This window comes from Trichoderma gamsii (assembly GCF_001481775.2).
Source record: "Trichoderma gamsii strain T6085 chromosome Unknown Scaffold_8.2, whole genome shotgun sequence".
Classification (NCBI taxonomy): domain Eukaryota; kingdom Fungi; phylum Ascomycota; class Sordariomycetes; order Hypocreales; family Hypocreaceae; genus Trichoderma; species Trichoderma gamsii.
In genome coordinates, this window is record NW_020171345.1 from 1 (window position 1) to 225,553 (window position 225,553).

At 50.6% G+C, this 225,553-nt stretch overlaps 65 protein-coding genes across 65 annotated transcripts; 32 read left to right on the forward strand and 33 right to left on the reverse strand.

Moving 5' to 3' along the window:
* Positions 1-1,599: 1,599 nt before the first annotated feature.
* TGAM01_v202984 (iron permease FTR1 family protein) lies at positions 1,600-2,860 on the forward strand (the record flags this gene model as incomplete). The annotated part of the gene is made up of 4 exons (XM_018802340.1): positions 1,600-1,755; positions 1,814-2,256; positions 2,319-2,517; positions 2,573-2,860. The coding sequence occupies 4 exons, from the start codon at positions 1,600-1,602 to the stop codon at positions 2,858-2,860; spliced, it is 1,086 nt and encodes a 361-aa protein (XP_018664258.1).
* Positions 2,861-3,186: 326 nt separating this feature from the next.
* TGAM01_v202985 (hypothetical protein) lies at positions 3,187-4,660 on the reverse strand (the record flags this gene model as incomplete). The annotated part of the gene is made up of 2 exons (XM_018802341.1): positions 3,187-3,779; positions 3,847-4,660. The coding sequence occupies 2 exons, from the start codon at positions 4,658-4,660 to the stop codon at positions 3,187-3,189; spliced, it is 1,407 nt and encodes a 468-aa protein (XP_018664259.1).
* A 1,172-nt stretch (positions 4,661-5,832) lies between these two features.
* TGAM01_v202987 (hypothetical protein) lies at positions 5,833-7,782 on the forward strand (the record flags this gene model as incomplete). The annotated part of the gene is made up of 1 exon (XM_018802342.1): positions 5,833-7,782. One exon carries the CDS (start codon positions 5,833-5,835, stop codon positions 7,780-7,782), a length of 1,950 nt encoding a protein of 649 aa, XP_018664260.1.
* Positions 7,783-8,390: 608 nt separating this feature from the next.
* TGAM01_v202986 (hypothetical protein) lies at positions 8,391-10,942 on the reverse strand (the record flags this gene model as incomplete). Its single annotated transcript, XM_018802343.1, has 5 exons — positions 8,391-9,147; positions 9,227-10,446; positions 10,499-10,659; positions 10,737-10,764; positions 10,835-10,942. 5 exons carry the CDS (start codon positions 10,940-10,942, stop codon positions 8,391-8,393), a joined length of 2,274 nt encoding a protein of 757 aa, XP_018664261.1.
* A 1,467-nt stretch (positions 10,943-12,409) lies between these two features.
* TGAM01_v202988 (hypothetical protein) lies at positions 12,410-12,592 on the forward strand (the record flags this gene model as incomplete). Its single annotated transcript, XM_024549105.1, has 1 exon — positions 12,410-12,592. The coding sequence occupies one exon, from the start codon at positions 12,410-12,412 to the stop codon at positions 12,590-12,592; it is 183 nt and encodes a 60-aa protein (XP_024406083.1).
* Positions 12,593-14,076: 1,484 nt separating this feature from the next.
* Positions 14,077-15,988, forward strand: TGAM01_v202989 (RNA-binding protein rsd1; the record flags this gene model as incomplete). The annotated part of the gene is made up of 4 exons (XM_018802345.1): positions 14,077-14,756; positions 14,819-15,127; positions 15,203-15,673; positions 15,730-15,988. The coding sequence occupies 4 exons, from the start codon at positions 14,077-14,079 to the stop codon at positions 15,986-15,988; spliced, it is 1,719 nt and encodes a 572-aa protein (XP_018664263.1).
* A 1,806-nt stretch (positions 15,989-17,794) lies between these two features.
* TGAM01_v202990 (hypothetical protein) lies at positions 17,795-20,902 on the forward strand (the record flags this gene model as incomplete). Its single annotated transcript, XM_024549106.1, has 5 exons — positions 17,795-17,872; positions 17,929-18,393; positions 18,460-19,546; positions 19,610-19,971; positions 20,855-20,902. The coding sequence occupies 5 exons, from the start codon at positions 17,795-17,797 to the stop codon at positions 20,900-20,902; spliced, it is 2,040 nt and encodes a 679-aa protein (XP_024406084.1).
* Positions 20,903-20,993: 91 nt separating this feature from the next.
* Positions 20,994-21,968, reverse strand: TGAM01_v202991 (hypothetical protein; the record flags this gene model as incomplete). Its single annotated transcript, XM_018802347.1, has 2 exons — positions 20,994-21,778; positions 21,848-21,968. The coding sequence occupies 2 exons, from the start codon at positions 21,966-21,968 to the stop codon at positions 20,994-20,996; spliced, it is 906 nt and encodes a 301-aa protein (XP_018664265.1).
* Positions 21,969-23,585: 1,617 nt separating this feature from the next.
* On the reverse strand, positions 23,586-25,782 carry TGAM01_v202992 (hypothetical protein; the record flags this gene model as incomplete). The annotated part of the gene is made up of 8 exons (XM_018802348.1): positions 23,586-23,604; positions 23,676-23,906; positions 23,970-24,049; positions 24,103-24,226; positions 24,291-24,303; positions 24,374-24,737; positions 24,805-25,280; positions 25,689-25,782. 8 exons carry the CDS (start codon positions 25,780-25,782, stop codon positions 23,586-23,588), a joined length of 1,401 nt encoding a protein of 466 aa, XP_018664266.1.
* A 2,969-nt stretch (positions 25,783-28,751) lies between these two features.
* TGAM01_v202993 (hypothetical protein) lies at positions 28,752-29,102 on the forward strand (the record flags this gene model as incomplete). Its single annotated transcript, XM_018802349.1, has 1 exon — positions 28,752-29,102. One exon carries the CDS (start codon positions 28,752-28,754, stop codon positions 29,100-29,102), a length of 351 nt encoding a protein of 116 aa, XP_018664267.1.
* Positions 29,103-29,470: 368 nt separating this feature from the next.
* TGAM01_v202994 (hypothetical protein) lies at positions 29,471-30,913 on the reverse strand (the record flags this gene model as incomplete). Its single annotated transcript, XM_018802350.1, has 2 exons — positions 29,471-29,985; positions 30,622-30,913. The coding sequence occupies 2 exons, from the start codon at positions 30,911-30,913 to the stop codon at positions 29,471-29,473; spliced, it is 807 nt and encodes a 268-aa protein (XP_018664268.1).
* Positions 30,914-31,472: 559 nt separating this feature from the next.
* Positions 31,473-32,127, forward strand: TGAM01_v202995 (hypothetical protein; the record flags this gene model as incomplete). The annotated part of the gene is made up of 3 exons (XM_018802351.1): positions 31,473-31,558; positions 31,693-31,815; positions 31,947-32,127. 3 exons carry the CDS (start codon positions 31,473-31,475, stop codon positions 32,125-32,127), a joined length of 390 nt encoding a protein of 129 aa, XP_018664269.1.
* Positions 32,128-33,619: 1,492 nt separating this feature from the next.
* Positions 33,620-34,920, reverse strand: TGAM01_v202996 (hypothetical protein; the record flags this gene model as incomplete). The annotated part of the gene is made up of 2 exons (XM_024549107.1): positions 33,620-34,531; positions 34,612-34,920. 2 exons carry the CDS (start codon positions 34,918-34,920, stop codon positions 33,620-33,622), a joined length of 1,221 nt encoding a protein of 406 aa, XP_024406085.1.
* Positions 34,921-36,169: 1,249 nt separating this feature from the next.
* On the forward strand, positions 36,170-37,286 carry TGAM01_v202997 (hypothetical protein; the record flags this gene model as incomplete). Its single annotated transcript, XM_018802353.1, has 4 exons — positions 36,170-36,206; positions 36,296-36,350; positions 36,410-36,880; positions 36,950-37,286. The coding sequence occupies 4 exons, from the start codon at positions 36,170-36,172 to the stop codon at positions 37,284-37,286; spliced, it is 900 nt and encodes a 299-aa protein (XP_018664271.1).
* Positions 37,287-38,571: 1,285 nt separating this feature from the next.
* On the forward strand, positions 38,572-40,080 carry TGAM01_v202998 (hypothetical protein; the record flags this gene model as incomplete). The annotated part of the gene is made up of 1 exon (XM_018802354.1): positions 38,572-40,080. The coding sequence occupies one exon, from the start codon at positions 38,572-38,574 to the stop codon at positions 40,078-40,080; it is 1,509 nt and encodes a 502-aa protein (XP_018664272.1).
* Positions 40,081-40,171: 91 nt separating this feature from the next.
* On the reverse strand, positions 40,172-41,469 carry TGAM01_v202999 (hypothetical protein; the record flags this gene model as incomplete). The annotated part of the gene is made up of 3 exons (XM_018802355.1): positions 40,172-41,103; positions 41,159-41,336; positions 41,407-41,469. The coding sequence occupies 3 exons, from the start codon at positions 41,467-41,469 to the stop codon at positions 40,172-40,174; spliced, it is 1,173 nt and encodes a 390-aa protein (XP_018664273.1).
* Positions 41,470-42,300: 831 nt separating this feature from the next.
* TGAM01_v203000 (ribonucleoside-diphosphate reductase large chain) lies at positions 42,301-45,194 on the forward strand (the record flags this gene model as incomplete). Its single annotated transcript, XM_018802356.1, has 4 exons — positions 42,301-42,319; positions 42,390-42,547; positions 42,605-45,092; positions 45,151-45,194. 4 exons carry the CDS (start codon positions 42,301-42,303, stop codon positions 45,192-45,194), a joined length of 2,709 nt encoding a protein of 902 aa, XP_018664274.1.
* Positions 45,195-45,770: 576 nt separating this feature from the next.
* TGAM01_v203001 (hypothetical protein) lies at positions 45,771-46,775 on the reverse strand (the record flags this gene model as incomplete). The annotated part of the gene is made up of 3 exons (XM_018802357.1): positions 45,771-45,958; positions 46,083-46,426; positions 46,513-46,775. The coding sequence occupies 3 exons, from the start codon at positions 46,773-46,775 to the stop codon at positions 45,771-45,773; spliced, it is 795 nt and encodes a 264-aa protein (XP_018664275.1).
* Positions 46,776-47,090: 315 nt separating this feature from the next.
* Positions 47,091-49,016, forward strand: TGAM01_v203002 (hypothetical protein; the record flags this gene model as incomplete). The annotated part of the gene is made up of 1 exon (XM_018802358.1): positions 47,091-49,016. The coding sequence occupies one exon, from the start codon at positions 47,091-47,093 to the stop codon at positions 49,014-49,016; it is 1,926 nt and encodes a 641-aa protein (XP_018664276.1).
* Positions 49,017-51,576: 2,560 nt separating this feature from the next.
* TGAM01_v203003 (hypothetical protein) lies at positions 51,577-52,762 on the forward strand (the record flags this gene model as incomplete). Its single annotated transcript, XM_018802359.1, has 5 exons — positions 51,577-51,657; positions 51,717-51,894; positions 51,954-52,084; positions 52,171-52,635; positions 52,694-52,762. The coding sequence occupies 5 exons, from the start codon at positions 51,577-51,579 to the stop codon at positions 52,760-52,762; spliced, it is 924 nt and encodes a 307-aa protein (XP_018664277.1).
* A 788-nt stretch (positions 52,763-53,550) lies between these two features.
* Positions 53,551-54,826, reverse strand: TGAM01_v203004 (pirin (iron-binding nuclear protein); the record flags this gene model as incomplete). Its single annotated transcript, XM_018802360.1, has 3 exons — positions 53,551-53,717; positions 53,794-54,365; positions 54,423-54,826. The coding sequence occupies 3 exons, from the start codon at positions 54,824-54,826 to the stop codon at positions 53,551-53,553; spliced, it is 1,143 nt and encodes a 380-aa protein (XP_018664278.1).
* Positions 54,827-55,870: 1,044 nt separating this feature from the next.
* Positions 55,871-56,518, reverse strand: TGAM01_v203005 (hypothetical protein; the record flags this gene model as incomplete). Its single annotated transcript, XM_018802361.1, has 2 exons — positions 55,871-56,362; positions 56,459-56,518. The coding sequence occupies 2 exons, from the start codon at positions 56,516-56,518 to the stop codon at positions 55,871-55,873; spliced, it is 552 nt and encodes a 183-aa protein (XP_018664279.1).
* A 7,896-nt stretch (positions 56,519-64,414) lies between these two features.
* TGAM01_v203006 (hypothetical protein) lies at positions 64,415-67,215 on the forward strand (the record flags this gene model as incomplete). Its single annotated transcript, XM_018802362.1, has 2 exons — positions 64,415-64,810; positions 64,912-67,215. The coding sequence occupies 2 exons, from the start codon at positions 64,415-64,417 to the stop codon at positions 67,213-67,215; spliced, it is 2,700 nt and encodes an 899-aa protein (XP_018664280.1).
* A 910-nt stretch (positions 67,216-68,125) lies between these two features.
* TGAM01_v203007 (hypothetical protein) lies at positions 68,126-69,442 on the forward strand (the record flags this gene model as incomplete). Its single annotated transcript, XM_018802363.1, has 1 exon — positions 68,126-69,442. One exon carries the CDS (start codon positions 68,126-68,128, stop codon positions 69,440-69,442), a length of 1,317 nt encoding a protein of 438 aa, XP_018664281.1.
* Positions 69,443-70,166: 724 nt separating this feature from the next.
* Positions 70,167-72,422, forward strand: TGAM01_v203009 (hypothetical protein; the record flags this gene model as incomplete). The annotated part of the gene is made up of 1 exon (XM_018802364.1): positions 70,167-72,422. One exon carries the CDS (start codon positions 70,167-70,169, stop codon positions 72,420-72,422), a length of 2,256 nt encoding a protein of 751 aa, XP_018664282.1.
* An 821-nt stretch (positions 72,423-73,243) lies between these two features.
* TGAM01_v203008 (hypothetical protein) lies at positions 73,244-77,371 on the reverse strand (the record flags this gene model as incomplete). Its single annotated transcript, XM_024549108.1, has 5 exons — positions 73,244-73,273; positions 73,339-73,972; positions 74,055-76,972; positions 77,110-77,261; positions 77,350-77,371. The coding sequence occupies 5 exons, from the start codon at positions 77,369-77,371 to the stop codon at positions 73,244-73,246; spliced, it is 3,756 nt and encodes a 1,251-aa protein (XP_024406086.1).
* A 1,344-nt stretch (positions 77,372-78,715) lies between these two features.
* TGAM01_v203010 (glutathione reductase) lies at positions 78,716-80,322 on the reverse strand (the record flags this gene model as incomplete). Its single annotated transcript, XM_018802366.2, has 2 exons — positions 78,716-79,976; positions 80,066-80,322. 2 exons carry the CDS (start codon positions 80,320-80,322, stop codon positions 78,716-78,718), a joined length of 1,518 nt encoding a protein of 505 aa, XP_018664284.2.
* Positions 80,323-82,601: 2,279 nt separating this feature from the next.
* Positions 82,602-84,200, reverse strand: TGAM01_v203011 (major facilitator superfamily transporter; the record flags this gene model as incomplete). The annotated part of the gene is made up of 3 exons (XM_018802367.1): positions 82,602-83,159; positions 83,223-83,839; positions 83,915-84,200. The coding sequence occupies 3 exons, from the start codon at positions 84,198-84,200 to the stop codon at positions 82,602-82,604; spliced, it is 1,461 nt and encodes a 486-aa protein (XP_018664285.1).
* A 6,958-nt stretch (positions 84,201-91,158) lies between these two features.
* Positions 91,159-91,787, forward strand: TGAM01_v203012 (DNA-directed RNA polymerase I and III subunit RPAC2; the record flags this gene model as incomplete). The annotated part of the gene is made up of 4 exons (XM_024549109.1): positions 91,159-91,329; positions 91,387-91,478; positions 91,531-91,607; positions 91,663-91,787. 4 exons carry the CDS (start codon positions 91,159-91,161, stop codon positions 91,785-91,787), a joined length of 465 nt encoding a protein of 154 aa, XP_024406087.1.
* Positions 91,788-91,970: 183 nt separating this feature from the next.
* Positions 91,971-92,650, reverse strand: TGAM01_v203013 (NADH-ubiquinone oxidoreductase 14.8 kDa subunit; the record flags this gene model as incomplete). The annotated part of the gene is made up of 4 exons (XM_018802369.1): positions 91,971-91,982; positions 92,043-92,150; positions 92,232-92,548; positions 92,608-92,650. The coding sequence occupies 4 exons, from the start codon at positions 92,648-92,650 to the stop codon at positions 91,971-91,973; spliced, it is 480 nt and encodes a 159-aa protein (XP_018664287.1).
* Positions 92,651-92,972: 322 nt separating this feature from the next.
* TGAM01_v203014 (cell cycle control protein cwf14) lies at positions 92,973-93,484 on the forward strand (the record flags this gene model as incomplete). Its single annotated transcript, XM_018802370.1, has 2 exons — positions 92,973-93,275; positions 93,341-93,484. 2 exons carry the CDS (start codon positions 92,973-92,975, stop codon positions 93,482-93,484), a joined length of 447 nt encoding a protein of 148 aa, XP_018664288.1.
* A 270-nt stretch (positions 93,485-93,754) lies between these two features.
* TGAM01_v203015 (hypothetical protein) lies at positions 93,755-94,581 on the reverse strand (the record flags this gene model as incomplete). Its single annotated transcript, XM_018802371.1, has 2 exons — positions 93,755-94,171; positions 94,228-94,581. The coding sequence occupies 2 exons, from the start codon at positions 94,579-94,581 to the stop codon at positions 93,755-93,757; spliced, it is 771 nt and encodes a 256-aa protein (XP_018664289.1).
* A 1,436-nt stretch (positions 94,582-96,017) lies between these two features.
* On the forward strand, positions 96,018-98,979 carry TGAM01_v203016 (hypothetical protein; the record flags this gene model as incomplete). Its single annotated transcript, XM_018802372.1, has 4 exons — positions 96,018-96,058; positions 96,186-96,299; positions 96,362-97,233; positions 97,289-98,979. 4 exons carry the CDS (start codon positions 96,018-96,020, stop codon positions 98,977-98,979), a joined length of 2,718 nt encoding a protein of 905 aa, XP_018664290.1.
* Positions 98,980-99,717: 738 nt separating this feature from the next.
* TGAM01_v203017 (hypothetical protein) lies at positions 99,718-100,930 on the reverse strand (the record flags this gene model as incomplete). Its single annotated transcript, XM_018802373.2, has 3 exons — positions 99,718-100,217; positions 100,286-100,744; positions 100,879-100,930. The coding sequence occupies 3 exons, from the start codon at positions 100,928-100,930 to the stop codon at positions 99,718-99,720; spliced, it is 1,011 nt and encodes a 336-aa protein (XP_018664291.2).
* Positions 100,931-102,081: 1,151 nt separating this feature from the next.
* On the reverse strand, positions 102,082-103,172 carry TGAM01_v203018 (60S ribosomal protein L2; the record flags this gene model as incomplete). The annotated part of the gene is made up of 5 exons (XM_018802374.1): positions 102,082-102,207; positions 102,264-102,361; positions 102,459-102,842; positions 102,938-103,045; positions 103,124-103,172. The coding sequence occupies 5 exons, from the start codon at positions 103,170-103,172 to the stop codon at positions 102,082-102,084; spliced, it is 765 nt and encodes a 254-aa protein (XP_018664292.1).
* Positions 103,173-104,900: 1,728 nt separating this feature from the next.
* Positions 104,901-107,034, forward strand: TGAM01_v203019 (hypothetical protein; the record flags this gene model as incomplete). The annotated part of the gene is made up of 5 exons (XM_018802375.1): positions 104,901-105,140; positions 105,281-105,450; positions 105,532-105,661; positions 105,746-106,117; positions 106,177-107,034. 5 exons carry the CDS (start codon positions 104,901-104,903, stop codon positions 107,032-107,034), a joined length of 1,770 nt encoding a protein of 589 aa, XP_018664293.1.
* A 370-nt stretch (positions 107,035-107,404) lies between these two features.
* Positions 107,405-107,944, reverse strand: TGAM01_v203020 (hypothetical protein; the record flags this gene model as incomplete). Its single annotated transcript, XM_018802376.2, has 2 exons — positions 107,405-107,572; positions 107,633-107,944. 2 exons carry the CDS (start codon positions 107,942-107,944, stop codon positions 107,405-107,407), a joined length of 480 nt encoding a protein of 159 aa, XP_018664294.2.
* Positions 107,945-108,540: 596 nt separating this feature from the next.
* TGAM01_v203021 (eukaryotic peptide chain release factor subunit 1) lies at positions 108,541-110,221 on the forward strand (the record flags this gene model as incomplete). The annotated part of the gene is made up of 5 exons (XM_018802377.1): positions 108,541-108,576; positions 108,749-108,833; positions 108,900-108,949; positions 109,018-110,152; positions 110,217-110,221. 5 exons carry the CDS (start codon positions 108,541-108,543, stop codon positions 110,219-110,221), a joined length of 1,311 nt encoding a protein of 436 aa, XP_018664295.1.
* A 6,391-nt stretch (positions 110,222-116,612) lies between these two features.
* On the forward strand, positions 116,613-118,616 carry TGAM01_v203022 (hypothetical protein; the record flags this gene model as incomplete). The annotated part of the gene is made up of 2 exons (XM_018802379.1): positions 116,613-117,135; positions 117,202-118,616. 2 exons carry the CDS (start codon positions 116,613-116,615, stop codon positions 118,614-118,616), a joined length of 1,938 nt encoding a protein of 645 aa, XP_018664297.1.
* A 688-nt stretch (positions 118,617-119,304) lies between these two features.
* Positions 119,305-120,270, forward strand: TGAM01_v203023 (hypothetical protein; the record flags this gene model as incomplete). Its single annotated transcript, XM_024549110.1, has 1 exon — positions 119,305-120,270. One exon carries the CDS (start codon positions 119,305-119,307, stop codon positions 120,268-120,270), a length of 966 nt encoding a protein of 321 aa, XP_024406088.1.
* A 577-nt stretch (positions 120,271-120,847) lies between these two features.
* Positions 120,848-125,875, reverse strand: TGAM01_v203024 (hypothetical protein; the record flags this gene model as incomplete). The annotated part of the gene is made up of 7 exons (XM_024549111.1): positions 120,848-121,591; positions 121,661-122,334; positions 122,398-123,229; positions 123,300-123,534; positions 123,598-124,813; positions 124,865-125,715; positions 125,778-125,875. 7 exons carry the CDS (start codon positions 125,873-125,875, stop codon positions 120,848-120,850), a joined length of 4,650 nt encoding a protein of 1,549 aa, XP_024406089.1.
* Positions 125,876-126,263: 388 nt separating this feature from the next.
* Positions 126,264-127,090, forward strand: TGAM01_v203026 (60S ribosomal protein L10a; the record flags this gene model as incomplete). The annotated part of the gene is made up of 3 exons (XM_018802382.1): positions 126,264-126,282; positions 126,391-126,762; positions 126,828-127,090. The coding sequence occupies 3 exons, from the start codon at positions 126,264-126,266 to the stop codon at positions 127,088-127,090; spliced, it is 654 nt and encodes a 217-aa protein (XP_018664300.1).
* Positions 127,091-127,373: 283 nt separating this feature from the next.
* Positions 127,374-129,200, reverse strand: TGAM01_v203025 (GPI mannosyltransferase; the record flags this gene model as incomplete). Its single annotated transcript, XM_024549112.1, has 4 exons — positions 127,374-128,304; positions 128,355-128,476; positions 128,546-129,015; positions 129,080-129,200. The coding sequence occupies 4 exons, from the start codon at positions 129,198-129,200 to the stop codon at positions 127,374-127,376; spliced, it is 1,644 nt and encodes a 547-aa protein (XP_024406090.1).
* Positions 129,201-130,812: 1,612 nt separating this feature from the next.
* On the forward strand, positions 130,813-131,525 carry TGAM01_v203027 (E3 ubiquitin ligase complex SCF subunit scon-3; the record flags this gene model as incomplete). The annotated part of the gene is made up of 4 exons (XM_018802384.1): positions 130,813-130,882; positions 130,951-131,048; positions 131,113-131,283; positions 131,349-131,525. The coding sequence occupies 4 exons, from the start codon at positions 130,813-130,815 to the stop codon at positions 131,523-131,525; spliced, it is 516 nt and encodes a 171-aa protein (XP_018664302.1).
* A 904-nt stretch (positions 131,526-132,429) lies between these two features.
* Positions 132,430-133,190, reverse strand: TGAM01_v203028 (60S ribosomal protein L39; the record flags this gene model as incomplete). Its single annotated transcript, XM_018802385.2, has 2 exons — positions 132,430-132,879; positions 133,101-133,190. The coding sequence occupies 2 exons, from the start codon at positions 133,188-133,190 to the stop codon at positions 132,430-132,432; spliced, it is 540 nt and encodes a 179-aa protein (XP_018664303.2).
* An 838-nt stretch (positions 133,191-134,028) lies between these two features.
* TGAM01_v203029 (ADP-ribosylation factor-like protein 1) lies at positions 134,029-134,874 on the forward strand (the record flags this gene model as incomplete). The annotated part of the gene is made up of 5 exons (XM_018802386.1): positions 134,029-134,103; positions 134,168-134,206; positions 134,273-134,356; positions 134,437-134,760; positions 134,851-134,874. 5 exons carry the CDS (start codon positions 134,029-134,031, stop codon positions 134,872-134,874), a joined length of 546 nt encoding a protein of 181 aa, XP_018664304.1.
* A 2,786-nt stretch (positions 134,875-137,660) lies between these two features.
* On the forward strand, positions 137,661-139,259 carry TGAM01_v203030 (catalase; the record flags this gene model as incomplete). The annotated part of the gene is made up of 2 exons (XM_018802387.1): positions 137,661-137,832; positions 137,941-139,259. The coding sequence occupies 2 exons, from the start codon at positions 137,661-137,663 to the stop codon at positions 139,257-139,259; spliced, it is 1,491 nt and encodes a 496-aa protein (XP_018664305.1).
* Positions 139,260-141,530: 2,271 nt separating this feature from the next.
* TGAM01_v203031 (hypothetical protein) lies at positions 141,531-142,553 on the reverse strand (the record flags this gene model as incomplete). Its single annotated transcript, XM_018802388.1, has 1 exon — positions 141,531-142,553. The coding sequence occupies one exon, from the start codon at positions 142,551-142,553 to the stop codon at positions 141,531-141,533; it is 1,023 nt and encodes a 340-aa protein (XP_018664306.1).
* A 4,245-nt stretch (positions 142,554-146,798) lies between these two features.
* Positions 146,799-147,037, reverse strand: TGAM01_v203032 (hypothetical protein; the record flags this gene model as incomplete). The annotated part of the gene is made up of 2 exons (XM_024549113.1): positions 146,799-146,805; positions 146,874-147,037. 2 exons carry the CDS (start codon positions 147,035-147,037, stop codon positions 146,799-146,801), a joined length of 171 nt encoding a protein of 56 aa, XP_024406091.1.
* A 3,438-nt stretch (positions 147,038-150,475) lies between these two features.
* TGAM01_v203033 (hypothetical protein) lies at positions 150,476-151,024 on the reverse strand (the record flags this gene model as incomplete). The annotated part of the gene is made up of 1 exon (XM_018802389.1): positions 150,476-151,024. One exon carries the CDS (start codon positions 151,022-151,024, stop codon positions 150,476-150,478), a length of 549 nt encoding a protein of 182 aa, XP_018664307.1.
* An 88-nt stretch (positions 151,025-151,112) lies between these two features.
* TGAM01_v203034 (hypothetical protein) lies at positions 151,113-152,964 on the reverse strand (the record flags this gene model as incomplete). The annotated part of the gene is made up of 3 exons (XM_018802390.1): positions 151,113-151,358; positions 151,434-152,523; positions 152,603-152,964. The coding sequence occupies 3 exons, from the start codon at positions 152,962-152,964 to the stop codon at positions 151,113-151,115; spliced, it is 1,698 nt and encodes a 565-aa protein (XP_018664308.1).
* A 2,815-nt stretch (positions 152,965-155,779) lies between these two features.
* On the reverse strand, positions 155,780-160,722 carry TGAM01_v203035 (calmodulin; the record flags this gene model as incomplete). The annotated part of the gene is made up of 3 exons (XM_024549114.1): positions 155,780-159,842; positions 159,904-160,626; positions 160,664-160,722. 3 exons carry the CDS (start codon positions 160,720-160,722, stop codon positions 155,780-155,782), a joined length of 4,845 nt encoding a protein of 1,614 aa, XP_024406092.1.
* A 690-nt stretch (positions 160,723-161,412) lies between these two features.
* Positions 161,413-162,315, forward strand: TGAM01_v203036 (hypothetical protein; the record flags this gene model as incomplete). Its single annotated transcript, XM_018802392.1, has 1 exon — positions 161,413-162,315. The coding sequence occupies one exon, from the start codon at positions 161,413-161,415 to the stop codon at positions 162,313-162,315; it is 903 nt and encodes a 300-aa protein (XP_018664310.1).
* A 1,613-nt stretch (positions 162,316-163,928) lies between these two features.
* TGAM01_v203037 (hypothetical protein) lies at positions 163,929-166,749 on the reverse strand (the record flags this gene model as incomplete). The annotated part of the gene is made up of 4 exons (XM_018802393.1): positions 163,929-164,876; positions 164,967-165,559; positions 165,685-166,509; positions 166,578-166,749. The coding sequence occupies 4 exons, from the start codon at positions 166,747-166,749 to the stop codon at positions 163,929-163,931; spliced, it is 2,538 nt and encodes an 845-aa protein (XP_018664311.1).
* Positions 166,750-174,811: 8,062 nt separating this feature from the next.
* On the reverse strand, positions 174,812-180,233 carry TGAM01_v203038 (hypothetical protein; the record flags this gene model as incomplete). Its single annotated transcript, XM_024549115.1, has 6 exons — positions 174,812-175,467; positions 175,537-176,281; positions 176,348-179,073; positions 179,194-179,912; positions 179,977-180,055; positions 180,116-180,233. The coding sequence occupies 6 exons, from the start codon at positions 180,231-180,233 to the stop codon at positions 174,812-174,814; spliced, it is 5,043 nt and encodes a 1,680-aa protein (XP_024406093.1).
* Positions 180,234-182,148: 1,915 nt separating this feature from the next.
* Positions 182,149-186,645, reverse strand: TGAM01_v203039 (insulysin; the record flags this gene model as incomplete). The annotated part of the gene is made up of 6 exons (XM_024549116.1): positions 182,149-182,615; positions 182,699-184,334; positions 184,388-185,242; positions 185,432-185,806; positions 185,866-186,228; positions 186,553-186,645. The coding sequence occupies 6 exons, from the start codon at positions 186,643-186,645 to the stop codon at positions 182,149-182,151; spliced, it is 3,789 nt and encodes a 1,262-aa protein (XP_024406094.1).
* A 2,688-nt stretch (positions 186,646-189,333) lies between these two features.
* TGAM01_v203040 (hypothetical protein) lies at positions 189,334-190,192 on the reverse strand (the record flags this gene model as incomplete). Its single annotated transcript, XM_018802397.1, has 2 exons — positions 189,334-189,681; positions 189,752-190,192. 2 exons carry the CDS (start codon positions 190,190-190,192, stop codon positions 189,334-189,336), a joined length of 789 nt encoding a protein of 262 aa, XP_018664315.1.
* Positions 190,193-190,503: 311 nt separating this feature from the next.
* Positions 190,504-191,114, forward strand: TGAM01_v203041 (lactobacillus shifted protein; the record flags this gene model as incomplete). Its single annotated transcript, XM_018802398.1, has 3 exons — positions 190,504-190,764; positions 190,822-190,989; positions 191,052-191,114. 3 exons carry the CDS (start codon positions 190,504-190,506, stop codon positions 191,112-191,114), a joined length of 492 nt encoding a protein of 163 aa, XP_018664316.1.
* A 464-nt stretch (positions 191,115-191,578) lies between these two features.
* On the forward strand, positions 191,579-192,434 carry TGAM01_v203042 (hypothetical protein; the record flags this gene model as incomplete). Its single annotated transcript, XM_018802399.2, has 5 exons — positions 191,579-191,894; positions 191,976-192,066; positions 192,124-192,148; positions 192,199-192,261; positions 192,336-192,434. 5 exons carry the CDS (start codon positions 191,579-191,581, stop codon positions 192,432-192,434), a joined length of 594 nt encoding a protein of 197 aa, XP_018664317.2.
* A 138-nt stretch (positions 192,435-192,572) lies between these two features.
* TGAM01_v203043 (hypothetical protein) lies at positions 192,573-193,438 on the reverse strand (the record flags this gene model as incomplete). Its single annotated transcript, XM_024549117.1, has 2 exons — positions 192,573-192,829; positions 192,901-193,438. 2 exons carry the CDS (start codon positions 193,436-193,438, stop codon positions 192,573-192,575), a joined length of 795 nt encoding a protein of 264 aa, XP_024406095.1.
* Positions 193,439-195,417: 1,979 nt separating this feature from the next.
* Positions 195,418-197,319, forward strand: TGAM01_v203044 (hypothetical protein; the record flags this gene model as incomplete). Its single annotated transcript, XM_018802401.1, has 1 exon — positions 195,418-197,319. The coding sequence occupies one exon, from the start codon at positions 195,418-195,420 to the stop codon at positions 197,317-197,319; it is 1,902 nt and encodes a 633-aa protein (XP_018664319.1).
* A 565-nt stretch (positions 197,320-197,884) lies between these two features.
* On the forward strand, positions 197,885-198,216 carry TGAM01_v203045 (hypothetical protein; the record flags this gene model as incomplete). The annotated part of the gene is made up of 2 exons (XM_018802402.1): positions 197,885-197,914; positions 197,974-198,216. The coding sequence occupies 2 exons, from the start codon at positions 197,885-197,887 to the stop codon at positions 198,214-198,216; spliced, it is 273 nt and encodes a 90-aa protein (XP_018664320.1).
* A 235-nt stretch (positions 198,217-198,451) lies between these two features.
* Positions 198,452-199,498, reverse strand: TGAM01_v203046 (hypothetical protein; the record flags this gene model as incomplete). Its single annotated transcript, XM_018802403.2, has 3 exons — positions 198,452-199,065; positions 199,147-199,209; positions 199,264-199,498. The coding sequence occupies 3 exons, from the start codon at positions 199,496-199,498 to the stop codon at positions 198,452-198,454; spliced, it is 912 nt and encodes a 303-aa protein (XP_018664321.2).
* A 415-nt stretch (positions 199,499-199,913) lies between these two features.
* TGAM01_v203047 (hypothetical protein) lies at positions 199,914-206,181 on the forward strand (the record flags this gene model as incomplete). Its single annotated transcript, XM_024549118.1, has 2 exons — positions 199,914-205,598; positions 205,702-206,181. The coding sequence occupies 2 exons, from the start codon at positions 199,914-199,916 to the stop codon at positions 206,179-206,181; spliced, it is 6,165 nt and encodes a 2,054-aa protein (XP_024406096.1).
* A 7,977-nt stretch (positions 206,182-214,158) lies between these two features.
* Positions 214,159-214,629, reverse strand: TGAM01_v203048 (hypothetical protein; the record flags this gene model as incomplete). The annotated part of the gene is made up of 1 exon (XM_018802405.1): positions 214,159-214,629. One exon carries the CDS (start codon positions 214,627-214,629, stop codon positions 214,159-214,161), a length of 471 nt encoding a protein of 156 aa, XP_018664323.1.
* Positions 214,630-225,553: the final 10,924 nt, after the last annotated feature.

A 225,553-nucleotide genomic window follows, 5' to 3' on the forward strand; every position in this document is an offset into this window, starting at 1 on the left:
GCTACTACTGCTACTACTGCTACTACTGCTACTACTGCTACTACTGCTACTACTGCTACTACTGCTACTACTGCTACTACTGCTACTACTGCTACTACTGCTACTACTGCTACTACTGCTACTACTGTTATTACTGTTATTACTTCTACTACTGTTATTACTTCTACTACTGTTATTACTTCTACTGCTACTGCTGCTATTACTCTATTTCTATATATATCATATTTCGCAGTTATGCATGTGTATCTGAATATATGGAATAGCTGCCTTGTTACGCTACAGCTGGGTTGTTGGAGAATGAGATTGGGGTGCCGAATAACGTCTCCCCAAAAAATTGGGTAGCACTGGCGCGGTGTTTGCTTGGGCCACAGTGGAAGAAGATAGTACTTTGGTTGGAAAACCCAGTGTATGCGAATGGATGTCCTCGGCAGCTCGTTGGCTTCTCCGAGATAGTAGCGCCAAAGTACCTATAAGCATAAATCTTGGCTTAATTCCTCCCCATGATTGGGCGACAAAGATCGCCGAGATCCAGTTGTGGCCCAGCGGTAGCGCAGCGGGGCGCAGCTGTGGTTGGGATAGACGGCCGTTAGCGTAATCAGATAAAATGATCAAGAGAGCTGCAGAGTTCAAATGTTCCGGTGATGGTCGCTACTGTAAGCCACAGCGCAAAGACGGACCAGGATTAAAATGGCGCACAAAGAATGGCTTGTCAGTAGTTTCGCTTTAGTTCGTATTTACGAGAGAAGAAGAAGGAAATGGGAAAAACAACAAGCCATGATGGGGCCACGCTATTCTTTTTGGTTCTTTTAACTAGAGAACTCGATCTAAGGTGAGCAGAGACCAACAAGACTTGTACAGTTACGAAGAGGATGAAGAGGGAAAAATTGTACATCAGATGATAAAATTGTCATGACACTAAGCCGTCCTTTCAAAGGGATCCATATTGGCTTCTGTCCCGCCGATGATATCCTGTATCCATAGCATGTCGAAGCATTTTATCCCACCAGTCTCGACAGCCCTTTTAACCGACCCGTATGCGGAAGCCATCTGCAGGTTCTTCACTCGTACCAGATCACTCGTACCAAATTCTCTTTGACCGTTTTATTCCCATCGTCCTAGCAGTGACATACCATGGCCTTGGACAGAATTAGATCCATGTAACCCAACGGTAAAATTTTCATCTCTTGCTCTCTTTTGTTGGTCGACCCATCGCCAATTCATCCGCGCCCTAATGTAAGTGAGAGTGGGGTCAAGAAAATAGGTGCCACAAAGTAAACTAAACGCCATGGACAAGCTTCCTGGACAAGCTTATCTGATCCGAGTCGGATTTTGACCCCGGCTGTTTGATCTAAGAATTGGACCGGGCTGGAAATGTCTCGGTAACTTGTCGCGGTAACAGCGAGCTTTTGTCTCTTCAAATTCTGTTTTATGCTGCCGATGCCGATGCCGCTGTTACCCTGTCCACGGCCGTTGTAAGAATCAATATTTTCAGCTCTCTCCCTTGCAGTTTCCTTTCTTCTTCTTCTTCGTCTTTCTCTTCGTACCCAGTAATTGCTGCTCTTGTTTCTGCCAGCAGACTCCCGCTGCTCGTTGCCCGCAATGGCCAAAGACGTCTTCTCAGTCCCCGTCTTCCTCGTCGTCTTCCGCGAGACGCTGGAGACGGTCATTATTGTTTCTGTCCTGCTCGCCTTTCTGAAGCAGACGCTCGATGGCCCAAATGCCGACCGCGCATCTTACAAGAAGCTGCGGAGACAGGTAAATACAGAAAAGATGCGTCACGAGAACTACTTGAACTTACACGTCAATCATGTAGATCTGGATTGGCATTGCCTCAGGCTTCTTGTTCTGCATGATCATCGGCGCCGCCCTCATCGGCGTCTTTTACACCGTCGGCTCCAACACCTGGGACAAGAGCGAGCAGTACTACGAGGGCGCCTTTTCGCTCGTGGCGTCCATCATCATCACCATCATGGGCGCCGCGCTGCTACGCATTGGCAAGATGCAGGAGAAGTGGCGCGTCAAGCTCGCCAAGGCCATTGAGTCGCCCATCAAGGTCGGGTCAGGCCGCAGTTGGGTCTCCCAGGTCTTGGAGAAGTACGCCATGTTCTTCCTGCCCTTTATCACCGTGCTGCGAGAGGGCATTGAGGCTGTCGTGTTTGTGGCTGGCGTGACATTCTCAGCTCCGGCGTATGCTGTGCCTCTCCCTGTGGTTGTGGGATTATTAACAGGATTTGCCGTGGGATATATCTTGTACAAGTGAGTTTGCCCTTTGGTATCTTTTCTTTATCCATGACACAGTGACTAATCGATCTGTTCAGGGGAGGCTCATCCACAAGATTGCAATATTTCCTAGTCGCATCTACTTGTTTGCTATATCTTGTCGGGTCAGGCCTGTTTTCGCGTGCCGTTTGGTCGCTTGAACAGGGAAAATGGAACAATATTGTCGGTAGCGATGCCTCTGAGCTTGGCTCTGGTCCTGGATCATATGATATTGACAAAGTTGTGTGGCACGTCAACGTAAGTACCCCATCGTCATCAACTTGGAAAAACACGGCTTGTCTAACAATAATAGTGCTGCAATCCTAATCTACCAAACAATGGAGGCTGGGGCATCTTCAACGCCATCCTCGGATGGAACAACACTGGTACATACGGTTCCGTCATCGCGTACAACCTCTACTGGGTGTTTGTCATGTCTTCGTTCATCCTCCTTAGATTCCGCGAGACCAAGGGACGGTGGCCCCTGCAGAAAGCGAAGCCCGCTGTCCCCGCTGACACAGAAGCCCGTAGCGGAAGCGAGAGTAACGACGGAGTTGTTGAGTCCAAAAACGTAACAGAAACAACTACGACTCTACACTAGAAAATGGGCAGAGCAATCATTGGACATGAGACATCTCATTTGATGGTACTGTTATGACATATATACTATGTATATATAGGTACATGATAATAAGCCAGCGAAGCTTTGTATTCTCGTAAAATTGCTTCGCATCGAGGGTGATGATGCACACTGATCCCACACTCTATATTTCCATTTCAGTGTCCTTCATAAAGGCCAGTAGATTTTAGGCTGCATTTCTTACTGCCAGCACGCGCATTTCCATATTCCATACTTACTAAGCGTTCGAGGTATAATGTACGTGCACGACACAAAAACGCAAGGCCCAGCTCCTCTTTCTCCGCATCCTAAGCTTCAGGAGTCCAGTCCCACGAGCTTGCCGTGAAGAGGCCTTTTGACAGCCTATCGGTGTACATGGCCGCTTCGTAACGAAGCCGCTGATCGCTTGCCACTGCTCTGGTGAAGACAAACTTGACTTCTTCTTCGTCCTCTCTAAGCCGGCGGTCTCTCAGCTGCGTCCACGACACCTCGGATCGACGCTTCTTCCAGTCAGCGTGCGCGATGGAAGTGCCGCTTGCGCTCAGCATGGTCCGGATGTAATCTATAATCGGATCCATGCGAATTTTAAGCCCACAATTCGTGTGGTGTTTGTCGATTTGATAGTTGGGGCACTGCTTGAGAGTGTTGAGGAGATCATCAATGTTAATCATGGCGCCGTCTGGCACAGCCTCAAGAGACGGCGAAGTGTAGTCGACGAGGAACAACAGATTCTTTGATACCAAGAACTTGAGCATTTGTCCAAGCTGAAATGAATCACAGGCTCCACTAGAGTCATAGCCAAGCTTGCACTGTCTCTCCTTGGAGCAGTACAGATCCAGAAAGTGGCGTTGAACAGACGCAATGGTATTCAAAACGCATTCTCTCCGGTACTTTAGTTCCTCTGTGCATTCATTAACAATTTGACTTGGCTGATGCATGCATATACATGTCAGGATCTGGTAGCTTACCTTCTATGCCTTCGGGCAAATGCCACCACGCAGCCGTCAACTCCTCGCGCTCTTCGGAGTAGTCGCTCCATAGGCGAGATCCTCGCACGACAAGCTCTCGCGCCGCCTGATGCAGCTTCATGCCATTGCTGAGAAGCCAGGAAACGAGAATCTTCTCCCGAAGCATCTGCTCTGCATCCGTGTTACGGCCACTGTCATCGGCAAAGGGTCGATTGTTCGTTACTGGCCAGCGGATCCCATTTAGAGAGCGAGCCACTACCGTAAGACAGTCGAAACGGTCTGCGAGAATGGCCATTGTGGCAACCTCGGACAAGGCTACCCTCGGCGCCTTGAGTGGCTTCTGGTGGATGATCTTGAGCATGTCCTCAAACACATGTTCGCGGCCCGCCGCCTTTGTGGCTTCGTCGTCATCCGTGATTCTGATCCACGGCAAGTCTGCGGCGTCTGCCTTGCCAGGCTCAATCTTCAATTTCTCAAGTTTCTTATGCGCCTCATCAATGGCTGAAGCCTCACTAAACTTCGGGTTGGACAGGAGGTTGGCGAAATACTGAGAATGCTTCTTCAGGGCGGCTTGGCTGACCCGAAACGCAACAGTCACCTTGCTCTTGAGCGCGGGCTGAGGTGCGCCGCTGGGCTTCTTAAGTGCCAGGGCTGACGCCTTCTGCGATTTCCTGAGCGTTTCCCTTGAGGTTTCGAACGTCACGTCCAGAACGATGTCGCCGGCGTCGGCAATGTTGACGACTGTTGGGCCGTCTACTTCCGAATTCTTGGCAGCCTCTGCGTCTGCGGGTGCGGCTGCCGCAGACTCGCCCATCCTTCCAGCAGAAGGAATACTATCGACATAGAATGTTTGAGTTTGGGAAAAGAAAAAGGTTGACCGGCCAGCCAGTCCACGATTTATCTGAGTGCACGAGAGGACCCAGGACCTGCCAGATGCCTCGCAGTGGCATTATCAGCACTCCCTATCAGTTGCCAGTCCCAGCCTGATGCCTAAGCCGCGGCTTGCTGGGATCTCTGGCTGTCTTTTTTTTTTTTTCCTCGATGCCTGGGTCAGCTCCAAAAGGCGATTAGTGCCATCAAATCCCAGTGCCGCAGCCGCTGTGAGCTAAGCAGCGCCGGGCATCAATTACTAAACGCAGATGCGCTGCACTGCCTGCGCAGTGGCCTGTGTCGGCGGCCAGGCACCAAAGTCCAGCGCTGCGTCCACCATCCACGCGCGCTGCACCCCTGCGTTGCCGCAATGCTTGAGAGCCTGCAGGGGGGCCCTTGCAAATCGGTCGGAAATGATATCACGTCAAGGTCGGATCTCTGCTTGCCTCGTCTGCATATCAGTGCGATAGAGCTTGGACATGGCTTAGCCAGTAGACGCACAGCTTGGGCATCAATCAAGGAGACTTTTCTTCATTTTTTTTCTTCAATTTTTTTTATAGAAGACGGTGGAAACATTTGACTATGTGCAGGTACTACTGTATGCTGGGCTTGGGTACTGGGTTGCAGGTGGGTGGTTAATTGAATTGAAAGCCCAAATTAGCCTCTGCATGTAGTCAATGCTACTAAACTTTCGGGCACAGACGTCGTTGCCGAGCTTGCTGCCGCTGGTGCACAACTCCTCTCGCCTTTGTCTATCCGCTTGTCTCCCGCGAGTAATTTCCCTCCAAGCTTCTGTCTACAATCTCCTCATTCCCAAACCTGTCGCTCTCCTCTCAACACCCAAACGCAAAACTTCCTTTTTGAACGTTCCTAAGAACTCTTAGATTGGCGCGCAAGACTCTCGCACTGAGCCGAACAAAGCCGTTCGGCTATCTCGACAAACCGACTAGGCCTTCTTTGCCTGAGACCTTCGTCCTTCCTTCTTCTGCGTCCCCAACGGCGAGCCCATGGCTGTGAGCGACGGCAAATTGACAGCGACTCGACTCCGAAAACGACTCCGAATGCTTGGGCTTGAGCGTCTCGAGCTTCGGGCAGCGCACACAGTCTCCAGTCTCAATGGCGAACTTGGCCATTAAAGCGCTAGGCTCGGCATCGAGAGCTGCCGCCCACATCTCCCCCGACGCTGTTTCGATCCCCGCGATACCGACCGCTTTGCGAGCCTCCTGCGTGGGCACTCAGTTGAATCTGCCAGAAGATGCTCTACCGCTTCAAAACGAGAGCACGGCAGTCCGCCGAAACCGATATACGGCTTTAGCGACGAGAACAAGATCGCGTCCCGCACAGACATCGCTATGCGGAGCCCGCGGGGTATCTTGCAACACTATCGTTGATTTGCCTCCAAGACATGCGCTGCCGGCTGCCAGGCGGGACTTCCATACATACTTCGTCACTCATCTGCCCTCTTCCTCCCTACATCCAGATTCTGCCCGGCCATATGGGCCCGGCCACAAGCTCCCCCGCGATGCCTCGACACCACATACCCCAAGTCCCGGGTCTTCCCCCGCTGTCTCGATACCAAACATGTCCAGTCAAAACATGACGGTCGTGAGGATACCATTGCGGCGGGCTAAGCATCACTTTGGTACAGCAACTGCCCGAGGAAATCGTCCTTATAACGAGGATGCAGACCAGGCGGGGATTATTGACATGCCGGCCTTTGCAAAGAGGGCGCCGACAAGCGTGAGGCAGAAGCCGGGAGAGCCAACCGCGGCAGATAGCGCTCTTGGAGACCCTCAGGTGTTCTACTTTGGAGTTTTTGACGGACATGGAGGAGCTCAGTGTTCCCATTTTCTACGGGATGAGTTGCATGGCTACATTGAAGAAGCGGCATCTGAGTTTGGCCTTCAGAGCAGCCTGCGGAAAAAGAACCCTTCGGAAGTATCCAGAAGGCCCGTTACCAAGGAACAAGCCCTTGACAATGTCAACATGAAAAAACCTGATGAGGTGAAGGACGATATCCAGCTTCCAGACAGTGATGATAACACACGGCAAGCCCCACGGCATGGAGATCCTTTGCCTAGTGCCGAGTCTGAGCCTGTTGAGGTATCGGACTACCAAAAGGCAATCAAGTTGAAGAAGGGTCTGGTGCAAGAATACAGAGACTCAATTGGTGGCTACTTTCGTCGTTTCCAGCCAGAGCATTTTAACCTCACAAATGATGGCGCGAATCAAACCATTTCGGTTGAAGCGGCCCTTGCCTACGCATTTCTACGCGCCGACTTGGATTTTGTCTCCGCACAGGCTCGGAAAGTCGACCCAGACGATCTCCGGGTTAGCGATAGCCCCCTGAATAACGATGAGATACTGGGTGAGCCTCACGCCACGCCGTCAGGCCACGACATTGGCGGTGCTACTCGGTTCAAGGGGGGGTCTACTGCGTCGATTGCGCTCATCTCCACGCCCACGCCCGCGCCCTTTTGGCACCCTGGCGCACACTCCTCGCTCATTGTAGCACATGTCGGCGATACTCGCGTACTGCTGTGCGATACGGCGACGGGCCTTGCTCAGCCCCTTACGTCGGATCACCATCCTACCACGCCGCGCGAGAGTAATCGCCTGCGTCGATACGCCCCAGCCGGCTCTATGGTGTCTGGAGACAGTTTCGGAGAAGAGCGCATTGCAGGGCTGGCCAATAGCCGAGCATTCGGCGACGTCAAGAGCAAGCGGATAGGCGTCTCTGCAGAGCCCGAGATCATCAGGGTAGAGCTCGGCCCTGCTCAATATTCGTTCATCGTGCTCATGAGCGATGGTGTCTCTGGCACCCTCAGCGACCAGGAGATTGTAGATGTCGTCAAGGAAGCCAAAACCCCAGAGGAAGGTGCTCGTCGAGTTGTCGAGTACGCGACCGAAGTTTCCGATGATGGCGACAATGCGACATGCCAGGTTGTGCGACTGGGCGGCTGGGAGCGTCGGTCTGAAGGGGGCTTGGGCAGTCTGGGGACAAAGGAGTTTAGGGACATTAGACGTGCGGAGGCTCAGGATCCGCGACGACGCTCGAAGCGGTAGGAAGTCTTTTTATAATGGACAAGAGGCAATTGGGCTGGTTAAGAGCAGCTAGAGGGATATTGTGAGTAGAGATCCCGTTTTGGCGATTAGCATGAAAGATAGCGAGTTTTTGGTTGGAATTTTGCAAAACACATGCAAATGCATACACCCTAGGATGGAGTTTGAAGGCAAAGCGTTGTAGAATGGCTGCCTGTGTGGCCCATATATATATTCTTGATAATTTCGGTTCGCTTGCAGTCTCGTTTGAAACCTGTTTCCGAGGTTTCATTTGAATAGGGTCGTGGAATGAGGATAGTTATTGTATCTACAGGTAGATAGAGATTATATAAACAAACTCTGAACATTTTGGAATGACTGGACGAGACGTGCGTATATATTTAATTTCTGATATGATATTAAAGACAGCACAATATTTTCGTAACTCACATATTTTCCTCCAACAGGTATACTACTTAACCAGCCCCTCAACTTTTTCAGGCATACAATGAACATCTCTTGACATGAACATAACTTGGACAAAAGCACGGATACACCTCCGCACACGAGCGTCTATACCAGAAAGCTTTTGAAATATTGCCAACTGCCATGCCAGTGAAGATATTTTACGCTTAATAGCGGTCATGCTGTGAATCCCAGTTTGATGATTGATGCTGGTGTCCATGGCTGTGGCCGTGGCCTTGGTGCGGAGCATACTGCGGCTGAGCTGGGGCATCATAACCTGGACCCCCATACCCATGAGGAGGCTGAGGCTGCCCACCGTACTGCTGTTGATACTGCGGTTGGTTGGAGTAGCCTTGGGAATAGTCTTGGGAATAGCCTTGGGAATAGCCAGAGGCGTGACCTTGGGAGTGGCCAGGATGGCCCTGTGATGATCCGGCGTGAGTCTGAGCGTGGTATGAGGCACTCTCTCCATAGCCGTAACCCCCCTGAGCCGGCGGTGAATATCGCGAAGGAGGAGCCGGAGAATTGGACATGTAGTTGGCGGATGGATTGCCATCATGGCCCTCCAGAGAGTTCAAGTCTCGAGTCTTGACCTGCTCCCACAGTGATCCAGAAACCTTGCCGTGGCCAAGCTGGGTGATGGTCTCCCAGGCATCGTGGCCATGGCCGCCGCCGCCGCCTCCCTTCTGCTTCTGCTGGTTGAGAATGTGATTTTTGCCCTGTCTGACGGATTCCGATGAAAGGAGACGGTCGATGTCGTGCCGGCGAGGATGCTCATTGACCCAGGACTGTACGGTGCGGAACATATCCTGTTGAATCTGCACGTCCCCACGGCGGAGTGCTGGGTGGTGGAATGCGCGCAGAACGTCGCTGGCGACTTCATCTACGGGGACATTGGGGTTCTCCCATGCATAGAGAACACGGCTGTGAGACTTGGTTAGGAAACAAACAAACTCCTAGACATCGATGATAGGTTAGAGAGGAAGTGTGAAGAATAACTTACGGGACAGTATACTGAAGAACTGTGCTTGCAACACGGCCGGCGCAAGAGTTGAGGACGTTGGTGAAATGGTCCTTTGACAGCATAGAGTGCGTTGGATCTGTGCTTCTAGGGTTCTCCCATGGCTCGTATTGAGAATTAGCACTGGCACTGAGCACGCCAGAGGAACCCTCCTTCAAGACCTTGGACACCTGGTTGATAATGGGTCGAATGAAAGGAGCCAGGAGACCGAGGATAAAGGCAGTCAGCGTCTCGCTGATGTGCTCGAGGAGTTTCTCGAGGCCGGGGATCTTTTCGATTCCTCGGCTAATGGCTTTGACGATCCTGTCACGGAATTGCAATATGGGGTAAATCCGCTTCGCAGTCTTGACTGGGTCGAAATTTGGGCTCAGGCCAGGGACGACGTTAGTGTTTCCTTCAGAACGAGAGCGCACTTCGTTTTCTTGTTCTTGGGCATCTGACATGGCCTTGAGCTCTCTAGCTTGAGCAGCGAAGCCGGCGCCATCACCAGGTATCTTGGCAATGAGGGAAACGAAATCCCGTGGAGCGCCAATGCCCAAGAGGCCTCTGGAAGCGCCGCCGCCGCCGCCGCTGCCGCCGGCACCACCCGCGTTCAAGAGAGCAATATCAACTTCGTCGACTTCGGATTGAGTGAAGTGATCATTTGCCTCGCCGATGACAGAATGCAGGAAATCGACACCTCCAAAGGTACCAGTCACCAGAGGGAAGACATGTTTCCCATGGATCGATATCTCTGACTGTATTCCGCAGTGTGGAAATACTTCTCGGTGGCCCAACTCACGGAGGGCTAACTCGCAGTAGTTGCTGTGAGCACTAAAATCCTCCATGCAGTGTAAAGCCTGGCCAAGGCACCTGAGTGCTTCGTTCAAATCTGCCTCGTTGCCACTCTTTGATCCATGGGTATAAAGGCGGCCAAAGTGGATACTTCGAGCAAAACTATATCGCAGATAGCCGGCACTGGTAGCCCATCGACCACTCTCGTTTGCAATGTAGTTCTTCATGCCAGTGTTCATGTCGATGTCGATTTCAACAGGATCAACCGGGCCACGTAAACGAGGGTCGAAGGTGCGAGCATCAGCGCCATCAGCGTAGCCCTTGGGGTTGTCGATATGCTCCTCGGGACGATAGCAGCCCAAGCGTTCTTCCGTCACCTCAAATTCCTCGGTGGCGTAGCCAAAGGCCATGAAGGAGAGAATCCAAACCTTGAATCGTTTGTTAAAGCTAGCAATCAATAGACGAGGGCTTCATTCCTACCAAGATACGTATTGTGGGAGCATTGACGCCCTTGAGAGAGCCAACGTCGATGGCCTGCGAGTAATCACGAAGCCAGTTGCCAAAGTAGGTTCTCTTAATGAGCATTGACGTCCATTTCTTTCCTCGCAGGAAGGCAACGGTTGTCAGCATATCCTCAATATCTGCGATCAGACCGTCAGTAACTATTCGTCTCATGTTCCATATACTGCCCCTCATCAAGGCACTCTGTATCACGCACCTCCATGACGCCAATTGTGGCCTTCGACCTGCAGTTTGTGAGCTTCTGGACCCCTTGCCAGTAGAAAAACTTTTTGCTCATGTAGCTCAAGAACCAACCTGCGCAATCGACGGAATATTCCCTGCGCCAAACGCCGCGACTTGGGTCGGCAGCAGCACGAGACAGATGCACAGCACCAGCAGCCACGGTGGTGAAAGTGACGCCATGATGCAGGAGCTATGGCGGGGCACAGAAACAGATGAAGAAACAGGCCAGCGTGAAAATCAGTGGCTGTGCTCCTCAAAAAATATAAAAACAAACCAGTGTCAAGTGCGTGAGCTGTTTCCCCTTGATCTCTTAGAATTCGTCGAATCGGCGTATCGCCATGTGTATGATGCAGGTGAGATTGGGTGCCTCCTCTTGGTTTGTTTGTTTGTTCTCGTCTTGAACTACCTAAATTGCTAGCGTGTGTTCTGTGCGGCTGATTGTCTAATACTTCCTAGGAAGATCGACCAGCCACATACCTAATTACTAGCCACGACTTTGTTTGCGCCACGTTGTGGACGTGATGCAACAGCACAGCCACAGATTTGGTGCGGCGTCAAGTTCCAAGCTGACCCGCCATCTTAGGTGAGGAATAGGCCCATATGCCATGATGTATATTAATCCATTGCCACGAATCCAGAACGCTACTCTGATCTCCGACAGTGGATATGCGACCATTCAAATAGGGGCTCAGCAGATAGCTCGGACTCCTCGGCATCACAAGGAAGAGGATCATTATGGAAATCATGGGCCCTGGTTTTTGATGTGATTTGGTGACATAAAAGTCTCCGGCAGCAGGATAGTGCTCAACAGGGAAACTCAACAGGGAAATCGAATAGGCTACTCAATTTCCATGCTTGGGCTATCGCCGACACTACTCCGCATACAGACACATTCAGCAGCTCCAGCCAGCCAGCTGCAGGCCGTCGTGTCAAATACCCGGAGGCTTACAGTGAGAAACTCCGCTTACGAAGTAGTAGATTTTAGATTTCGACTCAATTCAATCAGAGCAGAGCAGTAGGAACCTTCAAGATGCTGCGCCTCATCGTTTGACGCAACATCGACGCTCCTTTAGTGCAACGACGAGAGGGGAATGAAAAGGAAAAAAGTAATCTTGGCGCCAAAAATGAAGTAAAGGTAAATTCTTATTGGCGGTGGTGTGACTTTGGCTGCGCTCTGCTGAGATTTCGTTGGTAACGCCACCTGCTAGTGCTCGGCTTCCGGTGGCCAGCCGCTAGTAGCGCGTCAGGGGATTTCATCGGCCACCTAGAAACCCCCAGGACCCCGTCCGATCTTCAAAAAAATCTCATAGCCCCCCTGATAAATACTTCACGCCCTCTTTTCTTCTTTTCTTCTCGCAGCCAACTAGCAACGTTGCGACCCGTGCTTTTGCCCGCACAGCCATATACTTTCTTTTTCAGTTTTTTACTTTCACGCCTGGCTTGCTGCCAAGAGGGCCAATCTCTTGCCTGCTCTCCACTTTCGTTACCGAACTGGTCGCTTTTAGTTTATCGATCTGTCTTCATCGCCGCCACTCCATCCCTGTCCGCCCATTCGCATCTCGTGATAGTACGGCAAAATGGCTACCGAAACTCTCACTAAACTCACTCGCGCCGAGGTCGAGAGACATAATACTGAGCGGGACTGTTATGTCACTCTCGGCAACAAGATTTACGACGTTACAAGCTTCCTGTTCGACCATCCCGGCGGCCACAAGCTCATCCTCGACTATGCTGGCAAGGACATCAAGGAGATCTTGGAAGACGGCGTCTCGCACACCCATTCAGATGCTGCATATGACATCCTCGACGACTCTCTGGTCGGCTACCTGAGGCCAGAGCAGAATGGAGCCGCCAATGGCGAGTATGTGCACCCGAGAACTGGCATGTCCAATGAAGAAGATCTCAGCAAAGACACGGACTACAACCAAGACTATAAAAAACACAAGTTTCTGGATTTGAGCAAGCCTTTGTTTTCCCAGCTCTGGTACGGTAACTTTTCCAAGAAGTTCTACCTTGACCAAGTGCATCGTCCACGCCACTACAAGGGCGGCCAGTCTGCTCCCCTCTTTGGCAACTTCCTTGAGCCGCTCACAAAGACCCCTTGGTGGATGATTCCCCTCCTCTGGCTCCCTTGCGACTCGTATGGCTCCTATTTGGCCTTCCAAGGTTGGGATAATCCCATCATCCCTGCCGCATATTGGGTCCTTGGCTTTTTCATTTGGAGCCTTGTCGAATATGGACTGCACAGATTTCTGTTCCATCTTGATGAGTACGATATTATCCCTAAAATTCAAGTCATTTGATTTGTTGCTAACTATGATGCAGCTACCTTCCTGATAACAAATATGGCATCATTGCACACTTCTTGCTTCACGGCATCCACCACTACTTGCCCATGGATAGGTACAGACTTGTCATGCCCCCTACCATGTTCGTATTGCTTGCAACTCCGTTCTGGTATCTCGCCCATACCATTTTCGCCTACAACTGGTATGCCGCGACCGCGGTCTACTGTGGCGGCATCTTTGGTTATATCTGCTATGACCTGACTCACTACTTCCTCCACCACGAGAACTTGCCTCTCTGGTATAAAGATCTCAAGAAGTACCACCTGGAGCACCATTTCCTCGAGTACGAGCTCGGCTTTGGCGTCACTACCAGATTCTGGGACAACGTATTCGGCACAGAGTTGAAGCCCAACGTTATCAAGACTCAATAAACACGAAGGACCTGATACATCTGAGAAAAATAGATTGTCACGAATATGGACAATCAGAGTTGACGAGGTTGTTTAATGCATTGTGGGAGGCAAATTTTTCAATGGTTGTTGACATGAGTTATGGATTAATCAAGAGATCGTCTTCATGAAGCAAAGACACTAATGGCATACGCATCGGACTTTTATACCACCGATGGTACTTTTTTAAATAGTAAAAGATTTTAATCAAACAATGACAATCTCCGGTTGTCTTAATTATTACCGAGTATTTGGTTGCTTATGATGGTATGATCTTTAGACCGCCGGGCTGCTATTTCTAGATTACGTAAGCCATGCAATAAACATTGCAAACGCCATTCACGTGACTCGCCTTAGCTCAAGTCCCAAGGAGAAAGTAGGTTGATTCCAAAGCCTAACTCGCCAGAAACTTTCTGGGGATTGATATCCATGACAATTTTGCCGATCCCGAGATACGACGCAACGGACACTATTGTATTCCACGGCAATCGTACTTGTTGTTCACGTTCCATTGCCCCCTTCAAAGTACTAGCAAACTCTTCTCTTTTGCCATTGGCCGTCAGGACAGTTCACCATCATGTCTAGCTTAGATGTCGAGGCGCTGCTCGACGCAACGGCTAAGAACCCAGAGAAAAAGCAAAAGACCCCTGATGCGGACCGCTCCAAAGATGACGGTAAATCTGATAGGCGAGATAGAGACTCCGATCGCGATAAAGGCCGAGAACGTGATGGCAGCCGTGTGAGAGATAGAGATCGAGACTACGACCGTCGCCGTCGAGACTACAGCCTTACTCGAAGCCGCCGCGAGACTCCCGACACAGGCACTCCCCGCAGTGACACTGGCAGCCACAAAAGTAGGCGGAGAAGCAGGAGTCGTGATGATGACCGTCGTCACTCACGCCGCCACAGAGACGGCGACTACTATCGAGGTGGACGAGCTCGCTCGCGTTCACGTTCGCCCCCTCGACACTATCGTCCTCGTGACGATCGCGATCGACGAGACCGACGAGATCGAGGCGGCGACCGCTACTCCAATGACTACGGACGCCGCGGTGGTCGAGATGACGACCGCCCTGACGCCGCCAATGAGGGCGCCAATGCCCCGCTTACGGAGGATGAGAGGGATCGCCGTACCGTGTTTGTCCAGCAGCTTGCAGCTCGGCTGCGGACTCGTGAGCTGAAAGAATTTTTCGAAAAAGTCGGACCTGTTAATGAAGCTCAGATCGTGAAAGATCGAATTTCTGGGCGGTCTAAGGGGTAAGTCGCTCTGAACATTAAACCTCTCTGTATTCAATTACGTGTCACTAATTAGGCTGCAGAGTGGGCTATGTTGAGTTCAAGAGTGAAGATGCCGTGCAGCAAGCCCTTCAACTTACAGGACAGAAACTCCTAGGCATCCCTGTCATTGTGCAACATACCGAGGCAGAGAAGAATCGCCAAGCTCGCAACCCAGACTCATCAAGTGGACATCCCAACTCCATACCATTCCACCGCCTTTATGTGGGCAACATTCACTTCAATGTTACAGAGCAAGATCTACAAGCTGTATTTGAGCCATTTGGAGAGCTTGAGTTTGTTCAGCTCCAAAAAGACGACAACGGACGCAGCCGTGGTTATGGATTCGTCCAGTGAGTTTCTGCCCCTCCCATTTCCCACTTCTCACATCTTGCAAATAGAAGATATGACTAATGCCATCTCAACAGATTTCGGGATGCAGGCCAAGCTCGCGAGGCTTTGGAAAAGATGAACGGGTTTGACTTGGCTGGCCGTCCTATCCGTGTTGGCCTTGGCAACGATAAGTTTACCCCTGAGAGTACTGCCAACCTAATGCACAAATTTTCCGGTAACAACCAGGGCGGCTTCCAAGGCTCTGCGTTCTCCGGAGCAGGCGGACGTGGCCAACAGTCTACGTTCGACCGAGCCGGAGGTCGCGACAGCGAAAAGACTGGTGGTGCTAGCGCTTTGGATGATACAGATGTTGCTGGCGTCAACTTTAACAACTATAGCCGCGATGCATTGATGAGAAAACTTGCCAGGACCGACGACGCCCCGACCAACGGCAACGAAGAGCGCCAGCAGATTCTCAAGCCCAAGACGGAGACGAAGCCCCTCCCTGTCAACGTAAATATGGCCAGTCGCTGTGTTGTTTTGCACAACATGTTCGACCCCACAGAGTAAGTATTACCCTTTCTGAAGGATTATAGACAGTGACACTAACTGGGAACCACAGAGAGGAGGGCGACGACTGGGTCAAAGAGCTCGAAGATGAGGTTCGACAGGAAGCGGAACAACGATATGGGCATGTTGTCCATATCTCTGTCGACCCCAACTCTAAAGGAGACATTTACCTCAAATTTGACAAAGTCCAGGGCGGCGAAAACGCCATCAAGGGTCTCAACGGTAGATACTTTGGCGGCCGAATGATCGACGCATCACCTGTTGTAGACGCCGTCTACAGCAGTTTGTTCTCTCGCACCCGGGCAATCTGAAGCTAATGCTTTGCTATTCACATTGTGCAATCTAGGAACTTGGAGGTTGGTAACTAGTTTATGAAAATATAACCCAGTATTCGTTGTTAACCCATTGATAGCCCTTTCTATGCCTTTGTGCAGCTATCCAGTTACGACTTCTGCTATAAAAGACAGAATAGCAGCACGATGCAGGTTACACCTCTTGTCCAGCCGAATACTAAATCAGCCAAGTTCTTTTGGTGCAGCAGATTTTTTGAATCCAACGGGGCGCCTTGGTCGCCGGTTTTGACTTTTTTTTCTTGTTCCGTTTAATAATGCCTTTTAGCACCTCTTTATACGGCAATGTCCCAAACTGATGTTTATGCCTAGGACGGTCATCGATAGTCGTTTTGATCAAAATTCGTTTCGAAATCGTGTAGGATTAGTTTCTGATATTGATGCCATAGCAATGATAAACTCTTATAATACTCGACGGAAGATGAATAATTGATTGAAATAACATAGGCGAACTAGGGAATCATTATAGTAATACTTCGCTGTTATGGCCGAGGGTGGCTACTTGAGCTTTTCGAGTTTCAAAACAAGAGAATATACATCGTTGAGAATCATCGGGAATGCTCCTATATCCATTCTTTTTTGCCTTTGCTCTATCAATCTAGCTCCGGGTGCCCTCCATTTTCCAAGACGAATTCAGCCCTGGAAGAAAAGAACTGACTTGAATTGCGAGTATGGCAGTAGCTTAAGGCGTGAACCACGTGATAGCAGCTCTGCTTTATATCAACTGCTACCAAGTACTTCACTGCCACATCTATTAACTCTTCACTCCTTGTATTTTTGGGAGCAGGACCATCTGTTATTGATATACAACTTTGTGCGTGCATCTGCCCATCGTCCAGCCATTCACAGCATCGTTATTCTCAAAGTATCCTCATTCTCCAGATTCTCTCTTTTTCTTCCTAATGTACAACTGCTACCTCCATTTTCAGCACCTCCTTTGGTGGTGTTTCAGGAGAAGCACCGCAGAGAACAAAATCTTCTAGGAGTGGCGGAACCGGCAGCAAACAGCCAAATAATCTCACTTCAGTCTCAGCTCATATTCAGCTCTCAGCCTTTTGGCCACGTTTTTGCGGCGTCATTTCTTGGGGTTGTTTCTTTTCTGTTTCGTTTGCTTTCTTCCCACACTTTTATTTCTATTGTTTCTCGCGCTTCTCTCAACTGCAGCATCCGTTGCTTGGGAATCTCATCCGGCCAGCAGTTTCTCAACAGCGGATTCACGCTTTCATTTTCACAGATATCGACATTCACATGCAGCTTTATTCTCGAGAACCTTGTTTCTTTCTTATTTCTTTCACGTTTTGCATAGCCCCCTATTTATTTTCTGTTATTTTGCGTTTCCGGACAGGTTATCTCGGCTAGACGCGCTATATCTGAGAAAGACGAATCAGGTAAGTGTCCAACCAAATTCTATTATTCTGCCTTGTTCGAAATTACAGGATCATTCGAGCCAATATATATTATATTCCAATCCGAAGATGCTGAGAAAGGCCGAGAGATTACCAGCAAAGCTAATGAAATGATAGGGTTGCAACCTCCGCGTTTTCCAGTCCTGCTCAACACTCTTCCTATACCACTCAATTTCTTCCCTGCTCTTTATCTGCCGTCATTCTTTACGCCGGCTGTGGCGCCGTCTTTCTGCCTCGCTTTCGGAATATGATCTGGAGTGATATCAGAACTCTCACCACAGAAGGCAGCTTCAATAGGTGTAGCACGCCGATCAGCTCAGCGAATTCAGCCATCGAAGGAGCAGCAGCTGTGATCGGGAACATGTTGTCTGTCAACTTTTCCACGCCCCTTAACGGGCCTGCGCGGTCTGAGAGGATCAAGCAAATGTCCAATAACCATGTAAGACCTCATTCTTCAAGAATTTTAATCAGTGGCTGACCAACTGTTGCTACTAGCCTGCTTTCGAGAAATCCCGTATCACGCAGGAGATTTTGGTTAAGATACAGCACTCTCTGAGGCGCATGCCTGGCGTTGCCGCCAATGAATCGAATGAAATCATTCAACGGCTAATTGAAGTTGGCCAAGTCATCAGCCAGGAAACGAGCGCCCTCGTCGAAGCTGTCATGAATCTTCATCTTGACCAAGAAGACACAGATAAGGCGATTGCTAGGATGAGCATCGAGGCCAATCTTGCCAAGGCACATGCAGATGATCAAGCCCAGCGAATCAACAGTCTTGAAGAAGAACTTCGGCAAGAGAAGAAGAGGAGAGAAGACACTGAAGAGAATCTCAAGAATATCATGGGCGGCATCGCAGATATTACCACCGAGTTCAAGCAGTTGAGGGACAAGGCTGACAAACAGAAAAATGACTCACTGAGTAAGGGTTTGCCATTTTCCGATGGCGAATTCATCATCAGGGTAAGTAAACTTCATGTACCAAAGCAGGGTGTCATCTGATCTAACCGTATACCATCTACTTATTAGAGCCTCGACAACACCATTCAAGTCTTGGAAGATGAAATCAGTAAACAGCATGGTCTTTGGACCTCACAGCAGCAACCGAATTCCACCGGTATCCCTCGAACCATTGAACAGTCCCCTGAACATGTTCAAGTTACAAATGGCCATCATAAACCTCTAGTACCTCTTCAAGAGGAGGTGGTGGGCAACGGCAGCATCTTCAGCGATCCCGTAACATCGCCCAGACCAGCTACGGCTTTTCAGCCCGCTCAACGACCCCCTTTGGTTGGTCCGCCGCCAAAGTTTGGCCACTTCCAGGGAAGTATGCCTCCGCGGCCTACGACAGCCCTGCCTCATGATCGCCGAACTGCCAATGCGTGGAATCTGGTCGCACCTATGCAGGGTGGTAGACAAGGCTCCTTTAACCATAAACAGTTTCCAGGCCCTCATTTTGGCCGAGCCCCCTCCCGCCAAGGTTTTCAGAGCAACCATCAGTTCCGACCCAGCTTCCCGCAATCTGCTTTTGCTATGCCAGAGAACCCTCCTCAAAGGCCCAGCAGCGCGTTTAGCTACGGTCGGGACCACTTTCCCAACACTCCAACTAGTCAATCTCGAGGCAGATACGGTGGCCGTCTTCGTGATAACGCTCCACCGTCTCCATTGCTAGACTTTGGAGCCTCTTCAGCCGGTGGCGCTACTTCTGGCCCCCCTAATGCCCTTGTGAGTCGCAACCCTTACTCTAACCAGCCGATCACGATCACAGAGCAAGCCGTCCAGGCATGGCATGGGAATATGATGCACTTTTATGCTACTATACGCCACTTTGTCGAGTGTCACGCCAATAATCCTGATCCCACGGGCGAGACAAAGCTGAGCCAGACTCACCTATGGCCAATCTTGCTGGCCACGTACTACCCGCTATCCGAGCAGGCAGCAGAGTCTTATCTTGACCACCACATTCGCAGCGAAAATTCCAAGTCCTGCATTGTCACCAGAGTCATCATAGACTTTGTTGTGAACCGAATTTGGAACCCTAGTGCTTGGGCCGGCGCCGATGCAGACTCTACCTATGGCATCATGGAAGTGGAGAGAGATCTGGAGCGTACAACAGGTGACTATTCCGCATTATTGAGTATCCCCCTTTGATCATACGCAGAATATTAACATGTCACAGGGCAACCATCGGCTATTCGCCAGCCAATCCTCGACCGTATGGCTGCGATTATCGACGTCGTCATGAAAAGGGAGCAGGGCGGCCCCTTTATCAAGAACCGCATCGAAGAAGCCACGCACGCTCTCCTTACCAGCCTCCAGCCCCTGATGAATACATTCTACAACGCGGCAGACGCAATCCAAGACTTGGAGCAGGTCATCGACAGCGCGTACGAGATATCCTTCAAGATTCTCACCAGCCGTCTGACTTTCGACTTTCGATTTCCCGAAATCGGCAGCCGCTTCTCTTCGCAATCGATGCTGCCCATCTGGCCACCCACTGACCCGTTGGAGCTGCAAGCGAAGCATTGGCGTGTGGCGCTGGTGACGACTCCGGTGGTGACGTGCCGAAACGACACTGGTTCAAATATTTCTGCGCATTCTGTATCCCTGGCAGATGTGTTCTGCATGCAATGAGTTGTGCCGGTCTAGTAAGGAGAGGAGGCTGAGGACGAGCTTGGTTAATTTTTTTAACGTATAAGAGATGAAGATGGTATATTTCTCCATTTTTTCTTCTTTCCCACGACGGTTTTAGTTCAACCGATGCAGGAATGATACGTTGGAAAACGATATCATAATGAACTCTTGGTCAGGCAAAGGTATTACTTGAAGATGAAACACCAAAAGAAAAAAAAATTGCTACCTAGGATAGGGACAGATTCGATATCAAGAATGACTGGGTTTTTAGGCGTTTACTGGTTTATACGATTTTTATTTACTTTTTATGGTTCCCTGGTTTTAGATTTACCTTAATATCAAACTCAGCCGATGGCCAAATACTTGGAGAGGATATTTCGTTCTTCCGATCTGTGTTTGTTTTACCAAGTTTTGGGAAACACATCCGATCAAGAAGGGCTTTGCGGCAAGGATACAACTCAATCATGGGCATTTCGTGGGTCTTTATTCCCTTCTATTTCTTTTATACCTTTATCTACATGAATATTGGAAATGGCCACTATTTTCTTTTTTCCCTATTTAGCAAGTAAAATTATTCTGATATGAGTACTATTCCGCCTTGAGTTGCAAAGACCCCCCGCTATAAATCGTAGTCAACGTACCCTTTCAAATTAAGTCTCTTCCCAGCTTTAACCTAGCCGTTGTAAGAAGCAAAAGTCCTAACGCCAGAATACTTTTTTGGTCTTTTACTACCGAGACCCTTTGTCTTGATACATAATTAAAGCGTAAACAGCTCTGCTAATGTCTAAAGAGTCTTCCTTCTCACGCCCAGTTGCTCGCTCGCCAATTTGCCCAATAAGCCCTCGTGTAGACATCCTTCTTGATTAAATCCTCCTCGCAATTCTCTTATACCAGAAAAATACTCCCAAAAAGCTCCTTCACCTTAGATCTCAACGAGTTTCTTGAATGTCTCTCCTGTCCAGGCGGCGAACAACCGCTCCCAGAACAACCTTTAGAATACCCTCGGCGGTAAGGTTCTTTCTTCTATTGGAAGACTTGCCGTCCCAGGTTACCGTGTCCACCATGTCTCTGACCTTCTGCTTAACCAGCTCGTCATCCAAGTCTTTTAGCGCCTGCGCGGCGCTCTTCTCGTCTCCAATCTGGAAGAACTGTATACCGACTTGGTGCGACGGCGCGTTGAACATGTCAAGTTTCCTGGCGTAATGTAAGATGACTCTCTCAGGGTCGTCTGTTGGACTGCCGTCCGTGATGACGATGATGTTAATGGGCTTGATCTTCTCGACATCTTCGGGCAGAGGTTTGCTGGTGTTAAGTCTCGCAATGTACGGATCAAGAATGTCTTCTAGCCTCTGGCCAGTAGGCGTGCCGCCTCTGGGGGAGGCTCTCTGAAAGGCCATATGAACCTTCTCTGGAGTGTCAATGCCGTAGTAACCGCCCGCGGGCTTGCCCGCGTCCGTGGGGAATTCTCCTGATCTGTGGTTCAGAAAATATAAATCAATGCCGTCCTTGTCGCGAGCAGTGCAAATGTCCGTGATTTTGAGCAGGACGGCTGCCACCTCTTGCCACTTGGAGCCATGCATGGAGCCAGAGTCGTCAATGAGGAAGATTGTATCAAAGGACGCTAGAAAGGCGTATTTATCGTCGCTGCTGGTGATTTGAGACGGCGGCGCACTGCTGCTGCTCGCAACAGCAGAGTATGCAGGAGGTGCGTCATCTGCGAGGAAACAGCGAAGTCAGACTATATTCCTGCCCTTTGTTCGTACTGCATTTTTGGATCACATACCAGGGTCTGCAAACGGATTGTTTGGAGCGAGTGAATTCTTGGATTCGCTCTTCTCAGACTCCCCGTCTAAAGCTGTGCGAAACTTGTCTTTTAAGCTTCCAAGAAATGATGATCTTCTCATGATGTAAGAAAGAGAGAGGACAGAACTCGAAAGTCGAGTAGTATGTGCAGTCTAGTTGTTGTTGCGAGAGGTCGCGAAAGTGTAAGAGAGAGGTGACGATATAAAAAGAAGAAGAGGTTGGCAAGTTGTCCCTCCCGACGGTGTTCGGCTTCTGCGCAAGTTTGGTTCAAACAGTGACTTCCCGAGCCACACCCGCCAAGAAGGAATGCTCCTGATGCAGGTGGCAAGTGGCAAGAGTTAAGACAACAAGTGGCAGCCGGTGCCGACAGCCGTGACTTCAAGTTGTTCCTCAAGCCCGTCCTTCTTTGTTTGCCAAACAAGGTAACCACCCGCTGCACCACTTGAGAATGAAAAAGGCTTTTGTTTGTCAAATATGTAACTTTTCGGTAGATAATAGAGCTTGTTGCTCTGTTGAATAGTGATCTTTGGATCCTTCAAATTGTTATTCCATGAATAGCCCAATTGTATGCATGGAAGTGTACCTATATATAGGCAAGTTCGCATATACCAAACTCAGATGGAATTTTCTCTCATTGTTATAGATTGGCCATCGTTCAACCTTGCAACCGTCCGTGCAGCAGACTTAGACTAGCTAAATGTAAGTTAAACTTTGTAATTTGTATAACAGGACAGAAAAGTGCTCACCCTGAACATTGGAATTTAGTGACAGTCTGCCAATTGAACTATCATAAGTTAGTCAGTCAGTCACTCAGTCAGGCATTCTTGGGTTGGGCTCAACTGCACCCATCAGCGGTTACTCGCCCCCACATAATCCGGCAGGGCTCCGAAAATCAAGGGTCAGTGAGTTGTGGCGCAGGGGAAAGGCGGGGCTTCAATCACTGCCTGCACAGCATGGCTCTGGTGGCGCCTCAGCCTCAAAGGCCGCTTCAAAGGCCACCTGCAAGGCAGACAAGAAACGGAGCCAGATCGATCTGATTTCGCTTTACAGGGGCGAACCAACACTTCATCGACGAGATATCAATGGCCACTGCAGTTACAACCCCTGAGAGTCTAGCACATTTACGTCCTAGGCACGAACCTCGCATAGAAGCGAAACACACTAGACTGTCCCAGAGAACCGGTTCTATGGCAATGGTTCATGAAAGATGCCTGTTTTAGGATCAGCCCCCCATATTGGCCTCCAGCCGAGAGTGGGAATATGTCAGGTACGCGAGGCAGCGGCAAGGTAAGGCGTGCGGCAAAGCGATTGAACAGGCAAGACCGGTAGGACTGGTGGCTAGAAGGTGGCCAGAAGATGACCAAAGCGGCTCACGCATGACAGGCTGATGTCTCAAAACAGTCAGGTTGTTCATTCATTCATCTGAGGCGCTATTACGTCTCAACACAACAATGCTATTCCGCTCCAGGTGACAGCCATCGTTCATTTAAAGTTCATCCATCTTCAACAGACCCTTGCACATAGCCCCGCGCCTTACTCGGTATACTTACACTACTCCCCCTAGTAATAGGAGGCTTCACCTTCGCCTCTTCCTGCTAAATTCACTCAAAACTGCTGCTGCCTTGGCTAGGCAGGCCGCTGATATCCGCAATTTCCGCCTCCCTCGGCGAGAAACATCAAAGCTTTTGGGTCAGGTCGGCCAACTCCTGTTCAATCTTTTAGGCGGATCGCTTGTGCCTAAAGGGGAAGTTCAAGTGTTAGCGTTTGCACATGGCCAAGGTGAATGCAACTGCGATAGTAAAACATACTTGTTGACAACGCGCTCGATACCATCCAAACCCATCTTAAGGACGTCCATCTTGGGACCGTATGACAGACGCACGAAGTGGTGGCACGGGCTGTCGAACAGATCACGTCTTCGCGAGGGGTTGAGATCGAAGAAGATACCCGGGACAACAATAACCTTCTCCTCCAAGCAGGCCTGGAAGAAGTTGAGGCCGTCAGCAATAGCCTCAGGAAGGCCCTCGAGGTTCAGCCACCTTGATAGTTCAGCAAGTTAGCATATCCGCACTCAAGCATTGTTAAGAGAGATTTCATCTTACAGGTAAAAGGTGGAGTCGGGAACGTATTTGATGGAGAAGCCCATCTCACGTAGACGTCGGACGGTGAAGTCACGCTTGTCCTATTGGCCTGTTAGACTCCCGTTTCTCAATCAACATTCTCGGTGAAACAAACCCGGAAGTGGCGCTGGAGATGAATCATCTCACTCTGAACCAAGGTAGGGTCAAGCATGGGGACAGCAGCCTCTTGGAGAGCATGCACGGCACCACCATCCAAGTAGCTACCACATGAGCCAATACTAGACACACTATCAGCAAAACCACAAAATCGTCAAGTGAGCTTTGGTTATTTCCGTAACGTACGCGCTAATGTACTCTAGAGGGAAAGGAGAGTTAGTACTTGTAGCTCCATTATCAGAATTCGGTACTCTGTGGCTTTAGCTTACCCTTGGGTCCAATGATCCATGCAATTCGCCATCCAGGCAGTCGGAAGCGCTTGGTGAGACCGTCAATGATCAACACATCGTCTTCATCGACATCCTCAACGTTCTCAGCGGCCGAGATGGTGGAACCATCGCAGTTGCTGGTGTAGTTGTATCCAGAGTAGAACTCGTCGCTGATAAAGGTGGCGCGGCCTCGGCAAAGGTCCTGGATCTCAGCCAGCTCGGGGTTGGCAACGACTCGGCCAGTGGGGTTGCGAGGGTTTGAGGTAAGGATAACGGAGGTACCACGGGCAATTTCTTCAGCAATCTTGTCGGGGTGGATGTGGTAACCGTCTTCTTCGGAGAGGGGAACGGGGATAGCTGCAAACTGTATTTCAGACAAGTCAGATAATACGTTCATGTTTTCTGAGTGCTCAGACTATAGCGAGACTCACGTTCTTGAACAAACTCAGCATCTCGTTGTAAGCAGTGTAGTCGGGCAAGAAGAAAGACAGGTATGAGCTGCCCAGAACAGCGGCAATTCGGATGAGACCAGCACGGCCACCGGGCACGATGGCGACATTCTCCCAGGTGTATTTGCTGTCTTTGTCCTGACGGTGCGTCTCATTGTAGAGCTTGGCAACGGCTTCTCTCAGGGGCTTGATACCAGCTGTAGGGCCGTACTCTCTAGCCGCAACGCTGATGTTGATCGTCTCGGGTCGCTTGAAGCAACCGGCAATTTCGTCCTCGACTTCAGGGGCGCCTTGGCCAAGATTGGCCCACGCATCAGGCTCATCCATGAAGCCATACTCGTTGGCTCGCTCAGTACACCAGATGACACCAGTGGACGATCGGCTGGCATCGAGGCCGGCGTGGGGCATGTGGCCTTCGTGCGCATTGCGGAACTGTCTGTGGACCTTGGACTGGAACTCTATGAGCCAAAATCATGTCAGCTTCGTGCAATAAATGTTCAAGCATGTTTCAGTTGCGAAAAAATCGACGTCGCAGTTGCGGCCGCAGAAACCCTGCCAATGCAGTACAAGCTGGCGGTGGCTATCAAGCTGCGGGGGAGGGGTAATCCTGCTTGAGAGTTGGGGTCGCTGCGATGGCGGGGCTCATCCAAGCACAATCAAGCCAAGTCGAAGCGCCACCGCTGCTTCTGACGGCCGCCACTTGAACACAAAAGAGGAAAAAAGGGAAGCAGGATGGTATAGTCTCTTGTGGCTTGTTTGACAGCAGCAACACAGCTTTTGCTGCAGCGGCGGTGGCAACACCCACTTTCTTCGATCCCATCCCAGTGTGCAGAGAGAGTGTATAGCATAGAGAAGGCCTCACTAACCATTCGTTGACGGCTCGGCGTTGCTGAAGCGTCGCAGCAGCGGCTTCGGGGCGCCGGTATGGCGATTGATGGAGAATTTGCGTCCGGAGAACATGTTTGTGGCTAGGAGAGCTCGATGGGCTGTCCAATCAATCAGTATTGCCGAACAGCAGCAGAGGACAGGAGGAGACTTGGAGTCGGGGGCAACAAACCAGAGGTGAAAAGAAGGGGGAAAAGAGGTGCTTTGTAGCCTGGAGAAAGGTACAGCACGTAGCACAGCTTCGGAAGAACGGCACGGTATAACGTCACGCAGCTGTCCAAGCGAGGGCCACAGGCGATCAGTGAAGTTCAAAGGCCAGGAGCGAGCAAGAAGAGCTGATATCCTCTTTGATCATAAGTAGCAGAGGACAAAAAAAAAGCTGAACAAGAAAATTACGTCCCAGAAACGCTCTGGGGCATACCGCGAAACTCTGCCTATATAACGGAGCAATAAAGAGGCCTAGAGGGGGCCACCTCGAGCACTAACAAACGGATCCGCACGCAGAGCACAGCGCTAGATACTCCAGATGACCCCCCCAAACAAAGCGCTTTGGCAGGGGATTGGCAGCGAGAGCAGCGACCCGGCAGGCTCCGGCTGCCAATCCGCGACGCCGTCTGGGCACCAAGAGAGGAGAAGGCCTGTGCATCTTCACTAAATCGGCATGGACCAACCGATCCAGTTGAGAACGGCATGGCCGACGAGAAGTGAGCGCCGCAACAAGGAGAAGGGAGGAAAGGACAAAAGAGGGGAGGGGAAAAGAATATCAGGGATTCTGGAGGTTTTCAAACTGCACTTGTCAATAAAATAAGTTTGATTGTTGTCTTTAATTTTAATGATATTTTTGCACAGCTATCGTTGAGTTGGTGCCGCCGCATCCAACAGGCACGGGCAGTCTTGCACCTCCAGCTGAGGCTATTCCCACCGCCGCATTTACTCCTCACCTCCCCTTCTCCTCCACCGCAGCTGCATGTCAGTCCCATCAGCGTCACTTCGAGCCAAAAATCCTGCTGAAACCTCCCCCAGCTGTGGAGCATATAAAAGCTGGTCCTGTAACAATGTGCAGGCAAGCACACATACAAATCGAGAAAGAGGAAAAGAAGCGGTGTCCTTGTCCGTCTGTTTTGCCCACCTTTGCCCAGCCTGATACGATGCGTAGCAGACTAGCAAAAGGCCTCATGCTCCGCGGCCCGGGGCATGTCTCAAATAGACGTTCAACAGGCAGAGATCGAGTAATGCCTTTCGTATCACCTACTCGGTCCTGCCGGGCTTGACATGCAGCGGGCGGGTGCAATGTCGTACTTGACATGTCCATGCAAGTGGTGATACCAAGCACAACAGCTTGCTGTAGACGAATGTCGATCGAGGGACATCCAGCCCCAAATATAGCACCCTAGTGTCAGCATGTTACCTCATCCGCCAAACAGATCTGCAGTTCCAATTCTCCGCCGCTCATCAAACCACCTATACACTCGTTCTTTCAAGCTAAAGCTCATAACATTCATACGAACAACAGCTTCTCCCTTTTCTTTCATCCCCATAAAGGAAACAACAGCATCTTGACTCGCGCTTCACCTCTGCATCGTCTCTGTCCCGAAAACGGCCGTCCCCTGGCTCCATTTTGTCTCCTCCTTCCGTTGCGATGCCGTATATGGGGACGTTCGCCTGAATCAGGGCGCTCCAGCGCGCTCCACGCTGGAGATCCATCAGCCCCAAGTGCCGAATCGGAACAGGTGGCGCCCAGCATCAGCAGTAGAGTCGGTAACATTCGCTGACAGCTCGGTGCATTGAGATGCGACATTATTTCAGACTTTGGGATTTTTCTTATCGAAAAGGGAATTTGTCGGAAAGAAAAGGGGGCGGGCTGCAGCCTCAAGTGCATGCTTGCAGGGCCTTTTTGGGCTCGTACAGAATTTCTTCTTTCTTCGTGCTACTCTACGGCACCCACTGCCGAGCTAACTGTTACATGTACTAAAGCACTCCATGAACCCGTATATTTTTAGGTAGCGGCCAGCCACAGCTTGGCATCCATCGTTTTTACTATCTCTAGCTGCCACGCTTTCTTCTTCTAGCTTCCGTGTTGATTGTGACAGCCCGATGAGAGTAACGAATGCACATGGAAACCCCTGTTGAAGTCGATCAACTCTCCTTCAACCAGTCTATATGGCTGCCTCTGGAAGCAGAAACGACTGATTGAAAGTCAAGCGCCATGCTGGTTTTCAGTCAGTGACCTTCTTCGTAGATTCCTAGCTATTCTGCTCTTCGATTAATGTTTAAAATCTCTTTTTTCAACAATCATACAATTTAACGCTCTAGCACTTCTGAGAGGCAGTTGTTTTTTTGTGAGTCTTTATTACGTGATTATGCTACGAGTACTCAATCTCTCTACGGAGTACTGCTTTACGCATGAATTCATGCTCCTATAGCTGCGTCGAAAGTTTATCAAGGACGGTTCTACGCTCAAACTTTCAGGTATGCAAACCTGATAATCAGCCAAAAGAAACTATATACTATATAGAAACATCCACTGTCGTCTCAATTAAAGATAAATCCGACCAGCTCCCATCGTGGAACTGAGGTGCTAAATTAGGTCGGCACGTAAAAATCGGCCAATTACACAACAGAGGGGCCAAGCCTCTAGAAGCGAAAAAAAACTCCAAAGCATTCTAGAACCACCAAGCATCGTCATCGCCCGCCAACTCCATAAGAACATCAGCGTCTCTACAGCAGCTTGACCTATAAACTTGGTCGCCTATTCTCTTCACCAGTAGCCATTTATATTATTACTAGCCATTGTCCCCTCTTTCGAGCTGCACCTTTGCATCCACTTCGGCTATATCTCAATTCAACGACGAAGGAAGTGTAACGGATTCTCAAACCTCACACAGGCACAGCACATAGCATCCAACATCCTTTATATATTACGCGATTTCAAATCTCTAAAGCCAATGCTTCGTCGCAGCACTTTACCCCTCCGCTCATCACTCCTTACCATCAAGCCCCGCCATCTCATCTCGCCATTCTCATCTTCATCTCCATTTCGCAAAATGAGCTCCGACTCCCAAGACAACTCATCATCATCAAAGCCATCGCCTCGCGAGGCCCTACCAGCGCCGGGCTCCCATGACGGCGAAAGCGTAACAACCCTCGACGTCAGCGGCTCAGGCACAACCGTCAAGCTGGACGCCCTCGGCCCGCTCGTCGTCAACGTGGACGGCACCATGTCCCGCATCTCCAATTGGGATAAGATGGCAGAGATTGAAAGGCAAAACACGCTTCGCATTATCGGCAAACGAAACCAACAACGTCTGGCTGCCCTGAGAGAGGCTCGTGGCATCAGCGAAGGGGCCAATGACATAGGCGCTAGTGGCAATCACGACACCGATGGCAAACAATAGACAATTAATCAAAAATACGAGCGAAGTTTGAGAAGTAAAAAAAGTTGAACATTTCATATAACATAAATGAAGCGTCGTTTCCCACATAGAGCCCATTTCTTTTACTTTTGGCTCTCCATCTCCAACCACTTTGGATATATGCCACATACAATAAAGCCAAATAGATATCCGCCGGCCCAGCTTCGTTTATTTCAGCCCCAGATTGAATCGGTAAATCCATGATTCAAATCTTCCCAGGACAAGACAAAGCCTCCTCGTTCCGGTTAACAGTAAGAACGCCAGAAACCAAAGCAACGCCTCCCGCCGCCCCTTTCGAATAACATGACATTATGAGAGATCAGAACAAAATATTATCAACATGAGCTCGCTCACTGCTCTCCTTTGATCTTCTCGCCGCTACTTGATTCAGCGGATGCGGCCTTGCTCTTGTCACTGGCGTGCTTGGTGAATTCTTTCCACAGAGCAACAATGTCCTCGTTGCCCTCGTTCTTCTCGACCAAGAGGTTCTTCAGCCACTTGTTCTCGGTTTCAAGCTGAGACACCTTGCTCTCAAGGTTGGAAACCTTGTCAGACATCTCCTTGGCGGACTTCTCCAGAGCCTGCTCGCGCTGCTTCTTCTTGATACGGAAGCGGGCACTGGCAGCAGTGTTCCTCCTCCGCTTGTCCTCTTCGGCAGCCATTCTAGCAGCCTCTTCCTGGTTCAGAGACTCTGACTTGCGCTTCTCGCCAACCTGTGGGGGTGCCTGATGGAACCGCGCATGATGAGGAGGAACCTGTACGTGGCCATGGTTTGGCTGCAGGGGCGCGAAGCCCTGTTCAGAGAAGTTGTTCATGTGGGGCGCCGCATATGTGGTAGTGTTGTTGAACTCTGGGAAGGTAAAGTCTGATACCACCATTGGTAATTAGCACCAAGAACGCCAAGTATGTTGTTTAAACCACATAAATGGATCACAAGATGAGGAAGTAGAGGACGGAACAAGACAAAACAGCAATACGGCAGATATCAGGGAAAGGGGGATATATCTCCCGAGCCATCCATGGCCAGTAACGAGGCCTCGCTGATGCATGGTTGCATCTGGGGATGAGAATGTCAAATCACGAGTTATGGCGCCATAGCCCCGGGATTTGTCAGCGCATGTGAAATGCGGGATGCCCCACCCAGCAGGCGCACTCCAGCAGCACTTTTGATGCACTGCACCAGTCTAAGAGACAGCTCGTCCCAATGACAGAAGCGGAAATGGAAGTGATATGGGGGAAAGAGAGCAGCAAAAGGACCAGAGGATGCAAGGGCCCGCGTGGTGATTGCGGAGATGATTGACAAGAGTGTGCCCGGTCACGCTTAGAGCGTGCGCGGGTTCTGCTGGAAAGGGAAAAAAAACCAGGGTCTCGTTTTTTCTTCCCAGGAATGAGAAGTTGATAGGCAACGAGCAAGACGAAAAGTGTGAGGAATTGAAAGGGAAAAAAACATGTGCATGTGGATCCAAATGCAGAGGGAAAATAGCAAGAATAGTAAACTCACCGGACATGAAATCCAAGTTGGGCATTTCACCGATCACTGAGGGTGCAGCGCTTACATCCTCAGATGTGGTGCCACTGTGGGGAGCCTTGCCTTCAGGCTTGGCGGGCTGAGCTTGGAAGTCGGTGTTCTGGCCTGAGTCGATGTCGAAGAACTGGGTGTTTGTGAAGATATTCAGGTCCTCCTCGAAGTTTAAGCTGCTCTCTTCCAGAATATCCGCCTGAGGGCTGATGGTGTTGAGGTCGCGAAGGTATTGCGACACATTGGGGCCGTGCCGACCGCTGTAATTCGACATGATGATTTTTTTCGTCAAGAGATATCAGACGGGAGCTCGTCAATTGATGGCGTGAATCGCAACCAGCACCTCGTTCGTGGTTGGCGATAGTTGAGACTCCGGAACGTCTTGATGCAATTAACTGGCAAAGTTTGAATGCCACGTTGATAGAGTCTCAAGTGAATGATTTGGACGATATCGCAGTCAGTGGCGTCGCTATGATGCGTCGTTATCGATGCCAGTCGTCGTCCGTCAAATTTGGTCGTCGAAAGTCAAAAGTCGATGATGGCGACAGTGATGGTTGTGAAAGGAGGAAAGCCTAGAGCGAGTCTGTAGCGAGATCGCTATGAATGTTCGGATCGGGATTATGACTCTCCAGCCCTCCAGTGGAGTTTTTTCTCCTTCGTCCAGGCCACAAGCGATAAAGTGCAACGTGCCAGTAACCGACTGTTGGCCGAAGGGCTCCGGCTACAGTGGGCCAGGCAGAGACTTTTAGCGCCCTCACAGACCGTGCTGAGAAATCAATCAGCTGAATCCCCACTCTGCAGAGGCCTAGAGGCCCCAGAGCGAGCAGAGTGACATGCCTCTGGGGCCGGGGCACCGCACACCACCAGGTACCGCCACGCGCGCTGCAGCAGAGACGAGAGTCCTGTTTAGTGCCAAGGTGTGGGCGCCGTAGCGTCTTTGAGCCTGGAGTCCCCGCATCGCCCTGGTGCTGTGGCCAGTCAGAGCAGGCGCTTTGCCCATATCGCCGCAGCGATTTGCTCATTCGGTTGTTAAGAATTACTGAAACTGCACAGAGCTGCCCAGCAGTTTGCCTACGCGCTGCGTCCCCCATCCTTATCTCCAAGACTGCTGCAGTTGGAGTGTACCGGCCCGGAAGAGGCAATTATTGCCAGCAGCCGGGCCCTACTTTTGCCCAGGTATGGAATCAATGGCTGCATGTGTCTTATTAGTAACTGCTGGGTCTACTATGTCATCAAAATGATCGAATCTAATGATCCTCCATAGCAGCGCAAAGCGCAGGCAATCAATCTGCACTGCACAATCGTAGTGGCATCTGCAGTTACGTAGGTGCTGCAGCTCTGTGCCCCCCCAAGATGCTCCGTGATCCGGTTTTCACCTTGGCCTTTGCCGCTGATCAGAACCGATCATTGCCTCCTTCGCCTACGCTACAGCACACGCTGGGGCCGACGGCGAAGCCCACTGGCTCAGAAAGTGCGGCTGCAGTTTAGCCCTCAATAGATCCAATCCTTCAATGCTTCCGCAAGGCACGCCCATGCTCTGGCCGCGAACCCTTAAATACGCCACTCGGAATGCAACGCGTGGGGGGCACTGGCCAGCCAAAGTTCAGTTCTCCAGCCCCGCTGCACTGTTGCTCTGCTATTGACTCGAATTGCCCGCACTGCTACGGATGTCCACATCAGGCTCCGCCGCTCCTCGACAGCCGGTCTGTTTCGCGCCAACTAGCCGAGACAGACGAGCGAGTTATTTTCGTTTCTGCAATCTCGACGGAGCATTCTTAATCTCATCTTTAGCATTGTGCGATTCTGCTCTCCACCTTTGACGCACTGCATCACTGCTGATCCCTCCGTCGGCAGGCACTTGTTGATTGTGTGTTTTAACGCCTGTGCAGCATGTACCTATAGACTCCTGAGATTTACCTCAATACGGCATCATGGATGCAAAGATAACTGGAGCCCATACCAAGAAACGCGCCACCCAATATCCATCTGCAGTTGAGAATTGATTACCGTCGCTTCGTGCGGCCTGTATATGCAGGATTTCAGGATCTGCTGCCGATAATCCCTGTCTCGGCTAATGTGGGAGCTCGAGATGAACCGCACCCTGCAGCCATGCCGCATGCATCGCCAATGTTACCGGGCGCCGTCGATTGGTGCATTTGCGCATGGCCACGGGGATTATTGGATTAATCCCGCCATGTGATCTGTGGTTGCCCGTCCGGTGTGCATACATAAAGGTGTCGCATCGTGGAGGCGCAATCACGCAAGATGCGCTGCAGCCGTTGGATGGTTTAGCCGAGCAAAAGCCTTGCTGTTGGTCACTCTGAATACACGTAGAGAATAAGAAAAAGTCCTACTCGGTGCGGAGTGCATACATGATGCATCAAGGCAGCGAAATCAGCGCACGCTCACTCTTTGCAAAAACCGCTCATGATGGGCTCAATCAAGTCCTGCAACTCGCTTGATACTAAAACAGGCCACGTTGGTGGCTTGAACTTTCACTGTCATCGGCTGTGCAAGCTTGCGGCGTCTCCTGACTCTGGATTCTGCATGTGATTGGGGCTTCCATCAACCAACCAACATGAGCTGATGGTATCCATTTCTTCAGCTCACGAGAGACCAAGGAGTTGTGTAAGATTAACGTTAACGTTGTATGCTTAATACGAACCTCGGTCGCATTAATTGAGGCATCTACAAGCATACATGTACTTGTACTCTGGGTGATTACACTAGAGAGAACGAGAGAAGAGAAAGATTGTGGGGAGCTAGAGTTGCTGAACAAGACTTTTTTTATTTTCATTTTGAATTTGACTATACTTCTAATACATCTTGATAGGAAATTAAAATAGTAGAGAAAGGAAAGAGCAAGCAAACTAGACTATCGTATTTACACGCAGAGCTTTTTAAACATGAATGAAGCCCCTTCGAAATCAAACACGGGCTACCAGAGCCTAAACCATTCACCTCTTCTTTCACATGCAACTTACGCCAGAACGGTTAAGCCCTGGACCTTGCTGGTAGCGAATGATCCCTTCAAATGGTAGTGTTGAGCCACCTTTTTGCTAACCACATCAAATACAGTCACTGCTGGCGCAACGGTAGCATTACCGGGGCTCAAGGCGTAGATGAAGCTGCCAGCAGCCTTCAAGTCGTTGATACCAGGGTCGCCAGTGTTGAGGTTCGTGATGGACTGGATGCTGCCGTCGGTCGAGGATAGTTCCACAAATCGGTCGAATCCAGCATCTCCAAGGAACACGGTGTTCGTCTCAGGAGAGAGAGTGGCCCAGCAGGTGGCCTTCTGGCCAGCAACATCAATAACGTTCTTGACGCTTGCAGTTCCAGTTTCGGTATCGACAGACAGCATGACAGCTCCGAATGCTGCATCGCTGGAGAGGATTTGAGAGCCTGGGAGCGGCGCCGCGCCAAAAAGAACGGCAGTTTGGTCAAGGACATTCAGCTTGCCCTCCTGGCTGACAGCGACAGCTCCACGGCCGTCACAGGGCTGATCCACGGCAAACACTCCCAGAGTTCCGGTGGTGTTTGTGCCTGGGTTGCCCTTGACGGTAGTATACAGCGTCTCTTCATCTTCAGAGAAGAATACTTGGCCAATGGTGTTGGGAGGGCCCACAGGAGGCGTGGTCTGGTTCAAGCCAACTGGGCGAAGCTGGTCCATCTTGCCCAGCCCCTTGGAAGAGAAGGATGCGCAGGAGACACCAGACTTGGCACCAGTTGCTCCAACGCAAACCAGCTTGTTCTTGGCCGATGCACCAACCGTCACGGGAAAGTCACCGGGCACGGCAGCGGGCCTGCCCACCATCGTGAGTCTAGTTGGGTTCAACGGATCGATCGCAAACATGGAGACGGTATTGGATCCGGCATTGACGGCAAACAAATACTATTTCAGTAGCACGATACGTTAGCAAGAGGCTCTTTGGCGGTGAGATCAGCCACATATAATCAAGTGTGTATACATACATTGTCAGCCACAGTCACGGCCGACTGAGAGGACAACACATCAGCGGTGGCAGGCGTCTTCACGTTGCCATTCTGGTTCAAGATGCTTGAGCCTGAGCCACCCGTCGAGGTAAGCGTGCCAGCAGATAGCTGTCCGTTGCGACCGATTGGCAGAGCAATGATGCTATTCTGCTGCTGGTTGCTTGTGATATAAATAGCCCTTCCGGGCTTGACATTGGGCGGAGGGCAAGATGTTGGTGCTGCCGCTGATTCGGTTGCCAGCGATGTCAGCCCTAGGACAAGCAAAGACTTCCAGGAAGAAGAATGCATTGTGGCGTCTGATTGGCAGAGGTGAACGAATTGAGTAACTGATGGGATGAAAATAGATACAAGCTAGACTGCAAGCTGATAGCCAAGAGAATCGACTGGCGAGTTCTCGGATTGATTGTATGGGTTCAAGTATGAATGAAGAGTTGGAAACTTGGTTGATTGACGAGAAAAACTTGCAACTTCTGTCCACTTCGTTGCCTCTTTATATATTTCTCTCTCCTCGCGATATCTCCCTATGGACCCTATCTAGGTAACCATTCCCTCGCCGTTGCCGAGTTTCCGCTCAACAATTTCGATTCAAGGCAACTAGATAACAGTTTCATTTGCCAAAATCCACGCTTCGTGCCGATGAACCGTAATATCAAACTGCGCCAGAGACAAGAAGCCTCCTTCAGCACATACCCCCTCATGAGGAATCTTTTCCAACTCGACAGTTGGAGATCATCAGAATTGCCTGTTTGGGCATAGCGTGCACGACCGCGATGCAGAACAAGCTTACTTCGGGGACCCATGCAGATGTTTACGGGGTAGAGCTTTTGAAGACGGGGCGCGGCGGGCGTGTTACAGCGAGCTAGGAGGCTCTCTGTCTTGCTTGTTTCGGAAGAAACTCAGGAACAGAAACTCATTTTGGCGCAGGGGCGGTAATATGGTCAGACGATTAAGATTGGATGGATTTAGACAACAATCTTGCGCGGCGCCCCAGGAACCTGGAAAACACTCTCGGGTACCTGGCTACTCGATTTGAGAGATTGCTCCATGTACAATATCGTAGCCCTACAGCTTTGGATGCATTTAGCCAGGAACCAGCGCTAGCGCTAGCATTACGGAGCAATTCCATGATATATGCCCGTTGATGGAGCTGGTGACGTCTCTCGGAAAGACATAGCCGTATCTCCATGTACCTCCAGGTGTAGTACGAGGACTGTTGTACAGCTGCAGCAATTGAATCCTGCTGCTAGACATCTCGGCCTTAAAACACGCCCGCGTTCAAAAGCGTGACATTTGCCGAATATAAGGGCAGCAGTAATCCATACTATGTCGACGATGTCTAGCCTATTTTGGAAATGGAGACGCCCGTCAAGCCCCTGATGAGCCAGTGCGTATCGTGTCTGCAGCGTCTCACCAGATACCTAGGATTCCGCATCTGCCAGCTTCATTCATCCAATTAGGCACAACAGACTAACTCGGGCTGTCGCGATTACTCCATAGTGCTAGCAGCAATAGCACATCGACGTTCGTGTATGCCACAATGGGCGACAGGATATTCCGCATCTTCAACCCGAGAGGTTGGTCAGACCTGGAGGCTGGGGCTCTGATCTCCAGCCCCGATGAGCATGACTAATGTACGGAAGCATTTGCTGACGAAGAACAACAGAGCCAAAGGGCGATCCCGTCGAGAAGAGACGCGCCCAGCTGAGGCGCGCCCAGCAGTGAGTATCAGCCCTGGTACGGAGTTCTCCCCCAAAACGCCGTTGACCCTTATCTATAGATCGTATCGGGACCGGAAAGACAAGTACACCAAGGCTCTTGAGGCTGAACTAGCACGCTCTCGGAGGAATGAAGCCGGCCTGGCGTCTGAGGTTCAGCAGCTTCGTGCAAGAGTCCATTTACTGACTACTCTTCTGTCACAAAACGGCATATCCCTCCCACCTGAGTTTGCTGAGGAGATATCCCACAGTTATACCCCATATACGAATGATAGCAGCCCGGCAAATGAACAAGCGCAAACGGCTATCAGACCCCTAGAGGAGTTACAACTAGACTCTGCGAGCAAACCGGCGAACCAAAGCAGCCCTTCGAGCAGTGATGTTTTTGGTTTGCGGCATCATGGCTCAAGATTCTTCAGAAGACCGCTGCCTCCAGTGTCCACGGCCACCATAACTCTCTCAGCTGAGCCCAGTGACAAGACTCACCTTTCCGACCTTGATGTCACGACAGTTGGCATGGAGTTTGTATTGACGTATGCTTTTTCTTCCTTTTCGCACATATATATATATGTGAAGGAAATGCTAATTGCACGGTGATAAAGACTAGAAAGGCCTTGTCTGGGCCATGTACACGGAAATCCCAAAAAGCCTAGTGAACCTGGTGGTCATGCTTTGACTGCCACGGTTCAACTTCAATCCGCCCTGTCTCTGCCTCCCATTGATCCACAGAATCCCAAGCCTCCGCCGTACCAGCAAGCCCCCGCCGCTGTGCTTGATCGCTTGTTAAACCTTGCACCCACCGTAGCAGAGGATGGCGACGTGACACCGATCCAGGCGTGGCATTATATCCGGCACCAGCCTCACTTTGGCGGGTTTGAGATACAGAACCTTAACAGGCTGGCTGAAAAACTACTGGTGGCCATGAAATGCCATGGGTGAGTAAAAGAGGTTTACTTCCTCCTAACTGTGTTGGAGAATGACCGCTGAGTATTGCAATAGATTTGGCGCTGCGATTCAACCGAGCTTATTCGAATCAACTGTACGCGAAACTCTTAATCCAGTGTCTTTACTGTCATTGTGACACAAAGAACACGGAGCTGTCAAATCTTCGTCTGTTCCTGCTTTATAACTAAGCGGCGGTAATTAGTCAAAGAATGGGAAATTCTCTTTTGGAACCTGTAAGGAGAGGACGATTGAAGGAACATATATACGGACATTCCCCCGAATATGATGAAGAGCGCTGCGGTCAGTGGGGATAAAATAGTACGCATAGCCAGGTTTCCATGGATGGCCATGGTAGACCTTTTCCTTCTCTCTCTCTTTTCTCATGGACCGGTATTATATTATCCGTGATGATCCTTAATCTACAGGGTAATACCGTACCCCCCAGCAAGATTCGACGTTGAGTCCTCTGAAGTAATATACTTTCATGTTGTTTAATTCAAATATTGTTTTATAGTCAGAAAAGCGTAATTTATTACCTAGGACCTCGCAAACTCGACTTTGACTGTGGGCCTTTGGCCGGCCTGATAGAATTCTTGGTAAATGCTGTTACGTGGTATCGTCATTTTCTATGCATGTTTTAACACAGGATACATGTCTGCTTACCAAGATTCACAGCCAAAGTCGAGTTTGCGAGGTCGAACCCCAACTCGACTTTGGCTGCGGGCATCATAGAATTACAGGCACCACATACCTATTATTACTCGATCGTACGCGTTAAATGTGTATATTTACAGAAGATACCTGATTACTTACCAAGATCCGCAGCTAAAGTCGATTTTGCCGTCCGACCTCGCAAACTCGACTTTGGCTGTGGGCCCCGAAATTGGCTGCGAGCCTTGTACTGTGGGATCTTGAGTATTCAAGTACGCCTTTCATACTATAGAATAGTATTCGGAACTAAACAAGGTGCATTTCACCATATTTAAAGTCGGATTTCGCGAGGCGAAACGATATACGGCGCAAGCGATGGACGTTGAAGTTGCGAGTTGATCATCAATGCTGACTAAGCTTGACCCACAGTCTTTTACAACGCGTCTCACCGAGTTGGCCGCGTCTGGTTGACTTCTCAGCGGGGCATTTATTCAGCCTTGTTTTCATCTACATGTATCTTGTCACTCTCTAATCACCTCTTCAACCTTGTGATAGTAGTCATGTAGGGCGATATCGCAGGCCTTTTCTCGAACTGCCTGGTTATAGAGATTCTCACAACAAACTAAAAATGGCCCGGTTCTCGGTACCGACAAAGGCCAGGTTGCCTTCTTCGCTGCGTGTTGATTCTACAAACCCAGCCGTGGTAAAGAGCCTGGGCCGACTTTCCCGTGAGGCCCTCATTTCCCTGGCCATCAGCTGGCTTGACGGCGATTCTATTGCCAATGCGATACCTTACCTAGAGAGACGGGGCGACGACGATGAAATTGACTTGGATGATCTCTATCCTGCATGTGGGTCGGTCCAGGAGCTGTATGAGTACTATGCGGCAATGCAGCAGCAAAAGGGATCCAAGCGCGATGTAGCCAATCGCATACTAGAGGGGGATTGGAGGCATGGGCTATCATTATATCAGCTCGCAATGGTCGACTTCTACTATCTAGAAGAACACCCAATGTCACAAAAATGGACGGCCTACAAGATCCTGCCGCTGAAGCCTCCAACGCAAGGTGCCGACGACGAGGTCCTTCAGGTCGACGATAAAGCGTTGAATGTTCCTCGCTTCCACCCGTCAACGTTTCTACAAAGCCTCCAAGACCAAGTTTTGCCAGATATCAAGGCGCACTATCATTTTCATCGACCCAAGGATCTTCCAGTCTTGCTATTGCGCATCTTCGTTATAGAATCCCCGTACAACAGCAGCCTGGCTCTATCTGGTACTACTAATTTCACCTCGTCTCGGACGGTGTATCTCGCGTTCCCCGATGGTTCATCTCACATCTATATAACTAAATCTCAATCCAACGGCCCGACCGCTGCGGGCGAATCGAGAAGCCTCCAGAACTTGATTGTCCATGGAGTACCGAAAGCACTTTCTCGACCAAGGGAACGATATACTCTTACTCCAACAAGTCTGACAAGCAGAAATTTGGAAACGTTGTTGGATAAAAGAGGACCTGGGCGAGGAAATGCCGCTGGAGGCGGTTGGAGCGTCTACGCCTCCGAGAAAAACAAGAAATCTCCTCTTGACGCCATCCTCCCCAGCCCTCCACTTTCAAGAGACTCCTCCCTCTCTGATCAGAATCGAAAGAGGCTGAAGCCGCTAGATCAAAATCAACGCGCTGCTAAAAAAGCCAAACTAGTTGCCAAAGCGCGATTCGGTGACTCTGGCCTCGTCGCCGATGGGAAAGGCATCGAAAGGGTTGACATCTTACTCAAAGACCCTTTCCCTGCAGCCGCCGCCGCCGCCGCCGCAGAGGCCCAAGGACAAGACGAAGAGCAGACCAATGCTCCCGGAGAGCCTTCAATTTCAGCCCGGAGAAGAACAATTGATGCTGCGCTTCGCCAAGCTGCTGATGGCGACGAAGAGTTGAATGAGCCGGAGAACCCTTCACAGTGGCGGCCAACAGTCCAGGTTACATTCCAGGGGAACCACGTCTTTGCCGGTATTCGACAGCTTGTTGAAGCCGGCATTGTGGACGGTGAGCGTATGCCCGGCTGGATGACTGGTGAAGACGGCGTTACTGTGGGCGTTGTAAGGCATGGGCGGATACGGGGCAACAAGGGCTCGGGATTATGACGTGGTCTCTAACGTTCTTGTCTTTTTTTTGGATGTACTGTATACTGCTCTTTCTATGCGCTTGATACCCATTACGATGAATCATGATAGTCTAGTTTCTTTCACCAAGTCCAAAAACGCTTACTGTGTTATTCCAAGACGCCTCGCAAAGCTCCTCGATGGTTACCCCTTTAACGGCGGCAACGATTTTAGCAACTCGCTCAATGGTGCATGGTTCGTTGCGGCCTTTAACCATTGCCCCCTCTTGCCACTTCTCCTTCTTCACAATCTTGAAGCGGTCCGGCACCTCGGGCTCCTTCTTTTGGTTCTTCTGTTTCTTTGGCTGCTTTGGTTGCGGCTGAGCATCACCATTCGGAGCTGGTTGTTCTGGCTCAGGCTTTTTCTCTATCAGATATTGGTATCCAGCATGGCTGGCCCGCACTTCACACCAAGGACCATCTGTTTCGAGCATGATTCTGTCAAGAGTGACCTCTTTGACCATGGCCAGGTTTTCTTCCGTCTTGAGACTGCAGCCGTTGACACCAATATGCAGACCCAGTTCCATCAACTCCTTCATCTCTTCAATGGTGCCCGTGAAGCTGTGTACCACGCCGCCCTTTTCTAGCCTTTCGAGCTTCTCGCCAAAAGCCCCTTTCAGAAGGTCTACAAAGTCGCGATGAGCGGCTCGGGAGTGGAGAAAGAGCGGCAATTGAGGCTGCAGGGAGGCCACAACTTTCAGCTGGGCTTCAAAAGAGTGCAACTGAGCAGCTTTGCTGCAAAAGTTCAGCCGGTCATAATCAAGACCAAACTCTCCCACGGCAACCAGATGCCCTTCGCCAGACGATCTAGCATCGGCGAGGAAGGCTGTGAATCGCTCAATCACCTTTGCCGAAGTTTCTGCATCTGGCTCGCCCTGGTGTGCGGTCTCTTCTGGATCTTCAGGTTCACAGGGGGTGGTATGTTCCTCATGTCTCCCGTGGCCTCCTTTGCAAAATATGGCGCTGCTGCAGGGGTGAATGCCAGCGGTAGCGAAGCAAGTTCCAGCTAAATGGACTCGTTCAGCTTATGATCGTTACTACTAGTAAAAGGGCCTACCAACGGAATTCTTTTGCTAGCTCTAAAGAGTCTCGCGAGCTTGTGAAGTCAGAGCCCGTTACGATGAGCTTGGTACACCCCACCTCCTTGGCTCTTCCGATGACATCCTTGAGATCATCCGGATGTCGCTGAACGCCACGATGCTTGCCCCTGAATATGGGGTCGGCTAGGTTGATTCCTATCTTTACTAGCCAACATCAGCAACTGGAGGGCAACATAGTGGGGACTGGATTAGAAAGACGAAGTAATTACATCGATATATCGGGGCTTATAAGTCTCTGATCCCGGCGCTGGGCTGGGCTGCGGGGCACTCATGGTGGAAAATACCGAGACACGAGAGATGGCTGCAGTGTAATGGCGTGGTACAAGATGGCGGGCCCTCCCTAGAATCATAGACATATATACAGAATCTTCATATATGTGATATGAAGCAGCAATAGTAGTAAACTTGCGCACAACTTCCTCTCTTTCCGTTGTAAGAATCGCCTAGTTCAAAGCGTATGGCAAAATGACTTCTCAAATCTGCTTAGTAACGTGAAAACACCACATTAAAGTCTTCAGTATGGCACGTGATTCCGCGACATCGTTGAGAAACTCGATGACCAATCCACGCGCCATGGGTTCGCGTATCCACCAAAACAGACCTTGAGCTGTGACTCCGTTTCAAGTGTTTTTCAATGATGACTTAATCCTTCCCAAAAGCTTGGTACGTATCTGTTTTGAAACCCAATTCGGCTTAAGGAGATCCAATGAGGAAGTGGTTTGTTGGACCCTTTGCGCCGTTCTCGCGCTTGACTGGCCACAGAGCCACTGGAATGTGCCAGCGCGGGGCAACTTTTTTTTCAATTAAATTTTGAGCGTACCACAGCTATAGTTTACACGCTAAGAGCTGGCGTGGCGCGTGCTGGAGACGCGCCGTAGAATAAAACCGTCTGTCCCGCCGTCTGAGAAGTTCACGAGCAACTCTTTTCCTCCTCTGCAAACAAAACATCCCAAGGCCTCGATTCATTTCGAAGCCGCCAAAGCTCTGTTCGACTTCCTGCGTGTCTTGACTGATACCTGTGAGCGTCTGAGAGCCTTGAATCGTCATAGCCCTCGTCATTCTTTCTCTCCCGCACCACTTCTTCGCCATCCCACGCCGCCGCCATGTATGTGAGGAAGCGTGGTATGTATCCCCACCTGCACGCACTTTGATTGAGATTGCGTCTTTGTAAACCCTTCTAATCCATGGATAGACGGTCGTCAGGAGCGTGTCCAGTTTGACAAGATCACGGCTCGTGTTTCACGACTGTGTTACGGCTTGGACACTGACCATGTCGACCCTGTGGCCATTACCCAGAAGGTCATCTCTGGTGTCTATGGAGGCGTCACAACAGTACAGCTTGATGACCTTGTAAGTCAAGCTCTATAACCCGTAATAAAGAAGTCAAGCCGTTAACGTATAGAATAGGCTGCCGAGACTGCCGCGTACATGACCGTTACCCATCCCGACTATGCTATTCTGGCTGCCCGCATTGCCGTCTCCAACCTCCACAAACAAACCAAGAAGCAGTGGTCTGCTGTCGTCAGCGACCTGTACCACTATGTCAACCCCAAGAACAGCAAAGCCTCGCCTATGATCTCCAAAGATACATACGAGTGCGTCATGAGACACAAGGAAGAGCTTGACTCTGCCATTGTCTACGACCGAGACTTCAACTACCAATACTTCGGCTTCAAGACACTGGAGCGATCATATCTCCTGAAACTTGATGGCAAGATTGTTGAGCGACCACAGCACATGATTATGCGTGTGGCTGTTGGCGTTTGGGGAGACAACATTGAGCGTGTCCTTGAGACATACCACCTCATGTCCAGCAAGTTCTTTACCCATGCCTCCCCCACTCTCTTCAACGCTGGTACCCCGCAAGCTCAGCTGTCCTCATGCTTCCTGGTGGACATGAAGGACGACAGCATTGAGGGTATCTACGACACTTTGAAGACATGTGCCATGATTTCCAAGATGGCTGGTGGTATCGGCCTGAACGTCCACCGTATCCGTGCCACGGGCTCTTACATTGCCGGCACCAACGGTACCTCCAACGGTATCATCCCCATGCTTCGAGTCTTCAACAACACTGCCAGATACGTCGACCAGGGTGGCAACAAGCGCCCTGGAGCCTTTGCCATCTACCTCGAGCCTTGGCACGCTGATGTTTTTGAGTTCCTTGACCTCCGCAAGAACCACGGCAAGGAAGAGGTCCGTGCCCGTGACCTGTTCCTCGCTCTCTGGATCCCTGATCTGTTCATGAAGCGTGTTGAGAAGAACTTGGACTGGACTTTGATGTGCCCTAACGAATGCCCTGGCCTTGCTGACTGCTATGGCGAAGAATTCGAGGCGCTGTATGAGAAGTATGAGAAGGAAGGAAAGGGTCGCAAGACTATCCGAGCTCAGAAGCTGTGGTACTCTATCCTAGAGGCCCAGACTGAGACTGGCAACCCCTTCATGCTTTACAAGGATGCTTGCAACCGTAAGAGCAACCAGAAGAACCTGGGAACCATCCGCAGCTCCAACCTCTGCACCGAGATCATTGAGTACTCTGCCCCTGACGAGGTCGCTGTCTGCAACTTGGCCTCTTTGGCTCTCCCTGCATTTGTCGACTATAACGAAGGCTGCTATGACTTCAAGAAGCTTCACGACGTTACCAAGGTGGTTGTCCGTAACCTCAACCGCATCATCGATGTGAACTACTACCCCGTTCAGGAGGCTCGCAACAGCAACAGCCGCCACCGACCCATTGGTGTCGGTGTCCAGGGTCTTGCTGACGCTTTCCTCGCTCTGCGTCTTCCCTTCGAATCACCCGAAGCTCGCGAGTTGAACAAGCAAATCTTTGAGACTATCTACCACGCTGCCCTTGAGGCATCCATGGAGATTGCCAAGATCGAGGGTCCCTATGAGTCATTCAAGGGATCACCCGCCTCTGAAGGCATTCTCCAGTTTGACTTGTGGGACGTCAAGCCCACTGACCTCTGGGAGTGGGACTCCCTCAAGGAGCAAATCAAGGAGCACGGTATTCGCAACAGTTTGCTCGTCGCCCCCATGCCCACTGCCAGCACTTCCCAGATCCTAGGCAACAATGAATGCTTCGAGCCCTACACCTCCAACATCTACCAGCGACGTGTCCTTGCTGGCGAGTTCCAGGTTGTCAACCCCTGGCTTCTCAAGGATCTTGTCGATACTGGCCTCTGGTCCGATGCTATGAAGAACCGCATCATTGCTGAGAACGGTTCTATCCAGAACATTCCCAACATTCCCGCCGACATCAAGGCCCTGTACAAGACTGTTTGGGAGATCTCTCAGCGTCACATCGTCCAGATGTCAGCCGACCGTGGTGCTTTCATTGACCAGTCCCAGTCCTTGAACATTCACATGAAGGATCCCACAATGGGCAAGATCACCAGCATGCACTTCACTGGCTGGAAGCTTGGTCTCAAGACTGGCATGTACTACCTACGTACCCAGGCCGCGGCTGCACCTATCCAGTTCACAGTTGATCAAGAGGCACTCAAGGTTGCTGATGCCAACGTCAGCAAGGATCGTGTTCTGAAGAAGCGCGCTCCTCCTCCAGGTTCCTCCTTTTCAATGACTTCAGCCACTGCCGTTCCTAGACTTAGCAACGCTAAGAAGGACGACGTCTCTGGAAACTCATTGAGTTCTACTGGTATTCCTACTCCCACTACCACGCCTCCCCCTCTGGGCAGACCTTTGGCTTCGCCCCACAAAGCTCCTCCTATGAAGGCTGACATCGATGAAGGCGACAGCCCCAAGGTACTCCCTACGGAGCCTTCAGATGCTGTCAAGGAGGAGGAGCTGAGCAAGAAGCCCGACCAGACGGAAGACAAGAACGATAATAGCGAGGAGCGCGAGAGGGACATTTACTCGGATGCTGTTCTAGCCTGTAAGTTACCCATGACCTTATTCCTTGACGAAATACGTGTATTCTGATTCCTTTTTAGGCAGCATTGAAAACCCCGAGTCCTGCGTTATGTGCAGTGGTTAAAGAGATACCAGTCAGCCGTGATGGTGACGTGTACGAGTGCTGGAGAGAAGGGAGATGATCGCAGAGCTGATCAATTGATCGAGCATATACAACAAAACTGGCAACGGAAACGAAGATTAAATAAATGTTTTAGGGTTTGTGCATGGTGGGCGTCGGATTCAAGAGTCCGACGGAACTCACACTGGATGTTTAATGTGTTTTGGACTATTATGGATTTTTCTTACGCTTGCGACATGTTACATGTTATTTACGTTGGTAACTACGAATTTTGCGTGCTTTCTAGTGCAGTTGTTAATAGCATAGAGGCACAATATTAGAATGAAATAATGTATTCCTACGGGTTGAAGTATGTCTTATTGTATTGCTTAATGATCGTATGGCCTTAGTGCTGCCTACGTAATTCGAGTTGCATACTGCAAGGTGTTGTTGCTTGATTCAATTCATCTTCGATGTATCCTGTGTCGTCTTCATTGTGGGAAACGCCTTGTTGTGCTTAGATTAAGGTATCTTGCCTTGAAATGTCGGCTTATTAATCACAGTTACTCCAACTCTACAGTCCATGCTGAACAGATCAGGTCAGACTTTAATGTGTACTTCAAGCCCTTCCTCGGTTACTTTCCCAGAGAGAGGGCGACCGTTGTCGAACCAAAACTCTGGGTGTATTACTGTCAAGAGAACTGACATGAGAACCATGGGAATGGAGTCTAATGCGATGAAAAGACCCTCTTTTGAGGACAGGGGGCCGTTGAAACCTCCATTGAGCTCTGCAACACGCCAGCAGGACCGTATAAAAAGACAAACGGCAGCTACTGCTGTGCCTAACGTAGAAGAAGAGGAGACGTTAGACTTCGGCATAACAAGCCAGTGGAGGGATATAGCGCCGCCTACCAACAATGTATGCCAACTTCTTGTCCTCGGCAAGCTGTTTGTGTATCTTGAAGCATACTATGGCGAGGAGAAGGCAGAAAATTGCCGTGAACAAGACTTGTGTTGCGAGTCCTGCAATCATAAGATCGACGCCTATGGGGTTCGTGTCGAATATCGCGGCAAGAGAGCCTCCACAACCGATGAAACAAAGGCATATGAAGTCGCCGAGGATGAAGAGAGAGGCAAAGAGCCGAGGGCTGATGCGTGCGAGGCGGGCTGATTTGTAGTGTCTTTGCAAGGTGCTTATACCGAGATACAGGGAAGAAGACAGAAAGGTAGGGCCGAGGGTGAGGCCAATGATGTACCTAGAAAGAAGCCTTGTCAGAGCCCAAAAAAAAAAAAAAATTTATTGGCAAAATTGATGAACGATGATGGAGCTTTGGAAGCGTACATGATATATCCGTTCTTGTTGGCTCGATTATGGGAGAGTTGGACTTTGGCGACGTATCCTAGCATCTCTAAGAGGAGACCGCCCAACATGCCGGTAGCATAGCCGTAAAACCGCCAGAATTTAATGTTCAGGATGATTTGAATAGTAAAAAGAATGGTGAATAATGTGACGAAAAGAGCATTTGGCGCAAGGAGTGGTGTGAAAGATACGGCGCCGATGCCATTGGGGGGGATTTGGCTGGTGCTATTTGCGGTAGAATTCATGAGTAACATTTCATAAAACTTGTATTAGAACAAGAAGAATTAAAAAGAATACAAAAGTATGGATGAGGCATGGCAACATCAAAATACTGTTCAATTGAGTGATTCGTGCTCTTTATCTATCGCTACGGTATGTAAAATCTACCACAAAACTGCCGTCTAATCGCCGCTAAGTCTCCGCTTTGCTTCCGTCAACGTCCAAGCCACAAGTCAAGCAAACGGAATTGCTCCTTTAAAGAGCCACCACGCCCAGCTATGAATCTCCGTCTGCAAATAATATCTGTTCATTTGTACCGCGGAGACTGCTTGTTTTAAATCATGCGGCTGAAACGCGGCGCTGAGCGGGCGTCCTGCGACTTCTGTCATCGCCGCAAGATCAAATGCGATCGGGCTTTACGGGAAAAGCAAGGTCAGCCTTCCTGCTCTCCTTGTTCTTTGCGCCAAATTCAGTGTATTCTCGATGATTCGGACGATATTCGTCTCCGCAGACGGCGAAGACTAAGTAACCGCGATGGAGACGCTCAGAATCTCAATAATTCGAACCTACTACCCCCTATATATGGCGGAGAAACGCAAACGATATCCCAAGAGAGGCTTCAGCAGCCATTGTCATCCTACTTCCCGCCAGATACAGAAGATAGCATCCCCTCATCGGTGGACCAGACGCCGGACTTCTCTTTCATCAACACCCCTTTCGAACTCAGCCCGGAAAGCATTTTTTTCTTGGACCAAATCTTCATGGGCGGCGATCATGAAGGATCAACAGAGTACCATGAGCCACAAATAGCGATAGACCCCGACCTCCAGCTTCCGGTGGGAGGAGAACAGACTTCTCGTAACACTGAAGGCGGATCGTCTGCTGAAGCCTTAGCTGGCAGCGCTCATCAGAAACTCTGGGTTGAATGCAATCTTAACAAAACGACATTCGATGCCGCACTGCATGCTTACTTTGACTTGGCCGCCGTTCATCTCCCCGTGATCATGGAAGATGCTTTCTGGAAGGATTATCACGCCGGGAGATGCAGTTCTGCTCTGGTATATGCCGTTGCTTGTCGAGGAATCATTTTCACAGCTGCTTCGGATAGCTGGGACAAGCAACAATGCTTAGCCTTGAAGTTTAGACAAAGTTTCTTGGAAGCTCGACAGCAAGCAATTGGTAAATCAGTTATACGTCTCGACGATCTTGAGGCGCTGGCTATCATGACCAATTGGGTATACGATGAAGCAAGAAGCTCGCCCCTCGATACACAGTTGGGAAACCTTTTCTTAACACACGAATCACTTGTCCTTGCTGCACTACAGTCGCAGATGCAAGACTGCGATGCAGGAAATACAGACCCGCTAGGTCCGCTTGCGCGCTCAGAGGAGCGTCGTAGGCTTCTTTTCTGGCATGTGTACGGATTTGATGCGTTTCATAGCCTAGACCAGAACCTCATCTCCAGGATTCCAGATGGAGAAAATGAGGGCATATCACGAAAACTGCCGCACCATGATACCGGAAGCTATCTCGATGCCATTCTCAGCCTGGCCATTACTGCGAGAGAGATGCTGCAGGTTTTTGTGACTGTCAGCACAAAACGAAATGGAATTAAGCCTCAAGACGCAATTAATATGTATGAAAGGCTCGACCATTGGCACAATCTCGAATGCCCGGTCCATCTTCGTAGGAAGAGAAATAGTAAAGGCAAACTGATACCACCCGCTGGCAATGAGTCATCAAAGTCTAATTTCATCCAGCCATTACACTGCTCTCTCCTTTGGCTTTTGGAAATAAACTGTTACTTGCAGGTCGAAGCTTGCGTCTCTCGTTACGGTATGCGAGATGGAGGTCCCTTTGAGACAGAAATGGCTGCTCATCGAATTGAATTGGAGTCTTTGCGGGCGGTCAAGGACGGCATGGATATTTGTCAATGGATGAAACAATACTCAGCGGCAACTGGGTCAGGCAGCGCTGCCAAGAGTCATTCTCTAATTGACCTTGCACCGTTCGCCCGCGATATCTGTGCAGGCCAATGTTTTTGGATAAGTGAACGAGGCAAAATGGTGGTTCGTCATCCCACAGGTCGGCAGCGAGGAGTAAAAGCCGGAAATGATCAGAAGAAGAAAGATGCTGATGAGTATATGAAGGCTGCCAAGGAATTTCGAAGCGCCGTGGCGACAGCAACGTCGCACAGAGACACCGAACTTTTGTTGGAGCGGCTAGACAAGGAGATTGCTTCGTTTGAGGATCTTCTGGCTCAGTAGTCGCTTGCCAAGGATCTAGGCTGTATTTTAGTGTCTGTATAGTAAGAAGGAAATGATCGTATAGCCGAAGAATACTAGAGAAAATGAGGCCAGTGATTCTATTTTGCTGAGTGGCCAGGCAATGAGCAACGAGGAGGGCCTGAAAGTAGCATCGTGTAGCATGTTAATCAGGTAGCATTGTTGTTCAACATCAGTAGTGGCTCAAGGTTTTGAATACTTGACATCCAATAGAAGGCCAAATATTGCTCACGCATTGAAAGGTGACGTAGGCCTGATTTGTCCTGCTTGAGTCTATGACTGCAGTGACCAACATGATGAGGTCAGCCAGACGAAATAGGACCAGGATGAGTGAAGTAGAGTCTCGGAACAATGCCGTCGAGTACTTTGATAGATGGGTGGCATAGCATAGGAAGCAAGCATAGGCAATGCCTCATCCAATCCGTGCTCCTACTGCAACTAGCCACTTGGCAAAACGCGTGGTCCTGATTCAAAACTATTGTGTGAGCGAATCACGGAGATGCAAGCTAGAGTTACTCCAATGTCCGATCTTGACTGCCCGGACCGATGATGCTGGGGTGGGGTCCGCTTAGTTTCTAGTTTTTTGTTTCCAATGGAGGCCTGTTGGCAGGATTGGATTGGATGATCCGAGGTTGATATGAGACATGCTTGTATCCTGCGTAAAGATGGAGTATGGCACTGCAGAAGACGATACTGAGAGAGCTAAGCGATTATCCAAAAGACGAAAAAAGCATTGGATTCGCTGGGACAATCATGAACTTCATGTACATCTAGTCGGAAGAGAAAATTCAGCGTCAAGAAGCGTAGAATTACAACTATCGGATCCTTGCGAGATGGAGGGGAGGGAGGGCACCTTGATCGCTGGTGGCGCCGCTAGTTGCCACCTGCTAGGGTGCACGTTTTCTAGCTAAAATGAGCTAAAATGCACCGCCAGTGCCTAAGAGCAGTCAATCCAGCTGGGCCGACGCGATCAACCAGCCGCTTTTAGCAGTCCCAGCCACGCATCGTCGGCAGTCTTCAGCTCTGCCAGGGTCGGACAATAGCTGCTAAACGCCAGACTAGCGGGTGCTGCTAAAGTAGCATGCGGTGGATGATGCCGTCATTCCGACTTGCACATACTGTAGCTCCTGGTCTCTGAAAGCCGAGCACAGGTGCCCAAATCAAGACTTGAGCTTGCCTCTGAGATCGTACGATATGCAAGGGGACAAGGCGGTAGGAGAGGCAATGCGAGTACCAACAGCAACAAGCTTGCAAGTGCTCTGAGAAATACAGCCGCGCACGCTGGCGATTCGATTCTTCTTTGATGTGTCGTGACAGTCCCCACCAACAGCTACTCCATACCTCATCTTCTGAAAACATCCAAATTGGACTCAACAAGCGCTGTCTTACCCTTCACTGCTTGCGCATCTAGGCAGACTTGAGCAACGTTCAAGATGCTCGAGCGCGTACCGCCAGATAGCAGATGAGCGCACCCGTCTATGATACTGCTAACACACTCGCTTTATCGTATCCTGCATGGCCCAGTAACCGATCTGTATTCGAAAGAGGGCGTCGCACAGACCTCGTCACTCCGCTCACCCCTGGCAGCAAGAATCGCAGCTTCTGCTGTTAATGACGTTGATCAAGCCAATCTGCCAGCTGGCGAGTGCCGAGAGGTTCAGGTGACGGCAGGCACTACAAATCAGGTACATGGAAAAGGGCGGCAAGTCAAAGGCAGGGCGAGGTACCTCCTACCTGCAGGTGCTCTACTCTTTCCCGACTTCTTAAAGCTCCAGGCCCTCCTCACCGGCTCAGCTCTTGCCAGGTGTTTGGGCTCTCTTTCTGCCACTGCCTCTCGCACATTCATCTCCTCCATCTCTGCCCTCCTCAGCTCTCTCAGTACTTCCCTCATCCACGATCACGGCTTTCAGTCAATTCACCAAGAGTTCAGCTCTTCCAAGTCGCCTCGTCGCCTCGTCGCCCTATCGCCACTCTTTGTTCTTTGTTTGCCTCGTCTTTCGTTGCGCATCTGTATCGCCCAGGTTGGTCCACTTCGCCTATCTCGCCCTTTCTCTCCAAGCATTCTCTGCGTCTTCTTCCTCTTCCCGTCTCTCTCGCGAATCTCTCCCCAAGTTCCCGAGCATCTACAGCGCTGGGTGACTTTGTTGCTTGTTTGAGGGAACACCGTAATTTCTTCATAGCCCACCTCACCACCCGTTCATCTCCTCGATCAAGTCGTACAAAACCCCTTGTACGGCCTGTCACAAAGGCTTGAGGTGCTTCTCTGTCTGCCTCTGTCTGCCAATAGTCTACCCTTCTTCCTTCACGGCCTTTGTTCTCCCCTCTTTGATTAAAACCTGCCATCAGTCGTCGATAATCCGCCACTTTTCAACTCTTCGATCTTTTTTTTTTGGTGGTTACTGCCAATCTTGATTTTTGCACGTTCTGAACGGTCGCTCCTTTCATCGCGCTACACACACAATCACTTCAAGTTATCTTTACTGACAGCCACTTCTCCATCAACAGAACATCAGTTCGAAATTTTGACAACATCAACGCCAAGATGAAGTCCGTCGTTATCGCTCTTTGCACCTTCGCGGCAGCCGCTGCCGCTCAGGGCTCGCCCAATCTTGCTGCCTGCGGTGTGAGTAATCATATTCGCATCTCCTTTTGCCATTTGAAGCGTTACTGACCTTTCTCCAGCAAACCTGCGCCACTAACATGCTGGATGCCGACAAAGCTGATGAGCTGGGCTGCAAGCAGAATGACCTGAAGTGCCTCTGTGCCAACAAAAACTTCCTTTACGGCCTCCGAGACTGCTCTGCAGCTATTTGCTCGGCTGAGGATGCCAGACAGGTTGTTGAGTACGGCATCAGCATATGTGCTTCTAAGTCGCCTTCACCACCTGTCTTAAGGTATTTCTGCTCACATTCGTCACAGCGGCCGGTGTTGCGATTCAGACAAGTTCTGGAGGCGGAAATGGCGGTGCTAGCAACACTGGAAGTGCATCTGGCTCCCTTGTTAGCGGTGCATCGACAACTGTCACCGCTGTTTTGACTGATTCTGCTGCCGTAAGTTCTTCATCTCCTGCTATCACGTTTCCTTTACCCATCTTTGTCAGTAGTAAACCGCAGAGAGCAGCACTGACGGTGAACAGGCATCTGGCAAAGTATCCACAATCTTCAGCACTCTCACTTCTGATGGTGAGACCATTACTACTGGTATCGCCACCACCACTGTCAGCAACCTGAGCGGAGGAAGTGCCAGCAGTGGTACTGGTGCTTCTGGTCAAATTTCTACCATCGCCACCACAGTCACCGAATCTGACGGCAGTGTTGAGACAAAAACCAGCGAGGTGACTTTGTCTGGCTCTGCCACTGCCACGGGTACTGGCGCGCACCAGACCGAGAGTGTCGTCTTGAGCACCGTGACTTCCGATGGTTCTGCTGTCGTCAAGACTCTGACCACGCTTCACAAAACGACTGGCGAGACTGAAAGCGCTTCAGCCACTGAGACCGAAACTGTCACGAAGCCTGAGTCCAGCTCCTCTGAGAGCGAAGCCACTGCAACTGATACTGGCAGCTCAAGCGCTTCCACCACCTCCACCAGCACAGGCGCCGGTGTAAGTTTTGGCTCCCCATACATTGGTATCCCTTATTTTCTAACTTGATTTTGTGCAGGTTCCTCAGAAGACCGCTGGCCCCGTTGGCATCATTGCTGCCGCCGGCCTTGCCATGCTCATGCTCTAATTTCCTGATGGCCCTTTTTGATGTTTCGCGTTGCACATGTTTGATATATAATACCCTATCATTGTCTCATAATCCTCGACTTACTAAACATCTTTCACGCTCGGCGTGGGAATTTGGCGCTGAGTCAATCTCTCATGACAAGGAAAAATAGGAACAAGGTGAATGGACATGAAATGGGAAGATTAATGAGGGTTAATGACTCATATGGTTTATCATTGATTTTTCTTTTTTAATTGGGCCATGAGAAATATATCAAAGATTCGGTAATTAATTGCTGGCAATGAACCAGAGCAATTTGGTATGGAAAAGATGAATGAATGAGGTTCAGGGTCAGGGCGAATCGGAATGCAGTTTTTACTTCCCTGTGGGACGAGAGAGTCTTTAGACTATCGTTTTCCTTGCCATGATATGGCACCCCGATCTGGCATTGCCTAGATAAACGGGCTGGATCTCTTGCTCTCATATACAGGACATTAATAAATAATTTTGGTGCAACTTGCAATAACATTACGTGTCATACACTTGAAACATCGACATGTATCTGATGAGTACCTAGATTAAGCTAAGGCAAAGTAGTATTGTAGATGCACAGTGAGATGGAATATCAGTTATTGTATAGTTGTATAATTACTATCTAAAGCTTGAGTCATGGTATTCCCAGTTGCATCTTTATTCCCATAAAATTATATGCTGCCAGCTCGCAACCCAAACGCCAGAATATGCAGAGTACACCAATGCGTGACTAAAGAAAGATGTCGAGTGTCTAGAAGAAAGAAGCGGTGGTAGCCTTAGTAGACGCGGTCGCCAATTTGGCTCCTCCAGCTCTTGGCACGCTCAAATCCATTTTCATGGGTCTGGTAATCGGCAAATGTTTGCATGACCTCCTCCTGCGAGTTGAGAACGAAGGGACCATATTGTACGACAGGCTGGTCAAGGGGAGTGCCCGCAATGACAACTTGGGATCAAATGTTAGCACGAAATGGCCTTTGAACTGCAAGAGTCAAGAATTAAAAGGAAGGAGTGAAACTTACAGACTCGAGCGTCCTTTGTGGCGCTGGCCTCGGTTGAAAGTTGAATTACATCACCCTCCTGCTTGAAGAAGACGTTGTCATACTGCTCGGCCTTTTTGGCCTCTGCTCCCTCACCAACAGTGACGTCTCCGTCAAGAACGTAGGCAAAGGCGTTCCACCCCCGAGGAAGAGCCTGGGTGACTGTTGCGCCGGGCCGTAGCTGGAAGTCAAGCAACCACACGGGCGTATAAGCCAGCTCCTTGACGGAGTCGACGCCGTGACTCTGGCCCGAGATGACTTTAACAGTGACGCGCCCTTCGTCGACCTCGGCCTTGGGAATCTCGGCGGCGCGCAGATCGCGGTAGCGCGGCTCGCAGTACTTGAGCTTCTTGGGCAGGTCGACCCATAGCTGGAGGCCGACGGTTTGGCCGCCGTCGGTTTGCTTGCGGGGCATCTCGGCGTGGACGATGCCGCGGCCGGCGGTCATGAACTGGAGGTCGCCTGGGTAGAGGGTGCCGGAGTTGCCGGCGAAGTCTTCGTGGTCGACGACGCCTTCGAGGAGGTATGTGATTGTTTCTTGGCCGCGGTGGGGGCTTGGATGGCTGTCAGTTTTTTTGGTTTCATCATATGAGATTTGAAAGGTTGCTTACTGGTCGGGAAAGCCAGCGTTTGCAGAGGCAAAGTGATCAAGCATCAGGAACGGGCTGAAATTGCGCTGCTGTTGTGTGCCGATGGATCGTCGGACGCGAGCGCCAGCGCCTTCGGCCTGTTCAATGGCATGAACGATCTTGGCGACGGCTCGACGGGTGGACATTTCGGTGACTGTGAGGTGTTGCTCTGGTGTGGGGAAGTGGTTTTCTGGGATTGCTTCAGAAGCAGCTGCTGTCTCGTTCAATGCGGTAGTAGCAGGGGGTTTGCTGAAGAGGTCGCTGTAGTGGTTTGGCACTGAAGATTTCGCAAGATTCACAAAATCGGAGAAGCTTTCGCGGTATTGGTATAAGAGCGTAGACGACAATCCAATGAGAATTGCAATGATGATTTGGAAAACCTTCATGAGAAAGGGAGTAAAGGCTAAGGGGCTGTCTCTTTATAGAACGATCTCAAAAAGCTAAAAATAAGAATCAATGGGAGGGTTATCTAAAGAGCTTTAAAGAAATGTTGAGAAGTTTCTGATTCCAGCCAAAAAGTCGCATTATACAAGCTTATATCATCAACACTTAAGCTGCCGCAAGCACTGCCGCAGAGCTTCTTCCCGCGATCAATTAATGTTTGCAAGCTTGGGCCCACAATTAGTCACTTTTACATCAGCAGCGGCCAAAGACATTAACAATGTTGCCTTTGAGCCCCACTTTAACTTCAAAAATCCACATTCCACATTAAGCAATTGTTACTCAGCGTTTGATGTCCCTCTTGAATTTGCTAAAGATGTCTACGTACCACAGACGTGTTTCAGATAACATCACATGATCACCTCTGCAAGTAGGACGGTTGTGAGACGGCGTTGAGTGTGAGTGTTCAATTTCATCAAAAACAAACTCCCATTGGTATTCTACCCTTTTCGCGTCCTTCCATATAAGTGCCCATACATCAAAACAAAGAAGAGTTAATGTCCCGTAGGAAAAAAAAAAAAGAAGAAAAGAAAAGAATTTCCTCTCCACAGGCACATCAATCTCCAACCACCATCTCTTCCCAATCCTAGCTAAAAATTCCCAATTCTCAGAGATAGCATTGTAAATACTGAAAAGGGTGAGAGAGATGTTGAATGATTGATATGGCCTGTTGGAATAGGCAACCAAAAGAAAACGTAGTGTGAAGAATAAGCGTCAGAGCTTGGCCACCGGGTAAAAGAAAAGTGACGACAGTGAAACCCGCCGTAGATGATCCGTCTTGAAAAGGGACGCGGTATCAGCCCACTTTCCTGGTACTTTTCATCGAAAACTCGCGTTTCGAATGTATGAAGTTTACGCGACAGAGAGCGCAGACACGATGCCGACAAGTAGCTGGAGAAGAAGAGGAAAGACAAATGAAATGAGAGCTGGTCAAGTCATCAGAGAATGTGTGCGCTTTTTCGCTCTATGGTCCGCTCCCATCAAGTCGTCTACTGGTTGATCTTCTCCTTGGTAGAATCGGCAGCTTCGCCCTTCTTGACAGCAACAAAGCTGCTCAGCCAAGCCAGCGTCTCGTTGCTAACAACAAAGGCCGTGGAGACGGCAGCCTTGCCCTGAGCCACTACGCCCTGCTGCTCAAGCTTCTTAAGCTCGGAAGCGTAGACCTGGAAGACGTGCTCCTTGCCCTCGAGTCCCTTTTGGTAAGGGAGCAGAATCAATCCACGGGTATCGTTGTAGAGGTCATTGGTGGGCTTCTTGATGATGGGGAAGCGCTCTTCGATGCGGTCCAGGGTCTTGTCGCCAAAGGAGTCGGCCTTTTGGACATAGGGTGAGACGAGGCCAAGGGGTCTAGAAAAGTAGGGGATGATGGGGGCGGCAAAAGTCTGGTACGCTGAGTCGCCGAGCTTGAGCGATCTCTGAGCGTACTCGTTGGCCGCGACGGTGTGGACGCCATCGCTGACTAGGGGGAATGAGAGCAGGTGCTATAGAACGGATTATTAATACCTGGGCGAGATACGATGCCAATTCACTCTGCAATTGCGCGAGATCAAAGAAGTAAATGTCCATTGCGTGCATACCTGGAGGAAAGCGGATTGGACATGGCTGGCCACGTCGCCGTTGACTTGGGGGGCAGGCATTGCGATGTTAGGATAAGCTGTTTAAGCTGTTTACTTGGTGTTGTAGGTGGAGATTGCAGGTGAGAGACAGCACAAGGCGAGCGGCGCGATATTCAGGGTGCTTTTGAAGAGAAGAGAAAATACGTAGGCTGGAGACGACGAGCCAATGCTCCGATAAACACAAGAAGCAAGGGATGAGAGCAGGTATGAGAAAAAGAAGGGAAGAAAACAAAAAAAAAAAGAGCCAGGAGTGAGCAGCAGCTACAGCAGTAGATAAGGACGGGGCAGACGGGCAACTTTGTACTGTAGCGGCGAGCATTCCCCAAGCCAAGGGTGCCCACGGTCTGAGCCATGGCTGGCACGCCACCCCGGATGATGTATTGATAACGCAGCGCCGCGCAGGCCAGATACTTGCGATACCTGGCCCTGCCGCCGCAGCGCCCTCCCGCGAACGGTACTGGTACGTACACGACATGCACGAGCAGCAAAAAGGCATGTGAAAGCGGCGAAACAGCTCTAGCAGCGCTGGCGGGTCTTTTTCGCTGTGCTGTGCAGGACTGGAGACGCTTCTGTGAGGCTTGCAGCGTGGAGCGGCTGCGCGATTGGCTCACTAGCCACACCTCGCCTGGCATGGGGTCCCCAGTCTAACTTTTGGCCGACATGTGAAAGCGCTTTTTCGCTGCAGCCAGCTGCTGTTCTGAGCCAACCGCAGCAGCACGAAGGTTTTTTTGGTTTATTACATTTTCCCTCTTTTTTTTGCTTTTTGCTGCGGTCCCCTTCTTAGCGGCTCGTCCGGGTAAATCGTACCGACCATCTGTGTGCTGTTTAGTCTGCTCGGTTTTGGACAAAGGGGAGCGCTTCTCCTCAGAAGCGAATTTAGTCCAATGGACGCTCCGTCTCGCACACACACTCGGACTGCATTTGCATGCATCGCATTACATGCTATATTGCATTAGAGGCGCTGGGAGTTGCTCGTTGATGCGGAGCAAGCGCGGAGCAGGCGTCGTTTCCGCCTGTGCAGATAAAATCCCGTATCGTCCGGAATTGCGACATCTCGCACTTGTTGCGGTGTGCGCCAAGCGTCTGATCCGTCATCCGGTGTTGGCGCTATCTCTACTCGAGCTGTGCTGGGGAGACTGACTGATTCAAGCACATGCATCTGTATCCTACATACATACATGGGCCTCATCCGCCTTATCGCCTGGGATCGATAATCAGTCAGCTAGTGCATCCCATGCCCGAGAATGCTTGCGGCATCGGCACGTTGGCGGGTCGTGTTTGCTGGGAGAGAGCTCCTCTGGATATCGATGTTCATACTGTCCTTATCTATCAGCATTCAAGCATTCATCCAGATATGTACATGCACATTCAGATGCACACGAGCTCAATACCCATATATTGACTCCATCCTCTCGTGCGTCACATCTCACTTCAGATCAGGTGTGCCTTTTTTTAGGCAGCACGCACGATTCATGGCTAGCTCGTGGACAACAAAAGGATAAAACCTCTACCCATTGCAAAGACGGAGACGAAAAACAGCCGGCCATGGGGCGATTCTGAGCCGACTTCAGTCCACACACATGTTTGACAGCGTGAGCGCCAAGGCTACCCTGCCATGCTACCATTGTCCCCCTTATTAGGTTTATACCTAGGCAGGTATGCTTACTTTGCCTCGTATCTCTCGGCATCAGATGAAAGATAGATAGCAAAGAGGAGAGGAGAGGAGAGGAGAGAGGCAGGACCCCTGGAAGCTCACCATCACGTGTAGAAAGACGGCTTGATGTTGCATCCCTTGGCAACTTTTTGCCCACGCCAGAGGACTGGGAGGCACGTTGTCCCTCTCTTCTCTATGCCCGGGCGTTCGGCCACGCTGGTGATTGGCCAGCCTGTTGGTCCATTGGCCAAAAAGGATCGGCGCGAAGCTGCGCAGCGAAGACTGTCTTACAGTAGCACCGTAGTATTGCATATTTGGGACACTCGGGTAGCATATTCCGCGCTCCGTATTATTTCGAGAGTTTGTTCTCTTTGCTAGTATGAGAGGAGCGCGCCGATCGGGCTTTTGGATCAGGGTTTTGCAAAAGGCCGTCACGGCAGGCCAAGCCAAGGACAAATTAAGTTTGCAGGTCGGAAGTTTGATCGATCCACGTCTGGTGCTAGTACCCGCACCCTTGCTTGGTGTTTGTCCCTTTTTTTGTGGATAGCTTCAGTGCACCAGCCACAATCACATGCCAGAGGGATTTGGATTCTCTTGCCCCCTCGAAAATGTCTTGTTTGACCTCATCGTTTGTTTACTTGTCATGCTAGACACGGGTCTTGCTGGCTTGGCATTTTCTTTTATTTTCAGTCTTATTTAGGAGGCTCACGTGTATATAGCTTCCACAGTTCTATGACAAAATCTTTGTGTCGCTCGTAGCTTAGACGATCTTACGGCGGGGACTCTTGCTAGGGCGGCCTCACAAAGCATATTTTTTTTTTTTGATCCGTCTCATGGGGCTAATGGAAGCAAGTATCTTTCACATAGCTGATCTCTCAAAAGTAACATGACTCCTCAGTGATACCAACAACAACAAAAGTATGCTGGACGCTCATATCAGCATTCGTTATCAGCATAAGAGATTGCACTGATCTTCAGTGTAAAGCCCAATCCCTTTATCGCCTTGGAATTATACATGTGACATGAAAATTTTCTCTTGATTAGGCCATTAGACAGCTACTAATGACACTTCGAACTGCGTGATCACATGGTTCTAATCGGTGATTTGACGACCCCATTTACATAAAATTAGCCAAATACCACAAATGCTCTAATATAGAAGTGCTATCACTTAGACGATTGCAAAGATCCATGCATCCTATCAAATGAGCTCCGCAAGCACGTGCCCGTACCTGGGAATTAGTAAATACCTAGTAGGCACAGACATATATACAGACCTAATCAAGGGGCAAAGGTCATTGTGCTGATATGCTATGTCTAAGACAGTTTTTGTGAGCACAACGGCCCATCTCAGATTGAATTAAGCGATCAAACATTCTACAGTATCAATTTCAGAGTGGCAGTAGCATATTGTCTTTACTACTGATATATAGCAATTCTAGGTCTAATATATGGCAAGTTGCTATTGAGGACCATCTTACTAAGAGCGAAAAGATTGATATCAGCAACATCTCAGACTTTGAACATGGGCCTTGTTAATTTTACCTAAATAGTGACCTCAAAAAATAGTTAGATTATGAACATCCATATGCAGATAGAGCTATCTTATCTCTATGCACGATATGTATCTGCTAGTCATATGTGGGAATTTCGATCTTAGCCTCGGGAAAGCTTAAGATCTTGCCACTCATCATTGCGCCACTGCCTTCTTGGAATAGCGTCTTCATTTACTACAGGATCCTATCTTGCAAGAACTCATGTAGCCGAAAGCCAACGCTACTCACAATCAATGATGCCTTCGGTAGCATGTGATTCTGCAAGGACAACTTTTAACCGTGCTTTGAGGTATATACCTCTTATGTGTCTTGCTGGGCTTCTCTTCCCCCTTTTAGATGATCAATAGCCCACCAGCAGTAGAGTCATCAGAAGAGCCATTCAATACTTTGGTACATATTTCGAAGTGAGCGATATTATCGAGGATAACATTTCCCGGTGACACTTTAATCATGTAGGTCTGCTTAACAGACAGTAAACTTGCATATCTCAGCGCCCAAAAATCCTTCATGGAAATTTCAGACATTCCAGTGCCCTCGTTATCGTCACCGAGAAGCGCCGAGCCGCAAGAAGATATCTTCACAGCGATTTTAGTCTACCTGGAGGGGGCCACTACCTCAATCATCTCGAGGGAAATGGTGGGACTAGATTACATGTAGGTAGTAACGCCTCAGGGTAGACTAAGATTGCTGTGAGGTTAGCGACCCAAAGCGTCAGCAGTTGGGCAATTTAATCTACCCTGAGGCGTCACTTGCAGATGAAGAAGAGGAATAATACAACTCTACAAGCCATGTTGAAAAAGACATTGTGGCACTGTCTCGTGTCATTCGAGAACGCTTTGGTCTCTACATACTAACTACATGTTTAAAGCATACGATATAATGTATTAGTCTCAATGGAACAATCTTCTGCCAGATGTTTACAATATAATGCCAAAAATAGTGCGACTCCTACAACGAAATTTGTAATACACAGCTGTACATCAAGTTATTCTGCATCGTCCATGAGGATTCCATCATCGAGCTAATACATGCTGCTAGAGTCTAGGGTAAGAATGTACAGATATTCAGCTGCCAGTTGCTATTGAAGTTTGGAAGATCAAGTCAACATAACTAAGAATGATTGGAATCACATAGCGGCAGAACCACAACACGATTGTATGTGTTTTCTGTTTGCCATGACGGTCTGTCCAGCTTATCATCCTTTATGTGTGACTTACAGAGTCTATTGCCCTTTACTTAGGCCAAGCCTAATGAAACTACATTCAAGTAAGCAATGCGTATATATACTGTTTCTTGGAATAGTTGAAAACACCAGGATCAGATATTCTAGACAAATATACACATGAGCCTGCAAGGGGCGGCAGATGTGGCGGTTTCATGGCCTAGTCTAGCACTTGATTGACAGCACAAGCCATCAGCGCTGAATGAATGCATGCATGTCACTTCAGCTGTCAAGCATGTTGGCTCGTGCATTTCTCAATGCTATCGGCTTTTCGTTGCTTTTTCTTTTCTGAGCCATCGTATGCCTTGCAGGAAGATGGGCTAAAATAGAAGCTTCCCCTTGCATTGTTGGCCGTTATACAAGCTTAGTTTTTACGAAACACAACAGGAATGCGGAGCCTCCTCGTGCCGTCTGCAACTCCAATTTCTGTTTTTCTTTTCTTTTTGTTTTGTGTTGGACTGAGCTTGGCTTCAATTGCGGCTCGCCCTGCAGCCCACATCTCACCTGTCACTTTATGACAGTTGACAGCATGTACAGCTATATTGCGCATGGCGCTCAAGGGTCCAGCCAATCTAAGTAACCGTCGCGCTAGAAATGCCGCCGTCGTATGCAGAGACGGGTGTAGAATCGAAATGCTGCGCAGTGGCATTCATGGTGACTCCTTCATATGCTAGGGTACACCGCTTGCTGGACTCTGCTCTTGGAGGCTGTTGTTGATATCTTCCTGTACTACTATTACATGTACGCTTTCAAGAAAGCGCCGCCACGTTTTGACAACAGCAGGGGGGCACAATACGGGGTTTTAATCAACCGTTTCGCTTGTTTGCGATAAAGGAGGGACTTTCATCGTACGTAACTTGGTAGCATTCACTTGACGCGGGTGCGGGCCATGCATCCGAATCAACCGCCACCCGAGACTCTACATTAGTCCTGCAGCTACTCCAAGTGGTGGACTATCTATAGCTTACTATTGACCACTCGTGCCACCCAATAGCATCACTGCTGCAAGGAATATTGGATGATAGCGAATTGTGGCTGTCAAAGGTGCGACGTGAAACGAAGCGGCATATCCATGCAGGTAGTATTTGTTATCGGCTACCGGTAGTTGCTGGATGGAGGAAGGGTTTCGGGTTGCTGCAAAGTGTCAATATTGAGAAGGCTCAATGGATTAGAGGATATTTGAATAACATGTGGGAATGGAGAGAGGAATCAGTAATAGATCCACCAACAAGACTTATCGCAAGGACTCGAAATGAGAAGGGTCAATTCTTAAGATAGATGGCACGAACACAGTGCCGTCCATCTCAAGAGGCAATCAAGCATCCTTGCTCATTTTGACAACGCGCTCTTTCTCCGCAAGTTACAGCAGGCATTCTTTGTATCTGTATCAGCAATTCAACTTAGTGGGCAGATGATGTCTGCAATATGCATGGCGTCATGCAGGCACACGGGGGAAATGCATGGTCTTCGCATATTAGGCGCATATATGGAGCAATATGGAGAGCATGGCCTGCCTTGCATGTCAACAGCATGTAGGGGAGCATAGCGTGGGTCGCAAATGTCGCATTCTCTCGTGTATGGAGGTGCAGCAACTGATGTCAGTCACGGAGACGCTCGCCTATGTACCCCATAATGCTTGGACGGAGACGTCTCTTCCATAGGTAGGTAGGCCTCGTGGAGTCTCAAAGCACAGAGTCCAGCGAGGTCTCGAGCAGAGATGAGCAGGGCAAGGGCACCGAACCCTGCTTTAGAAGGTTGTCGAACTGGTGACGATATGGAACATTGAAACTGCCGGGATCCAGGAGATGAAGACTGAGTCTCGGCCGATTTGGTCGTGATGATCATGATGAGGATGCCTGCTAGTATGCAGTGGTAATCTGCTTTTAATGCTCTGTACGAGCAGAGAATATCTGGGTACATGTACTACAGTACTTGGCGAAGCTCCAGCGGGTGTCGGGCAGCCCGTAGTCGCACGGAGCGCTGTACAAGTGTCTGGTACTTCAAATTGTACAGGCGTGTGTACATGAGCTCAGTTGAAGGTCCCTCACCACTCCTGTTCTTGTCCCTTGCATCCTTCGCATCGCATCGCATCTCCCTTTGCCCCTTCTTCGCCTCCCCTCCGCCAGCCTTCCAGCTTGTGTGGCAGGAGCAAAAAACGATAATGTGTATGTTGGTTTCAGATATTTGCAATGTCTGCATCCGGGGTATTTTGCACTCGTGCTGATTCCTCGACTGCTAGCCATCTGCGATTCATTCACCCACAGGCAGCTCCAACTCCGCCGCTGCGCTGAGGCCAAGCCCCGATCCCCTTTCATACTCAAGCTGCAGGCTGGAGAAGAACGAATTTCGCTCGCTGGGGCCTAGAAGCTGGTCTCCAGGCGCCGTGATTGGCCCTTGGGCACCTCAATTTGCAAATTCGGCCAGGACCCCTGAACCCTGCACGCACCCCTGCCGCCCTCGTGCGGACAGCACTGGCTGGCTGGGACCTGACATTTGGATGCCAGAACACGGCGATGCAAGCAAGCAAGCTCCCTGCACTCGCTTGTCGTCCGGGAGAGCAAGGAAGAGTGTCGCCGTCTCAGGAGCAGGATGATGAATCAACCAACCAACTGCTCAGCTGCGCTGGAACATGCATCTGCTGGGCATTAATCGCCTGCAGCATCGAGTGCAGAGTGACGATGGCGCGCAGATATGGGGTCGTTTCCAATTGAGTCCCCAATGCTCGGTGCCACGCCAGCTCGGCCAACTAATATCGCAACGCCGCACGCTATTGCGGACTATTCTCAATTGTGCTCCGTCCGGCGGGTTAGCACGCACTTGTAGCACCACCATGCCCATCACTTGCTTCAATTATCCAATATCCATGCCGATTGGGACGTCTGTTTTGGCTAATACCGACTGGCGAAGAAGAAAAAACCACAGCGGGTGGGGAAGCACTCCAGGCCCCCCTGCTCCATGCAGCCGTGCCCCTGAAAGCGCTGCAGCCCGGCCGAAGCTGCAGCAGCCGCAGGTACCTGCACCGCTGAGCTGCCACCACTACCGCCAGTATGCCAGGCGCAGTAGTGAATGTCCTCCCCCCATGCATCTGTCTGGCCATCTCAGACCGGACTCCTCTCTAGTGGCCACCCAAGAACCCAAGACGGTCTCCTTTTCTATTTCCCGTGTCTCGCCTCGTCTCGCGTCGCCTGGTTCCGACTCTTCTCTCTCTTTTTTCTCTGTTCTTCTCTCGTTCTGTACGGGATTCTTTTTTTTCTTCGTACGGGCCACTTGAGGTCGTCCGACAACGCCTGCTTTTCCTTTCCTTCGCCAGACCATCGTCCTTCTCTTTATCAAATCTCCGTGAGATCCAGAAGCACTTCGGATGGCCCGCTGAGATCGTCCCCCCCCCGACTCAAATTCTTCTCTTCGCCTCGTTCGACTGAGAGTGAAGAAGCGTCTCGTGGGAATTCGACTCGATTCTGGTTCGACATCGACCAGCCGCAACCATGTCTCCTTCTCTCAACACCCAACTTTCGTTTACGCGCCCCCGAACTGGCGACCGTGATGGCCGGCCCAGCACTCGCGACCAGGGCGGCGCCGAATCTGCCATGATGGTGCCCAGCCGTACCTCATCGCTCCATTCCCGCATCACCCAGCCCATTCCGTCCACTCTGGCCCAGAAGCCCCAACAGCGAACCCCCAAGACGCTCACTCATGCCTACATGGTCTGCGGTGTCGGCCGTGAACCCTCTCAATGGGTCAAGGCTCCCACGCCCGCCCAGGGCAAAATCACCCACATGAAGGGCGCTGTTGGACAATTCTGGCTCCCCGAAATCCTAGGCAGCAGCCCCCGCCTTGAGCAGGACAACGAGATTGCGCGGGCTCTGCACTCTGCCATGAGGGTAAGCTTATCAGACTGGATCGCCGTTTACCAATGGCCAAACGGGGCATCTCAAATTCCCAAGACGAGGCCGATGGATTCTGCTAACACGGGCTCGAATAGGCTTGCTTCCCTCACGATGTGGAAATCTGTACTGGCCGGAACCAGCCCCACTGCACTCACCATTCTTTCGTCCTCCAGCAAGACTCTTCTCACACCCTGTACGGTATTTGCCTGCGCGTCTGGTCGCGGGCTGACGAGAAGAGAGCCGAAACCATCCGGGATCTGAGAAAGAGGACCGAAACCGACTACTATGACAACCCGGACGAGACCTACTGGATCCCTTACTGCCTGTCCTTCCTCTCGCGCTACCCTCTGTACAACCTTCTGGGCGATTACCTGCGTGGCATGTGGATTCACTGGAACAAGGCTACTAACCTGTTCCATGCCGAGGAAGTATCCCGCATTCTGAGCTTCCCGGCCCCCAGGCTCAACGATCTTGTCCGTATCGACATGAAAGATTATGCCCTCTGCTATCAATTCCCTTCGTCCCCCACCGGATTCCAGAACTTCGCCATGTGGCCCCTTTTCAACTGTTTGTCCATCCCTAACATTGTTGGCGTCATTGAAGCTGCCATCTCTCCCACTCGTCGCATCATTTTCGTCAGTCATTATCCGGCCATGCTCACAATCGCCTCTGAGACTGTACGATACTGTGTGCGAGTCTTTGAATGGAGCGGCCTTTACGTTCCAGTGGTGCACGCGCGCCATACCAAGGAGCTCGTTCAAGAACCTGGCCCTTACATCCTGGGTGTCACCGCTGAATGCCGGTCCCTCTTCACAGCCCCTACCGACGCCTTGGTCGTCGATTTGGATCGCAATTTTGTCCTCACCTCCAGCCCCCCTACTGCCCTCACTGCTGGCCAGCGCAACAAGTTTGTTAGCCGTTTGACTCAGGCTCTTAATGGCGATGTTACGCCTTCCGGTGTTCCTCAGCATCTCCGTTCCGCCTATGGCGGTGGCAAGTTGGTGCCTGCCGGTCAGATCATTGTCATGCGTGGCGAGGTTGAGTCCATCCAGGACCCCGAGTGGTGGAACCAGGATTCTGTCATGTCTGTCATGGACCACGTGTGCGAGAAGATGGGTCGCAACACTGGCCTTAAGGCTGTCTTTGGAGGCTCAGTTAAGAAACCTCTCATGACCAAGGTGTCAATGAGACATCTCAACGAACTCGTTCGTGAGAGAAACCAGTACTCTCGAGATGCTCTCGAGGCCTGGCAAGACTTCATCAATCTCAAGGGCCGTATGGACACTGAGCTTGGCAAGGTTACTAAGCGTAACAACTACCTTGTTGAAGAGCTTGAGAGCTGGAAGCAGCAGTTCCTCAAGTTTCAGGCCTTTGCCGAAACCCTTACCAAGGAAACTCAAGACCTCAAGGTCAAGATTGAAGGTCACAAGCGGGAGAATCGCCGTCTTGCATCCCTCATTGAGCAACAAAAGGAGGATAACGGCCGCCTCACCACTCGCCTCTCTGGCACAGAGAAGCAGCGTGATGATGCTCTCGAGGCCCTCGTTTTGCAGCAAGAGATTGCTGAAGAGCTCGAGCGTGAGCGCAAGAGGAACAAGAAGGAGCTCGCTCAGCTTCACCACACCAACGCCACCATTACTCGCCAGCGTGATGAGGCTCGCCGTGTCGTTCTGCACCTGCGCAGCTTGATTGGTGGTCAAAGCCACCACATGGAGCACCTCATTCAGTCTCTCACCAAGCCGGAGGAACTTATCCGCGAAGTCGAGGATGGCTATGAATCAGACGAGGTTCAGGGTGGTGCTGATGTGCACTCCCTGCGACCCTCTCGCAGCAGCAAGCGGCTGTCTACATCCAGTCTGGTTGATGTGGCTGATCGTCACCTCAAAGACAAGACTGATGCTATCGCTCATATCGTTCGCAACATTGCGGACCAATGCCAAGCTGCCGTCGACGGCCTGCAGCTTGCCCAGGATGCTGAATCTCGAGCCAGCACTCGTGCTAGCCGACGAATGAGCAGCATGTCGACTGCTCAAAGTGATGATGGTGAGGACGCCCGCTCCACCGCCACCTCGGACGCTGGCGAGGGGAGTTCTCGCTTACAACCGCGTGCCGGGAGGCCTAGCTCAATACCACCAACGCCGGATCTCATCCCCAACCGCAGTAGCACTGCACTATCGTTTGCGTCCACGGCCACAACGCCTGAGCGAGCCTCCCAACAGTACTCTATTCGAGACGAGATACCAACCAAGATTCTCGAGGACGATGAAGAGGACTTCGATGACAGCCGAAGTGATCAGATCCGAGTCTCCCATCACCACGGAGTCGTCCCGAAGCAGTCTCAGCCTCTTCTCCACCGATCATCTGGAGCAAGAATCAGCGCTTTCGGCAATCTCCGATGAAGACACCGCCAAACCAGAGGCTGCGCATGAAGCTCAGCATGAAGCTGAGCATGAAGCTGAGCAGGTCGGAGACGCCCAGCCGGCCTAGCCGCAGCCTTTTTGTACTATTGTCGATCCTCCGCGCAGGATCACCCCATTTTTCCTTTGTCTTGATTACTTCGATACGGCGATCCAAACTCTATATCCTTGTATCTTGAGCGTTCCCAGCCTCATTGGGCAGACATCTTTTTGTTTTGTGGCGGCTTTGGATAAAAACATGTTTCGGATCACGGCGTTCATTTCTTATCCTGTTCTTTTTCGAGTATCATCATTTTTTATCACTATATTCTAGATGAAGGGAACAGTTTGCGATGGAAGGCTGACTGATGACTTGCGTGGCGCCATCGAGGCTTAGGATCTCTTCTTTTTTCTCATGACTAACATAACTTATTTTTTTTCCCCCGCTTCCCTACATAAGGGCATTATGACACTTGATAGTTCAAGCCTTGCAATTGAGTCCTTTTACTCACTTGACCTACTTTGTGTTTTCTTTTCCCAGATTAATGTGAATTGGGTGACTCTGGTGAAGTTTCAATTTTTGTCTGAGCTAGGCTTGAGCTGGTCGTTGTAAATGTTTTGTAATTACATGCTTAAAAGTTTGTCTTTTGTAAATTTGTTTTGTTAGTAGTAGCAGGTAGATCCTAATAAGAACTGATACTCGTGTTAGTGCCGGTATATTTTGCTGGGGTTGCTGCAGAGTGGAGTATTCGGGCTTCTTTAGTGTGCGACTGGTGGTGTTCCGTCTTTCCCTTCCACTAAGATAAAGAAATTTCTGATAAGAGCTGCGCATTGTCACTCTTCGCAAAATTTAGAAGCGCGATTGCTGAGCCGTTCAACTTCTTTTACACATTTCATAAAATCAATTCTTACAATGGCGGATCCTCTGCTTACTTCCCTTTGCGCCATCTGCCATACATCAGTTCCTCAATACAAATGCCCTCGCTGCAACATCCGCACCTGTTCCCTAGCCTGCGTCAAGAAGCACAAATCTTGGTCGCAATGCAGCGGCGAACGCGACCAGACGGCCTATGTCCCCAAATCCAGGCTGGCGACCGCTGCGGGCGTTGACCACGACTACAACTTCCTCCACAGCATTGAGAGGGCATCCGAGCGCGCGGAGAGAGTTCTTGTAGAGGATAAGGGCATCATACAAAAGGACGAACTGCGACCGCTAACGGTGGAGGAAGTGAGGTGGCAAGTCGGCCGAGACGGCAGGAAGAGAAAAGTCCTGGTGACGAGGCTCATGAGAAGATCAAAGGAGAGAGCAGTGGATAAGCTCCTTGCGAACAAATTGAGAAACTTGGGGACAGAAGTCGTGTCTTTACCGCAGGGCATGACGAGGCAGAGGGAAAATCACACGACGGTGAATAGGAAATCTGGTCGAATCAATTGGCAGGCGGAGTGGTTCACTTTCGAGAAGACGAAGACCGATGGCGGCGACGATGCGAACGAGTTGAATAAGATACGGACGCTTTCGAAACTCTCAGACGATGTGCCGCTGTACAAGGGATATAGTGCGTTGCTGGAAACCCAGGCAAAGACGCAGGGCAAAGTGCAGAAGAGGGCCTTTAGGGGAGTTGCCCAGAACCCATGGGATTCTCATTGGCACATGGCGAGCGACTGTCTGCAGGATCCTCAGACAGGCGGTTGGATTTCCATTCGGACGGCGTCAATTGATGCGTGGCCGCGAGACGATGAGTCTCAGCGGCGGCGGTTCCAATTTTTCCTTGCAAGTTCGAAAAAGCGATCTGATAAAAGGGTCACATTGGCACCCGTTCGAGCTGAGGATTGTCTTCGAAACATTTTATCAAATACAAAAGTCATCGAATTTCCGGCCATATATGTCCTAGAAGAAGGGGAAGCTCTGCCGGCTGGATATGTGCTTGGGCCCAAGGACCCGGCTAGCCCGCCTGAAGAGGAGCAATGGCGAGGTGCAAAACGCAAGGGCGGGCCGCAACAATGGAAGAAGCCAGAACGACCTGTGAAGAGAAGACCAGGTGATAGGGAAGGCCTGGAAGAAGGTGAGCTCGGGAGTGATGGAGGCACGGATGAAGAAAATGATAGCAAGGCCAAAGAGGGCGCTGAAGCAGGCGATGTGATTGCCGAGCAAATCTTGGGCGAGGATGAGGATGACGACACGACGAGTAGTGATGAGTGCACGAGCAGCTCAGGCTCTGACAGTGATTAAAGAGGACGAAGAATCGGCGTGTTAGGGATATGTAGTGTCATGGATTTATCGGCTCACAGCGTGTTACTGCCCTTTGGCTTCCAACTCTAGATCCGGATGGCCGCTTCGCCCTCATCTTTGGACTCAAGCATTTAATTTCTGCATTATAGATTTATCATAACGGTAGCTTATCATACTAATAACAAGCGATATAGAGATATAGAGATAATGATTAATTGGCAACGCAACGCTCCAATTCTTTTTTTTTTGATATCTTTGTTGTAGTACCACATCTAGCCGCAGCCGTCCTGAAGATTCTCCCCGCAGCGGGTACGAATACAGTGAGTGGCTTAGGTAGGGACGGCGGGCGTGGGGTGCACCTAGCGCCCATTGCTTGGTGCCCTGTACACAGCTTAGGTGCCTGAAGAGAGCTAACGCAGCGGTGCGGTGGCATTGAACCCGAACCTGCGGACGACATCGTCACAACTTGGCGTCTTTCTTCGTTTTCCACCAAGCTACAACCATCTTCAACCGTGAGGGCTGGGTCTGCGGGGGGAACAATTGCGACTGGCCTGTTACGCTCTTCCGTGCCTCGAACGTGTCTTCTTCTTCCGTCTCATACCGGTCCGCGCATTATGATTTGACAAACCTCGAGGCCCCCCTTCTTCCTTTCTTCTTCCTCTTCTTATCATCTTCCCCCTAATCCGAAAGCTCGATCCGCCCACGCAAGGCTGTGCTGCCAAGCATGGATGACGCCCCGGTCCCCAAACTGTCGGATCTGCTACGGCACCCGGACGATTTGGACAAGATACCCGCGCTGAAGCTCGAGCTTTCGCGCAAGAAGAGCGCCGTCGATGGGCAGCTACGCAACGGGCTGCGGGAGCAGCTCGAGACGACACAATCCGGCATGACGGGCCTCAGCGACGGCCAGAAGGCGGTGCAGCAGATCAAGGAGGAGATGATGAAGATTGACAAGCTGTGCTCCGAGTCGCAGACCATGATTAAGGACTTTGCCAGCATCAACCTGGTGTCGCAGGCGCACCGCAACTTTGGCGCCGTCGAGGCCATGAGACGCAACCTCGAGACGTTTAACGAACGCTTGGTCGTGGTGGAGGGGATGCTGAGGGATGACGACGAAGATCGAGAGAATATGCCGAACCTGCTGCCGTGCCACTACGAGCTGACGCAGCTGCGAAATATACGAGACGATGCCATGGAGCAGATACAGAGGGCCGACGACACCAGCTTGGAGTCGACGCTGGAGGACTACTTTACAAGGCTGGACGATACCATCGACTGGTTTGACGAGCACGTTGGACTGTTGGCTATGAATCTCATCAACCTCGTCGTCAGCGACAACAACGGCCTGGTGGTTCGTTTTGCTGTCGTCATGGAAGCCGAAGAGAAGAGTGATCAGCGCGTCATGGCGCTGCAGGAAGCACTCAAGGACCACGAGGAAATGGCGGCCCGATTCCAGGGCATCACGGACGGTGCCAGGAAAGTCCGCGGCTACAAGGACAAGTTTATGCAGGCCATCAAGCTCAGCGCAGAGCAGCAGTTTCAACAGGCCCGAGAAGACTTTCTCGACGATGCCGATAGCTTAGAGGCCACGATGAAGTGGTTCTTCAATGACCTTAATGCCGTCAAGATTGGTATGACACCGCTCATGCCGAAGAAGTGGCGGATCGCAAAGACATATGCGGATATATATCACGTTCTGATGCACGATTTCCTGATTGGCATGGTGGACGATCCGGAAGCTAGCTCGGCACATACCCTCTCCATCATCAGCTTCCCTGAGAAGTACTACAAAAAGATGTCCAAAATAGGCTTCAAACAAGAAGATCTAGTACCACACGTCATTGACAATCGTGAAGCAGAGCTTGTTCGTGACTTCCGGCAGCTCATTATCAAATTCCTCGACGAATGGATCGACCGCATCTTTGCACAGGAGAAGCGCGACTTTGCCGAACGCAACATCGAAGGCTCTAATCTGGACCAGGATGAGTATGGCTATTTCCGGACCAAGAATCTCGTGGCCTTGTGGAGGATGTTGCGCGAGCAGGTCGAGGCGGCCATCAACTCGCAGCGTACAGACGTGGTCGAGGGCGTCATCGACGCCATGTTCCTCCGGTTACGAAGCCGCCAGCAGTCGTGGCAGCGCATGCTGGAAGATGAGGCTGTGCGGTACGAGACTGCCATGTCCGACCTGGAAGGCTTCCAGGCCCTGCAAGATTGGCTCGTCGCCACGGCCAACGACCAGATTGGCGTCATCGACGACAACGAAGAGGAAAACCGCCTCGGCTACCTGTCGAGCTTCCGCCTGCAGTTTGAGAGAAACGTCAGCCCGCAGTACCTCGAGCGCGCCGACCAAGAGCTCAACGCCCTCCGCGACGGCTACGTCGACTTTAGCACATGGTGCATCCACAAGTTTGCACATCTCGTCTTTGCCGTCGACTTCGTGAGCGTCATGCCAGACTTTTTCACGCCAAAGTGGTATTCCAACACGGCCATGAAGCAAATGGTCGTCACCTTTGAAGAATACGTCGGCGAGTACCGCCAGGCCTTGCACCACTCCCTCCTCGACATCTTCATCGAGATCTTCGCAGACGAGCTCCTCGTGCGCTACCTATCTGCCGTGCGCAACAAAGGCGCCAAATTCCGGCGCACCGATCCCTTCCGCGACAAGCTCTTCAATGACATCGCCACTGCGTTCGAGTACTTTTCCAACCTGGCCAGCCCAGAGGTCGCAATGTCCATCAAGGACACGTGGCGCGTCACCGAGCCGTTCTTGGGTCTTCTCTCTGTGGATAAAGACTCCGTGGCGGATGAATTTGCGGCTTTCAAGTCTGCGTACTGGGATCTGCAGATTAGCTGGGTCGAGGCCGTGCTGCGGTCCAGAGACGATTTTGAGAGGAGCATGCTGAATGCTGTCAAGGCGAGGGCGGCGCAGATGGATATTGTGAGAGGACCGGAGACGGTGATGGCCAAGATCAAATAATTAAACATATATATATATATATATATATATATATACGGCACAGGACTGATGAAGTGTGGGCAGAGAGGCATTGTAGTTAGTTTTAAGAGCGGGAAATGGAATCTGGCGGCATTGAATGGATGGGCGAGTTCATTTCACGTGGATGAGGAATGTGGTTTATTACGATTTCAAATGGTTTAAATGTGCTATATTAGCGTTTCTATGGTTGTCAATGGAGCTGTTATACAAGAGAGACGGAGAGTTGCGTTTATGAGAGAGCAGATTTTGCTAGCATATTTAGCTGAGTCGCAAGAGATTACATCTCACACCAAACCAAAAACATCAAAGTCAAAAATTGAGAAGAGAAAAACAATAGTGACTCAAATATCATAGCCTGCTGCTCTCCTTTGGAAAAAACAAAACAAAACAAAAAGGACTTCGCATCCCTTTTGTAAGCGCATATAACGACAATCTTCCTCCCACTATCCATCAGAATACATAAAAGTTGAAAAAAGGAAATAATAGTAGAACAAAGTAACGATCGGTTTATATAATGGGCTACTTCTTCTTCCCCTCCCTTCTGCCCTGTCCTTGGTCCGAAACGAAGTAGTATAATAGAAACGCGACTGCGACGGCCCTGTACAAATTCTGGCCCCTTATAAAGGAAAGATAAAAAAGGAAAAGGAAAAGTGCTGTATCAAGAAATTCAAAGTATCCACCCTCTTTCCCTGTACAATTAAAGAACGAACGGCATTTGCTATGCGGTAATATGATTTCCTACTCCGTTTTGAAAGGCCAAAATCTGTATTATCAGCGGTTTATCCCCACTCTTGACTCTTGTTCTAAGACTGGCTGGCAAGGAAGTTGGCGGCCTAAGTCAGGAGCAGTCAGTATCAAGTTTCTCATAATAGCGTCTCTCAGGCGAAAGTCAACTTACTCGCTCCAGGTTGTAGTCGTACTGCTCAAGGGCGGCAAGGGCGGCAGGACGAGAGTATCCCATGCTGGTAAGGTTCTTCAGAATAGGATCATCGTGCTCTCCCGCTTCTGTGAGGGCCCGACCAGGTGCAGGGGGGCGGGACTCTGCAGACTCTTCTTGCGCCGGACCTGTGTTGTTGCTCTGTACAGGCTGTGCGGCGGCGGCAGTAGGAGAGTCCAGGCCAGAAAAGATGGCGTCCCAATCATGAGATTCTGCTCCCTTCTGCTGTCCATTGCTAGACTGGCCGGGGGCGCTGGTGGCTGAGTTGGATGAGATGAAGTCGAAGCTGCTCTCGTTGCCAAATGCCGTGGACTCGCTCTTGGCTTGGCTAGCTGGGGGGCTGCTGTCAAACATGGGGTTGTAGTCATCCAGTCCAGAGCGAGAGATGTTGGCAAAGTCATCATCTGCAGAGCCTTCCTTGGCATCTTCGAGTCCCTCGAAATCATCGTCGAGGTCATCAAAGGCGCCCTTGGCGGCCGAGCCCTGGCTAGTTGCTGGAAGCGTGGTTGAGCCAAAAATGTCATCAGCATTAGAGATCTGAGAGGTAGTTAAATGGTTGTTGGTGATTGTGGCGGGAGAAGAGGCTAGTTCAGGGCTATAGAAATTTGAATGTCAGTAACAATTATCAAGATAACGGCTATGATTGCTGATAACCGGCTTCATTTCCCTGAATTTACCTTTTGGTTTCGGCTTCAGCATGGGAGGCTGTTAGTTCTTGGGGTTGAGATAAAGGAGCGGTGGCTTCGGCGGCTTCGGCAGCTGGTTTATTAGACTCGGGAATTGGCTCCGGAGCGATCTGCTTCTCCTTGGCCTTGTTTTCTGGGGATGCGGGAGCAAAGTCATCATCAAAGCCCCTCTCGCTATCTGATTCATCTATTTCCCGCTCAAGTTCAGAAATGGGCGGGAATTCAGAGTCGAATGCGTTCTGAGGCTTTGCAGCAGCGCCATTGTCTGTGCTGCCGGGTGCTTTGGCTGAGGTAAAGGCGGCAAATGCATTGTCAAAGTCTGCCTTGGCCTTAGCATGGTCAGTATTGTCAAAAGAGCCGGTTCGTTCTTGGGCTTCTCCCTCCGCTGGCAGCTGAGAGACATCACCGTGAGCGGCCGGAACGGGAGTCGCGTTGGCGCTATCATGCTTCTCCTCCTCTTCAGCAGCCGCAGGGGGCTTGGCCTCTGCAGCGCTCGGTGTCACACCGCCGAAGGGAAATGAGCCGCCCGCCGAGCCCTCGGCACGTGCGGAGGTAGGGGGAGACACTTGTCGTGACGAAGACAGTGACTCGTTGGGCTCGGGGAACGGCAAGAAGCTCGAGCTTATTTGTCGGGACTCTGGCGGCGCAGGAGGTTCAGCACTCAGCGTTGGGACTCGGCTGACATTGGGCGTCGGCCCTGAGTAATTAGAAAAAGATCCAACACTAACTGATGACTGCCCCGTGTTTTGCTGTTTGAATGCTGCAACTGGCGGGGGAGTGCCGCTGGAGCTGACGGGGCCGGCGGGGCCAAACAAATCGTCAAAGGACCTGTCGGAAAAGGCTCTGCTCGGGGGTGGCGGTCCAAAGACGCCCATGATATCTGTACTGGCGGAGCGTTTGAAGAAGGGGTTGTTAGCGCTGGATGCCGAAAGTGCCGGGCTGGCCATCTGAGCTGAGGTAGATACGGGGGAGCCCGTCTCTATCTGGCGAGAGATATCCTCGGCGCTCTTGGCCAGGGAATCGGCTTCACCCTTGAGCTTGTCGCGCTCTCCTTCTGTAGTAGATAACTGCTTCTTGTTAATCGCAACGAGGCCCTTTTGCTGTCTGGCGTCTAGCTTGAGCTTCTCAATCTGGGGCTTGAGTTCCGCGATTTCGGCATTGGCCACGCGGATTCGCTCTCTCAAGCTGGCATTCTCCTGCTGGTCAGCATGGAGAGCAGCCGAAACCTGCTGATGCTGGGTCTGAATATCTCGCAGCTGTCCTTCCAGAGTCATGCATTCTCCCTGCAACTTCTTAGTATCGGCTCGCGAGTGTCTCAGCTTTTCCTCGAGGGCATGTGTATCTTGAGCCTCTTTTTCATATAGTTGTCGCAGCTGTGCCAATCGCTGTTCAAAGTTTTGCTTCTGAGAGTTAGTCTGGCTCAGCTCATGCTGAGTCGTATTCCTCTTAGATTGAACTTCTTGGGTCTGCTTGGTCAGAGAGCCAATCTGGTTTGATAGGTTGGCAAGCTCAGTCGTCTCGTCGGAGATGTTTTTGTTTGCATCATCAGTGTCACCGAGGAGGTCCTCCGCGGCAGAAGCAGTGTGTGGTCGCGCCTGCTCGGCTCCAGGGTGTACGGACAAGCCACGGCCAAAGGAGGAAGATGGCACAAACGGCCTAAATGTCGTGCCCACGGGGGATGAAGGCTTAGCAGGCGAGGATGTAGCGTGGAGAACGCTGCTGCCACCAGCAAACGGATCAGCATTTGATCCTCCTGTAGACATTGTTGTCTGCGCCGGGGCGGGTACCGGTGCCGGTGCCGGTGCCGGGCTAGGAGTTGAGGAATCGAGGCCAAACAAATCGTCAAGAGCAGACTTGGGTGCTGGTGGAGCCGGGGCCGGGATTGGCGCAGTTTGAGTGGGAGCGGGAGTTCCATCAAAGGCTGATGAAACCGCGGTAGCAGGACGGCTCTGGGTTCGCAAGTGTGGTGGGATGAGGGCCGTAGGCAGAGTGGCGGGCAGAGGAATTGACCGATTGCTACGTTGCTGGCGGATCAAGTACATGGCAACAGCGAAGCCATCGCGGGACAGTCGTCCCTGAGAACCAAAGTCCGCTAGGTCCCAAATCTGAGCAAGGGTGTCCTCGGGGAGGTTTGACTGGCTGAGGAAAGGCACAGCCTCCTCGCCTGTGATGTATCCCTTGTTCGTCTTGTCGAAATCGAGGTAAATCTGGTCGAACCTTGCCTTGTCGGCCGGAGTGATTGCCCAGTCGCTGTTCGAAGGAGCGCCGGTTGCTTGAGCGGCGACAATCGGGGGACGGTTGAGCGGGCTGCCTGTCCTCTGCTGCTGGGCAGAACCACTCAGCTGTCTTGGGATGGCAGAGACGCCACCGGTGTTGCTTGGAGACTGTCGAGGAGCTGCTGCGCTACGCGTGGCCGCCTCATACAGGCCAGCAGGCAGAACATTCGGCAGTGCGCGAAGGACACCAGTCTTGACCGACGTAAGGAGATGCATGGCGATGACGAATTCGGGCAAGGCTAGTGCACCGCGCTGTTCGGTATCGGCCAATCCCCATATCCTACCAAGCATCTCGTTGGGAAGACCGGACTTGTCAAAGATGGATCTGGCTTGCTCGCCCGGCAGCATGTTTGCCTGCAAGTTTTGACGCTCAAACAAGGCCGCATACTGGGCAACCTTGTCAGGAGTCAGGGGAGGAACTCGAATGCCGCCAGAGACTTGTGGCTGGATGGGCGTCTGCGACGGGGAAGTGGCCGGCCAGATGCCTTCGAAGCGGGGGATCGGGCCTTGCTGGAGAGCCATCTCTGGCGTGGGCTCTCGTCCAGCCTGGGCATGGCCAATGAGGCGAAGGACAACGCCGAACCCAGCGGGAGTGAGGAAGCCGCGGTTCTCCTTGTCGGCGATCTGCCATATCTGTAGTTGAGATAGAAAAGCACGGCGGTTAGCCCGGGGACAGAAAATGGGGGAGAGCGTGGGGGTGAGTGACGAATCAAGAAGATTCCTCCCCAGAGAGATTTATAAAGGAGCGAAATTGAGAGGGAGCGACAAACCTCTCCTAGGATGCGCGAATCCAGTCGAGTCTTTTCGAAGAACTTGACGGCTATCTCGCCGGTAACTACGCCCACATTATCGGTGTCGGCCTGGCGGAAGAACTGGCCATAGATGCGCTTCTCTTCGGGTGAGAGATTGAGGTTCGGCGCGCCTAAAGAGGGAGAGCAACACAGTTTAGATTGGCGAACATTGCACGTAAATGAAGCAGCAGAGGTAATTTCGCGATCAAGAAGACATACTCGGATCAGCGGCCGCCGACATTGTCGCACGGAAGCACTAGGAAAAGATCGAAACAGCTTTTGGCGTCTTCGTAATAGTTGGTGGTGATGGTAAATCCCCTTTCGACGGCGCAAAGGAAATAGAACGCTCGGCTCAAGGAAGCTCCCAGGAATGATGCAAAGCTGCAGCGGCGCTCCAGCCAGATATAGGGCAAGCAGCAGGAAAAGATGAAAAGATGAAAACAGAGAGAGAGAGAGAAAGAGAGAGAGAGAGAGATAGATGGCTTTGCGGCCCAAAGTCTCGAACAGCTGGCGATGGGTTGAAGCCTGGGGAGGGTGGTGGCTGGAAAGTGCCTTAGTGGTGAAGCTGCCCGGAGCTCTGATTCGTTAGGCTGCGGATTTATGTAGCGTGGCCGGGCAGCACGTTTGCTTCGGCCTGCCACAAATTACCGGCCTGCGGTGTATCGTTGGGTACTTCGCAGCGCTGCGGCGGGGGGGATTGGGGGCTGTCGGTACTTGGCTGTACATGTCAATCCTTCACGCTTGGGCTTGGTAATTTGGGCATCGCTGGAGCGCTAATGAGCTGCCGCATTGAAGAAACGAATACAGGCCGGGGGTTGCGTATTGCGTACAAGTACCTAGGCAGGTAAGTATGTATGCTTGCACAGAGCACAAGGTACATAAATCAGAGAGCGAGCATATTATCTCTCTATTTTGCGCGATGCCGCTCTGCAGGATGGATCAATGATGCTGCTTCTGCCTATCTAGAGCTCGCATGCGTCCAGCAAAAACGAGAGAGGCCTGCTGCAGCCAGATATGACGCCAGGCAAATGGCAGCTCGTGGCAGCACACCCAAACCACGCGGCATGCATTGCGAGCTCTTCCCCGCAAGGACGCATACGCTGCTGTCACCACTGCGGCCCTAGTGCAGCGCTGGAGCACAGCTTGCAGCATCTACTAACTGGATGCCTCGGAACACACTGAGGCGCTGCAGTAGTAGGCAATGCATGGCAAGCATCAAATCATTTCTCCCGCTCAGACGTGCAGGGTCTCCAGCAGCCGCCAGTCCCGAACTGCTCTTCTATTTGTCTCTCGTGACTCGTCTCTCGCCAATGGATGGCCCCGTCATGCATCAAGGGCCGTTTTCATCACATCGCTGGCAAATTATACGGAGCCATTCCTCCCACAGGACCGCTCAAAAATATTCGCCCATCATGCTCATACTTATCAGGGTTCAATCACGCATCACTGGCTGGGAGAAGGCTTCATGCGCACAAATGAAGCAAATTAGATTCAGTATGTACAAAATAATATAGAGTGCTAATTCTTTTCCCTTCTTTCTCTTATTCACATTATGTAGGTATCTCTCTAAATTCACAGTCTATCCTTATCGCAGTGTAACCAGCTCTTCGGCGCTGGTCGGGTGAATGGCCACGCAGTTATCAAAGTCTGCCTTGGTTGCGCCCATCTTGACAGCAACGCCAAAGCCCTGCAGAATCTCGCCGCTTCCAACGCCCATGATGTGCAGGCCAACAACCTTCTCCTCAGGGCCGGCCGTAATCAGCTTGTAGTTGGTAGGGCCCTTGTCCTCTACGGCCATTGGAACGTAGTACAGGGCAGTGAAGCCTGACTTGTAGACCTTGATGTTATCCTTGCCGTATTTTTCGATGGCCTGTGGCTCTGTGATACCGATGGAACCAATTTCGGGGTGGGCAAACACGACTGATGGGATGTTGTCGTAGGTGAGCTTCAGCGTTGAGAACTCAGGGGGGCCGAAGACTCTGTGTGCGAGACGGCGTCCAGCAGCAATAGCAACTGGTGTCAGCTCTACCTGGCCGGTAACATCGCCAATGGCAAAGATGTTGTCGACGGAAGAGTTTTGGTACTCGTCAACAACGATGTGTCCCTTTGCGTTCAGCTTCACGCCGACCTCCTCCAAACCAATGCCCTTCGTCTCGGGCACTCTACCAATGGCCCAAATCAGGTTATCAATGTCGTGAACGGTGCTCTCGTTGCCCTGTTCGTCGCGGTAGGTGACAGAGAGCTTGCCGTTGGCGTCCTTTTCAATCTTAGTCGCCTGGGACTCTCTGTGGACGTGTACTCCCAGGCGGTCGTACTCGTTGGTGGCGGTCTCCTGAATCATGGGGTCGAAGGTTCGCAAAAAGGTCTTGCCTCGAATGAAAAGATGTGTTTCTGTGCCGAGGGCATTGAACATGCCAGCAAATTCAACGGCGATGTAGCCAGCGCCGACAATAGCCACCTTCTTGGGCTGCTTCTCAATCTCAAAGAAACCGTCGCTGTTGGTGCCCAGCTCGGCCCCGGGGATCTTGGGCGGGGGAGCAGGCTTGCCTCCGACGGCGATGAGGATCTTCTTGGCGTTGACCAGCACCTTGGAGCCGTCATCCAGAGTGACCTCGGCCTGGTTCTTGGACAGCAGACGGCCCCACCCGTGCAGGTAGTCGACCGTGTCGTTTGCCAGATTCTTAACGAAGATGCCGTTTAGCTTTTTAATGTGAGCATCACGCTTGGCCTTGAAGGTGCTCCAGTCAAATGGGGCGGTGTGCTCGACGGAGAAACCGTAGTGCTTGGCGTCGTGAATTGCCTCGGCGAGGGCCGCAGCATTGTAAGTGATCTTTTTGGGAACGCATCTACACGGCAGTGATGGCAGAGGTTAGTATAATAGCCTCGTAGTATAACAGTCACATATTAGGGGGGGAAGAGACATTGCCAAACTCACCCAACATTGACACAAGTTCCTCCCAGACGGCCCGCCTCAACAATCATAGACTTGACGCCGTACTTGGCGCTGGCCATACGGGCAGAGCCCAGGCCACCGCTACCGCCTCCGATAACGAGATAATCGGTCTCTTTTACTGTGGGAGCCATTGCGCGGGCTGTCGTTGATAGATGGCGGGATAGTGAAGTTAATCGGTTCGAAGCAATGTTCCTGGAGCCTACTGACTGTGCTCGCGCGAATAAAGCGAAAGGTTGCATGGACAACAGGACTGGCGTGCAGCTTCCGTAGCCTCGAGTTTATATATGCGCGCGTGTGTAAATACGGATAGCTGATAGCAGTGGAGGGGCAGTTTTTTCTTTGCTTGTTCCAAAAACTGTTGCTCCCAAAGCGGGGGAGGGGGCATGGAAGGTGACGTGCCCAGCAGCTTCTAGCAGGAGCATATTGCTAATTGCTAATTGCTAATACCAGGCATTAGTGGTTTAATTAAGCGCTTACTACTCCTGCGGCTCCAACGTTTCAAGCCGAAGCCGTCCGTCTTGATTACATTGGAGACCCGAACTTCCGCAGCGCCTTAGCTAGGGGGCGATTTGACATGCGCTGTCCTCGTGGCTGTAGGTATTAGGAATCTGAGGGCGAAACGCCGAGTAATAGTAATAGGGCTAATGCTACTATCTGCGGTAGCCTGCAGCCCCTTTGCCAGGTTGTGGCTGGAGTGGCTCGAGTTACTGATTCATTTAGCCTCCAAGAGTTGGATTTGGAATTGGTGGGTTGAGGCGATCCTCATGCGGCAGGTTTGAGCACTCGCCCTGTTAAGCTATAGATAGGTGTTTGTAAAATAGGCACGAGTTGTTGATGGGAAGGTTGCAAGTTACGTCATTTTCTGTGTTCAATCTAGCTTGGCTGTATGTATTGGATATTCTGCGAATAATATAGGCTATTTCTAGCATCTTGGTGTTGCTATCTAGTAGAATTAGAGTTGCGTGCCTACAAGTCGTTACCCTGCTAGTGACAATCATGGTGCAATCCAACGCCACGATAGCGTTCGATTTGCGATACGTGTACGGGAATATTTGGCTTCGATCCGATGATACGGAACTGAGAAATATCAAATATCACAACAAGCATCTTTCAAGTAACCAAGCTTCTACACATAATCTCGGCTTGAATTTGGACTCAGCCCACCGAGATCTCAAGCCGAGCCCCCCTAGACCGTCTCATTTGTCATCTACCGGATCGCCTCGGATGAACTGATTTTCATCTTCGATGGCTGAATCCAGCAAAAGCAACAATACCTACAAAATGCCTCTAGAAAGTGCCCCAAGCTCCGCTTTTTCTCTACTCTTTTTTTTCCCTCCCGCTTCCTGGAAAATGCAGCTCTCATGCAACAGCTACTACCCATTCCGTAATGCTCTCGCGCCCCCACCACAGCTTCGCCCGGCTTTCGTATACATAACCTGCAATAGTCGCCGATTGGGTTAGCATCTCAATTTCGTTTATATGGATCCCAAAGCATTTACAATGAGCTACAATAAATGCGCCATGTTGGGTTTTACGTGTTGCTTCTTAACAACTGCATAGGCAGGTGTTTGCCGGTACGTTGAAAAGAACCATGGTTGATAACTTTTAGACTTTGGATACCTAGCTTTGAGAAGAGCTGCCCTTCCCGCCCCAATTGTAGCGCCCTAGACATGATTCGACGACTTGCTTAGAGGGAGTATCTCAGCAAGTTTCTCAGAGTGGAAATATCGAGCGTCTGTCGGAGGATTGGCTACCTACTAGTAGTTTACAAAACTAACAGCTGGAGGTAACAAGTCTTCTATCAGAGCTAAAAGTAGCTATACCTGCAACACGGGCTGTATCTTCAATTAGGTGCCCAAACTTAAACCATCTATCTGCAGTCACTATAACAAATAAGTCGAACCAAAACAAAAAAAAACAAAGGACGACACAAGCCTGATTCGAACAGGCGCTCCCGAAAGAACATGATTTCGAGTCATGCGCGTTAGACCACTCCGCCATTGTGCCAGTGATGTCATTCCTTGTTTATTGACATATATGAAGCTTCTCGTCGAATACCGCTGGCTATCTCAGCCACACGATTCTCTATTTCCTTGAGTGTCGATATTGCCTTTCTCTCCAGTCCCTTGCGATTCCGACAATTGACAATAGTTCCTTATTGAATTTACTGGATTTGGTGTAAGAAGCTGGCATTAGAGGTATTGATGCTATTCGAGAAAGTTCTGTTATATATCTGTCATGGTAAGTGAATGCTCGCTTAACATATAGCTGCTTCCAACTCTTAGAGACCACTGTGTCGGGTGTAAGAAGATAGTAGGCCTAGACAACAATACAATTGACGGGTTGATACCTAGGACGGCTTAAGAGATCATAAATTTCCAGTGACTCTTTGAATGAAATGGTTATGTCCAAGTCTAGTAAGCTGGTATGTGTATACAATATGATGTGTCTACTATGTAATAGGTATCCAATTAACATCTTGTAATCAAGTCTAATATATCCCTGTAAAGCTTCCTGCTCACACTCTGGTCGTCCAAATCGAACTCCCTTCTATTCGACGACACTTAGCCCACTTGGCCGCAATAAAGAACGCCGTTCCTATCAGCATCGATACGCCAGCAAATATCTCAGCGCCAAAGTACGCCCCATGAGCCGCTGATATGATTTGGCCTGCAATTGGCGGTCCCGTCAACGCGGCAAAACTCATGACTGTAAACATCATCCCCAATCGGACACCCGCCTTTTGAAGATCGATGGTCAGACTGCTCAGTCCCGCAGGAACCAGGCTTTGGACTCCACCTGCAAAGGTTCCGTAGAAGACGATCCAGACGTAAAGTCCCGCGACATTCTTGACGGCCATCCAGCACAGCATGCCAATCCCAGACAGTAACGCGAAGGGAATGAGGACGGTGATGGGGCCCAGCCGATCAGCTATGAAGTTGGGGGCTATGCGCCCTGTGATACCAACGCTGTTTATCACCAGTAGCAGATTCAGGCCATCTGCATAGCTCAGTCCGATTTTCTCGCGGCCGAACGAGGCGACGTAGTAGTAGGCGAAATAAAGAGCCAGGAAACACTACGCAAGAGGACAATGTCAGTACAGGTCTACTAACAAGCAAAACGAAACATGAGGCCTTACAAAGAAAGCACCGCACACATAGAGCGAATACTCTGCGTCCTTGAACGCCGAAAACTCAAACAACGGGCCAGACTTTCGAGGTGGAACACGCGGCTTCAGCGCAAGGAGTGCCGCCCCCAACGTCACAAGCTGGACGAATCCAATCGTCCGGACGGTCCAGCCGAATCCAATCGACGGCAACAATTGGCGGGCGATGCTTGGGAAAACTAAACCGCCGACACCTGTGCCACTGGACATGATGCCTATCGCGAGTGCCCGCCGCTTGCTAAAGTAGGTCGATACGACGGCCAAGCTGGGGCAGAATAAGCAGCCATTGCCCAGTCCCATGCAGATGCCTTGGGCTAGGAAGATCTGCCAGTACTGCGTCGCCGCCGAGGTGGTGAAGATGCCAATCATCTGCAGGATAAAGCCCAGTATCACCAACTGGTTAAAGTAGCCCGCGTCTGACGTGCGGCCGGCGAGGACTCCTACAAAGAAGAGCAAGAAGATTTGGACTGAGCCAATCCAGGAGACGTCGGATGGCGAACGATCCAGCATGGTAGTGTAAAAGGTCTGAAATACGCCGAACGAGCTGATGTAGCCCCATGTATTGAGAACAATCATGTGGCCGGCGATGGCTACAAAGCTATATTAATCTCAACGAGCCATAATGAGGTTTACTTGAAGTGGAATCGAAATTAATCAAGACTCACCCTGCACCCAAGCTCGCTTCCCGCCATCAGGAGGCGGCCCCGGGTCGGAGGTTATGTCTACAGGTCTGAAGACACTGGAAACATTGGTGAGAATTTTAGAGAGCGGCTCTGGTCTTTCCTCCGCTTCGCGACAGCTGGAATTTTCGCTGTTGATCAATTCAAGGTCGGATACATCTGGTAGATTCTCTTTTGGTTCTAATTGCTGAATGTTGCGCTCGAGATCGGCATGTATATATGTAGGGCTGTTACTGGGAGGCAACCGAGGAGACGGAGAAGACTTCTCCATTGAGATCACGGGTCAGTTATCAATGACAATTTTGAAGAGAGACAGAGAGTCCGCTTTTGAGATCACGGATGTCAAAAGCAGCAAAGAAAATGTCGGGAATAAGGATAGACTCTTTGCAAGCTCTAGTGGCACATATAGCCTATATACATCGTCTAGCTCGTCTAGCGATTCCGCAAAGCCTCCGATGAATCATCCAGCATTGATGGATACAACCGCGGGTACCTCAAATTGGCTTAAGCTTCTCCATGTTATCAGTCATTGAAAATTTCCACAGCGTCGAGTTTGCTTGACTAGTGCCCGCGCCCTCTGGCATAGACCGGAGTGATGTGGCTCGCGATCCACACCAGCCCGGTATCGCCAACAGTAGGGCGTGGCTGTTACCGAAAATGACCTTTAAGGCGTGAGTTTTACCGCCACGCTGCAGTCTTGACTACCAAACTCAAGCATCAACATTTGAGAATATGTAGTCTTCGTAATCGATTCATTTGCAATGCCTCATCTCTGTCAATTGGTTTAATCAGCATACAATTACCAAGCTTGCCACCGGACTTTTCTATTTCATAAGATCTACTACATTCATATACTTACATGTCATCGGACCCTCGGCCATTACAAGTCAATTTCGGATGTCGCTAAAGTTTGGATAAGGTTTCTTTGCCCATCTCCGCTGTTCAATTAGATATTGTATGTCCACTAAACTCGTCTTGCAAATGATTACCGACGTCATCTTTTGGAAAGCCTGCTTTAAGCGAATCGGAATGGTTCTCTAACCTGATATCAAGCTCATGCAGCTTACAAGAGCGGTTGCACTTCAGGTATAATATTCCAATTTTAACTTAAAGAAAAAAAAACAATGGCATCAGCGTCATCAACACATCAAGTAGATTATGCCTGCCAAGTTGCCTGACAATGGCTATTGGAGCGCTCCACTTGTCACTTTCAACCTCTAAATCAGCTCTTGCTTGTAGAAGTACCATTACCACTTCTTTATGCCCGTACTCGACGGCCCAAAACAAGACAGTCCGTCCATCGCCACAGGCCCACGATATTGCGCCTCTCTTATCATCATCACTGCTTGCTTTATTCCCCTGTTGCTACTCGGGAACACATCATCCGCACGAGTGCAACCATTACCTGCTCCCAAGAGTGAGTCGATTTTCCCTTGTTGTCTGTAACGTTGGCATCGATCTCTGGAAGCTTGAGCGGTCTTGGTAGGATATCAGTCATTCGGTCCCTAGCAGCCCATGAAATGGCCGTGCGCCTTGCCTCATCAAGATGATTGATGTTCACGTTACGAAGCCTTGTTATATTCGATATGATCCTGCGATGTTCTTTTCCTACGGTCCAAATAAAGGAGTAGCCCCTGATTATCCGATCATCAGCGTTGCAGTCCTTGCTCAGTAATTTATCGACAATATCAATGTGTCCACCGATATAGGCAAGCGATAATGCGTTCCTCTCCCCTGGTCTTGGCATGTTCAAGTTAGTTAGTTCATCAGCCAATAGCTTGACGACACATGCCAAATTTCCGTGCTCGGGTGCAATTGTGAGTGCTCTATGTATATCTATCTACGTGGCTTGAGTCAGGTTCAATGCCGGTCTCAAGCAGAGAAGTAAGGATACAGTCGTGACCAAATCTGGACGTCCAGTAAAGGCCTCAATTTTAGATGGCCTGGGAAGCTAGAAGCCCTTGGAAGGTATGGGCGAAGAAATTCTGCGTGTCTTACAGAACATCTTCAGCAGTGATGCAAGACGGGTTAATAGTGAATGCCATGTTGAGTTCAGTCAGATCTAAAGATCTTGAACTTTCCAACGGTAAATTTAGCAGCTGCGACGTATCGCCTTGGTGGTTGAAGGGGACAGCGGCCAAATAGCGCCGAATCCACATTAATTCTTCTGATATGTTGGCGATAATCTTTTGGAAGTCTTTCCTCGAACTGAGCAAGGTCCTCTTGATAGATACGAGTACCACATTGATGAATACAAACGTTTGATCGGTATACTCGAGTACTACCTACTATAAGCGACTTCATCCACTCATTCTTAGATGAATGTTTGGAGATCATTAGCGTAGCCAGTTTAGCTATAGTCGATAGATATCTCTGACTTTATAGCCGTAGAATAGCTTTAATAAGAGAAAGTTATCTAGCACCCTAATTCTGTTATCTAGCACCCCAGCTTAAGCGTGGGCTACTGCCAGTATCATTTCTATTACTACTGCTACTACTACTACTACTACTATTATTATTATTTTCGAATATATAGTATTTAGCAGTTGTGTATATGTATATGTTTTTCATTACGTAGACTGGCTGCCTTATTGCGTTATAGCTAAGGTGTTGGATCATGAAATTGGAGTGCTGAATAATGTTTCCCTTCAAAAACACTATCGCTCTCATCCAGAGCATCTAACTTCGCCACAAGCTCGATGTTCCGTGGCTTTGCGAGTATACGTAAAATGATATCACGGGCCTCTTCGTGTCTCATGTTGATTTCTGAGGCATTTTCTTGACGTTGTTGGTAAAAGGCTTCTTGCATAACATCCCAATGGACTGCACCATCCCGCCTTGAAAACGGACACTCGTCTGCGACTGGTACGCCGCTCCACTGGCATATGGCGCTCCAGACAAGATTAAGTTTAGCTGTTAATTTCACAGGATATTGCATATTAGGATCAATCTGACTTTTAAGCCAATACTATTAACGAGATTTAGCAGAGAGCTGGAGTTAAAATCGCTTAGGGTGTTTTGCAGTGTCAGAATGCTGTACAATAGTTCAATCAGGTTCCTAACGCAGTACTAGGCATAGGCTTAAAGTGAACATGGTGGATGTTGAGGTTTGAGTTTGCCGGCGGCGCCTGACATAATGTTACAGAAAGTCATGGTGCCATGGCTGGAGAACTATCGAAGCAAGTCGCCGGAAGTTATGTTGGGCGATGGGACTTCTGTCTCCTCGTGGCATGGTGGTGCTTACAAAGTCGTACTAGGCGGTGCTCAAATGGATAGTAAACTCTCGCCGGTTAGGCCCAATAAGGAATCGGAACGGGACTGACGATGCAGTACTACAGTCACTTTTAGCATAATATTCAATGCAAGAGTGATTTATACTTACATTGCTGCTGGTATATTATTTATAGTGTTTTTAAGGAAGACCTTTATAGATGAGATTCATTGTGCGATGCTTAGTTCTACCCCGTAATTTAACTGGATGTACGTGTATTTGCGTGGTTGATCTGCTGACGGCAGAATTAAAATCCGTGAATGCAAGTCCAGCTCACAGTTTGAGGATTTATGGAGCACTTTTGACACAGGGAGCGGCATAAATGAAGTGAAGCTAGGGTGAATGTTTGAGGACTAAAGGCGAATAAGTAATGCTGTGGGGACCTCTCAGAACACATTAAATGGGAGACGTTGTTCAGCGCCCTAATCTCAGTATCTAACACTGTTTGATCGTTGTCAGCCGATACGATCAAGGTCAACAGTATCAAAGCTATCTTGTTTGATCGCGGCCACCCTGTTTGATCGTTGTCGGAAGATCAAAAGGTAGATGCACAAGATAGCCTTGGGGATTGTCGCCGCGAACAGGTTGATGTTACAAAAGATCAAGGCGAGTGTTCATTTCCTCCGGCGTCTCGTATGGATCAGCATTGTTAATGGTCTTCGATATTGAGGTCGTCAAATTTGAATTTCCTCTTTCTTATGCCGTTCCCTTCCACTTCTTCAATGGTAATTCGGTTGATGCACCTCAGAAGCCCAACATGGTCGGTATCCATCTCTGCGTCTCCAGCCGTCCAGCTGAAGCGTGGGCCGCTGCCAGCTACTGCTGCTATTGCTGCTATTGCTGCTATTGCTGCTATTTTTAAACGTATGGTATCTGGCGGTTGTGTATATGTATTTTGATATGTGGAATGACTACCTGATTGCGCTATAGCTGGAGTGTTAGATTATGAGATATTAGGGTACCGGCTGACAGCGATCAAACAAGGTGAGCAGCTTTGCTTGCCCTTATGAACGCTTCCAGCGAGCATCAGACTTGTTGTGTGCTTTTTTTATAGTACAGGCTTATCGATCTGAGGTAGATGGCTGTTGGAAGATAGGCTCTCCTCCGTTGTAAGGCCTAGGGCTCGGGGCTCCGTGGCAATTTTCTACTCCTTGTTTGAGCACAGCTGTATTCACATCGCCTGCTTCTGGCTTGGATGCCTCGCCCTCCATCTTATCCTCATATTCGTCAAAATGCTCATCCATTCCTGTCAAATCGATCCCCATATCCTCTAGCATAGCGTCACGCTCGCTTTCTGCCCATGTATCGCTTTAGAGTCCTCGGCCTCTTCCAAGACTCGCTGCTGAATATCCTCGGCTAGCTGATGAAAATCATTGTTATATGTTTGCCGGCCAGAGAATTTTGCTGATCAGAGAAGCTAAACACAGACGACTGGCGCAAAACCTAAGCTGACACTAATTTAATCAATATACAAGTGCAAAGGGCGCCGAAACAAGAACGCCAGGCAAGTTGCAGAGACGAAACAATGCTGTGCTGGCAGAGAACAAAGGAGGAGGGTGCTAGTGCCGCAGATAAACAAAGCAGGGCGTGAAAAAGAGGAGGAGAGGGGGGAGAAAAAAGAAGAGCAGCAAAAGGAGCAAGAGGAAGAAGTAAATAAACAAACTATGTATTTCAATGGGGAGAGCTTATCCAGCACCACAATTTTTCTATTCTTGCGATTCCTTGGATGAAGAGACCTCTTTAGCCGCAGGTTGTGTTCCATATGGTATTGGGTGAGTATCCGTAAACTGTAGTTTGCGGCAAGCTCTGCTGCCTCCGTCTGGGCAGTCTTTGGCAAATATGTCTGCGCGGGAGGAACTGTAAATGTACTCTTATTATGTATATTTACGACACTTAAAATTATCCATGTTAGGAGGCTCTGGGCACTCTGCGATCTTATATCCCGATTGGCGGCTCACTATTAGTGTTTAATCAGCGTGTTAGAGGATAAAAGAAAGACTTACCCGCATTTATTGCAAGTAAGTTTGTCAACGCGTGGCTCGGGGCCTATGAAACTGGTTAGAAATTAAATGATGATAAAGTAGCACTATAAATTACAGTCTCTGACTCAGTGACCTTCATTGCTGCAGTTGTAGCACGAGATTTTTGACAATTCCAAAGTATACTCAACTCGTTCTGGGGTGTAGGCCTTAGACGTATAGCCGAGCTCGCCACATTTATAACACAAGATCTTTGGCTTTTCTAAAGCATACTCAACTCATTCTTAGGTGCAGGCCTTGACATATAGCCAAGCTCGCCACAGTTGTAATACAAGATCTTTAGCTTTTCCAAAGCATGCTCAACTCGTTCTTGGGTGCAGGTCTAGAACGTATGGCCGAGCTCGCCACAGTTATAGCGTTTAGGAAGGCCTCTGTTGATAACCATTCCTGCATCATCTAAGCGAGATAGAGGGATGAAAATTCTTAAAGACAATAAATTTTTTATCCCACATTAGTTTTCGGTGCATTTTGCATCACAACGAACTCCTGCGAGAAAATTATGTCCTCGGAGACAACAGAAAGAGCGTGTGAGCAAATGAAACTGCTCCATGCCTATGTCTAGTCAGTGACACGATAGAAGCGAAATGAGGCGCCTCACGTTGAGCTCAAGCTGAGAATGTCGCGCTGCCACTTTATAGTTCCCAAATCTTCACAACTCCGTGACATTTGAATGCGCTTAGGCAGTAGATTTTCGTCAGAATTACTACTTGCCTTAGATATACCTCTCCTCCCTTAGTAAATAGGTGAGAAATCCTGTACCTCTAGGCAATCGCTGGGAGATACTATCTCGTGCCAGTTGCTAAGTTTCAGAAGGCACTCCCCTCTTACTCTGGTACGCAGCAGTGAATTGTGTCAGCGTTGGCCTGCCAACAGCGCCATAATTCCTTCCATGTGTGGTAGGCATTGTGTCTAATATAAGCAACTGCCTGTTCTTACAGTAACGCGCCCTTGCGCCTTGTGTGCTTAATTAAGACAAGTGCCCGAGAATCGGATATCAAGGTTTCTTCGTCAACGGCAAGATGTAGGTGATAAAACGGCCCGTTCCAAACGGGGGTAGTTACAATAGCCCCATATAATGGCAAATTGTCGGATGAGTCACAACCACAGGAGAAGCCCTTATAGCTCAGTGGTAGAGCGTTGCACTTGTAATGCAAAGGTCCATAGTTCAATCCTGTGTGGGGGCACATCTTTTTTTGAGCATCGTCATGGCATGTTTCTTTTTGACTACCCTCTTGATAGAATTCATCTACTTCAAAAGAAAAAAGAAGGGCATCTTTCATCATAAAGCGTTAGCAGACTGGGCTAGATGGAGATAGCTTTGAATTTCGCTGAACAAGAGAGTATGCTACCTCTTCTGGATAAAGGAGACTCGAATATGGCCAAGCACAATGGAAAAGAAAAGGTTGCGCTCGTTGCTAGTAAGTAAAGAGGCAGCTGCCAGATATTTCTAAGTGACAAGCGCAGATCCTTAAACAGATGAAAAATAGAGATAAATAGAAATAAATCGGTATAAGTAAGACTAAGCTTGCTGGTAAACAATCCCATAATACTCTTTCCTACGACAAGCCAGCGCGAAATGTACACTGCGAAAATATCTTTGAAGTGCTGTTACAAGCATACCAGGCATTTTGAGTGAATCTGGTAGATTGTATCTATCTATTTGAAGTGATCAAAGGCATCGGAACGGAGCTACCGAGCCGCTTTCGTAATCAATCTGCACTGGGAGCAAAGCCGCCCCACTTATCGGCGCGCGCTCTCATCAATTTTCCAGAGGCCAAAAAAAAAGTTCCCAGTAAAAAGGCGACACCCAATTTTCGGCATTTTCTCTGTTATTATACGTTGACGCAGGAAGGCTATACTTCATATCGCGGATTTATTTAAGAACTCGTATCTGAAGTTTTAAGTCTCCAAAAACAAATATGCCTGGACGAACAAAGGCGCAGGACGATGCTTCGTCTCACGACGCTGATATGCAAGACGTCCCACCTTCTGCCCAGGAAGAGATTGGTCAGGATGCCGAAATGAGGGAGGATGCCGAGGCTGAAGAAGAGGAGGAAGAGGAAGAAATTGAGGCTCAGAGAGTGCGAATTGTATGACAAAAGTCCGACACATCTAGAGAGCCTTCAGTTCACTAATAGAAATGACAGCTTCCTGGCTCAACGGACACTGCGGCTTCATTTGAATTCACCGATGAGGGCCATACACTGGGCAATGCCCTGAGATATATCATCATGAAAAAGTATAGTTCCTTCACTGGCACCGTTCAGTTCATCGAAGCTAATCTCTCTCAGCCCCGACGTGGAATTCTGCGCCTACTCCATTCCTCATCCATCTGAGCCCAAGATGAACATCAGGATACAGACCTATGGTAAACCCTCGTTTTTTCCTTCATGATGTTAATCCCCGCTGACTCTTTTATTCAGATGGAACGGCTGTGAATGCCCTAAAGAAGGGCCTGAGTGATCTGCAGGATGTATGCGATGTAGTGGCTGAGAAGTTCTGGTCAGAGAGACAAAGCTTCAACGCAGAGCAGGGCATTGAGCGATGAACGACTGAGATGATGGTGGAGAAAAGAAAGCGCATTTAATGGTCATCGGACTGCTATCAGAGTGGCGTATCGAACGGACATTTGTATATGGACATTATGCGAATTCAAGGCGTTATATGGCAGGTTTTGACATAGGATCTTTATAACGATATATTTACAAAAACAAAATTTCTTGCATTGCTTCTAATTTCGGCCCTGTTGATTCTCGTTAGCCAATATTCTTTATCCCCGCACTGCATCACCCCATAAACTCACCTCCAAGAAACCAGACATGAAGCTAGACGGAAGCCTCTTGTCTCCTCTAAAGTTGTCGTTGAAATAAGACAAGATATGAGTCTGCTGCTTCCAGAAGTTCATGGTTTCCTACATCCCCGCCATCCATTAGCAAGCCGTTTCCTTCCTATTGCCTTAGCCCTTTTTATTCGCTGGCAGCAGCATTCGTACCTGGTATTCAGCGTGGGATTTGAAGAGGAGCACGTCGACGACAGAAAGGTTGCTCGCGTGTCGGTTTCGTTCAAACTCTTGTCGCATCCGTGTTCGGAGAGCGGAGACGGGTAGAGGGACATTGTACATTGTCTGGATTTCAGGTGCCTGCATTCTCTCAATTAGATTCCAATTCTGCGGTATATAATAACGGTCCTCAAAAGGAGTAATCTCCAGTTCTTCATCGGCACATAAGCTTGAGAGGGGATTTCGTGGAACGTACGCCTCGGATCCATTCGCGGTAGGAAGAAAGGACTCGACGTTTCGCATCCGCCCAACTAGTGGCTGATTGGCTCTGTTAGCTTCAGGAAAGTAGGGAATTGGCTGCAAGGCTCACATTGCGCCGTCTTCTTGGCGAATTCAGTCGGTGAAATGGCCATGGCGGGCAATCTATGCTTCTCAGCGCAATCTCTATAATGCCGTGACGTTGAATTGGCACCAGTAAAGCATGCTCGGCTTGGAGCATCGAAGTTCACGTGATTCGGCGCCAACTTCCGGTTGCGCCACACGATATTTGCCCCTCGCCTGTGGCTTAGCTCAGCCTTCTCGACGCGCTTCTGGAACTTCCTACTAAGCTCGGTCCTGGAACTTGACATAAACTTGCTCTTGATCTTAATCTCGATCTCGCATCAATTTTTGGGTGGCATCCTGCTTCCCTCTCTCCACAAAGCATTTTTACTCTGTTCATTCACCTAAACCCCAATGCCAGCCATCAGACACTCCTCGAAACGAAAGCCGCCGCCAGAGGGCTTCAGCGATATCGAAGATGATCTCTTGATCTTTGCGAACAAGATGAAGGATGCGCAGAACAAACCTCCGCCTCCCGGCCCAAAACACATGGCGCAGTGGGAAATCTTCCAGATTGCGCATCAGAGAAGCCGCTACGTATACGATCTGTACTATGAGAAGGAGGCCATCAGCAAGCAACTTTACGAATGGCTGCTCAAAAATGGATACGCTGATGCGATGCTCATCGCGAAGTGGAAGAAGCAAGGTTACGAAAAGGTGAGTTGCCGCGTAGCATTCTGTCCCCTTTCATCTTTGATATCGGTATACTGACATATACTTAGCTCTGTTGCTTGCGCTGTGTTCAAACCAAGGAAACCAACTTCAACAGCACTTGCATCTGCCGAGTACCAAGGGCTCAGCTGAAAGAAGATAGCGACATGCAATGTGTCAGCTGCGGCTGCAGAGGATGTGCATCCAGCGACTAAAGGGGAGCTATACTCTTGAATTCCGAAAATTTGATTCAATATACAGATATGAGCCGGAGAATGGCCAGTTAAAGGCGTTGGGGCGTCGGGCGTCAAATTACGATTGAAATGCTCCGATTGCGGAGAAAACAAGAGAGAAAATATAGATTGGGTATTGGGTTGAGACCGAAAGAGGTACATATCCTTTATTTTGGCTGAATACCATTTTTCCATAATGTTATGCTGATTATTTCTTCACAATATCCAGTTCACTCCGTTTGATTCCCTCCGTTACCTCTTTGAGAAACCTGCTCGGCCTCGACCGAATCGGACGCTGGTTGGTACGAATTGTAATGCTGACATGGCTCCAGTAAGATCTGCCATATCAGTGTCTGATGTCTCCGGCTTCGCCGTGCCACTATCTGCCGTAGTGGAAGGCTGTGATGGCTGTGATTTGTTATCGGGCTGTGACGCCTCCTTTTCCAGGGTATTCGCGCGGCGCCTTAATTCCTTCGCTTGTGATTGAGAACCAGCCGATGATCTGCGCCTACGGCTAGCTTCTATTAGAAGAGAACGCTTCCCATCAATTCCGTCCTTTGTGACAGCGAAAAAGAAGTTCCTCGGGTAAAAGTGCTTGTCGATCAGATGGAGTCGCCTCTTCTGGGGAGTCATGCACTTGCGCTCGCATCCCTCAACAAAACAAGAATACTGAGTTGTGTTAGAGGTATTATTTTCCATGGCACAGCGTGGGAAGCATCGCTTACTGTGTGCTCTCCCTTTTCTCTAGCGACTCTCGCCAGAGGGTCATGACACTCTTCAATGTGCACATTGAGAAGATGATCTGTTGGAAAATTCTTACGGCATTCAATACACCTGTTTGTGTGAAAATTGTGGTAATGGGTCTCGTAATCGTCGTAGAACCGGAATCCAATCGGTTCTCTGTGGGGAGGTAGTGAGCATCTCATGACGAATCCGGCTTCCTCGTCTTCAACGGCCGAATCAAGGCCAGCGATTTTGGAGACGGGTCGGAGATCGACGTCAGCCTCTGCTAGATGAGGAGAGTCTGCGTCTGGAGGATCGAGTTCTAAATGCTCTTCCGGCTCTCGTGAGCGCTTCATCTTTAAAGATATTCAAAGGCGAGCTATATGGGGTAAAATACTTTGATTCCCGCCAAGACCAACGATATTGTGAATGAAGCAAGGCGGGGGGACGGGTAGATGCAGAAGCAGCGGGACGTGGATGTGGGGGAATACTACTAAGTAACTTGAAGCAATTTGGCTGAAAAAATACTAGTAGATAAATATCAATAACGCAGTCAAATACAAGCAAAAGGGTCGACTCAGGGTGTCTAAATGAGGAGGTGAATGTTGTAAGTTGGGAAATGCCTGCCCAACTTTTGGAGTGGACTTTGCCCCACACTTTGCCGTACTTGTGCAGGTCGTTAGCGCCACAGGGTCCAGAGCGAGACCGAAGTGCAGGATAATAGGTCAATAGGTATTGATTCCATCACAGTCTGCAGCACAAAAAGAAAATGATTCGACGATCCGATACTTGCGCTGTAACTAACCCTTGCTGCAAATCGGTCGGAAGCTAACAGTTTCTCACAATAGAGCTGGATCACAAGCTTGAATGGGGTTTCAAGTTGGTATTTGGGTATGTCTCTAGGTTAGCATCAAGCACGGCTGCAGTGTGAGCAAAGCATAATATGAAGCCATGGAAACTGTGAGTATTATTTAGAAGCTTCCTTTGTACGTAATTTTCTTGAAAACATCTCTTGTAGCCCAGTTGCCTTGGTGACTACAGCCGTGGCGCCTTTTACTTCGCAGGTTGCCCAAGAGTGGAATTTCATGACGAGTGTGTTGTTTGTTACTTGGCACAAAGCGTACCTACTTAGGTACCTATATATGGATACGTGTGTAAGCTCATCTCATTAGCGTCGAGGCGTTGAGTAAAAGAAAAGTAAAATCAAAGGAGTAAAAAGTCAACTAGCATTACAATTTCGTGTGTATTTGTTTCGAATAGGTATCCTCGGCCAATCTTCCGTTGTAGGTTTGCGCTTTGGGAACCATCTGGACTACTCGCGCCTACAATAAGGTGTGGCTGCGTCGTTGCACTTAAAAAATACAGCCGAAGAATTGCCTCCACCACCAGCTCAGAAGACGCTCACTCACTCTAATTATCGCCCTTCTCTCATTTTTAGCAAAAAATAGAAAAAAAAAAAGCTTTCGCAACACGCCGCCACCGAGCAAACCCACGCGCAAGTAAATAAACAATATTGACTCTCGAGCTGGCAGATTCGTGGCCTATATATTGCCGTCGTCACCAATGTTTTCTCTCTCAGCTGTTTTCCCGATTCCCACCAACCGAGTTCGGTCCCAGCTCTCCCAATCCGACGTGATTCTGAGTTATGGACTGTCTGGACCTTTACGATTTGGATTCTCAAGAGCATGATAAGTGATTGCTTAGCTAAAGATCTATTACATACGACATCATTATCACGCTGTTAGCCAACATTACATCTACCGATTCTCGACAAAACAAGCCCGTCAACGACATGGCGTCTTCCAATGCCCCTCCGGCGAGCCTTACTTGGCGGTAAGTTTATACAAGACTATGATATATTCTGCGATGCATATGCATGCTATTACCTTGTGTCTATTGACTTGGGCGCAACGTATCGGAAGCTCGCCGGCTGTGGACAAGACTGATATCTGTGATCCAGTGACGCCCAGAAGTTGCGCAAGTATCTTGCACGAGACATCGGCAAGCTCCAGCCAGGAACTGGTTCTGGAATCGACATTTCCAAGTTCGAAGCGGTTGACAGCCTTTTGGAGAAGTATGCGACCCTGAGTCTTGGGATTCTTTCTGGATTTAGCTAATGCGCTTTTTCTTTTGCAGGTTCCGCCTCGCTTGCGTCTCTACCATCTTTCTCGACTTTGATTATGCCATCGCCCAGAAGACAGAGGAACACCTATGGCTCATTCATACCTCGATCAATGCCGAATATCGACGCATCTTGGGCCGGCTCAAGCAATCGTCCCACGCAGTCGAGAAGCGAAAGGTGGAGAAGATGTACAACAACTTCCTGCGCATCGCCCATAAGTTTTACAAAGGATATATCCAGCGCCTCTCCGCCTACTATGATATTCCCGAGCTTAAACGAATCGCGCAAGGCATTGAACTTGACCAGTTGGTCGTCGAAGACACGATTAGCCCGGTCTCGGAAGATCTGCAGCGCAAAGTGTTGTACTCTTGCCACCTTACCCTGGTCCACCTGGGAGACTTAACACGATATCGAGTTCAAGCTCGCCATAAGAACTCTGGCTACGAAGGGGCCTTGCTATACTACGGACTGGCCCACCATCTTCAACCCCGATCAGGCTTTGCTTTCCACCAAATGGGAATCATCAATCTCGAACAGGGCAATCATCTCGACGTGGTCTATCACTTTTCCCGCGCCTTGGCCGTGGAAAATCCTCATCCCAATGCTCGGACCAACTTGGAAGCCGAGTACAAAGCGGTTCTAGCTCCAACTGGACCCAAGTCTAGACACAATGTCACTGCACCACAAGACCATTTCACAATGTGGTTTGTCAAGCTCCATGCCTACTTCTATAAAGGCGAGGCCTTTCGTCCCCAAGAAGAGTTGGAAGGCGAAGTGATGCACCGACTTGAGATGGCTTGCCGAAATCCTGACTCTTCCAATGTTATTCTCAAGATGGCACAGGTTAATATGCTGGCACACTGCATAGCCTCTGCTCGATACACAGGTACGTGATAACATGCGCCGATTATACTTACCACTTGCTAACTAATCCTGAACAGAAAACCAGACGGAAACTTCCATGCACTTTTACCAATACGCGCTTCGCTTCAACGCCAAATTTATGCATACTTTTTGCAAAGTCTTTTTGTCTGAGCTCAGAGAGGCTCTTTCTAACGCCGAGGGCTTTGGCTTCAAACACCGACTGGATAATTCCGAAGAGTCGCAGACACAGACTTCCGTCATTGAAGCACTTCTCCCTGTTTTGCGTGTATATGGTATGTGGCTCGCAGCCCGCCGCACCGAGATTTCCACCGTCGCGGATGTCTTTGGAGCAATCATTCCAGAGATGATTCAGAACATGTCGAGAATCGCCACTATATTCTCTTCGGAATATTACAGCCTGGAGAATTTGAAAACTTGCCCATATTTGCTTCCGGAAGATATCCAAAACTTGGGTTTCCAACCACTCAACGAAGATGATCTACCCGAAGAGTGCAGAGTCTACTGTGACGAGGATGGAGACTGCAAACCTTACCCTCACGCCCTCGAAGAAGGCTGCGGTTCGGCATCGAGTGAAAGAATAGGAAGAATCTTCGACGTCCTCCGCTGTGCGTATTTCTTGGCCAGCGACGACGCATTTCCTATGACCTATAAAATTGATGGAAACTTCCTTATTTTTCGTTATCAGCCAGTTGCCGAGAAGCCACAAGCTCAACAGAATCCGGAAGACGATACGACGTCGGTTGCTAGTGAATTGGAAGCTGTCGATAGAGAAGAGTCATTTGAAACCAAGATCATCCCCGATGCCCTGGCGATACCTGAGCTGGCGATCCCCGAGCTGGAAGCAACAGAGGTGGCGAAACCTCCGGTATCAACGCGACAGGAAGCAAGTCGACTTTTGCTGAACGAGGATGATGATATTTATGAAGACTCTGAAGCTATGAATCGGGGCGCTGAGACAGTTCTCGATGTGGTGGCCCCTTTCTTGAGACCACTTACTCCTGTTGACGAATCTTCATTCGGAATGCATACTTCCACTGCAAACGAAGTATTTGGCTCACTCAACACAGAAGCCAGCCCCACGGAATCTATCACGTCGGGGAAATTTGCGCCTCTTCCTTGGGCTTGGTTCGGCACGCCAAATCCGCATGGCGCTCGTGACCCGGCACTGCCTGTGAGCCAAAGCGCCCAGAATGTTCAGAACGTTCAGAACGGCCGGAATGGCCAGAACGGTCGCCGAAGCACAAGGCACTCCCCTAGTGCGTCTATGGCAGCAAGCCATCTTCTCGAGGACCCCTTTACTACGCCTGGCCGCGATGCACCTGAGAATCGTCCGCGCAACATGGCAAACGGAGTCGCCAGCCCGCCAAACACATCTGCTCGGAGACTACATCGGGAACAGTTGCTCCAAGCTTTTGGCAATGGTTCAAGCACTCCACGCACATCGTCCTTTAGCCACTGGTCACACAGTTCCAACTCCAACTCCTCGAGACCACCGGTACCCATGGCGACAATGCAGGAGTCGAACCATTACCCGGCTTGGACCAACCAGTCGAGCATTTCTTCTTTCTCTCACACGAGCAGCCTCTACCATGGCACTCCAGCAAACGGATTGCAGTACAACATGCAACTTGCTGTTGACCCGAGCCGTGTACTTCAAGAACCAATAAATAACCACTTTCAAATCGATAAGACGACATCGAATTACAACAACGCCGTCATGAGATCGGCATACCAAGGATCGAGCTAGATGGAAGGATATACGCTCTTGGGATGAATAATGTTTTGCAATGCTTGTTGATGGATTTCTTTTTCTTTTTCTCGTTCTTTTTTCTTTTCAGGACGATTGGGATATTACGATTTGAATTTTGTTTGTGGCAATGACGAGGAATGTCAGGGGCCCTTTTGTGGCAGCGTATGTTTGCATGTATTCTACAGCGACAGTCTTGCAAATGCGAATCTTGTTTGCTCTTTATTCAATTTGAAGATGGCTCTGGCACTGTTGTGGTTCATGGAGCAAAGTCAAAGGAATAGCCTAGAGAGGTAAATGAAATTGATAATCAAACCAAAAAAATCGAAATTCTCGTGTGCTTGGCAAAATATGGTGTATCATTTTATCATGAAATAGGTTGAAACGAATGGAAAAACAGAAATCAAAGACAAGAATGGTCATGTATCGTGGAGGATGCCGACCTGGTATGCAAGGATGCAAAGGGAGCCCGCTGCTTCTGGACTCTGTACCTTATTGATGCAAAACGCCGTTGTTGAAACCTATGCCCCCCGTTTTAATCCCTCAACGCCAATTCCTTTCCACCCCAGCCGTGGGAATGGATCGATAAGAGCAATGCGCTATTGCAAATCCAATTTAAGAAGATGCCGAGTACGTCTGCTTGGGGAAGGGGTACCTGAAAGGAATGAGTCAGCTCATACGAATTTACACGGATGGGAGAATTGGTGTATATGAGTAGATGAGTAAATGAAAGAAAACTTACGAGGGACCAAGCTCCTGAATGCTCAGCTTAGCCAGCCACTGGCCCTTGTCAACGGACTGCTCCAGGGACTCGCCCTGGACAATACCAGCCAGCAGACCACCGGCAAAGGCGTCACCAGCTCCGTTAGTGTCGTTGATGAGAGCAGAGTCGATGGCGCGGACGGGGAACTCCTTGATCTCGTCCTCGCCCTGGATAGCGACCAGAGTAGGCTCGGTTCCCTGAGTGATGATGGCAATACGCTTCCTCTGGGTGTTCTTCTTGGGAAGGTTGGCCAAAGCCTTGACGACGTCCTTGGGCTCCTTGGAAGGAAGGTCGTGGGCCACAGCATAAGCCTCGGCCTCGGCCTCGTTGCCGATGATGTAGTCCCAGTAAGGGGCGCTGGCGTCGACGACCTCCTTGAAGAACTGGGGGATGAAGGGAGCAGAGAGGGACACGGCGAAGATCTTGTTCTTCGCGGCGGCTTCCTCAGCAAGGGCCATGATGGCAGGAGGGCAGACTACACATCATTTGCATTAGTACATGCACCGCATCGCAACGCAATAGATCCTTTTTCTCATCACTTACCGGTGAAGTGGTAGCCTCCAACGTAGTAGACCTCGGCGTTCTCAACCAGGGCCCAGTTCTCGGGCTTCTTCAGGTGGTCCAGGTCGTAGTGGTTGGCAGCACCGAGGTCAGTGCAGAGACTGCGGTTGTGGCCGGTGATGACGACGCCGCATCGGCCGGTGGGCTGCTGCTCGTCCACGCGGTACTCGACACGCAGGCCGGCGGTCTTGACGGCATCGTGCAGCGTGGCGGCGTACTTGTCGTTGCCGACGCCGCCAAAGTAGACGACGCTGTTGGGAGGCAGAATGTACTGGGCGCCACGCGCCGTGTTCTGGGCAGCACCGCCGGCGATGAGCTTGGCGTCGAAGTTGTTGAGGAGGTCCTCGTAGAGGCCGAGGTGCTCTTTCTCGGCGAGGATGGCGTCGTTGGCCTTGAGGTTGTACTTCTTCAGCAGGGCCTCGTCACCGACGGCCTGGATGTCTGTGATTGCGGCAGCGTTAGCGACAAGTTTGCTTGTTTGGGCACAGAGGAGACAGGAGTGATATTTGCTTGCTTTCAACAGCTTTATCTGGGGATGAGGGGTCCTTCAGCAAACTGGAAGTTTTGACACGTACCGAGGAGAGGGTTCTCCAGGCAGACGAGGCGGAAATCCTTGGTGGCAGCCATTGTGATGTGATGTGAGGAATGAGAGTAAGAAGTCTATTGAAGTCGTTTGCTAGGTTTAGGTAGAGATTGATATGGATGGATTGAGGAGAGGACGGGAATTGCGCTGGAGGGGAACGTGGGATTTTTTTACTGGGGCCTGTGCTTATTTTGGAGGGGTGGACGACCCCTGTCTTTTTAAAGCTGGCGTGCTGGGGTTATTATTTGGCGCCTGCGTATGGAAGATGGCACTCAATTGATCGTTGCTATGGTACATAATAGAGCTTTTGATTGTTACAAGGAACCCTATATACGTGAGATGATTTCCAAGTTCTCAAGAGATGGAGCAAAATACAAGATGAGAAAAAAAAAAAGAATAATAAAAAGAAACAAAATCAGCTTTAGGCCTAGGCCAGAACAATTCCTGTCAGCTTTGGTGTGCGGATCGGCGACTTTCTAAGCTTTTGACTTCCTTCACAGTCTTACTTGTGCTGGAGTTCACTGCATGAGATAATAATGAAGGCATTGCGTAAATCACATGCAGCCCAATAGGCACATTTTGAACTTATTTCTAGGGCATATCCTTTCCCTGATTTTCGTTTCTTTTTTTAACTCTTTGCCAACTCCTTGGTCGAATACCCAGTACCTAATCTAGACATAGCGTATAAATGCAGCCACCTACATTTGGATAAATGTCCCGATCCTGAAGAGAGGATTGAAGAGTGTCATTTTAGCGGCAACAGGGTTGTTCAAAGAGGTTTAAAGACATATTTTTGGAATTACCGTATCAAGTAGGTGTAAGGAGTAAGAAGACCTGCAATACATTGAACAGTATAGTAATCGATCCCATACGCCAGATTTTAGGCTCGCTCTCTTCTCCATTCAGTCAATATTCATTGTATGCCGAGTCAAGAAGGAGCCGCATGTGGGAATCTATGTCAATTACAATGGATATCTAACTTTTTTTGTATTATGTATCCTCACTGTCATGCGCCGGCTCATTCACATCGGAAGATTGCAAGGGAATCTGGCTCGTAGTTTGTTTTTGTTTTGCAACGAAATGTCATAATAGTACTTGCCAGAGGAGCCGTGTCAAGTTTCGTTCCTGAGCAGTACCATCCATAGTAAGAAAGCCACTGAACACCATCCCAATGAGACCATCCATTTTAGCCACCTTACTCCTTTGTCTTCTGAGTACCACGGAGCAGACCTGTCCTTCTGGCAGCAATAAGACCGGCCTTCTGTCCCTGGACGGCGTACCGTGAAATGGTAGAGGCCTTACCAATGTGCTGGTGGTTACCCTGTTATGGGGGTCAGCGTCTGCGTTATTCTGTCCAATCGAGCAAGGGAAACTTACACCACCGTGAGGGTGGTCCACGGGGTTCATGGCAACACCACGAGTCTTGGGCCAGCTGTTACGCTTGACAGCGAACTTGTGCTTGGCACGAGAAGCCTCTGTTCAATTTGTTAGCATCCAGTCCTTCTAATTTCCAAACTAATTTCTTCGCGGTCTTCTCTCTAAAAAATAAGACCAGCATAGGGATAAACGTACTCAACAGAGGCTTGTCGGTACGGCCACCACCGGCAACGATACCGATCATACCACGAGATCGGGAGTGGACGACCTTCTTGGCACCGGAGGGCAGCTTGATACGGGTCTTGCCCTCATCGGGGTTGTGGCCAACAATGGTGATGTAGCCACCAGAGTTACGGCCGAGAGTACCACGGTCGCCAATCTTCTCCTCGACGTTTGAGACAACGGTACCCTCAGGCATCTCACCAACGGGCAGGACGTTGCCGACGGTAAGAGCAGCACGCTTTCCGGCGTAGATGAACTGGCCAGTGTACATGCCCTCGTTGGCGATGAAGGTCTCGGTAACCTGCTTGTACTTGTAAGGGTGGCGGAATTGCACCTTAGCAAGGGGAGCACCACGACCTATATGCAAAGAATTCCCATCGTTAGCCCTGAGTTCCCTTTCGTGAATTCCATCTCGAATCGGATGTTGTTTCGCTGCTCGTTCGGAGACTAACCAGGGTCGTGGATGATGTCCTTCACGATACCGCGGACGTAGCCATGGCGTTCGGCGAAATCGAGGTTGCGGAACTTGGCAGGGGCCTTGTTCAGGCGGGTGTTGGCCGCTGTTTTCGAAATTGTTAGAAATCTCGAGACGCATTGAAGTTTCCAATTCGATGCATATCGATGCGGCGGCTACTCACTGAAGATAGAGCCACGGCCCTTTCTCTGGTTGCGAATAACTCTACCCATGGTGGCTACGTGTAGACTGTGGGCGGGATTGATGTCAGTGCGAAACCGCCAGCAGGGCGAGAGGTTCAAACTTTACCTGGCTCCGGCCTTGGTGTTTTGACAAAGAGGCGCTCGCTTGCGACTTCTGATAATTTTTGTGTGCGGGACCGCTGCCACAAGATGAGGAACCCTGACCACGTGACCGAAATTTTCCGTCGCGCGCATTGGTCGCACGGAAGTACCTTGTATCTCTGCATCTCCCGCTCTTAGCGCATCAGAAACTGGACCCCGACAACCCCCACATCTATCCTCTACTCCGTGTTTCTCCCATGAGCGAAGACCTCATGACGTGTTGCGAGATGGAGTATCTTCAAGACTGAGACGCGTGACAGAAAGTGCCGCGGAAGCAGTGCCTTGCTAAGCACCTTTTACCGCATGCACTCGAAGTGAATCTATCATTTTGCTACTCTTGTGTTTTATGCTCTCTCCAATATCTCTGCTCCTGCCGGTTGAAAGGGTCCGACATGTGACAATCACTTATGAACGAGGCACTACTACCTACTTACTCTCATCTATTTGCGCGCTTGCTTGGAGATCTTTCATCGAGCATACCTTCAGTTGCTCAACTGCACCCGGTCTAGCAGAAGATGTGATATTTTACTTCGTGGAAAGCTGCTATTCCATCTTTCAGTCTACTGAAACCGTCGGACCAAGTGGTCTAGACCTGCGCAATGATTGAAATACATCACCAACAGCCAGACTTACACTCCTCTTTTTCAATATGGACACCGCTCTATTTTATCTATCTGAAAGATGGCTGGCCAATTCACTAAGCTGCTGTGGTGTCTCTGACACACTGCCAGTGGGGTCGGGTCGCAGGCTGAACCATAATCTCTAGGAGTAGGAATCCACGCGTGGCGATCATAGCTATCGCTCTGAGCTGGCAGCAATGTCAGAATTCAACAAAACCTCGTGCTAGTAAGTTCCTAGATTCCCGATTCCATGATGAAAAGAAAAACACCAAGCCTCCATCTTTTTGGCCTACTCAATCTTGAGAATCATGTACTGACGATGCATATAGGGCTGGCATAAATTGCCTCATGCATGATTTAGCCGGGTTGGTGCACACCTCAGAAATATTATTTGTGTAGCTCTGGGTTGCTTTGCTGGCTCTGGACACATCAGTGTTGCCATGGCTAAGCCTATTGCGAGAGTCACCAAAAATGCATGTGGTGCAGGGCTGGCTTGGATGCGGGGGAAACTCCTAAAATCCAAGGCTGATGGAAATGATGGAAATATTGGATTATCGAGCCAGAAGCTGTGTTCTGAACGGCATTGGGCTGGATTTGAATACTGGCGACCAGGTTAATCAGGCGGCTTGACCCAGGTTGGCCAAAGCTCTGCCTACTTTGTTTGGCGTTGCCGATGCTCTCTGCGAGGAACAAGAATGAGACGGGATCTGGGCTCCAGGCCTCACAATGGCATGCGCGGGCAAGGTTGTGCCGAGATACGGCCCGGGTGTAAATAGACATCTAAGACGGGAGACTGGGATCCAGGCGTCTTCTAATTCATGATTAAGGCTCCTTGCTTGACTACGTGACTGGCGACTACCACTTGATAACCCCCCTAGGCCTATCAGGATTGATATGTAGCTTAGTGCATCCACATCACTTCAACAGACGACGTGCCTCATCCACCTCCCTCCTTCACACTCTCGGCACTTGCACTGCCAGAAGCAACTCCCGCGCCATGGCTGCCGCAGACGACGATTCCTCTGATCTCTCCTCGTTATCGTCACTATCCCCCATTCCCTCGGATGATGAGTTGGACGACCTCAGCGATGACGCGCCGACCGGATCCAAATCGGGAATTCTAAAGTTCTTCCCCAAATTATCAGAGAAGCCGCCAAAGGAGCCTTCGCCGCCACCGCGCAAACGGTCGCCCTCGCCACCTCATGAATATGTTCTCGCGGACAATCCAGACATTGCAGTACGTAATAGCCTGTCGCAAACGCCGCTCTTTATCCTCCAATGCACACTGGTTTTGCCTGGCAGCGGATCGCGTTCACAGCTTTTTGGCGACGCGAAATTTCGCGTGCAGACGTCATCGGACTCTACTAACAGCCGCAGTTTCTGGTAATGTTTAGAAGCCGCTTCAACGACGCATTCCCAAAATCTCTTTCGCACTTCGGACCGCAAGAATTAGAACGAGACGTTGTCGAACCCATACCCGGCGATCGAGCTGAACATTTTCTGTGCGCCGTCCTCGGACTCCTCCTGAATCGGAAACAAGATATCAAGTATGGTTTATCTTACCTCGCCTACCATTGCGCGAATCGCTGAACTAATTGGTTTTTCTTTTTCTTTATTTTTCCGCACAGAGCAGGACATTATGGCAGAGCATTGGAAGATGCTATTACGTCTAACAAGAACCAATGGCCGGCCTCTTGGAACGAGAAAAATCCGCTGTCCGGCGGCGGAACTTTTAGCTCCCTGAGTCCAACCGAAAGGGTGAGTGCTCTCTGCATGACTAGATAAAAGGAGCGAGAGGCCTCGAAAGCAAAGAACCAAAATTGGCTAACCTTACTTCCGTAGTTGAATCTGCTGCGCACTCTCGTCCTTTGGGCCATGTCCTCGTCCGATACCCTCAAGGGCTTGATCAACCAATCCTATAAGCAAAATCGCCACGAAGACGACATTAACCAGCCGAGAGCAGTTCAACCATGGGGCTCTGACGGAGATAAGCGCCGATACTTTTTGGTTGAGGGGCAAGACGATACTGCCTTTCGCGTATATCGCGAGAGCAATCCTGCTGGCGCCAATCGGACTTGGTGGAGCGTTGCTGGGACCATAGAAGAGCTCAGAGCTCTCGCAGAGAAGCTAGAAACGAAAGATGGCGGCCCCAAAGCTAAGAAGCTAAGCCAAAAGATTCTTCAAGCCATCCCGCGATTCGAACTCGGAGACGAGGTAACTATTCCTTGCCATTTCTACTAATTGTCACCAAGCTTGAACTAAACAAACTATAGAAACGGAAACGGCGAGAATATCGACAGCTGCGCAAGGAACAGTTCAAGCGCCCAGAGCCTGGATTTTCATTATACGAGGGCCGCACTCGCGGCAAGCGAATGAAGTATACGTATTCCGATGATGAAGACATGTTCTCGGACTCGACTGGCTATAGACGCTCAGCTCGTAATACCGGAACACACACGCCAGCAGAAACCGGACCTGTGACCACGTCAAGCGGTCGAACTGTACGAGCCCCTCCCCGACTTAACGTGACCACGGGAGAAGACCTTGCCACCGGTGATCAAGATGATACCCTCGAAGGTGCTGCAGAAGCTGGAAGATCGCGGAGATCGGCAGCCGCAAATCATGGAGCCAATCAGTCCATGGATACGGATGAAGAGAGTGAGGCCGAGTTTGGTGATGATGAAGACGACGTCGAAGCCCAGATTCCCGAAGAATCGGAAGACGAGGATGAATTCAAAGACGAAGCCATGGATGAGGAAGACTTGGAAATGCAATCTCAAACATTAGTGGTGAAACTCTCGGTAACTCCGCCCAAACTTAAGGGCGTTCTCGATCCGAGTGAGTTGCTTCCGACCTCGAATGAAGGCGATGCAAAGGAAAAGGATGTGACGGCCGGTCCGCCAGATACGCCGACTCCAAAGCAACAAGTTTTTGAAGCAGAAGTCTTGGTTCCGACGTCCGGCGCGAAGACGACTGAGAGGCATGTCACTCCAGAGGCTGTTGAACGACAGGCTTTGGGACCTTTGGGACAACCATCTATCTCATCTACCTCATTGGCATTCCGAGGTAGCCCTGAAAAGCAGCCGGCGCAATTGGTGTCCGGAAGTGTCAACATCGGCAACCAGGAATAAGAGATGCCAGCTTGCCTTGAATGGCTTTTAATGTTTCTCATCGGAGTTACGGTCTATTAAGCGACGGATGATCCGAGAAGTTTATTAGTGTTAGTGTACAATCGGTTGAATCCATGGGTTTTAGAATGGGGGACATGACAACAGACGGAGAAAAATCCCCTTCAGCGAGGGCCTGCTACCTGACCTATGGAGCGCAAACAAAAGGATCTTCGGGGGTGATAAAATGGGTCTAGAGGTCTAGAGGCCAAATGTTTTTGTGATTTTTTTATCTTTACTACTAGACAAAAAGGGATAAGATGATGGCCTTCACATAACTGATAAGATAATAATATACACTCTTGTAGGATGGGTATTTTGTTGTTCTTTTGTTTTAGATACGTTTCCTGGAATTGGGCAGGCTCCAGTTGTTTACCCCAAACCACCATCTCCTGAATCGGGCACCTACTGAGTCGCCACTGACCCTGGCGCTCTTGTTCCAATGCTGCCATCCGGCCATGGCCAAGTTGAGCAAGACACCTTGAGCCAGGGGCAATAAAACCTGTTCGCCTGATCAGTATTGTGCGTCATTGGAGCTTTGCCAAAGGAAGTCGAGGGATACCTGGCTTTTGATCGTAGTGAGCACTACTTTCCACCACGTATCTGCCGACTCGATGCTGCGGAGATAGCTCTGCTCGAACCGCAAGTCTGGGAGCGGCGGGAGGTTGTAGTGCTTCTTCGGAGGCCGCAGGACGCTGTACGGGATATCATGGTCATCGTCGTCGAGATGGCTGCGCTTCACTTCATGAATGTCGACCAGCTCTGACTTGTCCGCCGCAGTGGATGGCGCAATGTCCTGTCGAGGATCGGGATGCCTTCTGATATGCCCGGCTTGAAGGGTGCTGGCGACCTCGGTTGGGAGGGATGAGTCCATTGCGAAGGGACAGGATAGCCCTGCTCCAGGCCCCAATGTCGACAGAGAAGAATTATCAAGCCTTCTATTTCTGGACACCAATTCTCGTCTTGCTCGTGATTCGCAGCGCGCGCTTCGAAAGTATCATAATACGCTATTCCCGATGCTCGTCTGGGATCATTCAACGCATGGACGGAGTTTTGCCGGGCGGTGAATTATGGAGGCGAGACTGAGCTGACCGCATGAGTCTTACAGCAACTCTGTGACGTCGAGCGCTTACCTAATGCGCTTCCGTGACCTCAGTGGTTGTCGGCCCGCTCGTTTTAGGCGGATTGTGGCCTGGAAAGCCTGAACGGCGTGCTGGATTATGGCCTTTTAGCTGCCTGGAGGGACCCGTAGCGCCAGCCCAGCCATTGGGGTAGTAGGGTAAAACTACCACAACCCAAACTTGCATCTCGCATCCAACAAAAAACCAACCGCTGCTCTCCCTCGACCAGCCAGTGTCACGCTCGCACGCGCCGGCGCCTCTCAATCCTTGGACCTGTCAAAGCGGCGGGATAAAAAAGAAAATTTTCATATTTTTCTCCAAGCGCCTCTCTTTTTAAACGTCCTTCACCATGAGCGAACCTCAAAGCGGCGAGGCGGAGAAGAACGTGAGTCTTTCCCTCTAGGAGGAAAAAAATTAACACTAAGAGCGAAAATACCTGAAAAATATTTTTGGCTCCCCTGATTTGCCCCTCCTTGGCTTCGTGCCCCGCGCTGGCCATCGAAAAACGCCAAATATGCAACAGCAACATCTAACGATTTTTTTTATAATATCTATAGATCGAGATCTGGAAGATCAAGAAGTTGGTCAAGCGCCTCGAGGCCGCCCGAGGAAATGGAACTTCTATGATTTCTCTCGTCATCCGTACGTTTCGCCCACTGCAGAACGCTTTCGCATTAGCTCAATCGAGAGTTGCTAACTATGTCACAGCTCCCAAGGATCAGGTGTCGCGTATCGCTAAGATGTTGGCTGAAGAATACGTATGGAATATACCTCACAGACTCTTCAAATGTATAACCTTTTGAATTCTTTGCTGACAACCCCGCAGGGTACAGCCTCCAACATCAAGTCTCGTGTCAACCGACAGTCCGTCTTGTCCGCCATCACATCGACCCAGCAACGTCTCAAGCTGTACAACAAGGTCCCTCCGAATGGCCTGGTCGTGTACTGTGGTGAAATCTTAACCTCGGAAGGAAAGGAGCGAAAGGTCAACATTGACTTTGAGCCATTCAAGCCCATCAACACCTCGCTGTATCTCTGCGACAACAAGTTCCACACCGAAGCCCTCGCTGAGCTGCTCGAGTCCGACCAGAAATTCGGCTTCATCATCATGGACGGTAACGGTGCACTGTTCGGCACGCTCAGTGGCAACACTCGTGAAATCGTCCACAAGTTCTCCGTCGATCTCCCCAAGAAACACGGCCGTGGTGGTCAGTCCGCTCTGCGTTTCGCTCGTCTCCGTGAAGAAAAGCGTCACAACTATGTTCGCAAGGTTGCTGAGTTGGCTGTGCAAAACTTCATTACTGCCGACAAGGTCAACGTCGCTGGTATCATTCTCGCTGGTTCCGCCGATTTCAAGAACGACCTCAACGCCTCCGACATGTTCGACAACCGTCTGGCTGTCAAGGTCATCAAGGTTGTCGACGTCTCCTACGGTGGAGAAAACGGCTTCAACCAGGCCATTGAGCTGTCCGCCGAAACTCTCGGAAACGTAAAGTTCATCCAGGAGAAGAAGCTCATTGGCAAATACTTTGAAGAAATCAGCCAGGATACCGGCAAGGTCTGCTATGGTATCGATGATACCTTGAAGGCGCTGGAGCTTGGTGCTGTTGAGACTCTCATCATCTTTGAGAACCTCGAAATTACCCGCTCGGTTCTTAAGGATAGCGAGGGAAATGAGGTTATTCTGCACACCACCAAGCAGCAGGAGACTGGCAACCGAGAGAAATTCCTGGACAAGACCACTGGCCAAGAGATGGATATTGTTTCACAAGAGTCGTTCCTTGAATGGATTGCTGAGCACTACAAGGATTTCGGTACCAACCTGGAGTTTGTGTCCGACCGATCAACCGAGGGCAATCAGTTTGTCAAGGGATTCGGTGGTATTGGCGGCATCTTGCGTTACAAGGTCAACTTTGAACAGTTGGCAGATCTCGACGAGGACGATGATGATTATTACGACGGTAAGAACACCATATGTTTCAACGGCGCGAGTCGTCGGTACAAAATGCTAACTTAAATGCACAGATTGACCAACCGATTCCCTCGTGGAGAGCGAGGGACCTACTCAAGTCAAACCGTCCGCGCACGATGAGAGCGACATGCCCAACGACCCTTCGGGGCCAGGGGATGCCGCGCCGTTGTCATTTGCTCAAAGGAGCTTGATGCGAGGCGCTGGTCGAGTGCCTCACCCAACGACGCGACCAAGCCCGCTTCGCGAAGCTATGACGGCTACTTGAGTTTTACCATTGAGAGAAAGAGGGTAAGCCTGCACAACAGCCTGCACAATAGCTTATATATATGCATGCACATATATATATGCTTCGCATCTTCTTTGCATGGCCTCAAACTAATTCTAACGCCTCTTAGATGTCGTCTGCATAGCTGGAATCGGCGTGATGATGGGATGGAGTAGATGCTAGGAGGCGCCTTCAGACCAAAGAGAATTTTCGTGCTTACGTGTCCTTGTCGTCAGTTATTAGAAAAGAACGCGTAGCATTTTCGAATAAAAAGTTGGCATTTCGATTTTGCCTACACACTGATTTCGAAATTAGTTAGCTCTCATCTGCAGGACAAAAAGCCAGAAATAGAAATTGACACTCCTTTGTTGTTTTGGAATTTGCTCCTTTGGCATTCAAAGACACGTGCACAGTCGTGAGCTGCGAATGCCTACCTATTTTCTGGACTGAATGCATTTCTGCGATGCTTCATGCATGCGACTTGACTGCTGCGCCGGTGGTCGGAATTAATGTTGCGTATAAGACTACGTCATCAGTGTAGGCGTACCGGTGTTATCGATACCGCCGTAGCTGGCGAATCTAGGTTGTCATTTCGCTGACCCACACCAGGTATCCAATACAGGTAGCATGCTACTGGGGGGGTTTTATGTGTTTGAACCTCCTAAGGGTACGGGGTAACGCCAAACTATAACTGCCAACGTGCACCTTTGCAAACATCTCAGATCACTGGGATTTATCTTTGCAGACGCTGCTCTCAATGTCGCACTTGAAGTAGCTTTTGATATTTTACCGTCACCATGCCAGAAGCCTCTGGCACGACGGCAACCGCGCCGAAATCCGCAGACCGAGCTGTTCCCGTAACTCTCAACGAGGCTGTCCTCGACTCCCCAACATTCCGCGCAGCCGCCACTCACTTTGCCGACCAAGTCGATGCCGTCGAAAAGTGGCTCAATGGATATGTCGGCTCGACGTCGAAACTCATGAGCGGCCTCCTCTCTCTCGAAGACACCATCAACAACTACCTCTCCAAGACGACTCCCTTTCCCGACAATGTCATCGATAATGACTACACACTCCTGGCCCTCAAGCGCACCAGCGAAGGCATGCGAGAGCTCTGGACGCAATTGCTTAACACGCAAAAGCGAATGGAGACGGCTGTCGTCGAGCCTATCCGGTCGTTTCTTACTGGGGAGCTGCGGAACTTTAAGGAGATAAGGAGAAGCTTGGAGCAGACCCAGAGAACCTATGATACAACCCTCGCTCGTTATGTGTCCCAATCCAAGACAAAGGAACCCTCCGCCCTCCGCGAAGATGCCTTCTCTGTGTATGAGAATCGAAAGGTGTACATCCAGGCTGCGATGGACTACTGCCAGCTCGCGCCTCAGCTCCGGTATTCGCTGGACCAGCTGTTGGTCAAAATCTGCTGTGATATCTGGAAGGAGATGAGCAGGGCTAAAGATGCGGCTTCGAGCGCTACCCGATGGGGCCGAGAGCTGGATCGTGTCCGGGGATGGGCGAAAGAGATGGAGCTGTCAGACAATGTCTTCCGACGAGAGATGCAGAATGCAAGAAAGGATATCAGTGATGCGACCTTTGAGAGCTTCAAACCTTCTCGCGAAATCGAGGATTACAGCACCTCAACTGTAGCGTTCTTAGGGTCGCGCGGACCCGTCAGTGTACGCCCGAGTGACGAAGGCGGCGCTGCCGTTACTGAGAAGCAAGGCTGGCTGTTCTTGCGGATCGTAACAGGCAAGCCCGTCAGGTACAACTGGGTTCGGCGGTGGTACTACTGTCGAGACGGCGTATTTGGCTGGCTAACTCCTGGCACGCAAGGTGTTTTGCAAGGAGACGAGATTGGAGTGCTGCTTTGCAACGTCAAGCCGGCCGCCGGCGAAGAGCGACGCTTTTGCTTCGAGCTGAAGACAAAGAGCCGGAGCATGCTGATGCAGGCCGAAACACAGAAGGAACTGACTGACTGGCTGGAAGTTTTTGAGATTTCAAAAAAGAAGGCATTTGAAGCCACCATGGACAGAGATAACAGCCCACTGGCCGGCGGTGTCGACCCGGCATTCTCAATATCTGCCCCTAGCATCCCGGAGTTTTCAGCCAAGGGACTCGATGCGCAGATGGGCTCGTCCGACGACGTTGTACCCAGTATAGATCGTACATCCACCTTGGCTGTTCCCGGAGCAGATGATGGCTCATCTACTCGACGAAGTTATGATCCCAACGGGAGCGGATCTCGTCGATCCATCTCAGCACTTGGACGGGACTTGGCGCGGGAGGAGGGCGAGAGCGGTCGAGAGCACGCAGCAAGGATCATCCAGAAGCTTGATCTTCACCGTAAAGCGACGTTCGGCGCTAGCCCTGAGCCTACGCTGACGACTTCCGGCTCATCAGGAGGTCTGTCCGGCATGATTTCCGGAAACCAAGGCTCCCAGCTCGTAGGAACTTCTCTGTCTTTGACGTCTTCTAGTCAAGCCAAGCTAACGGGTGTTGCGCTTCCACTGCTGGACAGCAAACCTGGTACTCTTGCTCCTCCTACTTTGGCTCGACCTCCGACAATCACGAGTTTCAGCCGCACCGCTGTGCTCATTGCCGGTGAGCGAGGCCACGTCTTGGAAGGCAAGAAACTACCTACATCTGTTCTTGCAAACTACTGGGGAACAAACATGTGGGGCTCAATGCAATCCGAGCCGGCTGCGACGACTGCACTTGACGACGACGACCCCATTGGCGTTGTTGTATCAGAGGACTCGCAGGCGACGACGCCGCTTGGTGAGGCAGCACAAGCAAAAAAGACTAGCGAGTCTTTACCAGCTGGATATCCCCCTGAACTGAGAATCCAGCACGCCCAGTTTAGGCTTTTGTTCCCCAATGCGCCACCTGAGGAGAGACTGGTGCTTGTATTTCGAGCAGCTTGGTCAAGTTCGCTGGAGGGTAGTTCCAAGAGCGAGCTACCCGCTGGCGACGGCAGAATCTATGTGACAGCAGAGAACATGTATTTCTATGGTCAGCAATTGGGCTTGGTAACAGCTTATAGCATCCCCTTGGATATTATTACCGAAGTCACTGCAGCTACCGGCAGAGACTGCGATTTCATTTTCTTACACTTCAGTCAGGATCTCAACGACACGGGATATAAGAGGATAACCATCAAGGTGTTCCTTGACGATCTTCAGCTACTCCATGCCCGTCTCAATCTCCTGGTAGACAATCTGCAGGCGGAAGAACCGCTTGACACTTTGGAAACCATCAAAGCCTTGATTAATATTGATCAACATGAATATGATAAGCCAAGCCCTAGCGCTGAGAGCTGGGAGGAGGTATCATCAAGCACGCCGATGGACAACGGCACAGCATTGGGAAGGCCGGTGGAGCGGGCCACAGGCGATACTCCTCGCTTGATAGCTCCTACCTCTGGGCAAAAATTCCCACTGAAGCTGAACTTGCCTAAGCACGAAGTCATCTACGAACCGGATGATATGACGTCGATGGCGGCCGAGAGGCACTTTGACCTCAGCGCAAAGGCATGCTTCCACGTTCTTTTTGGAGACAAGAGTTTCGTGTTTCCAAAGTTGTACTTTGAGCATCGCGCAAAACAGATTGCCCAGGGCCCGTGGTCAGCTGCAGCTGACAAAGAACCATTGAAGCGTGAGTTCCAGTTTAAAATTGACTACGTCGATGTCTTTGGTCGGTCGAAGACGGAGGATATACGGGATTTCCAAACAATTGACGTCTTTAATGATCATGTCACATATGTGGTTACGCATACGAGAACGGCGTGGCATCTCCCTCATTCCCAGCTCTTCAAGTTGGTGACCAAGGTCGTCATCACATATGTTGCCAAGTCAAAATGCAAGTTGACATTTTACGTCCGCGTCGACTGGTCAAAATCACCGCCGATATCGAAGAGTCTAGTGGAGCGCCAGGCCCTTCGTGATGCGGCTAGCGATGCTGAAGAGCTTGCTGAAATAGCTACTGACCAGATTCACAAGCTGGGCTCAAGAAGCCGCACCCACAAGGCTATTCAAGTATACGGCCAGGTAGGCCAGCAAACACAGGTAGTGGTCTTCTCGCCAGCACCTACCGACGCTAGGAAGAAGCAGGCCATCAAGCCTCGCACGCTTACGGCCATGCTGTTCGAGACGGTCAGGTCTCTCGGCGAAAGCGTAGTCTCGTCCGTGATTCTGTGGATCATTGCAGCATTGAAAAAGATATTCGACGTTGTAACCGCGCATCGGCTCCTCTTGCTAGTCCTGGGGCTGAGCGTAGCTACCAACTTGATGCTGTCTTCCACGGAGTCATTGACTTGGTGGCAGGAAAGGAGAGCGGCAAACTTTATGCGCCGAGTTGGCGTGTCACCGAACCACATGATGAGCAAGGCGATCTATATTGCTGACTTGCATGAGGCGTCCGGCGCCAGCGATGATGAGTTGTCCTCCTTTCCACAAAACAGCACGTGCTTCGGCACGTTCAGAGAAGTCTTGGACGCCACGAGTCTGGATTCTCCGTGGGAGACGGCGGGAGCTTCGCTTTCCTTGCCATCAAGTCGAGCCACGGCTCGCCGGCTGCGGAAGACTCGACAGAGGCTGGGGATGTACCGGCATGATTTGATGGTTGCAATGAGGGTCGTCAACAGTGTCGAGCGGGAGATGCTGCAATCGGAATGGGAAAATTGGCTGGACAACGAGAACTCCCTCTGCGATAACCTCGCGGAGATGTTACATGATAACGGCCGCAGAAGCAACGGCAAAGACAACGCAAGTGATGAATCATCACAGAAGCCTATGGACGCCATACCGCCGGAACGGAAGAGAGCTTTGGAGGCGTGGCGTGATGATTACTGCGGAAGTTGTCGGAGGGACCATGCGTCTGCGATGCAGGCGAGAAGGCTGACCAACCTATAGCGGCCGTTCTTTGTAGGGGACGCTGATGGATATTATTCTTGCATGGATTGGATGTGCTTTAATCATGTTGTTTAAGAGCAAGCGACTGTTTTGGCTAGCTGGGCGGGTGGGATGAATTGTTTATTCTCATCGTTGTCGTTTTCTGTGTTGCTTACTTGGTTTGTTTTACTCGGAAGAGATACCAGACATTTCATCCTTCGTTTTCGTTCTCCGTCTGACTCATTCTTTTTTACTCTGCCTTTGATTTTACTTTTGAAATTCTCTATACATAGATAACAAGGGCATATAAGCATATATATATATACACGTATAAAACCGGTGCCTGGATTGGATTATCAAACTCTGTCCGAATCGAATGCGAATGCGAATGAGAAGGAGGCTATCAAGCTATCAAATTACCAACTCCTGCTGTAAGAAATGGAGTCCGGAGCAGCCGGTCCCTTGGAGTCGGTGGAGTCGAAAGTGCGAGCTCCGTCTTTTGCCACGACCGCCGGCGTGATTCTGAGCCGGCTAGCCGTTGCGGATCAATTGATTGCTGGAGAAGCTTGTGAATCAGCTGCTGTTAAACTGCTGCTTTCTACGTATCGTGAGCAATTGATTAGGCCATAGCTTTCTGCAGGTCCTAGTGCGACAAGTTTATATAAACAAGGGACAAGCACCTAAGGATCAACCAGTTTTCACACTTATTAGCGACTGCATTGCCCCAATTGGCTGCTAATCAATACGTGTGCACCGCAGCGTTTCTTGCATGACTGCTCGATTACGGCATCCATTTCTACACCAAGATCGGGCTTCTGTCGCCCAGGGGTGGCCCCTCGGTGACGTCAAGATTCAGCTTCCGCGGCAATAGGCGCAGCACGAACAGGCGCATTTCAGTATACGCCGTCAAGCCGTATAGCGAGAGGCGCTATTAACCTCAGAAAAAGGCCCTGTATCTCGCTATTGCGCGCTGTAAGCTTCTTATCGCTGGCTTTTTAGCGGACGTTCCACAGGCTTCCCTCGGCGTGATCAGGCCGGTTTGACGCCTCCTTCGGGCGACATGCCAGTGCCTGCAGACGGCGCACAGAGTTCTAGGCCTTAGTGCTTGCTTTTATACTCCTTTCCCTTTAATGACGTCTTCTCACCAACGTATCTCATCTCTGTCTGTCTGTTATTTCATCTGGACGAGGCCTGCAAATCCGTGATTTTGCGTGCGATTCTGTTTGGTCAATACTTCTCTTTTGTTGTTTTTGCGCCCCTCCTTCTATCGAACGAAGCGCCATTCTGCAGCAGCCATGGCGGCCCATCACGAGCCTCTGCGGGCAATGGGGCCGATCGAGTGGGACGACGTCCCCGTTGGCAACCTCAAGCCGTTCATGGACGAGGTCTTCATCGATGCCCAGACCGTCGCCGAATCCGTCCCATCGCCAACGACCGCCACGGCCACTGGAGCGGCGGCGACGTCAACGGGTGCCGTGTTCGAACAGGCCGAGAAGGCGTATTCGCAGCGGGAGGCGGGATCTTCGCTTGCCATGGCCCAGAAGTTGCGCAAGGAGTGGAAGGAGATCAAGATGAACCAGAATAACCCGTTGAACATCAGCGTCTATAAGCTTGGGGCCAAAGACGGCAGGGGAGCGTGGTTTGCGCGGAGGAGCGTCCATCACGGCTTGACGTTTGAGGAGTGGAAGAAGGGCATGGAGATGGAGTTTCCCGAGACACTCAAGGTACAGGGCTCGCCGGGCAGTGGTAATATTCGAGGCGTCGGTGCGGATAGGCAGGTTGAGAGTCAAGAGGTTGAGAACTCGGGACATATGAGTGGTAATTATCATCCAAGTTGCCTTGTGTAAGTGAGCTGAATCAGTGCTAACTCTTCTGTCTCCATAGTTTTCCAGCTCTCGGCTCAATTCCCTGGACCCACGGCGCCGAGAGACTTCATCACGCTACTACTTACGACTGACTTTGAATACAAACCGGCGGATCAGGAGAAACCTCTACGGCAACATGTCATTGTATCGAAACCATGCAATCATGAAGAGTGCCCTCCCCGAACGGGAATCATCCGCGGCTCCTACGAATCTGTCGAAATGATCAGAGAGGTGCCCATTGAGAACGGCACTGCATCAAAGATATCATTATTGTCGTCAGACCCAGGCTCCGAGGAGGTTCGAAGCTCTAGCTCGGATTCACGGGAGCATCAGTCCGTGGCTATCGAATGGCTCATGGTCACGCGAAGCGACCCAGGTGGCAGCGTGCCGCGCTTCATGGTTGAAAAGGGCACTCCGCCCGGAATTGTTGGAGATGCCGGCAAATTCGTCAAATGGATAACAGCAATATCACTGCTAAGCTCCAAAAGTGGCGAAAGCCTTCCCGAAGCAGTGAGCCCTGCAAAGCGAGACGAAGAAGATGCAACGCTTCATGAGAATGGGAGCCCCCCATTACCTCCCAGGCATAAACCGAAACCCAGTGTCGATTCCAAGAAACGAGAAGAAATAGAAGCTGCGAGAAGAGAATCGGTACAAAGCATTCCTAGTAGCAATGGTATATACGGCATCATAAGCGGAGTGTTTGAAGCCGCATCATCCGTCGTCGCCAGTGGACTGCGAGGCACGCTAGGCAGTCCGGCCGAGAGCAACACCAGCCTAGACGACTTGGAATCCAGGGCCGCAGAAGAGCACGAAACGGATAACGATATGACTGATCTAAGCGAGACTTCTTCCATCAGAACATTTAGATCAGCACTCGAAAGAAGCATGACTGAAGAAAATCGATCCAAGAGCGTGGCAGGCAGCCATAATTCCGATGAATCCAAGACTCAAGGGAAACAGTTACTAGAGAAAGAACTGAGGAAGCTCCAGGAGAAGCGGCGAAAGCTAGATGAGAAAGCCGCCCACATGCAACAGCGCTTGGAAAAGAAACACCGCGGCGGCAAGGAAAAGGACGAAACAGCGATCGCAAAGATGCGAGAGAAGCACGAAAAGGAGATTGCAAAGCAGGAAGCCAAATACAGGCGGGAGCTGCAAAAGCTAGAAGACAAGCGTGTTCACGAGGAGCGTAAAGCAGAGGCCCGCAGACGCAAGGCGATTGAGCGGGAGGAGAAGATGAACCTGACGATGGAGCTGGAGAAGACTAGGGCGGAGAGAGACGTTGCGCTGAAGGAGGTTGAGATTCTCCAGTCGCAGGTCGGGCAGCTTCAGGCGCAGAATACCATGTTAGCGGCCAAGATGGGACGGTTGAGCGGGCTTGAAGGGGCTACTGCTTCGTCTTCCAGGGGCTCGGGGATAGAGAGCATCAAGGGGTGATAAGTGTCAAAAGGGATGTCATAATATCTTTTCTTTTTCTTTTTCCAAGATTCATAAGTGTTTTTTTCTTGTCACAAATAGGGGAACTTGGAGCATTCGGGCGTATCCATCAATAGCGAGTTTCGATCAGCATTGGCACTTTTTCTCTTTCTTTTCTTCGCTGCTGTCACAGATAAAGGGGTTTGTCTATCTACTTTACATGGGAATAAGGATGTGTCTTGTTATTCCGTCAGATTTCCTGTGTACTATTCATCGATGATTTAGTTCCTTGTATTATTTTGCGCATACCTAATTTGCTTCCTTTTACACTGATACTTTATTGTAGAAGTGCAGCTACTACATGCAGGTACATGAGTATACTACTATAAATGCAAAAAGCTAGTAACAGACAGAGCTTTATTGCCCGACATAGGGTTTTTTTCAAGTAGGTAAAGGTAGCGTAAACACAAGGGAAAACCAGATCCGCTATAACCGTGCGCGCCATTAAAGCAGCAGAAGTTATTACTCATCAAAAGAGTTGAGAAAACCAGCATCGTGAGTCGCGCCGAGACTCGCGCAATTGAAGCATTCTCTCTAATTAGCGGAATGCTATGATAATTGATATTCGGCTTGTCGCGAAAATTTCACCGATTTCTAGATCTGCCGTCGCCTACCATTCTTGTCTGCCCAGGCTCGCCCCATCTTCAAAATGTCTGAACCCTCCGGCATCGACTGGAACACTGGCGATAAGTCGGCAATGGTTTCGATTGGCAGCCACAAACTCTATCTATCTGCCTCGGGCCAGGACCGCAAACCCGGCCAACCAATCATCCTCTTGATGCAAGGTATGGCGAGCACGATTGATGAATGGGTTCTCGTCAAGCGCCTCGTTTCTCCATTTGCGCGCTGGGTTGAGTATGACCGTTCTGGCCTGGGCAGGAGTGAAGATCCCATTGAAACGCGTGAAGAAATCAGCGCTGCATCTGTTGCGGCAGATTTGAACGTTCTCCTCAAAACCGCTGGGGTCGCTCCTCCTTATGTTATTGTGGCCCATTCGTGGGGAGGACTCACTTCTCGGGAATTCATTCATTTGCAGGAGAAACATGTTGCCGGTATCGTGTTTGTTGATGCTGTTACCGAGTTCAGCAAAGTCCGTGAGGAGCTAGTATCTGCAGAGCCGTATCTTCCAGCGTTACACAAGGACGTCGACTTTCTTCCCATTTCATCTCTCAGGCGGGACTTGAAACTATCCCCTGAAGAATGGGCAGCTGTTCAGAAGCAGGATGATAGCGCCAGAACGTCAGTCGTCGGGGCTGCCGAACTAAAGGCATCCTGGGGAGACAAGCCGGTGCTGATGGCAAAGAAGCAAGGCGAAAATCAAGTCCTCGGAAACAGACCTGTGAGTGTTCTCGCGGCAAATAATGCGATGGATCTCCAGACACGGTTTGATGCTGGTGTTGCTGCTGGAAACGGTACTGAAAAAGAGAGAGCACAGTATAGAGTGTTAATAGACAGGATGTCAAAGGAAGATATCGACCATCAGAAGGAGCAGTTAAAGTTATCAAGTGTAGGAAGATATACATTTACAGAGACAAACGGTCATAATGTTCAGATGACAGACCCACAGCTAATAGTAGACGAGATTAGGTGGGTTTTAGATCATGTTGTTGCATAGGTAGTCAAAGACCTACTATATTAATCTAAGTATCTAGATAGAGATATGTATCGACTTAAAGGGGGGGATATCGGGAAATAAATCTAATGCAAAACTTCGGAAGTGCTATGTAGAGAATCGAAACAATTATATATCGCAAATATCACCAGGGAGATAGATGTTAATACACTAGAGAAAAAGAAAACTACTCATATCAATATTTAGACTCTTGCTAAGAGCGTCGATATGTGGTCCGGTCTAAGTGCCTCCTCGCCGCCTCGTGGGATATATATTATCTTAGCTATTTCAACCGTCTTTAATATTCTCTATACCCCTACAAATTACTTATGATAATACCTTAAAGCTTTTTGTCCTTAATCTTAGATAGCCTAGGCGCTATTTGTGGATGCTACGTCAAGGTTACCACGATTTCAGCACCGGGGACGCATTGCCACTTGAGTAGGGACGTGGCTTGCGGCGCCACTTAATTTTAAAAGTTCTTGTTCCATGAAATGTAAAGTATAGGGCATTGAAAATTATAACTGGTTTCTTGAAAAGAGGAAGCTATTTATGCGCAAAACAATAATTCTATTCTATTCTATATCTTCTTTAGCTCGCATAGTGGCTCCATAAGCAATCTCGAAACGTGATAATGATTTGGCGACTTCAGTAACTCTTTGAATTGCGCAACGGCTTGGCGTAATTTCGCGCTGCCGTGCATTTCGCTCAATACCACAGAACCACGGACAATAGATGTGCAGATGGCAAAGACAGATGGGTTTGAAGCCCAGCCCAAAGGACCGTCTTCCTGCTCCAGGAGTTGCTGCATCTGTGCCAGACCATCCAGAAGCCATTCATCCAGCTTGCGGAGTATCTCGCCGTCTTCCGCCTTTCCTTCACTCCACTTGAGTTTTTGAAAGACGGTAGCCCATCGGTTTGCCTCGCGAACTTCATCAATGAACAGATTCTGCTCTTCGACAGCGAACAGAGAGTCGTCTGACCTGAGCGCAGCAGCGAGCTGAGCACCGGGTAAGCTCCACGCCTGATCATGACGATATCCAGCGACGCGGCTTGCGGTAATGGCTTTCAGATCAGCATTGTTGCTGAAATGTTGGATGAGCCACTGGAGGAGACGACTAGATGCTTCGAGGGGTACTAGATTTTGGCCAAGAATGCTCTTTGCTGCGGCAGATCCTGCTTCTCGCACTTCGTCATCATCGTCATTCAGTGTATCGTACAGCACAATGATTGCAGGGAGATATTCTTCGCTGGAAGAAGACGCTCGTGCCACGCTGAAAAACGAGCATAGAGACTGAGCAGCTGCGAAGCGGGTATCGAAGCTCTATAAACGGAGTCAATACATTGAAAAAGTCTGACAAGAAGTCAAAAGACGGCTTGAACTGCCACTAACCTTGTCGTCTGAGCCTGCATCAGCCATCATGGCGCCCCAATTCCGGAATGCGGTGGCCGGAAGGGGTTGATGGTGGTTCATGATGGCTACTAAACAGCCGCTGGCTCTCACAATAGCATTGGACAGAGAGGGATTCAGAGAGCGCTGTGGTAGTATGTTCCACAATTTCATGAGGGAGGATACAGGCAAGGAGTTGAGCTTGTCTTCCGCAACGAGCTGGTTCATCAACTCCACCAAGTTCTCAACCGCTACCACTTGAGGTTCCGTAAAATTGGTTCTAAGGCAAACATCGATGTAGAGATCGCAGAGGGCAATTCGGATCTCGCTTGGAGTTGAGGTGGAATGCCATAGTCTTGGTATTGATTCCAGAGCAGTAGCCATGGTATCGGCGCCGAGGCGGCTCTCGAATAATACACTCCTTACTTGTTGAATAGGCTCCTGGTCTTGGGAAGCGGAAAGTATTTTGCTGATAGTGCTTTGGGCTTTGAGCAGTGCGGATCCTTGCTTCGCTGGGATTATGACGCTAGATGGCTGTAAGGGCTGAGCTCTGGAGATTTGGCATATCCATATCATGTTGACGACTTCTAGATAGGCGGCAATGATGTCTGGGCAGTCAACGTATAGACTGTCAATGCGGCTTGTTTCGAGGAATGCCGTAAGATCAGGTAGGTCAGCTAGCAATGTGTCAGTAAATACAACGGGATGTGTTTCAATATTTTGTTGAGCTTTATATGTACCTATGAGGCGATCCAACGCCACCTCAGTGAATCTTTCAATGAGGAATTTGAGAGAGAGCAAAACACCGTGTACATGGTTTTGGCTATTAGTACTTTTGTCATTCAACGCCTTGCGAAGCAAATCTTGGACGACACTAAGCCATTTGTCGTGTAATAGACAAGAGCAGAGAGTCCTGGCAGCTATCTCACGGACATGCCACACAGGGCTCGAGAGATAGGCGGCAACATAAACCTGGATCTCATCTCGCAAGAGATCGGGTGGTCCTGCTCGACGAATGATATCCAAGGCCGGGAAGACGGATTCAGCAGATGATGTTGCATTTGCTGAAGTCACCATCGTATGGCCAGATTTAAGGAGACTTGCGAGCACTGTCGGAAGGGTAGGATAGCGGTGGTAGGGGATTCGGTTAGCCTTTCCATCCCATCCAGCTTCAATCATCGCTTTGCTCTCTTGAGAGCCAAAGAGACTGTCGATTAAGCTGCGAAGGAAGATCAAGCCACAGTTGCGGATGGCCCAAATCTCTGACTTGAGCCCGCTAGCAGCCAGCTCGAGACACTGAGGAAGATACTTTTCAGACTTGTTGCCCATGGATGTGAGCAGGGAATTCTTGAAGATATCTTTGAGACAGTTATAGGCGTGAACTTGCGGCAGATTGGACCCATCTGTCTCCACCACATGCGCCTCGATACTGGCGATTTCGATGAGTTTGGCCATGGCCTCTTCAAATGATGGGCTGGCTGCATTTGCGGAGAGAATTCCCGTCATCATTGACGGAATACCAGCAGATCGTCGAGTAGTCGATCTCTGGCTGAAGATTTCCTTCAAGGTGCCCTTTAAAACTAAACATCAATAAAGCTGCTCTGCATATAGAGAATTGTTGATAGGACATTTAAGATCTTACCTGGTACCAAATCTCTAGCAGAGACTCTTCGCCCTCAAAAGTTTTCAAATGTTTCGTCAACTGGCAGCATGTCGCAAATGTCGCAGCAACTGTGGTGAATGCGCCACGATGCCTCAAGTTGGCCAGCTGCGTAAATGATAGATTTCCAATGGCCTCAAAGGCTTTTCGTGTTGGAGTTAGGAGCCCCTCTCGGGATTGATTTCTCATACTCTGCACAATCGTCCGCATCAGATTACTACATAACAGTCAGCGAAAGCGTATATAAAATAATCACTACACGTAAGAGACTTGCCTTGACTCGTGGACAGCACGGAAACTATAGCTCAAAAGACCCTTAGTGTCGAGGCCTTCCATGTCTTCCATCTCTTCAGGCAGATGGCCTTCAGGAGAGTCATCGCAAAGAACATCGCGCACAGCTCTCCACACTCGCTCACAGCAAAGAATCACCTTCTCCTGCAGTACAATAGCAGCGTATGTCTCACTTTCCGACAGTTTCTTTTCGGAAAGAGCCTGCCAGGTGAAGCCCAGTGCTGCAAACGTGCTGTGCAGTGGCTGATCTAAAACAGCTTGCCCCAAGTCTGACTCTGCTCTTGATATCTTTTGATGAAGTGTGTCGACAAGCTTTGAAAGAAGCCCTAGTCGCTCATCTTCAGTGTCTAGAAATTTGTATACTAACTGTGAGGCTCTGGCGACACCATCAGAGTGATCGGCTCTGGCAGTCCGAACTGACACCTTTTCAGCTCGATGTAAAAGCTCCTGAAGCTCTTTCGAGGGTTTTTGCTCTGTACCTGCAGAATTAAGAGTGAAATTCTGATACCTTTTGTCAGCATAAGCCTGGGCCATCGCTAGTGAGGCAATCTCCCGGACATCGTCGAAGGGATCCATTACTAGATCTGCAAGCACTCGAGCCCACTTCCCATCAAAATGGTCGAAGAATAGTTGCTGATCATCCGCTGTTTCCCAAGTTTTTGAGTGTTCTCCTTCCATACGGAATATTGATATCAAGCTTTTGAGGGATGTGATATGTCGCTGATACGAAGCAGTAGGTGATAACTCGGCGCATAGAAATCTCAAATACCAGTGAAGGAATTTCTCATGGTAATCTAGGCAAGATACCAATTCAGACTCTGACCATGAAAGTATATTAGTGCGGTACAATGCTGGCTGACTGGCTGGATCTTTCGAAGCATTTTTTCTGGCCTTTGCTTTTGCTCGCGGAATGCTCTTCTTCAATACCGAGATTGCACCACGAACTCTTTTGAACATGTCCCTCGATCGAGCACACACATCGACTCGGAACTTTGCATCTGGATCGGCAAAGAATGTGGCTAGATGTCTCTTGAGGAGACCCAAAGTGGTAGCCGAGTATGGTCGTGTTGTTGACGGGGAGCTAATAAGAAGACTGAGCGCTGATGTCCGAACCTCGTGGGAGGGATGAGTCAGAACGCTCTCCAGAGCATTTTCTTGCAGAGTGATGGACGAGTTGTCTTCGGTTAACTGGTCACTGCCAATATCTAGCCCTTGTTAGTAATTATTTTCAGCGAAGTCAGGGTCAAATTCTTTACATGGTTCTTCAACAAGCCCGACTTTCTTTCCCATTTCCAAAGCAGCCAGAGTGAGAAGCGCACTTGCGCCAAAATCATCAGAACCAGCTGTGATAGCAGAACCAGACCCGTTCTGATTCACATGCTGCAGAAACTTCAGACTCTCCGGTCTATCGGCCTTGAAAAGAGGAGAGAATATGTAATTTTTGAAGTTCTCCAGGAGAATTGGCTCTTCTGATAGAAAATCGAGTAGCCATTTATGCCATGTCTCTATACCCAAGCCTATAGAGTCTTCATGGCCCCTTTGTCTTAGAGCACGGAATAGGCTCACTATAAACTTGCCAGCTGCAGGGCAAATAAAGTGTAACCGAGTCCATTGTAGCAGCTCTGTCGTGAAGACTCTCCATATCTCAATATCCGTAGCATTGGCTAAGTCTTCATGATATGAGAGATGAGTTGCTTTGACGTCATCCAAGGTGAAGACTCCCTTGAGTAGGAAGTAGTCAAGAGTCTTGAGTGCCGACTTAGCCACAGGCTTAGTGGAACGGCCGATTACGATAGAGACAAGATTGTCCAGGAGGGAATTTCGTATGTCCAGAGCCGCTTTCTTATCGGAATTCCTTCGGAGAAGCTGCGCTATCAAGTCCAGAACAAGCCTCATGGATCGATGATGATCAAACTCGTTCCAATCAATGTAGAAATCGTACAGCCGAAAAGCTACATCTCGAGAAAAGGCCCAAAGCTGGAGCGCCTGTGACTCAGATTTCGAGGCTCTCTCCACAAAGCCGCAAAGCCTCACACAGGCGTTACCTGAGACAGATCTGGGCTGGGCGGCTTCTCCCAGAATGGTATCGAAGATGCTTTGGGCATAACTACATACAGGCTTAGCAAAGCTACATAAAATCTTTGAGGCAGTTTTCCGGCGAACTCGCACCTCTGTTGGCTTTCCAAATCTTGATCCTCAAGCCACTTCAAAACCGGATTTGGGTTACCGAGCAGATCAACATGCTCAGGAATAAGTAGACTCGGCATAATAGGCGAGATTATTGCCCACTGAGTCACACCGGGTGAATGAAAATTTAATCAAGGAGGTATCGGTGCTTTCAGTGCATGGATCCCATTTCAAAACGCCAATTCTGCCCTTTTCCGTCCTTTTTGCCTTGTTTCAGCCTCTAGCATGCTCGTCTATAAAGTTTCCCATGAGTCAAAATAGGAAGTTTAAAAATGCACGTGATTGTACACGTGAGAAAATTTTGCCCTGCGCACCAAAGCGCACCAAACCCCACATGCGCTCCTCGATCCACACTGCTGGATAAAAATCATCGAGTCCCCCCCATACTTTTTCGCTTTACGATTCTCAACCAACCACCCCGTCCTGATCACCATTAGATACGTTTGATTCTATTGGGAGACTGTCAAGATGTCTAAGATCTCAGTCGGTACGTCTTACATCACGCAGCGGTTCATCTATTCCTGTCGACCAGAATAAATGCACTTCGCCGAGACTCAAACGACATCCTTTTCACGGTGCTAACGATTCAACGCAGCCAACGTCCGGACGCAAGTCGGAGAGCTCCTTGAGTACTCCAACGAGACCAAGAAGCGCAACTTCCTCGAGACTGTCGAGCTCCAGATCGGCCTCAAGAACTATGACCCCCAGCGTGACAAGCGTTTCTCCGGCACCATCCGCCTGCCTTCCATCCCCCGCCCCAACATGGCCATCTGCATCCTCGGTGACCAGCACGATCTCGATCGTGCCAAGCACGGTGGTGTCGATGCCATGTCCGCTGATGACTTGAAGAAGCTCAACAAGAACAAGAAGCTCATCAAGAAGCTTGCTCGCAAGTACGATGCCTTCATTGCTTCCGAGGCTCTCATCAAGCAGATCCCCCGTCTCCTGGGTCCTGGTCTCTCCAAGGGTAAGCTTTCTCTTCCGTCTTTCAACACATACGAATGTGAATACTAACTATTATTTCACCTACAGCCGGAAAGTTCCCTACTCCCGTCTCCCACGCTGACGACCTGACTGGCAAGATCAACGAGGTCAAGTCCACCATCAAGTTCCAGCTCAAGAAGGTTCTCTGCATGGGTGTCGCCGTCGGCAACGTCGGTATGGAGCAGGAGCAGCTTGTTGGCAACATCATGCTTGCCATCAACTACCTGGTCTCTCTCTTGAAGAAGGGCTGGCAGAACGTTGGAAGCCTTACCATCAAGGCTTCCATGTCTCCTCCCAAGCGCCTCTATTAAATTGGTCACGGGCTTTTTATACTCTTGTTTCGAGGTGTCAAACAGTAACTATGTACGCCTTTAGGGATAGCGTAGCTTAAAATCTCAAACAACGAATTTTTAGCCATCTTGTGTTGCCTCGATAACTCGTAACTGTAACATTTGTGTTTAGGCTACATAATATTCTATTGAAAATGCCGAACAGATGGATGTACATTCAAGCTTGAAAGGGCATTCAACAGCTGGATATTCATCTTTTTGCTTTATTCATGTATGTCTATAAAAATTTAAAAGATGCTGGGCTTTATCTACCGCAGCTTTTTGTTACTCGCCACGCGACGAGCCCCCGACGGCCGATGACTCTGGAGAGAGTATTCCAAACTCCGTCATCTCCAAAATCCATATCGTCCAAATTGAGATGGTTCCTATACCGCCAAACCTCCCGGAATCTCAGCCCCTCCAAGCCCTTGTTGGAGAGATATGGGTCCAACCAAGTGGCCGACGCTGGCGCGATCAAATAAGTTCCGCTTCTCTCTTTCAAATACTCCTGACTGCGCCGATCTGCAGGAGTATCGCATGTAGCTAACTCAGCTAGTTGTTCCAGCAGCGCTTCACCCTTGATTCCCATAACATCCTTGGTAGTCAAGACTTCATTTTTGCCGTTGAGAAGCCAGATAGGGGGAGGATAGGTCTTCCACCAGAGGGCATTTGTGGCGTCGGGCTGCTTGCTCATAAATACCTGTCCAACAACAATACCGCCTTGGTGGTATATCCCCATGAGCACGCCAAGGAAGACGTTGAATATAATCCAAGATGCTGTCCAGATTCGATTGATTGTTGGATTCTTCGGCAGTTTTAAAGATGATAGGATAAGTGGCACAGCTGGTAACAGAAACCGTGCTTCTTGATGTTTGATAAAAGATAGGGCGACAATTCCAGATATGGCTGAGTACAGTCTCAAAGACATGTAAGGTCGAAAAAATATTAATACGAATGCTGGTCCAATAAGCTGCGGTAAATTGGCCAGAATATGTTGATACCAAGGGTGCAAACCATGCAGTGCAAGATTTTCGGTAGAAGAATTATATATGAGGTTGTTAAGAGGTGTAATAACAGGATTCGTGATTAGATCGGTCCAAGTGATGGGCTCCGGCGTGTAAAAAGCAGTATCAACTGCAATAGCAATGAAAGCAGTAGCAAGGGCGGCCAGGACCAAAGCGGCCACCGTAAAGGGTCTGTAAAAGTCAGCCTTTGAGTCTAATGCTTCCAAGGTATGGCGACTGACTTATGCAAAAAATGAGGCAGTAACCAAAATCCAGGTAGTATCAGAAACGCTGGAAAGGTAACACGGTTGAAGAAGCCAAAGACGACAATCACTCCCAAAACAATAGACGAGAGTATAGATGACTGTTACCGAGGAGCGTCAGCATGAGATTGGCAACACAAATGCACATAATGAAGAAGCAAAAGACTCACTTGCGGAGCAGTGATGCGTTTTATCAAGACCAGGCTCCATAAGACAGTCAAGGTCTCGACTGAGTTGGAAAAGGTGTGTGTTTGGAAAGTCCAGGTTACATAAGACGATGCAACAAGAAGAAGAGCAGTGCGGCGCTGGCGTGTCTTGTTGGCTAAGTCATCGAGGTTGATCAACTCGTCAAGGGCCCAGTCTTCCAGCACAAAGCTTGTCAAGAACATCAAGAACCTCAGCGTCCAGAAGACAACAACAGGAGGAATCTCGCCATCTTGGCCATTTCCAACCCAAAGCCAACGCAGCAAAAGCATAGGGAGTCCATAGACGGGCCAGAGAGGGAACACACTCCGAATCGGATTCTCGCTAGTGAATTCCCATGTATGCCGAACAGGGTAACTAAAGATCTGGCCTATATAGATCGGACATCCGGTTAGCCATTTTTTAAAGGAACCGCTACTAATAAATCCATTCATAGCTAATTTAACCAGCAGCCAGCCTCAAAGGCAGCAAGTAAATAAGATCTAGATATTACATAGTACCCGAATACATACCGGCAATCACTTCCGGCCCCTGGAAGTTCTCATCGGGGTGGAGGTAGCTAGGCGACAGAGCAAACCAGAGCCTGATGAGAACTAGGAGAAGATATGTGCGCCGCCACATCTTACTTTGGCTGACAGCTTAGAAGATCGTGTAGGTGGAGCAAGCATGAGAGTTGGGAAACGCTGATACCGATGAAGAAACATGAGCAAGTCGGATAAGCGCGGATAAAATGTCTTTGTGCGCACGCAGGCTGGCCGTGCTGAGAACAAAGAAGAAGGAGGAAAGAAAAAGGATAGCTGGCAATTACAAGTAGTGCGGTAGTGCTACCATGATAAGGGGGGAAAGTCAACAAAAAAACTCTAGGTTGTCGTGAATTAAGAACAACGGAGGTATTTGCTGAGATAACGCTGCGAAAGCAGAGGCAGGCCGTTAGATAAAGCGATGCGGCGAGGTGTATTAAGCAGCGAAGATGACGAGGCTTTAGGATGCGTCAAAAAGGAAAGACAAAGAAAGAGAAAAGCGAAGCAAAATTCGAGTCAACGCGTGGGAGAATCCAGGGACGCGCCAAAAGGCTAGAATAGGTGGCCAGGCTGAGGCTGATGACCTGCTGGCACCTGAGACCTGAAGAGTGTGCCTGGCATTGAAAACAAAAAATAAGGGGCATGACCTCATCTTGTCCTTGCCGTCGCTTTGGTAAGCAGGGCATTTTTTGGTGCTTTAGTGATTTGGTGCTTTGGAATGCCAGCTTCAGCTTTAGGCTTAGCTAAGGGCGCCCTAAAGCGTTTCAGCGATGGGAGCTGTCAATGCAGCAATAACGGCATGAAGGTTGGAACAAAGGGGTCCTTTTTCCTTTATTCTTTTTTTTTGGTCCATGTGTGTCTGATTGTCCTTCACCATTGAATAGAAGAGGTTATGGCTTACACTTGCAGGCATCTATCTATAGAAGAAGTGCGTAAAAAGACAAACGCAAGACAGGCCTGTCACTTTCCTAGTGCTACCCAAGGGCGATGCCGTAGGGCTGGGGCATGTATATGAACGAGCAATAGCACTGGTAAATGCATACAGCTTGAAGATTCACCAGCCGAACGAATTGTCTCTCATCGAGCTATTCAAAGTAAAATTTTCAGTAGAATGCCTTTGTCATCAATTGAAAATTATGTCATGCGCTGGCTCCATGACAGCCCTATACCAGGACTGTGCACTACTATAGGTACTGATCCTTCAGCGAAGACTCCGAATAGCGTGATGGTATTCAATGTCAGGCTGGGCTGAAAGCGGCCCGCAAGTGTAGGAAACAGACCCTCGTCAGAAGCAACAGACTTTACAAGAAAAGCCCACAAAAATAGATGTGCACTAATATTGTGTTGCTCATTTGGGGCTCCTTTTGAGCAACTAAAAGAAGAGTCACTTCTTTGATGCTGACTTTAGCCACTCGGCCATTAAGCTTTCTTTCAACCCTCGGTGGCGGTACGTACTGCTCTCCACCAGCGGAACCCCGCAGAACTCAAGGGACTTGCCTGCCTGCTCTGCTCTGCCTACCGCTGCCGTCCGTGCCTAGCAGCTGATATTTCAACCTTCAGCTCCCGCACTCCTAGCCGCGTTCCTCGCATCTCCATCATCAACCGCTCTCCGCCTCGCTCAAACGCCTTGTGCTACATCGCAGCATCCGTCTCCATCGTCTATATCGTATCGCTACATCCATCAGCGCTTCTCAAAGCATCTGATTATCACAATGGCAGAGGCAAAGCCCGCGTCCCAGAAGATCTGGCTGATCTCCAATGACAACGCCACCATGGAAGTCGGTAAGCTCATCCTCGCTGGACCATCGCCATCTCTTTGCCGACGGCTTGAAACTGACTGTCAACCCCAGACCGTGTCGTGGTTGAGCGCTCCATGCTCTTGAAGAACATGTTGGAGGATTTGAGCCATACCGACATCACCCAGGACAACCCTATTCCCATCCCCAACGTAGGCTACTTCCCATCGGATCTTTGATGCTCTTTCTAGAACGCCGCTGACAGGGTCTCGGCAGGTCAATGAAGCAGTCCTGCGAAAGGTGGTCGAGTGGTGCGAGCACCACCGTAACGATCCCGTTACTACTCCCGATGACGAGTCGGATGCCCGCAAGAAGACGACTGATATCGAGGAGTGGGACCAAAAGTTCATGCAGGTGGATCAAGAAATGCTCTTTGAGATTATTCTTGTATGTTTGAATGATGACTACCCAAATCAGACCTCCCCAGGAACCCCAGCTAACTATAAGCCTAGGCATCCAATTTCCTTGATATCAAGCCTCTTCTGGATGTCGGTTGCAAGACTGTCGCCAACATGATCAAGGGCAAGTCTCCCGAGGAGATCCGCAAGACTTTCAACATCACGAATGACTTCTCCGCTGAGGAAGAGGAGCAGATCCGTCGTGAGAACGAATGGGCTGAGGACCGATAAATCATGGTCGCTGTGGCTATTAGTGCTTCTTGAATTATTTGTTTTTGCTGCCGGAGAGCAACAATACGAGCCTCACTGTTTCTGGGGCTATTTCATAGAGCAACCAACGGCGTTGGTGGAATTGAAATGATAGGGCTATTGGTTTCTTTTATCCTCTCTTTTGGGCTCTTTTACTTTTTTTTTTTTTATTAAACTGGTATCTGTTTTTGGGGCAATGTTTTCGGGGCACGAACGACTGACAACAGTCGATCAATCTTCATGAGCTGGGGACTTGTCTCGCACGTTTACACTTGCGTTAGATAACAATTTCTAACATACATCTGAATGACTGTTATAATATAGCTACTCTAAAGTGCGAGAATGGCTTGGTGTTAACGTGACAGTCTTTGGCATTCTCATATCTGATTATCGTGAAACTTTCTGTGCTCACATCCAATCGTAAGAGAACTGGAGTAGCGACAATCAGATGTTGCTGTGAGGCCTTATCCTACCTAGGTATTTTCGAGATACGCATGTGGTGACCAGTGATTGTTATCTGTACGATGCCACTAGAGTCCGAACAATTTACTGGGAAATGATGATTGGAAATGGCGGAGCATGTTTTCATCACCGTCCAGGGAAAACGGCTGGTTGATGAAGTCTTTACAAAGCGAGTAGCAACATAGGCACCGTGCTCAGAAAAAGAAAAGAGATTTGAGACTTGTGGTAAAACAAGCAAATGGACATCAAAAAATAAAGGTTCATTTCCTTTCCCTATGACCGACCGTGACATGAAGCAATATCAAGAATCAAAAATCCAGGCAACCGTGCCCAATATTCCGTACGTCCGCATCCTCCTTCCCACGCGCCCTAAAGACGACAAAGAAACTCTGTTTTTACGCCCATCCACCACTGTTTTAACTTGTCATTGAGAAATGCCAAAGAAGCCGGATGTCGGTACCGTCGGTACAAGTGGGTCGAGGAATGCCAGGTGATTTTGTTTGTTGACGTCGCTTAGATTCCAAGACGAGTCTTTCTCCAGTGCCTTCTCTTGGCGTTGTAGCTGTGGGATTAAAATGTTAGCATCAAGATGTGTCAAAAATTTGGTTGAAAAGGTTTGTTCAATATGATAATGTGTGGAGAAATCGGTGATCGAAGAGAGGTGAGAGGGCGATGTATTTGAACAGCGAAAATTCGGTAGTGATCGAGAGATTGTGGCGATGGTTTCGAGGGAACAGGGAATTTTCTCGTCCATGGGGGAAGTTTGAACGCACCGGATTGTGTTGCCAGTGCGAAGGCGAATCCATTGCGGAACCGGGCGGTTCTGCTTCTGGGCCTTGGCCAGCTTCTGCTTGGTTCGGAAAGTCTTGTGGCTCTATAGAATCAAATGCACGTCAGTGGTCTGATCGTTTCTCAGAAAATATCGATTCCCATCTTTGCGTCTTCATGTTCCCGCCGGCGGTTGTGAGTTTGGAACACCACCACAAAAAGGGTGTTCTTCCGCCTCCAAAACTGCCAGGCCAAACTCTGGAAATCGCTTCTCTCCAATAGGACGTATCTCCTCATAACAACGAGCAGGAAGGGGGCGCTGCATACCGGCATCTTGTTGACCTTGCGTATCGAGTCTGGTGATGATGACGATTTTCGTTGATAGATGAGAACGATTGTAGATTTTGCGACCCGCATCCGAGGGCGTAAAGCCCTAGCGGAGAAGAGAGAAAAAATGGTGGGTTTGTGGCTGGTGCGACAGGTGGCGCAGGCGAATCTTTTTTCCTGAGGCAGAGAAGTTCTGGCGAGGAAATTGTGGAAATATTACCTAAGACGGCCTGGATCGAGTGGACAAAATAAGACGGCCATGGCGCATCATGCTATGATGAGCTAAGCGGCACCTGGATGGAAGCTTTTAGAGTCACTCTGTGAAATTTTTGGCATTCCATTTCGTATTTTTTTTTATGAATCGACCTATCATTATTTACCAACAAAACTATGCCAGATCCCTTATTTGGAACACGTAAAAATATATGTCGCATAGATGCAATCTTACTTCTGGCGACAAAAATACACACATGCATGCTTTTAGCAGGTCAAGTGATATAAGGCTGCGTGAGATTAGCCTTAATTATTCTGTCTAGCGTCTGGGCCAACCAGAGGCCGCCGTTGGGAAGGGTCATTGCCTCTAAAACAAGGCCTACCAAGATAGCTGCAGATGGGCGTTGGAGCCTCCGGAATAGGGGACAGTTTGTAATTGATAACTTCCGCATACCTAAACACTTCAACGAAACCCCCTTTGCGACGGCTTTTGCGGCGCACACGCGAGAAACCTTTGATCGACTCATTCGTCCGGCGTTTATTGCGATTTTTTTCAACAATTCCCGTTTAGCTTTTTTCTTTTTATTTCAGCGTCCCGAGAGAGGCAAACACGCTCCCCTCGACGATTTCAAATCCACCCGCCTGGGACGAGGCAAACCGCGAATAGCGAAACACTCGGTGCACCGTTAGGGGACTCCAGGCTACATATTTCACGATGGGTGCAGGCATGTCATGGCTGTCCAACTTGGTCTGGGCAAAGAAGGAGATCAGAATTCTAATTCTGGGCTTGGTATGACGTCGTGTGCTGCCTTGGGACCTCGGTGATGGATTGCTAATGCGTCGGCGCTCAACAGGATAACGCGGGCAAAACAACCCTTTTATACAGACTGAAGGTAATTATAAATGGCTGTTGCCATTGTTGTTAATCTTTTTAACAATATACTGACTTTGAGGATTAGATCGGAGAAGTTGTCACGACGATACCAACGATTGGATTCAATGTCGAATCAGTCACGTACAAGAACCTCAATTTTAACGTCTGGGTATGGATAACACCAACAAAAACACATGATAGAATCACAAGTGACTTCTTTTGCTAACAAACATTATTTCTTGTCTGCAGGATCTGGGCGGACAGACTAGCATTAGACCCTACTGGCGGTGTTACTACGCCAACACTGCGGCCGTCATCTTCGTCGTCGACTCTACCGATATCGATCGATTACAAACCGCGGCAGAGGAGCTTTCGGCCATGCTAAACGAGGAGGAGCTCAAAGATGCGGCTCTGCTGGTATTCGCCAACAAGCAAGATCAGCCCGGCGCCAAGGGGGCGGGAGAGATCTCAGAGGCGCTGCAGCTGGGCGAGCTGCGGGACCGAAACTGGAGCATCATGGCTTGCTCGGCAGTCGACGGCAGTGGTGTGAACGAGGGCATGGATTGGCTAGTGGTAAGCTTCTTTTTTTCATGTTCCTGAAGATCGATGCATCTCGGGTGTTGGAATACCGAACGAGGCTAACGTTGAACGTTCCAAATCTAGCAAACCGTCAACTCGGAAAACTAAAACCAAACCATATTTTTTTTCTATCATGGAGACTTAATAACAGCCATCTCCTTTTGTGTTTTCGAAAACCACAATCTTGTACAACAAACGATATGATGAAGGCAACACGACGGTCGGATTCCGTTGTATGTGGGCATGCAACCATACACCTGGCGATCAGAGGAGGAGGACATGCAGCGAACGGCGCACTGAGCTATCCATCTAACAGGCGGATGACGGGCATTTTGAGAGAGGATAAATCATATGGACGGGACAATGTCAACAATACTATCATTTAATTTAGACTTGGGATACCAGTATCAGTATCCCAATTTGATTCTCAATATTGGTCTCGGTCTTTGAAACACCGAGTTCTTGCATCAGATGCCTAGTGCCTCGTATCTAAACAAGAGCTGCCACGCGGCACGCCGCAGTAGATCTAATCAAAGACCCGCAACGCGCGGACATTCTAAATTCTGTACCAAACTTGCGTTGAGAGTTGTAGATATATCTGAGCTGGGGCATCCAGAACTACCTGAAAATCAAGACAGCGAGACAGAATTGTCTTATCGCCCCTCACTGCCTCTTATTTGTTACATAAAAGCCCGCATAGTATTATCAATAACTCTCTCGGATTACGACGGCCGAGGCTCAGAACATCCGATGGGAATTTGGATTCGAAGAAAGAGGGTGTGAAGGCAATGCTACTACACAGGAGTGGGTTTCTGGACCTTTAGTTTCAATGTCTTGATGTGTATGAAACATGGGGACTCGGGCTTCGGGATATACAATGGGGTGGAGCTGGTTTTACGAAGTCTACACTTTACTGAGCATGGCGTTGGAGGATGAGATTTTGGCGTTACCTTGGCTATATTGTTGTAGCCTAATTTGAAGGGCAGAAGAACTGAGAGGGATTTTGCTGTGATCGCTTATTTTACCTACAGGTACTGGTAGTATTTGCAGTTGATCTGAAGAGCTAGCGGCAGCCCACTGGCATGTGTACGTTAGAGAAAGGATGTTACCAGCAACTATTAGGATTGATACAGTGAAGTCAGCAAGGAGAGTGTTATATGAGATACCGATTTTTGACTTGGCCGTTAGTCTGATACAGACATTTACAACATCATATGAAATTTGCTACCAATCTTTCTCAGGCTGTTGTGTGTTGCGGTTTACAACCACCATTACCTAAGGGCCGCGAAGAAAGAGAGGGAATTCTCAGACGATCAGCATACACCACCCTTGATAACGCTACATAGCATCCTATACATTACTCCAGTTATAGCATGGGCTACTGCTGCTACTGCTGCTGTGTCAATTTGCGGTCTCTAGCTACCACCTAAGCATGCGCTAAAAATCGCAAGCGAGCAGGTGACCACGCGTTAAGAGGCTTAGGGACACCGAGACGCGAGGCGCGCCGGCATCTCTCCGTTCAGGCTGAGCAAAGCCAGCTCGCTTCTAGCGCGAACCACTCATCTTGATAATGCCAATGGTGGGAAGGAGAACCGCCAGGATTCCAGGCGGCACTTGCGGCACTGGCGGACGAGAGCAAGGGTCTGGTAGGGCCCCCGCCCTGGACATGAGAGCTTGTTCCACGGCTAACGAAGTGTTTTCGCTGGTATATACCAGAGATGGAATAGCTAGGTCTAGTTGAGTTGAGTTGGGGGAAGGGCAGAAGATGAGCGTTGAGATGTGGCGTGACATGAGCTGTCAGATGTGTTAATGTGTTAAAGTGTTACTGTAAGCCACTTATGACATAGGAAGGCTTCTTTCAACTGCCGTAAATAGTAGTTGCACCAGAGCTTCAACTTTAACTTGTAAGACAGGGGGGTATACACCAGTTATTTCACCCATGGACTGCCACACAAGAGAAGGAGAAGAAAGGCAGCAATGTGCTTATGGTGTTTGATACTGCTCGACCACTTCTTACGGCCGAAAGGACAAACAAGGCTAGTAGCAGCGAGCCCACGGCAAAAAGGACCACTGGAGGTTCAGGCGGCGGGCTACGTACAGCTCTCTGACAGGGAACATGGACAGAGAACGCGCCCGTGCCCCGCCCCGGACAAGTGAACCGAGCCGGCTTTCTTTTCACGGCCTGTTTATTGGTTCTCGTCCAGTCCCCCACATCGGGCTGGGGCCAGCGGGGGGGACAGGCAAGTGGGTGGACGCTGACGTAGTTGAGAGCATTCTGGGCGAGCGCAGTGGAACTGGCAACAGAGGCGGGCACTATGGCGATATAGTCAGGCACAGCAAGCTTTCGAGTCGATGGCTGGGGCAAGACCGAGCTTTGAGCGGTATCAATGCGGCAATAACGGGGAAAACACAGCTGCGAACAGTGGGTACAGGTATGCCAGGAGGATGAGACCAAGGCATTGATGCGGTACAAGCAGCCAGCCGTACACGAGCTCAGAGCTAATGTATGGCAAGCAACTGAGGGGAAGCCCAGCCCAGGCCATGTAACAGACATGCCGCCAGCTTGCACCCATTGATGGCTACAGGCACATGGGCTCGCTTCCACTGCTTCTTCTCTTCGGGTCAAGGCCTCGTCTTGCATTGGGCTCTCACCCCACCATTACGTTGAGCTCCTCGCGTATAAAGACGGCGGCTGGTCCTGCCCCTCCTTATAGCTGCCTTGCCTCGTCTCTCCAGCTCTTCTCGACTCTTCTTCCCCCATACACACATCAATTCGTCTCGAGTACCTTGTGCTTCACCAGGGTATCTCTGTCTGATATTTGCCTGCTGGGCCACCTACCTATACTTCTACCTTGCCAGCAGCTTGTTCAGCGAACAAGACGCCATCCGCCAAAATGACGGCCGACGACACGCCAGCGTCCACCTTTAGGTACAATGAGAAGCCTACCTACACCACTTCCAGTGGTGCTCCCATTGACAATCCCTCGGGCTGGCAGCGCCCAGGCACCATTGGACCGCTGCTGCTCCAGGACTTCCACCTGATTGACTCTCTCGCCCACTTTGATCGTATGTTTTACCCCTCCTGTTTCCGTATCAAGAAGCCCTTCAGAGCTCGACCCCATTCCTCCCTCCCGTGACTCTAGAATAGCTTGCTAACACTTCGTATCCATCTAGGCGAGCGTATCCCCGAGCGTGTCGTCCATGCCAAGGGCGCTGGTGCATATGGTGTCTTTGAGGTCACTCACGACATCTCCGACCTCACTTCCATCAACATGTTTGATACTGTTGGCAAGAAAACCAACTGTATCGCACGCTTCTCAACTGTTGGTGGAGAGAAGGGCTCTGCCGATACCGCCCGTGACCCCCGCGGCTTCGCCATCAAATTCTACACAGACGAAGGCAACTGGGATTGGGTCTACAACAACACTCCCGTCTTCTTCATCCGTGACCCTACCAACTTCCCCCTCTTCATCCACACCCAGAAGCGCAACCCCCAAACAAACCTCAAAGATGCTACCATGTTCTGGGACTATCTCTCTACCCATCAAGAGTCCATCCACCAAGTCATGACTGTCTTCTCCGATCGAGGAACTCCCTACTCGTACAGACATATGAACGGATACTCAGGCCACACCCACAAGTGGACTAAGCCTGACGGATCATTTGTCTATACCCAGGTCCACCTCAAGACCGATCAAGGCAACAAGACATTTACAGGAGAAGAAGCCGCCAAGATGTCTGCTGAGAACCCGGACTGGAACACTCAAGATCTTTTCGAGGCCATCCAGAAGGGAGATTACCCCAGCTGGACCGTCTACGTCCAAGTGCTTACACCTGAGGAGGCAGAGAAGTTCCGCTGGAACATCTTTGACTTGACCAAGGTCTGGCCACAGAAGGACGTGCCCCTCAGGCAGTTTGGCAAATTCACCCTCAACAAGAACCCTGAGAACTACTTTGCCGAAATTGAACAGGTTGCCTTCTCTCCCTCTCACTTGGTGCCTGGTGTTGAGCCCTCCATCGACCCTGTCCTCCAGTCCCGACTCTTTTCTTACCCTGATACCCATCGTCACCGTCTTGGAACCAACTATCAGCAGATTCCCGTCAATGCTCCACTCAAAGCATTCAACCCCTTCCAGCGTGATGGCGCTATGGCTATCAATGGCAACTACGGCGCCAACCCTAACTATCCTAGCTCTTATAGACAACTGACTTACAAGACTGTCAAGCCCACCGTGACACACGAGAGTTGGTCTGGTGCTGCTGTCCACGAGCTTTTCCAGGAAGTAAATGACGACGACTTCGTCCAGGCAAAGGGTCTCTGGGATGTGCTCGGCCGCACCCCTGGCCAGCAGGAAAACTTTGTCTCAAACGTCTCTGGCCATCTGGCGGCTGCTCACCAAGATACCCGTAACAGAACATATGAGATGTTTTCACGGGTGGATAAGGCCTTGGGCGCCTCCATCCAGGAACAGACAGAAAAGCAGGTCAAATAAGCGAAATATGTCTGTCAAATTAGGACTCAAGGATACATCCCCAAAGATGAGATTTGAGCTATGAAGAAAAAAAATTGAGATAAATAGATATGAGAAATGAACAACTTGTTATGAGAACTTGATTTCACGTATGTCAGTAAGATACAGAAAGAGGTTATTTGAAAGCGAAATGGCATGTTCAATGCTATCAAAAATACAAATCCTCCATGTCTGAATCTGTAAACAAAGCATTTATTCATCCATCTGTCCAATACGGTACTCCTATTCGCAAGGCTCGTTCATAAGGCAACAAGTATTTCGACAAGTAGTAGCCAGTTCATACGATTTACGATCATGTACGAGTTGTTCACAGATAGTTAAGAGAATACCACGGTCCAGTTTTTTTTTTATGTTTCAATTAGCTACCTAGTAGTACTGCCAACGACAAGAGAACGAACAGGGACCCTTTTCCAGCAGTGCGCTTCATACTTGCGTGCAAAGCATCCCCACCGCCAGGGTGAAGAGCCACATTTTTTTTCCCGTCTGTTATATCATTTTTTTTTGGGCGGTTTTCCCTCTTTTTTTTCATAACATTTTCTCTCGCACACTTTGAGTTTTTGTTTTTGTTTTATATCCAGCATCTCTTGAAATGCATATACCAAGCGCCCTTCCGTTTCCAGCGGAAGAGCCCTGGAGCGAAGCAGGTCATGTCAAACAAAGCACAGCCTTGTTTGGCAGCCTCTGGCCTCACTCACTTGGTATCGCGCCACAGCCGCTACCAGTGTCTACCTCGGCTAGATCCAGTCTAACGGAGAGAACAACTCGTAGCAGAAGTGGGGGCGTAGAGAGATGAGCTACAAAATCATTTCGCCTCAGTCTCGCCAGGCAGTCTTAAGGGGGCGCAACTCCTCGACCCGCGGCAGCTTCTTTGATTTCAGCTTAGCCAGCGTAATGGCTAGGCTCCGCGGTGTGCCGTATTAGAGTGCCCCCTCTGGATGCTTGAGATGCCCGGCTGAAAGAAAGATGGTGAAACAATGTAAAGGAAGCAGGGACTAGTCGCACTGCCCATCGCTGCTCAGCAGATATGGGAAGTGAAGCTCACCCCTGTATTATCTTTCCGTTTATCAGCAGCCCGCGCGGACTCGCCGCCGGGCGTGCACACCCCTGTCGACAACCAGTGTCTGTATGGGCTAGGATATGCCGGATATCCCAGCACCATGATCACAATTGCGTTATGGTTTGGTTTTGCTGGCATGACGTCGTGTTCCATGAAGACAGTACTGGTCTGAAAGCCAGTTCAAATCCAGTTTGTCGAATGTTGGAAGCATAAAGTTGAGCTGAATAAATTGGTTGCGTCGTAAGAGTCCTTGATAGGCATTCTGAACATTCCAAAAGGTCGTATCGCATACCCAAGAGATCTATTCATAACTCATTCGTATCGTCGTCAAATATTCGTAAAGCAACATTAACGCAAGACAGGATTAAGGAAAAACTCCAAGCAGTAACCCGAAGTATCATAGTCAGGCACCACATTGAGGGGATATCTTCCAAAGAAAAAAGAAAGTCTGCTTTCTGAATGTCTCTCAAGAGAGAGGCAACCCAGAATAGACGAGAAGCGAAAGTGTAGGATATTCAAATCCAATGGAGGTTTCGGGCCGAGCCGATTGTTGTGCATTGCTGCAGTTTGCCTCTTATCTTTAACCCAATGGTACCAGAAAAACAAGAATAAGGAAAAAAAGAGAAAAGAATGTCGCAAGCCGTTGGTGACTGTCGAAGAAAAGAGTCCCCGTCCGTTGAAGAAAAAAGTAAGCATCCAGATTGCCAGCCTCGGATCCAGCCATGTTGGTGGTATAATGTAAACAAAATAACAAGTTAACCAAAAAGAAATGCCGAGCTAGCGGCTCTGATGCGACAGATGATGGTATTTCCTGGATCTTGAACGAGGAACTAGATTCGAAACCAAGTGCACGCTTGCTGTGTCGCCGATAGCAAAACGGAAAAGGGAATAAGGAAAAAGAACCAAGAAGAAAGGGTTAGAAAGAAAAGGGGGGAAAAAAAAAAGAGGAAATGATTAGGGGTATTTCCTAGCAAGAATAATTGGATGAGGTATTCGAACTCCGTTCCTGATGCAACAAAACGCCTATATGCCCTGACAAAATGTCTATGCCGCTGAGAAGATAAAAAGACTCGTTTGCTTTTTTCCCCTGAGAAAACAAGGGGGAAGTGATCCGAGACCACAAGCTGGTAACCGGGACAGTATTAAGAAGAAGCCAGCATAGCAGAGCTGTACCTTTACATCGTCGTGGCGTACTCTTGGTAGCGATCCCAGCCAAAGCCGCCCATGCCCATGCCGACGCTGACACCGCATTGTGACGGCGCATAGACACTCGGGAGAGGGAGAGCTGGAATGGGTGCCATGATTGGCGGGCTGAAGAAAAGCTCGGCAGTGGAGTGCGGGTAGCTAAATGAAGGCGTAGGAGATGGCAGCTGCACATCGCTCATGCCCATGTTGGCCCAGATGGGAGTGTTGACCGAGTCGACAGATGAAGTAACGCTGGGGCTCGAGGGCAACACTTGCCAAGGCTCAACGGCGGCAGGGATGATGTGAGGAGGGCCAGCCTGTGTCCACATGTTGGCAAGAGGAGAGCTGGGTAGCAGAGGCGGCTGTCGAATGACTTCGACAACACGAGGGGGAGGAGGCAGAAGCGGCTTCATGAGGTTCATGAGGCTCGTCTTGACTTCCTCGCTCTTTCCGTTGAGCAGCTCGCCAGCGCCCTCCTCCTCAAGACCTTCCAGGGCAGAGACGTGTGTGCGGAAAACAAACTTGTTGACAGCCTGCACAAAGTCTTCATGCAGCTTCTTGCACTGCTGCTCCTTCTCAGACCAGTCGTAGGTGTTGGCCTTGGCATCAACGCAGTAAATGTCCTTGTGGTACTCGACGAGGGCGTCAATGGTTTCGACGGTGAGCTTGTAGGCAACCTCGTTGCGCAGGACCATGTCGACGTGAACGATGTAGGCCTCGATGTGGATGAGCTGATGGCTGAAGAGATTCTCTGTGGGGTCCTCTGGCATCTCGGCCTGGGGCAGCTTGGGGAACATTAATGAGCACAGGGTCCAGATGGCATTTGGCGATGACAGAGTCTCGGTAAGGCATCGGTGGTGCTGAGGAATGCTGTTGAGAGGACGCTTGACCCGGTTGACGCGCTTGAGTGTCTGTGTAAGCCATGGCTCAACCCTTGAGCTCAGGACGACGTTGACGGATGAAGCCCTGGGGGCAAAGGCAGCGGCTGAGGCCGGCAGAAGTTGGACCGGCATATTGTCGTATGAGGATGATATTAAGGAGTTGGCGTCAGACAAACAAGATGCCACGCGGCTGTTGTAGGCTGTACAGTTGAGAGGAGCACAAGGCGTCGTCGAGATTTGAGATGGGTCTTGTTTCTTTTTTTTTTATCTTGAAGAACAGAAGCGGCGATAGAAGGTGGTGGCGAAGGGTAAGGGACAACGGAAGGAGGACGAATGACACACAAACAAGAGGCAGAGCAAAAGATGAAAAAGAAAAGAAACCCGGAGACGGTGTCGAGCAGGGAGGGGCGCAACGTAGACAAGCTGACTGAATCACCTGCTGAGCAGCCGAATCCAAGGCAGAGGAGAAGAGAATGGCGGACGAGGGAATCGTGAAGGAGGAGGGAGAGGCAGCAGCAGAAGAGGTGGGTGTGAGCGGGGAGATATAAGGTCGGTGGTCGAGCGCTGGGGGGGCGCTGAGGGTTAGCGGCGGTAGGCGGGTGCAGTCAGTGCAGTCAGTGGATGTTGGTGCTGTGGGCGCGCCGCTGGAATAAATACCACCCACCAGACGGCTAACGTTAAAACCAGGTAGTGCTTGGGGCTAGCACGTAGCTGCAGCAGAGCCAGGCATGACTGCCTGCTGCATCTGCATCTGCATCTGTACCCGCTCGCTGGCGTTTTTTGTTTTGTTTTTTTCCAATATCGGGCGCTTTCCCACACTTGCTCGCACACACCCCTCCCCTGAGGCGTGCGTCTTGGGTCCGGCCAGAGGCGAGAGCGAGGCATCATGGCATGGGCTGGCCGGCGCAGCGGCGGGCCGGAGGTACTCCCTACTTGGTTGGGGCCGCACGGCAGTATGACGCAGACGAGTAGGGAGTACCCAAGGCCACCCTCCCGTGCACTCCGTGATCGAGGACACTTGTATGATACGCCTCTTTTTTTGCCTTTGGGTGTTTCTCGTATGGCGTAGCAGGTCGTTTCATTGGAATCCGCATGTGCCAGACACGCTGCAGCATGTAATCCCTTCCTGATGGCCTGTAATCTGTAATCTGTAATCTGTAATCTGTAATCTGTAATCTGTAATCTGTAATCGGTGATACCCTCAGCGTGGGAGCACAGAGCCCGAGGTTGGATATAGACGCCGCTGAGAGGCGTCGGCCGGTGCGTGCCAGGCCGCAACTTAGTAGCCAGCAGCGGCCGCCAAGTGATGGCTGATGGGTACCTGCCGAAGGGAGAACCTCGTGCTGCTGCTGGGAACGGGGCATGCCGCCCTGTACTACTCGTACGAGTGCTACAACTGAACCATCACCATACGAATTATTGCGTAGTGGTGCTACCAAGGGTGAGTATTTCCAGCCCTTTCATCTCTCCCGTCTCTGTCTCAGTCGATGCTGGGCAGCAGCAGCAGGTGGCATTCCAAAGCGTTGCTGCTTAGATTGATACTTTGCAACACGAGTGAGTGCTGGTGGCGCAATAGGTACCCCGAGATGCTCCTCGGCACCACTGTTACAAGCAACAACCTAAAGACACTCGAGATGGTCAACTTGCCTGGCAACATTTGAACTCTGTCATAGCTGCTCCACTTCCTTCACTGCCTCTCTGCAACTACCGCTGCCACTTTGCCGCGCGCGGTGGGCCAGATGGAAGATGGAAGAGCAGAGAACTTCATCCCAGCATGGCCTGGGCTGTGCTGTGTAGAGCAGAATTCTGTCCTTGAGACTGCAAAAGGGGGTGCGCATGAATTGGGGGTGCGCAGAGGACGCATGGCTCCCAAAACGGGTAGTCCTGCAGGCGCCGGTGGAGCTGAGAAAGACCTGCAGCCCGCGCCACACACCGTCTTCCAGCAAGTACCGGGACTTTCGACTGCTACGTACCGTGGGCTGAGGGGCCACCAAGAGAAAACAAGGTCCGGTCTTTGGGCTGCCTTTAGCCTTTGCGGCGTCCATCGTGTCATACGGCCTCTTGTTTTTGGAATATTGCTGCATCTTTTGTCTTTTTGCTTCTGCGCAAGTGACACCGCCCGGTGAGACACCAACCTGTTTCCGTTCTGAGGGGAATATGCACGTCGACATCACTGGTGGGCAGCATGATGCCAGAGATCATATCACGAGATCAAGCCATCGTCGAGGCAGGGCCCAGTATCAGTAGGCGCTTGGCGCTGAGCGAAATATCTGCCCATAATGCACGATGCTCCGTGCGCGGTACGCACTTCTGCTGGGTAGCAGACGTGGTGCTGGTGGGTAGCAGCAGGAGTGGTTGCGGCGACATATGCCATGCCATGCCATGCCATGCCTACCCCGTATAGTATATGTAGTATATATGCGGATGGTGGATGGCCGCAGCGATCAAGAGTGGGTGGCCGTGGCATCAGGCTTGAAACATGCGTATCCTCTAGCATTTTCTCGGTTAAAAAATCAAGTGCCGTACTCCGTCGTGAATGATCGGCCGTCTGCCGTTGCCTTTACTCGCAGTTGACAGTTGCTGCGCTCCCACCATATCCCCATGCCCTCGTATAGAGAGCTTCATCAGGCCGTTTATGCTACATCGCCCCGTAAGCACTCTGTTTCGTGTCTTAAGCTGTCGACCGTGGCTTGCCCCATCTGCGTCCACCTCTCGTGAACCGACAGCTAGCTATATCCGAGCTCAATACAGCTGCCGTCATCTCTCTCGCTTCGCTCCTCATTGCTCGTACTTAGAGTTTATATCTGATGAAGAGCATTCGCGCTATTTAGTCCACATCCCATGAAAGAGGGGAAGCAATCCAAAGTGTAGTCTTTTCTAACAGAGCAGCATTGACTCAAGAAATGCACGATAGGGCCACTATCAACGCTTTCAAGCGGGAGGGCTGCGCCGCTTATGCAGGATGTAGCGACCCCCCGTGCGCGCCTCCGCTCACAGGATTTGCCTGTAGACTTAACGAACAATAGAGAAGCAGAAGGAGGAAGAAGAAGTAGAGCAAATAGGTAAAGGCACCCGCCTCCAGCTCGGCGACCAAAAGCGCCCCCAGAGGTCATCTTACTCAACTCCTAGCTCAGTTGGGACAGCGGTCAGCATAGGCAACTAGCAACGAGCTGAAACCAAACAAGGAAATTGATATCGAATGAGAGAAATTACTCTCGACCATCTCATCTCGTCGTCTGGTCAATGAAATGCAGAGTAGGCCCTTGTTTATGTTGGGTCTGCTGTAATGACTTGCATGCCAACGCCGCGCCATGCGCCGACGCACCTTGCCTAGTACATACTTGGGTGTAAGTGAGGAGACACCCTCCAACTGGAAAAATTGTTCAAGTGTTATGACTCTTTCTTTTTTTTTTTCTTCGTCCTCCACTTTCACAGTGCAAGCTTGAAATGTGCGGACTTGGCGGGTGGAATGTGCCGCCGCCCGAGCCATACCGGTTGTAGTCTCCTCGCTTGCGTGGTTCTTGATATGTACTGTGGACCATGGGAAGAGAGGTTAAGGGTCAGAAGAAGAACTGTAGGCGCCGTGGCATGTGTATTGGCCGCGTCCCCGCACGCAAAGGCGTGCTCTTCAGGATCGACCGTGGCCTTTCCCTTGTCGACGACCGATTTGATAGCAATCAAGTCCCGTGAATCATCTCAAAATCTCCGCATCGTCCGAGACCTGCGCCCTTGGCCAGTCCCGACTCCTTTTGGCGAGCTGCCAGGAGAGCAATAGAACCTTTTGATGAGAATGGATACCGTCTAGGGAGAAGCCGTCGCCCGTCTCCGTTAGGGCCGGGTGACTCCCCTGGCTGGGAAGGCATCCTGTGGCATTGAAACCGTCCTAATCGGTGCAGACATGTAAGTCCTGATCAATGGTTGGGCAATGGCTCGAGACAGTCCTAGGGGTCCCCGGAGCGTCCCGAGACGGCGGGTCACTTCTAGGAGTCGTGAATCTCAAAAGACCCTCCAAAAAGGGGACTCGTTGTAGACGAAAGAGATGACTTGTGTGCGAATCCTCGCAGACCAAGGAGCGTCGCCTGCATCTGGACGGTGTTAGTGGCAGTCGGCGAGCTGAGGTGTGTCGGTTGAAAAGAGCCTCTAGAGCCTCTGATTGGCCAGCGACCTTGGCTGCCAGGGTGGAGAAGCCAAAAGCGGCCGGTGAGGTCGGTGCTGATTGGCTCCTTGAGCGATTGCATCTAGCCAATCACGGCCGATGGCCAGATTTTCTCAGAAACTGTGCGAGCGCGGTCTCGAAAGCGAGAATGGGCTAGGAGACCAAAGGTTTGTGTAGGTCAAGCCAGCTAGCGAGCCCTCTTTTTTCGTGTTTCGTCTCTCTCACGTCCTGGGCTGTGGAGATTGATAAGTGACAAAGCTTCTCTCAAAGGGCAGCGGCCCATCCGACGCACTCACGGCACTTGAACATTCCCTGATCTGCCATCTGTATTCGCTGCAGAATCCCGGATATCCGTCTCCCAGAAACAAGAGACGAGGGCTCCTGCTCTAGCACCTTGGGGACCCTGCAGCGTCCGATCCTGCTCACTGGCCACTGGTTCGACCATCGAGAATGGGACCATCGAATCCGGCCGTTGTGCGACGCGGGGGGGGTCGATGGAGGTGGCCCCTTGAGGTCCGCCCGCAAGACAAGACTGCCAATGAGCGCCGTTGCGATGCCCTGATGCATTTCCTCGCTTTTGCCGTCGGCGGTGTTTCGTCAATGGCCGGCCAGGCTCACCACGTCTCGCGCGCCCGCCACCGTCTCACGGACCTTGTACGGGCCATGTTCGGGCTCGTCGTCCTGAACCTGTGGAACAGAACGGATCTGACCAGACACAGATGGGCATGACAGGCGTGGCTGGAATACGAAAGTTGCCGTGCAAGCCACAAGCCACACACACGAGCTACAGCGAGCTACAGGAAGGGGCAAGTACCGGTACATAGGCCCTGGCCAATTGGGCTGACGGAGCCAAATCGGCAGCCATCGGCCCATAAAAGGCCTATCAAACGGGCACACAATGAGCAAGTGTGAATTGCTTCAGCACCTCCATCAGCACCGTCTGGGTGTGCTCGTATAAGGCCAAGATCTGGGAGCGAAAGGAAAATCCTCGCCAGGCCAGGCAAGAACGATCATTATGCCGTAACACTGCAGAAGCAGCTTCAGTGGGAGCTGCAGCTGCTCCGTACTCGTACCTGCCACTAGTGGCCAGTAAAAGGCATTACCAAAAATAGCCTGGAATTCCATGTGGGTGCTGGTCGCCAACTAAAATGCTCCGGCCGGCTTGTCTTGGGGAAGTACAAAGTACCTTGTATCTTATCCTCAAGGTTCTTACAGCCCTGCTTCGTGGCCACGCTCACCCTGGAGGAGACATCGAATATGACAGCGAACATGGACGAGGCGATCACCAATTTTTTCGTCTTCTACTCGCCGCTGTGTGATACCCGCGGAACACGTCATTTGAGGCAACCAATGTCGACCATTAGGCACGCGTCGCTACAAGCAGTTTCATTAGGGCTGGCTGCAGGGCCGCGACAGCTATGCAGGCGGCTGGCTCTTGGGCCGCAGGTGACGACGCTCACCTCTATCCACCACGGTGTCGCCAGCCAGTAATTGGCGATTATCTAAGTGAGGCGAGGCTGCAGAGTCACAGCTTTGGGGAGCATGCAGTGGACGCCCCTCCAGTTACAGGGCAATGCATCTCCATGCACACATCGGATGATAGAAGCATACTACACAGTACATGTAGCTGCGCTCAACGCATCAACAGGCATTCATCAGCATTACTGCTTTGAGTCCCCAGTGGACCCTTCACCTTGACCACAGCAACGTTGGGTGGTATCACCTAGTGCCTGTAAGGCGACAACATGCCTACTCGGGACAGCAAAGCGCTACGTAGCGAGGCTGATGACTGCCACCGCATCTGGTCGCCCATATGGCCTTGCTAGCTATCGCCAACGTGGTCATTCTCAAAGGCAATCCATGAGCCTTGCCTCGGCCAACGCATTTTCTCCCTGTCTCTGTCATCTGCCTCGCTGCCAAGGTCACAGGCTGCCTCTGGACGGGGCATCGCCAGTGGCAAATGCAGACTCCCTACCGATGCAGGGGCATGAGCCTAATGCTTGAGAGCGTAGGTGCAAGTTGGCTACGCTACTATCACAACGTGCGTCTCAACAAACTTCTGATGCCATAGACTACGGATAACAAAGAACTCACGCCTCATGCAGGGCGTCCTGGCTCGAATAGCCGAGTCCCAGATCACTGGGGAAATCTTACCCTGGAAATTCTCCTTCCCCGAAGTGGCTCTTGCGGGCCCCACGCAGACGAGGGTCTTCACCGATCTGCCAGAGCCACCAACTACAATGCTCCGTCCCCGGCATGAAGAAATGGTCGTCCTACGAAGCATCCATATTGGCTCCTCCTAGGAAGATGTGGCTAGGAAGAGCTCTGCATGCTAGGATGCCGCAGTCGAAGCAATATTTTCTCATATAGAAGGATTCTCTCTGCATTAGCCGGTTTGGCAACACAAGGCGCGCACCCCGTGCTGCAAGCCCATTCTACAGCTCTACGACGTACCTGTTGTATCATCGTGTGCGTGCTTGCGGCCATCCAACTAAGCAGCGACAAGACCGAGACGGGTTGCCGAGTATCTCGAAAACGACCCGACACCCCCTGTGGATGGATGGCAATCATGCAACAACCCATGGACAGCTGAAAGAGCTGCAGATACCGTCATGGGCTACTGCAAAACCTCATCCATGGCCCCCTTGACGTCTTCCTGCATCTCCGGCCCATGGCTTTTCGTTAGCCGGACGTCGATGTCCTGCCACTCGGTATGCCCGCTAATCGTTAACGTGGCGCGGCAGACTCGTTGCCCACCAAGGGTCGTGGCTGTGTCTGCCTTGCGAAGTGTGGCTAACCCCACAAAGATCTGCCAGCTGTGTTGGCTGATTATCTAAGTACGATTCCCGCACGGGAGGCAACCAAATTCATCCACGCGACACGAAACGGGTCCAGAAGTACCGTCCCACTACACTTCACGCCAACGGCGACTTGGTCAGGAATAGAAACACAAATGATCCTTTGATCTGTAACAAGCGCGCCTCGGTATAGAGAAAGGGACAAGGGAAAGCTTCTAGGCCTCGCCATATCTCCCTTGCGTCGATACCTAATGAGCCAGGGTGGCCATTGAGCCCCTTCTAACCGGCGTCTAAAAATTTTCGATAACCCATGTTCATATTTTCTACTCTTAGCACCCTATGACGTCGTCGCCGTTGCTCGGAGCAGATTCTCATCATTCGACTCCGGCATGGCTGCTATCTCTCTTTTGGCCGCCATACCGCCCAGCAGTCAGTCACGAGGCCCAAGCGATGGCCTGAATGCAAGAGTAAAACTTGACGTTACATGCCTATGTATGTCTAGAGTAAAGAAAGAAGGAAGATAAACGGACAATGCTCTCGTGACCGAGGAGTCATGTGGACGGGCATCTGTAATAGGTCTGCCGTCGTGCCATCGTGCCTACGTCCCTACAGACTGGATTGATACGCCGAATGGTGCCCAAGCACCAGGCCGATACCTTGCAACGGTAGCAATAAGGCCTTGTTCCTGACTCATTTGTGCCCAAGTGCTACAGGGCCGGCCCGTCTTGGGCGTGCCTGGCGTATTGGGTTGAAGCAACAGGGTCGTCGGCCTAGTCTCAGCATGTCGGTCCCTGGCAAGTCGATCTGGCCTCAGCAAAAGGCGAAGAGACAAAATCCACCGTTGAATCTCGGTCAAATGTAGAGTGGCTTTCCATTCTTCGTTTACCAAGGCAGGCCATCAAATCCGGCACCCCGAGTCCTTTCCCTATTCGTTCCCGGTCTGCCGAGCGCGCTTGAGCCTCGATCCCTATAGGTCAAATTGTGAAACAAGAAGATGTTTCCGTCCAATCACTTTTGTTCTTACTACTTGAAACGACACCGAGATTGTCCAATTCATCCAATGAGTAGCTAGGCCAAGGCGTGGGCTCCTTATCTTTCCCCTACAGCTCTTTAGAGACACCCCGTGATATCCAGTCTGCAATGGACATGACCGTGACCATGGGGTTGACGCCGCTCGCGCTTGGGAACACGCTAGAGTCTGCAACAAACAAGTTCTTCTTTCCCCAGACGCTTCCCCTCTCATCAACCACGCCTGACTCGTTGCTGGCGCTCATTCGGCACGTTCCCATCTGATGCGCCGACCCAAAGGCAGACACGGGCGGCTTGTTGCCCAGAGTGCGCAAGTGCTGTAACCATTTGCCAAAAGCAGCATCTGTGAACTCGGGATCTTTGTCTTGAACGTGTTTTGCTTGCTCGGAGGCGTTGGGTATAAACGGCGGCAGGCCGTAAATGTGCGCTCGAATCTCTGTCGCACCACCGACGTAGGCAATCTTGGCGAGCCCAATGATTCCCTCTAGATTGTTCTCGCGGTCGAAATCAGATGGTGAGTACTCAATTCGCGGCTCACCCGTCTCGGGGTCGACGAATACTCGGCCAGAGTCTCGATCACGGGCTAGTGAGATGAAGTTGTTTATGTGCCGATATCTCATGGTGAAGAGCTTGGTATCGAGGCCGCTGCTCCAACTTTGTAGTGAAAACGCCATGTATGGCTGAATGGCATGGCCGAACCCCCTGCAGTTAGCGAAATCCAATCTTGGAGCGAGCACTGTGGCAGTAACTTTTGCTGGGCTCCTCCTGTTTGGTAGTACTCACCACCATGCATAACGGCTCTAGCTTGACCCCGTGCCCCTTGCCATCGAGGTTTTCAAATTCACCACTCCAGCTCGTGATGATGCCTCCTTCCCATGGTCGAATCTCTTCCCGATTCACAGCCATCAAAAAGTTGACGGGATGGAGGTGAAGATTACGTCCCAGTTGCGGATTCTATAAAGAGACAGAGGTGTGTTTGTGTCAGCGAGGATTCAACCATGTTGAACGGTCAAGTAGGCACAGACTTACCTCAACACCACTCTTCATCAAGATGACAGGGCTCCAAAAAGTCCCAGCGGACAAGATGACCTTCTTTGCCTTGATGACAACCTTCCTCTGCGTACGATCTCCGACGCCCTTGTGAAGGCCACCTTGCTCATCTCTACTTAGCCACGAACCTTGGACTCCTATTGCCGTCGCTCCATCCTCATCAAAGAGGACTTTTTCGACAGTGAGTCCCTCCATGAAATCGGCACCAGCTTCAGCTGCAGCGGGCAGCCAGGCCTGTGCCGGCCCCATTTTCTCTCCCAGGCCACAGCCCAGATGGCAATGGCCGCAGTAATGCTCCTTGTTAGCGGTGTTCTGATCGGCGACGCCTGCGTGCCAGCCCAGCTTCTTACATCCATCCAGCAGCTTGTTGTTGCTGAAGTTGTGGCGGATGGCCTCGGACCCGGCGCCAATGAATTTCCATACGCGGTCCATGCACTCGTCGAATTCGGGCGACGTGAAGAGCGGGAGGCCCTCATCGGCCCATTCCTTGCGTACGTAGTCCTGGAGCTTGAAACACACGCTCCAGTTGACTGACCCGCCGCCACCCCAGCAGCTGCCCGATGTCATGGATATGCTCGTGTCCTCGCTCACATAGGCGCCGCTATGGTCAAACAGATACTCGAGTCCGGCGCTCTGTGGCATGGGAAGATATGTAGGGTGGAAGTGGTATCCCTTGTCGACGACGAGGACCTCGTGCCCTGCCTCGGCGAGATTCTTGGCGCAGACGCCACCCCCGGGGCCTGAGCCGACAATGACTACGTCGGTGGTGATTTCGTGTACTTCGTCCTCCTTGCCGGCAGCGGCAGGAGGCACCTGAAGGAACACATAGTCGTGCCCTTCCGCGGGCTTCCAGTCTTTGGGGACGTCGGGGTATCCCGAGATTTTATGGAGGTAAGGGTTGGTGGTGCTGTTTGCCTTTCCGGCCAGGGCGACCATGGACTTTGCGAGACCTCGGAATGTCGAGAAGCGAGAGGTGGTCCATGATTTGACGATGGCTTCGCGGGTGCTTGTGGGTTGTTGGGTGATGGGGCTCCAGTAGCCTGTTAGCAGCAGGCTTCCGGCGTGTGTTCTTTTATTTTCATAAGAGTCAGTTTTCATCTCTCCTGAAGAGGGAGGGCCGTATATAATAGAGAGGAACCAACACTCACCCTAGTGTTCCAAGGACTCCCGCAAGCTTGGCCCTCGCCGGCGATACGCCCAAGCCCCGTATACAGTCCTCGCGGAATTCGGGATGCGCAGACGGCCGAAAGGCGAGAAACTCTGCAATCTCCTCTCTGCTTGGAGCACCGTCCAGTGAGCTGCGAACCTTGTCTATGAGGCTGTTGAATTCGTCGTCAGGGATGGCAATCTGCGTGTCCTTGTCCGTGATGGCAGATGCAGGCGCGATGGACGGCAGGACGCCATCGAGGATAGCCCAGAGTGTCTCCCATTGATCGGCGGTCATGAAGTCGGTGGGTGGTGGTGGAGGGAGAGTGACTGGCACGGGTGCCTTTATGAGTGGTTCCGCCATGGTCGATTATTTCACTGCTGTACGCGATATAGATTGATGTATCAGATAATGAGTTTGAGGTATTCTGTATGCCATCTTGTTAGTCTTTATATGCCCCTTTCAGATTCCATTGAATGGATGAAAGTGGTCCGTGATGAACTCCGAGAGTCGTACATGTAGATATATAGCAAACAATGCGCCGTGGGAGTCTGCTAGTGTACGGGTGACTTTGTATACTCGCGTCACACCAATTAATGAGCAAAAGACAAGATTGATGGGAAAAGGAATTTTAGCAGCTTTCTTTCCTCTGGTGTGGTAACACCGCGGCGTCAATTGAGAAAGAAAAGTCGGAGCTCTTTGTTTTTTTTTTCCAACGAAGGAGCGCTCTCTCTCTTAAACTCACGCGCACGCACACACGCACGCATGTAGTTAATAGCTGGCACGAGCAAAAAGAGCTTAACGTCTCCACTGCATAACAAGCTTATCGAGATCGAAAAGCTTATGTAGTGTAATCACAAAAGGGGGTGAGATTTGCTGGATGTGAGTAGTGGACGCTCTAAAAAGCTGCTTTGAGATGAGTAAAGACAATGGTTTTAGAGGCACAGTCAGAACTTGAGAGCCGAGAAACGCGTCATTGCCTGTGAAGCGAGCGGGGGAGAATGAAGGGCAATTGGCGGCAACGGACGGCTATTAAATAGTAGCGGTATTTCCAATATTAACAGACGACGAACAATCTGCTAGTAGTAGTTGTCCGGGGCATTTTTAGCTGCTGTCTATTTCGGATATGGGGTCCTTGCGAGTGCGGGGAGGCGAGCCGAGTTGGAGTATCTAATGCCTATAACGGCAGGGTACATGGCACGGCCGTGCTAATCACTCACATATAACGGTATATATCGCATGGCCTACTTTTATCAGAAAGAGGGAAATGCCGTTTTACGTATGTGTTTCCATCTTGCAGCTTAAATTTACAAGCGGGAGGCTCGGTTACTGTACTTGGATAAACCCAAGATCCCCCCCACATTCTAAATACTACTTCACAGATGCAGTCCCGATTCAAATACTACATTGCTACTATTGAATTTTTTATCATTGAATCTCTATTTCTCCTTCTAGAGATACCTACTTACCTCCTAGACAGGCAGCCAAGCTGCTGGCTGCAGCGAGCCTTTCCCCCATCGAGCTATACGTACCACGCGCACACTTACACGGCCCATCCACCAAGATGCCTCGGCCCTCCCCTCCTCTTTTCCCTCTCTTTACTCTTTCAGGCGGAAACAAAGGATACATGTGACGAATACTAGTCATGCATCACTAAATTAGTCGATTTACCCCGTCCCCGGAGATCTCTCTTTCTCCCCCTCTGCTGACTTTTCAATCGCGGTGAAAACAGGGGGAGAACAAGCGTAAACAGGTACGTGAATGTAGTTAGTTGTCCCGAGATGCCGCTTCAATTACTCCACTCAATCCTGCCCTATTTTCAAGCCAAGAACGAAACATGCATAGAGGTCACAATAAGCTGCCATGATATAAGATTAAAGTCAATTAGAGAAAAGAAGCAGAATGAAAAGAGAGAGAAGTAAAGTCAATAAATGGCGACTTACCTGGCACCCGCAATGCGAGAACGATGAAAAAAAAAAATTGTATAAAACTTTGGCTCTCAAAGCAAAAATTACATTGGCAGCATACGAGCCATCATCTTGACTGCGTGCACATATATCTCTCGTGAGCGGGTTTGTGGTAGGTTATGTAGTTTGTAGTAAAATTTCCCGTCTTAGATTGGGGTAATATGGTGTCTGCAGGGGCGGAAACAGAAGCGCAAAGCGTTTCATATGATTGCTGCGAATTTGGACAACTGACGAAGAACCCTTGTTCTATCATCAACAGAGGCATCAACTGCAGCCAATGATTATTTGGGCAGTAGTTCTAGAATATATCTATTATGTTAGCTAAGTTTCGTCTATTAGACCTATTCAAAACCTATGACCTACTCTGTTCATCTGAATCTATTTAGAGATTACCTAGGGATGGCTGCTATCTGCATATACATGTAGGCTCATACGTGTTTTAGGAATCAAGTGTTGCAAAGAGACTGATACACTATATATGTGTTTGACATTAGATGGAGATTCCTTAGTATCTGTCATATCCGAACGCGTGGTTCATTTTTTGTTTCTCCATCGTGATAACCAGACAAAATATATCTGCCACTTTTCTGTTATCGCTGTTCAAGTCTTACGCAAGCATTATGTGGCTGTAGCCATACCAAGGGGTGTCAACTGTGACCTTGTCAAACCGTTTTGCGACCATTGCATCAGCTAAGCTCGGACTTAGTAGAGGCGGGACTGGAAGTTATAAAAATGCCCAATTGCAATCGCCAAAATCTTGCAAGCGAACAAGTAGAATTGGAATCTACAATCTACAGCAGAATGGCTATTCTTACGTAGATGGTACATGTATGAGGCAATGAGGCCACGCAGAAATCGAAAACGACTCCTTTGTTAGAGTCAGCTAGAACAGCTATATCATATCCGCTCATATAAGCAATTAAAGTTAAAGTTGGCTTGGAAAAAGGTACAACGGTAGAAGGTATTAAAAAAAGAAAAGAGTATAAGCTGTGATTTCTTATGGAGATTTAAAATAATCTATGAAATCTCAAGATGGAACAAAGCTAAATTTCGAAGTAACAATCAAGCTTTGTCGAAAATCAGGAAGTAAAGCTCTCCAAAGAATGCAGGTCAGGTCGCTAGACATCTGGTATGCAGCCTATTTTCCCATAATGTTTACCCAACAAACCCTATCGTCAAGATGGTACTTAGTCTACACAAAACATCATCATTCAGATTGCCCTACGCATCATCTGGACAAATTCCCGATAGTTAATCTTCCCATCTCCATCCAGATCAGCTTCCCGTATCATCTCATCAACCTCATCATCAGTCAGATTCTCGCCAAGCAACAGCATTCGATCCCGTAGCTCATCTCGAGAGATGAAGCCATCCTTGTTCGTGTCAAACACTCCAAAGGCTTCTCGCAGCTCCTGTTCAGTGTCTGGCACCTGGTCTGGCTTTTCCATGCTTAGGAAATCTTCAAAGTCCACGACCCCTCTGCCGGTCGTGTCCACTTCTTCAATCATCTCTTGAATCTCTTGGTCGCTCCTTGGTTGGTCCAAGGTTCGAAGGACTGCCGCCATGTCCTTGGGAGTAATGTATTCACCGTTCTTCGAGATGAGAGAAAACTGTTCCTTTGCATCAGCCATTTCCTCTTTGCTCATCCATTGCTGCGGCCGGCGGGTTCTGCCTGGTTTGGGATTTGCTGGCCCAGGCTTGGAGTCGAGCTCGGCCTTCCGCCTCTCGACAGGCCCGAGAGCCATCAGCTTGAGCTGCATCATGTTGGGTTCGGCTTCGGGTCCAGGACGCCCTTTGGTCTTAGCCCGTTTACCGGCCTTGGCCCAAAACTTCATATCACGTTTCTTCTCGCCAGCCTTGTACTCGGCAGCTTTTCCTTTGCGTATAGCCCCCTGGGCGTCCTGCGCGTCCTGAGCATCCTCGAGTTTACCCTTTGCTTCGGCCGTGAATTGGGTTACTATGGCGGCTTTTTGCGCCTTTTTCTTTGCTCTCGAGGCCGTCCAGGACTTCCAGGGGTTCCATGACCTTTTCCCATCGCGTTTTGAGGAAGAAGGATCTGTAGGAATCTGAGAAACATCTTCCAACGCATTCTCAACACCATCCACCTCTTTCTTCAGCATCATTGTCCTCTCAGTCTCTTTTTGAACTTGGTCGTCCGACTTCTTAAAGCCAGCATCGCTTTCCACTTGCAAGGCTTGTTCCCAGTGATACAACGCTCGGCGCCAGTAGTCCCGTCGGGTTTCTTCGTCTTTGACAGTCTCTGTCGCTTGTCCCGATGCCTGTCTCGCTGCTTTCTCCTCGACCATCTCGGAGAGAGCTCGGTGGATGTAAGCGGCGTTGGCAGGGCTCTCGCCAACCTCGAAATCGTTGCTGAAGGCCTTGTAGAGAAGCCTTCTTGCCTCGGCAACGTTGGATGGCCGTGCTTCCATTTGGCGCCGAGCTAGAAGTATCGCCACAAAGACACCCTCGTCGCGCCCTAGGAGAGAGTTTCCCAAACCCAACATGCCATGACTGCCGCCATCGCCATCGTCATCGTCATCATCGTCACTGTCGCCATCCTTGTCCCTCAGCGCTACTGCCTTCCATGCCCCAGCGTCGTATCCGCTGGTATCGAATCCTGTTCGTGCCAGATTCTTGTAGATTGTCTTGCGGGCACCCGCCTTGGCCGCCATCTGCTTGTCGCTGAAGTTCTGCGCCGGATTCGATGCGGCGAAGGAGACCTCCATGATCTGCAGCATGTCATCAAACATGAGCCGTATCTGAGCATCTGCTCCAGGGACCTTGGTGCGATGGTGGTACGTCTCCTTCAGCCGCTTGAACCACTTGCGCGCGGCATCTTCATCCTGGCGCGTATTGTAGTCGACCAACGCCAGGCAAAAGGCCATCTCGGCCAGCTCAGCCGACAGCGCGTGTTGCAGGCGCAAGAACTTGGCCTGCATTTCGGCGAGCAATCGTACGCCGACCCCGCCGCGACCACCTCTCGTACCGCCCATGATTCGCATCAGCGAGTCGGTCAGGGGCACAAAGCCTGGCCGGTGAGGCGCTTCGTGAATGTCATGCCCATCTCGGTGCATGCTATCGGTGGCCGTCCGCCAAAAGCCCGCCATGAGCGGCCGTCGTCCAGCATCCCAGAACAGGCCCTTGTTGGTTACATGCGCCAAGTCTACAAGCATGGTGATGGTGAGGATGCTTGACCGCATGTCGAGGACCCGGTACGTCGCGCCTAGAAAGTCGAAAAACTCCCATCGCAGCGTCTCGCGTGGGCTGTCCCACGCCTTCTTCCAGTATGCGGCATGCTTCGGCCACGTCTTGATCCGGTAGCGAAAGAGCTTGGGCATCACGGCGTGCGCTGTTTTGCGCGCCATGCTGTATGCATCATCGGTCTTGCGACTCTCGTCCCGTAAGAGGAGCGGGATCAGTGGATGCAGCGTGATGTAGTCGCTTTCGGACTGGCCCTGCTTGTCGACTGCTTTCCCCACGACAACAAAGCCCTCGTCGATGAAAGGCTGTAGGATCGTCATTGCGATATCTCTGTTGGAGCTGGGAAGTTCCTGATTTTTTCTGAAGAGGAGTTCCAGCTCTTGGTCCCCGAATACTGCGTACCGATTAATCGACTTTCGCTTACCCTTTTGATATTCAAGGTCAATATACGAGAGGTAGTCCTGTATAGTCTGGAGCTGAAAAGGAGCCCAGAAAGGGTACAATGCCCGAATCACCATCGAAGATTGTTCGACAGAGTCAAGAAGACGCCGGATGTCGTCTACGGCTTGTGTCAAGTCTGGAAGTGCGGCTGAAGCGTCATGATTTGTCTCCGACGAACTGCTATCGAGACATATCCCGTCTCCGCGAAACAGAGCCTGCATGAAACCGACAAGATTGTGGGCGTTGGGATTGAACGCGCCCAGCAACATCTTGAGGGCTAGGGGATTTCCCTGCACGAGCTTGCCCAGCTGTCCCCGAACAAGGAGGCCCTCCCAGTCCTTGACATCTGGATGTCGGTTGGTCTTCTCGAGTATGTGTCTCGTAAGCAGCAAGGTTCTGTCCTCGTCCAGGGGTGCCAGCATGCGCACCACTCTTTGAGCTTGTTGTGTATTCGGTATTGTTCCTGTGGACTCTGTCGTTGGTGGGTTTAAAACGGCAATCTCGGGCATGCGTCTCGTGGTGACTACTACAAAACTCGTGTAGGGACTGGGGGCTGTTGGTTCTTGGGCGGCTGGGTCCAGGTCTGGCGCGGAGAGACTGACTTGTGCGTCCCGGAAGACAGCCAAGAAGTAGCCCATCAGTTCCAGGACAGGCTCGGATAGTTTGCGAGGACCACAGGCTTCGACCCCGTCAAAGATGACAAGGAGTTTGGAGTGCCGCATTGAGAATTTGCTTTTGCGCGCCGTTTCGGGCTTCGCCTTGGCCGTCTTTGGGAGGTTTCCTCTCGCGCCGCCTCTCCGCTTCGGTTCCGTTGGTGCCAACACGTTCTTGATTTTTGTCCGGATACGCCGTCCTCTGGCCTTGGCATCTTCCAGCTGCGTGTCTAGCTTTGTCAAGTCCGTGCCGAACTCTTGATTCAGAAATCCAATCAGACATTCAGGAGACTGCAAGTCTTCAAAGCCAACTCTAACGACTTTATCGATGAAAGCCGTCGACTTCCACCACTCGGCTGCCTTGTTGATCAAAGCCGACTTTCCGACACCAGGAGGCCCCTCGATAGCTGTGACGCACGACTCCAGCATGAGATCTGTTTCAAGCATCAAGAGGTCTCCCTCCCTCCCTACCAGGTTTACGTCGACGTCGACTGACCTATCTGGAGGTAGCTCGGGTGGGATCGTCCTCAGCATCTCGAGATTTAAAAGACTCAGCCCACTAGCGACACAACTGGCGTCGCTGTGTCGAATGTACACTGACGGCACGAGATAGTCATCGAGAGGGACTTCAGTCAAGTAGCTGGTCTTCTTGGTGCGCTTGTTCATGAGACATTGCCTCGCGGCCTGAACAGCAAGGAGAGGGGACTGGTTGAATCGCAGCAGCTGATCGTAGAGGCTACAGACGAAGAGATTTGCGGTGACATCCAAGACCTTGTAGGCCATGGCGATGGCAATCTGGATGCCGTGTTGGATCAGAGCTTTGGCAAGATTGGCGGCCGGGCCTTCGCCTTCAACAGCGGACTGACACGCATTGAGGATCACAGTGTGGATCCCGTGGCTGCTTAGAAGCGAGGCGAGATCTTTCGCCGAGACCATGTGGGCGTCACGTTGGATCTCGTTGATGAATAAAGCATATGCCCTTTGGCAGTCAGCATTGGAACAGACAACAAGCAAGAACACCAACCAGTACGATAACATACTTGTGGTCCTCGACTTTGCCGTGTAAGTCGAGATGGACGACATCGTATCGCTTGTTTTTGTTTAGTTCTCGCTTCAAGGCGTCCAGCGAGCCTGGTCGCACAATGGTGAGTGTTGTGCGGCGTTCACCCGTTGATCCGCAGGCGTCTACCTTTGTGTTCGCTTTGTCAACGACATCGTATATGGATTTAGTGATGAGTCTGTGCGGTATGTCGTCCACAGAACGTGGACGCGCCGTCAGTGCGAGTATATTGAAGGTCGATGCCGAGTCAGGTTCGTCAGTCGAAACCACAGGAACTTCTCTCGCCGGGACTCCCAAAAGGCGCACTACAGAGACGCTCGCGGGCTTGGCCTCACCGGGCCATAGATCCACGTTCTGGAGAACCTCCCAGCGCAAAGCACCAATTTCAATGCAGTCATCTGGGAGGACTATGGCATCTTCCATAACCTGGATGACAATGTGTAAAGCGTTGCGGTCCGGGGCACCCAAATCTAACTGGAGCGCCTCGATTAACAATGCCGCATATCTTGCCAGGCTTGCGGAGACTTCCTGGGCCCTTGGCTCTTGGAACGGAAGATGAATTACAAACTCCTCCATGTACCATTTGATGGACTTGTTCATCTGGAGTAGCTCTTGCACAGCATCGGCCGTGATCTCGGACAGTGTTCCAATGGAGCCATACTGGACTTTGAGATGGCAGCCCCCGCTCGCTTTGTCCTTCAGCCTGTTAGCCTCAGCAACGCAGAATTATGCAGTTATACTCGGGATGAAGTACTGCACCACTTGGCGTTTGAGCCACAGTGATCCGAAGGAGGTCCATAGTCACTGCGTAGCGGCAATTCGACGACTTATCGGGTATGGCAAGGTCGGCTCATCAAACGGATCAATGCTGAAGTCGGCGTGAACTTGTCCAACGGGCAATCAAAGAGCGAGTCTGACTGCACGGCAGCCGCGGAAGAACAGCTACGAATCAATGAGTAGACGCCAATCACACCTCCGGTTGTGCTGGAGATATAGGCACTTGCCTAGCACGCGAGTCAACTCTGAAATATTGCTCTCGTCTTGATAATCTAATGAAGCATAATTCGTCTCCGCGATCTTGTTCGTGGCGCCTTGGTATTGGCCAAGCTCTGCAGCTGCTGCGACGAGGCTGGTGGACGGAAATGAACTGACACGTCAGTACCTATGCATCTTCAGCCGTAAATGTACATGCTTTCAAGCAGTAATAGGCAAAGTCCCAATCTGTTCTTGCTATGCTGGGGTAAATGCCGCAGACCCTGGTAGAGCTGAAAAATGCATGTATGTTGAGGCGCCAACGCTATGATTGGACGACATCATTCAAACATAGGCAGCAGTCCATCGCCAGCCAGTCGCTGTCATCTTGCTGGCAATGGGAATGATCTCGCCTGGCCGAATCAATGACCGATAAATAACGACTTGCCATTATCATTGTCTGTCAGTGCAGACATAACATAGGGAGCGAATATCTTGTATACATCGCAAGGCTGTCATGAAGCGCTTTTACCTCCTCCACCATCTCGACTATGTCCAGATCCCCCCAGGAGAAGACGAGCAGGCCTTCGTCAACAGCATCCTGGGGCGCGTCGTCATGGACTATAGAGAGCCAGGCCGCAACTACGTGACCATCACGCGGACATCAGAGAATGCGGCAGTGCTGGCATCCAACAGCCACGCATTTGACAAACTGGGCGAGGCCGTGTCCAAGTCCAAGTCGTTGAAGCTGAAATTGACGGTTCAAAAGATTCTCGGTTTCGAGGAAGAGGCAACCAAAGCCGGGGATCGACAGGTGAAGGCCGGCACGGTCACATACCACTTCTTTGTCTCCGACGACGCCATTGACCAGGTCCGTCGCGATGCCAAAGTCAAGGAAAGGCTGCAAACGTGGCTGGCGCGCGGCGGCTCACGCGTCTGGCTGATCGTGGGCTTCATCATGGCTCGCACGGCGGATACAACTGACGGCGACCAAGCCACCCACACGTCCAAAGCGAGCGTCGATCCAGCTGCCGCACTCCAGGACATCTCTGTCAACGTCGAGGCGTCCCGTGAATCCAAGGAGGGCCAACGCGGCGATGCCAAACTCTCGAAGCTGTCCGTGGTCGCCGTCAGGTACATGTGCCTGCAACGACCCTATCTCTCTCGGGGGCCTGCAGTCACCACAAAGCTGAAGTCGGGTCCGGCGGATTTTTCTGCTGATAAGCCAGATCCAAAAAGCGATGACTGGGTGGCTGACGTGGTCGACGGATCCATCACCGACATTCTCCAGGACAGTGACGAGCTGGACCACGAGGATTTTGGGGATGTTTCATTTGCCTTTGATGCGGAGGACGACGAAGATTACGATGAAGGGGATGAGGAAGGGGATGAGAATGAGGGCGAGGACGAGGCGTTTTGACTGAGTAGTAAGACAAGTTATGGCTTGAAGAGTGAAAATATAGTTCCTCTGCGGTTGCTTACGTATTATGCACGTACATATATGTAGTCCATCACCCTAATTCCCTCTACTCTACTAAGCTCTCTCTGAGCTCTCTCTAAGAAAGAAAATAAACCACCACCTAACAGATAATATATATAGATCAATAAGCCAGCAACTTTACCAAAACCTAGATAACCCATCTCTCTTATAATCCCTCCCTCATTTGTCAAGTGAGAAAACAGATAAAAGGCCGCTGCTACGTAAACAGTTATCCCAGGACATCGTTTCAACTCCTCGTCGCCTCCTTCTTTACGCCAAGGACAAGCACATAAAGGTCATAAATACTTTTAGGTATCAACTAATATACTCTGCCTCAGGGGAAAAAAGATGGAGAAAAGGAACAGTGGTGACATGCCTGGTATTCGCAACGCGAGATGACGAAGAGTAACAAAAAAAATAGAACAAAATGTACCTTTCTGACCAAAACTGAATCGGCATCCGAGACATATCAAATCAACCATACAAGACAAAAGATATACAAGCCAAGACAACCACATCAACCTCTTTTTCACTCGAAAAAAAAAAAAAAAACACGACAAGTCCTTTAGCACGTCGGAACAGTAAAAAGAAACTAGCTTGAAATGCCCGCTTTATTTTGTTTTCGTCGGGGTAACCTGTATTCAACTCAAAGGCTATGCATCAAAAACAAGAGATGCCTGTCGCACTTTGGGGCTTCCAAAAAAACACGATGCAAGTGTCTTCTGCCCTCCTGGTTACCATGAGCTCTCGCCCATTTACCCTCTCGAACCTTGCAGCCTTTCTCTAGTGTGTCCTATGCATCCTAGCCGTTTTAACGCCCTCTCCAGTTATCTCATCCTCTCCTTCCTGTTCATACATGTCTTAAACACCCTAATAAACCCTGAGCCCTAAAGAAGCGAAAAGAGAAGAAAAGAAGAATGGAGGTGAAGAAAAGGAAAGGTTAATGAGAGTAGTGTAATAGTGTGTGTGACACAAGGAAAAAAAAAGTCAAAGCCGCGACACCCAGTCCCAAGGGTATATACTTATCGCCATTCCCCTTCCCGTCCAAGTATATATAAAATGTGTTAGGTATACAGGTGTATATGTATATGTGTTCTATCCAGGTCCGAACCTGAATGAGATTGGTTGTGTGTTTTTTTTTTTTACTTGTTTCTCTCATTTTCATTTTTGCTTTTTTCGAATCCCTTCTTTAGTTTCCGGTAAATCCGTTCAAAAAGTGTCATAGCACGCAACGCGAAACTGACAAGATATGGCCGAATTGAAGGATCCAACACCGTGAAACCGAATGAATAGAATTTCCCGCGATCCGTGAGAAAGGCCGTGACCCAGCATAAAAAAAGGGCTGTTATTCGCACAAATCGCATTCGTAAATCATAGGGCCATAATCGTAGCCATGTCGCGGGAGTGTCATATCGCGTAGTGGTACGTACATGCTGCTCCTTTGCCGCAAAGTTTTTTGCTGTTTTTCTGTCTTTTGTTTTCTTAAGAGTGACCTTTTTGAGGTTTGTTTGCAGCTTGTTACAGTGACTGCACCGGTAGTAGCTTGCATCTCCTCATCCTGATGTGTCTGCGGTGGGAAAGGGGGGGCTCGATCCTTTGCTCCTCTTAAAGAAGGGAAAGTCCTTCATCCTAAACCTACTTGGTCTCTTCTTAAGCGCCTTGCCTTCAGCTCTACCGATACTGCCTCCGAAGGGCGAGTCTTCGTCCGCTTGCGAGGTATCCCGATCGCGTTCCTGATCGCGGTCCCGGTGTGGCGATGCCGGAGATCCCTTAAGGCTAAGCGGCGACATGTTATACGCAGGAATGCCCAGGTTGCGGTCTCCGGCTTCGTTGCTAACTATGCTGGTACCCTGCGTGCTTGGTGATAGCGTCATTTTGCCGGTAGCCGTGCTCGCGGCCTGTGAGGTCCAATCGGCATGGTACCCGGTGGATAAGCTACCCTCGGGAGTATCGCTTGTCCGGTGTTTCGGAGACACCATTCTACTTTCTATTGGCTCGTCGGGTCGGTGGCAAGAGAATGGATCGTCTCGAATGGCGTCAAAGGAGGAAGGGGGGCCAAAAGTCACCCCGTTGACATCATGATGTTCAATCGGGGTATGAGGATCGTGACCAGATTTAGCCGTAGAAGGGCTCGGTGCGGGCGAAATCTCGATATTCTTAATCTCGTTGTCGTTTTCAACAGTGGAGCTCCTAGTCCTGGTCCTCACTTGTGATTCTTTTGCCTGTTCTTCTTGCACTTTGATTTCGAAGAGTTTTATGTTAGCATGGAGCTCGCCTACGGTGTATTCCATGCCTGGCATTATCTCAGCCACACCCTGAAACAGCGGTATAGCAAACATATTCATGAATCCGAGCTGGGCGTTGGAGAGGGAAAGAATGTCCTTCTTCGGTGCTGCCATTAGGGATGACCTGATTTCGAGCTCATCTTCCATCGAAGCTTGCCGGGAAAACTCCTCTGAGAGCATATGCATCCATTTCAGCGCGGTCGAGTGACGACGTGCCTGTGACCAAATCAGCAACGTTCAATAACGCAGACGATTATGGATAGATTTTAATTTGAGGGTTTTCTCATCTATTTGTAGGTAACTTACCACGTTGCTAATGTCTGCGCACTTGATAAGTAGCGCACACGCGAGAACCTTGGTCTCTTCAAGTTGGCGGCCGTTCCACTTGTCAAAATTTCTATCAGCCTCCAACTTCTCCTTGAGAGTGCCCAGCTTTTTCATGTAGTCAAAATGAACGCCCATGTCTGTCGCCAATATGGAACTGATCATCAGGCCACGCATCTTTCTGTCTTCGAACACCGCGGGCCAATATCTGCGAAGAATCTGCGAATACGCAGCACAGTGGAAAGATTCCAGGACGGATCGGTCATTGTAGAGCTGGGCTAGCGGAGCATTCAATGTTGTTAGAAAGCCGTTGTTGACTCCAGGGTGGCCGACGTCGTGGCCAATAGCAGTGATGAGAAGAGTCAATGCTTCGTAGGGGCTGACCAGTGCCGCGATTGGCGACCTGATCACTTTCGGCAATGGTTGAGACCAAGTCGGATAAGGAGGGAACGAGCCAATATGGACGAGGAAATTGAATGTCGCCTGAAGAACGTCCACCACGTGACGGAAATTATGATAGGGAACAAAGCTATTATATGCAGCCCGGCATGCGACAAGGAAGCTAATGAGTTGGTCTAAAATTATTGGTCAGATGGTAATTCCAGCGGCTGGACGGATGCAGGCATTTTCAGTGAGGGGGTTGGTTGCTTATGATCTTAGCACCTTCCAGGGGGGGGGGTTTCTCCAACTACACACTCACCTGCTGGTATCCGCCACTTCTCAAGTTCCGGTGAGGTCAATGCGTGTCGGAACATCTGCAGAGCTGCGACCAGCAGCTCATCGTCGGAAAACTCATGGGCATCGAAATGCCAGCGGCCTACGGCCTCGGTGATGACAGCCTGGCGTTCGGAAGAAACGGCAATATGCGCACCGGCGATATGGTCGTCTTCAGAGGAAAGGCGGCAGATTCCCTTCATCAGTCCAGAGACCATTGCCTCTCGCAGATAGGCATAGGGCTTCTGGTCATTGATGCCGACCCAGGAGCGCTTCCGCCCCTTTGTGATCTCCATCATGGCCTGCTGGTCCCTAGCAGCATCCCTATGGGCCTTATAAGCGCATATTTCCAGCGTTGCGATACACTTGGGGCCCAGGGGGGCGACAATCACGTCGACCGCACCAAGGTCCAAGCATCTCCTCATGAGCTTGCGGCTGGCGGCCAGAGTGCCGGCAGCGGTTGACAAGAGCTCGGCTGTGCCGTCGGTCATTTGTTCGCGGGACTCTGGGTAGCTGATGACGGGAATGGGGACGACAAGCTTGGAGATGCTTCGCAGGTGGGCTTCAGTGATGAGCCTCTGAAGCAGTGCCAAGCCGTACAAGTTCTCGTCAGGCGTGTGAATCTCGGCGTCGCGGTTTACCAGGTTGGGGTCGGAGGAGGAGGCGTTTTGTAAGGAGTATGATTCGGGTATCCATTCGTCGTGGGGTGTGTCTAGAAGAACAATGGCGGGTGTCATATCGATCATGGAACCGGCTTCGTGGAGTTGCATAAGCTTGGCCATGCAGGCGGCGCCGGTGGAACAGACGTGAACTGTGCGTTGCGCATCACGAGTCAGCATGGGAAGTGAAGGGACAATCAGAGGAGCAAGAGGAACAAACCATCGCCAAAAGCGTCTAGGAGAGGCTGGACGAGTTCTCGAACGCGATCGTGCTGCCAATCGGGGGAACCGTCGGTCGGCGAGGCCGCGAGATCGTCGGATAAGGCGCGCAGCAGCCGGGCCTCCCCAACGCTGCGGTTGACATAAATGATATGACAGGCAAGGCTGTCCATGGTGGGCAACGGGAGGCTACCAGTCTCGCGACTGGAGCACGTTGGCCACGCGGGCAAGGATTACTGCGCGCGCAAGGCTATACGAAAAGGCACACGAGGCGACGGCTCAATTGGATCGGCGAGCGGTTCGGGATTTTCGAAATTGGAGCAGCCAGCGTCAAGGATAGAGCGCGAAGCGAGTCGGGAATCCAGGGTAAAGGGAAGCACGGGCAGCTTCGGAGCCAGAGCTCGAGGTGAAGAGAAAAAGAGCGCGAAGAAGAGAGTATACGCTGGAGCTGGGATCGCCTCGAGCGCGCGCGGATCCGAAAGGGAGAGAGAAATTTCAAAGGAAAGCGTGTGGTTGTGGGTTTTGATTGGTGATGCGACAGGGCGGCCGGGACGACGATGGAGATGGGACACTTGCTTTCAAAAAAAAAGAAGCGCCTGAAAGCCTATTGGAAAAAGAGAATAAGGAACGAGTCGAAGAGAGTCAATGCTGTCGGGAGCGACGCGGAGTGAGGAGCATCAGAGGGAGTTTCTGACGTCGGATCGTGGGTTGAAAAAGGGAAGACGAAAACGAAGACCTGGAAAGAAGAGAGGGTGCACCCTGCAGCACTCACACGGCGGCGTGAGTATCTGGACAGGTTTTGGGACGAGGATCGAATGGTAGAGGAGAAAAGGAAAAAATGGTGTTGTTGGTCCAGAGACGCAAGTCACAGCGCCGCAGGTCGCGGAACAAGCAGAGAAGAGTCGAAGGCGACTTCTGGAGTCGCACAGGAAGGGTGGCTCTTGTCGCGGGCGGGTCCCGAGGGGGAGCCTCTGGGTGCTCCAGGTGCTTTTCTGGGCCCTTTTCTGGGCCTGGCCGGACAGCGCAAGCACAGAAGCCCCGGATGGCTTCTGGGCTGGTCAGATGCTGCAGCCGGTGGCGGGATGTGGCTGCTGTGGTGCGTGCTGGTTGCGGCGCTGCAGCGCTGGGCCTAGCGGACGCAGCAGTGGAGCGCAGCGAGCGTCTAGCGGCGCTTCTAGTTCGTTTCTCGCCCTGCAAGGCCGTGCTTGGGGCCTAGCTCGGAAAGATTATGGCAGGGTGGGCGCAAGATCCAGGCTTGGGCTGCTAGTGAGTCGCTGCTGGAGGGGCAAGACGTCAGCCGTCTGGAGCGTCAGGATCGGCGGCGTTATCGCGAGAGGAGAGAGCAAGAACTGGTAAGCGAGAGAGATCGTGAGCCAGACGAGAGTAGGTAGATGGCGAGGCGGGTAGACAAGAGAAGAGAGGCGGCAACGCGCACGTAGCGACACGGGGGAGGGGAGAGCCGATGGCTTCTCGTTTCTTCTTTTCCTCTTCCTTCTTTTTTCTTCACACGAGCAGAGCGGGGGCTGGCGCAGCGGGCAGGGCGCTGACAAAAAGTCAAAAGATGGCAGCAAAAGGTAAAAACAGACAAGATGCCCTGGAGATGGGAGAAATTGAGTTGTTCAGGTAGCCGTAATCCAGGACAGGGCAAGGTAGGACTCGTGCCTTGTAGCTTGTATCTAAGTGGCAGGAAGGGTTCAAGGGCAGCGAATCCTGCTGCTCGACGACGCCATGGCCAGCCGGCAAAGTGTTCACTGGAAGCTGTAATCAGGGCAACGCCCGTGGGAGGGGAGACTGGAGGACTAGAGACAGAGGCCGGAGGGAGAGCTTCGATATAAGGTGCCAGGCCGCAGGGAGGAGTTGTGTCTGCTCCTGCTCCGGACACATACAGTACAGTGCCCCGTCGACGACTTCCTGGTCGCAGGTACTGCGGCAGATTCCCTGCATTGCACGCTGCAGACAGGTACACAGTCCCGTGCCTTGGGGCGTCCTGACGAAGCACTAGCACCGTATAATTACACGTGCGGCATGCCAGTTGACAGCTGCTAGGACTAGAGCTGCAAGTATTAGACAAATGTCATGTCATGTACCTACAGCGTGCCTCTGCTATCTGCTCCATCCTGCGACATTGGATCAGTCAATGTCGTGGAGGCAGGTCAAAGCACGGGGAGCACTGGTCTAAGGTGTCGCAGATAAGCAGCAGCACAGCAGAGCACGCACTCGGACAGTGCAGCCGGGGCAGCGCTCAACGGCAGCCCGCCTGAACCCAACAGACAGACGCGCCACAGCGTCAATTGGGCCACTGGAGCATGCCGTGCTCATCGCCAATTCCCCAACATCATCAGCATCGGCATCAGCATCATCCCTACTTTGTACGGCACAAACACTGGACCGATGCCAGCTGGTGCGTGCTGTACATGTATGCTGTACACGTAGGTGGCCGACCAGGGTAGCTCTGCGCACAGCACAGCTCTGGGCCATTAGCTGTCCGTGTTCAGATATGAGCGCTAGCACGCTGCAAAGCGCGCATCCGCGAGCGCTGACTGGTGGCTGCTGTGCCTGTGCGGAGGGCCCTGGAGGTGGGTGGGTGCAACGCCTGCAGGTGCAGCGTGTGCCAGGCCGGCCACGGACCACTAATGTACGCGCACCGATTGACTCACGCCATGGAACACTGGAAGAAGTCTTGCTCGAAGGAAAAGAAGGCTGCAACGAAGGCTTCGAGAGCTTGCAGTGAGGGGTTGGCTGCCAGTCCGGTCCACCCGGCGACGGCCAGCCACAGCAACTGAAGTCAACATGAATACTGCGAGTGGTGTCCCACCGATTGCTGTGCAGGCAATGTGCATGTATCAATTGCTGGTAAAAATCATAGAGATTACAGCGGCTCGTAGTAGCAAAGTTCGCTATGGATTAACCGCAATTAAACAACATTGAAGAAATGATTGATCCAAAAAAAGAAACCGCCCTCACATGGATTTCAGGCCGGAGCAGCGATTTGCGCTCGCACTGTGCCGCCCCATGCACCAGCAAGTACGTACGTGCTAGTGATGTGAATTCTCCGGATGCCGTCGCTTCCCTCGCCAGGCCCTTGTCTTGTCTGGTAATATTTGATGTACAACTCTGCACTGATTGCTTCCTTTTCTGACGGGTTGTGCTTCTGTAGCTGCGGCCACGCATGCTGCAGGAGAATGCCTGCCAATAACCGTCAGATTATTGCATGTGCTGTTGGGAGTATTGAAAACTGGGCCCATGGTTCGCCGGGCAGCAGTAACCCATCGCATCATCGACGATGCAAGCATGAGGTACCTACCACCTGGAGAAAGTACATGTATATGCTGTATGTACATGTAGGTAAATGAGCGGCTATTCAGTCTCTACTACATATTGGAGGCTTATTACAATCCTACTGTACACACTCCATACCAGGCGCCTACCTGGTGGCAAGGCGAGTTCGACTATCGCTTCTCATCGCTCCATAGGTAGCTCCCACGTTTCGTGCTAAACAGAACTCGGCCGGCCCGACGATGGCAATATCCATACGGGAAAAGGATAAAAGGGAAAAGAGCTACTGGCACGTACGTACTCGTGTCGGCCAAGACGCGCTTTGCTCTGTGTCCCTCTCTACTGGATTACAGCTGCAAAGCTCAGGCCCTCTCCTGCTTACAGACAAGACGACACGATGCCGTTTCGGCGCCCAAGCAACGCCCTCGAATCCCTCGTCCCGGGCTCCAACGACCCAGCCTGCAGGGCCCGCTCTCTCTTCGTCTCGGCTGGGGAATGCCAGGGGGCGGGCACGGCTGTTTGCTCTTATATGGCAACAACCAGGGCAAACTGTGAGAGCTGTGGATACCGCATTCTTTCAGCTCGCAGGGTGGCGCCTGGACAAGGTCTGAACGAAAAAGACTCAAAAGCAAATAAAATGAACAAGAGGAATCATGGCAGCCAAGCGTACAGGTACAGTATGTACAGAGGGCGCTTACCACCGAGGAAGAGGACGAAATAGGAGCAAGAGGAGCCAGAGGATCAAAAATTACGTGCGTCAAAAAGGCGCACTACCGTGGTATTCCGCTTGACTCGCGGCCAGAGGAATCAACATAGTGGGAAAAGTACTACTACTGACACTTAGTGCGAGAGGCAACAAATCGGAATGCGATCGAACGATGGACGTTGAGCCCGAGCCAACGGACTTCTCCGTTTGCTACCTATGGAGTCAGCTACCTACGGGCTCCAGTCGACTGTTGGACATTTCCAGCCTCAGCTTTTCACCTTGAGCCGAATCGTGGAGACGAAACGAAACGCGCAAGCTCTCGCACTGGACCCTCGGCGAGCTCGGTCTCGCTTATGATATTGCTCGCGAAGTTTGTCTGCCTCTGCAGGTACAGAGGCATACTGTGCTGTTGGGTCCGTCGAATGATTCAGGGAACCAAGAAAAGAGTGAGAGGCACTGCATGTAGAGAATAGGAGCTTCGCGTGTCCTCCCCGCCCTTGACCCCGAACTCGACAGGGGGGAGCTTGCTAGCTGGTTGATGCCAGCTCTTTTATACGAGTGCCTGACAGGCGCAAGCACATCGGATGGTGATCCCCCATGAACATCGTCATTCTCACACTGCCGGGCCTGTCCACGTTGCTGGCTGGGATGAGGCTGGCCCAGCAGGAACTGGAAAGGGGGACGCTGAATTCACGGCATCTATACTTCTGGCATTGCCTGCAAGACTCAGGCCGACGCGTGCTCGGGATGCCGAGGCTGATGCTGATGTTGCTGATGCCGCCGCACTGTCCAGCTACCGTCCCTGGGTCCCGGGCCAGCAGAGCATTTGATGTCTCCCTTTTTTTTCCATTTGCCCTAGAATCCCACAGAAGCTACGTCAGAAGTATGCGTGTCGGTCTGCCCCAGTGGCGCGCTACACGGACTCAGATCGAAGAGCCGGCACGCCACCGAAAAAGGGCGAGCAACAATCTCAAGTTCTCGGCAAGTGGCCGTCTCCCGCCATCTCGCTGCCGCCGCCAGCCTCGCCTCACCTCGACGTTGGACGCAGATTCGCGGGTGGCCACAGCCCTACTAGTTCGATTTAACACATGCCTGGCCCGGATTTGTCGTCTTTTTTGCGTGTTTGCCCGTGGTTGGGCGGCAGCGCAGCACAGCACAGCGCACGGCACTGCACGGTGACACCCAACACGGCTGCAGACTTGCATTTCCATTGTACCCAATAGAACCGCCAGCCCGGTCCATTTCTGCCCAGCCCAGCCCAGCCCAGCCAGCCCGGAGCGTGCCGAAGAGCGAACAGACAAAGAAGGGAATCAGATACGGACAACTGAATATCGGTCCACTTCTCACCTTTTAGTGTTAGAGTCTTTGGTCTTTTTCTTTCCTTTTCTCCTTGTTAGGCCAGTTCTTGCTCACGCCTTCTCGCTCTTACTGTTTGCTAGCAGCATGCTAGATCCTCGTTAGGGCTTCTAGCAGGCTTCTAGAAGTTTTTTTTAGCCTCATCTGGGCTTCGCAGCTGGTCCGAGCGTTTGCGCTTTCATCTTAAGCCCCGACCGCGCCATGCCGGCTTACCAGAGCTAACGCGAGTGCTGTGCTGGACGGATTGCTCTAAGCGGAATGAAGCCAAGGATGAACATGAACCCTTATCCTTGGTCCAATCCGCCGCACTGGGCCCCGCTTTCTGACTCTCGCTGCCATCAACTGTACAGGCACTGTAGCACTGTGGTTTAGTGCTCTGTACTGCGCTGTATCCTGTGCTATCTGAGCTTGTTTGCGGCTTACCACCCTGGATCCCGGCAGCTCGGAAAAGGGTTCTCTCTTCCGGGTTGTCTCTTGTCTCGTGTCATGCAGTTGAATGCTTATTTTTATCAATAATCTCCTTCGTATTATCACTAGCAGTCTTGTGTATTGCTCCCATGCATTAGCACAAATCTAAATCCTCAGCCTCTCCGCAACGCAGAGGCCGTGTCCCGATTCGCTGCGCAGTCGCGGGACTACGGAGAAGCCCGATCCCATCGAACGAGTCGGAGATTGCCCCAGTTATAATGGCGTCCAGCACACGGAGTACCGTCTGGGCAATTCGTCCACGGCCCTGTTTTCTGAGCCCATGATCAAGGCAATAAGGCCCCATAGCAGCGACGTCTTATATCCATCCGGCTAATCACCATCCGGCCCCCCTGATGTGGCAGGGCTAGCTTCCCTGCTTTTTTTCTGTTTGCGTTGCATCGCAGCCCGCTTCACGCATCGCGCATCCCACATCACAATCGCCCTGCATTGCTCGGTTCCCAATGCTCCATTCCGTGTTATATTGCTCCAATCCCGTTGTGCGAATTTATCAGCGGTACTCGGGATATGGTCTGTAAGTGCCAGACAATGATTAGAAATTACTTCCACTTCCAGTACTATGGGTACTTGTTTTCACTAGAAGCAACCGACGAATGAACAAACACCTACAGGAGTGCATCAAAGCCTAAAATACCTAATCAACAGCCAGATAGTAGTGCTACTACCTCATCAGGGTTCCAATAATCCTGTAACAGTCTAGTCCCTCAGCTTGAGACGCAGCCATTGCGAAAAGAAAAAAAAGGGCGCTCGCTTATCAGCTTGAATGTTTAGCACCAAAATTTCAATCAATCAATCAATCGCCTCGGCATTAACTTCGATGCTTTAACGTTCAATCTCAGAATCTCCAATCTACACATGCTAGCCCTTTCGTTCCCCTCTCCTCCGCAACTTTTGCTCTATCTAGAATAATAGCCCGCTGCCCGCTTTTTTTTTTCTTCACAAAAGCTCGGCAATACTACATATTTACTTGTACATTTAATAACTTGCAAGGGCTTCTCCGGATTGCAAAATTTGGTACAAGCATTTTACCCCGTACGGCGCTACAAGTATGTTAATTTACGACCCAACTCCCCTTTTTTTTTTCCCCCTTCCCCTCCTCCTCTCCCTTGTCCACACTGGACTGGCTGCTGGCCTGGCCTTGTTTTTTTAATCCAAGCTGCCGATCCTTTTTCTTTTCAGCCCAGTCGTCACACACCAAAGAAAAAAAGACCGATCATTCTCCGAGCGAGAAAGTTACGTGCGTGTGCGCGCACTACACAGAAGACTTACACGCACCAAAATACCATTTCCAGGCAGTTCTTCGAATCCGCTTACTAGGAATTGCGCTCTCCGTGGTCATTTCTATCTATACGCGCTCTCGGTAGATACAGTGCGCCACTATTTTCTGTTCCTAGTTGGATAAAATCTGATTTCAAATGAATCGTGTAGCTCCTTCTCTCTTCCGAGTTCCGAGAGAATATGTCATGCATCTTTCCATTACGTCGTCAAATCTTACCCTACAAGTTTTGCCCTATCCCAGTAGCAATATTATATATATATATATATACATCAAGAATAGCCATTGCCGACTGACTTTCCGTGTGCTGATAAAATCACCATTTTAGTCACGCCTCTCTGGTTAGCACATCATTTTACCTCTTTCGTGCAGCTCCTCCCCGCCACCGGATTTGAAATTCAGACGCATTGCATGTATGCTGTAATCCTGTGTAAGGAGAAGCCAAACTCAACGCTTCAATAGCGGCGCCCCGTTCTCCAGAACGCTCCACATGAATGACTTGCTTCTTACTCTTCATCCACCTGTAAAAATCAAAGAAATGAAAAACAGAACAGATCCCTGCTTGTCTCTCTATTCCCCAGATTGCCCAAATTAGTAGCAGCCAGTCATCCGGGCACAGGCATATGATGTATCATTTTCAGTACCAAACGCCCGTGAGAGATGATATTATCAATCTACGGGCAGCCATAATAAAGTAAAAGGATTTTTCTCAAGTATCAAGTGTCAAGCTACATGCAAGCAAACTGATTTAGTGGTGCGCTTGTTATGGAGAATATCATAACTTATATCAGTATCTGATTATACACTTGGTGCTATTGATCTTCCATCAAAAGACGTCATAATGCATACTCGTACATGCAATCGTCAATTCATGCGGCCAGTTGCCGTCCCTTCCTGCCTGGATTCAGGCGGGATGATCTTCATCTAAGTTCTATCTACACGTTCAGTGTTTGTGTGTGTATGTCCCTTACCCCCCCTTGTACTCCTCCAAACTCGTAGTGAGTTCCCAAAGTCATGCGACATGCAACCTGTGATTCATCACACAAAGCGTCTATATATATGTACGTGCCATGGTCATTGAAATCATATCCGTAGCTCAAGCTGTCTTCGACCAGACTTTCAACATGCCATCACTTCACTCGTCGCGGGTAGTGTTTTCGCCCTCCAAGTGGATCTCGGCGACCTCATCAGAGTCATCGGGATTGGGAGCTCCGGTAGGTACGGTCAAGACGTCCTCACGGGCTCCCGCCGGTGATGATGTTTCTCCTATCACATCTCCCTTGATAGAGCTGGCCGATGTCATGTGAGTGTCAGCTTCCGGAAAGCCTCCCGAGCTACCGTGCTCGTCGCCAGACGAATTGAGCTGTGCGTCATCGCTGGCACAGTCTGCAGCCGAAGACCCTTCGGCTCCACTGCCATTTATCCCGTTGAAGTTCCAACCAGACGTCAAGTCAAGGGGAGTTGAATCCGCAAATTGATAGTTATTTGAGCTTTCGTCTTCGATGCTACGAATAGCCTCTTCATATGGCGGTACTTCCCCGTCGTGGCTATCAGAAAGGGGTTTGATCGTGGTATGAGCAACACCGGCCTTTAAAGGCGAGCCGCGAAAAGGGTTGTCTTCCTCGCTGGAATTACTCCCGTCGTCTCCGCTCGTTTCTGAGTTGTACTTTTCAAAAATCTGTCCAAATCGCGGGCCGCCTAGATGACCATGAGTTCGGCGACGATAGAAGAGTAGGTATGCTGCACTCGTCACAACCGACGAAGGGTCAGAAACAGATGAAACGGAAGAATCTAGTTTTTTATAGGTTAGCCTCTTGTTCCGTCTTATTTTTACGGCATGAGCGGATTAGTGATTCTCACCATTGTAGTTGTACCAGCGCCCATCTACATAGTTCTTCGCATATGCGGTGTAATGGCCTCCGCCCAGCCCTCCGTAGTGGTCGTCGACAGCAATCAAGTCGTAAATCTCTTCTTTTCCATCCTCTTTTTGAATGACTCTCGAGGTGAGATCCAACCCTTCGATGGGGAAGTCGACCAGCACGTCCAGCTTGTCTCGCCGCCATCCAGAGCTGCTAAAGCGCTTGAGGTGTGCAATCAGATAGTCTGGTGTTTTCCACAAGTCAAACTTCTTGCTCGCTCTACGGTGCTCCTTGCATCGTGGGCAATACCACATGTCCTGCTCTGACAAGACTTCGGCTCTCTCGAACTCATCGAGGCACTCCTCCAAGGTGATACCGCGGGACCGGCGAGTCTGTCGTTTTCTCTGGCTAATCTTAAGTGCCGGGTCGTTGATAGTCTCCAGGTCCACAAACGTCTTGGATCCCTGTGCCGCGTGCTGCTTCTTTCCAGTGTAGCCAAACACAGTTTCCCAAGCCTCTTCACTCCAGTCCACTACGAGACCCTCGTGAATTCGGATTAATGGGCCACCATCGGCAACTGCGGGAGGTGTCGGTTCAGACTCGACAGCCGACGAGCGGTTTGCAAGCTTGCCACCACGCATCTGTTTGTCGCGACGCTTGTTGCCCTTTTTGTTATACGTCTTATGGTTCTTGAATTTCTTGCCGCCCTTCCGAGACACTCTAGTGATAGTGGGTCGAGACAGCTGCTGTGCATCAAGAGTTAGCCAATAAAATAATCGCTTCATGAATACATCCTAAGAAAGGGAACTTACCCGGGCACCAGGAGGGGCGTCATCTTCGCTGGACTCATCAACCATACGTGTCTGTGGAGACTCTGGTTGTGGACTCTCGTCATCGTTACTGCTGTCTTCGTTACCAGAGGCCGTGCTATTCCAGCTCTCGGGGCTTGGCTCATCCTCTTCCTTGGCCGGCGGCTCTGGGATGCGGTCCGAAAGTCTTGGAAGCGTTTTGTGATTATCAATGACGTTTCCCCAGCCGGTGGGCACTGGGCCATCAGCTTGACTGGCAAAGTAGCTCAGCTCAAAGAGACCTTGCAGCTCAGGGTCGAGGAACTCCCCAGGTTGGATAAACTTGGGACGTTGGGCATTGAAACGGCGAAGAAGCTGCGGTTGATGAGGCAGAGGGAGCTCGGGAGGGGGCATGGCATTGGCACTGCTGCGAGCATCGTTCATGGCCACGTCAACTATATCGTCTTCACCTTCAACAGATTTGGCAACAACTTTACTGTCTCCAGATGAGTCGGCATCAGAAGTATTAGTTATGACCATGTCTGACTCCGTGGTTTCTGGGCTTTCAGGCTCTTGTTGCTGGGTAAACTTTGACCAGGTGGAAAAGGTTGATACTCTTTCCAACACTTTACGCTTGATATCGTCGTAGTTGGACGCTTCTTCCCTCGTCAGAGTGATGAAGTGCGGAGGAGAGGTACCCTCGGGCCCCTTGCCAGTGATGTATGGTCGTCGGTGGAAAACTGGGACGACCATCGTCTCATATCTCGGATCGCTGCTCCACTCGTCGGCAGCGTCAGGCAGGGTGCCGTCCGGCTCCGGCGTTGAACGAATCTTCTTTTGGTTACCCTTTGCAGGCCAGTTGGTGGGCACAGCCTCCAACTCGTGGAATGCTGCAATATCGGATGCTCCAATCTCTTCAGAGATGTCGCCACTGTTGTCATAAATTTTAAAGAAGCGGTCCTTGAACTCTTCAGCGCCCATGAGCCGGTTTGCTGGTACGCCCGTGCGGATTGACAAAAATATCTTAAGAGACTCGATCGAGCTATGCTTAGGCAGCTCAACCTCAAACTGAACAGGGACGTCATTGAGAGGGAAGAACTTGACCGTCTTGGACCACATATTCTCGACAGGCAAGGGCAGTGTCAGGTTGTTGAAAGGGTCGAACGTGATGCTGATTTTACCGCACTCGGGGCACTTGAGAGTTGACTTGTACATGCCCGTAAATAGGTCGGCGATGATAGAATCATCTCGCTTTCTGGTAATGTCCCAAACTTTGTCTGCCATCTCCTTGATCGCCTCGGGGTTGTTGATCATATCATCAGTAGAGTCTGGCTTCTCGATGTAAGGCTTCTTCTTGATGCGGCTGAGGTCTTCCTGAAGAGCGTCAAGCAGAAAACCAAGGAATTCCTGCGAGTCTTGCTGACCCCAGCCAGCAAAGGTGCTGCGGCAGCGGCCCACGGTGTTCTTGAAATCCCGAGGGCTTACTGATCCTCTGCCCTCATCGTAGATCTCTCTTAGCAGCCCGTTGTACGCCATGGCCACTTTCCCGTTGTAGCCAAGAGGGTTGGATTTGTTGAGCTCAGTTGCGTACGCCTCTGTAAGGAAGTACTTTGTCAACTCCTCCACACTACGCACGCACTGCAGCGCTGAGTTCATGTAGCAAGTGTTTCCGAGATTATGTAACCCCACGGCGCCCAAACTCCGGCCATTCTTCTTCTTCTGCATCCTGCCACGAGTGGCAGGCCCATCTGAAGAGCTAGGGCTGCTTCGGTTGCTGAATGACTTGGACAATGCGGTGTTGGTTCGCGTGGGTATCGCCTTATCCAGCATTGACTGGTTCTGGCTCGTACACCTACTCACCCAGACGTCCTTGCCGACTAGCTCATCAACAATCAAGACTTGGTCTGTGACAAGCTCAAAAAGCTGAATGGCGGCAGAGCCATTGTAGTTGGGATTTATGGTTTGATCTTCGAGGGCTGCCAGCCGCCTGGCGTCCTTGGAAGCACCAAAGGCCGCCATATCAACGAGCAAGTGCGCCCACGGCGAATTTTCAGCTCCATTTGCATCTTGGTTGCGGCCGGGAGAATCAGGCGGTGTTGTCAGGGCAGCTTGAGGCTGGACATTGGTTGTGCCAAACTGTTCAGAATTGACCACCCAGAGCCGGATCTTGCGCTCAGTCGGGACTCCAGTAAGCTTCTTTATATCCTTAATAAAAGTTTGGGCATGATATTTGCGACTTCTGGCTATAGCAAGAGGAGGTGGGTTGTCCGCTTTGAGAGACGACTCAATGGGCAGCGGACTGAGTTCAGACCAAACGCGATGCACTCGGAAAATCGGGGGATGGAGCTCAAACATGACATCAGAGGCAGAGTGCGCATCGACAGCAACATTGATAGCCGTGCGAACAACAGGCTTTTGTCCCTGTTCGAGACCATACCAGTCCATGACCAATTTCCATGCGTCTTCGGGAAAGAGCTCGAATGATTGCTGATCAAGGCCGGGTTTGAGGCGAACAAAGTCTTCATGACCCGGCTCTTGGAGGACTTCCTCAATAATGTCTGAGTTGTCGATTGGGCCCAATAATGCTTCGGTTATATCAGTCTTGCCCGAACGCAGGGACAATGCCTTATCCACCCATGTGCGCGATACAAGATAGGCTATATCGCCCTCCTTTGGCGATGAGTCTGCCGCAGCTTTGAGAAGCGTTTCGATAATCTTGACTTGTTCGGTGAGAGAGGGGAGGGGAGCAGCTAGTAAGAAAGAAAGAAAGAAAGCCTCGCATTAGCAATTTTGCAAACAAATTTGCACGTGTCCTTCCCTTGCATCTTTGATATGCCTTCATTCTCTTTCTCTCCATGAAATAAACTTACACTGAGCAGGGGAATCGGTGCCATTGGTTGATGGCTTGGTATCTGAGACTTCAACGACGTCGACACTCATGGCGCGGGGCAATTCCGCTGAGGGGATGGACGATGTCATCTCCACGTCCTCGGTACTGCCGTTGGCAGCATCGTCATTCTTGTTTGTAGTGGTTTCGGGATCCATGCTGGATGCTCGTCGTTTCAGTGGGGAAGATGAACGTTGAGGCAGATCCGCATCGCCATTCATAACGGCCCTTCTGGAGATGAGGAACGGTGACTGGCTCCTGGCGTAGGTTCGCACAGAGGCTGCGTCGTCTCCTCCTCTTTCACTCTCGACAGACAGATCGGGGCAGTTGGACGTGCCGGGAGACGAGGCAACGGACGAGGCGTAGTCGGCAGACACAAGGGACGAGCTGAGCTGGGCCTGGGTCTGGAGCCGCGAGGGGACGCTGGATGCTGGGATGGAAGCGGCACGGACGTACTGCGGCGCTTCAAGCCCGGAGGCTATGGGCGTAGCGGAAAAGGAGAGGGCGGCGTCGTCGTCGGGCTCGCACGAGGGGATGGCGGTGTCTGGCGATGGCGAGTGGGCGTCAAGATCGATCGTCAAGGGACGGGCAAGCTTTCTCTTCTTTGAGGAAGACGTCTTGATAGTGAGCTGCCCGGGCAGCTCTGGGGAGAACGGGGGGAGAGTCGAGTCGGGTCGGGAGGCGATGGGGAAGGCCTTGCATCTAGACGCTCGTCGGTCGAGGGGTTGATAGAATCAGCCAGTAGACAAAAGAATAGCCAGGGCACCGCACATCGGGGCAGTGGAGGCGGGCGTCTGTTTCGCGGGTTGGCGGTGTTTTGACGGCTGTGTGGGTCTCGATGTCAGCTATTTCTGGACAGTACAAAGTCAAGCAGGGGCAAAAAAAAAAAAAGACGTCACGGCCACATGCAGCAGCGCTAGCAGGACACAGCACTGTGCTTGTATGCTGTAGGTGAGAAGGGGCAGCTGGAGCAGCCCAGCCCAGCGTCAGCCAGCGGATGCGAATGACTCCGCGTCGATCCATGGCACAGCATGAGCTGGGCGTGGCTTCTGGCCTGGACTGGGCATAGTGCAGTGTGCGGTGTGTCTTGTGCCTGAACACCTGCCTGAGAGTGTGGTGTGTGTGATCTGTACTTCGTACCTGAACCTGGAGTTGCAGCTGGGGAGAATGGCACGGCCGCTGGGATACCCGCAGCCAAGATGGTACGTGGCCTGCTTATATGGCCTGCTTGTGCCTGCAGGATCTGCTGCTAGGCTGTTGCAGCTAGGAAAGCAAAATAAACACAAAAAAAGGGAAGACCAAAGAAAAGAGAAGAGAAGTAAATAACGGTAAAAAAAAAAAAAAGGTGAGCCAAAGCAAAAGAGGAACAGCAAGATCGGCCTAGGGCCCCGTTTTATGCGCACATGTAAGTAAACAGCGAATCAGGCAACGGATAGCGCAGCAGGGAGCTGGTGGGAAAAAATTCATCAATGTTACGAAAATAAAAACCAGCAGCGAGCCCGCCCCATCCAAAAGCGAAGAAAAATGAGGTCCAGGGCTAGAAGAACTAGCGGATAGCTCGCGGCTGCCCTTGTGGGTGCGTCTCAAGAGACCCGAATTCGCCTGAAGAGAAACTGCGATTTGATGCTGAGATTTGCGAAGGGCTCTCTCCGCGCTGTAGCTGCAGCGAGGCGAGAGCAATCCCCACCGCATCAAGCCCAGCTGCCCACTAGAAAGCCTAGGAATGGCGGCCAGCGCACTGAGAGCCCCGCGCACGACCCTAACAGACGCCTGGAGTTGAACTGCCGTGGCCCTAGGCGTCCCGGAACCTCGTGTACATTTCCCGTGCTTTCGTTAGCCCGACTTGCTGACCTTTCCAACGCCGTCGAAGCTGCAACAGGTACCTGTAATACGCAGTACCTGACCAGTGGCAAAAGCGATGCGAATTGGATCCTTCCCTGCCTCGCCATTAATAATTGCAGCAAGGCAGCTCTGAGACGCGTATTTGTCCAGCATCCGCCTCCTTCCCCCAGGCTTACCGAAGTGTATTTCAACTTGGGGAATTCGAAATCAGCCTTGCCAGTCCACTACCTAAACAAGCAGTACCTTCACCGTAGGTACCACCCACCTCTGCACCGTATTTGCTGCGAGGGGCACAGACTGTGACGACGGCGTCGTTTTTTCCGACAGTAAAAGAGCAAACGAAAACGGATCCGGAAACTGGCTGCGTGCCGGCGTGCAAATATTTTCAGGTCCCGACTCATTCTGGCTGCTAGTAGCGCTCTGCCGTTTGACTGCCTCGACATCGGAGTAGCCTATTACTGGTATTACATCTTACTTTAGGTAGCATATACCTATACATTCCGGGTGACGAAATGGGAAGATACGAAGCTAGGTACCTACCTAGGTAGTTAGCATGAGTCTCTAGATCAAATGTCTAGATCTGGTTGAATTTGGTATTGATTCGTTGAAATACTAAATAATCTCACGCTGTAAAACCAAGCACCTATTTGTACTAGTAGGTATCCTGCCGGGATGTTGTGGCTGCCTTCTCCAGCATACTTCTAAAAGAAAGAGTAGGGATAATTTACTGGTCTTTCCTGAGCAAGTCCGCGAGTAATTTTAAACCCATAGTTTCTAGCTATACAGATTCTGTAAATTTTCTTCAAAGCAGATACACCGTCCAACAAGGAGCATATAGTTGCACCCGGACGCAGCGATAGCTCAAGTAGCAAGACTCCCAGGTGGCTGTTACTCGCATCTCCATATCCATTCAATGTGATCAATGAAAATAAAACTCTAAAATATATATCTACCTGCAGTAAATGCTATCTCCAACTCTCTCCTAGGAAATCCCCTTGCGTGTGCGGCATCAAACATCTATCAGGTTATTTTTTCCCCCCTTTTCTCTTGAACAATGTGAAATTCTTTCGTAATTCGTCAACATGCCTTGTACACTTCAAAGTTTGGGATCGATTTCTTCAAACTCCTTGAGGTCCTTGACAGGGCGAGCACCAGAGCTGACCTGCAGGCCAGCCTTGTATTGTCGACCATCGGTAATCTCAACTGCCGCATCAATGGCTGATGTGTCATTGCTAGATGTCTCGACCTTGGGGGAAGCTTGAGGCAGTCCTAGCTCCTTGGCCTGGGAAAGGAGGGTTGTGCGCTGGTCATCCGAAACCGACTGTCCAGTCTTCAGATGTCCCTCCAAAAGGTCAAGGCTTGCTCGGCTCTCCTTGGGAACATCTTCCAGTCCCAGGTTCTTCAGGAGGTCCACGATCTTCGAGTCAACTTCGCTAGATCCTCGAGCGTACAGGTGAACTGAAAGGCGGGCTCGGCTGCTGGAGGAAGGGCTAAAGTATTTAGCGAAATATTCCAACATTTCAGCCTTTGTTAGCAGCTTGGCGTTGGCGGCATCATGCTGGGCTGTGATTTTAAAAAGTTGTGAATTAGCATGCCGCATATACGTATCTGGGAGCGAAACAGTAAAAATCCGCAGCATCACTTACCTTGTTCGAAATCATAGTATTCGTTAGATATTTGCGCCCAGTGTCTTGAAGTCTCTTGATCTAGGTTTCGCAACTTTTCGAGTCTCTTGTTGATCAGGCTTCGTTTATGACCCTCAAACTCAGTGTCCGTCATTTTCTGCAGGCTTTCCCCAAATTGAACTAAAAACGCCTCGATGCGTCTGTCTAGGTAGTCAGGAGTCCTCTCGCTTTGGATCAAGAAGCGGAAGCCACATGTGGTAGCAAAGTTTCGGATACTGGCGAAGACAATGTATCCAAGCTGCTCTTTCGTCCTGAGCTGGTCAAAGGCGGGCTCATGCATCATCTGATCCATCAGGAGAGTTTTCGCGCGAATATTTCGGTTACCTCTGTCGCCTACATAAAGCCAGGTTTCCACGCAGTGGTTGACGTTTGCCGGGTCCTTCAACGTCTTCTTGTAAACGTAATTTGATCCTGGGGGCAAGATGAGTGAACGGATGATGGGCCATTGAGACCTGAACAGCACGCGAGGCTTGAGCGTGGACTCAACCACCTCTGTCGCATCAAGTGCGTCGCTCTTGCTCATGTTTCCATGTACATAGACTTCAGTATACAGCTGAGCTAGCATCTGCTTCTGAAATTGTCGAATATCATCTGAGGTGACCTCTCGCAGTTCCACAGCAAGTTCCTCCACCAGGTAGTCACATTCTGCGTTCAGCCAGGATGTGTAATCTCCTACTTGCTGATATGAGGACTGAAGTTGCCAGTTATCATAACCGCGAGTAAGGCGCTCCTTGACGATGGCGAATCGGTCCTCCCTGATCTCAATATCTCGTAAAGTAGAGGTAACTTTCTTAAGGAGAAGCAGAAGCTTGTCGTTGTATCCCGAAATATCGAGAAACATGCCTCGAGAATCCAGGGAGACAGTATACTCAAGTCCTGCAAGTTCTGCGTCATAAGAGTACTCTTCCAGAGCGTCTCGTACTAGCTCTGTAAAAAGTCTAGCCTTGACACTGTTCTGCGCAGAGGCATAAATGAGAGGATTCTTCAGGCTCACGATGACGTTCGCCTTGGGCACCCAGAACGTATCGTCTTTCTTCCACCAAGTTCGGGCCTCTGCATCATTTCGCAGAATTCGGGGGGCCAATGCAGGCTCTGGCACTTCCTTCTTTTCTACCTCAAGCTTGTTAGGGATGAAGCTGTTCTTGTGAGGCAGATGCAACTGTGGCAGTCGCTGCTGGCTAGGGGTGTTGATGGCTCGTTTCCAATCCTCCATCACATCTTCAGGGATTTTCCCGTATGAGTATTCTGTGCCGTACCACTTTTCTTTCAAGTTCCAATTGCCAGGGAAAGTACGTGATACAACAGAAAGACGGAGGTTCTCTGGTCGAATCTTGGACAAAGCCTGCTCAATGTGTTCTGCATCAAAGACTCGCAGGCGGCTATGGGCACTCAACAGCCACTCTCGTGGCAAAGGCTTCTGCATCACAGAACTGACTCTGCTTGTGAATCGGCTGGCAGGAGTTTTCTCTCTAAACTTAAAGTCCACATCGGCCATGCCCTTTTGCTCCTGGAAAATCCATTCCTGAGGCGAGGCTTCACGCAAGAGGGCGATGTACTGGAAAAAGATGTTGATAATTTGGGGATACACTTTGAGGCCCTGTATTTCTACTGTTAGAGCACATCCTCCAAGAATATGGGGTCTAAGCTTACCTCTTCCGTCAATCGGATCTGCACTTCAAAGACACCGGGCGTGCCAGGGCAGATTGGGTAAGCACCGGCAGACAAACTATTGGCCCAGCCCTTGTTTTTGATATACGACATGATACTACCGGGACCTTCATGTCCAATGAGGTGAGAGCAGTACCTGCTCGGCTGAGACTTGTACAAATCCTCCTCGTCAATGAAGGGGAAGCCAAGGTTTAGCTCTCTAGTGTCCATCACCGGCTTTGCGAACCACTGGACACCAATGTCATTTTCACGGAAGGGAAGTTCTTCCGTCCATCTGTTTGGAGCCAAGCGTTTGTTAGCAATACCGGAGAAGAACTCAACAGTCCAGTCCTGGAGCACATCAAGAGGTTCCCGACCCAGAATGACAAGCTTCATGCGGTTGGCGGAGTAGTGCTTCGCGTGGAACTCGATAAATTTGTCTCTGACATTGATACCACTGGCTTCTGGGATGGTCTTGAGCACTTCTAGGTTGCCGGTAGAGAAGTGGCAGTAAGGGTGCTTCGGATTTGACAGCGACTTGTCGAGCTGGTGGAGACGCCATGTGTCATTCTGCAGGTTCTTCTTGTTCTCCGAATCAACGGCTTTCAGCTCTCTGTCCAAGGTGCTAGATAAGAAAAGCGGTTCAATAAAGAACTGCGCGAAGCGGTCGAGAGCCTCGCGGAGTGGCGAAGGATTCGTCGCCGACGGGTTTTCGTCATTGGCTGGCTTGGCTGCGACGTCGAAGTAGTAATTGGTCGATGTGGAGGCTGTATAAGCATTGGAGCTGCCGGAATTGGCAGACAGATACTGGCCGTACTCATTCTCGATGGGGAACTTTTTTGTGCCCATGAACAAGAGCTAGCATTGTTCCAATGTCAGCCCGCTAGGATTACAAGCACAGAAGGGTTGAATGCATGATTAGAAAATAAGAGGGAGGGGTGAGAATCAGCAATTGCAGAACGAGGAGAGGACGACCAAGGACAATCAAACAAGACAGAAAACAGGAGACAATTGGCAGAGCAAAGCAAGGGAAAGGGCACGGCTTACATGCTCGACTGCGTGTGCCATGCCCGGCATTCCATCCTCGTCGCTGAAGTTGCCGACGTTGACGTCGAGCGCGGCGCTGGCCTTGTCCGTCTCCGGATCGTGCACCAGCAGCGCCTCGAGCTCGTTCTCCAGGCGGACGACCCTGTACTCGCGGTCGTCTAGCGAGGGCTTCTCCAGGTTGTCCGTCAGAACCTCAACCGGCGAGTGGCGGCTGGGGGCTTGGGCCTCAGCCTTGGCCGGCGCCGGCACATGCGCGGGCATTGCGGGGGGAGGCGGTTTTGCGAAGAGCGGCGAGCGAGTACCAACAACAATCGCGGCGAATGAGCAGCGACGAGCCTCGGCCGGGTAAGGAAGAGGATGCTCGACGACGCACAGCTTGGGGATTGTACAGGTTGATGTTTTCTGGAGGTGGCGGCGGGCTGACTGATCGAGACCCGCGTTTGCTGAAGCTCGCCAGTAGTGGGGGCGCCACCGTCTTTAGGTCGTAGGGAGATGCTGGAGCTCAGCTGCTTTGTAGGATTGGATGGGCGTAGTGCTAGGGAGTAATCTCTGTCGTCGGGCGGATTTCGTCGTGGTGAAGCCGGGTTTGACGAGTATTTAGGTAGGTCTTGGATAAGGTAGGAGGCAGGTTGCTTTGGTGGCGAGAGAAGCGAAACGACTGAGATCTTGTCCCCTCTGAAGCAAGACCAGATGATGGCACCAATACTGATTCTGAGTCTGGCGTTAGTCTTAGACGGCGGCTTGAGCCTGCGGTGAGTGTCTCGAATTCCTGCATGCAAGAGCGATTCGGGAGCGACCTGGACATAAATGAGCCGGCTTTGCTGATTGCGTATTGGCCAGGTGCCTGGACGCTTATAGAAGTCCCTGGACGATGCAGGCCGCTGGGGAAGCTTTGATGCTTATCTGCTCAGAGGAGTCCGCGATGCAAACAGCTGGCAAGCTCCTCTTTCATACTTCTTGTAGCTGGTCCCTCAAGGTTCCCCCCGGCACCGCTATAAGCCGGAGAAAAAGTGGCAGGCTACGCATTGGGTAACCCAAAGTAGGAAAAATTAGCTGTACTACGGCGATTCGTGATAGATCTTTGATCTGTGCGTGCAATTTACAAATTAACAGCTTCACACAAAGCTGTGCTTGTGCTTGTGCTGAGCTTGAGCTGTGCGAGGCTCCTTGAATCTGCCAATTGCTCCAAGCGGTGACCAGACTTGGCGGGCCATTGATACTTGTGGCCTCTGCTACAAAGTACGAGAACAGTTGGTATGTGCATACGGATACTCGTAGTAGGTATGAGATGCCAGACCAGCAGGGATCCGTTTCTTGGACTCGGCCGGTACTACGAAAAGCCAAGACGAAGCTAAAAATGCGGCCATCAGGCATTTATTGGCCGCGAATCATGGGGCCAGCAGGTCAAATGCCGCTCGTTGTTTGCTGGGGCCGTGCTCGTGCTCGGGATGCGGTACCACAACGGTTATCGGTGTTAATGGTGGTGATACCGCACACGGCCAGTCGCTTCTGTCTGGGACGCAGAGAGAGGTCGCTCGCCAATCCCAAAGCTCTGACAAAGGTTCTGCGTGAGCCTGCAAGGGGTGTGGAGGGATGATCCCCGTCTCGTTCCCACCATCGCTGGTGTTGGGACGACTCGCAGAGTGGATATAAAATCCTCCAAACTTCTACTTGGGCTCCGCTACTTGCTCAGTGCAGACATTGCAGACAGGAGAATTTCTCTGGATTCGAGATGATACTTGAAGATAATGACGAGGACGAGGTATCAAGGCAAGACTCCAGCGTTAGACAATGTATGGCTCGAGGCCTGTGAGTTCTTGGCGTGGTTCATCGCAAATCCACGCTGCTGGTGGCGCTTTAGACATGGCGATGGCGGGGAGCCATCCATCAACCGCAGGCAAAAGACCAGATGAAACCCAGGTTGATGTTTCCTTTGGGCTCGTCGCCCACAGGTTTGTCTGGAACCGACTCCGTCCAGAGGGGCGCGCTAGACATGGAGGTCAGGGTTTCGATCTGATCTGCTTACTTGGGTCGGTGAGGTGAGCTTAGGCCACGGTCTTGCATCCAAACCATTACCCAAACATGGACATTTGACACGTCAATGATTTCCGCGGGACTCAAGTGCCGCCGGCCCATCAGGGTCATCGTCCCGAGCATCGGCTATCGTGGGGAACACCAAGACCCTTTGCTTTGCGTGAGGCATCGCAGAGTCTTACTATGTAGTGCCCGCAGCTCCACCGCCAGCGGGCAACTCTCGAGGAGCATGCACCATTCGTGTGTCCCAAGACACGCATAGTCTAAGATCTCTAATAAGAGAGCCTTGCTCCATGTGGTATTGATCGTGTGCTCACTCGCTCTGCTGGCTTTGGCGAGGGTGGCACCACCGAGGTCTGACACAGCGGTGACTGTGTCCAATGCCAATAGCTTCGTCTGGATCAGAGCTAAACAAGCTCTCCTCCCCCTCAGCAATCTCAGCAGCTATTGGCCATTCCACGGACGAAACGGCCCAGCTAAGCCCAGGTACAGTGGTGGCACGCCATACTCGCTCCCATCTTCATTTATATGGCATATGGCGGGGAGGCTAAATCAATAATGACCGTGTAGCATGCTGGCGAATGCAATCCATATGTATGTATGTAATATAGAGACAATCCTCCTGCGGGCGGCCAGTGCTCAATCTAAGCGCTTGTAGCAGGTGCCTGCGCGCATCTCTGGCGGATGAAGCTCGTTGAGTATCAATCGCGGTGGATTCGTCTTCTGCAAGTTGTCAACGAAGGATCATGCTAGCAGACCCCGCAAATAGCCTGTCCAGAGCACAAATGGCTGCGTAGAACGTATGAGATTAGTATATAAGAGAGGCTATTCATAGATCCCAGAACCTCTTCCGTGTATCGGCTGATGTACTGCGGGTAATTGTCAGTTGTAAGAACTAGAGCGTGAGGTGGTGTTGAACTTGACAGACTGACCTTGCTTCATTACCAAGCTCGGCTTACTTGGTTGTTTTCTCAAGCTTTTGTATCCAGAGTACTTGGGTAGGTACGCTGTTCATGTAGATCCGCGCATATCTGGGATCGAAATTCGCCCACTTCTGAACCCTTTGGTAGGCAAATACAAAGTAGTGCTTCGTTATTAAAAAGGCAAAAAATCTCGATATCAAACTGTCGTCAATTACTCATCGCTCCCGCAATTTGTGACAGGCATGTGTGTACGATATGTGATAGAGAAATAGCGTCGCGGCTTTGTGATTGGGTCTCCCATCCCACCAGGCTGCATGTCATTTGAGCCCTCCCGGCGATGGCAGGGAATTTATGATATATTCTGTATGGAGTACGGCTAGTTGAGACATTAACCGAGCCTCAATATGAGGTACTTGTAGCTGCCCGCAATCTCAGCTTCTGCAGCAGGCCGAGTATGGCATGTGGAGTCATGGATTATCTACTTCATCTCGTGTTATCCGAGTTGGGGGTCCTCAGCTCAGGCCTGCGCCTGTATACAGCTAAGAGGATTGGAAAAGATCATAAAGAACACACATTATCAAGACCTTACATTAACGAGTTTGAACATGAAACTTAGATATGGAAGGGGGACACAGGGTCTTGTCATGTTATGCAAACGGTGCCGCATAAAATGCGTTTTTATTATTATTTCGGTGACGTTTGATATTGAAAACGCTCTTCTATTCTATGTGGGATAATCAAGATGCTTTTCGATAAAGAGATTCATGATTGTGCATGCGGGATCAGCAAACATTCGTCTATGGTTGAATCGGGTATAAATTAGAGAGGATGCCTCGGTATTGGTGAAAGTTTTACATTATCCCATGTGGATAGAGTGTGTATAAATCGTCCGTAGTGGGATAGGGAGTTTACAAGGGCCAGGAGTGCAAAATGAAAAGGAAGCGTTCATGATCGCTTGGAACCACTTTTGGGGCAGCTAGCGGCCTTATGTCCAGGCTGCTTGCAGATGTAACATGCAGAGGAGGCTGAGTTGCTAGCACCTTTGCTAGCACCCCCAGATGATGATATGGAGGTGATCTTGTTCAGCGAAAGTTCCTTCTTCTTTCTCTTTTCACGGAAGTCTTTGGCCCTTTTACTTTCGTCGTTAGGTCTAGATCTCGGTCGCGATTGTGAGCGTGAGCGACTTGAGCCGTCTCCAGCATCTGAATGTCTTTCCTTGCGCTTCCGACTCGAGTCCTCGCCATCACTGGATGATTCATCGTTTGAGCCGTCGTCTTTCTCGGAATTGGGTTTCTGCTTAACAGTCAGTCAAAGGACAAAGGCATAGCCTAAGCCACTATGAGAGAAAGACTTGTGAACATACTTGATTCTCAACCTCCTTGGGCTTCCGCGTCGAAGTCCGGCCACTCTGCGGGACGTCTTCGCCGCCAGACTCGTTATCTGAATCTATATCTCCGTAGCCCACATACACAACATTCAGAGACGGTTCTGAAGGCGTGCTGCCATTCAGTTTGTCCAGCTTTGTATTCAGAACCCAATGCGCGCCGCTCGCAGTGTGTTGGGCAAGCGCTGCCTGTCGCTTCGCCTCTTGATCATCAAGCGCTGCTTTGATCGATGCCTGATCGATCAAGGCGCTGACCCTTTGTTCTGCTGCGGTGGCCGCTGAATTATTCAACTTTCGCTTTTTCGACGATTGAGAGCTGTCATCTGTTTGTGGCGACGATGAAGCCGATGCAACAGCTCGTTGCATGAATTTCATTGTCAAGAGCCTCGAAGAGACCCCTTTCGGCGTGTCCGGAGCCATTTTTGTGATGTCTTTTTCTGCAAATGCTTTTCGAATATTCCCTTGGCACGCTAAATTCGTGAAGCGATTCGTATAGCGGATACGGGCTTGGATTGATAGATGTGATTCTTGAATGAAAGGCTCTGGGAAAAAAGTTAAGTAGAGCTAAGCTTGTCGATAGCATGCGACCCGCGGCTAGCGGGAGATGTCCGCCGATCACGGGAAATATTTGTTCCGCCAACTCGTTCAGCCCACCTCCATATCCGACTTCAACTCCAGTCAAGCGTCTTGCTCGGCTTCGGGTCCAGATATAGCACAATCTCATCACAGCCATGGCGTCGTCTCAATTGCGAGCGGTCCAAACGTTGACGCGCAACTTGCGCGCATCGAGCCGCACATTCACCACCTCTGCGCGCCGACTCGAAGCTCCTACACCCGTTACCTCTACCAGCGAAACGGCCGCAGTGCTGGAAACCGACTCAAAAGCCATCGGCCAGGCTCCCAACCGCGCCGCCGTCTGGTCTCGAAGCCAGAAGCCCCGAGCTACTGCCATGACAGGCCCCCGTTTTGAGCAGACCGATTTCAGCCTTCAGGTATAAACACCAGCCAAGGATTGCCATGGGAGGAATGAAAATCTGATTTGCTCGCAGCCCCAACCTTATTCAGCCATGGAGTTGGTACACAAGGTGCCCGTTACATGGACTCACGACCGCATTGTCACATGCAGCGGCGGCGGCGGTGCTTCTGGCCACCCCAGAATCTTTATTAACACCGATAAGCCGGAGATTGCTTCCTGCAACTACTGCGGCACTCCTTATGTATGCTTGACTGCCCTACGCAAACCAGTTAGGAGACTAGGAGAATTCTAACAGCGGAATAGGCCAACGAGCACCACCGAAAACACCTCGAAGCTCTGCCGGAGACTTCCTACCCCTTAAAATAGACTTATCCAGCTGGGGGAGGGAATTTGTGTTATTGAGTTTCTGGTCATAGATAGTCTTTGGGCCGGTTCACGAGTTATTTGTATAGTTATGAAGAATCAAAACAGAGAAAAAACAAATACTTAACGCACGAGATCTGCGTGAGGTACCAAGTCTTGCAATGCGATATCTATTATAAATATAGGTACAGTAGGTATACATAAGAGACATAGCGCCAATGCCATGCCAATTAATAATGCGATTGAGAGGCACATTTGTTTCATTCGGTCCATTTACCCATCCTTTGGCCATATTCAAGCATAAAATCTACTTTCCAGATGTGTCCAAAACCTACCTTAGTAGTGTAACAGGCTTTAGACATCATTGTTCCAAGACAAGCAGCAAGGTTGCATCAACCCCACTAATATCAGCGACTCATGTCTACACCTCCAGTCTCCACTTCTCATAACATCACTGTGACCACAGAATGCCTCAACAAACCAGTGATATCAAAATCATTGTCCTAGTCTTCTTGTTTATGATTACACTTTTTCCCAATCTGTTCCATTATATCTGGACCCTTCCTCTCAGCCTCATCTTTTCACGGTCGCCACCACTAGCGGATTCTACGCCCATCATGTCTTGGGCACAAAAGCAAATTACACTCCAGGAACAGTCTCGTGGCTCATATCTCGTCACAGACGAAATAGTGAAAGCGTTGCCGGAGATTCGAAACTACAAGGTTGGATTGTTGAATTTATTCATCCAGCATACAAGCTGCGCTCTCAGCCTCAACGAGAACTGTATGTCTCCCACTCTACTCTCTCGAGACCCTATGACGCTGAAGACAATCTATGCAAAATTCTGACTCTGTGGAATTGTAGGGGACGAGGATGTGAGAGCAGACATGAGCGATGCTCTTGATCGCATTGCGCCAGAATACCTGGTCAAAGGAAAGGAGCTGTATAGACACAGGTACGTAAAGACTCCGCGAACGTTGCAAGTTCTCATGCTAAATGCCCTTATGAACAGCGCTGAAGGCGCTGATGATATGCCGGTAAGCCTTGACCTTCATGATGGTAGAGATATTGAGCTAACGCTGCATAGGCTCATATTAAATCAGCACTCATTGGTGCTAGCGTCACGATTCCAATTCAGAATGGCAAATTGGTAAGTTTCGCCAAGCTTCCCCTTATTCACACCTCTACTTGTGCCCGTGTTTTTCTTGTTAACACTTTTGCAAGGCCACGGGAACATGGCAGGGAATTTGGTACTTGGAATTCAGGGCAAGACCACACCAGCGCAAGATCATGGCCACCATTCAAGGAGAAAAGTACACATAATATCTATAACATTGATTCGAAGACTCTGTACGAATTAGACAGTCCATAATTTCGAAGAGTGTATACATTGAGTCGTTTTACCTATACGCCAAACTCCATCGCCATGTCTCCCCTTTTCCAATATGCTGTTCATTTCATCTAATGTGTCCCATTTTCCTCAACCATATCCGTATCGTCTCCGGCCAGAACCTTGGTCTTGGGCACATATCCATCAGGAGCACCTGAACCAGGGGTTGCAGCGACAACTTCGCCATTCTCGTCAACAAACTCAAAGTTGTAGCGACTGAGTATATGAGGAATAGCGGACAGCTGCGGTCCATATCTGGCGGTGTTGTCGTAAAGCTCGAACAAAGGGACGGCTAAAAGCTTCATATTCTTTGGCACGCTTAGAACCTCTATTTGGGAGAAAAGGGGGGAACGTCAGCGCCTGTAACAAAAACTGTCTTGAGTATCGGATGAAACTTACTGCTCTTCGGTAGCTGAATAAAGTAGAATTTCTTGCACTCCTTGGGCCGTGTGACGTGCGCAGGTACAAACGGATACATGAAGGTCTCAAAGTTTGGCCTCCACCACTGCGCCAGGCACTCGCCAACCTCCCAGTCTCCAGCCTCTTCTCCCTCGCCCAGTCGGCCAACTGGCGCAAGTCTCTCGTCCAATCGAGCTTTGAATCCCTCGACCTCGTCGTCTTCTGGCTTCAGGTAGTCTCCAGGGAGCTTGAAGAACGCGTTTGCGATCTGCAGCATGAGGATGTGCGGGTGGTTGTGCTCATGGCACACTAGGATGCCTTCGCATGTTCGGCGCATGCCATGCTCGCTGAAATGTTCTTCTAGACGCTTCAGACGGGCAATTACGGACGGGTCTTCCTCTGGCTGTGTCTCTTTCACACCGAACGTATAGTTGGATAGCGGGTAAAGCGTAACCTTCTCAGGCTGGTTGGCGTTGAACGGCAGTGGGATCGTGGGCGGAGACCCCGATTGGAGGGCCGAGGCCGGGATGGTTGACATGTTGGAAGCTCGTCGCAATGAAGACTAGACTGGGTTGATCGAGCGTCCCTTGTGCTTCCTGCGCGATGGCATTCGGCAGAAGTTGTTGACGGCCAAAGGGGATATTGGCGAAGCAAGCACGCGCAGCCGGCACGGTCTCCACAAGCTGGCAGCGAGGCTATGGGCAGAATGCGATAGCTAGGCTGGACCGTCCGAAAATGGGAAAGCGGTGTGAGCTATAGGCTGTGTCCAGCGCTACCGGCAACACAGCCATATCCAGTGCTCTATCTACATCTACCTCATTCTTGAGCTCTTGGATGAATAAAGAAGATACCAATCGGGGGGAGCCAATTTTACTCATTGAATTAGTTTATATTACTTGCAATATCTCATTGGCAGAGCATCCTTCACTATTACCAAGCCGCCTCATTTCGTGCTATACCCAAACATTACTTGGTAGTAGCAGGCACCTGTTTGCACCAGGTAACAATGTTAGGAAGTGCTACAAGTAGTAGGTAGTAGCGCCTTCAGTGTTTGCTCACAGTAAGAACACCATCGCTCAGCATCGCAAACGCCTGATAGAAGTTGTCAGATAGTGTACACTTTATCTCACCATGTCTAATACGAGGCCTTATCATGTGAGCGACGCCATTATGCTCAAGAGATTAGCCAGCCCACCATTGTCATTGTGAAGTGCTACAAGATAGGGAGATTTAATTAGCAGCTCACACTACTCAGTGGACCAGTAGTATTCCATTGAACGATTACGCAGGTATCCGGGCGGCGCCCCAAGTGTGCCGTTGGTAGCCACCAACTTTGATAACACGAGGTCACGGGAGAAGGGACACGATACATGTCGAGAGCACCTGGTAGAGACAGCCTCGGCCCAGAGCGGGCATAGTCTAGATTGTTTGCATCCACAAGACTCTGGCATTGAACGTTATTAAACTCTATTACTACTACCAGTATTGCTGGTAGGCTTACTACCACATCTATAGCATGAGTACTACAACCGCCGAGGACCAGCCTACTATCCGCGTGCTGCCGGAGAGCCATAAGTGTACTTGAGCATGCCTAGAAGCGGGCGATGCGCAATGAGGGGCCAACAGGGGCAGATCTGCAGCATGCTGCATGTGCAGCGCCCCAAACCCCTCTGTATCCCACGTCTTTGCCCACGCTGCCCACGCTCGCCAGGCCCGGTTTGGGGGCAAGGAGGGCTTGGCTCGGCGCTCGTTGGTCTGGAAGCAGCCTGGAATATCCGGGGTCCGGAAGGGTGGTCTGCCATCCAGGCGATAAATTTACGGGGCGAACCTGATGCGACGCCGGCCAGCTCCATTGATTGTCTGTTTGTGTCGCAGAAAAGCGGAAGGGATTTCCAGCACGGTTGGCGAGCAGCGAGCATCGGCCAGCAGCAGCGCTGATTTGATTTGATACAGGTACCGCCAGAGCCCTGAGTTCTCAGCGGCAGTAAAGCTGGGCAGCGCCAAACTGGTGCGATGCCACGATATCCGGACGAATCCTCAACTAACATCTGCCTAGCGTAAGCCCCCTCCAGCAAAGCCGGAACAAGTCGCCTGGAGCGGCTTCGGAGCTGACGCAGGAAGTTTCTAGAGATACGAGGGCATTTCTAATTACATGCTGAACATGAGAAATATATTGTCTTGTCTCGGTGTAGAGTGATAGCAAATAGGGATAAAAAATAGCTCCTCTGCTCGACTCGACGTAGGTCACGGGCAAGGCCACCGAGTGGGGGAATCTCCCACGCTATGTAAATGTAGCTTAACCCACATCCACATCCTCAGATCGACGCTTAGCTGTGCCTCTGTTCATCTCGTCCCCCGAGACGCAGGAACTTAAAAACATCAATCTCTGTCTGGCCCGTTGATAGAGTTTCCCGGCTCCCAGACGGCCGCCTTCGCTCCCCCGCTCTGCCCTAGCGTCATGCGCAGATCACGGCCATCGACACGCTCCAGTCCGCTTGCAGCTTCTTGTTAGCCACAATGGAGGCGACGTTGCTCAGCAGCCTCCACACCAAGCTGGATGACCTGGAGGGCAGGCTGCAAGCCTATCGCTACGACCTGATCTCCGATTTCCAGCGCTACTACCACGACCTGCTCACCGGCGTCAACCCCAGCGTCGCGACCAGCATCCAGCAGGCCATTGCTCCGTCCTTTGCCAACTACCCGATCCTGCGTCCCGAGCTGGAGGTCGCTGACTCACAACCGCAACCACCACCACCTGACAGGCCCCAACCGGCCACATTCCAGCAGCCTGCGACGCCTGAGGCTTCTCCTCGTATCGAAGCTCCCAACGGCTCGCACGACCGAGAGACGGATCTGCAGGGCCTCTTCACGCCAAGCTACCTCCCGCTGCTGGACAGCTCCCCTCCCTACAACCGCCCTGCCGTGCCGGCTACCACCCCGACGACGACTTCTATCCAGGCCACGGATCCCTTCCCGCTGCTGCCTGCTGCCATGGACACGCCGCCTGTCGACAACAGCACTGCCACAGAGAATGGTGTCACCATGGACAGCCTTGCAACCCAAGGGAACAGCGCGGCTCCCGCAGGCGGCCAGGCTCCGTCCGAGGCGAACCGCCTGGTGAGGACCGCCACCGAAGAGTCAACCTCGTCTGCCGCCTCAGACAAGAGCGATTCCAAGGTTATGCGAAGTGCCATGCGACGCTCCTCCAGTATATCTAAACCGCCTCAGAGCCCACGACGGGTGCGGTTCGAGTTCATGGGTGCAGAGGTGCTACCTACGTCATCGCCTCAGCAGGTGAAATTTATAGCTCCCAATCCAATGTCGCCAGCCGCAGATGACGAGCCAATTGCCTCCGATATGATACTTGATGACGATATCAACGAGTGGCAACCTCCCCGGAAAAGTTCTTCTACAGAGGCCTTGAGGGCCTTGTCCAGGGCTCCAGCTGAAGAAGGCACCGTGTGGACTGTTGTCGATCCTGATGCAGATAGGGCCAATTCCCATCCAGACACCCGGAATAAGGAGGCCTCAAAGAAATCCAGCTCCATGGAGCAGACCAAATCGACTATGAATAACCCAAGAATAGAAGTTTCACCTGGCGCTGCCCAAAGCGAAAATACGACGTCATCAGAACCTAGCGCTGCCAACGGCCGTCGTTCAGATACCAACAAGAATACTGACGGCTCTTCAGATGATGAGGCTGACTATTTGGCCATGGGCAAACGCAAGTCTGCCGTGAAGCAGAAGTCTACGTCACCTCCAGATACCCAGTTGCCGTTAAGAGGAGCGAGTAACGAAACTTCACCTACGGCGCCTGGCTCAAACAAATTGCACCCCAATGTCAATAATGCCTCCAGAGAGACCAGGAGTCCAGCTATTATGGACAATGAGAGCTTTGATGATTATGGCGATGACGATGACCTCTTTGAATTCGAGCCTGCTGGCCTAAGTGCTCCCCCTAAGCCGCGTGAGAAACCAGCGGCTCCCCCGCCAGACGAGTCATCAGATGATGATGACGACGAATTTGAGGATGAAATGCCAACCATGGCTCAGTCCACTCAGCAGCCGCTTTATTCGACATCGCCAGCTGTTTCTATCGCGCGGCCACAGAGGACGGAGAACGCCATGGCCTCAGTGTCCAGGTTCCAGCCTGGGTCCCTCGGATCATACAAGGGTCGGCCAGTTGTCATGCCTGTTGTACGTAATCCTGAAGTGCACGCAAGGGCTGCCTCTTTGGGCCAATTCAACACTTTTGTCGGAGGCCTGGATGGCCGTAGCGGAATGGATGAGGGAGACCTCAGCAGCTTCCGTGCCAGCGTTGTCCAGCCTGGCTTTGCTGGTACCCCACGGAGCTTCACTGAACGCTTCATGATGGAAGAGGCACAGGAGGAGAGGAGAAGGAATGGCGCCACTCGGTGATATGATTCCCTTTTTATGACATTTGCTGGCGTCTTGTCTCGGAGGTTGGTTTCCTATCTCAGCTTACAAAGGCATGGTGGGTGGGTATGATTTCGGACTATATGGAAATGGAAATCTCGATGGCGTTCATCTCAGTGAAGGGTTTGTGTGTTTTGTCATTTTTATATGAGAAGGAATGAGCTTGAGGTGGAGGGCAGGCGACGTTACATCATAAACACCTCATTATTTTAAAACATGTTTTATCATCAACATCAAAACTGTATACGCATAGGTAGTCATAGCCAGAATGTGCCCTGATGATACATATAAGGGCCAGTATTGTATCTTCTGCTTTTATGGATCTTGAAAGTGTCAACGCGTGTGCTAGTGCCTGGATCTGCTTATCAACCGATTCCTAGAGCAGAGTTGGTGGTGTGATGGCGGGGTTGTCAAGCTACCGCTTTATCGAGGTTATGATGTAAATGCATGTAAGAGGAACTTCTTGCCATCCAGTCTGGAGTTTTGGAGGCTGACATTCTGCATTATCTCAACGAGTCATTTCGGCATACAGCAATCCGAGTTCAAAATGCCTGGAATTCAACTCGAGATCTTCAAGGTACGGACTCTTCAAATCTCAACGCAGCCGCATTGCCTAACTTTGGCCTCTTGGTATAGTTCGGCGTCTGCCTCATGTTCCCAATCGGGTTCATGTATTATTTCGGAACGAACCTGGACAATCGCTTCAAGGTTAACGATTTCTGGCCGAAGCCCGAAGAATGCAACAAACTACCCCAAGATAGAGAGGAAGTTGTTAAAGAGTACGAGCGAATCGTCGCACGGCAAAAGGTTCGACAAGCTCTTCAAGAGGAGAGGCAGCGACAACAGGCGGAGCTAGCGCAAAGGAACGAGAGCTCTTGATGGATTCGACAACTGTTTGCTTATCGCACGACGGCCTGTGGGAGTAAATAAAAAATTATGGGAAAGGGCATTTTACCCGGATTGTACTATATGATTGAATTGGCGCTATTGGCGAATACAGGACAAATGCATGGTTGGCGTTCAGCCTGCAGAAAAGCGGACTGAGGAAAAAAAACAACTCAACTCAAAATGGGTATTTTGGATGATTTCTATACAATAATGGGATTTACTACAGCTATATGTCTATGTGTCGCTCCAGCTTGTCCCAATCATCATCCGTGATAGTGCCTTGGCGAAAGTTGGCGAACAAAGCTCTGACTTCGGTATATTCGCGAAGACCAGACAGCAAGGTATTCAGACTTTCTACCAATTCGGCTGTATCAACGTCGGCTTGGGTGTCTTCATTCGCAGCCCACATTATCTCAGATTCGACGACCTCAAGCTCAAACCGCTTAGAGATGGCTTCCGTAATGGCCATGAGCTTGGATGGCTCCGTCCAGATTAGGAATCCACCATTCGGATGCTCTTCCACATCCTCAGTTCCTTCGTGCTCAATTGCTTCGTCTAATACATCTGATAAGGAAGGGCCACCATCCCTAGGCTTAAATATAACCCGTCCGCGTCTTGAGAAGTAGAATGCAGTGGAGCCCACAAGGCCACCGGCCTTCTTGACGACGAGTTTAAGATCATGCAAGCTACGCGTCTTGTTATCCGTCTCAATATCGGCAACTAGGGCGATATTGGGTGGCATTAGAATCTCGAGTGTCATGGGTTCAAGCTGCGCGCCTGTTGCAGAGCGACCTTGGCCTCTTGCGATGGCGCCTTCAATTAGTGACTTGGGGACGCTCGCTAAAATTAGGCATTAGATGAATAAGTTGCTTCAACAATATGGTGAGGATAATGAGTCTCATGAGAAACATAAGTAGGTACCTTTTGTTGCTGCTGCAACGGCATTTGCCAGCTGGGGGTTGAACTTGACGTCCTCGCCATACACTTTTATCAACGTTAGACTGGGTTTTCTAAGACTTGGAGCTTGGTGCCACTAACTTTTAGAGTACATGGTAATGAGCTTTGTAAATGAAACACGGTCAGACATTTTCTTTTTGTCTGTAACCGCCTTGATATGCTTCGTTTTGGACCATTTATTATGTCCTGCATTCCGAGACGCCGTCGTGCCAAATGCATGCAGACATGACGGGCATACAAGACCACTTGAAGATGCGCGAGAAGGAATTGAAAGACGAGACTTTCTCAGAAGCGAAAACGACCTTGCGGAGTTCATTGTGACGAATTGTTAGCAAAATCACAATTAAGGGACATCCACAAATGCTCTGCGGCTAGCCAGAGACTGAAAGCGATCTTGCGTCACCGTAGTTTAAGACACCCGGCCAATTCAAAGATATTCGAGCTTCAGAGCCACTAAGCTGGTGCTATCGCATGTTTCCTCCAAATGCGCCGGGTTAACGATCTTCCCTGGAGCTTGGAGCAGAGAGGCTGCCCATCCAGGGCCACCAGCGCCTGCTGATTGGCCATTGCACCACCGCTAGTGTCGATGCCCATCATCATACCTGTTGGAATGCTGGCCATCCATCCCCTATCAATGAGTCCTGGACGATCATAGATAGCGAAGACCTAGTTACGACAACACAGAACTCGACAACCGAGGGCCCCTCTGACGACGCCGCATCCCGCCTGCCATGTCGTCGAGCCAGGAGCCCGAAGCTCCAACCAGTGCGCCGAGCGTGCAGGCCAGCGCCGCCGATCCAGTCACTGCCAACCCGGAGCTGGACCTCCCTAAGCTTCAAGCGCTCCCCGCCGAACAGCAAGATCTCTTCCTCCTCACGTTTGTTTCGAGCTTGAAGAAGCATGTGTTGGGGCTTGCGGCAGACGATTGTACGGCTCAGCAGTTTTACCTGAAGCGCGAAATCTTCCAGATCATCAACCTGTCCACCCCGCAGCCGTCTCGGGTCATCAGAAACAACCTGGGAGCTTGTCTAGCCCACATCTTCGGCAAGGGAGACAGGAAGCTGCTGTTCGAAACGATAAACGATCTGATAGCAATAGTAGCGGGAGGAAAATCCAAGGATGGCGAGACTCGCGCAAAGCATGCGGCTGTTAGCTGCCTGGGAGATGTGTATGCCTCTGCGGGGGATAGCGCAATTGGACTCCACCAGCTGGCTTGCACAACGTTGCTGAAGCTGCTCAAGTCGGCTTCGAATAACGCAGGCATAAGAGCAGCGGTGTTTACCGCTTTGGAGAAGATGATCATCATGGTTGAAGGATCCATGGACGAATACATTTCTCGGGATATCTGGAAGCAGGCAAGGAGCCATGCCTCCGTTGACAAGGGAACTCTCGTCGTTGCGTCTGCGTGTCGATGTCTTAAGGCCTTGGTGCGACACACCATGTACTTCCAAAACTTGACCGACTTCGACAAGCTGGAGACGGCAATGTTCAAGGCTGCCGACTCATCGTCCGCCAAAGTTCGAAATGCCATGGCTAGCTGCTTTGCCGAGGCGCTGGTGCAAGGATACTCGGAGTCCAGCGCCGCAGACGCCGCCGCCAAGAATAAAAAGTCTAAACTCAAGCTTAAACGAGCCTCCACCCACCCCAGCATCGCGGGAGATGAGGACGATGTTCCATCTCGCCCGTCAAGCCCAGCTCCTGGCGCCAAGCGGAGTCAAGACCTTGCTCTGTCGCTGCAGGACATTTTGAAAATTTTGGCTGGCTACTTTGTCAAGCCTGCAACCACCAACAAATCCCGGGCTGCTATCGGAGTATGCTATGGTAAACTTTTCCGCCGACTCGGAGAGAAGACCGTGCAGGCCAATTATCTTGGCATAGTAGAAAGCTTGACCGTTGATATCCTCGGCCACGCAACCATTAGCAACAATCGCTATCGCTTGCTCGTTTCACGAAAGATTGTTGATACCATCATTCAGGATATCATTGGGCGCAAGATCCTGGGAGAATCTGGCCAAAAATCTGCCGCAGAATCTCTGATCAGCGGCGTTTTGAAAAATTACCCTCAAGCTCTGGCTGAAAAGCCAGAGCCTCAAAAGCAAACTCTCATTGCTGCGCTGAATGGCGTTGCATCGCTATTAAAGTCACTTGGATCTGCTGCAAACAGCTTCGCAGAGCCTTGCCGAGATGGGCTATTGCAAGTGCTGCAGCATCCCAGCTATTCTGTGCAAGTATTTGCTTCGAATTGCATGAAGACTTTTGTTCTCGCATGCCCTCAGCAGCTGCTGCCGTGTCTTTCGGTATGCATGAACAGCCTCAGCCGTGAACTGTCTCTGCTGGGGACTGGACGCAACTCTCCCAGGCGATGTATCGGGTTCGCACACGGTCTGGCTGCTACTCTAAGCGCCAGCCCCTCTCGCCCACTGCATGGCTCTCTTGACGTAGACAGCCGAGTTTTGACAATGGCAACAAACTTGCTCAAATCCAGCAGTCAGTCTGAGCTCCGGGTCTCGAGCACCCAAATCCAAGTCGCTTGGATTCTCATCGGCGGCCTCATGTCTTTGGGTCCAAATTTCGTCAAGATCCATTTGTCGCAGCTGCTCTTGCTTTGGAAGAATGCGCTGCCAAAGCCTCTAGCCAAGGATAATACTTCAGCCAGGAGCCTTCTCGAGGCGTCGTTTCTTACTCATGTGAGAGAATGCGCCCTGGGCTCCATTCTAGCTTTCCTTCAATTCAACAACCGGCTCCTTACGGTTGACGTCTCCAAACGTATAGCGGCAATGCTCCAAAGTACAACAGCCTTTTTAAAGACACTGCCATCAAAGAAGATAACTGAGGACATTTCTCAGAGACTTACTCCTGCTCTTCAGTTACAAGACCTTGATAGGATGGTGCAGCGTAGAGTCTTGCAGTGTTATATCAAATTAGTGAATTTGAGCCCTGCGGGTGGAAGCGAAGCCCTTTTGCAGTCAAATCTGCTCACTCTTGCGATATCGCTCTTTGCGGATCCTGACAACTACACGCCCAACTCTTTGAGTGCGTCGATTGCGAATGCTGCTGGCACTTTTGAGTCGGTTTGGGATGTTGGCGACAACACTGGCTTTGGAATAACCGGTATCGTATCAGGTTTCAATGTCAAGTCGCTCCCAGGCCAAAATGAGAACGCTATTCAGGAAGATAAGACCCGGCAAAATGATGCGGAGGCTTTTATCGATAGTCTCTTGCAGTCGCCGGTCTGCGGCAGTCTGGAGCATGATGCGTCCATGCTCTATATCGGCGACGTGGATGACGGATCTACAGATCCTGATCCCCCCGCCACTGAGGTCATCAACAGCGCCATTCAGCTCTTCGCTTTTGCGTTCCCATTGACTCCAGCCAAGGTCCAAGAAAGTATTCTGGAGCAAATCAGAACTTTTGCATCGGCAGGTTCTCTCCAGCGAGACCCTGGACGCAAAGCAGCCATCAATGTCAATCTTGCAACAGCAGTTCTCTGTACGATGAGGGTTGCCGTCAAAGAGACTAGCTCTCCATCCGGAGATATTGCTAATATCGCCGTGGAGCGGTTACTGCAGGATATCGTTAGAGATTTTGTTCTTGATCCCGACCAATATGTTCGGAGTCTTGGCTATGCTGCCGTTGCGAGGCTATGCAACGTGTACGGTAACGCATTTACAAATCAAGAGATCAAATACCTTGTTGACACCATTGTTGGAAATCGAGAACCTAGTGCAAGAGCGGGTTGCGCAATGGCCCTGGGTGCTATCCAGACCAAGGTAGGCGGTATGGCTGCCGGCTACCATCTGAAAACTATACTCGGTATCCTGATGTCGCTTTGCAATGATCCTCATCCCGTGGTTCATTACTGGGCCCTCGAAGCATTGTCCCTTGCGTCAGACGCTGCTGGTTTGAGCTTTGCCACCTACGTGCCAAGCACTTTGGGTATGCTCGCGCAGCTCTACGTTTCTGAAACACATCATTCTGAGATATCCTCGGCCATTACGATGAACTTTGAAATGGAACTCTCGACAACAGCAGCCATTGCACGAAGTGTTGACTCGCTTATCAATGTGCTTGGTCCCGATCTTCAAGATGCTAACAAGTCGCGAGAGCTCATCTTTACGTTGGTTGGGCAGTTCCAAGACGAAGAAGATGTGCTCGTCGAAAGAGCTGCGCTGGGCTGCTTGGAACATCTCTCCTTGTATGCCCCTGGGCAGATGCATTTTGGCGGTTACGTCAAAGTTTTGCAAAAATATCTCTCGTCTGAGCACGCAACTCTACGCGACGTGGCTGTTGATGGACTTTATAACATCATGAAGCGGGACCCGCGAGATGTTCTAAGAGAAGCAGACAAAGGCTACGAAGACCAACTGTGGCTGGTTCTAGACGCGGATCCATCTCATGATGGCATCCGAAATATCATCCGCAACTGGCTGCATCAGACATGTCTGGATGAGACTTCTCTGTGGCTTCAACGCTTCCAGTCCGTTTTAAAGATGACAAGAGCTAAGTCAGAGGAGGACAAAACCGCAAATAAGTCTACGACAGGCGGACTGCCTGATCTACGGGATGAGGAAGCCGCAGGATTTGCAGCCGCTTCCACGGGTGCAAAGGAGGACAAGGCCGACGCAGCATCAGAAGCGGAACCACTGCGCTGGCAAGTAACGACGTTTGCGATGAGCTGTATATATGACATGTTTGCTATTATTGCAAAGGATGTGGCAACACACGGCGAGTCGAAAGCTCAGCTTGCACTGCAGAACAAGATTGCTGATGTCGTGCGCATGGCCTTTTCTGCGTCGACATCAGGTGTTTTGGAGCTACGCATCTGGGGTCTCAAGATCATCGGCGTAGTCCTCAAGATGTTTGGCAAAACGCCTGATCCTGATTTTGAGGAGGCCATGCTCTTAGAGCAGTATCAAGCGCAAATAAGCTCGGCATTGACACCGGCATTTGCGGCAGATTCATCCCCCGAGCTGGCTTCAGAGGCGGTCAATGTCTGCGCAAGCTTCATCTCAATCGGCATTGTCACCGACGTCGATCGGATGGGGCGTATCCTGAAGACTCTTGTGAATGCTCTGGAGAATTTCTCCAGTGATAACGAGAATGCAGGAATTGGTGACCTGAAGGGTCTCAGTTCCAATGCACAAGTTATGGTCAAGATCTCCGTATTTTCAGCCTGGGCTGAGCTGCAAGTAGCTAGCACGGAGCAGAAGTATCTACTAGATGTTCTCAAGCCACATATTGGGAAACTAACACCTCTCTGGCTTGAGGCACTCCGAGAGTTTGCACGACTTCGATTCGAGCCGGATATCTCGATGACGCTAGGACCCCCCTCTCTGTCGGGCAGCTTAGACACAATCTACGCGGCTTTGAATCGCGAGACCTTGCTTCGCTTCTACCAAGACGCATGGCTCAAGCTGGTTGATGCGATTGCGAGTCTGATTGAGCAAGACAGCGAATTTGTCTTTGACGCCCTGGACGGCAAAGAGCTAAGCGAGACATCTACCAATGGACATGCAAAAGTTCCGGGCATTAACTACCGAGACGAACCGGTGGCCTTCTTCTTCGTGCTCTTCGGTCTCGCTTTTGAGGCCTTGGCGACTCGGCCCGGCCAAGACAACTCCCTGGCTACGCAGGAGCAGATGCTAGCCATCTTGCAAGCTCTGAAGAAGATTCTACACCCCAGCGTGACTGGTCACGCAATCTACCGGCCTGATGTATTTTCTGAGACAATGGACCTTCTCGATCGTCTAGTACTGACAGAGGGTTTGGATGTCCAGAGTGCCATCGTTGAAATTGCTAGAGATTTGTGTGTTACGCATCCTTCTGCTCGAAGACAGTCGGATGATGACGGCGACCTCTCCGAAGACATTGACCAATTATTCGAACTAACCCGAATCATTGTCCTTGTTCTATCTGGCATCCTACCTGGTCTATCTGAGGGCAATGCGCCAGCACGGCACCAGATCAATGGAGAGGCTATTCTATTGATTAAAACAGCGCTCAATGCCATCGTAGATGCTGCGGAAGTGTTCCCGTCAATCATCAAAACGGACTTGCACGCCTGTATCATTCACATTTTTGCGACGATTCTCGCTACGCCAGAGTGCCAGGAGCTGATTGTTCCACAATCGCTCGCTATACTGAAACGATTCGTTGCCAGCATGTCCAAGTCGAGGAGAGACTCGGCCAATGGACCTTCCGCGACTGACATCCAGCTGCAAGGGTGCCTCCGACGCTTCCTGTCCATATACCTCAACGCGCAGAAGCGGGAGACGCCGACGTCTCTGACCTCTGTGAAGAACAGCCTACTTGCCACCACTATCCTGTTTACAAGTGGCACGAATCAACTGCCTGCTACTGAACCCCTTGTCGCACGCTATCTAGATGAGGTCCTAGACTGCCTCACAGATCGAATGGTATGTTTTATCTAGCCCCACCCGAACCCGACTCTCCTTACTCTTCCCCCCCTACCTCTATGCCAGCGTACTGACTCTTTTCTCCTTGCCATTGTTTCAAAAGACGGCCAAAATAGCAGCCAATTGTATACGATCGTTGTTGCTGCAAGGAGCGCCCTCTGCGGCAGATGTCAGCATTGCCCGCTACCTCTTCCCACGACTCATAGCTTTTGTGACAGACGTGGGGCCTGAAGATCCTGAAATGGCTCGATCACTCGTGAGCCATACGCTTTGCCTGTACGTAAGGTCAGTTAAGCCTGATCGAGCGGCAGCTGCCATGTCAATGGTCATCCCGGCTCTCATGGCCAGGGCGACAGGAGAGGGCGAAGGAGTCTATTCAGAGACAAGCACACGCCTCCTAGAGCTGGCGGCGGTGAATCAGGAGGTGTTCAAAGCCATTGTTGGAGGACTAAGCGGTGGTCAGCGGGCGTTCCTCGAGGAAGTAATCCGATCGGGTCGACCAGCGGCCGGTGCTGCAGACAAGACGCTTTCCAGCGAGGCTTCGCAGCCAACCATTCAGTTGAAGATGAATTTTGGCGGCTAGATGGAGAATTTGAGTCGTGTCAAGAGAAAACTCCAATCAGCAGCTGATTAATAAAGACACGCCAAGAGAGATATTTTCCGGTTAGGGCAAAAAGGGTTAAGAGTTTTTGTTGTCTCATGCAGACGCTCATTGGCAATATGAGTAGGGGGGCAAAATGGCATACTGGAGTTTTTGTATGGTTCAATGCGCAGATGGAATGGATACACATGTCATGTAGACCAAATGATGATGGTGATGATTGTTTTTTTATAGCCTTATTCAGGATGGCATCCGTTTGCTCGACGCCCAAGTGTTACCTCAATGATCCCGAAACAAGCCGACAGGTTAGATGAAGGATACGAGGAGCATTGCTCAGGTGTCCTTATCATCCGTGTTCCCACCTCTCACCAGCATCGCCTAGTGGGCAGTTCCCTTGAGAGGCAGATGGACTGAATGACGGCTGCTGAAAGGATGCAGCAAACGGCAATGTGAGAGCTGCATATGGTCCACTGCGGCATCGTCTCAGCCAACGAGATAGGGGGATTCGTCTCAAGCTGCATACGTGCTTGCTTTTGCCCCTCTGTACATGAACCAATCCCACGTCGCATTGGCTGGATATACGCAACATCTTACATACTCAGCCGGCTGCAGGAAATCAGCTGTCAAGTGGTGGGAACTCTCCTTGCATTTTTGATTCCCCCGCCTCGGTGTTAAAGCCGAGGGAAGAGTTACCCCAAATATGGACGGCTTGCTGCTGAGTAGGTGGTATTGCCGGGCTCGCGTACATGCATGTTTGAAGATGAGGGGATAGACAGCTAATCCTTACTGTTCATTTATGCCCTTTGGCAGACGTCAGGCCGGCTAGCTAGGAGCTGACGAGGCTGCGACAACGGCGACGATACGAGGATACATGCAGTACCTACGCAGAAACTCGGTGCTTTTGCTCCAATTCGTCTCTTATATACATGGCATGGAGTGTGTATACATGAACCAGTTATGCATGACGTTATTGATGATTATGACGATGCAGTCTGTGGGGGTGTTGACGGCCCGCGGTGGCATTCTACGTGGCAAGCTGAGCTTTGTTCATCCTGCTTTTTCCCCTTTCTTACGATGATGGAGGGTGCAGGCGCGGGGGAAGCACTGCAGATTTTTTGGTGAATTGTGATTCATCATTGGTGAGGAAGCTTGATATAGCGTGCGGTCTTGGAGGGTGTCTGTTTGTTTCTGGGTGTTTCCATCACTTTCATACTTGATGACTCCGTGGTCTTGCTTTGCTGTTTGATCGTGTGTCTGCTATTTACTGGTTGGTTTTGCTTTTGGGCTTGGGGGGTCCACAGGACGACGTGGTCGAATGTCTGATGTTGTCTGCCTATGTATGTATGTATGTATGTATGTACTACTAGTATCATGGCCGTTCATGCCTGGGGAGATTTCTGCCAAAGGTGTCCATCTACCATGGTACATTGCTGCGTTGTATGTCAATTAAAGGCTTAGACGAGCGATTTGATCGCTTCAACCGTGTGGATTTAGACTACCATTGCTTACCTCTTTCGTCGTTATGTTGATATCGTGGCTTTTGTGATTAGCATCAATTGCAGATTAGAGCACTTTCACCTTAAAGCTGGGAGCAAAGCCTCCGCCTCCATTCTAAGCTTCATCCCCCCCAGAGCGGAGAATTAGATGTGGCAAGTTTCTTCAGAGGGAAAGAGAAATAGCCCAGCTTTCTGCTAACAGACAAGGTGTGGCGGTGGCTTGCAAGAAGCTTGGGGAGCGGGAGCTACGAAAGGAGCAGACAGTCCATTGGCTGGTTGATTCTTCAGCTTTGTGGGAGGAAAGAGCTATGGCTACTTGGTTTGACGCTTAAGGGGGGCGTGTGCAGTTGCATAGCATTGTTGTGGTGGCACAGTCAGATGTTGCAAAAGCCCATGGCGTTAAGCTTGCGGTTGGCGTTTTTTGCTTGTTTATTCATCAACCTTTTTGTTGAGGAGGTCTTGTCAATTGGGAATAGTAAAAAGTTTGTTTATGAAGGCGTGGGTATTAAAGTTTTTGGCGTTGTGGCAAGACAGAAGAGAGAAAGGGGGGTTGAGGAACTCTAGGCCTGGAATACGCCATGGCGCTGAGTTTTGAAGGCTTTTTCTTGTTTAAAGGGTCTTTACTTGAATTAGGGATAGATGCTAGGGGAATTTGGAATGTCGATCTGCTAGATCTCACTTTTAGGGCTTAGGAAGAGAGGCGATTTGCTACTGTGCCGGTAGTAGACGGTGTAAGTCAATGTTGAGGTTCGGCTAACTTTTGGATGAGACGGCAGATGTAGCATCTTGAACTCAAGATACAGTTGTAGATTAGCCGGGTCAAGGGTGATTGAGTGGATCACGCATGAATTTGGTAGGCACTGATGGATTTATGCTCAAGTGGAATTGTGGCTGGCCAATTGGCTAAAGATGAAGATGCTGTAGCACAAGACTCGGTTTATGCATGTACTTTTAGCACGGGTGTTCCAAAGCTCCTATAACGGAGTGCCAAAAGTCGTTTGGTATATGGACAAATTTGCAGTGACACCCTCGTTTCAAACGAAGTCTGTCAAGCAGAATCATGCACCCCTCCCTCCCCTCTAATCTTGCAGGATCAATTAACATATGACATGCTAAATAGGTAACAAACTCCACGGCAAAACTTGTCACGGATGCAAAAGAGACCAAAGTTACAAGGGTTTTCGGAAACAAAGGCGAGAAATGTCAAAAAAAAAAAAAAAACTCCATCCGCAGAGCGCAACTCTTGAAACAAAACAGCCAGGGGGGCCCTGAGAGGAGAGAACGAATCGGAAGAGCGCCTAAACTCGGAAGAGCCGGTCGCGCCCGGCTCACACCACCGATCGTAAGATTCTCAGGGATCTGCGGCAGATGGAAGGCGGGAAGGAAGAAAATAAAGAGGACAGACGAAAAAGATGGAGCAAAGGGTGTTGTTGCGAGTGCCGAGTAGGGCTGGTTAGAAGGAGCCAGGTACGGGAAATGGGTTGCATGTGTAATTGATTTCCTTATGCTCGACTGATTCTGTGTTACAGAAAACGGGAGATGACGGAGAGGAGAGCCGGGAGGCAATTGACACGGCAGTGAAGAATTTCCAATACTGTCTTTTGATGCTATTATCTTACATAATGCACATGTCATCTGCTGGTGACTGTAATATGGGATGATCTGCTTAGGGCTGTGGCAACGGGACGACAGCCGGTGGATGATCAATGGTCTATTGCAGTAACCACAGCTCAATCAGAAGTTTGCCACGCCCAACAGCTTTGCAGAGCGACAGCCGAACCGCGGAGGGCGGCAGAGGCCGCGCCACGAAAAGTCTTTGCGCTCAACCTTGATTTGCTACCAAGAGGGGGGTGTTTATGGCGTCGACTAACATAATTGGCGACAGCCTCAATGGCGTTGATGGTAGCAAGAAGGAGGCATAACCAGCCAAAGACGGAGTATTGCAAGCGCCCATTTACGGAGTATTACAATTTGGTTAAGAGGTGTATAGTTATTGAAGACTGCTGTTGGCTTGAGTTTGGATGGCTTCGGTCCCTGTAGTTAGCTGATCCCGAAGACAAGGCACCGGAAAGAAGGAGAATTGAACGCAACGTCCAGTGTCCAACACGGATCCGAGATTGCCCTCTGCCGATGAGTCGCATCGACGTTTGAAGAATAGCACGACAAAGAGGGAAATTGCGGTTCTTAGTCACGGCCATTGGGGGGGAAACACATCATGGAACCACAAATTTGCCACATCATACGACAAAGGAGAGCCCATTGGAAGTTCCTCTTTTTTTTTTCTACCTGGTGCAGGGGGCGAATATGCGAAAAGTGGATGCAACGAGCCGCAGCACCACAATTTGGGGTGTGTTTTATTTCGTCGTAGAGATTCAATGCGATGCACGTGGGTGGAAAAAAAAACAAAGGAGTAGAAGATGATTATGGATTATGGATAACAATTGAGGATTCACGATGGGTCAGGATATGATTTCCTCGCTTGTCTACTTTTTTCTTTCTTCATCTCCCCACCGAACACGGAACTGCTAGAATTAGAAAGAAATAAGAAGCGACAAGAGAAAAAATTTTCACGGCCAATGCACGCACTTGTCTCACATCATGTCGCAGCTTTTGTTGGCAACGCATCGACGGAAATCTCACTCAAGCAGTCAGCCCTGGATCGAGATTCCTGTCGATCCGCTTGTCAGCCCAGCTCAGCCCAGCTTAGGGGGGCCAAAAGCAAAGGAGTAGGGGGAATAAGAAAGAATTTTTTTTTTTTCTTCGCCTACTCCTTGTTTAGCGTCGGGGAGAGCTTTCTCCAGCTTTGGGCTTGGTGTAGCATTTAGACTATGGCACTATCTTCCCCTAAAATGACCTGCTAGGGAAAAAAAGTTAGGAGAAAACAGTCCATTGGAGTCCACATTCCGCATAGCTCAGCTGCGGCTGGTAGTGCGGGAGAGACAGTTGATGCCATTCAAGGGACGATAGGAGGCACGTGTGGTGTTTTGAGAGTCAAGAGTCAAGTCAGTGCTGGCAGTACCTGGTATTGTAGCAGCAAAAGTGCCAATGGATGTCATGGCAACTACTGGTACCCCTAAGCCTCGACCAGTTATCTTATACTTAGAAGATAGTACACTTCTTGTACAGCATAGGTAGGCAATGGATTGATCAAAGTTGAATCAGACAGAGATAGGGAGAGATAAAACCCCTGGAGAAGAAGAAAAAAGACACCCTCCCAGTCACATCGCCATGCTGGCAAATGCCAATCTTTGAATCTCCAGTCCATTCCGGGCTCCCCATAGTGGCCCTGTATCCACTTCCCGGCCAGCCGCAGCAGGAAGACGCTTCCGGACGGTGGTGATGGAGCCAGACATGAACAAAGACAGACAGAAAGTGTCCAGGGGTCGCTTTATTTTGCAGGCAATAGTCTTGCTCTTCGTGGGGCCGATGTGCGCCGATGCCGATGAGTTGGCAGCCTGCTATGCATGTTTTTTTTTTATCTTTGCTTTTTTCCAATCATGTCTTGCATGAAGATGGGAGAGAAAAATTTTCATCGTATTTTGGTTTTAGACTTTCTGATGCTGATGCGATGCATGGTACCATATAATCCCATTACGTACAAGCAGAGGGAATGTTGAATTCACACAGTAGGCATTCATCGTGCCTGTAACGTTGAGTTTGTGTTTTCAACCAACTGAGACATGGCTACTACCTTTGTGCTAGCATGTACATACTTGCAGGCTGATACTGCCGGTAGGACTCCTTCATAATACTCGTGCCCATCGAAAACGAGATCCATGTCGCCGGCAATGCTACGCTGTGGCTTCTTGCGATGCTACGGCAGATACGCTCTGGGCCTGTAATCGACATTGGATGCAACAGCGCATTGGCATCCAACCTCCCTTGCCTGGTTCCTCTTTGGGCAGCCAGAGTCGGTCCCCTTGGGGGCGCACGAGATCTGATAGGCTGCCTGGTGGCTATCGCTTCTGCACAAGTTTCAAGCATCTTACTGTGCTATACCTGCTAATACTTCGTCCATCCCTACTGGCCTAATCAGAAAGAAAGCCACTCCGTCAAAGGTCTCTTTGCATTACCACCGCAGCTGCAACAGGGGGCACACACAGACCACTTGACGCGGCCAGGGTCCAGATCAATGAACTGGCTGGATTTGGTATCATCATTATTATTAGCAGCAGCAATAGTTCATTATCCAGAGCACATGTGTACGAGTACGAGAAAATAAGAGAGAGAGAAAGAAAAGGCGTCTGAAACACCGACTGCACCCCCATTTTGCCTTGCCTTGCCTTGCCTGCCTTGCTGCATCGGCGATGTCCGTTCCACGCTCAATCGAGACAAAAGAGAAAAAAAGAAGACGCAAGAGAATAAGTCAATTGGAATGAAAATTCTCGTTCCGTCACCGAACCGTGCTTGTTGTATGTGCACAGCCAAGAAGCACATATCTTGCTTGGTACATGTGCTTGGTTGGTGATTTGATGCATCTACCCATATCCTAGTGGAAAAACCAGCCTACACAATGAAATGAGAAAGCAATTGGACAACGCAGGCCAATTGAGCTAGAGCAAACGCTAGATTGAGAAAGAAGTAGTATAAAAAAAATAACAATCGTCATTATATATTTAGCAAAATGAGATTCAGGATTCTGCAGGCTATTCCTTCAAGGATGATGGTAATTTATTGCTATTTTGCCACTCACACCACGCAAAAGCAGGAACTAACACCCTCATCTGGACAAAAGACGCCAACCATCTCACGGCCCCCCAATGCAGCTCCTCCTCCTAGAAAAGCAGCAAAGATGAAATCACACAACCAAAAAACGATCAAATTAAATAAAGATACATTCAATTCGTGATTTGCATCCCCGCTATACCATCTATCAAGACGCCCTCAAGTCCCCGCCGGTCAGGCACGGCTACCGTAGGCAATTGTGGCCCATCCCATCCGCCCGTATCCTTTGCCGCCGATCCCTACTACCGGCTGCTAAAACTCTTCCCTCTGTAACATCCTGGCCATCGTCGATCCAGGACGCAATCGAGAATTAGATCGAGGCCAAATGACACCAACATTGGGCTGCAACTGTTTTTTTTCCCCAGGTGGATTTTTTTTTCTTTCTCTTAGTTGTATCGATTTTGCCCATGACGATCGATGCCTCTCAATGCCAAATCGTAAAAAAATTGAAAGTCTCGTGTTTCCACTTAGTACCTTGCATCAAGGGTAGCGCAGCAAACCTCTTGAAAGCGACTTTGATGCTACCACCAACCGCCCACCGTTTGTGCAATTCAAGTCAAAGTACCAGACCCTTTTTTTTGGTGTAGCACAGCATGACACTCCCTATCCACTTTGCTTCATAGTTGCTATGCATTGCGTACTCGAGTTTTGCCAAAGAATACGGCTAGGCAAGGCGAAGAATAGCCTGGCCAGCAGACATTCGGCAATGGGCCGCGTCCATGTCGTGATTCAGGCCAGTCACAGCGCATTGGGCCCCATTGGCCGTATCTCATCCTGGCCGTCTATTGTTATGCGTGCACGCTTTCATGCTCTCGCTCGCATACCGCAAAGTCTATCCGATGTCGCAGTCTGACTGCTCACCAGCGACTTTCGCCACCGACAACTAGGCCAGTGCCAATGCCCAGGCCAGATTCACCCAGTCTGGTCCAATTTACGGCGCCAATTGCATCACGTACGAGACAGGCAAGAATGGTGTTTTGACCAAAGTCTTAGACAGGGTTGTTCTATTCATTGATGATGCAAAGCATGTTCAGCTAGAGCTATCCATTTCGTAAACCCATCCCCATCACTGGCCTCGTTTACTTACGGCCATTCTCAGTTCCCTATTTTTCCTCTCCCTCCTCTTGGTCCTTTTTTTTCCAAAGTAAAATCCCATAGACGGGGCGGCTTCGCAGCACGCCGACTGCCTTAATCTGCGCCATCATTCTTGATATGATCCTGAAATCTTGGTCTGCGCCGCTGATCATGTCCCAAATATCGTTATGTGTTTCCAACCAACACCCAATTGTGTTTCCCTTTGTGCCATGCTATCAATAAAACAAGTGTGATATCAAGTCTTCCGCCCATTCTTTGTGGTGTATTGTGGTATACAGATGCCCGCAGTGGGATCCCATTGATAGTCCAAAATCAATCCGTGATGAAACTCCGTAGACAAAAGAAAAGATAAAAGAGGTCGATGTAGAGAAGACAGTGCGCTCAATTAAATAAACAAAGAGGCAAAAAAGTGCTTTTGGGGGTATGCGGTGCTCCATGTAATGTCCCGTCTTGATACAGCTGAAGGAAACAACCCAAGAAAATAAAAATGTGTTTGTTAAACAAGAAAAGAAGTGCAAAAGTGCAAAAGCAAGGTTGGTTTCGTTGTCGTTTCATGTAGTGTTTGTATAGGATTGAGCTGCGTGATGGTGGATGTTGTGTGTATATGTGTTTGGGTATATATGTTTGAGTTGGTGGTGGCTATTTAGTATGATCGCCTGCGCTGCAGCTTGACCTGCTCGAATGAAACGGCGTATGCTCGCAGTTCCATGCGTGCCTTGTCTGACAGTTGGCTGGCTTCGGCGGTAGACGATGTGCTCTCCATGGAGCAGAGGCTGCTGTGTGAGCTCGAGGGAGTGAGGCTGCTTCGTGCGGACAGAGGCGACGTCTCCGAGCTGTAGCTGCCGAAAGAGGAGGATGGCTGCGGTGTTGAGCCGTAGGGCCGTGCCTGGTTGAAGTCGTAGGCAGGCGACAGGTAGAACTTGGCGGGAGCAGGTCGGCTGGAGAAGGAAGAGGCGGGCGAGAAGCCTGGTGAGCTGGCTCGCGAGCTGGGAGTAGAGGGAGTCTTTTCGAAGTCGGCCATCTTGCAGGCTTCAGAGCAGTAGGCCTCGCCGTCGATCTGGACTTGTCGGTCGCAGGAGAGGCAGAATTCGTGGGTCCACATGTCGAGGGACATTGTGATGATTGTTGGTGTTGATGGTGGGGGAAGAGTCACAGGTGGATGTGAGTCGAGATAAGTTGAGAGTAGCAGAGAGTGGATGAAGTGTCAAGTTATTATAGCAAGTAGTAGTCAAAAGCCTTTGCAGTGTGTTCAAGGAGAGAGCAAAGGACGGAGAAGAAGAAGTTGAAGTTGATAAGAAGCAGTGGAGAGGATCTGATGAAGCGAGGAGGGCAGCGGGATGCATATGTATAGTTTCTGGGGATGGAGGACTCAGACGGGCAGAGGTACCTTCGTACCATGTGGTGTGGGCGTGGGCAGGCAGTGGTGTGGACGAGACGAGAGCGGTGGAAAGTGGGCAGTGGTCAGTGGGCAGTTGGTGGGGAAGCTACATGAGACGAGGTACCGGTGGGTGGGCGTGGCGTTAGCACAGCAGCAGCAGTAGCAGTAGCAGTAGCAGCAGAGCAGTTAGCGGCAAGCGCAAGGGCCCCACCAGCCCCAGAAGCTGAAAGAGATGGGAGATGGAAAGAAGGCAGGAAATTGAGCGTGAATGGCTCTTGCAGAACAAGGTGAAATATAGAATTATGACAAGTACGACAGCCGCTATTGAAGTGTCTGCACGCGCCCTTCTTCAGCTGGCGACAGCGACAGTTATGACTTACTGAAATCGAACAGATTGAGTGCACATGGATATAAGTGCTGCTTCACGTACTGTACTAGACCTGCAGGGCCCGCTGTACCTGCCTGGCCACATTCTGGAGGGAGGGTACCTACTTTACTTACGTATCTCCTACGTAGGCCAGTTCTTTGTGCATCATCTGCTGCTCGTACGAAGCACCGGCTCAGGAGCCTGCACCAGCGTCGCATCCAGCCTAGCGCACAACGGTACAAGGCCCTGTACTCTGTGGAGCCCAGCAGATTGAAAAGGGAGTGCGCGAAACGCTCAGCACTCGAGCACAAGCATGCGGGGCCATTGCCTTGGGGGGTGTATCATGGCCTGCCTCTCTGCCTTGTCTTGTTTTGGGCTTGGGTTGGCCATTTCATCTTCATATCTGCTGCTGCAGGGCATGGGCAGCGGGGCTCCAGGAGATGCGTGATACCTAGCAATATTATGCTCGACGGGGGGCGTGCTCGAACGGGCGAGGACATGCCAGGCGAGATGGTGGTGGCTGATTTTTTTTTTCTGTCCTCGCGCACCGCCTGGGTGTGGCTTGTCTCGTCCTGTCCTTGTCCTGCATACCTTCAAGGCGGCTTGTGCTCTACCAGAAAATTTTTATGCTACCTGCTAGCCGGCGCAAGGTTTTCTGCGCAGCTTCACTTTAGGCGGCCGGGCAGGTCCGTTGACAGCCTGGACCCAGCCGTGGCGCGCCCTCTAGGGAACGGCGTCTGCAGCTCTAATTAAAATTCAAAATCAGCAGAAAATCAAATCATTCCACAGCCCAGCTGTGCTGCGACAGCCGTAGCAAAAAGCCGTAGCGGCGGGCCTAAATTGCGCCAGATGCTTAGGGCATTGCGGGAGTGGTCCCCCCAGAATTTGATTTTCTCTAGGTGGTTCAATTTTTTCTTCTTCCTCTTGGCGCTGGTTTCGCTAGCTCCAGCCTGCTACGCGCCACAACATTCGACCATGATGCGATGCCGTGCCTGGGCGAGGTGACTCAAGAGAGCCGGCCGGAGTCGGGGCGCTCGCTTGTGGGCAGATTGGCTCTTTGGCCCTCAACTGACGCCAACATGGTGGGCTGTTTTTCGCCCCTTGGGCAGCAGACATGGGCATGGACGACGCGGAGCAAGAAAGAGCAAGATTGAAGAAAAATTTTCGACCGCACGGTTTATCGTGTTGCATGGAGGCCAATCTCTGCCAAGTATGGTGACGGAAGCTCAATGCCCCAGGGGTGCCATCTGTGTCACTGGGGCAGACAAACGCTGTGTCGCTGGATGAAGCGTTGTGTGAGCACGCAAATGGGCCATTACGTTCAACTACGGGGAGAGAGCGTCAGAGAGGCCAATGAGCCCATCTTCCAGGCTGCCCCTCCTTGTGTGCCACCGTCGACCCCTCTGTATCGCCCGCTGGAAACTGCTCCCAGGCCCTTCTGCACGGCGCTGGAAACAGCAGGGGCTACAGACGCTGTGCGACGCAGCCTGAGTCGTCAACAAACTCAATTGCATGCATGTCTGTGGTTGTCCAACAAGACTAAAGTCCCTGTAAGACGAGCAGACGAGCATGTAAGTTTGTAAGAGAAAATAAAAATAAGTTAAAATAAAATTTTCGCATTGGCCATCAAAAGAAAATATGTGGAAATCCCATGGAACGCAGATATTCTTCATCAATTGGCTTGGGACACATGGCAGACACCTCAAGTAAGGGATCATCAGACGAAAGTACCAGAGCAGCCATGATCAGCCAGCCGATGCTTCCAAGAGGCCCTTCGTGCAGGGCATCTTCCGAGACCGAACCCGCCTCCCTCGAGTTTTGCTCCCAATCCCAACATATCCAATTCCCCTTTTCGCCCAAAGACGCCCTCAGCGGCGAGCCTACCAGCTGTTTTTGTACTCTTACAAGAGCTAAAGAGCAAGGGAGTTTGCAGCCCAAGACGATCTTCCTCGACCCCTGGAAGCTTCTATGGGGGAAATGAGCTGCGACGCAACGTGCTTGGTGCCTTAGGCCAAAAAATGACAACATTGCAGCGGGAGTGAAGTCGAAGCGGGTCCTGATGCTGGATTACGCAATTGGTCTAGCAGGGCCCTTGATGGGGGAGCTAGGCGGCATGTGGCTAGTCGCCCGCATTTTTGTGCTCCATCGATCATCCCCCCTTTGACTAAACTCCTATTGATACAGAATATCGACGCTGCATGTACATACAAAAGTATCATCGAAATGCTGGCCAAGGTGATATACGGTGATATACCATCTACGTGCTACATGCCTGCCCATCGCACGCAACGGCGCATTCCTCTAAAGGCAGTACCGGGAGCTGATCAGAGCAGATCTACCATCGAAAAGTCGCTCGTCTGTCGTATTTCGCATCTTCTGAGAGCTCCAAAACTGCCGTCATGTGGACTCTTTTTGTGGTGATGGTCCCTTCAATTTTTCTGTCCCAGCAAAAAGAACGCAGCGGGTGACACCACAACGGGTGATCGCACACACATGTGCGATACGGGGCAATCATCTAGGAGGGGTCCAACCGTCGATACATTCAAGTGATGATGGTGTCTCCTTAGTCATGGCAGAGTGACGCTTCGTTCATGTTGATAGCGCCATTTTGGCTGGCGAGCTGCACGAGCTGCAATATGCGGAATGGTGCCATTGGATTTTGGCGCAGGACGGAATGGCGCTGGGATCATCCAAGACCGCCGTCGAAATGATCAGAAAGACGGACACCAAAAAGCCACGCCACGTTAGGTGCAGATTCTACTGCAAAGTACGTAGTATGGACTACGGTACCAGCTCTCAGATCGTCGCACGGCATCTGCTGGACTCATACGTACCACAGCCCGTAACAAGCAACGCCTGGGATGCTCCGGATATTACCACTGCCTATCTGCTCCATACCGCAGCGACCAGCGGCTGAGTGGGTAGCATTCGCTAGTGATAGTGCACGATACAGGTGCTATCAAACTGCTAGCTGCTATTGCTACCTCGCACATACATATCGCTGCTACAGCACAGCGTGGCTTCGTGTTGCTGCCCTTCAATCCTCGGACATGACCGTTCCAACGGCTCACGCGGATGCCTCCGACGCACCCTCTTCCGGAAGCTGTCGTTTTGTCACAGCAGCCGCCGTGGCTCAAACAGGCAGAGAGGCAAAGAAAAAAAGAGGCCACGGATGAAAACCACCATCTTCGAGGTTCGTGGCGTAGGACTCAGTTGGGGATTAGGACACAGTCACACAGTCAACCTTTCTGTTCCCCCCTTGTTGATGCAGTACGACGCCCAGACTACTATATGTGCAGCTAGCCGACATCTACCTGAGGCGGCGTACTTGCACCATGATGCTTATTGGCCATCGCCAGCCATGGCGAGGCGGCAGTACGGTGATCATCCTCTCAGATCTGCCTCGATAGGGCGACTATCAACACTAGCGAGGCCTTGGCCGCTCCTTTCTCCCAGGATGGAGGACACCAGCCGTCTCTCCAATGCCTTTCGGCTGCGATATTGATGCTACTGGTAGCGTCCTGTGCTAGCAGCTGGCTGCGTCGACACAATCGCCTGCAAAGGCCGTGGTGAGGAGCTTGGCCATGTGGTCTAGCCCGGGCTGCTATCAAGGGACAGTGTGGGGACGATGCGAGACTATGCCGTTTCTGATTTCACTTGCATCCGGGGGGCTTGGAGCTTGCACCGGATTGGTGCATGGCGGCCGCTGCTAAGAGGACAAGGGGACCATGATTAGCCGCTGGCAGCTAACATCACCATCATTACTCTGCCTGCCCACCACCGCTGCCACCACCGCTACCATCACCCAGGCAGACTTCGAACTCGTCCGTCATTATTTGCCTCCTCAGTGTTTCCAATGCTGCTACACAAGGCGAGAGAGAGATGAACGAAGGCGCACTAGGCTGCTTGGCGAGTGTTGGAGAAAGGGCCCTAAGGGGTCCATCCCTCTCTGCATCACCTGATTAGGTGAATGGCTGTCTGTCCGGCCATAGCCCAAGGAACCTGCTTTTAGCTCGAGAATTGCGCATGCGAGGCCCGCAGAGGACGCAACTCCAGATACGCGCTCCGTACAGTAGCATGCTCCAAAGCTGCTTGTCGCAAAGCTCGAGGTCTGCTCTAGTGCAGGAGTACTTGCAGCGGGGACCACATACTGTACCTCACCTTGCTGTATACAAACAAATCCTGCTGATGATCATCAAATCAAACTTGCTCGCCGCATATCCCGAAGTCGTCGGCAGCCGTCAAGGGAAATTATCAGGAAATCTCCGGATCACCCAGATCGGTGCTAGTCCTTGTATTGCCAATAGGAGCAATACGATGCTTTCCTAGCCAAGGTTATAAGTATGTCGCCAGTGGACAAGTCATCGGTGGACACATGGCTTCCTTTCTACTTCTATATTCCTACTCAATAATGGGTAACTATCCGCTAACAAACGGGCCCCTGGGAATTTACGTGGCAGGTGGATCAGAGGCCCAGACGAAGAGGACCCTCGCTTACAAGCAAGGTACCCTCTTGCGACTGCGTGCGTGCATTTCATTTGGCATGCCGTGGAAGGTTCCCCGGGGGCTTGATGTGGAGAGATTTCTGCGGGCTGCGGACGCTAGCTTTCCATATTGTACTACAGCTTTGCAATTAGGGGATTTCTTTTCTTTTTTGTTTCTTGGGGAAGTGGTCCCTTTGGCGCTGGCTCGGAAAAGATAATGGGGTCTTTTCTGGAGCATTGCAGAGAACTTGCAGGACGCAGTCGCATTCCGTGGCCCGCGCGAACTGGCTCGGAGGCAGTATAAGTGTACAAGTATGTAGGTACTAGTGCTCCATGCTACTCGTGCTTCAAAGGCATCGTCATGCTGGCAGGCAGACAGGCGGCCTGGTTGATGTGAGACGATCTACATACTGCTACGCCAAGGGACCTCGCAGATAGGTACTGGTGTGAGTAGGTGGCTGGCTGCCTTGCACGGGAGCATTGCGACCGCGACCCTTTTGCGTCCAATGACGACGATGGCTTCGTGTTGCGAGACACCCACTAGCTCTGAGAAATGCTCCGTGAGGGGTTGTCCGTCAGGCTGTCGCGGGTATCAAGAAAAAGAAAGGTGGTGAAAAAGGAGTGATAGGCAAGCGTAAAGGCGGTTGAAAGGATGCTTGGCGTGTAAAAAAGTACATGCACGTTCTGTTCTGCTTGTGAGAGCAATCAACGATACAGTGCTTTGTTTGAGATTCATCATCCGGTCGCTCAGAAGCAATCCATTGAGTGGAAATATTGCCATCCCAGTGGCTACCTGTTTAGAGACGGGACGTGTTATTGTCGCCAGAAGCGGAGAAGGAGTCTTGGTGCTGCCAGACTAGTGGAGAACCAACATTCCCCATCTTTTGCCAGGAGGCATCAATCCAACCCCACGATAATCTAAGCTGCAGATGATATCACTTTGGACCCTCAACCGGATTGTTCACCTCCTGTTCGCAGCTACGCTATGCTACACACACGCGCAGCACAAGTCCCTTGGATAATGCCATTGTGCATCATCGCCTGCAGCAGGAATCACTCGATTCCAGAACGGGAAATATATCGCCAGTGAAAGAGTCTTTTCCAGCGGATGATGCAATCTCGTCGTATACAGACTCGGGGCTGCCTTACCCTGTAATGGGCCAAACCCTTAAAGAGGAAAATACAACAAACAGGTTGTCTGTGCAACAAACTACGTTGTCTATTTCCACGGGAATTTCAGATCAAGGTCTCCAAGCGTAATAGCCACGCATTTTAACTTCCAGGGGGTTCGTGTGGGAATATTCCGAGTTTGTCATGACCGCATTACCCCAAATTCCACATCTGACAAACGCAACAGGCTTACGGCATTGCTTAGACATGTACGACTACAAGTACCAACACTCGAATTACCACCTCCTTATCCAAAAGGACCGCTAGTGCACCCAGGATATCGACCCGAGGAAAACATGACAGCATTTGTGGGAGATGAGCGACAGCCGATACACTACTGGGGCTATCCATAGTCCCTTGCTGCTTGCCGTCGTGTGCATCAAATGAGCGTTAGGCGGATTCGGTCACTGGAACATGCCGACTCGGAAGCCGGTCTCCCTTTCCAGCGGGCGCAAAAACGAGACTGGCGGACGAGGCCCCGAGGCAGAGCTCAAGCTATCAGTTATTCATCTTACGGACCATTGCCTAAATAGCAATGCTTGGCATTGCCATTTCACTGCATGTTCTATTTCAACGAAATGGGCATGTCATGGAAGATTCGGGCGCCATTGTCTGCGCGTCACACAGGCCAGATCTGAGTTCTTTGAAATCGCCCACTCTCGCCATTACACTACGACTCATCCGTGTCTATTGCCAGTCATTGAATCCAGCCCTAACCACCAAACCAGGGGCATTCGAAACGGGCGTAGGAACTGTTTCAGCCCTGGTTGACCCAGACTGGCTCCAGTCGTCAGATTCACCACTGCCGTGAGAGGAGAGTACGGTAGTAGGTGGACCAGTTCTTCTCCATACCAGTTTGCCAATCTGTCCACAGATGGCGACATGTGGTACCAGCTTTTGATGTGTCTTATCCACCGAGAGCACGTCATTTCCAAAAGTGCGCGCACGGGCGATGACATTCTATCTTCCCTCGTGTTGTCTTCCCAGCGGGCTGGTTCAATACAATACGATGTGTGTTCCCAGCACGGCGGTCACGGCCATGCGCCTTGCCGCGATGGCTGACTGGACATTCCCAGCTGGGATCTGACGGCGGAGACTTTTTTTCTGTTCCATCACACTGGTAACTTTTGGAGACCGGCGAGCCGTTGGACGAATGAGCAGCTGGATCTGCGCCTGTACGAGATATGGGATGCAGATGGCATGCGCTAGAGCGCCGGCGGCGTCAAACGCCATTTTACCCCGTGCTCACGCCCGAATTTCATTTTGGCCAACCGACAGGAGATGAAATCAATTGAGTGCGCGCGGCTTCTACTCACGCGACTCAGGAATCAGGCAGGTTTTTCTTTCTCCTTCTATGACGACTTCAGATTCAGCTTTGAATCATTGCGAAGGGGTCCCACTGTCCCCTACAAGCTGGGCGTGGGTTTCTGTCGAGGGCGTACCAGGGCTTCGGGAGAAGGAGTAAAAAAAAGGTCCAAGGGCACGTGGGTGGACAAAATGACGATTGGGAATCTCCCTAACTCGGAGCCAGAGTTGAACCGTTATGGAAATTGCAAGCACTAATAGGGCGTGGCCAACAGCTTGGACTGAAAAGTAGTGGAGAGAGGGAGTGTGCTATTTTGCCCTACTACACTAAGGAAGGGGACTAGCACCGCTACTGGTATGGCGTGAGAGCGATGGGCTTTTTGAGGCTATCTTCGAGTCACTGTTACTGAGGGAGCCATTCTTAGCCGAAGATGGGCGGGTGATCGCCCAAAATAGCCACGGGCTTGGATAAGAACGTATACGAGCAGGTATACGCGGAACTCTCTTGGCTAAGAGCTTGACTAACCGTTGCGAGATGATGCGGCAGTCTGTCCTCGATTCTCATGAAAGCCGTTGATGGCCAATACCAAAATATTCATCACACCGGGCATACATGCGGGTGCTACAAAGGAAGCTGTCATTGCCCATATACTGTACAGCTTTACGTTGTTCCGATTCATCGAGTCTAAGCGCTAAACGGTGCCTTGCATTGGCTCAACTGACTCGAGCAGAGACGGTTCGCCAAGCCCAAATTAGAGCTGCTGCACTGACCAGCTTGTAAATGAAGTGAATCAGTGCCATCGTGTTTGAGACGAGTCTCGCCATTCGCTCTCAGCCATCGACCCGGCTCTCGATCAGATGGATCACCAACTAACCGTGAGGCACGCCCCGAGGCCCGTTGCTAGCCAGTCGCATGATCAATGCAAGTACGCATCTCTGCAGGTACTACAAATAATTTGCAACTTTGACAGAGATAAGAAGCTTTTTCACAACTTTAAGGCTGCATGACTATCGCCACAATCATCACCATTCTAGGAGGCGCTACCGCCGCCACAACTTGATAAAGAGTGCATGGCATATAGAGTAGGATTTGTCGCCTCCGCCTTTCCCTTTCAGAGCGCATCTTTAATTAAAGTGGTGTTATCTACTGTAGGAACACCAACAAAACTACAAGACGCCATCCCCAGAAAGACGCCCTCTCGCCTCTTGTTTCATGCAGCTTCTCCGAGTCAGGTCCCAGGACTAGGACCAAAACGAGATCGACGAACCAGAAACCCTGCCCTTCCCGACACCCCTGGCCAGCCTTTTCTTTCTCTTGAGCTCTCTCCCAGGCTTAAAGATGGTTGAGCTAAGCTACGATGGTTCTAGATGGCCACTTACAGATTGAATCTGAGAGACTAAGGAGAATAAAGACTAATGCTTTTTCTACTTTGCGAGCATGACTTGTGTACACGCCCCTTTTCTTCCTGTGAACTGGTTAGATCCACAACAAGTGAAAGGGTTCCCACCCTTTTTCTTTCCGTTTTGAACGCTGCTGCGCGCTCTGCACCAAAACTTGGTGGGCTCACCTTTGAGGGCAACGATGGGGATGGGACCCTCTCCCCTGAGTCAAAGGCTAAACCGCGACGACATGGCCATATTGTGAAAGATGAGGAAAATTAGACGTCAACAAGGAAAACAACCGTTATGGAGCAAAATTGGAGCTGCTTCAGTTTTGAAATGAGTCGCTCTTTTTCTTGTTGTCGCACGTTTTTGACTAAGCAATGCTCATTCGATGAAAGAGAGCTTTCGTCCCCTCTCCTGTTTTGGCGACGGGCCTTTGGGGCTGAGAAGAAAATTTGGTGAAGCTATTGGCAATTAGGGCTGTCTCGGGCCTGCGGCTTAATAGCGACCGATGTCTTTAGAGTGACGACATCGTCACCATATTCTTTGCTTTTTTTTTTTCTTGGGCAGTGAACACACCCAAGTTTACTCCGCAGTAGCAGTGCGATCGCCCTTTGGAACGGAGCATGCATAAAAACCGCCTAGTGCCGTTCAATCCCATGAGCAGCGACAGCGGCTACAGGAAATAAAGGGCAAAGCTGATCGTCTACCTATCATTTTACATATTCCAAATATCAGCCCTGCGTGCGCGCGCAACGGATCGCCTTGGTGGCTCTAGGCCTTGTTTTGCTGGGTCCCTCCCGAGTCGTCTAAGATTGCTGCTATTCTCGGCTTTGGAGACAGAAAAGAGAGAACAAGGTCTAGACACTATGGAGAATGCTAATAATAATCGTTTTCTCCACGCCCACCGTTAAGAAGACCGTACAGGAATGGAAAAGTGTCTGAAACACGGCCTGATTGATTACTGGCGATGCCGTGCGAGGTACACTGGGAAGCACCGCTTGGGACGCTAGCTTCAAGTTATGAGCATGCTGGAATAACCACTACTGAGCTAGGAAACGCATCAAATCGTTCTCAGTGCAGCTGCCAGACTACTACTAGAGTATTGTTTGCTGGGTGGGAGGGCGTCCAAGAGAGCTCGTTGGCCCGGGCTCAAATTGGGAGGGGAAACTGCTTGTGGCTGGATCATGGTGGTTTGCGTCTGGTGCCTTGCATGGCCGCTGTCAGACTCTCATTGGCTGGCCGAGCTGCAGGGCGAGATTGCCATGTGGTGAATCTTCGAGCGCTCTCTGGCCCCTCTCGCTCCTCCTTGGTTGGCTGGTTAGGGCCAGAACTGCTGCATCTTGTTGGAGCAGAGCACCAAGACGGACAAGGCAATGGCAGTGAAGCCACCCGTCGTTGCTGGAGCTAATCTACGCCTCGGCTGCCATCTTCTAAGAGCTAGCTCAAGCTCCTTTACAAGATAATTACACGACGCATGGGACCTCAGCGGAGTATACGGATCATTCACAATACTGTAGTGATGAAGCCACTGCTCGAGAGGAAGAAAAGATGGCTACTGGCTGTTGGGTCGCGGGATGCCCGGAAATGGCAAGACCCCTTGCTCACAGCCGAGTGATGCATCCGAGTCTTGAGCCCGCAGCTCTTGCGCCTCCCTTGCAAACATGAGCGAAGCCACGTGCAGATGATGGCGAATCCACCATGGCATCATATACTTGAACTAGCACTACAAGTACACGGGTGAGCTGCGACGGCGCAGCGGACGGCCCGGGACTCCTGATTCGTGTCGGATATCGCTGCTCGAGGGAGCAACAAGTGCGTCTTGGCGGATGGGAAAAAGAAGCATTCCTCATACACAACGGCTGTATGATATGTGATAGCCCAACGGTGTGCTGCTCACTAGCACTGTTACTGCGATTATTCCGTCCTTCCCATGCTCGGTGCTCCGGCA